The sequence below is a fragment of the Struthio camelus genome, chromosome 1, assembly GCF_040807025.1.
Source record: "Struthio camelus isolate bStrCam1 chromosome 1, bStrCam1.hap1, whole genome shotgun sequence".
Taxonomy (NCBI): domain Eukaryota; kingdom Metazoa; phylum Chordata; class Aves; order Struthioniformes; family Struthionidae; genus Struthio; species Struthio camelus.
This window is the reverse complement of record NC_090942.1, coordinates 156326581-156614938: the sequence shown is the minus strand read 5'-3', so window position 1 is coordinate 156614938 and position 288358 is coordinate 156326581. Positions and strand designations below refer to the sequence as shown.

At 41.5% G+C, this 288358-nt stretch overlaps 6 protein-coding genes and 1 long non-coding RNA gene across 49 annotated transcripts in view; 4 read left to right on the top strand and 3 right to left on the bottom strand.

The window, feature by feature from the left end:
* DCUN1D2 (defective in cullin neddylation 1 domain containing 2) overlaps nt 1-4741 on the bottom strand; it is a 26757-nt gene extending 22016 nt beyond the window's left edge. The window contains exons 1-2 of one of the 10 annotated variants that reach the window (XM_068926412.1): nt 4662-4741; nt 526-742 (exon numbers count right to left, since the gene is read on the bottom strand). In XM_068926412.1, the coding sequence (XP_068782513.1) occupies nt 526-700 (175 nt within the window). In that variant the 5' untranslated portion in view covers nt 701-742; nt 4662-4741. Of the gene's footprint in view, nt 1-525; nt 923-2820; nt 2989-3617; nt 3973-4181; nt 4199-4582 lie in introns of those variants that run through there. The other 9 variants (XM_068926439.1, XM_068926460.1, XM_068926463.1 and 6 more) reach the window with 9 other exon arrangements.
* Nucleotides 4081-38318, top strand: TMCO3 (transmembrane and coiled-coil domains 3). 2 transcript variants are annotated; one of them, XM_068926388.1, is made up of 14 exons: nt 4081-4107; nt 4622-4715; nt 7013-7558; nt 12206-12385; nt 15725-15916; nt 16748-16876; nt 18736-18828; nt 20080-20266; nt 21127-21244; nt 21831-22026; nt 27933-28083; nt 34820-34899; nt 35416-35565; nt 36885-38305. In XM_068926388.1, the coding sequence occupies exons 3-14, from the start codon at nt 7112-7114 to the stop codon at nt 36996-36998; spliced, it is 2037 nt and encodes a 678-aa protein (XP_068782489.1). In that variant the 5' UTR covers nt 4081-4107; nt 4622-4715; nt 7013-7111; the 3' UTR covers nt 36999-38305. The 2 variants fall into 2 exon arrangements, 1 of the variants encoding a protein (XP_068782489.1); XR_011137592.1 differs by lacking the exon at nt 27933-28083 and having other exon boundaries at nt 36885-38318.
* Nucleotides 38319-44364: 6046 nt separating this feature from the next.
* TFDP1 (transcription factor Dp-1) lies at nt 44365-94899 on the top strand. 29 transcript variants are annotated; one of them, XM_068926150.1, is made up of 12 exons: nt 44365-44579; nt 46220-46305; nt 59314-59380; nt 75620-75726; nt 80911-81032; nt 82245-82410; nt 82597-82743; nt 86411-86479; nt 88222-88373; nt 89192-89358; nt 89956-90037; nt 93582-94899. In XM_068926150.1, the coding sequence occupies exons 2-12, from the start codon at nt 46294-46296 to the stop codon at nt 93727-93729; spliced, it is 1239 nt and encodes a 412-aa protein (XP_068782251.1). In that variant the 5' UTR covers nt 44365-44579; nt 46220-46293; the 3' UTR covers nt 93730-94899. The 29 variants fall into 29 exon arrangements, with proteins under 29 accessions (XP_068782251.1, XP_068782343.1, XP_068782290.1 ...); XM_068926242.1 differs by having other exon boundaries at nt 44454-44579; nt 82600-82743; XM_068926189.1 differs by having other exon boundaries at nt 44463-44579; nt 46252-46305.
* Nucleotides 53046-57385, top strand: LOC138064337 (uncharacterized). The gene is made up of 3 exons (XR_011137587.1): nt 53046-53190; nt 53863-53970; nt 56190-57385. It is a non-coding gene; the product is annotated as an uncharacterized lncRNA (long non-coding RNA).
* A 9842-nt stretch (nt 94900-104741) lies between the features above and the next one.
* ATP4B (ATPase H+/K+ transporting subunit beta) lies at nt 104742-111008 on the bottom strand. Its single transcript, XM_068931223.1, has 7 exons — nt 110897-111008; nt 108863-108991; nt 108109-108222; nt 107195-107394; nt 105747-105803; nt 105059-105151; nt 104742-104903 (listed from the first exon to the last, which is right to left on the bottom strand). The coding sequence occupies exons 1-7, from the start codon at nt 111006-111008 to the stop codon at nt 104742-104744; spliced, it is 867 nt and encodes a 288-aa protein (XP_068787324.1).
* A 45230-nt stretch (nt 111009-156238) lies between these two features.
* Nucleotides 156239-239820, top strand: TMEM255B (transmembrane protein 255B). 5 transcript variants are annotated; one of them, XR_011137559.1, is made up of 10 exons: nt 156254-156390; nt 167244-167386; nt 172193-172255; nt 194902-194991; nt 218619-218699; nt 222676-222761; nt 226104-226263; nt 233022-233165; nt 235402-235507; nt 238328-238904. XR_011137559.1 is itself a non-coding variant. In XM_068926113.1 (9 exons), exons 1-9 carry the CDS (start codon nt 156324-156326, stop codon nt 239274-239276), a joined length of 1002 nt encoding a protein of 333 aa, XP_068782214.1. In that variant the 5' UTR covers nt 156239-156323; the 3' UTR covers nt 239277-239820. The 5 variants fall into 5 exon arrangements, 4 of the variants coding, with proteins under 4 accessions (XP_068782214.1, XP_068782231.1, XP_068782228.1 ...); XM_068926113.1 differs by lacking the exons at nt 235402-235507; nt 238328-238904 and adding an exon at nt 239109-239820 and having other exon boundaries at nt 156239-156390; XM_068926130.1 differs by lacking the exon at nt 235402-235507.
* Nucleotides 239821-243328: 3508 nt separating this feature from the next.
* Nucleotides 243329-287943, bottom strand: GAS6 (growth arrest specific 6). Its single transcript, XM_068926097.1, has 15 exons — nt 287710-287943; nt 287022-287188; nt 272475-272499; nt 271575-271637; nt 264897-265019; nt 263257-263376; nt 260773-260898; nt 259466-259587; nt 258559-258677; nt 257990-258179; nt 252146-252310; nt 250401-250569; nt 248638-248810; nt 247612-247840; nt 243329-243913 (listed from the first exon to the last, which is right to left on the bottom strand). The coding sequence occupies exons 1-15, from the start codon at nt 287777-287779 to the stop codon at nt 243762-243764; spliced, it is 2013 nt and encodes a 670-aa protein (XP_068782198.1). The 5' UTR covers nt 287780-287943; the 3' UTR covers nt 243329-243761.
* Between the last annotated feature and the right edge of the window lie 415 nt (nt 287944-288358).

The window sequence follows — 288358 nt, the reverse complement described above, 5'->3', positions numbered from 1 at the left end:
CATGAAGAATAAATTAAAGATGCAATTTTCAAGCTTAATTTTTGAGTTTTATTGCTTGGTTGTTCTGTTAGATTCTTAGCCATAATACTATTTTAAATGTTTTTAATTTTAATGGATAGGAATATTACTACCTTGGAACTAAATTAACTCTCCCAAATATTAGTATAGGAATCATTTGTATTGTTCTGCCACACACAGTGCATCGTACATATGTTTCATAGCAGCCACCAGCAAAAGATCAAGTGAGTTGCTTCACTTTCCCTGCCACCATACATAGCTGACGCTTATTTCCTCATCATAGGTTTAATTTCCTATTGTGAATTTACTTTGAACTCTACAGGTGTAGGGAGAAGTTATGTAGTGAACATCAAGAGCATTTAAAACATTTTTCATTCTTATCTCACTGCCACATCCATATAGGTAGTAGCAGAAGGTAGCAATCTTGCCTTAGAAGTCCTTACAAATGGCAAATGAAAAAGCAGAAATAACACCGAAATGAAAAAAACGAAAAGAAAAAAGCCTTACCTTTATATCGATTATACAATTGTTCTAATTTCTTCCGGTCTACTGAATTTTTCATGGATTCTTTGTAGTACAAGTCTGGATTTTGGAAGTAGTTGTCTGTTGCCACTTCTAGTTTCCATTCATTCTGCATTAAGCAGTATATAGCAGTCCTTTCACCAGCCTGGGTAAATGCCATAAACTGGCGGACCTTGTCCTTCTGAGACGATTTAAGCTTATGCTTTGGGATGCAAAAGAAGCAGGAAAGCCAATGAAGCTAATCCAGAAGTTTGTTTCAGCATTCTACTACTAATACCTATGTTTAAACGTTTTAGTTTTCTTGTTGGTGACAACTTTCACTTCAGAATTACAGGAAGACAAAGCCTTGTTCTTCTGCAGTTAAAAGAGACAGCATTTTCTTCTGAAAATTGAAATGATAGCATCTATATGTACATTTTTAGCAGCAAATATTCTGGCAACAACAAATTCATATTTCTGCTTTACTGCTCCCATGTGCAAAAGTCCTTTTCTGTTCTGTACTAGTAAACACACATTTTATCCTATGACAACACGGTTATCTTCTGAAAAATAAGCCTATTAATTATATAAATAAGAAATTCCAAAGGCACAACTCTCAGAGTCTGTATAAAAGCCCTTTATAAGCTGCGAGAAAGACAGAAATCTGCTTAACGGTTTTTCCTAATATTTTCCTAGTGCAATGCAAACTTGAACCATTTTAAGTGATCAGTTACAAGCATTTCTCACATTTTTATGTTAGAAACCATCAACTATTTTCATCAGAACATGTAAGAGCCAAAGCAGACATGCTATAGATTTGCTGAATGTTAAGAGTGAGAATATAAAGTTCCTGTAGATGTGACCTAAAACTTTAATGACCTCTGGCAGATGTTCATACTATTAATATTAAACAATAAAACAATCTAATATCACTATATTATATACAGGAACTAGTAAGATTTTCCTCTTAATTGCAATTAATTGCAGCAACCTTACCTATACAAAACCTTTAAACTTCTGGAAAATCTGAGAGGTGGAAACGGCGATTTTATGGAGAGCCAAATTTTTTTTTATAACATTGTTCTTTGCATAAAGTTGGAAGGAGAGGGAGATAGACGGCTTAAACTCTGTCTTTTATTATGTTTTGATACTTTCTGTTTTGTTAACCTATATTTAACAGATATTCTGGGCCAACAATGAGGTTTTCTGAGAAAACATCTAACTTGCTGGCTACTACTTAAATCATCAGGTGTAGTAGAAAAGATCATTTCACTGGTCTCTTAAATATCAGGGGAAAAAACACTGTATCACTGATTCAGGGTACGGTAAACTGTAAGCACACAAACATCTTTCAGTTTAGTTATCTCTTGTAAACATATGGATGGCGACTTCTTGACTACAGATGATCCCAGACAAGAATCACATTACGTAAACAACATATGGATGTTGGTCTTTCCCTAGCTTTCTTCGATGATATAAAAAAGGAGAAGCAACACACAAAATGGGAGAAGAGCTACAAAAGTAACTACTATGTATTTTGGCAAGAAAATACTCAGTAATTCCTTCTTTTGCTTTATTTCTGTAAGTTTCCGTATGTAACTCCCTTTTTCTTAGAGTCTAGCTATAATAATTTCCCTGCACCAAAACCCTCATTTACATAAGTTTCTTTTGAGTGATGAATTTAGTGATGGCCCCTTCAAAACTGAAGTCTTTGATAACAACTCCACAAGTAGGACATCTCCTCATAGAGGTCTACTTATTCCATGTTCAAGAAGAAATACTAAGTTATTTGAGGAAGTCAGAGACACAAACACGTTAGACTATCCAGCCTACCACACTGCCATATAGTACAGTTTCTGCTGTTTTGTTGAGCATTTTAATGCCCTGAAGACAGACATATCAATGTAATCTCTTTACTGAGGGGGAGAAAAGGTCTAGAAGTCATGTTTCTGGCATGTCTTCTTCCTAACGGAAGGACATTCCAAAACAAGAGGTGTATTTCCAAGTCACGATGAAGTCATGTTTTAGATGCCCTCTCAAAACAGTACTTACGTCACACTGAAAAACCAAAGGAAAAACGCTACAGTTAAATCGCGTTTAGGCGCCATTTGAACTCTTCCCAAACCAGGTTTGATCGCTTTCTCAACGAATCGCTGCTGCTTTTTCAGTCAAGGTCTAGCGTAAGCTGCGGTGGCCTTGACGGGACGCTCAGCAGATCACGTACTTGCTCCCCTTCCCTCATGCCACATCCTTTCCCCCCCCCCCCCCACCGCGTCCTAGCAAGGTAATTTTCTACTTCACCTTCTGTACGGCCTTCAGCTTCGCTATGAGCCGTAGCGGCGCGGCCGGACTGATCCCCGGCTCCCGCCGCGGCACCTGCAGCCCGCGGCGGACGGCGGCGCGGCAGCGGCCGCAGCCCGGCCAGGCGCCGCGCTGACCCGCGCGTGGGGGGACCCACCCGTCCCTTCCCGTCCCGTCCGGTCCGCGCGGTGGTGGCAAGGCGGCGGCGAGGAGGGAGGCAGCGAGCGAGAGACGCTGAGCTCCGGCAACCTGCGCCGGCGACCCGAAGCCCAAAAAAGGGAAAGGTACGTGCTTGCGCCGGCTGCCCGGGGTCAGCGCTCAAAATACCCGCGGCGCCGCACGCCCCCGCCGGCCCGGCCCGGCCCTCCCCCCCCCCCCGCCCCAGGTGACCTTCCCCGCTCCCGGCCCGAGCGGGAGGCGGTCGCCAACTCCGCGCGCTGTGTCGCGCCTGTGTCCCCGTCTCCCCCTCCCCCCCACCCCGCCGCGCGCCCAGCCCCCAACGGCCGCTCGTCCCCCTCCCCGCCCCCCCGCGCCCCCCGGCCCGCGCGCGACCCCCGCCAGCGGGCAGGGGCGCGAGAGCCGGCGCCGCGGGAGGGAGGGGAGGGGAGGGGAGGGGCGGGGCGCGCGCGTGAAGGGAGAGAAACGGCGGCGAACCGTGAGCGGTGGGGGGGGGGAAGGGGGTCGCTCGGCTTGTTGGTTCGGGGTGCGTTTTTTTTTTTCCCCCCTTTCCCCTCCCCTATTTCTTCCCCCCCCCCCTCCTCCCGTCTGTCCCCTCCCCCCTTCTCCCAACCACCTACCATTTTATCGCCGGCGCTTCGACCAACTTCACTGCCCAGCGCCGCCTCTTGCGCAGGCGCGCACCGGCCCGCCTTCACCGCCTATCACCGGCCGCGCCCGAGGGAAAGGCGTGAAGGAGAAGCGCGGCCGCAAGGCGGCCGACCGGCCCGCGGCCCCGGCGGGCGCCCCTCACCCTCCCTTCTCCGCCGCGCGCCGCGCCGAGGCAGCGCCTGCGGGGCCGAGAGGCGCGCGAGCGAGGACTACACCTCCCGTCGTGCCCCGCGCCGAAAGCGGCCGCAACTCCCGTCGTGCCCCGCGCCGAGGAGCTGCTGGAATATATGGGCGGGGCGGGACGAATCCATTACTACGTTTCCCGTGATACGCCGCGACGAGCCGGTAGGGCCGCTCGGACTACAAATCCCATGTGGCTCCGCGCTTAAAGGTGCCGCGTCGGCGCTCGGTAACCGGCGCTGGGGGAGAGGGGTGGTTTTCGCCGCGGCCGGCGAGCGGGTGAGCGTTGGCGGCGCGCGCGGGGCCGGCGTAGGCCGTTGGCAAGGTCGGGGCCGCCTCCGCCGCCTTCTTACCCCGGTGTCTGCGGCGTTGTGATCTTACTTCCCCGCGCTCCCCTCGCTGCTGCCAGCCGGCCTCCCTCCCTCCCTGCCTGGCGCAGGTGAGCGGTGCGGAGGGAGGAAGCAGCGCCCGGCGCCGGCAGCTGCCTGCTTTCCCCTTGCCAGCCGGCCGCTCGGTCAGGCGCTGCCGCCCCGAGGTGCGGGGCAGAGGGGCCGCTAAGAGGAGGAGGAGGCGGCGGGTTTCGTCGCCCTGCCGGGGTGCCGAAAAGTTCAGGGAGCAGCTGCGCCCGCCCGCCCACCCTGCCCGGGAGCGCCGGCCCCGCAGCCCCCCGGGGCAGGCTGTGTGGCGGCCGTCGCCGCCGTGAGGAATCCCTGCGCTCAACTCGGTCTCGCCTGCCCGAGGCGGGCTCCCGCACCTGCGTTTTTCTGACTTTCCTCGCCCTTCTTCCCCCCAGGGAGAGGGGACGGAGAGCACGCGCCGCACGGACAGCCTACCCGGACGCGAGGCAGCAGCGGCGGCAGGCGCCGCCCGCCTGCGATGGCCGCCAGGTGGGTGGGCGCGCGGCGGGAGGGGCCGTTAGGGCGGCCGTTAGGGCGGTGTCCTGGGGTGGGGGGTGGCGAGGAGGAGCTTGTCTTTAGGGAATTGGTGGGTGGCACCGGCAAGGCGTTTCGCGAGGACGAGACGAGAGAGTTCAGGGTTTGGGTCCCGGACAGCTTGATGAAATCTAGTAATGCAGTATCGTGTTTAGGAAGGGAAAATCGGGAGGGTGAGCCGCAATCTATCAGAAGACTACCTGTGGTTAAAGAGGACTACAAACAGCAGGAGTTCCCTTTAGTTTGATAATTACTGCGGGGGAGGGAGCTTTTTTTTATGCGTGTGCGCAGTATGAAGCACATAACAGATCTTACGTTCACCACTACTTACAAGCTTGTGAGCGGTACCACAGGTGCTGCTTTCCTAAATAAAACTGTTAGTCAAGTGAAACAGGTTGGATCGGGCTGGTACTTACCGAAGCAAAACTGTGCTGTTTCTGAACCATGCTGGTTAAGTTCAGACCGAGTAATAGTGGGCATACTTACTAACAAAGATTTCTGCCCAGAGTTTGGTTACGTGGCTTGACGTGCCATGCAAGGTGTGTAGCGAAGCGTTTTATTCACCTTCCCGCGAAGGGAAACTCAAATACGCACTGTGCTGTTTCTTTTCCTTCTCTCTTGCAAAACTAGATTGTAATATATTCTTCAAAAAATCTCTCCCCAAAATGCATTAAACGGGAAGAGTTTGTAGTTGTGCAGAAGTATTTCCTTAAATATCAATCTAGACTTTTTCCAGGTGATGGAGATTGTTATTCATGGTTTTCTGATCTCTTGAAAAGAGTGAAACCTAATAGCTTTATCCAAGTTTTGAAATATTTCTGCTTTATTACTTTAGTACAATTACCGCCACGTAAACATGCTTTTACTACTTAGGCTTTTAGTTCTTAACTTTAAATGTTTTAGCTCTTCTTGTTGTTAAGCTCTACCCCAACTGTTCCTAGCTAAATGTGTTGACTTCTTTCAAAAACAAATAAATAAACCCTCTCTTCATCATGCTGCGCAAATATGTTTTTGCTTTTGTCTATGGAACAGAGCTCTGCTTTTAAAAGCAGAAGTAGTGCAGGACAATGCCTGCTATCTTCTCCTCCCTTAATATCGAGGAGGGCTGGCTTTAATACTTCTGGTTGCAACTGATGCTGTGTTATGGCTAGAGAAGATTCTCTAGGTAGACTGCTTCCAGATGACTGCACGTCCTGCGCATTGGTTCCTGATTAAGGCTGTTGGCTCAGAGATCAAGGCTGCAGCTGAAGATTTAGGCGAATACTTGCTCTTGATGACTTACTAAAATTTAATGTATGTTGTGGAGTTCTGGAGTGGAATACTCTAGTGATGAGTATATATTTTGTTATGTATAGATTTGTTTTTTTAGAAAGCGTAAACTTATAAAATAAGGTCACTAGCCTTTTTTTTTGGGGGAGGGGGAGGGTTCCAAATTCTATCCTAGTTATTGTTAAAAGCAAATACAGCAGTTTAAATATAGATTTTAAAAAAGCTTCTGGGAAACCAACTTATAAATGGTATTGATTTACTTTAGTGTTTTTACAAGTCTATTTTAAGTTCATAAGTTAAGGTCAATAATTAAGTAAAATTGATAATTAAGTAAAATAATTAATTATTAAGTAAAATGTTTCAAGGCCACACACCCTTCCAGATCAAGACCTTTGATCCAAATGAGCAGTGCTCAGCAGTCACGAAGTTTTGTGTTTTCTTTCTCTGTAGAAATGTTCACTTCACAAGAATAAGTTATAATATAATCTCTTTCAGTTAGAATTTTTTTCCATTATATTTTATTGTTTAGTATACTTATGCTTCTGAGACTGTATAAACAACAAATGAGTATGATACAATTATTATTTTTTTTTTTTATAAGATAGACCTCAAAAATGACGAGGTTCACTGGTGTAGTTCTGGTACTATGTTGAAGTAGAACCTATGGCATCCCGGTTTGACTTTTTTAATGACTTTCTCTCATCCAAAAAGAAACACAAATGACTGCTGTGTGATATAACTAAACTTTCCAATTATTGTGTTTTTAAGGCAAGGTAATCTTTAGAAAATACTTGGCCATGGGAGAACAAAAATCTGTCACTAACCTTAGACTGTTTGTTGGCTTTGACCATTGACTGAAGGAGAGCATGTGTTTTCTATAAAAGATCTTAGCGCGGAATGCGGTCTTCAGTTTGTCTTCTAATTTGTTTGATCAAATAGCCCAATGTGATCATATCTGATAACTAGTTGGTACTGTCTTGCAGCACAGTATGTGTACTGGAGATGCAGAAGCCACGAGGTAGCAGAAAGCTTTGAGCTGTTACAAATTATCAGTTTCTACTAACAGCAGTAAAAACTGAAGAATGCAGGCAACTGGATTTATTTCCCTATGGACGTTAATTTCACTGCTTTGTGGCCAGTTAGCAAATACTGGAGAACATGAAGATGTAGTAAAGCATGCAATAAAGTTGCATCGTGGGAAAGGAGCTGTTGTTACTCAGAGAAAGCAATGGGTATTGGAGAGCTGCAGAAAACTCTCTGGCCTCCTTCGCCAGAAGAACGTTGTGCTCAACAAACTGAAAAACGCTATAAGAGCAGTGGAGAAGGATGCAGGCCTCTCAGATGAAGAGAAACTCTTTCAGGTGCATACCTTTGAAATTTTCCAAAAGGAGCTAAATGAAAGTGAAAATTCAGTCTTTCAGGCGATCCACGGTCTCCAGAGAGCTCTACAAGGTGATTACAAAGATGTTGTAAATATGAAAGAAAGCAGTAGACAGAGACTGGAAGCCCTGAGAGAAGCTGCAATTAAGGTTAGTTTTTTGTCCTGTTGTTTATTACTAGAATAGTACTATTCTACTCGTGCTTTTAAGTTTGTTATGATATGGTTTCAGTCTGTATTGATGAAAAAGTTGATTTACACAACGCTTGCAATATTTTACCATTTAAAATGGATCTTGAGCAAAGTTGGAAGCATTCGTACTCTTAAATAGAGCTCTGGAATAGAGTTTAAAATTCAGTCAAAATCAATAGTTATTGCAAAGCAAAGCTGAAGATGTTCACAAGGCTTATGGAAAAGGCATGAGAAGTGGGTCAGTGCACATAGCACAATTGTAATATGTAGAGCTCAGTGGGATTATCTGAAAGAATAGAGTGACTACTAATTGGCAAAATAGTAATGCCACTTTAAATGGGAATCCTCAGCCAAGGTTGACAATTTAAACGGAATGACTTCTTGCCTTTATTTCCCTATTTGTATAGATGTGGGTAAAATGGATGTGCAGAAAATGAGATGACTGCTTGAGATGACAGTACTTATAGCCTCTCAAGTGCAAATTTCAAAAGTAGCGTTTCCAAGAAAAGTTGAAAAAACTGAGGTTGTTTTACCAAGAAAATCACAGATGAGTAACAGCAGAGCATAAGTACTTTGCAGAAAGTTTGGGTCCCCATGTCGGTGCAGACCTGTTAGGGCTTGCACAGTCTGCCACTGTCTGCTGCACTTGGTAATGCTCAGAGTGTGTATTGAACATCTCCCATTCAGAGAGAATGTTTTAAAATTGACTTGGTATTTAAATTGTTCTTTTCATAGCCTCTGCCCTCAAACTGAAGGAAAACATGAAAGATTCTCTCTCTGCCTCTCTCTACCCCGTAAAGAAGAGGCTGTTCTTGTGAAAGTGAGCAAAAGATGGAAAGGATGTAATTGGAGTATAATATTTGAGCTAGGAGAATCTAGAAGGGGTATTTGTGTGGGAAACCTTGCAGCCTTAACAGGTGAAGATGGCAAGAGACTCTTTTGTGTAAGAGGGGGGTACAGTAAATTATGATGGGAGCAGAAGTTAAGATGTATGCTTGTGAGACTGGAGTAGTCTATGCTGTGAATGCAAAAACTGAATTATGGTGAATTTGGATTAGGGAGTGGCTTCATGGATGCGTATGTGTTTCAATGAAATGCTTTACATGACTTTGATACTGGTAATTAATGGCAGTGCCAGCCTCTGCTGCATAGAAATGGTGACAGTTGTCATGAAAATGAGTTGATTTTTCACCTTTTTTGCTCATATGTTTTTAAATAGCAGTGAAACTGTCCAAAATCTTTTTTTCTAATTTACCTACTTCTTTGCAACAATGTTACTGTAAAACAAATCCTGGAGTAATATACCCCTGGAGTTGGAAGTTGCTTCTTAATTTTTCTCATATTGAGAAGCCCATGGTGTTTTAGGCATGTCTGTCAAAGCTTTGCTACTACAGAGGTGGGTAGTGTAGGCTGCTTTTGTATATCATAGATACATATCAAGATACTCGAACAAGCAGTCTTTTATACCTTTCCTTCCTGTGTCATCTGCATGATTATTTAAATGAAATATTCTTTGTTCTAACCTTACAATCTGTTACATAAAGCGAAACAAAGGAGAAGATGCTGGGGAAATGCGTGCTGAAGAGATGAAAATTACATGGGATAAACTTATTATGACTTGTTCTCACTTTGAAAGGCACGCATTGATTTCAATCTTGTTCCAGTTTGTTTTAATTGTAATGATTATATTGGTGTACTCATAAGACATCCTTTCATTTTCCCTAAAGAGTGATTGAGTGAAAAATACAAATGACTGTGTCAGGGGCTGGACTCTACCTTCTTACTCCTGTTGACCTGAAGTGTTTGGAAGTATTTAGTATTAGAATCTATGTTTGGTACATTTCATGTTGGTTCTGTTGCTGAGGAAAGATATGCCAAGGTCATTCACATCAAGGGAGTTTTTAAAAAATAAAAAATAAAACAATAAAAGGAGGAAGCATTGAAGACAGTTTCTGCCTTCCTTTGCTCAAGGAAACTGAATCAAGGTTCTGGAAGAAGCAACAAAATTCTATCTACTTCTCATCAGCTTCTAATTTTTTGGGGGTATCTGCTACTCAGAAGTTGATGGAAAAGATAACACACCCACACACTGCAAAGATGCATCCTACTCCAACTTTGTTTTCCTCACCCCTTATTAAACAGAGAGCAACAGCAACAGTGCGTTTGTAACTAGTATTACCCCCAAAGCCTTACTCAGTCTTGCTCATTTGTTTCCAGGTGTTCCTTGTTTAGTACAGAATCGTCGTCTGCGTTTATCTTGCTTAAAATGATATTCAGTATGCAACTTGTGATTAGCTGTATCCAATCCCAGCATGAATTACAGACAAGTGTTAGTACTGGGAAGGCTCTTTGCGAAAACTTGTCCTTTTTTTGGATGCCATTCCTCCTGGTTGTGTCCCTCTGTACCACTATTGCACTGGTCTGTGGGTGAAAACAAATACCGCTTCAATAGACTACAAAAACATTCATCTCCATTAATAAAAGGAACTTAACAGCTCAAGATTCTCCAAATTTTCAAAGCTCTTCTATCTTGCCACCTGGAGAAAGTTAAACTCTTGCATAGTAGAGCCTTGTTTTTCTACAGTTTACCTTCGAGCTCTTCTCATTCAGTTTCTATTAACTGACCGAAAGGACTGATTAGCGCCCTTCCAACCAAAACTTGTTCTAGTTTTGAAGAAAAAGCCCTTTATTAAATCCGTCTTGTGTTCTAAGTTGTTGTTGACTGATGAGAGAGTCTGTGGCTCAAACTGGGGCTGTTTTTTTAAAACCTTCAAGTAACCTCTGGAGAGAGGTAAGAGAGCAACAGATGGGAAATGATTTTCCTTGAGGCAGTAGAAAAGTGTGAGTGACTTATGTGTTGCTTAAGAACCAAAGCAGTTGATGTTGGTTCAAGCACGTTAATAGTTATATTTTTCCCTACTGCAATTATTCTGGGAACTGGGCAGTTTTCATCATGGTAGCGTAGCTATGGTGATTCTAAACATCAATAGACAAAAGCCAGCAATCCAGAGTTTTCATCACAACCTGGAGTATTGCTCTGACTCCCAGGATTTTAGAAACGTTAAGCCGCAGTTACAGGCTTAACATACTGTTGTCCTGGCATCAAGAAATTGAATTATATGCATGTTCTTGCTGGTTTCAAGGGGGGAAAGTATCCATCCATGAACTTGCATGGAGGAGAAGATGCTTCAGTTACTTAAGAGTAGGTGTTTTTAGGGCCGTTTTAGATATACAGAGCACGTAAAACATCTGTATAGCATAGGCAGATAGAATACAAAACCTAAAGGAGACCCATGTTCTGTCTGATCTAGAACATCTAGCTGGATGTTATAGTGCATCTGAAATGGTGATAGAAACCTTTGTTTTCAGGCAACTCGGGCCTGACCTGGAGATTGCTTGTGTTTAGTGCCAAGTCTCTTTTTCCTTTGGTCATGATGGTGGCCCTTTGAAAGAACAAAGGAGCAGTCTCTTCTAAATATTCTCAGGATCCTGAATCTAACTGAAAGGAAGCATACCATCATGTATTTGTTTGCTCACTTGTAGTTGTTCTCTTTTAACCAGCACATCTTTAAGAGAATGTTAGCATGTAAAGTGACACATCTTATTTTTTTGTTTCCCTCAAAAACCAAATTATAGTCAGTCAGTACACAAAGTATTATGTTACATTATTGCTATGATAACCATATATGAAGGGCAGTATTAAGCCTACTCTTGATCAATACATAAAACTTTTTTTTTTTTTTCCAATTCTCTCTTTTTGAATCTGAGACATCCAGAGGAGAATTAATATAAGTTTATCAGGGAAGCTGTCACAATATTTTTAGACCATAGGAGAGCATGTCAGTATTTCTTCTTTTCTTACTTCTGAAGCCTAGAAACAGATTTCATAAATCATTAGTGCAAGTTCGTAAGAGGCCAAGACTGCAAAAATGAACAAAGTCAAGTATTCTGCTTCTGATGGAAAAATGCTTCCTGGCAACATAAACAGGAACCTCAGCTAGGGTGCTTGACTGATAATCTGTACTTTTTTCAAAGCTTTTAGTTTTTGTAGCTGCTTCCACAGTTATTGTAGTTTTTAAAAAACACCAACAGACCCCTTCTCCTGTTGATAAAAATGGCTTATAAAATTAAGTTTCGTTGTATTTTCCTTCCAATTTGTTTGATTGTTGTAGTTAGTAAAGCCATCCTTCCAAGTTTATTATGCTTCCCTGTTAAAGTAGTGAATTCTGAATTTTACTTGGCTATGAAATGGTTCCTAAGGTTCCTCAAAGTAATTACTCTTGTATTTTCTGGATAGTGATCATGAGGTAGCTCTACCGTGGATTAGAGAGTTCTGTTGGTGGATAGTGAGGGTGTTTGTGTGTCGTGTTTTTCTTTTGTTTTTTGTTGTGTGTTTGGTTTTATTTCTTGTTTTTTACTTCTGCCCCCTTCCTGTAATGTAAATTGGTGAAAGCAATCTTCAAATACCCTCATAACTTCTATATTGGTTTTGTAATTCCATTTCTTATTAGATCTTTTGTGTCAAGAGAAGCGTGCACTTATGTCAAATGCTTTCCTGCTCAAAGGTGTGGCCAACACTTTATGTCTGTGCTGTAAAATTCAACAGGAAGAAATGGAATACGTTGAACTCTTGGCAGCAGAGAAGCATCAGGCTGAAGCCCTTAAGAATATGCAGCATCAAAACAAAAGCCTGTCAATACTTGATGAGATTCTTGAAGATGTCAGGAAGGCAGCTGATAGATTGGAGGAGGAAATAGAAGAACATGCTTTTGATGACAACAAATCTGTAAGTAGTGTTTTAGACTTGGTCTCTTCATTCATGTATTTTTTTTTAGGTTGATATTAGCATTGTAAGGATGTTTCTCTTATGCTATGTTAAATAATTTTTAGGATTTTAGCAACTACTATAAAACATTTTGATTTTATGTATGTTTAAACTTCCCTTTCTACAGAAGAAAAACATTTAGTATTTAGTTTCCATGTTAGGAAATGAGCTAACATGGCCCTTTCTGCTAGCGATTTCTCTTTCTTATTTATTTTATTTGAAAGTCCTCTATGCAGCTGCCACTTTTGCATTGTGACAAGTATCTCTCAATGCTACACAGCCCATGAGAGTTGTGACATCTCTTTGGTGGTGGGGACTGCACTATCTAGGCTTTGCTGGGTATGGAGTTACCATGTTGAGCATAGTTTCCACTCCCCCCCACCCCCTTCGTTTCATTGAGAAAGTTAGGAGAGAACAAGAATCCTTGCAGTTAGTTTTCAGTCTGGGAACAGATATGATCAAGGCAAGGACATAAAAAGTGTTGTGGTGTTACTTTCTTTCACTTCTGACTTCCTTTGCTTTCGGTCCGTTGGGTTACTTGCATTCTTCGTTGTTCTTATGTTGCATGATGGATGGTATCCCTTAGATAAGGCTGTGTGTATTAGGAGCTGGGACTACATCAGTTTACTTCTGCCTCCTAGTGTTTTTCTGAGATTGACTGAGTTGGTCCTGTTCACGTAAGTGCCAGTTGCAATTTTATTTGGCTTCTGCTCTTGAAAGACTTTTGTTGACTTACAAGTCGAATTCTTTTTACAGTTGTCCTCTGAGCGTAGCTTTTTATTTTGTACGCGCCTGCCTAGCAGGACTACCAGTGGGTAGGGAAGAGCTAGCTGGAGTGCCCTCTTCTGTTACTCTAGGGTATAACAGTACACTTTAAAGCGATCAGGTGTAACGGCAGAAACGTCCTTCCGGCTAACTGGCAAAAGGCCAATGCAGGGTTTTTTCCTGCAGTGTATCTCTTTGTTTTTCTCCTTGTACCTCTATTCGTGAAAGAGGAGGAATAATGAAATGCTAACTGGAGTACTGTTTAGGTCTCCAGCTTAGCAAGGAACAGCTAACGTATTTTCTCATAAACTGGAACACCAGAAGAAAGACTGTCTAATAGAGTAATCAATAGTATAGAAACTTTCATTAAAAGTCTAATCAAGGAGAAATGTAATAGATAAAAAGGAAAAAAGAATATGAGCTAGCCCACTTAGTGCAAGACAACAGTATTTATTCATTATATTCTGTCATATACAGCCCATTTGCAGGAACTGCTGTTTTAGGAAATAAAATCTTGAAGTAACTGTTTTCCCATTATGTCCTCAAATTCATCAGTTTTTAGAGGCTCATTTGAATCTGTGCTGTGTACTCTTGCTCTCCTATCATGTTCTATCTTTGATTCTCTCTTTAGTAAAAACAAAAATGCACCATGGTATCGACTCAACATTTAATTTTGTAAATATACAGGAAAAAAATCATTTTTTTCTTTTTTTGTAATTGTCTTAGTCTTATAACATCTTTTTTGTGTTCTTAATATCATTTCCGAACTAGATTGTAAACTCCACTGGATGAGGAATATATTTATCCAATCATATCACTTTCATATGATCTATGATAATTTTAGATTTTGATACAGAGAATTTTGGTTAGGATCCACACACACAAGCTACCAAGTACAAAGGAACATACAACAAGCTCTATATGAATTTCGAATTGCAGAGCTTCAAAGAAGCTGCTTCAATATTGATGTATTTGATAATTTGCTTTTTGAACACTGTCCTTGATATCATAGCATCTTCTTAGGAATTTAATCCTAGGACAGAAGTTGCTTATTAGTGCTTTGATTTTAGGCAAAGTTAGTCATCTGCAAGACGGGGACGCTGCACTAAATAATGAAGTAATCTCTATGTGAAAGTCAGTTTAAAGTATGTTTTAAATTGCAGAACCAACATTTAACCGTGTGCTCTGAGCACTCTTTTGGTATCCCTGGAGTAGCACAGAGGTGGGGATCAGGACCAAAGATGACAGAAAAGCTGTAGGATTGGGAACCTGTTGAGTCTTCTGCACAGCAACAGTTCTTCACGTTCCCTGACTGTAGGGAAGCCTTTCTTCTTTGTTCTGATACTATGAGAATAGTTTGCATATACAGGGCATGCAGCTGCTTCTGTTTTCTCGCCTCAGCTGAAAACACTGGAAACATACATTTTGGGCTCTTATGCTTGACAATGGACACTTAGTTCTGGAATGCAAAATAGCTTGGTAAGTGGGGAGCTTAAGGATGTGAAAACAGAATAGACATGAAAAGGCAGGTTGTGGGAAAAGGGGTGAAAAGAGAACTTTCATAACACGTGAAAACAAAACGGCTATCAGCCTCTCAGTCCAACGCATATGAATGTTGGTGTTTTAGAAGTATCAAGTATCTACTTCAGTAGTTTGACAGACTTCAGAGTTTGTTTCACATTCTACGTTTCTTTTCCCCGTTTGATTCTTAAGTGACTTCAAATTCTTTAGAGTCCCATCATGTTGCATTGTATGCAAACACAGAGGAAGAGGTAACTCCTATGATAAGAAGCTTTAGTCTTTTAAATGTGTATATATATGTGGAATGAAGAAAAGGATAAAACTTGCAAGTAAAATGTCAATATTAAATACTGAAAATGCAGTATTTATCTGAACAACTTGGTGAAAGGCGCATGGGAATCGGCTAAGGCAAATAGACTGATGTTTTATAGAAGGCTTATGTGAAGACATGTCATCTTAAAATTAAGGGACTGCATAAGGGTATGGGCTTTTTCTTGATTGAGGGTGTAGTCGCTATCTGATTTTTGTGAACTGATTATCAGTTTCTAAACTCTAGTTGTTTCTGTTCAAGTCAATAAAATGTTATTTTAAACGAGACTTGTAATAAACGTTTTACTTCTGTGGTCTAAATGTGCTGAAACTTTTTTTTTTTTTTAAACTGATTGAATTCAATTGAAAATACTGAATTGGAATTCTACGGGTTTGGAAACTTGTCTTGATGTTTTTTGGTTGGACAACTTGTCTGAAGAGACATTGTTTTATTAATAAGTGGACCTGGAAAAGCCCTCGTTTTTAAAACGTAAAGCCGATTATAAGATTGAAATTGCATTTTTCAGTTATGGACATCAGTTTTTTTATAAGGAGTCTGATAAAATTTCTCTAAGGCTGAACTGCAGTGTTTTTACTTGGCTTCAATGCGTTCTGCAGAAATTCGAGCAGAGCTAGTAGTCTTTTCCTCTGTTACCATATCCTTCACTGACCCTTTTTTCTAATTTCTTTTGCCTTTCTTGAAAGGTAAGAGGTGTTAACTTTGAAGCAGTTCTAAGGGTGGAAGAAGATGAAGCCAACTCCAAAAGAAATGCTTCAAAAAGAGAAGTGGAAGATGACTTAGGTCTTAGTATGCTTATTGATTCCCAGAACAATCAGTATATACTTACGAAGCCCAGAGATTCAACCATTCCTCGTGCTGATCATCATTTCATAAAGGTAAACATTTTAGAGACACTTCCGTCATTCTTTTTAGGGAGATTTACTCCCACTTGTTTGCATGCCAGTACTGCTTTATATAGTTTCAGCGTCTGTCCCTCTAAAATTACCCTAGCATTCGTGACTTCCCCTTCCACTGGTGATCTGGCTAATGTTTTCCTCACTCCCAGGTGTAGGCCTCACAAGACTGTTTGTGATTTTAAACATGCATACTACATGACTCCTCTCTGTTTATATTTATTTGATTTAACTTCTTATACCTGTGGGGCAGCATCCTTTCTGCTCTCTAACTGCACACTGTTAAAGAGAGCTACTGCTGTGCCTGGTAAGTTGCTTGCATGTCGTTGTGAGAGAGTTTATCCTTATGTGTGTTGCAATAAGGAAACCGAGGCTGGAAACGTTTCTATTATTTGTGTGCTTGGTAAAGAATAAATGAATTTGTTTTAAAAAAGTATTATAAAAGAATTCTAAGTGGGTCTATTTCACAATTTTGTTTGAATGTAAAGTGTCAGCTCCTCACAAGCCCCCTGAAAACTGTCCATCTCCTATAATGTACTTAAAGCTTTAGTAAATAGAACAAAAGTCTCAAAAGCTAATGGTTGCTTAAGGTCAGTACCTCATGTACTGCATCTACAAAACTGTAGTGTTTATGCCTACAACAAAATGTTTAACTTAGTTTACTGTTGTTTAATGTTTTATTATCACCGACTCCAGATGGTACTTGACATCTAATTTTACAGTGCCATCCTTCTGTGAAGGACGAGAGTCTAATTTCACCACAGCTTTGTGTTCTTTATATGTAAAGATTTATATGTAAATGTTATATGCTAGGATATCGTGACAATAGGAATGTTGTCTTTGCCGTGTGGCTGGCTGTGCACGACAATAGGATTGCCAACCATGTTTGGGTATATCATCTGTGGAGTACTCTTAGGACCGTCAGGATTAAATAGTATCAAGGTAAGTGTACGAGTTACTGCTATGTCTTAACTAGTTTTATTTATTGAAAGCTTTAAGAGTATTAAAAGAATATGGTATTGCCAACCTCAAATATATTTAAAAAAAAAAAAAAAAACAAACCTTCACCTTTGCAAAGTGAGGCCTTGAAATTGTCTTTGAATCACTTTGTTTTCAGTTTTGTTTTTTTTTTTTTCCTTCCTACTAACCGTGACGAGGAATTTTTTGAAAGTGAAAGCTGAAGGGCTGTTTATGTTTTGTTTTTGTTTTTTTTCCTGTTGTTTTCATTTATTTTTATCATAAAGGATGATGTTTTGGACCCAAATTAAGAAAACATATCACATATTCAGAAACTTGCAAAAAGTCAATACTGACAGTAGCACAGGTGTTTAAAACAAGTTGTTCCGTGAGTAGCATAGCTTGGCTTCCTGGAGCATTATTTTGCATCTCTGCTGCTCTTTCATCCTTCCTAGTAACCCTAGTTCTTTTCCAGTCCCCCTGCCCACATTCCTGAAATCTCTTGAACCTTTTTAGCTCCATCACATGTTCCCCGATTACGAGCTGAATGAGCAGTAGTAGAGGCTGTGGTTGGTTTGAAGTTACACGTTTTCCTTAGTGGTCTGGTATGCATTAACAGATTGTTTAGCCAGCCAGCAGGCAAAACTGAACAAATGTTAAGGTTGCGTGTTAATGTGAAGCTAAGTAAAATATCTCTATTCCATTGACATCCCCATAACTGGCTGGAACCTAAAATCTTTGGAACCTCTGCTCTTATGTGAAATTTTGTTGAAATTAACCAATGGGCTCAAAAGTAAATAGGGATGAATTGACAGAAACCTACAATGTCTATCTCGTTTTAGGAAAGAAGGTTAAAAATACCCTTTCAAGATTTCGTACTCTGAAAAGATGAGATTAAATAACCTTGTGTAGTATGTAACGCCTGGGTTGAGAAGATCTGGAAAGCCTGACTGCTTAGACTGAGAAACAAGTTTGTATGTTTCATCAGAAAGAGATTCAACAGTAGATTTTTCACTGAAGTTTACACTGAGGAAGATGACTGGTCAGAACAGAGATGAGGGAGTTTTCTTTAGGACAGTTTCTTATGGAGCTGTGATTAAACATTATTCTTCTGGATAATACTTATTTATGTTTACTGGGTGTCTTGAGTATCGTCGCTTGCATTTCATAAAAATGTGGTGTGTAGGAGGAACTGAGGAGGCAGGCAGATTCTAATCTGGGGGGGAGTTATGCCACATCTCCCCTTATCTATGATGAAGAATATTCTTTATCCTCCTCTCCTTTGGGCTGTAAATATGTTAAAAAGAAATGTTAGACCTTTCTGGTATGGGGGGGGGGGAAGGCATCTGCTTTTCTTGTTCTTGCACCCTTGTACTTAGCTCTGAAGTGGAAAGGATGGCAGTTACACTGGCCTGAGAGACAGATGCATGCAGTCTATAAGACGGAGACAAGAACAGTAACTACAGTCTAGTATACAGTCAGTATACCTGCAGGGCAATGAAATAATTAGCCAGAAGTAACTTCTAGAATGCAGCCTTGGGCGTTTAATAGCATACACATAAAACTTGACCTATTTATGTGTAACGAGCAAGAAAACTTACCTAGGTCAACAGTACATGTGCATTTAGGTAACCAGCATTGTCCAACCAAATTGTCTAGCAGCAGTCAGGTCATGGGAACAATGTCTGAAATCCTGAAGACACTGAGGGGACTTTTGATGTCATATGACCAGTAAGTGAACTACCTATGGAACATAATAATAAATGATTTGTGTTGAAAGTAGACTTGTAATTTGCATTGAAAATAGACTGCTGTGCCCTGATTTTTATTTTATTTTTTAATAGTCTATTGTACAGGTGGAGACATTAGGAGAGTTTGGTGTTTTCTTCACTCTCTTTCTAGTTGGTCTGGAATTTTCTCCTGAAAGATTAAGAAAGGTATTTCCTTACAATACTCCTACCTAACTTGAACATTAGCAATTAAATCCTGTAATCAGGTCTGTTTCATATTTTTATACTCTGTCTATAACATTCCAGTGTAACTTCTCTTTTTTTTTTTTTTTTTTTTTTTTTGAAAAGACAAATATGACACCTGCTTCTTATCCTTAAATCTTTGGAAATAATAGGATGCGTTATTTAGTTAATACTTCTAAAAAAAACTTTACTATTCCTTTTCATTTTAGTAAAACAGTTCGATTGCTAGAAAGTTCTTGCACAATTTATGGCAATTCATCTTTGCTGTCCATGCAGTTTAGTTGCTGTGATGCACTGTCCAGCAACGTCTTGCCAGTCCTGTAATTAAAAAAAAAAAATAAATAAAAACAGTTTACCACATGCTGCATATTGAATTGATATATGCTATACTGGCAGTAAACTGATTTTGCAAGTGTGTTAATACAGTTTGGAATATTAAATGCTGTGGCCATCAGGATCCAGCAAAAAGGTACAAGTTTCTTTTGATTTTTAAATTAAAAAAAATGCTATTCTATTTAAAAAAAAAAAAAAAGCTAGAATTTTAATAGTGGAAAATACTGCTGCAAAATATATAAAGTGTACTTAGACTTGCATTCTGTGATTTGTCCCTAAATTGACGGTTGTTAGTCCATAAGACTATAAAAGCTTTCATTGAAATGTGTTAAAGTTTATGAGCATTCCATTTAATCTGCTATTTTTAGTCTATCTTAAGTCAAAGATAAGTATTTTAGTACAGTTGGTAATTCAGGGGTTCCTAAACTGCAATATGTAAATTGTTACTGGTGTGCAAGCCACTTGAAAGTTCTGTGTGTCCTACTACAGAGTGGACTGTTGGTATTGATGATGGTCCTCACCACTCCTATTTTTTTCTTTTGGGGGGGGGGGGGGGCGCTGAAATCACACTAACTAGTCTTCCATGGGATATTTATATAGTTCAATTCATACTGGACCTTTCACCCTTCGTCTGTTAGTCTTTGAGCTCTAGGGAATTTGCCTAATTTCTGGTAATGAGCCCCGGAATGGGATATCGTCTACTAGGCGTAACATTTTTAGAGCTTTAGGCTGTGTAGGATGAAAGCTTGTTACTTCTGTGGACCAGCACTGCAGCCCCACATCATGCATTTTTAACTGTTTATTTGCACTGAAAAGCCTTGTAAGGTACTAGTGAGAAAAATGTTCTCAGACTTTATACATGGAGTTTGTTTCCTTCTCAAGGTATGGAAGATATCTTTGCAAGGCCCCTGCTACATGACGATTCTGATGATTGCCTTTGGTTTATTATGGGGACACTTGCTCCAAATTAGACCAACACAAAGTGTCTTTATTTCCACTTGTTTGTCTTTGTCGAGCACACCATTGGTGTCAAGATTTCTTGCAGGCAGTGTTCGAGGAGATAAAGAAGGTAGGTATGATTTAAATATGGACTACTGTAGAATCTACAATAAAACTTGAAAATAGCAGAGCTTTATAATATTATATCAAGACAAATTAGCGTTAAAAAAAAAAAAGGCAATCAAGCCTGATTTACAAGGAATCATCCTTCTTTAATGCTTACCAGCATTCTGTGCATTCTTGTTATGAGATGTACCAGCTATCTGTGTAGCTTGTCCTCTTTAGAGGAAGGCTGTGTGGCCCATCCAATACTCACGAACTGGAATCTGGAATTCTTGTGCATATAAGAAGCTAGCAAATTAGACCATTACTACCAGTCTGTTGTCACGGCAGAAGGGCTAAGACCAGCTCAGGTAGTCCTCTTAGCTAGCGGCTCTTCAAATACTTTCAAGTGCTGTATTGCTAGCTTATCAAATAGCTCCTAAATGTTTCCTTTCAGAAGTTATGCCAACTTGCTTTCTTCCCCTTAAACCTGCCTCCTGCCTACTGCATTAAGGCTTTATTATCTTTATAATACTCATATTCCAGTGCCCAAATTCCAAGGAAACAGTCTATCCCTTGTTAAGTTATGTGCATGTTATGGTGTACACTGTGACTTTTCCATATGGAAATTACAGTAAATGCATAACCAGTGCTTAACTGTTATGCAAAGTCCATATTGTAATTGTATAACAGAAGCTTCATATGACTATTTTATAAGTGTGATTTATCTAATGGTGCAAAAAACAGAATGCTTTGAGTGTTCTTACCCCATTGAGAACCATGCTTAGCCTCTATTTGATGAAGACATTTCTAGATATTTCAGCACTAAAAGCGTTCATAGATTCTGATAAATGTTTCAGTGACTTCTTTTTTTTTTTTTTTGTACAGGGGATATTGACTACAGTAGTGTACTGCTTGGCATGTTGGTGATGCAGGATGTGCAGCTCGGTTTATTTATAGCTGTCATGCCTACACTTATTCAAGCAGGAGCAAGCACCTATTCCAGGTAAAGAAATTACTGTATGTATGCCCCCACTCCTTTCCAATTTAGTATGCAGATTGCAAGTATGAATGTAAGAAAGCTATACTTAAAATGTCAGTTCCTTGAAAAATGTATGCTTTATTCTCTGAGCTCCCTTTACTATCTGTAATTACCATGTTATATGAGAATATTCTTTTTGCTCTAGATACCTTTGTTCTGTCCAGTTATTAGCTTAAAATTGCTAGTGAAGAGGAGTTTGTTACTGTTAAAAATAAGTGAAGTTCTTCAGAGCTACTTCATTCACTCAAGGTGTATTTCAGTCAAAGACTGTGAGGTAGAATTATTGAGCCTGATAAGGCACCTTGAAGATCAACTAACAAAAGTTTGTTGTTTTTGAAGCAGCCTTACAGAAGTAAATTCTAGGCTGTAGAAGGAGATTACTGGGTATTCAGCAGATTTGGTACTCATGCTGTTTGCTTATGTATCTAAATACTTTATTGTGGGTACCTGATTTTGAACATCTCTGCAATTAGAGCTTGTCACTTAAGTGAAAGTGGTTTAGAGGCAAGAGAGCAGTTTAAAGAAATGATTGTTTGTTTTTCTATTTCAGCATTGTCAAGGAAATACTGAGAATATTGATACTGATTGGCCAAATTCTCTTTTCTCTGGCTGCTGTTTTTCTTATATGTCTTGTTATAAAGACTTATCTCATAGGACCATATTATCGGAAGTTGCACGCGGAAAGCAAAGGGAATAAAGAAATCCTCATTCTAGGAATATCTGCATTCATCTTCCTTATGTTAATGGTAATTGTTTAAATTCATTTTGAAAATTATGCACGTGTTATAGTGCGTCAGTATCACAAAAGCCATATCACGTTTACTGTTGCTGCGTATCCAAATACTTCTGTAGTTAATTACTTGGTTTTAAAATGCTTAAAATCAAAACCCAAATGCACAGATGATTAATGCATCACAGCAGAGGTAAGTAGTAACTGATAACATTTGAATATCAATAGGTTGCATTTCTGCAGGTAACTTTTAATAAAGCCTCTTAAGGAATCATAATTACAGTTTTAATTTTAGGATGCTTCATGCATTTGAAAAAAAACTTTGGATGAGTTTTGAGTTACTGATACTGGTTGACTGTGAAGTTTACTTACCTGTTGAATTTACTTACCTTTTGAATGGCAAGTTCTTGATATAGTTTTTATTTAAAAAATAGTTTTCCTTTCTTTGTGGGAGATATGTTGGGGCTGAAGTTGAGGAAGTAGAGAAATGCCTTAATGTTCAGATAGCTTGCCTAAAATGTAGCATGCAACTGAAGTGCGTGAAGTCAGATATTTTAAAAGACACCATAGTACTTTATTGGGAGTCCTATTGTAGTTGTTCAGGACACAAACCGTTTTTGTAAGCTTTGATATCTGTTCTGAGCTTGGGGTTGTTGGTGTGAGGTGTTTTGGGGTTTTTTTGTTTTTCTTGGAATCTTCCTTCCATTGGTTTCTATCTCATATTTCAGCCTTCTGGCAGACTATTCTGTTAGAGAATAGAACATGACAGTCACTGATAATGTTGTGGGTTTGAAAGTCTGTTATCGTGGATCTGCAGATTGTTATGCCCTCTTTGAGAGATGCTGAGGAAAGAAATATCAAATAAAATTTCTGTGCATGCACCTTTTTTTTGCTAGGGTGTCTGTATAATCATTACAGAGTCAGTAAAGTTGTTCTTCAGGATTAAGGTCAAGGAAGAAGTTAGTGAGAGAAATACTTTACTGAGTATTTCAGTTTGTATTATATAGGTTATAAAAATGCTATCATTGTAAAAAGTTGTTCATATTCCAAACAGGTGTGCCACTTAAGAAGAAAAGAAACAATTATTTTCTTTTCTTTGCCTTCTAACAAGCAGATGCAGTATCTATAGAACATCTTTAACAAAAAAGGGTAAAATACTATGGTGGTTGGAAACAGTCTTAGCTTTCATTAAAAATACGTCCTACAGAGTAAACTGATTGAACCGGACATATTGTGCCCAAATGAACACGTCAAATGTATTTGTTCTGTACATGACTTTACATATATGTGCATATACAAAGTTGAGGCAGAATACTTAAGTGAGCCTTTTGAATTTATACTGCAAAAATGGTGTGCTGCTTCAACATGGGAAACTTTTGTTTGTAGAGAAGCACGTATTTTGTGTACTTTATCAACTTCAAAAGGAAAACTGCTTTCACTTAATAATTTGGAAAAAAAAAAAAAGTACAAAGGATACAACATGTAACCTCAGCCATCTAGTTCAGATGCCTGATATTTGCTGACACTGATATAGTTATTGCTGTAGTTATTACTATAATACTGAAAGTTGTTCTGAGCGCCAAGATTTAAAAAAAAAAAGGCAAAAAAAAAGCAAGTGTTTGGTTAACCAGGTGAAAAGTTCAATAAACAGATCTTCTGAAAAACAAATCGTAATTGGTACACATGCCCTACTATGTCAGAAATAAAAACACGGGATGGGAAAAACAATCTTGTTTGAAAAAATATTGCATATATTTGGAAAGGATTAACTAAGGTTTTTGGGTATGGGTTGGAAAACAATTAAACTGCTTTAGTTTCTTCAAAGGTCTTTTTCCTTCTAGAAGCAAGGCAAATATTGACAGAATCTGTATATTTATCTGCACATGTGGAATTTTCCATACTTGTGGAATTCCAAATAAGCTTTTGAGTTTGTAGAAGGAGGAACGAGAGTGTGGATATTTTAGTGGCCATAACCACAGGTGACTCTGGCGCTCCATTTAGAAAACTTGAGAGGAGCTTTTAAACAAAATATTTTAAATCTCTTGTCTAGCGTGTGAGGTACTCTGCAGGCCACATCCTTTTCGATGCATGACAAAGGGGTAGGCATGGTATCATGGTTTTTCTGCTTTGTGCATAGTTACTTGTTATGTGCTCGTGTATTGCCTGGATTTCTGGGGCCCACCTAAGTTTATGCCATATTGGGATTGGTCTGTAGCACTAGCACATGTAATGCATATCACATATTTATTTTTCTTGTTTCCTGGTTTGAAAATCTCAAATGACTAGTTAAACAGCAAGAATTTAGATTTCTCTACCAATCCGTGTGGATTCTGTGCTTGTATATGGAAAATTGTAGGGAGGATAGGACAAAAGATGTTCTTATGTGTGGCAAGAATAAGTAATTTTAGTGTAAGGATTATCCCCTGCCTGATAGGGAGCTTCCTGTATGGAAGTAACTTTTGGAAGTTCCTTTTGTCAAGAGCATTCCTGAACTGCTTGACCCAATTTGATAAGATTGCAAATGATAAAATGTGGAACTGGATCTTAAATACACCTCTTCTTGACAAACTAACATAGAGGAAAAAAAACGCTGCATATGTCAATTATAAGCCTGAACCACCTCTTTCTTTCTCTTCAAAATGTAGTAATATTCTTAGAAGTAACTGTTCCCCCCCCCCCCCCCCCAAAAAAGAAAACAACACTAGATAAGCACATCTTGGGGTTATGTCAGGTGCCAACCCTATGAAAATCCAATTGAACTTTGAGACTGAGTTGTGCGTTTTTCAATTAGTACATCATCATCAATACTGAAGGTTAACAGACCACTGTTAAACCCTCAGTGACTCCTTTGCAAGCTTTGAGAGCTGAAGAACACATAGTGTGTCAGCCAGCCTGTCGATTGGTGTAGTGTTGCTTTTTTATCTTGTGTGCATAGAATCATTGCAAGAAGATTGTTTTAAGCAGTATCCTGATAATGAGTTGCAATATTAGATATCTATAGGACAACAGTGTTCAGTTTTGTCATATTTTAAAATAAGTCACTGCATGTTTTTAAGCAATTAAACAAACAAACCTGAACTGACAAGAAAGAGAACAGTTACATTTATATGAATGTGCATACAAATAGGAGGAGGGGAAGAAGTGGTTTCCAATTTGACTGCATTATGGTTGACCTGTGATGGAGGCAGCAAGGGGAGGGAAACAACTGTATCTTCTTTTCATCTTTTTAGTATGTAAATAAAACTGGCAATGTTATTGTAGCGTATGAAAACATACATATTACTTTCTCTGATGTATTAGGAATGTCATTCCTTATTTGCTGGAGTGCTTCTCAGTGACTCATAATGTGCTTATGAACTCCCTTTCTATTAATTAAGGTGAGAAGATTAAGGAAGGACTGTAATCTCAGATATTCTAGTTAATTATATAAATATAGCGGAGGTGGAGTTTTTACAAGGCTCACTAAAAATTGTTTACATTTGCGTTGAGGTTTTGCTTCCATAAAGCACAAGCTTAGAATTTGCCTCTTTGCTCTAAGGCAGGTTTAGGTTATTAATACCTGAAATTTTAACACATTTATTTCCAATGAGTGTTTCTCTAGTATTGTTGACTTACCTTATTTATTAAGCTTCTATGATGATTAAAGAGTAGTAATAGGGTATGTATTTTAAGAGAATATAGGCAGAACAGCTGTTGAACGAATGGTTAAAGTTCAAATGGAACAGGGAATAGCGCTCGTATCTTATTTATTGCTGTAGTAAAACATTTGAATGTAAAAGTGCAATATCCTAGTGAAAGCAAAGCAACTTGTCTGAATGTAGAGTAAAATGGGACCTTGGAAAACAAACGAAAACTGAATTGTACTTAAGAGTCTTTGCTGAGAAGGCCATTTTGCCAATAAAACGAGCCCTTTCCCAGAGCACGTATGTGTCTCATCTGCTATAGATTTTTCTATGTTTTGTAGACCTGAGGCTGTATAATATCTGGAGGATAGAGAAGAGATGGCAAAATTCAGTTTACCTACTGTGTCCTTGAACTCATACTTAGGTTGCCCTAAAGAAGTGGATTGCAGTTTTTACATGGGTTTGATTCCACAGTGTAGATGTACTGTTTGCTCTAATTATGTTGATGCCTTCTGAACAAGCATGTAGTATACTTCTTTCATGCTTAAACTGTTCCTTGCTTGAATAGTGGTTCTTACAACAGCATGGTATTATGTAATTCCAATACAAGAGATTATAGATCCCTTCTTAAGTGGCAACTTAACCATGTAAACGTGAACATTTAAAATACCAGCTATGAATGTTTTGACCTGGAGCCCTGTTATAGCTGATAATGCACAAAAGTGTGGGGATTATATGTGAACAGTAGAAACAGCTACTACTTTGAAGAGACTATTTTGGATCTCAATCATACTCTAGAGGGTGCAACTTTTCCAACAGCTAATGCCATGATTAAGAAAAAGAACTTACATATTTCCTATTCCAAACTATTTCCTGTATCTTCATCACGTTCTGATGATTTAAAGCCTCTTGTATAAACTTCCTTCTTCCCTCTTGCAGTTTGAGATTGCTGTGAAGAGCACTCCGTTTGAAACTAAGCTGAAATTCCTTTTGTTTTAAAATATAAACATATGCAAAGTGACAGCTTTTGCACAGTAGTCAGAATGGATTATAATGTTATTTTGTTGGTTTTGCCTGATTAGCAACTGTTTGCGTTATTTGACAGATCTAAGCCATTTTCTTAAATGTTTTGCGATAAATTAAGGACGATGAGCACCAACTGAGTTATGTAATGAGCATTCAGACGTTACTATGTAAAAAAAAAAAAAAAAAAAAAATTACGAAAGTTGGTTTTATTTTTAGATAGCATTTTATGCACTGCTTGGAATGACTTGTTTATCATTTCTCTTGCTCTCCTCCATTAATTCCAGTCACTTGAGTTTTAGCTTCATACCATACAGTGTAACACTGTTCAAGACATGATGAATGTTGTCCATAAATGTACAATAGTATATTGTTGCTTATTCTAAATTACTATGGAAATAAGGCTTCGGTTTAAAGTGTTCTATTAATATTAATAGCATTGTTGTTTATCAGTAAGATGACTGTCTGCAGCAGCACGGTTTTAAAGTAATTATTTAAAAACATATTTTATACTTACTGAAAATGTACTGCCTTTTTTTTAAATGCTAAGAGCGTTGCCTTAAGCAGTTTATTTTTAGGAGTTTAGACTCTTTACGTATGTTTCATCCTTCCTTTCTAATACCATATACAAATAACAGGAAGAATGAAGAGCAGTGTGAATTTCTTCAAATAGATACCATGCTTCAGTTCAGCAGTTTATATCCTCGAATCCACCTCTATTTGGTAAAGCACACGATTTATGTTTTATAATTGTAAACGGGGTTTAAAAACATGGTTACGTCTAGGAGGGTTTTCCTGAATCAAGGCTGTTCTCCCAAAGTAAAAGTGTTGATTTCCCCCGCCCCCAACTTCACCTTCTGCCTTGGTTGGCTGTCGGATAATATGCTGTTCTTACTGCATTATTTTCACAGCCTCAGTCTATTATATAATCCTGACTCTGAAGCTGTTAGCTCTCTCCTTTTAGTGAAATCAGATGCTATCCCTTATGAGTGACACAAAGAATTACAATGTAGATTAATTTTTTTGGTTTGTTTTTTGCCTCTGTGGGGGAAAAGGTAATACAGAGGGAAAACTTTTTTTGTGTATCTTTTGGATAAATTCATTACTGCAAAACACTTAAATGTGCTGAATTCTATTTGTTGTTGAAATTGCAAAAAAGATGTAATAACTTACTGCACTCAATATAATGTATATCTTCATAATTTCATTGTAAAATGGTATGTGAAGTCACTCGGGGCAAGAGAACAGCAATAGACTTTCTCTTATTCCTTGACAGATCACAGAGCTATTGGATGTGTCAATGGAACTGGGATGCTTCTTAGCTGGAGCTCTGATCTCTTCTCAGGGTCACATGGTTACTGAGGAGATTATGTCCTGTATTGAACCAATACGTGACTTTCTTGCCATCATTTTCTTTGCATCCATAGGTAATTTCTAAGAAAACTTACTAAAAATAGTGCTAACCTATGTATAAGGGGAAGGAGGAAATTTGGTGACTACAGAGTGGGGGGAGGAAATGGATTTTAATTTGTGAAAATACTAAAAGGTTAATTGACCCCAGTGTTGGTTTGACTTTGCTAATATTTTTAAAGGTAACATTCATTTTCTAAACACTTTCAATGCTGTACTCTCAATTGCTGTTTTTTTAATGTCACTTTTTCATTGCTAATTCTAAATTTGAGCTGTTTTACATGCAGAGCTGAAGTATTTTAAGGTAAAATAGAGTTGTTTTTGGAAAACTTTCTCTTTGCAGTGGGTATTTATTTGGAATTTATATGAAAATTGTATTGTCATTTTGAGTCTGTTAGAGTAGATTTCAGGTCTTTGTGGCTTCCTTTTCTCTAGAAGCAGAATATGATAATGGCAGCAGATCCTTTTTATGGTTTCTTTAATTGGGAAAATGTGATCTGTATGTTCTCAACAAAGGAAGAATTAATTGAACAAGATATATCTCAGACTACCTGAATGCCTGCTGAAATGGAATATTCATACCTAACCCCAGAAGAGTAATCCAACATGCTTGTTATCCAGAGCCAGCTAATTATGAAAATATTTAAAGTCAGTCAGCATCTTCATTTTTTAAATGCCAAATTCCCAAGGTATCCATGCATGCCCTCCTCTAAAGGAAACATGTTATGAAAGTGCTTTGGTCCCTGTATGGTGAATGAAGAGAGGCCTAGTGAAAACATTTGCCTCTCCTTACATAGTGTACAGGAGATGTATGCCCAATTTGAGGGCACTGTAATGTCCAAAATAAGCGATTTGAATTTAGCCCTTTGCTTACAACTCCAGCCTTTTTTCAGCTTGTGCTCACCCAGAAGTTCATAGCTCTTTTTCCAAGACCAACCTTTGTTTTGCGTTGATTTCTACCCTGAGCTTTGTTCTCTCTTTATTTCTCTACGTTTATTCAAATGATAGTGAAGTCCCACTGTCAGCCTAATTCATATGGCTTTCATGTCTGTAGTCTTAAGCAAAGATGTGCGTATGAAACAACAGGCATTAAACTGGTGTAAAAGAAACCAAAGCTGTTTTGTGGCAGTTATCAAAATAAAAAAGAAATAATTGTGTTCAGCAGTCTTAACGTTGTTTCTCCTAACCGACAATAACAAATTCTGCAGTTCAGTCAGATTGCTGACTAATAGATACGTTTACTTGAATTTATTTTTTAAGAAAGGGAGGAAACTGGCAAGCTACAGTAAAACTTTTGGGCCTAGATAGCTGAAAAGGTTGGATGAGTAATTACTAAATGCTCACAGATAAGCTGTGTATGTGTTTTAGTAAAGATGGTGATGGAGTGGGTGGTGTTATCAGGGTTGCAAAGCAGGACAAGTAGTCATAAGCCAGAAGTTAATTTTGCTAGGTATTGAGCAAAAATACTGTCCTACATTCCTGTGACTTCATAGATTAAGATTAGAGGTGAGATTTAGTACAGTGTGAGAAAATGAGACTTCGATCCACACGATAGGCAGCAGTCTATCTAGCCTAAGTTATAGTGAAAGGACTCCACTTTGGTAGTTCTGTTACAGAATTCAGAAAATAGCTTTTTAACTGTTATTCCGATTATAACTCCAGGGAAAGAGGTGAAAATCGCCTAACAAGTTAGTGTGTTTTTTTACAGAAAACAGGCGTTATCCCTGCCTCACAAAAAGGTTAGCTAAAATGTCTGACCATAAATCAGAAAAAGGAGCATCTGACAAAACGTGATAATGCTGCTTATTTACAAAACAAAAACTCTTTTTTTTTTTTTTCCTTTGATACTTTCAGCTTCTGTGGTTAATGGGAAGTTCTTTGGGGATGGTTGGTTTGTTTGGTGTGGCAAGGAGGTAGGTTTCGACAAGGAATGATGTGATGTTGCAGTGAAAACCTGAATTGGATGAAATACTCCTTAACCTTTAAGCAGTCTAGTAAGAATAGTTTTCTTGCTTTCTGTGTGTGTGTGTATACATACACACACAAATATCTTTACGTTGTCATGACTGTCTTTATATATAGATAAATTTACTGTGTGAAATTATGCAAAGGTTATAGGAAAGATTATTTTTCCCCTTCCCAAAGAGGAGGATTGTTGCTACATGCTGCAAGCACCCTACAATAAAGAGTCAAGATACCTGAGATCCTGAGGTGGGACGGTCACCATCACTTCAACAATACGATTTCTATTCCTTTTAGAACAAAGGAATATATAGAAAAATGTGACTTCACTGAAGTGTGGTTGTAAACATGTCATTTGAAAAAATTAGTTTTCTCTTTTCACTACAAAAAATCCTTCTGGTGCCTGAAAGCTGGGCTGAATAGTACTTGTTCATCTCCTGTCTTTAAAAGTGGTCCTGACCTTAGCTTGACCTGTGTAATGCAGCTGCTTTCAAATTTATGCAAGGATGCATTTGTAGGAATAATATACCTTTGCAGTTAGACATTAACAGCTGTAGTTCAAGCAGCTCCCTGTTTGTACGTTCATTTGTGCCCATGTGTGTTCTTCAAGCTTCCTGGCTCTCTCTCTGCTGAGGTTGGAAAGCTCCTCTTGCTGCCTGTCCTCACTAATATTTTTGAGAGAACATCTGGAGTGATCTCAAAGATCCACATTTTGAGAATTTTTTTTCTCATTTCTGTTTTGATATCTAGTATTTAGCTCCTTCTCTTTCCCCCCCCCGCCTCCTTTGATTTTGTTTTGATGCGTTTTTGCATAGGCATTGTTGTTTCTTGTTAAGGCTCCAACATCCCATTTTCTGCCAGATTACAAGATGAGTGGAGTTTGAAATCGGCCATCAGGACCCTATCTGCCACAGCTGAGTAGGCAGATTACTTCTGCTCTCTGACAAAGTTGCATGTCCTCAGTGTGCTGTACAGATGTCTTCACTTGCCAGACTGTTTTCCATTTGGGGAAATCGAGGTCAGCAATGGACCGTGAATTCAAGATGCTGAAAACAGTATGGTCCCTTTCCTCAGGTGAGGGGTGGTGCTGACACTGTCAGCACTACCATTCTCCAGAACAAACACACAAAGCATCTTTCTTTGAGCCTCTAATATTTCTGTTGAATTAGAATTCAATCAGGATTCAAGAGAAGATCCCAGGACTGGGATTCATTGGTGACATTCACTGCCTTCTCCTTGTCTGTGCAGCTCTAAATGCTTTGTTGTCCTGCATGGAACACACAGTTGAAAAATTCAAGCTTTCAGAACTGACCTTAGGATTCAGAAGACTTTCCCTTTTCAGAAAAATTGAGATGAATGTTGAATTTCCCCCCCCCCCCCCCCAAGCCATTGGTGCTCTGGCACTGTTGTCGTAATGATCTAGCCAGAGCAGTTGTTTACTACATTTGCTAGCTATGATCTAAGATTCATTGGGACTACAGCATCCCAATGTAGGGCTGAAGTTATTTTTCTGAGTGATTGTTGTGGCCTGAGGACATGTCAGAATTAACTCTGTGGCTCCAGTCTGACCAAGAGAGTTCCAGCTTCAGTAATTTGTTTGTTGTCAAGAATTTCTAAGATTCTACTGCTCTTCTGATGCCATATCTGCATTTTGATCTTCATGTGCTCTTTCGTAGCTATCCAGCAGGCAGGTAGAATCTGCTTAATCTGAAAAAAAAAAAAAAAAAAAAGATACTTATAAAGAAAGACTTATGAAAAGAATCTGCAAAATCTTACCTATAATTGGCCAGAGAAGAAAGAACGTGTATTACGTTATACAAGTGAACTATGCTTTTGCCTTGATACTGATTATAAGGTTGCCTTTTCTCCAGGGCCTCTGTTTCAGCTATTCTAGAATACTATTTAGAATTGAAGTTCAGTGATTTGCTGCTCAGCTCTGTGAAAATGCATCTAACTGATATGCTAGCTATTAGTGATAAGGTGGTGTGCCATACTCTGCCTGACGATGGTCCTGAAGTTTTTGAAGTATTTGACTGAAGTGTCTTTTTCAATTTAGAGAACAAGTGCATAGTGACTCCTGAGCCTAATCAGTCTGATAAATCTGTTTAGAACAAATGCCCTTATTCAAGCATCGTCTGCCTGTGAAGTTAATCTTTCTGGTGGGATTTGTTTTGTCAGGAAGGCTTGAAAGATTTGTGCACTTGAATAGTGGTCTGTTATGACTTGTGACCTTATCCCGAGTTTTTGTCTAGGGCTAGGGCAAAAGTCTGTAGCAACCATGAAATCCACCACGTTAGGTCTTTTCCCAAATTGTGCGAGTGGGGAGTTGTTTGCTTGTCTCAGAATAGCGTATGCGAGAGGTTTAGGCTCGCTTCACCTTAGTGATCCTTATTTCCGCAGGATTAGCGTAGAAATTCATGGTAGTTTGTGCCTCATAGGTCTTTCAAATATGGTACTAATCTCCACACTGGGATCCATTCCAAGCTAACATCAAACTGTCTGTCTGCTCCAGAACTAAAAGAGTAGTTCCACCAACAGTGATGAGAACCCTAGATTATATTATTGCCTCTCTTTTTGAAATCTATTCCAGATGATTCAGAGCTGGCCCTCTTCTCAAACCTAATGCTGTTATTTTTCTAGTTACTGTTCATGTATGTCTCTGAGACCAGCCTAAAGGTGGACCAGCAATAGCACAAGACAAACAGTAAAAAGAGAGAAGGTATTTGTCACTCACATGTGCGTGCGCACACATTAGAATTTTTTTTTAGGTGTGACGTTTGTATCTCTTCTACGTTCTGCCATCTCTCCGCTTATTATGAATCTGTAGCATTTGTGTTTCTGTAGGTGGAAGGAAATTAAACAAAACACAGGGTGTGTGCGTGGTGATTGGGTACCACTTGTATAAAAATCTAAGCTTGGAGTACTTCAAGTGCATATTCATCCACAATGGAATGTGCTTATGAACAAAACACTTCGAAGTAACTGCAGGCAACTTCTCTTGCTCGTTCAGGATGGGAAGACAACTTTTAGTTCTGTACAGTTCTTCTGGCTCTGTAGTGCTATGGAGAAGAGAAAATTAGTGAAAACTTGTCTTTTATAAATCAATGCTGTAAATTATTTTAACGTGCCTCATACGTGCTTTGGGAAGCTAAACTCCTGTTCTTCTTCAGCAAAAATAATGAGATTGGAGACTGTTACGGATTTATCAGGAATGCCATGATTTTGGTTCCTCTTTTAAGAGCTTTACTGAAAAAGGAACGAGCTTCCAAAGACTCAGTTACGTTTCCCGGCACGAGTTCCTCATAGCCTAGGGAAAAAAATGCACTATAGTTTAGTCAACTGCGAGTAAGATTGTTCTTTAGTGAGAAAAGAACAAATGCTCTCAACAAATGCTTGTTTTTTATATATTGTTTAGTGTTAGCAGGATTTAGTTTTAAACTGGTATGTTATTCCCAATTCTTGTTACTTTCCTTCATATAATTAACAAATTGAAGTGACACTTTACTAATTTTTATGGATTGTTTTTTATAAGATTACTGAAAATGTATATGTGGTCACTGGGAATAAAATTTAGGTGTCTGAATATGAGACAGATTTTTGCTACTTTGCTATGTTCCCTTTTCAAAAAAAAAAAAAAAATTACGTCATAGCAATGTGGCTTTGTATAATTCTCCAGTGGCTAGATCATGTTCAGGGGGTTGCCACTTTCCCTGCTTCCAGTCGGATTTTTTTTCTAGCTCACATGTGAGGGTCATGGGATCAAAACAGGCATGTTTTCTGTTGTACCTGTAGTCAAGTTAAACACTATAACATGTTCCAAAGTGATAGTCTATTGCCGTTTCATACAAAAATGTTGGACAGTTAACAAAGTGTATGTTACCATCTATATGCGGAGCAGTGAAATTATTTTCTTGAAATATTTGCATAGCTTTAAAAAAAAAAAGAGGTTTGTTCTGAAGTTTTTGGGTTGTTAATTGGCGTGGAAGAGAGAAGAGCTTATAAATAAAAGTGATCATGCATCAATCACATACAGCTTCTATCACAAACAATATTCCAAAAAATGCCTCCAATATGAAAAATGATTGGATCTTGCAGAAAGTGCATAGTGATTAAATAGGAATTTTGGGGGTTTTTTTAGGTATACTCTTGTCATTAAATCTATTACTAACTCCAAAAATTAGATATCTGCCTTAAAGTTTGAAATGTTATTTTTCAGAGGTTTCTAAAAAGACAAACTGGATATTGCTTTTAAATTGAGCTTATGGTTGCATTCGTTAAATTAAAAATGTATCAAGGCAGTGGTAAGAATTTCTGAAAAAGTTAAAACTGAATGGTTGCAAATACGCTACACGCTAAAATTTTACACAAGGCATTTTTTTCTAGTGACGAACTGTGTATATTCTGAATAAGTTAGAAAGGGAACATAGCACAAGAGTTCACATCTCAACAACAAAAGTCACTAAAAAATTTTGGTTCATGTAAATGAAAAGTGATAGGGATCTTTTTTTGTCTGTCTTAATGGTATGCTGAGCTGTATATAAATACTATAATACAGTAATTTATATAATGTATTATCTCATATATTGAAATAATATAGTAATAATAAAATATAAGTGGTGTAAAATGCATTGTTTCAATCTTTGTAAACATTGCGTATTTTCATTCTATGTCCCCATAAATGCACAGTTTATTGATTCAGACTTAGTTTAGATATGTGCATGAATGCTTTGCTAAAGTGGCTCTTTTTTAAAGATGTACTAATTCTTGTTTTTTTTATAACTCCACCCCCAGGGCTTCATGTTTTCCCCACATTCGTAATATATGAACTCACAGTCTTACTCTTTCTTACGCTGTCTGTGGTCATAATGAAGGTATTTTCTTTTTCTTGTCTATCTTTTCATAATCTAAATTAATATTAGTGCTGCATGCCATAATGAAAATTCTGTGCAAGAAGTGAACATTTGATATAGCTGAGAATATTACACCCTTACTTTAAATCTGTATTTTATATATTGACAGAATACAGTTTGAAACATTCTTAGGATTTAATGAAAGGAATTTTTTTAATGTTAAAAGCCCACTACACATGGAGAAACATCTATTTGTCTAGCTGTGGACTTCTGACAAAATTATCAAGTGCTTTTGTTATAGCAAATATTACTGTTATACTGTACAGTGTACTTTTGTCTTTTTTTCACCTTAAAAGAGGAGATGTATTTACTTACAAGACTACTAGTTTATTTTTATAACCAGCATTAGTGTGTCTGATGCTATGTATCTTACAATGATTATGCTGTTTTACCTATTGCACTATTCCAAAAAAAAAAAAAAAAAATATATATATATATATATATATATCCACAACAACCCAAAAAATCTTTTTCAAGTTTGTCTTGGCAGTGCTTGTCCTTTCTCTGATTCTTCCAAAGAGCAGCCAGTATATCAAATGGATTGTCTCAGCAGGACTGGCACAAGTCAGTGAATTCTCTTTTGTTCTGGGAAGTAGAGCACGCAGAGCAGGGATCATATCTCGGGAGGTAAGTTATTGTATAGCTATTAGCTCTGTTTCTAGCACCTGAATAACTTACTGGGACTTTATATTGCAGTGTATTTGAAAGATACTCCAATATTGTGGCGTCTCTCAGATATTAACAAATCGAATCAGTCCATGCAAATGAAATAAATGTATGCTTGATGCATGCATGTCCCTGACAGGGTTCTTAGATAATTTTACATCCTTTCTCAGAAGAAACAACCAGCTTTTTCAGCAGTCATGGGGAAAAAAATACCCTAGGAAAGAATCTTTACGTTTAGTTTTATTTCCAAGTTGTCAGAACCTTGTTTTCTCAAGACGAAGTCTGCTTTGCAAATTGAAGTAAATCACATCCTCGCAGATGTAACAACTCACCTCACTTTCTAGTGCTACCTGCTTTCTTCTCTGTACCTTTGCTCACACACAAAAAAAAAAAACCCACCTCACTGGCTATCTGAGCTTTTCATTGTGTGAGCAGTAGGATATATATAATGCTAGAACCAATTCCAAACAAAGCACGTATGGAAAACTTACACAGCGTTGTTCACTTGTACATGTTTGGATGATTAATTTTCTTGTTTACTCCTGCATGTCATTAGAACTTACAAATATTGTGTGTTTGTACAGAGTTTCAAGATACCCAACCACGTTTCACAGAGTCAGTTTGGGGGCCGCTGTACTTGAAGACCTTTAGGCTTTCATTTTTCATGTAGCTGTTCTTCTGTCGTTATCTATTGTATAGTTTTGTATAGCTCTGAAATTTCCAAAAACTGCTTTTCTGTTTGACACCTCAGAACTACTTTCATCAAACTTGCACTTTAAAGCCCCTCCCTACTGCTGTCATATAAAGCTGTTTCAGAAAATATAGTTAAGATCTTATTTCAGAAGATGTGTAGTATGGCTCTGAGTTTTGTTTTGTTTAAGTGTGTAAGATGGTAGTGCACACTTCCACTCTACCAATAAACCATTTTTTCCATTTGTTTGTTTTTCATATATATAGAAAATTAAGTGGTTCTTGACCTTCCAGTGCTCCTTGAGCTTTCAAAACTGACCTCTTAACTATGCCTGTAAATAATTGTCTTTATATAAGCTAATAGCATCGTTCTTAAAATTACATGTTCAAAACAGGTAAACCTATAATTACATGATTTGTGTGTGCACTTGCTTACTTCAGTAACAAAATGCGCAGCTGGTCAGGAGGACAGGTGAAGTCTCTTGGAAATACTGTCCAGAAAAGTCTGATTGCATCAACTCCTAGTTGTTTCTTAGCTCACCACGTAACTGGGGAGAGAAGTAATGGCTTTTTTCATTTCCAATTTTCAGGTCTATCTCCTTATTTTGAGTGTGACTACTCTAAGCCTTTTACTTGCCCCAGCCCTGTGGAGAGCCGCAATTACGAAATGCGTTCCAAGACCTGAAAGACGCTCAAGTACTTGATAAGACTTGCACGTGTACAAGAGTTCATGTTTTTGCAAAGAATATCTTCATTGCTCATTGTATTTCTATGCACTCAAAAAAACAAGAGGGTTTGAGTAGTCCTCTTAACATGTACTTGGTTATAAGCCTTATATACTGATCTTTTAAAAAAAACAAAAAACAAAAACCCTGATATTTGAATTAAACATCTCTTACAAAATTGACTTTCTTTCTGGCAGATTAAAATGGGCCAGAATATTTGTTTCTGATCCAATGAATTATGCAGAGTAGATATATATATATTTTTAAATACAGTATCATGCAAATTGCATTGAGTATTTTTTTTTGCCTGGATGTGCCTTTTAATTTTCATCTGGCTTTGTTACTATTTGTTCATCACCAGATTTTGTTTTTTAAACAAATATAGATAAATATATATATACCCCCATGCATACATACATATATATATATATTATGGTGCCTATGGTATCTTCTTATACTGTAAATTACTTGAGTCATTTTGACATTTGAGAGTTCAGTACACTGGTGTAAATTTGGTCACAAAACACATTTCCAATGGTGAGTAAAAGTCTAATCCTTTACACAAGGAAAAGGTTTAACTCTGTTAGCATCAAACTATTTTAAGCAGTAAATACATATTCCAAATGGTACAGCCGATATTGTGTGATATTTCTTCCAGTTTACCATATATCATATTTTCTTGCAGTGATAACTTTCACTTGTGTTAGTTCTTGTATTTATTTACATATTTGACCATGCTGATGGTGAGAAAAGGCATAACTTAAGTTATATTTGAAGACTGACAGTTGTTACCCGTTCTTGTTGCTAACTACTGTTATCCTAATTGTTTACAGTTTTCTTTCTGTGCTTAAACTGAAAATAAAATTGGTAAAACTGGGAAGTCTAATTTCAAGCAGATGTGACAAACATTTATCAGTTCTCTGACTCTGGAGGTTGGATTGTAATTGAAATTATTTTAAGTAAATTTGCACAAAACTGAAAAAGGCTGATTAGACGTGCATTGGGACCTCTACGTTTTTATACTTTGTATTTACAAATACAGCAGAGTAAGCCTTGTAAAGAGCCCGTTATTTATGTCGTAGAAAGAGTTCGTTCACTCTAGCCTACTCTGACAAACAAGTAAAAATCGTTTCGAATTTTGTTTCCAACAATGCTATTAGCAATTTATTGACAGCTTAGGTCAGTATTCTATTGTAGTATGAAATAACTTTAGTATGCACAAAATGGTTAGAAAAATGAATGCTGTAGGTTTAAATTACCAATTAAAAGGAGAGAAGTTGTCCTCTGAGCAGTGGAACTAACAAAGGCTTGTTTCCTACGGATTTGTATGCTTCAAAGTGTGTGTGTTCCCCCCCCCCCCCCCACCAAAGTAGCCTCAGTGTCCTCCTGTGTTTTGTCTGACATCTGCTGGGCTTGGCAAAATACAGTTTGGGCTAGTCTAGAGCTTGTACATACTGCTAGGCCAGTTGGCCCCTGCAAGGCAGGGTGCACAGTAGTTGAGTTCTTGTTCTTCACTGGATTTGGGGCCTGCCTTTCCTGGCACTGATTCTTCATAAAAACTTGCAGGCATGCATGACAATTTCACCTCTCCTTGAATGGTTTCAGAAGTTATTGGGGAGGAGTGACAAATACAGATAAATTATTTTATTTGGTAGCTTTTTGATTAAAAAAGGAATCTTTAACAGAAAAGGAATTTGAAAACTGCTCTATTTGTTTATTTCAATGTTTAGTATTCAAATTATAGAAGCAATTCAACAGCTTTATTGTACAGTTTAACACTCTACTATCTCAAACCTTTTATTTTGCTTAAGCTGCCTCATTAAAATTTCATTTTGTTTCTTAACTGTATGAGGTAGAGAAGTCTTGCTCTGTCCACTGACACAGCTTATCATCAGGCATCCCTTCTTGAAATACAGCCTTCTCTCCTTAATGCCCCATCTTGGTTCTGAAAGACATGCATCTTGCATATACTGTTTGTTGGCCACAATCCATATTTACACCACCTACATTTCAGAAGAAAGCAGTCTAATTAATGTCACCTCACATTGGATTGCTCCGTTCTTTACATATTCTTAGAGCTGACCATGATAGACACCTGTGCGTGGTTTCTGTTATGTCTTTTAGTCAGTTAGCCCTTGAAGCTATTATAGAAATTATTAACAACTGTGATGACTAAACCTTTACCTAAATGAATTAAATTGATGTGGCTAGTTCTCTTACTTCTCTGGAAAGCTCCTGTTAGGAGATGAGGAAAATATTGATGGTTTATGTCTTTAAGAGAGAAAAAATATATTCTGATTACCTTGTGAAGGAGTTGGGTGAAGAGTCTTTTTGGTACCAGGTCCAAAATGGAGAGCAAGATATAGATACCCTGTTGGTTGCCTCCTATCTGTCACTTGTTTCCTGGATAATTTTTGACCTTGCCATGACTCGGCTAGTTTTTCTGAGAACTGGGGAAAGGGCAATAGGAGCCTTATGTGAGTATCAATACTCTGTGCTTCTTTGGGCTGACTGGATACTAGATATAACTCAATCTAAAATCCCGATTGCTAACCTTATCCGACACATTTTAAGTTTGTTGGCAATTAGATCTGTGAAGATGTCTGTTAGAAAGGTGGAGTGCATTTAAAGTGGTGTAAATACTTCCTGAAACGCAGGTAATGCCTTCATGCATAATTCTATGTCAAAATCGGACACTCTCATGATAAAAATCTTAGGATAGAAGCAACAGACGTTGTTCCTCAAAGATCTGATGTGCCTGTATGGAAAATGGGAAGAATATTTCACAACTGGTCCATGTAGATGCAGTTGCAGCTTTTTAGGAACTTACACTTGTACTCCAAAATACTTGTGGTCTCCCCCGCCCCGTGTTGAGGAGATATAAATAAAGCAGAGACCTAGAACGCCTGTAAGTAAAATCTCATGATTTTATAAAGGCTTGTTGAAGAACAGGTGGTCTTTTCTGGAAATTTTTGTTTCAGCTTGTTGGCTGATATCTGTCTCATTCTTTTACCTAATGATCAGTATTGTTTGAATACAGAAAAGCTGATGGAGGGTAGAACCTTTGTCTTTGCTGGTGATGAGTGGTTATTTCTGTGGTGAAGTGAGCTTAAGTGAGTAGAAAGGAAGGGTCTGTTCTGTATGCGAGTGGCAACTTGTTCAGCATATCTGATTTATTTATTATTTCTTTTGGCGGAGGGGAGTGTAACTGGTTGCTTGCTTTATGCATCTCAGTTTGTTTCAGGGACTGTAGCTTTCTGTCTGAGAACTGGAGTTCTTACCCGCTTGATTGCTGCTTTAGTCATTGTTGCCCATGAAGGAGAAGGAACCAAACAGTTTAAATATTCATAGCATGGACTGTACTTATACTTAGATTCCTTTTCCTATTCCCAGGGTCAGGCTGGTATGTATTGACGCACAACCACCCTACTTACAGCTCACCCCATCTAAGCAGGCTCTGCTTCAGTCTCTCAAAAGGAAAACTCTGAGAGGTGGGAGGCAGGTTTTTGGCAATTGTCACTTGCATGGGCCTAGGATAGCTCAAGGAATGCTGCCATAATGACATAGTCCATGGGACTTCCCTAACTTTGTAAAGTTTTTAAGAATTCATGTATTTTTTTAATAGTTGTTAAAGATGATGAGAAAGCAGCTTCATGGTTCCTTTTTTTTTGCCTTTTTTTTTTTTTTAAACAGTTGGACGCTCTCTGCTTTGTGGGTGGGGGGGAAGGGGGCAGCTATAGCATAAAGGAATAGTATTATATGATGAGGTTTGATAGAGGGAATGAGAAGTCTTATTGCCTGTTGGACTGAATCCAGGAGCAGTCTAACCTCAGAATCACTCCTGGCTTTTGTCTAGGGAAAGAATTTGTAGTGCTGCTCTGTAAGCAATCTGGGCAGTATTTCAGCACCAGGGCAGTGTGGAAGATGGAGGAAACTGGACCACTAAGTGACATGAGGCAAGCTATGCTGACAGTGTAGATGTTGTCACTGGAAGCAGCAACAGTTTATAAACAGCAATTAGCAGACATCCACTAGTAAACTAATCTGACAATGAGGGAGGAAACAATAGTGGAATGTGAAGGAAAAGCAGCAAGATGTCCTACAGTTGGGGAAACATGTGGCCCACCTTGCCCAAAAGGAAACAAAAGGCGAGGCAGAAAGGCATACATCTACCAACTACACTTAGTAGCTCAGGAGTCATGCCTCCTTGGTTCTCCTACTGCCTCTCTTGAGTAGTTACTGGTGCCAGGTGGGAAAAACTTTGCAACAGTGTATCACTGGAAGAGACTATGGAGTCTTGGTTGCTGGAGATTAAGAACAAATTAGACAATTGTGTGACCAGAAGGGGCTTAAGGACAACTGATCCTGCCTTGCAGAGCAAAATCTAGATCAGAGAATGGCAAACTTCCAAGGTTACAGTACCCAGCTGTATTTTTATTTCCTAAGGTAAAACAAATTTGGGAATTGGGAGATACTACCTCTAAATGAGCCCAGATGCTGAAAAGCTGATCAGTTGATACTAGCTGTCTCTTTAAGACAGTTGTGTCTGCCTTAAGATGTGCCTGCCTTAAGATGGCATAGCTTCCAGCTGTGAAGCATGCAGGTCAAAATGTGTCCCTGTGCTATCGCTGGTCTCATGTCATAGGTAGCTAACTATAGGCTAGATAACCTCTTGCAACCCGTAGTTTTCTTTGTTTCTGTGTCTTTTACACATTATGCCAGAGTGATATGACTTGAAGGTGTGATCTGTTCTCCTTTTCGAACTTATTTAAAATGAGGAGGTACACCAGAGGAGAAACAGTCGTCAATAGGGATAGCTTTCTACTACTACAAACAAAGCAAGTCCGAAAGCTCCAGAATGCCTGAGAAAAGGCCAAAAAAGGAGTGCTCAGAGATTAGAGAAACAGTGAAGATTTTTCCACTGATAAAATATTTCAAATTAGTTGTAAACAACACTATGCTTAAGAAAAAAACTGCTGGGAGTAAATAGGCTTAGGGAGTTATTAATGTGGTAAAATAAATGCTGGCAAAAGGAGGATAACATTCTCTCCTCTCACCCCCACCCCAAGCTGCATAAGGAATGGAGAACGCCTAAAGCATTAAAGGAAAAAACAAGTGCTGTACCTCTGTAGTATGTGCTTGTTCAATTGTCTCACAGGAAGTTCAGGGCAAAGACAAGAAGCTTACTGGCACGCATAAGGAACACAGCAGGATTACATGACAAATGTAAATAGAAGAACTTGAGTAATGAAAAAACAGTGGTCTTCAGTTACCATTTCTTTATTGTCTAGGATGAAGAAAGACTTGATTCACATGTTTGTAGAGAAGCTACGTAGTTTGCAAAAGCAGGTAGTGGTAGACCAGGTTCATGTTCTGTCCTTTGATTGCTACTACTCCTTTGCTCTGAAAGCTAGCATAGTTGTCTTAGTCCATACAAACCACAACTGCAAACACATTATTTTTCATTTTTATTTTTCTTTGTAAGAAGATTTTTGTCAATTTTCCTCTGTACTAGAGAAGCTAGAATTTTTCTCTTCAACCTCAAACTTTTTTAAGGTGGTGCTAGTCTGTCAGGTAGAACTCAAAACATGGGAGAAAATGCTTTGTTCCTTAGCACAGTCACTGAATTCTACCTTTTTAGAAGTATTTGCTTTTTTGTGGTCCCTTTATCCTAGGACGGGACACCCTGTCGTCTGTTGAGGATGCATTCCTGGAAATTGCAGTGCTTTGTGGTAGTTGGTATAGTGAAACAATTTTTTCCCCTAAGAATTGAGGTAATAAAGGGAGACGCATGCAGGGACTTAAGAAATATACACAGTTTAAATACACTGACACAGTATATATGGCACAGAAGATGGAGAGCAGCATCAACAACTGGAGGAGATGCTGGCTTTTTTGAGTTGTTGTGTGTGTGTTTTTTTTTTTTTTTTTTGGCTGAGGCTGGTTTTGTTGACTGGAGAGCTGACAGCTTACTGGCCTGAGATTTTGAATAGTAGCTCTCTTAATGTAGTTGAATCTTGCAATACTGCTGACAGCTTTATCTACCTGTTCTTGGAATGGGTCACCATGCAGAAAGATCTCAGCTGCTTCACCTGAGGGTCAGCTCTGGGCATTCAGGGGCAGCACTGGGGAGGTCTGTGTCTTCCTCAACAGTTACGTTTCCAATATGATTATCTTTTCAGAGGCTCACTGCTCTTCAAGCTCAGTCAAGAATGAAGAATGGAAAAATGGGTATAACCCCATTTTAGTTAGCAGAGCAGGGTACTAAATCATCAGCCATGGAACCTGAAAATAGTGAGTGACAGGTAGCAAGGTGTTACTGTAAAGGAAAAACTTGGACTGTGGCTACATTTATCAAAAGAATCAGAGTAACTAGTGTTTTCTCATTGTTAGAAAACACAACTCCAAGATTTAAAAAAAAAAAAAAAAAAGTGTAAAAGAGGTAAACTCAGTGTGAATCTAGTCAACTGATGAACCTTCTCTGGGGACTGTGACTGATTTTTCGTTCTGTTTTTATATAGTAGCTCTCCTGGTAATGTCTTTTATTCACGAATAGTCGTCTTTCCCAGGCACGATCAGGAAGTAGCACAGTTTTTGAGAAAGAAAGAATCTTTTCTTTCCTGCTCCCCTCTTGACTGTGTTACGATAACCTTATCATACACACTTGGTATTGCATGCAAAAGTTGCTGAGCAGCTCCCTCCCTCAAGCAGTCTTTTATCTGCACCTATAACCAACACAGCTTTTGAAGCATAAGGCTTTGCCTTTGCTAGTTTCTACCGTTATTGCTATGCCTTTATAGCTCCTACTATGCATGCTGAAAGTTTTTTGCCAAAAATTACATCTTTGTTGTATAATTACATCACGCAGCCCTAGCTAACAAACATCTTTTCTGCTGCTGTAGCTGCACGCGCGCTTGTCTTTCTGCTAGCATATAGAGTATGTGGAGGTTTCACATCCTTAAGTGCAAGAAATCATGCAGGCTGATTCTTTAGGGCGGATCTGGCCTAATTCAAGCACCACAGCAGCAGCTGTGTAACAGGAAAATTTTTCCCTGCAAGTGCTATGAAATGACAAGCTTGGAATGGATCAGCCTCAGTGAAGTTGCTCAAGTAACAGCAGGACAAGAAGCGATGAGGAAGCACCGGCAGGATGTTGTGGCAACTAACCACACCGTGCAAGCCGGCTCCAATTTAACAGCGTCATGGCACCCGCAGCCCCTGAAACGCTGTCAGCCGGGGCCGGGGAACGCTAGGGCTTCCCATCGGCCGCGGGCGAGGAGCGCGGAGGCGAGACGCGGCGCGGGCTGCCTGCCTCCCTCCCTCCGCGAGGAGCCCGGCGGCGGCCGGGGCCGAAGAGCAATCTCGCGCCGAGGCTTCCCGCGCGCTCGCTCCGAGCGCCGCAGGGCGGGCAGTCCGAAGGCGCGAAAATCCCGCGCATGCTCCCTCCGCCCACGGAGGGGCGGACGGTTGCCTCTAACCGCTCCGCGTGTGCCCGTGCAAGGCACGCTACACCCCCGTGACGTCAGCGCGCAGCGTCACGCCGGTGGGACGCACAAAAGTGTAAGTTTCAATTTTTTTTTTTCCTGCCAACGGGGGAAAGGAAAAAAAAAAAAGAAAGGAAAGAAAGAAAGAAAGAATCGCAGGGTCGCGCGCGCGCGCGCGCGCGGGACCCGGGGAGGGGCCGCGGTGCTGGCGCCCCCTCCGCGCCCCCCCCACCCCCCGCGGCAGCCCCGGCCAGGGGAGAGCGCGGAGGGCGGGCGGCGCGGAGCCCGCGCAGGTGTGCGGGGCCGGGGGCGGCCGGGCGGGCCCGCTCGCACCTGGGGGGGGGGCAGGCGGCGGCGGCGGTTCGCCGGGAGCCCGCCAGGCCGTTGACCCGCTGGGGCAGGGGCGGTCTGGGAAGTGACAGGCGGTGAGGCGAGCCGCCCCCCCCATGTCCCCCCCCCCCCGTGCTCTCCACGCCGCGCCGCGCCGCGCGAGGAGGGGGGCGGTCCCTGCCGGCCCCCCCTCCCCGCCTGAGCTACCGTTGGGGACCGTTGGTCGTCTCCCCCCCCCCCCCCCCAAGTCGCTGCCGCCGGCTGCCTCCTCCCCTGCCCCCTCCCGCCGGGCTCGCCAGGCCCGCGCGCGCCGCCGCCGCCGCTGCCGCACATGTGCAGTTCGGCGCCTCCGCAGCAGCGCGGCGCCGGGCGGGGGGTGCTCCTGCTCCGCGCTCCGGGTCCCTGTCTGGGGGCGGCGGCGGGGGATGGAGCCGGCTCTCTCCGCCTTCGGCCGCTCAGGTGCGGGCAGCCCGGGCCGGCCTGCGGGAGGAGGAGGAGGAGGATGGGGATGATCCGAGGGGGGTGTTGGGGGGGGGGGGGAGTTGGCGCCAGGCGAGGTGCTGCCGGCGGCGGGGCGAGGAGGATTAGGAGAGGACGGACCCCCCCCCCCGCCCGCCTGCTGCCGCCTTCCCCCCCCCCCCCCCAAGCCGCTGCCGGCGATGCCGCCTCGCGCGCGGGCGCATTTCCCCCCTTCCTCGTGCCCCCGCCGCCGCTGAGGCGATTAGCGCGGCCCCTCGCTGCTGAGGGGAAGGCGGCGCGGGGCTTAGGGCTCTGCCCGGGCGGTGAGGCCCTGGTCGGGGGGCATCGAGGGGGCGGTGGGGGAGGCGGGCGGGCGTGCTGGTGCCCGAGGCGCGGTGGCAAGTGCCCGTCTCTGCCTCTTGGTGCAGCCGCGGCCCGTCCGCCCGCGAGGGGAGGAGGAGGAAAGGGGGGTTGCGGAAGGCCCCGGGGGGAGCTGGCCCCTGAGGCCTACTTGTGCCTGCTGCTGGAAATGGGGGTGGGGAGGAGGAGGAGGCCGCCGAGGGAGTGATCTCTTCTCCCCGTCGCTTCTGCCCGCGCCCTTCTCCGCGGGGTTGCAAAGGGCGCAGCTGGACAGGGACCGGCCCAGCGTGGGCTCCGGCTGCCCTGCTGGGATCGGGTATGTGCTGGGGGAAGGGCGCTCCTGCCAGCGGAGAGCTCACCCCAGCTGTAGGATAAGGGGTATTTCTAAATGTGAGTTTGGGGTGGGGGGCACTAGGGGGTTATTTGATGATGACATAAAACTTTTTCTTCTTAAAAACATTTTTTTTTAAAAAGTAAAATGTATTTGGTGGTATTCAGTAATTTCCACGGTAAAAACTTTTCCCCCTTTCGTTCTTGTAGCTGATGTTGTCTTTACTTACTTTCTAGAAAATAGCATCAATTGTCTCTGTGTCCTGCAGCCATCAAGATTTGAAGAGGATTGATTTCTAGTCTTTGGTAACATGGCAAAAGATGTAAGTATGTTTGTAGTATGTCATATGCGGAGGAATAGCTAATATATTTTTGCTTTTGTTTTTACTAGCAGAAGGAAAGCAATTTATGCTTTACAGTAGCCGGCATTAGTGGATTTGTGGAATATACTTTTCCTCTGTTATACACCACGCTGAGACTGTTTTTCTTCAGATGTTACAACATAAAGCCAGCTTTATATCTGCAGCCATTTTTCAGAGTAATTAATCAAGGAGTCAATGTCCTCATAAAAGCACTTAAGCACTTGCGTTGGTGGCGTTATGTGTATTCACATTGGATGCTAAAAATACTTATTTTTGAGTTTACGTACATAAAAATACTGTTCAGGTGTTGAGTTTGTCACTGACTACTCTTTTATTGTTACCTGTTGACAACAGGCAAAACAGGAGTGTCAGTGCTAGTATTCTACTCAAGGAGGTATAATATATTCAGGGGAGAGTTCACTGTCCATGTGTATTCATTGTTTCTCCTCTAGCTATGAAAAGATGCTAATTGGTGTCAGTAAAACCAGGCTTTGGGGACTTTCATCATAGACTTTCATTATCATTGTCTTCAAGGTTAGTAGCTTTGATTCTGTGGCCTACCTCTCCAACCATCTATGGTATGCTTGATCTAAGCCAAAAGGTTGAGAAGTGATCTTTTTCCTCTTTACCCGTTTCAGTATTTTTTTTTTTAACAATTAGAAGAAATGTTTAAATAGATTCTGTGTTTAAAACTGAACCCTTTGTTAACGGCTAATGTAATTGGGCTTTCACGTTTCCTTATTGACAATAAGACAAGATACTACTCCGTGTTCCAATTAGAATGTATCTTCACTTAAAAAACAACTGACAAGCTGAGGAAAAGTAATATAACTTCACATTTTTAAACAGCAGGTTAAATTTTGATATGAGCTGTTGTAGCTTTCAAATAGTGAGAATTTCAGTGCAACAGTGATTGGTTTAACAAATTAATCCTGCAGAGAATTTGAGTAGTTCAGAAGCAATTGAAAAACATCTTAATGTACAGAGAAGCAACGAGAAATACATAGTCACTCAAAGCTTGCCTGGCAAAGATAAGCGTAGCCAAGTATGTTAGAGATAGCAGATAGTTCAGGGAATGAAAGGCTGTCTTAGTGGGAAGAAAACGAAGGAGGAGTGTTAGAATAGGAGATGAAATTGAAGCAGTTCAAAGTATTAGAGATATTAAAGTACATTTGTGTAACGTTATCATTTGGGAGCGAGGTCAACCCAGTGAGGAAGTACTAGCACCTGTGAATACTGATGAATACGCTAGGAAGTCTAGGAGAGCGGAATGAGAGTGAGACGTTTAAGAAAGAATGGTGTTTTACATAGAAAGTTCTAGCGTCTTCTAGAACGGAGAATAGTTAAGGGAGGAATAACAAACACGAGAGAAGAGGTGCTACAAATGGGAGCAAAAGTTGTTTTCAGTGTGAATTTAGAAAAATAATCTAGATTTTAGGTAAGATTTTAAGTACAATTGAGCACTGGAACAGGCTAGCTAGAAAAGGTCTCTGAAATCTTACTTGAAGGATTGTCTAACCTCTTCTTAAAAACCTCTGCACATATTTAGTCCAGGGAAGAGAGATGAACTACTTCCTTTTATACAGACCATCACATGGCTACCCTTATATAATGTCTAAGAACGTGTTAATGAGTCTTGTGAAATTTTAAATTCACTTCGCTTTCCCAAGTCTGATAATAGGGCATGCTAGGTTTGATTTACTGCTAGAAAATAGAGATGCTGATTGGTATAACGCTTCCTTATTTTCAGAAGGGAAAATAAGAGTGATTCTGGTAATTTTTGTCCAAAGTCCAAGTTCTTTCCATAGTGAAATGATGGAATTAATCATAATAGAGAAAACGTCACTAAATTTCTAGGTGCTGAGTCCATGGAGACCTGCACCACTGTAAGTTTAAACTTTCTGACGTGGAAACACTGACGTGATTAGTGGCGCATGGTTCTGCCATGTCACCTATCAAGTGTAGTAACTGACTGTAAGATGCAGTGGTGAAGGAGACGGCACAGTTAGGAGGAGTTGGTGAATGCCCCCACCCCTTCCTTCCCTTTTCCCCAGCAAGGCTGAAATGGCTAGGCTGTGGTAAGGGTTGTGTTGCTGTGATATTAAGTTTGGGCTTCAGATGGCATTTACGTGACCAAGTGGCTTCAGTGTGCTCCAGCCTGGGAACACAAGGTTAAATGCACATGCTGCTCTCACTCCGTGCTGCTGGGTCTAGTGCTGGCTCTAGTGACTGATGAAGCAGGCAGCTCTGCAGGAGGGGAAGGTGCAGAGCCAGGGCACCACAAGATAAGTCTTCTCCCTTCTGCCTCCCCTCCCTCCCCGCACCTGCTGCAGGAAGGCACATGTCTCTTCCTTTTGTTGATCACTTCAGCTCTTTTTTCCTCTTTATAAAAACTATAGCTTGAAAGGGCCTGTTTTAAAAGTTAAATACTCGCATAACTTTGCAGATTGAGAACTTACTGGATTAATTGAACAAATAGGGAGCGTGATAGAGAATGCTGGCAAATCAATTACTTGTTTTTAAAAACGATTAAATCATTACAAAAGTACTGATGAGGTGTACTGGCAAGATAATACTTATCGCCTGTTTGACCCAATCTGAATTCTGCTAAATACTAAATTAATAGGTATCCCTTTAATGCTTTTCAGAGAAAATATTTAACAAAGTATGGATTTTTGGCAAAATACTTTCATTTCCTCTGACATGGTCCAGAAGCTATTAGGAAAAAAAAATAGCTACTTTCATATCTAGCATCTTAATTAAGAACCTGAAGGTGAAGTTGAAAAGCGTATTCACAACTAATGTAGATGGATAAATTGAAAAATACTAATGAAAAAAAAGGAAATACTAGTAACTTGTGAAAGGTGAAGTATCTGTATATGAATCAAAACATTTTTTTTTTCAGAAAACTAGGTTACATCATATAAGGAGTAGGGGATCTGGAAAGCAATAAAAAAACCCAAACAAGCTCATTTTCCAGTGTGATCTGGTAGCAGTAATGAACATAGTCACTTCTCATTTTATGCATGTGAGCATTGCATAGAGTGTTGCAGCAGTTCTAACAGATTCAGGCAGGCTGCCTGTGGAACATCACATTCAGTTCAGAAGGGGCTTGTTACTAGAAAGACTACTTTGTTTGTAATTCAAAGAAACCGATAGAAATGTCCATGGAAGAGGGAGAACACAGATCACAATTCTGAAGAATGTGTGCACCTTGGAGACAGGATCATTCTATGACCTATCAGAGACTTAATAACAGATTGTGTTCAGTCGGGGTTGGCAGAGTTGGGTGCAGTTTAACGCGTACGCTTGCACTGTGGATGTCTTCTGAGAGCATACTGAGCACAATGTGTGGGAAGCCTCTTGGTCTGAGACGAAGTTAGAGTCAATCACACGTAGAGAATCTCCAGAAACTCCAGCTTAGTCAGCATTCTTCTTTCTGGTTAAATTAGTGTTATTTTCTAAGGTTCTCCTGAGTCTACTCTGCTATAGACTCTTCCATTGCTTACAGTTCTGTGACCTTCCAGGCAGGAGCTAGAGGTGCCAAATATAACAGTGTCCTCAGCTGACTTGTGCTGCTCACTGGATTCATGCAATAAAATAAAAAAATACAGTTTTGAGGAGGCTAGAGTTCCCTGAGGGAAATGGTGATGGGTTCATCCTTGGGATGCTTAAAACTAGACAGAATGCAACACTGAGAGAAGAAACAGAAATTACTGTAGCAAGAATGTAAGTTAGGTAACTTTTTTTTTTTTTTTCTTCAAACTCCCAGTATGAGACTGAGGACAGATTGCTGTTCAGTTTTATATTCAGTTAGATACTAGAATTTTCTGAAAATTAAGAAGGTACCTACTTTCAGTATCAGTGGTTCATATACCCTCCTCCACTAATTTTAACAATTTTTAAACTATAGTTGAAGATCAGATTTGTGGCATGACACTGGTTCTCCTTTCGGTTACTTCTGTTGCATATAAACTGTTCAGGCCTTTAAAGCAGCCGTAAAGAGAAGCTTGTGGCTCTTTCCTTTAAGACCCATTGTTAAATAGAAGAGTTAGGAGCCACCTTCAGGAACTGGAGCTATTACAGAAGATAGCGGTATTACAGCGAGTCCTGGGGAAAAAGGGAGTAAGCAAAAGGAATTAGTAAGATTCCTTCTGGTCTCGAAAATTGCGTATATAATAGTTTCTTTATGTAGCAGCAGTTGTTTATGATTACTTCAGTTGTTCCCCATTATCGCATGGACTGTTTCCAGTCATAGAAAAGAATTTTGTCATGAAGAATTTGCGGTTGAAAACTAATTTGGTATTTCACAAACTTTTTGGGCTGATGCACCGTTGTTAGCTTTCAGAACGTCTCCCAAACTTGAATATCTGTCTTGAGAGCCCTTCATCGGGAAAGTTGATATATTCTGCTTTTTCATAGGTTGCCTATAATGATGTTAGTTTTGGAACCACCGGTTCTAAAATGTGATCTTTTTTTCAAATTTCATGTTTTATTTTACTGTCATCTTTTTATTGAATTAGTTTAGGACCAATTTTTCTCTTGATCTCTAGCTGCGTGGCTGTAATAAATCTTAAGCTATTTTCTCAGTATTTCATGGTGCTTTCATTTACATTATTTAATACTAGTTGTGCCTCCTGCATCTAAATTTGCAAAGGGAGCCCTGTACACGTTTGTAAACTCTGAGGACGTCATGTAAGAAGCTCTGCCTGCACAAAGTTCAGCACCTCATCTAATGTTACTGTTTAAGAGATCTGAAGATGTAGGGATTAAGATTTTTTTTTTTTTTTAAGTTGGGTAATCAGAAAACATTTGGGAACATGGTTTCATCCAGTCAATTTATTGAGCAAAATACTTACAAAAGATCAACAGCAAACTCATTTCTTATAGTACCCTTACATGTTCAGTAGGTCTGTTTCTTTCCCCAAAGAGAGTGGATCTGTGCTGCTATACAGGAAATTTCATCAATACACTCCAAAAGTTGTACTTCTGATAGCTTTAAGGTGGTGCTTTTATGTCAACCTTGCGCAAGTCTGTATGATCTTAAAGGGTCGCGTTTGGGATATGTTTTTTGAAAAGAGAGATACTAATGGAAGCAAGAGAAAGATGTTTAGGAACTTTTTTTACATGATACACTTTTAATGTTTAAGTAGCATTGAAAGATCTTCAAAAACGTTTTTCAAACTTTTAAAAATGTCAGCATGTTTCCCCTTTCATGTATTTGTTGGTTATGTGTGGGGAGTTGCAATGAGACAGACGAGAGAAGTTGAATCCTTAGTGGATCTCAAGTGGTTCATTCACCTTTTCTGATAACGTTTTAGTTAAGTGACTTTTAAGTAGCATGAATTATTTTTATTTGTTTTTAGTCATTCCTCACAGGTTCAGAAGTTTATGAACTGAAGATCAAATAGCAGTATGAAGTTAAGTCTTCTGGGAAGAGTATCTCAATCTGGGATTTCACAGGTTAAAATTTTCTTAAGAAAATTTAGAAGAAGGCAGAAGGAAAATGATCTTGAAGCTCTTCTTTTTGCATTGTGAATAACACAGCAAGAGTGTGTCTCATTTCTTCTGTGTTGGTTTATATTTAAAAGACACAGAAAATAGCAACTCAGAAGTTACCTCTCACTTTGCTAATTTATTTACGTAATTTAACGCTTTTCCTGTAGCCTTTAAGCCTTTAATTTCTGTAGGTATTGTATGTTTTAGTTTGTGGTAGTTTCTGTTTATAGATACATGTTTGTAGTTTTACTGAGTAAATACAGTGTGTGCTGACAACTTATCTATTAAAAGTCGGTATTTGATCATTTTCAGTTACACTGTGGATCTTAATGTATCACCTATTTTAGTGATTTTATTTGCTTGACTGAATATCACTCAGTGGAGATTTATTGTGGCTGGTCAGAACTAGCGGGAGGAAAAATGGGCCAATCTTTGCTAAACATTCTGTACGTTGAAGTGGTTCTCAGGCTAATAATGGACAATTTGATTGTAAAGGTTGGCAATGGTCCATATACCCCCAAAATGCTGTCAGCTACTTGTGGTGTTTTGCATTACTCTGCATTTGCTATATGTTGCAGTATCGCGTTAGTAGTTACGCAGACTTATTTGAAAATAAAATTGTGGCTGCTGCAGCCTTTTAATACACTGATGAGGGGATTACTGAGGCAAATGACTTTGGAATGAATCTTGTTTAATGTTATTTGCTGAATTATGCTGTAGTTCAGATGCTGTTGAACAAACTGCTCTAAAGATTACTTTGGAAAAACAACAGTCTACTAAGGTCAAATCTGGGATAGTAAGCACCAGGAGGTAATTGTGGAAATGGCTTCTGCTTGTTTGTTTATATGATTATTTAGCCAGGAGGACAGAACTGATTTTTTTTTTTTTTCCTTTCTGATTAGTTTAGCTGGTAGAAGTGACAAGCCAGTGACTTGAATGTGAGATTCCTAAGGTGAATGTAAGCAGAGTTGCTTCCTTCCTATAACTTTGCGGTTAGTTTTGGGGGATGCTAGCTTCAAAGTGTGCAAGGATCATATCAGTTGGAGTTTGGTTATTGTGAAAGGCTGACGTTTGTAAGAAACAACCCAGTATAATAAATTTAGCTCCTATAATGTTTGTGAATCTGTGTGGCTACTTAAACTGGACTGCTGTTGGACTTATCTTCAGAGTGAATTTTTCATTTAATCTCTGCTGAATTCTAGACGTGTTACTCTGCTTAGAAAAATAACCAAAAAAGCTAATGGTCTTGACGTACTCAACAAGAAGATCGCAAGTGTCACTTTGTGTAACCAGTGTCCGAAGTGCACGCGTTAGCAGCAGTGCAAAGACTGACAATGCTTAACGGAGGTACTAATCTACGTTTAGTTTTTATCTGTACAATTTTCTGTGTAATCCGGATCTTTTAATGTCTACTATTTTAGTTTTGCCTGGCTTGCTAAGGTGCTAATAGTTCGGTTTACTTTTTGGGAAGCTTATTTCTATGGTATAGCTTATTGCAGAGTGCTTGACAAACACATCAATTAAATAGGCAACTGAAGGGCAGACAGTGAAATAATGCATCTGAGAATTTTGCAGAATCAGACTCCTGTAACCTGACTTTAAAAGTTCTTTTATGTTACTTCATACAGTAGGGCCTAGTTCTCGCTGTTTCATTTGCAAAATGCAATTCAGATGTTTTAAAATTAAGACCCTCCTCTCCGTTACTCCTCTTCAGGAGGAGTCTTCAACCTTACTCCTTAATGGCCTTTTAATTTCTGCGAAAAATGAATTGGGTGTCCTGTAAAAATAGTCTCTGGATTTACACGATGATTCATTCCCAGAGCATGTTTGCTCTGGTCCCTGAATGAGATGAGAGTCCAACGGAAAAAGTAGTGTATGATCATCTTGTTACAGATGACATCATGCATATGGATAGGTGTGGAAGAAAAACTGGGGTTGTTTAAGCAGCCTTATTTCTAACATTTACAAGCTTTTCTCTACTTTGTAGCTGTGCTAATTTTCCATTTTATTTCTTTGTAGCTTCCTGATATGAAAATGAGGCAAACCCAAAAATACATTGTCAACGAAATGGCACACAATAAAGTTGCATATGATAGGACCTTTACATTTATTGCCTATTTTTAAAAGGTAAAATCCTAGGAATTATCATTCCCTAAGATCAAGTTAAGGTGCAGCTTGCAGGAGATGTGTGCGTTTTTGCTAGATGGCTTTGCAAAAGCCTGCAGAAAGCAGAGGCATCTTCCCAGTGCCTTGACAGGCTCTGGGAGGGGATGTACTCTAGTGGGGAAATACTTTTCCTTTCCAATTTCCCCATTTCCTGGTTCTGTCTTTACTACTCCTTACGTGGTTAATTTTCTCAGTCTGGGTCCAGCATATTTACCTTGTCAGTCCTCGTTTAATTTAGAATAGATTGTATTCTTCTTCCCAGTTCCTGTGTTCTTCCCATCTCCATACAGGATCTGATCTCCTTGTCCAATTAAAGCTCTCTCTTAAGTTCTCATCAGTTCTTTTTCCTCTACTTCAGTGACTCCCAATTTCTCTGCCTCAGCTCCTCATTTGTCATCTTCCATCCAATTTTTCTGGCTCATTCCAGAGCTGGTTTCTTTCCTGGCCAGTCCCAATATTCCCTGCTTGTTTTTCTGTCTGTCCTATTCTGACTCCCACTCTTTATCCAGTGTTGTGTATTTGGCACCCAGTTTTCTAGTTTTGTTGTCAATTGCAGTCCTGTGCCTCATTCTAGGTTTAATCTGCTGTTAGCAACTGAACACTTCTATTCAATTAAATACCTTTTGACAAATACCTCTGTTTCTTCCAACTTTTTTTTCTTCTTCCTCAAGCTCTTTCTCGGGCAATATAATTAAAATCAGCTCATTACCTAGAAGCTATATAGAAAAGGTATTTCTGTGACGAAAAAGCAGTCTTCTGTTTCCCCATGTTTGCATATCACAGAGTAGCGTGGAGATCTTCCTCTCAGCTTAAACCTGACGGACATAGAGCATGTGTACTTGTTCAGTCTTGTTTTAGCCAGACTTCTACACTTGGTCACACTTTTCACAGATTCCTTGTCTGTGAATCCAATTTCAGCTTCCATCTTTTCTGTTTGATTTAAAGATTTAGTGAATAATTCTATGCCAGTTTTCATTAAGAAACTGAGCTCCAAGTCTGAAAAGCTGAGGAAGAAATGATTCTGTTCTTGTAAGGATGTTGAGTTTCTAGTGCATAACTACAAAGATCACAGAAATTAGCTTGTTAGCAAGATAACAAATTATTCTGTGACAGTCTACGCTAAGGGATACTTTTTTTTAATATAAGTGAAATTCTCTATATTTTTAGTAAAGTTTGTTTCAGATTAACTTTAGTACCAGCAAAAAGGTATTTCCTAGTTGACTAACTGTCATGCAGAGGCTACCTGTAGTTCTTCAGCTTTTACTTGAAAACAAAACAAAAATAGACTTCCTAGTCCTTCTGACTGCTGGTGATCTCATAGGATGCTAAAGCTAGATTCAGCTGAATTTTTGATAGTTTAACCTGTCAGTCAGTTTCTTTTCCCTGGGAATTCTGAAGGATCTGATTAGACAAGAGCCTAGGTGGTGGATTGGGGTAATGACTCCGGCATGGGTTCTGCAGCTACAGTTCTCAAGTTTACTAATTTGTGCAAGGGTCTTTAACCTTCTCCTTCTGATCTATGGAAGGGAGATCAAAGTTTATATTCAGGCCTTAAGTTGTTATAGCTTAGATGTGGTGTTGAGGGTCAAAAGCTTTTTTTTTTTTTTTTTTACATCATTGTCCGTTTTGTTGAAAGGCAGAAAGGACAAAAGGTGAAAACATGTCGTCTTTTCCTACATCTGTTGTTATCCATTTAAGAGAGGGGGGTTATTTTATATAGCCGTACAGAAGCGCACATAGCCAACATGTCTCTCTGAAGAGAAAGCAGCTCTAAATTGTGAAGTTGCAGGCAGTTAATAGAGCTGAATCAGATGTTCAGAATCAAATGTCTAAGGACATGATGTTCTTTGAAGCAGCCCTGACGTTATCATCAAAGGAAGTAATGCATCTTGAAATTGAGGGTCTTGAGAAGATCATCAGGAAAGGGAGAATACAAAGAAATTATATTACCAGATGGAAAAAATCAGAATACCTTGATACAAGTTAATAGATAAGACGTGAAAACCAAGTGTGTTCTCCCATCAGAGAAAAGAATTTCCTTCAAGTTTAAACCCTTCTTGGGGGAAGGTTAGTTTTTCATTGGGGGGAAAACATGAAATACTTCATTTTTTTGTTTATATTGTGAATCTGTGACTGTGTGATTTTTATCTAATGGGAGCTATGGTCACATTTCCTTCTAGGTTCTGTTTCCTTTCTTCTGAGCGCTGCTTTCTGCTAGATGCATCATGGAGGAGTAATCCTGGTCTCTCCTCCAAAACAACGTGCCTTGAAAAATAGTGGGAATTACTTTGAAATATAGTAGGGGTTTTTCTAGTAGCTCTATTTTAGAACAAAGATACCAGAGTTTCATGTGGGATGGAAGTTTTGCTTTTCAGTTCTGTAGCCAAAAGGACTTGCAAAACACTATACCCCATCTTAAAGCTTGCATGTAACTTTGAAGAGACTCAGCTAGTGACAAATTTTCATAACCGTAGAATCAAATAAGATACCTAAAAGTGTGAAGGTACTGGGGCTGGAGTAACGAGTTTTCAACAGAAATTAATTTTCATTAAGAATAGTAGCAGCTGGAGGTGCTATTTTCTATGGGATTTGATAGTATTCTTCCCGGGTCGTTTTCCTGGAGTTTTTCATAGGCATGCTCTCTCGTGAACGTGTTGAATTTTTAACTGCCAGAACTGAGCCTTCTAGCAAGGCACTGGTGTGAATGGTGGTAGAAGCGTAACTTCTGTAGCCTTTGTGAGTTTCCTGGTCTCAACCGAGAAGGTTGTTCTTATTGTTCGATTATTGTTGTTCTCTGATTTCCCCCTTGCCCCCAGGTTGCGTTTCAGTCAACAATAGAACGCAGTATTTTTCCTGAATGTTCTCTGATTTGTCTGTGGCTTACATAATTTGTCACATAAAAGGGTGGACCAGGGCATGCAGCACTAACCTGACCCTTTGTAGTGCTGGGATGGATTCTTTGTGTTTCTAGGGTTGTATATTGTTTTGGGTAATTGTATTCATTGTAAATTATGAAGAAAAATTAAAACTCATCAGATGATTTGATATTACAGTTGTGGTGGTCGCCTGAGTACTGAAAGATAGAATAATTTCTTAGAAATGATGTTACTGGAGACCATCCCAGTTAAGAAAAAAATTGTAAAACAGGAAGGGACTTATTTGTAAGTGATTACTGAATTACCTGATTTACTAATTACTGAATTAATTACTGAACTGTCTATTATGGCAGTTGCTTACATTTGGTACTTAACTGAACTTGCAGAATAATGCTCACAGCTTATTAATGTTAATATTTGTGTTTGGATTGTCACTGTAACTGACATGTGAACTCTGCACGTTTACTTTTGCATATTAAACTGATGCGTGGATTTAATCCAAATTGTTCAATTCACGTGCTTCTAACATGAAAGACATATTATAGACTAAAACAGCCATTTTCCTAATGGTGCACAAATCACAAACTCAAGACATGTAATATCTTTTCATTCTTATCAGTATGTTTTTGATTCTTACAGAAAAGAGCTGGCAGGGATCCTAGAGTTTAAACCTGTTCTTTCTGCTGCTGAATGGACACTGAAGCATTGCATTTTAAAAATACATGACAATGAGACTGCACTTCCTGTGTGGTTTAGCACTCTTGTTTAGAAATTGAGGTAGTATAGGTGTAATGTAATACTTGACAAAAAATTATCTTCATAGAATACTCTAGGTTCCAGTGTTCTGGAATGTCATATTGCCCTAGAGTGCAGCTCTAATAACATATTTGTATGTAATACTGATTTCACGTTGACGAGTGCTTGCTTTCTTTGATAGTGTTTGCCAGCTAATAGGGTGAAATAGTTTGTTGCACTTCAGAATTGTGTGGTAAGTGCAATGAAGAGTTAGGCTTATAAAAGCTCAGATGGCTGAAGAATAGGCCAGTGGAACTGTCGTTTGTTTAAGCCGAGCTTTGGATCTCTACTGCAGGCAAGTTGCAGAGTAGGTAGTGTTTTTATACTAGTAAGTTGTATGTACTTGCAGTCTTATTAAAACAGGGCTATTCCATTACTTTTGGGGGGGGGGGAGTAGGAAAATGGAAGACGGAAATGCCACAAGCTCTTCGTTTTACCCATCACTTCCTTTCTCTCCTTAGTTATGCTTTCTCTGCGCCACCAGGTCCTCCTTTCTGCTATGTCTTTACAGGCCACTGCTCTTTATGATTTCTTTAGCAAAGTTTGTCTTCTGCTTACTTCCCAGCCTGCTTTCAATACTCAGCCCTCTTCTTTTCCCCTCTCCCCTTTCATTGACAAGAGAAGAGCTTAGAAGGTTTCCCATTTTCTTGAATTCTTACCTTTCTTAAGAAATCACTGCTGTCATACACCTGGATCATAACAGTGCCATAGCATCCTCTAGTGGCTCGCTTATTTTGCAGAACCTCTGTCTCACAGGGCAGATTTTAAGCAGGGCTCTTCAGGCTGATTTTTAAGGGGAAAGCTTTGCTGCTGACTAACAGCAGGCCACGTAATTGTCTTTGAAGATCCCCGGTAGCCTGCAAGTTACCAGCTAAGGACAAAATTTAGCTAGGAACGGCAACTTCAGTAATATGACATGCTAAACTGTGGTAAGTACAAGTGTTGACTTTCTTGCCGTTCTTTCTAAACGCAAGCAATACGTGCATCCTGTGTTCATTATTCTTTGTCTGGAAGTACCAAGGAATTGGTGAAGCCACCGTCTTCTATCCAGAAATTAATAGTAATTTTTTGAATAACTTCCACTGTGAGCTTTCTTAACGGACGGTGGTTACTTTCTATATTCGTACATAATCCTATAGCTCTTTTGTTCAAAAACTTTAAATTCTGATTTAAAAAACCCCAAAACTCAAGCTGTTTAATGCCATTTTTCGGATAAAAATGATTAAACCTCTGTCTACCACCAGTACTGTTTTTACTATAATGTTTAGCTTCTGTAGTAGGTAAGTGGTATCTATACGGATAAAAGTGTGGTCACAGGTGTCAGTGGTTATTGTTAGAAGGGTTTTCAGCTATCTCTCAAAACAATGCATGTGCACTATTAGAGTTTAGATTAAGGACACAAAATAGCGAGGTAGAAGTGAAAAGATTTTCTCTGTGCTTTTTCAAAATATGACATTTATAAGATCTGCAGATTTAAAAATTTTGTACCATAAACAGTGTGGTTTCATAGTGGCAGTTTTTTGAGGAAGCCAGACTGGTGGCAGCAGAGTCTTTTTCGTAGATTTCGTTCTATCTTTAACAAGAAAAATCTGTCAGTGTTTATAAATTTAATAAAAGTTACTTTCTTTAACAGGCTGGACTAATTGAAGCCAATGGAGAGCTTAAGGTGTTTATAGACCAAAACCTAAGTCCTGGAAAAGGTAAGAAAAAGATTTTTAGTAAGATTTCCTAGTTCTTGATTTTTGTAGTCCGTATAGTTATTACTGCTTTTACATTGCTTTCTTAGTCTGTTTTTTGTAAAGCTTTTCTTAAATTGTATTTTATGTACTCTGGCAAACAAACTCTAGGTTTGCTGTGGTTTGTAATTTTCTTTTAAACTGAGTGTGAAGCTTAGTGGTGGTTTAATTGTCATTCCCTGTGTGGTTTTCTTGTTTGCGTAGCTGTGTTAAAAGTATACAGGCAATGATGGTCTAAAACATTATTTGAACCAGTATGTTTTAGCAGTTGGGAAAAATGCAAGAGCTGTAACAGTTTAAAATACATTATGACTATTTATACGGTAGGCTTATAGGCTTGCAACAGTGTGGATGCACTATCTGAGATAATATTTTCAATGGAACTCTCTTAGATTTGCAGATAATGGCTGTGCTTGTGCCATAGTGTACTGTAATCAAGCCTATAGGCTTGACATAGGCTATAAAGTTCAAATTGATCAGTCAGCTCAAAAGCTAGAAGTATCTAAACACTTGGGGAATTATGTGCTGCGTGTTACAATTAGCATAATTGGGGGAAAAAACAGAAGCAAACAGTGCTCCGGTCACCTGCAGTTCCAGGCAGCTATGTCATATCATTTCTTTTGTAAACAGATTATGCTGTATGTGGAAATTATTCTTAGGGAAAGGCTCTTTCTGGAGTGACACTCTGGAACTATTTTCTGAATTCCAGTTAAGTATATTCTTGCGCATTTATACGTTTTGCTTGTGGCTCAGTGCTATTTTTCAGCTTAATAGGTCTTCTCTACTATGTTTGCTTACTACTAATAAAGAAAAGTTGTATATCTTAATGATCTTTAGTTTGTCAGGCCAACCAGGCATTTTTTTCTAGCTTCCTCCTCAGATAGGCTCCTTGTCCCCTGGATTTTCCTTATAGGCAGTCTGTGAGACTGTTTATCCACCTGTTTGATCAACTTTCTTGAACACAGGTAACCAAAATTGTATGTGTGACTCCAGGTGAAGCGTTAGTCGTATTTTTACAGAGGTATTAATAATTCTTCTGTGCAATGTCATGTTTGTGGTTTTCAGCCCTCTTGCAATAGATTTGGTGAAATGGCCGCTTTCCTTTGCTGCCGCTTCCAAGCGATGATAATCTGTTTTACCCTCTGCGGGACAGATGGTTTGCTTTGATGTTTATACGAGTACGGTGAAATTTTTTAGGACGGAGTCATCTTCTGCTTGCTGTCTGATGCTCTCATAAACCTCAGTGTCAACAAAACTGTTGACTTCATGCACTGTTGGATTACACTGGTGTACTCTGAGATTGACCTGCAGTTCAGTTCAGGGGAACTCTATTAGTAGTATTGCTGTAGCCTAATATCTCATTTCAGAAGAACTCATTTAAGCATTTCTCTTCACAGTTTGCAGAAGAACTTCTAATTTCGGTCACCACCAATTTAACTAGTAATTTCTGTATGTGGTATAGTATTTTAAATACTTTATCGGAATCTCAATAGACTTATCTCTGTGACGTTCTCTTAAATAAAAACGTATGTTGCTTTACAAAAGGAAAATGTCTGACTAAACTGCCGTGAGCTGCCTTTGAAAGAGAGGGCACTGCACTGTGGCTTGAATAATTTTATTAACGTGTGTTAACTGCAGAAGGGATGCTTATTTGCGTTTGCATGGCAAGCTCTTTCCGGCAGACAAGTCAGTACATTAGTTTTTTTGATACAGCCGTAAGTTTCCTTCAGACTGCTATCCATGGTTAGCTGTCCTAAAAGGCAGCAGAGATGTGTAATCAAAGAGTGGTCCACGTGCATATTTGTAGCACCTCTCCCCCACCTCCTGAAACAAAAACAATGTGCAGGTAGAGACTTGCTCTTTAACAGCTGTACCGTTTTACCAACCACTACGGGCACTAAAACTGTTCGTTTAGTAGGGCGGATATTTGTGGAGACATTTTTACGGCAATGCGAATGTCTGTGTGTGAGTTAAAAGTCTAAGCCCCTGTTATCATCAGTGGTGATCTAGTCAGTACAGATGGTGGAGTCTAGACAGTAAGACTTGGAAAGGTGAATCTTTTATGATTGCATAGTTCTTAAAGTAAAACTGGGAAAAAACAGAGGCCAACTTTCTTTGCTGTTAGAATTTCTAAAATTAATTTCAGTGGTTAAACATTTTATTTTGGGCTTGCAACTCCTCTATTTGAAAATCCAATTTTGTTCTTAATGTGTACCATTACAAGTAACACAAGAAAGCTAAGCTATCTTTAATCAATCTCTGCACATGATTGCTTTCAGAAGAGTTTCTAAAAGTAGTGGTCAGCAACTAATTCTGAGACGAAACAGTGACTGTTTCTGTTAGCTTGATTGTTTTACTTTTCCTACCTCTAACTTGTCCTTGTTTTATATGCAGGCTTTGTAGTCTTAATCAGGATTTAACATAACAAATCTTTTTTATCGCTCAAGTATTTCGATGTATATTGGAATTTATTCACTAAAGTGGCATTTGTTTTCCATTGTTATCTTTTTTTATTTTTTACAATTTTAAGGTTTTTTTCTGTAGTCTTTAGAAGTTGGAATTGGAAATATAGCTAGTATATTAAACAGGATAGTATGTACTTTCTTGATAGTGATTGTGTTCATTAGGTATTACATGAGAAAGTGCAGTGCTGTCTTACTACGTCTGTGAAAGATTTCTTTTAATTTCACAATGAAGAGGATTCAGTCCACAGTAATGAATCCAAAATGCAGGGTAAGCTTTCCATAGGGTATAGCTTTTTTTTTAATTATTATTCCTTTTAAGTATTTAATAAGGTGGTTCTTTAGATTTATTCTGATGACCGGAATAGTAGAAGTGCATCTGGTGTACTTCACAGAATGAGCTGAAAGGTTTCTTCCTGACCTCCCTTCTGTTCTTCCCTGGGGTCCATCATTGAAAATTGTGGCCCCCCCCCCCCCCCCCGTCAGCTTTTATTTCATAAAAGGAAGGAATATGTTTCTAGAAATCACAAGTCAATCACCATGAGAGTCTGGGGAATGTACTGCTTTATTGATGCTGGATAAGAACATAAGAAGTCTCCTACTGTGTCAGGTCAGTAGTTTGCTTGGCCCAATCTGCTGTCCCCAGTAACAGTAGTGGGGAAACTATTCAGGGAGAATATGTGAGCCTAGCTGTTTATTGTGGTACTTTCCCTTTCTACTCTCACAGCAGTCAGGGTCATTGGATTAGGAATATTAGAGGGTGCCTTCCATCATCTTTGGGAAAAGTCTGATTTTTGAGAAGCTCAGCAGAGTAAGAATGCAACCTCACTACAACAAATTATTGACTGACTTCTGTTTCTACGCATTGCTAGCTGAGTATGAAAGGTATCTGGAGGAGCTCAGTTGTCAAATAAATAAGGTTTTTAGGGACATTGAAGGGGGTGAAAACTGACTTGTCCAGCCAGTCATAAGGGCATGCTCCTGAAAATGTTTGGGAGAGCAGGATCTTGAAATTTTTCTGTAGCACTGTATCAGGGGTCTGTAAGGTGAATATGCGACTTGGTGGATGATGTATGAACTGAGTATCGCAGGTTAGCAAAGCTTGACTTTTCTGGCCAAATTAGATTGTTATGTAACAATTTTTACAGCCTGAAGAACTTCAAAGCAACAGCAGTTGCTGCTTCAAGATGCAATTTACTTTAGATCTAAACAGGTTAAATCCTGCCATACAGGTTATGAGGGTTTTTTTTTTTTTTCATGTTTGTGTGTATATATATATATATTTTATATATATATATATATATATATATATATATATATATATAAGCTATTTAGGAATATAGTTTTAAAAATACTGTATGCTGTAAAATTAATGTTTTCAAATGAAAAGTGACTAAAATTCTTCAGGCTATGATGTTGGTAACTTTTTTTTTTTTAGGAGAGTTTCAGGGGTCAGATTTGCAAGAGGTGTAAGGTTTGATGTTGATCAAACTTTGGTACTGCAGATATTTCATGCACATTTTTGGAGCTGTTTCTATGCACTGTGTTATAGGATAGATCAGTTCAAAGCAAACTTGATCTGAGTTAACACGGTATAGGAATGAATGTGCACTTTTGAAGTAGTACGCAGAGTATGTTGACGGAGGTACCTCATGTTACAAACTATCACTCACAAGGCTGAGATTGCTGTTCGCTATCTTCAGTTTTTATACTAGTCTGTGAAAAAAGCAGAAAGTACTTGAAGAAAGTGTTTTCAAACCGCACATTCAGGTTCTTACAAAATTAAGCAGATGACATTGGCCTTTGAGGCAACTAGAGTTTCTGCCAAGGGAACTGAGTTATTAGGCCAAAGAACAGAGGAAAAGGATGAGGTGGTTTTTGGATGAGGTGGTTTTTTATCTGTCAGTAACTTGAAACTGAAAAAAGGTCTGTGATGATAGTGAGTCATAGACATTCGTAAAGTGATCAAATCATGAGATTGTCTTATCAATACAGTTTGCGAGCTTTGTAAAGTTTTTAAAGTCATGATAGAGCTTTGGAAGTTAGTACTTGAGTTGAGACATCTGTACAGGGTATGTAAAATTGAAGAGAAGCCTTTCTAGAAAGATGTGTATGTTAGAATCTGTCATTGATCACATGAGTGCCTTATTCACTAAATTATAAAAAAAAGTCATGATTTTACTACTGTGACTTAAAAAAAAAAAATTTGTCAGGTGGTTTTATTTTTGTTGTGTTTGTGTTTTTTTTTTTTTTTTAAAGCCCTGTTGGCAAAGTTGTTAATCTGGTAAAACATTTTGGATTGCAGTGAGGAAAATTCTGTCTCCCAGATTTTGCATAGAGTGTTTGTTGTGGATTTTTACAGATATATGTGTATATCTAACAATTTCTGAGCTGTGATATCACTTGACTTTAAGATTCTTCTTTTGTTAGTAGAAACACTTGGGGTTTTTCTTGGTGCTTGCACTGTGGTGGATTGGATTTTTCACACGGTCCTCTCAGGACTTGATGCAAACATAAATAATGTGAAAACTTCCCTGTCACCAGCAATTACAGCAATAGTAATGTTTTTATTTTAACTCGTTTGAATCAATTGGAATAATAAAAATTCTTAATGGGCAGACAAAACTGAAGTTTTTAGCTGTCTGCCTTCAGAACAGTTTTTCATAACTGTCAGTAAAAGGAATAATTTTGATCTGAAGATGATGTTTTGTTTGGTGATCGTTGGCAGTTATCCACACCTTTTGGAATGGTTTGAAAATGGACTGCTGTAAATTTTTAACCTGCACTAGCCAAAATCTGGGAACTGTGAATAGAAAAGAGAATTTTTACCTGTTATTTTTAAACTTTTGTTTAAAAAAAGTTTTGTTAGGTAGATAGCTCTCGTTTCTTAGGTGAATGATGAAAAAGGGACGTCGTTTCTCTTGCTTAGTGGTTCTGTTGAACAACCTCTTGCTCAAAAAGTCCAAAAGCTGTAGAATCGGGGAGAGAGGGGGTATGTTAGGGAAGCATCTTGATGTGCAAGTGCTGTCCCTGTATGCGTTCCCAGATCATCTGCTACTGTCAGGAACAGGTTACTAGCCTAGCCACTCTTTTTATTTGAGCTAGTGTGGCCGTTCTTACGATCCAATTCTCTTTGGCGAGACTATTCAAAGTCATAAACTCCAGGTTGATTTTTTGTTTGTCTGTTTTAAAACAAATAAAGTCAATCATTGTTTAAGAGGAAAAAGTAGTAAAAATACTGTTCAGTTTACAACATTTGGTTTGATTCACGCATGTGAATTTGAATACGTTGTTCCTGGAGAGAGAACACCATTTGAGAAAAGGCTCTAGAAAATGGCTTTTTTTTTTTCCTTCAAAAACATGTTTAGTATGGAATAAGAAGTGTCAGTTTTTAAGTGTAGTAGAGATGAATTGGAAGCTTGTGCATAAGATACTTCAGAGAAAGTTAAGGGTGAGTTCACCTGTGTTCCCTGGCACCATTGTGTGTTTCCACTAATGGAATGCAACACCCAGGCGTTTAGCCGTGAAACTATGGAAAAGCAGTGTTAGCTGGAGTTGCTCAAACAAGGTGCAAATTTTCCCTTGGGTTAGGGTGACACCATTAGCTCTGCTCAGTTGAGGAAAGATTCTCTGCCTGCTGTTGTCCCTTTACCGCTGAGAATTTAGTCTACAAGGCTGATTTTCAAAGTTAAATCTCATAAGAGTAATAATCCCATGACACACCAAATGATATCGGCCTCTGTTTGATCTGAGACCGTATGGATTTCTAGCTCTTACGAAGGATTTAGAAAATGTACAATCTAATTAATTTATCTTCTTGCTGCAGATGCATGTGTTGGGAGAAATTTTTTTGGTATCCAGGTATTTGCCAATCCTTGAATGAGGAAATATGGGTAATGCAGGTTTTCAGTGTATTTGGCTCCAGGATGCTCCTACTGAAAAATCCTATTTTCTCCTGGAAGTCCCATTGTTTTTAAGGATACGAGGCATGGCTAGCTGTTAGTATCTTGATACAGCTTTCCTCTTAAGTACAAGATTTGCTTTGAGGCTACCACCGATAGTATCTGAACTTCTAGTCTGTTGGAGTTCAGTGCCAGCAATCCACAGATTTGGTCTAGAGCGTTTGATTTGGTATAAGTATCAACGTGAAGGGTTTTGATGTACTTGGAATAACCCGCAAGTTAGTTTCCTGGTATAACCCTGTTCAGGACAGAAGCAGCACTAATGTTCAGAGAGAATGTCCTGAGAAAGGAGGAAGAGATGATGGCAGCACATTTGTTTCAGGGATTCCTATACAGAGCTGAGATACTTTCTAGTGTAGCAAGTGGTATGTACAGCAGTAGGTAGCTGTGGATCTTGATGGCCTCTCGTTGAGGTATTGTAATAAAACTACTTGGTTTTATATTTACTTCTTGTTCAGTACTGCTATGTTTATATACTGTCAGCTTCAGTTGTGAAATTGTAGAGGAATGCTAAATCCCTTTGGAATCAGAGATGCAAGTTTCCTTGGCTTGTTCCGAAATATCAAATTGTATTTCTTCCCTAAAGACTTGATTGCTGAGAAAAACATTGTGCAGGGCCCTTTCAGTTGCTTATTATCCTATATTGAGGGAGGAGGGTTGTAGAAATTGTGCTTAAATTAAGCTCAATAAACCCTCAAATTACGATCACAAGCTATAAGAATTTCAAATGTTAAGTGAAGCAATGCTCTAAGGAAACCCAAATTGTGATTTATAGCTCCTTTCCTTTTCTGGCAATGATATAAAGGAGAAATTGTTTTACCCAAAACAGAAAAAAAGCGCAGTTTAATTGTGGAGTAAAATTCTGAAGTGTCTGATACGCTTCTTGCGTACCTTAGTTAAAAGGCAATGATAATCTCATTTGGATATCTTAATTGTTTTTTATTTCTTTAACACTCTAGGATGTAAACTCAAAAAAGCTCCTTAGGAAAAAAAAAAGTGGGTGGGAGGGAATCTAATTAACTCCTGCATTTGTTTTGGAACATCCACCTGGCTAACTATTTAAACCTGAAATTACTCATCTCTACCCTGTACATGGACTTTGACTGATAATTATAATCAGAATTCATTTTTGGACTCGGAACATATTAAGGGATTAGAGGGATGGAAAGAATTTTTAAAGGGAGCTGGACAAGTAAAACTTCTTTTTGTTTTCTGCTAAAAATGATTTAGCAATGAACTTTATAGACTTAGAAGCTTTGCTGTTCAGAGAGGTTGCATTTCGAAGAAAACTGCTATTTTCTGATCTTTATTGTTAGAGCCAGATTAGAGTTCCTACTTAAGTATTAAATAGGAAACTGTTCAATTCTAATCCTGTCCCTTGCTCATGAGGGTATATGGTGGAAGAAATGATCTGTGATAGATGAGTGGAAAGGAAAGAAGAACCAATAGTGCTTAATTTTGTGTTGAAATTAAATCTCTGAAATTAATTTTAAAATGCCAAGGAAAGTTGGATCATCTGTCGTACCAGTAGGTGGCATTATTGGTATGTAACCGGAAAATATGTGTAAAAGATGTCTTTAAGCCCTTTCACCTCTTATACTGTAAAAGAAAGCTTCGCATTGTATGGGCATAAATAATTTGATTTTTTTTTTTTTTAATTTCAGATTTGGTAACTGAAAATTCAAGTCAAATGTTTAATTTTGGGGGGCATATTTAGACTCTTACATTTCAGTGCTACCTAATTGCAAAATTGTCTGTCTTGTTCTTTTTATTTATATGACAAGAAACTTTTACAGTTTAATTTTGTTGTTAATTTTTTTTTTACAAGGTCAAGCTCTGCCTGATTTCTGACAGTGACTGGAATTGTTACTCTGGAACAGCAGTAGTCTAGACCTATCTCAGAGCCTGTGATTTTTCCCTTTAGCAAATAGTTATATGCTGGAACGTTGGTCATGAAATGCTTATGTTATCACAGCTCAGATAATTCCAATCATTTGTTCTTTTTCTAAAGTCGTTATTAGGAAATTGAACTGTTGCTGCAAATAGGAATGATATTAAAAATGTCTTCCGCTAAGGGTAGACCATACAGTTTATTTCAGTACAGTGCCAGAAGCACTGCTTTATAATAGGTGGAATAAAGTATCATTAGTCATATCTATGACTAGTTGCCTAAAAGTCTGAGCTGATGTAAGAAATTAATTAGGACACTTAATAATACTACATTTCAGGGAAGGTAGATGTCTTTGTATGAAGTGCTCAGAACAGCTGAATTGGCATGCTGTTCTAACAAGATGATGCAACTTGCTCAGTAAACAAAGATACTCTGACTTGACTTGGCACACGAAGATACGCAGAGACAATGGTCTGTGTGTGTTGGCAAAGCTTATGGTAGGTTGATCCCTTCCAATTTTCAGTAAACACCAAGCTATACTTGCGTATAACTAATTATGATGCATCTATGGCGCTGGTGAGAGAGAAGTTACAAAGTGCAACTTCCTAAGAAAGATGTCTGAGGAGTCAGCTGCCAGGATCTAATTACCACCTCTGCCTTCTTTCCCGGGTCTTCTAAGTAGACCTTTTATAAATATACTGTCTTAATATAAGGCTAGTCAAATTGACTCCTCTTAACTTAGAAGAAGGCAGTGGTTCTGGCCAAGTGATTTGGGGTAGATTTTGTAATGAAAAACACACAGAAAATAACCGTGAACAAATGCCAACAGTTCCCTCAAGGACTGATTTCCACTTCCCCTATATCTAGCATTGGGGTTGAAAGAGGTTGTTGACAGGCACTGGGCTGGTCACTGTGTTGAGACAGCTTAAAGGGTTTGAGGTTTTACTACGCTATTTCCTGTTACCACGATGCTATTTTGACGTGGAGAAAGAGGTGGAAGCCTGTCCTGTAGTTCATACAGAAGACTTGTTGTTGCGATAGCTTATTGTTTCAGGATGTTTCCTTTGGCCATTTCTTTTGCTACCTTTTGTCCAGTAATAGTTGCCTCGCTTTTATTTGTTGGAGGACTTTCCTCGACTTACCTGATTGTGTCCCGATTAGCTTCCATCACCAGCTTTCTGTAGCTCTGAAATTCTCACTTTGTGCATTATTTCCTGTGTATCAGTATAGCTGATATTCTGGGCTCTGCTTTACTGCTGTCCAAAACGGGATTCATTCTCATCGGTGTCTCGGCTTCGGAGACTTCATGCAGTTCAGAGATAGATGTGCAGATTTGGACCTTATATTCCTCCACTCTCCAGGGAGCGTTTGGATTTCACTGGTTAGAATCCGCAAAGGCACATATTAGCTTTTATTTTTATGAACTAGAGACTGCCATGCTGAATAATGAACCTCAAGGTTTTCCGCAGAAGATATCTTCCTTATCCTTAAATCTGTATGATGAGCTTCCATTAGATCTCTCCTATATTTAAAAACTTGTGTTTTTTTTAATTGGATTTCTGTTGCTTGGCAACACGTCAAGGAAGAGATCCTATAGCCTGCTCATTGGGCAATTTTCATTAAAGCCCTGGAGTTAGCTGTGGAAATTTCCATGTTAGCAGAGAGCGGGCGCCTGAAACTTTCAAGTGCATGGGGTAATAGAACAGTGCTTCTGATTAATGGAAGAAACTCACCTCTACTCACCTTGCTTCCTTTTTATATTTCTTTCATTTTGGAAATAAATGTATTGCCTTGAACAGAGCCGAAGAAAGAGAGAGGATGCGTCTATAAACTTCCAGTTCTGAGTGTTTTCACACTCTGCGTTTTCTTTCTGGTTCCAGGAGATACAGATGCTTTGCTCTTGTTTCACTAGTGAGGAAGGTCCTATTTATAACGTGTTGAGCTTTCAGCTACCTCTGTGTGCTATCCAAATGCAACTTCCTGAAGTAGGATACTGGCAAATAATAATTAGCTGAAAATGGTTTGAAGACGAGTAGAGGCCGTGACTGAAAATCAGAATCTAATACGCGGTCTCTCAAAACACTGTAGTACTATCTGTAGTAAGGCCCATGACTTGCAGAGACCCTGAGAGAAATCTATAATTTAATATCCCAGAGCTTTTCAATTGGAAGAAGAATCTCTGCAAAAATTAGAGCGACTCGAGCTACTTTACATTCCCAGAAGAGACCCTGGTCACTTTTTGATCCCAAACTTGTGATTTTTCAGACAGTTCTATAAACAGACCAGAAGAGGGGGGAGCACACGACACTGTGGAAAGCAGGGCAGATTCTGCAGTCAATGACTTGTTTGCTTTCATTACTTAGTCTTTTCATTTACTCTAAGCAGTTGATTTGGTGGAAGAGTTTGGAGCCAGATTTAGCCTTGTCTGTATTTGCTTTACAAAATGGTGACAGTAAAGAAATTTCCTTAGTTATACTGATGTAGAATTCCCCCTTCCTCCTGCTATTGCTTTAGTCACTCCTCACCCAAAAGAAGAAAAAAATCCATTTGAATCAGAAGCAGTACAGATAGTCAAGCTTCTTATAAATTCTGTTCCTGTTAATATTTTTGTAATTCCCCAAATAAAAGGGATGTAATGTACTAAATGGCAGCTGGCCTTCTCAAAAGCGGCAATCCGAATGGAATCTCCAGCTTCAGTGTCACTTCCTTGTGTTTATAAAATTGGTATTTCTCATTAATTTATCTTGTTCACGGAAAGTCTCACTGGTCTCCCACAGGAGGCCTGTTAGGCTTTTCAAATCGCATTCTCTTAACTGAGTTGTACCAGGTAATTGATAGTAATGGTATCTGTCTGAGGGCATGTCATGTATGATTTGTATGGAGACTAGCCTAATAAGATTGCTGCCTTCAAGTTGCTTAGCTAGCCTCAAGACAGATTTCATCTGCTGTGTAAAAACCATGTATTTCAAAGCTTTTTAAATCAAGACAAAAGTTGTACAGTTCATAAGAGCATTTTTAAGTAGTTGTGTTACAAATTGTCATTTGTGAGATTAATTTTCTTTAGACCTTTCTTAAAATAACCCTTTGCTCACCTCCTAGCCTTCAGTCATGTAGAGCGTTTACTTACAAACTAGTCTTCTGGACGGAGTGTAGTTGAGATTATTGCAAGAGATGGTAGGAATTATTTTGTGTTGTGTTCTGAAAAACCAGTCTATTTCTCAAGATTTAGTTTGTTGGAGACAACATTATCAGGAAACTGACTTGTTTTTCAGTTGACTGCTGAGTGTTGCCTCACTCCTATTGCGCGCTCTTTCACAAGTACAGAACGCGTGCAGGTAGATTGCATCAGCAGATGGCGCAACACCTAGAATGGGTGGGTTTTCCCTTGGTAAGTCAAGGAGTGCCTCAGCCTAACCTCTTTGATATGAAACACCAAGTAAAGGGTCGCTGCTGCTATTTTGTGAACTGGAGCAGTCAGCTTTTGGAAAGATCTGTTGCTTGCAGGGGATGCACCTTTCTTTAATGTTGGATTTGCTGTGTCGCCTTTGTTTTATGGGATGTCAAATTATTTAACAAATTATTTAAAATAATGTTCATATTTGGCTGTGTCACCAGTCTGTTTTGTTGCTAAAATTCTGCAAGGGATTATTTCTTTGTGGCCAAATTCTTGGGTTTGTTTTCATGTGCAAGCCAAGGTCCAGACCGAGAATCCTCTGCTAAATGCCAACAGTAGCCAAAGGGGACTAGTTTACCATGTTTCTCCGTGGAAAGAGCACTTGTAGCAGTTTGTAGATAGATCAGTACAAGTTTTGTGCTGCTGCTTTTGCTGTTTGAATTTTACACAGCATTGCTCCTTGAGCTCCTCTGCATCATTATCTTCTGTTTGGAGGCATTATGGAATTTTGTGTTAACTAAGTTCTATTTTCTGTGAGGTTTAATGATTGCAAATGAGTTACTAAAAGAAGTCATCCAAACTGTCGAGATGGAGAATTTAAATAGTAGTTATGTCCTTTGGAATAATTTTTGTGTGCGTTTTACCTGGCCCTTTCGCACTCTTTTTGAAGTCTCTAGTCCTTTAGAAGAAGGAAGGAAAAAAGGTGGCAGGAAATAGCTGTGTTAGTATGTATTTGTTTTGAGAAGGCAGAAAGGTTTGTGCCAGGGAGCTGTCTGCAAACTTCTGCTTTTAATTTTCACATGCTACATATGCACACCATCTCTTGGGCACCAAGTATAGTGTTATTTGGATTGCAATAATTGCTGTAAGTGTAAGTAACAATAATTGACAAATGAATAGTAAAATTCCTTTGAGAAAATGAGCTGTCATTGACTTACAAAGCTGAGTTAATAAACTTATTTCTGCTGGTATCCTTAAAAAAGACTATGAAACTAGAGCGTTATTAGCCTCATTGATGAAAGTACTGTTGCGTAGTAGAAAAAAGTTTGCAAGTCAGGTAATTGAGAAGGTAGTAAGATTCACTTGGGAAGGACAAGTTGAAAATTTACTTTTAAGAACTCCATTTTTTTAATTAGTGTAGTAATAATGTTCTTGAGCAAGTATGCTTTTCTGTTTGGTAGATTCTCTCCTGTGGGATGACTTTGATTTTTGGTTAGAACTGAACTGTGTGCTGTTGTTCCAAATACACTTAATTGTCTTGTAAATCGGTTTGTACTGTAGAAAGAAACATACCATATCATTTCTGTATAGAGCCAGGCTGGTTCAGCAGCATGCATTAACTCAGGCAGAGCACCACAGAAAAATCAGTGTATTTCTTTAGGGACCTTTAATTGTCAGTAGTGGTTTGAGAGCTTCAATGCAATTAAAAACTGTGAAGCAGCATAATGTGTGCTCTTCCCTTCATACAGATGTTTTCCTTGCAAGATAACTATTTATATTAATAGAATTATGTGAATAATGTAAGGAAACTGGAGGCCATCTGGTCCAGCCTTCTGATCAGAGCAGGGACTTCATCTCTTTGGATTTTTTTATGTATATAAAATTCTCCAGGGAACCTCCTGGAGTACCTCTCGCAGTGCTTCATAATTCTCCTTGTGAATTTTTTCCCTTGTAACTAGCTGAAATGTCCTGTGCAGCAGCTTGTGACTGCTGTCTCTTTTGCTGTGCCCTCTGTCATCTCTTTAACTCCCCATTTGGTAGCTACAGACAGTGATTAAAGCCCTCCCCTCCCATATGCCCCTCGCTGCACCTTAGCCTCCTTTTCTCCGGGCTGAAACACACCGAATTCCCTCAGCTTCTCCTTATACCTCATGTGCTCCAGTACCCTACCTGACTTTGTGGTTTTCTGCTGGATTCTCTCCTGTTTTTCAGTACCTGTCTTGCCTGAACACAGTTGCTGAACACAGTAATCCACGTGCAGCTGCAGGATTGCTGCAATAGAGGGGAATAATCACTTCCTTTGGCCTTCTGGCTATGCTTTTCCAAATCCAGCCCAATACGATGTTAAGTCTTTATCACTATAGGGGTGTATTCCTTGTGTTCAACTTGTCCACCAGGACCCTCAGATCTTTTTCTGCAGAGCACCTTCCTAACCACTTGGCACCTGGCTTGTGCTATTGCCTGGAGCTGCTCTGTCCCAGGTGCAAGATTTTGCATTTGTCTTTGTTGACTGCGTAAAAAGTTTCTAAGGAGTAACACAATAGCATAAGAAATAACTTTTATTTTTAAGCCTGTCTTACGAACAAAGCCTGCCACTGCATCCGTCGAGTTATTAGATGACCAAGATGCTTAGAGTCTCATGACAAGGCTATTCTTTATGAGGTTGTCTTAGAGTGCAGTGTAGCTATAAGGAGGAGTTTTAGGACAAACTGATGAAATGCGTAATGAGAAATCAGCTTGGCCAGAAACCTGTGAATTCTAAAAGGACCTAGCAATGATACTTTGGTGCTACTTACTCAGTATGTGTATAGTTCAGATCGGCCTTGGTAGCAGAAGGATAGGAAGTGACATATCTTGTGCCAGTTTTTAAAGGATTCTGATAACTGCAGATCAGTAGGTCTGACTTCTTTTGGGCAAATTAGTTGAAAGCATAAAGGACAGAATGAGTAGACATGTGGTAATGGGAGGAATTAACCTGCTTTTTTTAGAGGGAGGGGAAAAGAGAAGTTGTGTCTTTTCAAAGTCATGCTCTGAAAGAGTCAACAGTGTATGGATAAGGGTTATCTAATCAAGGCGATGTCCTTGGATATCTAAAAAAAACATTTATCAAGGTCCTTAATCAGACTTTTAAAGAAACTAAGGTGTCATAGAATGGGAGGGAAAGTCCTCCCATGGATTAATAATTGGTGAAAACCAAACCAAGTATAACGAGGACCCAAAGTGAGCTATTGCGACTCAGGAAAGAGATCTTGAAGTCATTGTAGATTATGTTATAACAGCATGATATTGCTGTTTGAACAAGCAAATTACATTTTAAGAATTATTTAGAAAGGATCAGGGAATAAAATAGAGAAGGTGCTATGGAGTTATACAGTAACATATGGCATTCCATTGTTAGGAATAATGTGCGCGTCGCTGTCCCCTTCAAAAAGAAATCTCAAAAAGTAGCAGAACGAGAAAGCATACAGGCAACAAGAACTATCATAGATGTAGAAAAGTTCTGTGAAATAAGAGATCAAATAGATGAAGAATCTTAATCTTGGAAAGGAGAGGCAACTCTTACTAACATCCTATACAAATTTGTGTGAAGCTGTCAGTTTGTCGTAGAGTACTACTAATGGTAGCTAGGAAGTGCTATTGGAAAGCAAGGGTTTTTTTGAACTCAGTCCCTTAGCTTCTCAAACAAGATTTGAGTTGCTCCCTGCGTTTTGTGGACTACCTGAACGCATAAGAGGATCCGTAAGGGTCAAAGACTGATTCAGGCCCTTCCTGATATAACTGTTGTAAAAACATTTAATTGTTGTCTCCGTGTTGGGCAGTGGGAGGAAGAAACGAAGAGGAATAGGCCATGCCTCCTGGCTCTCTTGGTCTATTTATAAAAGGTCTGAGGGAAGGAGCCACCAAAACTCTGAACTGATACTTCCAGATGACAGGTGTTGCAGCAAAATTATTGCCTCCAGTATTTTAAGACTTGTTTGAGCTGTTATTCTTTTTCTGTCTTTTTAGTAGTCAGTCCTTGTTGTCATTTTTTAACCCCAACCTGGAGCACTACATCACAAAGGATACTTGGCTTGATATTTGTGGTGTTGAATTTTTGCTTTATGTAGCTTAAGGCTTGCTTATGCATCAGTGATGGTTGTGATATTGCGCTACTGCCTCGTGAACAGGAAGAGAGCGGCTTTCTGTGCTAGGCTGGCTTACTGTGATGCCTGTATGTTACTCAAGTACTGGGTTCCTGTAGACTTTTGTCCTTTAAACACCTGCCTTTAGCTGGGAGGAAATCCTTAGGAGGAAGAGGAAAGTTGGGAATATACTCTCAGAAAGCCCAGTGCTAACCAGATTTCGTATTTATTTCTTACAGACCAACATGCCATAGAGGGGTCTGTCTTATTGGCCTTGGGGATGTTTTTCAGCTGGTGCGGGACAAGGTTTTAGGTGCTCAGGAAGGAAGAGGGGAATGCGCCTTCTAACAGATACCCGTTGACTCTACTCCTGAGCTTTGAGAGAGAAATCGGAACATAGGGGATTAAAACATGTTTATACTAGATCATGGAGTTTTAAGTTTACACAGAAGGAGGTTTGGGAGAATATATTACAAATCTTAACGTCTCCCTTGGTTCAAATGCATAGCTATTACCTTTATATTGACTTTATATGCAGTTCAGAACTAGGCTTTATTACTATGCATTGATAGTGTTTGCAGAACTGGAATTACTAAGCTACACACTGTACAACGTGGTTGACCTGTAGCTTTCTGTTTGTGTGTGTTTTTAGGGGTTGTTTCTCTGGTGGCTGTTCATCCTTCTACAGTAAATACGCTTGGAAAACAGCTCCTGCCAAAAACATTCGGACAGTCTAATGTCAACATTGCACAACAAGTGGTAAGGAGATTTTGCATTTTTGTTATTGCTTGTCCTGTTGCTTACACTGTAAATCTTGAGTTGTATCTTGATGTTCAGTATCCTTTGTCGTGCACAGATTGGCTATATTTCTAATTTTTAAATGACGTGCTAGAACAAATGTTTTGGTAATGCTCTTTTGGGGAAAGAAATATAAAGATAACTGTCAAATCAAAATGAGGATATCTGAGTTTTCAAGCAGCTTTGTCCTTTGTTAATCTTGCTGCTTCACATCAGTGGCTCTTCCAGATTCTGCTTTGATTTGACACCAGTGAGATGCTGGAGCTGTTCTGAGAATTGGGAAACTAGGGAGTAGAGTGGGACCCTCTAGTTTCTGCTTTGAAACTTGGCATAGGGAGGTGTAAATGAAGCCCATTGCTGTGAATTTATTGAGATTGACGGTAGGTGGAGTAAAATTGGAAACTTTTTGAATTGAAAATTTAAAAACTTTCTGGATCCGCGTTTTTACGACTTAATTGAAATATCTTCTGCTTAAAAAGTTACTGTGAGCTTGGAGAGTTGCATGAAATGAGTAAATTCAAAGAATCTAATAATATAATAGATAATCTACAGATTGTGAGAGAAGTAATCAAAATTACAGTGATCAAAATTAAAATCTGTTCATCTAGAATAAGCTGATTTCATTTCATCCCCTTCTGGAAAGCAACTGTAATGCTTAAACATTAAAAAAAAATCTAGTATGTTGTGTATTTGGGTTTCCTCTCAATATGAAAGCACGGTTTCCTATCTGCCTTTCCCAATTCTAAGCTCTAAGGAGTGTTTTATAACAGAGAGGCTGCCTAATCGCTAGACTGTGTGGCTTTAACTGTATAGAAATTATGAAAATCATTACCCCTCTGCCATAGGCAGTATATCTGTATAACTGCCTCTTAAGTATACTGGTAAACTGATACTGTGCTTTCGGGTAGGGTGGGGAGGGGGAACCAGTGTCAAGCCTCCGCCTGCACTCTGCCCCTGCCTCCGCTCTACCCAACATATTCTTAGTTGAACTGCAGATCCATTATCACCCTGTAAACTATGTTTTAGGTTTTGAGCTTCACATAATTTGAGGAGTCCCATCTGCCACACCGTAGATTATTGCCTAATGAAGTGTCTCTATAATTGCATATTATTCACTGTGCTGTATTTCCTGGAATTAACTACTTTGAGCAGCTTGGAGGTTAGACTATAGTAAAATGAATTTGGCTGACTGAAATTGCTTCTCTAGTCAGAGGCATTTCTGTCAATAGATTTGCAAAGAAGGAAACTTAGAGTTGTTAAGGCATTGTTTTAGCTTAATTTAAATTCCGTAAGCAGCAGTGGGAGGAGGATGTTTTTGTTTTTGATCATAGGCCATAATTGCACAGAGGGTCCCTTTTGGGCATTATGGTGAGGCTGTGTGCATACTTAAGTTTAATGTTGAAATTGAAATACTATTTCTGATAACTTACAAAATCTTTTCTTGAAGTACCAAAAATTAGGGGATGATATTGAAATGACAAATTATCTGATGCCTTTTTTAACTTTCAGTGGGTTAAAAAAAAAAAAAAAGTCATGCTTTCTATCACATGTCTAAATTGACAAATTCTCATCTGTGTTATCATGAACAATTTTACTGGGTAACGTTATTAAAAATCTTGGTTCTGAAAGAATAATTACTGTTAATGGAATCTTTGTTGGTATAGTTACCATGGGAATTGTGTATGTAATCATCAGTTCTTCAGCGCTTTTAAGTCTTATTCTGAACTTTTTCAGCAATAAGTTTTTTAATGACAAAAAGGGGCCATATCTGAGCATGTTTATATTGACTATTATCAGTACAAGTCTAGGTGCTTAGCTGTATGTCACTGAAGAAGAGACGTTGTTTTTATGTGTGAATAGAGAAATTTTGGACAAGTTTCTGCTGACTTCATAATTCTGAAGGATAGCAAGAACTGTAAAAAATTACGTCTAGAACCCTGAAAGCTAAGAGGAGGTTAGTTTTCTGCCAGCGAGCAAAATCTACTTGGGGAACAGGGTTGATGAGTTGTCTCTGTGACCCTGTTTAACCTTGTAAGTCAACTATATTGACTAAGTCTTGCTGTTCCACTATATTGAACTTACTTACTCATGCTTAAGGAGATGAACTGTAATCTGGTTCTCTACTTAAAAGCTGGAACCTTTGGCGAAACAGCAGAGATTTGTCTCTACTTTTACAGCTCTTCCTCCCCTTACTCTTCCCCCTCCCCCCCCCAAAGCCACCGTCCGTTTTCCCTAAAACTATCTTAATTTCATCCATATCCTTTCATATATTAGGATATTTCCAGTGACTTGCGTAACTCTTAAAATATTCTTCTCATATAAACATTCCAGAATACAGTTTGTTTATAATCTTGTGAGTAAAAGTTCAGGGTATTAATATTTCTATTAAAAAAGTTATTGTGGAGTTGCAGTTCATGTCCTTGAAATAACTGGAAGAAAAAGCTTGATGAACGTGCTTGGGAACACTGTATATAATGCGAATATTAGGAAATGATGTTTTGGATTAACATGTGCAAATTTTAAATCTTTGTGGCAGTTGTGCTTTAAAAGCTACTTAGATGTATCTTTCAGCAAAGCAAGACAATTACCGAATCTTTTTCGGTGTTGTAACTGTGAAAGTATTTAGTTCTCTGTTAAAAGTGTTACACCGGATAAGTGTATTTTGTTCATAAGTTTGTATTTCCATTCTGTTGAAAAATAGTGTGAAGTTTTAACATGTTTGCTCACTAAACAGTCTTTTCAGTGTATAAGAGGAATATTAGACTTTTAAGGGTGGTACTTGTATTTCTCTATTGTATGTCTACATCTGAGATATGTAAAGTTTGCACAATACATGAACTTAAATCTGAGATGTACCCGTTATGTAAACGTCTGCTTTCTTAAGCTGTAAGATAAGAGCATATAATTCTGGCTAGTTTGAAGACGTTCTATGAATTAGAATGTGAACACTGAGCAGGTTTTAAATGTATTAGACAGACTTCACTTTTCCACTTCAGAAATGAGCCTTTGCGTTTGTGCATCCTTGTACTCCTTGCTACTGCTGAATGTTTCAAAACGCTGCTGAGCGCAGGAGATGCCTGGGGTATGCCACTGCTGAAGCGTGCAGTCTTTCCCCAGCTGTGCAATTCCACTCCCTCTGCTGTACTGGCTTGGCCTCTCATGTCCCTCCCTGCACAATCATACAAATGCTAGACTTGAAACCAGGGAGGTGGTAGAGCTGTTCTGAGAATCAGAAAACTAGGGAATAGACTGGGACCTTTTAATTTTAGCATCTGCAAAATGTTAAAATCATTTCTTCTAGTCCTCTGTAACTGCATCCTGGGGAATAAAAAGTGGCTAACAACATTCCTCTCTTCTCTCTGTTGTCAGTCGAATAGCACGCTGGTGCTGCTAGTCTTCTTCACAGACTTCCAAGATGTTTGGATACTTTTTCTTCCTGCTATCAGTAAAGCGGTTGTGGACTGAGTCAGAGATGCATATCTGCAGGAATTTCGGTCATCTAAAGGCAAAAAATGAAGCAGTGGGGTTAGACATCTAGAATATGCCTGGAAGGTGTTTGTTCTAATTCTTCTCAAAAACGTTCTGTTAGCAATGGTCTAACATTAGAGGTAAAAATAGCGAAAGTTTTTGTCTGTAGGTGGCAGAGAACTGTCAATAGCGGAACTTCTAGTGTTTTTTCAGAGGAAGAAAGTGAGCTGGTTCGTATAGGTCTTATGCCTGTTCTGCGTCCCCCACCCTCATGCTATTTCCTATAATAATAAGTTTTGTTTTTGAAAAGTAGTAGAAGAGACTGACTTTCCCCAGCAATTAGAAACATTTTGAGTATGGAAGGGAGCTACTGAACAGGGAAAGGACCTAATATTTTCCAGCTGTTAGAAGTTGATACAATAGACTCTCTGAGTAGCTAACATACAAAATAAAGGGACAGCATTTGGGAGGAAATGCAGCTGTGTTTGTCCTTCTAGGCAGGTGAAATCACTGACATCTGATAGTCTTACCCTCTACATCTAAAGGTTGTTCCAATAGCAGCTCATCTTAACTTTCACACATAAAACGTTTCATTATCGGGGTTTGAAATTTTCTATTTCACTTTGTATTGAGACTAAATTATTGAAGCTGGTGTGGGGAAGAAATGTAAGATTTTGCTGGTGAGGGATAACGTGGCTGCAGGAAAACATAGGAGGTTTGCAGGTGGTTTTGAGTTCAGATTCGTTTGAGGTTTGTTTCACATACCTGGTGTCAGGGATGCAAACTGTTGCCCCTACTGGTAGAAAAACGTACCCAAGAGGAATAGGCATATCCCTCTACAAAATGAGCAGCTGTGCATTATCATTTTGTGTTCTGAACTATATATATGTTCTCTAGAAAGTTACATTTACAGAGATAAAAACCAGCATCTGCAGAAGTGGGAGTTCTGCTTCAGCTGGGTTTCGCAGATGAGAGAGCGTGGTTCTGTGTGCGAATAAATGTTTGTATGATTACTTATTATCAAATCGGCAGAACTGCATACCTATAAGCTGGAGCACTGTGATTAGCCAAGTCGGTGCTCTTAGCATGTTCAAAATAAAAAGTTTTTGTCTAAAGTGGTCTAAAACCAAAATGCGCAGCAAGTGAGAAAGTTGGCTCTTACTTTTCCTCACCTTTGATATGCTTGTATTTTGTTTTTGGTCCTGTAGTGAGAAGGACTGACTACAAGAGAGATTTTGGCCCTTCTTGCAATAACTCTGCTTTTTTTCCATACTTCTACTAACTTTCAGATTTCCTTGCTTCATACGTTCTTACTTTTAACCATAACTCATTGCGACTTCTTTACGCATACTCTGCTCAGGCTCTTTGTTTTGCTTTGGTCTTACCTAAGTTACTGTCAAACAGTGTTAAGAAATCCGGAAAGCAAGTAAAGCTCATTTAGGAAGAGTAACACGTAAATGCTTATTACCTAGGGAGTACTCTTAAGTCAAGATCTATAGTATGTAGCCTGAAGTGTTTTGTGCCACTGTGGTGTAATTTGAATGTATCTAATAGAAGTAGGTAGAAGTAAAGCATTAGCCATGTCTCAGTAATGCATCGTTTGAATAGTAAGTACAGCATCTGAATAACCTGGGATACTTGCAGTCGTTTTCCAGATAATTTTATTTTTTACTGTAGGTTATTGGTACACCTCAGAGACCTTCAGCGCCAAATACTATCCTGGTGGGAAGTCCACATACACCTAACACGCATTTTGTATCACAGAACCAGACTGCAGATTCTTCGCCTTGGTCTGCTGGGTGAGCAAAATAAAAGTTACAAACGATTAATAAATTGTTTGCATCTCTTGTTCTAAACGTTCACTGTGACAATGTATATACTCTTCAGGTTAGCAGCGTGAAAGATGCGTTCTAGTCACCTTTCCATTAAGAGCACTTGAATGTTAAAGTATTGTGTATTAAAATCGGGCGTAGTCACACAAGATTTATTTGCCATAAAAGCAACTGGCTTATTTTACCTAAAGACTGACAGGTATTCCGACGTTGTTTACATTTAGACAATTTAGCTCCTGAAAGGACACAGGAATTCATCTGACTTAAGTCAGTTTTTAATTTGACATTTCTCTTTTGCTAATGTATTTCCAAGAAAATGCAGTGCATTTCAGACTGCATAAGTGTATCCTGAGGTACCATCTGAAATAAGAATATAGCCCTCGTTAGAAAAAAGTGTTAGGTACAACAAGCGTGTTCTTCCGGTGTCGGTTCTCATGGAAACTTGCTTTTAAGGGTCTGTTGTTAAATGTAGTTTAAGACTGAATATATCATCTGTGTTTCATGATGAATAGATATCTACTTTGAGATTATGAAGCTCTGATCTTTCAAAGTGTCTGAGAAATCAGATATGGAGAAATGAGAGCTTCCATTGGTGGTACTAATTTTGTTGATCTGTGTAATTTGAGGAGAGATTTAAGTATCTTCTTGTTTAGAAGATATGCTGAAAACTTTCTTCTGCTTCTTGCGTCTGCTGTAACTTTGAAGCTTTTACAGCAACTTTGTATGCTGACAGTTCAAACTGGTGTTTCAGTAGTGGTGTAATGTTTAGTCAGTTCAACCAATTTCAGACTTCATCTGTTCAGTCAGTATCAGACTAATATTGAACAATGCTATCTCATTTTCTTATTGTCAAATTAGATGGGCTAAAAAAAAATTACTGCCTGCAATTTACTCGTTGTGTTTTAGCTTTTTCTCTCCCCTGTCCCCTTGTTATAGTCAAGGTTACAGGGTTTTCTGTATTGAGTTCTTCAAGAAATATCCTTATTGTTAACTTCTCTGCTACTGGAGCTAGCACAGTTGCCAAAAAGATGGATTTGTATCGAAGTGTTTCAGCATCAAGCTAATACAATTGCTAGTTATTGTTAATCACAGGAAAGAATGCTGTATTTGAGGGGAAAAAAATGATAAATATTCCAAAGTTCAAATCTTCTTAAAAATATATATTATGCGTATATTTAGGAAGCGGAACAAAAAAGGAGAGAAGAATGGCAAAGGTTTACGTCATTTCTCTATGAAGGTTTGTGAGAAGGTACAAAGAAAAGGAACCACCTCATACAATGAGGTGGCAGACGAGTTGGTTGCAGAATTCAGTACCACTGATAATCACATTTCACCAAATGAATCAGTAAGTATATGGGAGGTCACATGTGAACTGAATGGGGGAAGAGAAATTTCTTTTGAGACTTTTTATTTTCCTACTGCTAAATGAAACAGTTCAGGTGCTACCTGAATTTGCCCCTTTGCTGTAATACATTTATTTTCAAATGTTTTTGTCACAGGTATGTTTTTGATTAATGCACTATGTCTACAGCAGGCTTACGACCAGAAGAATATCAGACGACGCGTCTATGATGCCTTAAATGTCCTTATGGCCATGAACATTATCTCTAAGGAGAAGAAGGAAATCAAATGGATTGGTCTACCTACTAACTCGGCTCAGGAATGTCAGAATTTAGAGGTATGTGTATAGGAAATTCACAGTGACATTATGTTTGAGTAAATGTGGCTTTGGCTTTGTGGCTTTAGTATGTTCTGATCCTATGTGTGCCCATGATCATCTGAGCTAACAAGGTACAATAATTGGATGCGTCTTGACTCTATTTTTTAATATAGAAAACACATCTAAGTTTCCAGGTTATTTAAATATCTTTTGAAGTAATTCTTCTTTCTATGTCGAAAATATAGGTGCTGTGTAATAGAGCTGTAATATATGTGAAATGATTCAGATTCAAAGCTAATAACAATAATTAATGTATAATTCTAACATTGCAATAGTGGTGCTCAAGAGTTAGGAATATTGTTTTTTTCCAGGTTCCATAAAAATGATACTTCTGCAATTTGTCATATGTAGCTGATAGGTGTATTGCATGTGTATCAATACATATTCACATTACTCTTCCTTTGTTGCTGTAGGTCATTTAAGTTTCTGACATTTACCTTGTGTAAAGATGTCAGACTTTTAATGTAAATCTTAGGTGAAGAAAAATGGAAATTTTTTTTTATCCTCAGGCACTCAGGAGGTCCAGCAGCATTTGCCTCTTTTGTTTTTAAGCATCCTGAGTAAGAGCACTGGATTTGTAGGATAAACTTACTGGGATGTACTGAATTCAATTTACCGTATCAGAAGAGAACGAGTCTTTGTATTCATTCTTAATAAGCATAAATTCCCCTTTGCAGAACTGAAAATCAGTGCAGAAAGAAACAGGTTGAAAAAATCATTTTGGAATCTGTCTGTAAAGGGCTTATTCTGCGGCAATTTTTGTTTGATAGTGATAATTGATTTTTCAGTTAGCACTGTAATTGCTATCCAGATGAAGAACATATCTAAGCAATCTGAATGTCCTTTCAATAAGATATTTATGATTTCAAATGGCTTTTGAAAATCTTCAAGGATAGAGACTCCATAGCCTGCAAGTCAAATTTATTCGTTAACTTGAGAGAGTGAGAATTAAAGCATAAGATTTAAGTTGGATATAGAAGGTGAAGTGGCTTAAAGACGTCAGTATTATGTGCTGAACAGAGAACTAGCCAGCTGGAGGAAGTTTAAGAGTTGATTTTTTTTTTTTTTTGGTCCTGTCTCGCCAAGTATGATACTACCAGTAACGATGGAGCAAAAGAAAAGGAGCGTTGCTTAATGTACTGAGTTTGATATTATGACTGACAGTGTCCTAAAGAAAAATAGGATAATATTAGTATGGAAGGAAAAGAAGCGACTTGACGTGTAATAGTGCATAGTTAAAGTTCCTGCATTTAAGGTAGGTACAGTGATGATTTCTGATATCAACATGAAAACCCGTTAATTGGGAGTCACAAGAGGAGGAAAGAGTTCTGTTAACCGCTCAGTAATTGAGTCGCAAATGTTATACAGCCTTGAAAACAACAAAAATCCTAAGATGTGTTGAGTTTACTTGGGGGAATTTCAGGATTCCTCCCGTTTCCCAATATTGCTTCATGAGTACTCTGGTTCACGTTTCTGCAATTTCCATTGAAATTTAAATTACGGTGATATTACCAGACAAGTTTGGTAATAGTTACTTATTTTTTATGAATTTGTGGAAGCTAATATAAAGTTTGTCAAACTGTCAAGTCTAATAAGCTTTCTTGGCTATAGCAGCTGAAATTACTTGGCTTTATCCTTAAACTGTTTAAAAATCATGCTAAATAGTTTATAAGGGAGCACAGGAGTGCAGGGGTTTTTCCCAGTTCTATAAAATTCAGGTATTTTGCGTCTTACATCTTTTGTCATTTTTTTACTCTATGTATAAAGTAGAATATCAGAGATGGTAAAATTTAGCCTGATAGTACAAAAAGATCAGGGGTTGGGGGTGGGGCAGTTAATAAGGCCCGTATCTTGAGGTAATATGGAAACCAGTGTGGTTTACTTGCAGGTGATAGGACAACAACTCAGGTGAGTTGCAGTCAAAGTTCTTGAATGGGGTTATTTGACTTATTTTCCTAAATTTTAAGCATTGGACTTGATCCTAACTTTTTCTACATAAGATGATTTTTTTTGTAGTTTTCACAACCGTACACGCTTTAATTTCTCACTGCAAATGAACAGAAAAGTGCCTTCACGTGGATTTTTAACTTCAATCATTTTATTGTTAATTGCATATTTTAGGGACATAAGAGCAAAGGTTTGTGAATAGGCCAAAGGTCTGTCTAGCCCTGTATGCTCCCTGACAATAGCCGATATGTAGGAAGGAGTATAAGGTTAGAGGAAAGTTAAGAGTGATTCTTGTGGCTTAGGGACAACCTGAGACAGAGACGTAGTCTGCTTCTATTTTATAGTCCTCAAATAATTTTTCTTCCATAAATTTGTATAATTGCTTTTAACATCCACAGCCGTTTGTGGCAGCGAGTTCTTTAGCTGCGTTATGAATTTCTTATGAAATACCTTTTGTTTGTTTTTGCGTCTACTAGATTTAGCTGATACCCTTTGAATCAGAAGTGATAGGACCCAGTCATTCCTTATTCACCTTCTCCACGCTATTTGTGATTTTATAGGTGTCGCCTATGTTCTCCCCTATTATTTTGTTCTCCTTTCTGAAGAGTCCCAATTTATTCATTATTCTCTTGCCTGGAATCTGTTCTGTACCGTTGATCATCCTCGTTGCTCTTTCCTATGATCTCGTTGAAATAGGAACACAAGAGCTACAGCCTTCAAGATGTAAACGCTCTGGATTCATGTGCTGATGTAGTAATAATTTTTGTTTTGCTCTCTATGCCCTGCTTGACTCAGTTTCTTTGGTTGTGATGGAGTACCAGGTTGACATTTTTGTAGATATTGTACGTTAAGATCTCTTCACTGAATGGCAATAGGTAGTTCAGAGCCTGTGACTGCATATGTAAAACTTGCATGAACGGCATTATGTTTTCTCATGCACATCAGTTTATGTTTATCAAAATTAAACTTGATCACCTAATCACCGAATACTGCATGGCACTTCTAGAGTGCTTCGTGGCCAGCCCTCCTCCTCTTACTGTGCGAGATAGTCCAGTGCTGTCAGCAGATTCCATCACCTTGATGTTGATTCCTTTATTCGAACTCTATCTGAATAACAGAGTCTGTATCACAGATCCCTGTGGGAACGTGCTGGTGATGTTCATCCACTGAGAAAGCTGTTTATTCCCTAACATTTTATCGTCTTTCTTTTACGTTATAATTTAGCATATATTTAATACTGTTGGACTTAACCTCTGATCCCATAGCAGCTTTATTTCTTCAAGCCTCTTTGATGATGGATCTTGTTCGTTACCTTTTTGGAAGTATCAGTAGAGTCTGTCAAGTGGATCCTTCTGGTTTATTTGCTCTTTGCCTCCTTCAGAGAATTTGGATAAATCTTTGAAGCATAACTTCTGTTTGCAGAGATACTTTTGTGCCCTCCACAGTATATTGTACTCATTTCGTGATGTGCTAATTCTGTTCTTGATTAAGTTTCCATCAGTGGTACGGATGTGAAGCTTGGTGGATCTCTCGAATCATCTGCAGAACCTTTCTTAATGGTTGACAGCAATACTTCTTACTTCCAATTCACTGATGCTGAGACAGCTTTAGGGGAAAATGTTGATATAAAATGCTGTTTAAAAACAAAGAAACCAAAGAACGTTTTTTCTATCTTAAGGTGGAGAAACAGAGAAGACTTGAAAGAATAAAGCAAAAACAGTCTCAACTGCAAGAACTCATTCTACAGGTACAGTCAAGGTACTCTTGTCTATAGGGCAAGGTAATTTATATCTGTATTCCTGCCGTAGTTTATCCCAATGAGGGATGGAATACTTCTGTTTAAGGTGAAGTGCGGGATAAGGCATATGCAGCTTTAATTTAGCACTATTTACCTGGGACCATGCTGTTGACCATACTGTTAGGGAAGGCAGCAACCTTCTACTGAGTTATGATGTTTTCTTTTGCAGTTACAAGCACGTTTAAACAGGCCTTATGCTGTCAGGGGCTGTAATTGGTACATGACCTCCTGAATTTTATCGTTCAGTTCCCGTATCTGAATGTTTTCCTGTGTTAATCAAAGTCCTTAGATAAAGTTGGATAACTGTGGTGATCTTCTCTCAATGTTCTGTGTTTTGCCTTTCTTGAATGTTGTTGCCTCTGCTGTGTAAGTGGCTTAGCTGGTTGTGAAGCAGTTGTGGAATTGCCACAGACTTCACCTGGAGTACTATGGGAGCATTAGTCTTTTCTCCAAGTCCTTGTGCTGTAATTTGGTAGTTCACCGGAGCACCTCTGTCAGTAGTTGCATTTCCCATGCAGTAGGAATGAAAATCCCAGAGAGGGTGGGGGTGGGGGTGCAAGGCAGTGCTGGAAGAAAGGATAGACAGCTGTGGGACAGCAGTCTCTACCGCTGTGTTATTTATCAACCTCTGTGGCGTCTTTGGATTTTAACTCCTGTTTATTTCATTTGATTCCATGACCAGAAAAATGTCTTGTCTTAGAGTTTGGCTTACTGTACAATTTCAGTGTAACTTTGGTTTTAATATTTAACCTGAGTTTGTAGTTCATACGTTTACTAACCGTTAAAGGATGAACACTGCATTCTCAAAAACAGTGTTGGTAAGAAATACGAGAGTAAAGTCACTAATCTTAGTGACTTAGTTGAGAAATTCAGAAATTTAAATCCTAAATATTAACTATCTTATGGCTTATCATTTCAGCAAAAATACAGTGTTAGTAATTCAACTGTTATTGTGGAGTGCGATAGCCAGCAAGAAATAGTCATCAGAATGGAAGTAGGATGCTGTATCAGGCCTGCTTTTTCCAGGCCTCGTTATCCCTTACCTTAGTCCTAAGGATCCACAGCTATCCTGATGTAGTTATTGGAATATGCATTTTTTCCCTCAGTGAAATATACCTGTGCTGTATTTTTCGATACTATCATTTGTCACCATTCTTGCATCTTAAAAATGCAGGAGTATGCTGAACGTTTTCTGTTCTTCTTTGCATTTCCCTGCTGCAGCCATTACTGAAATACTTTATCTGAGTGATTTTTAGGTTGACAGAGTCTTAAAGATTTGGAAAGAATTCCTAATTGATTTCATCACCAAAAATGTTAATGTTAGACTTTTAGGAACTGTTCTTTTTACTGAAGGAAGTAAAAACAGTCTGTAGTCAAATTTTTTTTTGGACAACCTTGCTGTTGTTGTTTGTGTCTGTCGTTAGAATGTTTTCATAGTCCAGATCTACTTTTATTTCCAAAGAAAGTAAACTAGTTAATTCAAATGTTATGTGCTACTAAGTCGGAAATTCAAAACAGGCCTTTCATCTAAATGCTGATAGAGTGTATATGGAGCCTTTTAAATAACAGTTATTCTAGTTCTGTTGCAGTTTATTCAGAGAGACCTTATATGTGCACTTTTTAATAAGAGGAAAAACAAACTGGGAATTTTTGCTAAATTCATCCTTTCATGTCATTATTACTTTTTGTAGCAAATTGCCTTTAAGAACCTCGTTCAGCGAAATCGTCAAGCAGAACAGCAAGCAAATCGACCGCCACCTTCTAATTCTGTCATCCATTTGCCATTTATCATTGTGAACACCAGCAAGAAGACAGTGATTGACTGCAGTATTTCAAATGACAAGTGAGTTAACAAAGTTTTATGTCTGCCTTTTGATATAGCTATGAGTTTTATGCCCATACGTGAACTCTTTAGTTCATGTACCTTGTTTTGTTGGAAATGAAATACAAATAAATTTACTTGTCCCTACTGTTGATTGAACACATGCAGTTTAGGTGGTTTAAATCTTGACTTATGCTGAATAGAAAGAGTTTTGTAAAGCTTTTTAGTAAACGGAAATAATTACATTCAGATTTAATAACTTTTTTCAGACTTGTTACCTATCTGGAGATTGTTAGAGGCAAAGCAAGGCAAATCTACTGAAGTTTGATATCATACTTTACCATTGTTATCCTATGGCTTCAGTATGATGAAGTGCAGGCAGCAGACTTGAAAATGGATTTTGCTTTTGGAACTGCTGTTCTCTGCCTTTTGTTCAAAAATCTAGGTTTTTCATCTGTTAAATAAAAGCTGAGTGAATGTAGCAGTGATATCTACGTATGCTATTAGCTTGCTGCTTAAAAAAAGTTTAGGCAGTAGGCAGCCATCTCTTCCCAACAGGAGGAGAGGAATGGGACTCGGGATGAAAAATTTATTGAAAATACAGAATATTTCGCTAAATCTCCATTTCTGTTAAACTTGTTAATGATGTATACAGTATGTATCATTTTAATTTTAGCCATGCATTGTTACCAAATACACAAAGCTTGTAATTTTTGATTGCTTAAGGTGATGTGTCACTAACTCCAAGTATTTATACATTTTTGCGATTCATGCAATTAAAAATGTGTGGGAAAGATGGTGAACGGAGTTCAAGCTAATTGAAACACTTTTCTCTCTAGGTTTGAATATCTATTTAATTTTGACAATACTTTTGAAATTCATGATGATATTGAAGTCCTAAAACGAATGGGCATGGCGTGTGGGCTAGAATCTGGAAACTGTTCAGCAGAGGACCTAAAAATTGCAAGGAGTTTGGTTCCTAAAGCTCTGGAACCATATGTGACAGGTTAGTTACTCTAAGAAGAATTCTTTCATTTTCCTCTTTAGTATGGGACTTGAGGGAAAAACATGAACATATTTAAAATCGGTTAATTTCCACTAGTTGGAGGTGTAAATTTATGACAAGTTCTCAAGTGTATATGCTTTTTGGAGTACCTGAAGGGAGCAAATAACATAGACACTCATAGGGGATGGCCTTTTGCTGTTCACAAAACCACTTGTTTTGCATTGCACCACGTCAGTAGATCTTTTCCGTGTGTAATTTTTTAAGGGCAGTATTTACAGTTGAGGCACCTGCAAGGGGAAAACATAGCAGGTGGAAATGTGGTCATGGCTTCGTTTTATAGTGTTTATCATTTTCAGTATATAAGAAGGCTGAAGGTTTCTCACTTGCTCACTTTCAAAATACATTAAAAACACTTTGAATTTTGCTATTACACTAGCTTCTTATTTTTTAATTGCGCTACTTTGGATATAGAACTTTAGTATGTTGTTTTGGTTCAAATGCCCCTTTTCTGTACTTTAAACAGATGAAGTATTTCTACTGTAAATTAGATGAGCTTGTTTTGAAGTACTGTTGAAGTACATGTTGTTTGTTTTACAGAAATGGCTCAGGGATCAATCAGCAGCGTATATGTCACGTCTTCATCAGGTTCCACATCAAATGGCACCAGATTTTCAGCCAGGTGAGATGAAATTATAAATTAACTTTAAAATCTGTGAGCACCAAAGCAACTTAACCAGCGATAAAGTACTTTGTGAAATTAGTTCTATTTCTGCGTGTTGAAGGTTATTCTGAGAAACGTTGCTTTTACTTGGTTAGTGGTCTTACCAACGCTCATACCTCTTGGGAAGTAACTGGACGTCTCCTGTCAAGTAATGAAGTCACCTTCTGCTTTGTGTATTACAGTGATAAGTTTGAGTTGGACAAAATGTGTCATGAGAAATGTTTCGAAAAGATTAGGAAAAAAATTGATTAGACTGGTATTAATCTTTGAATGTGCTGTTTAATTTTGAGTTTGTGACAAGAAAACAAAATAATTTCCTGAAGATGTAATCTAGGCAAGATTCTCACTTGGTCGTTAGCCCCTAGCTTAAAACAAAGTTTTTGATTGGGTTTTTAGACAGCATCAGAAGCTGGTAGAACCATAAGCTATAACTTGTATTCAACTTTTCTGAGTTAAATCTCTCTCAGGCCATCTCTGAGCTTAACTGTTAGTTTTCCCTTGCTATATAAGGCACTTTTTCCTTATGTAGTCACTACTCGCTTGCTTTTTGCTGTTGCATTAATCAGAAGGATGCCCTTGTGAGCTCTGCTTTTGGTGTAAAATGAATCAAAAATATCATTGAAACATTCAGCGTTATTTACAAATATTCAAATGGAGCAAGCCGGTTAGCTGAAGCACTTATCTGCAAAAGTATGTTTTCTACCTGTTGTTTTTGTTGTGTCCAGAAACGTAGATTGCCTTCTCTGAAAGGCCAAATTTCTGTCATGCATTTCACACAACTAACCGAATCTGGGCGATTTTAGAATAAGGAGGAGAGGGCAAGTGCTACTTTGGCTCTTTCCGTAACAATGACTGTCCTGCATCAGAATCACTGTCAGGCCTCTTTTCTCGTTTAGTTGGGAAATGGCTATATTGTTGCAATTCCTACGTTAAGGAACTCTTTTTTTTTTTTTTTTTTTTTTTTTTTTAGGATATTTCTTAAGCCATTTGTGCTTAAATGCAAAAATCCTGCCTTGATGGGATATATTTAGACAGGGAAATACAGCTTTATTCTTTTTCTCTGAAGATACTCTTCTGGCCTCTTTCACCCATCTGCCTTTCCTCAGAGTTAGAAGGAGGTCCTTAAAGAGACAGATCTAGTTTAATTTTGAAATGTAATTGCATTAGCCTTTTGAAGTATTTAACTTCCCAAAAAACCCCATAATGTTGATGATGGGCTTATCTTCTTTTGCTCTGCATTCAAGTCAGGAAATAACTTGCAAAGGAAGCAGTTAAGCTCAGCAATGTGCAGGACTACTGATGGTGGGTAGGGCAGCTTGTGCTTCTGTCCACTCCTACTGTCCAGAAGGGTGTGGGGAGTTCTGCCTGTCTTGTGCTAGAGAGCTGAAGCTCAGGACTGAGAATACTGCCAGAACGTCTTCACAGAAGCAGAAGCATTATCCCTTTTCACTTGTGAGTTTTCACTGAAGTTTTTTGGTTTGGGTTTTTTTTTTTTTGGTGTGATAGTGAACATGGTGTCAATGAAAAAGAACCTATAGATTGTTAAGGCTTCTAAATTTTAATTAGGTCACTACTAGCCAGAGGCTGATAGAAAACTAGAGGGTGTGAGAAACACCAGAACTCTTCCCACTTCTGTTTTTTAGGAAGTTGGAAAAGGGGAGGTTTAAATTATATTTAATTAAACAACATATGTAAATGTAAATACTCACGGAAGTAGGAAACTACAGAATGCAAAACAGTTCTGGTGCCAGAAAATTGCTGCCAAAGCAAATAAGATAAAGGCTATAAATTTATTTAGCAGGCTCTCCAAAACTGAATTTTAGGGCTTTCTTCATGAGGTGTTGAGCTGCTACCGGTGTCTTCATCCCAGTTTTGCCTCTTTGTCTTACTAGGATGCTTAAGTTTGAAATCCATTTTCAAATATTTTTATCACAAAGAAAGGAGATTGAGAGTTTTGGTTTTGAACTTTCAAAGTTCACAGAAAAAAATCATCTTCATTTTTTTTTTTCTTTGTTTTTAAAACTGTTTCTACAGATTAACTTAATTATGGAGAATCTCTTCATAAGTCATCTGGCTGCAAACAGATACTATCTTAGCATCCTCCCTTTGAGTACATGTGCAAAACAACAGAAACTCTTGCAAATGTCTTACTGGATACGTTTTCCTTGTGAACTTCCAGAGCGTGCCTCTCTGCACCCCCATCCTGCCAAATTAAAACTTTAAATGTAGGCTCTGTCCAAGAAGTTTCCTTACCTGCTGCTATTAACTTTGAAACCCTGGAAGACTGGGGAGCATGCTGTTACACGGGAGTGAAAAGAGGAGAAAGGATGAGCTTAGTTAATGATAGTCTGGTTAGTTTGACATCAGTTCCAGATGAAGTAAAAGGGAAAAACAAAACAATCCACAGGTTTAATTCATTTGGAATGGAAGAACAGGAGTATGACTAATGTTACTGAAAGGTAGTTTCGTACTGTGTAGTGGCAGACTTTCAGACCTTTAAATTAGCTCCACACAACACTGTACATGATTGATCATATATGTTAAATAGACTAAAAATTGACTAGCAAACACATTTTTGAAAACAGTTTTTAATGACGAATATCTGTCAAATTGGAGATACTTCTTTTGTGATTCTGCAGGAATTTATTTACACTTATAGCAAATATTTTTAGGAAAATATGTTATCAAGAATTTTTAAGTACGAATGTTAAAAGTATTGATCAAGTGAGCAATAATACAAACATTGGCAAAATAGTAAGTAACGATGGAAGCAGGAATGGTCTGGGTCTATTAAAACACTTCTTGATGCAGTTAATTCATCTAGGAAGAAGAAATGCAGGCTGTACCTACAGTATGCGTGTATATTTGAGGGAAAAGAGGGAACACATTCAAATGTGGAAGCGAATACGCTCTATATCCATTTACTGCTCTTACAGAGGGAAAATATGGGATACTAAAGACGTTTTTTTTAATTTAGAAAAGATGAGCGTAATGAGAACAAAACAATTTTGGGTTAAAGATACAGTGCTGCACGTAGCAAGGATGGCTCACCTTGTAATAACAAGGAATTAACCAGGAGAAGCTGTGAATTCTTCATTTTTCCAAGTATTTGAATCAAGAATAATGCTTTTTAAAATACATGATTCACTTCTGTTGCACCGAACACTCGCAGCACAAGTCATCTTTGCTTGATGCCCTCTGACCTTAGATAGCTATATATCCTCAACACTACGCGTGATTTGGATGAAATAGGGAAAGCAGACTTCTAAAAACACTTGTAAAAGGGTTTCATCATTATGCTAAAGGTAGAAGCATGAAAAGAACCCTTCTGGGATTACATCAACTATTTCAGCTTCTAGAGATATGTTAAAGACAGGAATTTATAAAATAGCAGTGATGGATTTATTAAAGGAAGGGAGTTGATACCTGGTTATATTTAAGAGCGCACGCAGTAAATGGGAAAAATCATTACACAATGCCAACGTTCTTTTTTTTTTTTCAGCGACTTTTCCAACGGTGGAGATGGGATGTTGGCTACAAGTTCCAATGGATCTCAGTACAGTGGCTCTAGAGTTGAAACACCAGTTTCTTACGTGGGGGATGACGATGATGACGACGACGATTTTAATGAAAATGATGATGACGACTGATGCCCTTTGCTTGTAGACTATTTTTTGTTAAAATTCAGCAAGCTTCAGGAATAAATTGTTCTAGGGAGAAACCTCTCAAATTACTTTGCCCCATCCCTCAAGGAAAATATTGGTAAGCAGTTCTGAATTTAGAAATTGCACCTCTGATAAGCAAACAAGGATTGTTTTATGTAGGATATTTTTAAATGTGGTGTGGATGTGTGTTTTTGATACCAGTGTGTTAATGCAGAGCCTTTATTTACTCTTGTTTTAGGGTTTTTTGTTTTGTTTTGTTTTTTTACTTGAAGGAAAATGCATTTTGCCCCAAATGTTCTTGCTAAGTTTGCTAAAGAAAATGTAGACACATCATTGAGAAATAAAATGCTGTCCTTCTGTGGAAAATGAATACACTGAATGGCAATTTATTTGGAGTGTATTTTGATTATACCACTTTTTGAGGGATAGTGAGCTAATGTAGTAGTGTTTTCTGTTAATCATGCAGTGTCCAAAGAACCAAACAAAAAAGATAGGTCCTACTTTTTTACATGTTAAATTCCAGAAATGTTGTTGTGAACTTATTTTCCCTTAAATTATAACTAACATTGTGTTTCCATCAAGTTTATATACTTTTCACTGTATGTTGGGACATATGAATTACAAAGTTTTTGGCAAATGTTTACTGCCAGCTGGTGCAGCTATATAAGATGTCTTGAAGGTTTGGAATGATTTATTGCTTATGGTAAAATTTGCCTGATTTCTTACAGGCAGACTTTGGAAACTTTTTATTATATAGTTGTTTACATACTTATAAGTCTATCATATAAAGACATGTACTGAAACAAATGTTTGTATTTGTTTCATAAGCATCTTCCTGTAATCTATTATAAAGTTGAAATTAAATATAGAGAATGTTTTAAGTTTTTTAACTCAAAATTTGTCAATCATTTTTAATAGTTCATTTTTATAAGAGGAATTTCAGGGCAGGTGGTAGTCTTTTTAAATTTATTCACAAACAATTAACTGCACAAATACTGTCAGCTGCCTATTCTAAGACAGTAGTCTTTTTACTGAAACACAAATAAACTTTTCTGTAATATTTTATGGAATATAAAGAGACTATAATTGTTTGACTTGTTTAACCTTGGCACTGTTAGTTTTTATTAATAAAACGCGCATGGGCATTTTTAACAAGCTCTGTGGTTTTTCTAATTTTAGGATTATTTTAGAACATTCTCTTCCTCTCCTCCCAAGGCCTAGAATTAACTGTCTTCAGTACACTGTGTCTGCACTGTAGAGGTCCCAGCTTCTGTGCTGTGATTTAATAATCTGTCCTTCTTCTGGTATCTGATGATGAAAAGACTGTATCATACACTATATACCTGTTTCTTCCATGTCTTATTTCAATCCTATTACTCCTCAAAGTGCCAGGCCAATCTTACTGCTCCAGTCCAGCTTCCCTGTTTACCATGCCTACTGTTCTGAATCTTCATCCCATGTTCCTTAGTCCTGGCTTTCTGTCACTGATTTGTAGGTCTTCAAAACAGGCCTTCACTTGCTTTCTGTATGCTCCCACCTGAAGCCTTTTTGTCAGATAATGCCCTCTGCTCTCAGCTGAAAGCACAGGTTCCTGAACAACCCACTGCCAGAATTGGGAGATTCTGCTTGTGTGAAGTGAGTCGACTGCAAACACAAGTTACAGTGTATGAACTGCTCTGTGGTAATGGCTCCTGGATGCATTTAAACTCTCTGGTAAACGTGAAGTGTGTTGTGTTTTTGTGAGGGACTACGCATTGCCACATCTTCTGTGAGGAACAAGATGTGAGTGCTTACTACAGAGCATTTGATATGCAGTGAATGTTTTCTAATTGGATCAGAACCCGTTGTTACGCAAGTGAATTGAGCATATTAATTTGATAGGTCTGGGAAGCCCATTTTTAGGGGGATGGTAACTGAATGCTTTGCTTTGCACTAGAGATACATGTCATTCTTCACAACACTGGTGCTATGTTCTTCTAGCAGCTGAATCAGCTGCTTCAAATCCTCTTTGCAGTTGTATCTGCAGAACCCAGTAATAGTTATCGAGGACCTTTGGACAGTCCAAAGAGGTTATTCCAGCTTTCCCTTAGATTCTAAATTGCCGGTGTATGATTTAAGGTTACCCTGAGAAGAGAGTGAGGGAGGACAGTACAGAGATGCTACAGGAAAAAGAAGGCTGAATGTGTCTGTCACTGTTCCTTTTTCTTTTCTTTTCTTTTTTTTTTTTTCAATCAGTGGAAAAGACCTCAGGTTGGACAAGGTCAAAATGGGAGTGAAAACATCACAAAACATACATTTCAGAAGGTGTTACTTTCCTTACTTTTGGTTGCTGATGAGTCTCTGAAATGGAAAGTTTGAAACAGAAGGCAACAATTAGGAGCAAGAAAAAGTCTGACTTTTTTTAGTTACTTGCTAGGTTTTATGTAATGAGTTCTTTAGGCAGTTGCCTAATCGTAGTGTTTAGGGGAAGGAGCAGGAAAAAAAAGAGGAGACCAGCAGGGAAGGGGGAAGGTGAAAATGAGGGAAGCTGATTTTAAGAAGTGGAAGAAGGAGGGAATCAAAAAGGAAAGAACAGCTTCAAACTTAGGAATTTGCTTGTCTTAATTAAAGAAAAAGTAACTGACTTTGGAAACTAAGAACAGCTATTGCAGAGAAGGAAAGACAAACGAGACTGACAGGGTACCAACCCATTGAGATAACCATTTAGTAAATTGATCATGGAAGGTGATAACTGTCCCAAGATAAATCTTCATTTCTTTCTAGGTGAATGTGTGGGTTGTGAAATCTTTGCCTGAATGGGGAACCTGAAAATCGGGTGCTGCTTTAAGATAAAAATGGAAAATATGAGGAAGGGGGTGGGTGGGAAACACTGATGAATTCATATTGGAATGATCAGTAATGTAAAAAAAGGGGGGAGAGAGAGAGAGAGAGAGAGACTTTTTTTTTCCTCAGATGGTCCATTGTTTTCTGGAGGGATTTCCTCTCTCTCCTCCACTTAGGAGAATTGTACTAGGCTATTTGTTTTGGCTGCTGCATAGAGTTAACAACTCTGAGCTTTTCCCTGATCTGTCTGCTTCCAGAAAGATGCAAGTAGTATCATATGCACTTCTTTGTTAGAGCCCCGTATTACCAGAATTGTAATTCATTTATTACGAAAAGAAAAGTAAGCCGACAGGATGGGAGTAGCAACGTTTAATGTTATTGTTTTCAAAGTTTGGTGCTTATGCTTTTTCCAAGTTCCCCCCCCCCCCCCCTTAAGCTTCTAAGGGTTATGTAGGACCGCCTAGATTTTGAGGAGGCTGGAGCACTTGCTGTGTGAAGATAGGCTGAGGGAACAAGGCTTCTGGGGGATGTAATAGCAGCCTCCTGGTACCTGTGAGGTTTTCACAAAGGAGGAGTCAGGCACCTCCACAGTGGTGCGTGGTAGGAGGATGAGAGATAACAAGCACAAGTCAAAACAGTCAATTTTGACCGGATATAAGGAGAAACTTTCTCATCATGAGGAAGGTCGAGCTGTGGAACAGGTTGCACAGAGAGGCTGTGCTGTCTGTCTTTCGAGTGTTAAAGACGAGACTGGATGAAGCCCTGAGCAACCTGGTCTGACCTTACAGCTGACCCTGCTTTGAGCAGGAGGCTGGACTAGAGATCCCCTGAGGTGTCTCCCAGCCTGAATTATCATATGATCGGATGAGGCAGAGGAGAAGGAAAAAAAAAAGTTAGAAAATACTGTGTGCATCAGCATCATGAGCAGTCTAACAAATGGGTCTTCTGGCCTGCCCGCATCCCCAAGACTCAGCAGAACAATACAGTGGATTAAATAGAAGCTCAGTTGATATTCAGAAGCTATCGTAAGTTACCAAATTCCTATGAGGAAAAAGGTAGTTAGCTGAGAAGGTGGAAGTGAAGACTGTCTTCCTTTAGGGTAGGTTTCTAGGATGAGGTGAAACAAATTGATGCTGAGAGGAGACTGAACAAGGGCAATAACTGACGTGCACGATTGTTCCCTATGTCCAACATCTGTTTACGTTGGTGGTTCTTATCTGTGTTATGATGGTACTCACCTAGCCATGCCTGTCCTTTCACTCGGCGATTGAGGAGTTGCTGTCCACACGAAAGAAAAGCATTCAAAATACTCCAACACCAGCAAGTGAAACGTTAACCCAAGAAAATCATCTCATCGTTACTAATTCACATCTTTGCTATGATAAAGGCAGAACATCCTGATGTGGAAGAGAATAAGGAAGACAGACTGTTGTTGATTGCAAATCGCCAATGTAATAGCTTTATAAGTGCTTTTCTGTGTTCTGCTAACACTTTGTGTGCTTGTTAATGTTTTTGGTGTATTGAGCAGGTTCAAATTCAAACCTAGGCTCGAAGTTTTAACACCTTAGTATACACATCTTGGTGCAACTGTAAATATTGCAATGGTACCAGCCCCATCTTGTCACTCGGGTGGGTTAGAACGTTGTCAAGAATGGAATGTTTTTCATTACAGGGCGTTATAAGTATATCAAGGTCGGAGACTTTTGGGGAAGGCTCACGTTCTTTCATCATATGAGCTTGAGAGAATTTCTTAGAAAGGAGAGAATATTAAGCATGTCCTTAAAGATAATCACTTCCAAAACAGGCAAGCCACATAATTTATGGTAGGTGGAGTGGATCTCTGCATTTCTGATGCCAGTTTTTAACAAATCTTGAAATAATGAGTAAATTCTTGACGACTGAAGTAATGCTGGAGTTCCACTTTCCAAAGTGATGTGAGGAAGTCCTGTGTGTGTATAGTCTAGACAGTCTGAAATCAGCCCTGAACATAATATTGGAAGGCCTTATTAAAGGAGTCCGTTGAGATTAAAAGCCTGGAAGATAGTTATAAAATTAACCTCAGAGTACAAAATAGTTCTCATCAAATGAATTTGGTAGACGTTTACAACTTTTTAGTTGATAAAGGCAACTGTGGATTTATTTCAGCATCTTTAAGCCTTTTTTGTTTCATTGCATTCTGATTTTAAAAACGTTTTACAATATCAACACATAACGGTAAAGGGTTAAGGACTGCTTACTGCTGAATCAAAAATATTTTTTGTGGAGTTATCACTGACAGAACAGTTGCGTCAAGTAAAATCCTGCTTCTGTTTAACTTTTTATTCAATAACCTAGAAGTAAATATAAAAAAAAATTAAGTGATACAGATTAGAAAAGAGTAAACAATGAGAAGGACAGATTGATGTGGATTACTGGGCAAGCAGGACTTCCAGAAAATATGTGGTGTTACGGTTAGACTATACATCTCTTGAACAAAGTATTCAAACTATTCCTATAGGAGGTAAAACTGTATGCTAAAAAAGTGGGATCCCGATTAATTATCTGGGTGTCATGGTGGAAAAGAACTGCTTTCAAGTCTTCTGTGAAGTTTTTTAATAAGCTAGCTAATCTGATTTTGGGGTATATAGGTAAGACTAATAATAAATTGGAAAGTGATTTTACATCTGAATGCATAACAGTGAAATCTAAAGTAAGCAACTATGTACTACTTAGCCTCACCATTAAAAAAGGATATTGGAAGAACTGGAAAAGGGTCAGAAAAAGTTCTTCCCCCAGTTATTTAGTATCTAAGGTCTAGATCTTTTAGTAAGAGATTTAAAGAGCTCTATCTTGGTTTATGAGAAAGAAATAGGAGAAATTATTTGGGTCATTGAGGTAATGGCGATCAGGAGAGGTGCCTGAGGACTGGAAAAAGGAAATCCCTCCAGTCTTCAGAAAGGGCAAGAAGGAGGACCCAGGGAACTACAGGCCAGTCAGCCTCACCTTGATCCCTGGAAAGGTGATGGAGCAGCCCATCCTGGACACCATTTCCAAGCATATGAAGGATAAGAAGGTGATCGACGGTCATCAGCATGGATTTACGAAGCTGAAATCATGCTTAGCCAACCTGATAGCTGCCTATGATAGGATGACTGGCTGGGTAGACGAGGGAAGAGCAGCGGATGTTGTCTGCCTTGACTTCAGTGAGGCTTTTGATGCTGTATCCCATAACATCCTCATAGGCAAGCTGATGGTGTATGGGCTAGAGGACTGGACAGCAAGGTGGATTGAAAACTGGACTGAGCCAGCAATGTGCCCTTGTGGCCAGGAAGGCCAGCGGTATCCTGGGCTGCGTTAGGAAGAGTGTTACCAGCAGGTCGAGGGAGGTGATCCTCCCCCTCTCCTCAGCCCTGGTGAGGCTGTATCTGGAGTACTGTGTCCAGTTCTGGGCTCCCCAGTACAAGAGAGACATGGCGCTTCCGGAGCGAGTCCAGCAAAGGACCGCTAAGGTGATTACGGGAGTGGAGCCTCTCTGCTATGAGGAAAGGCTGAGAGAGCTGGGCCTGTTCGTCCTGGAGAAGAGAAGGCGGGGGGGGGGGGGGGGGATCTGATAAATGAGTTTAAATATCTGAAGGGAGGGTGTAAAGAGGATGGGGCCAGACTCTTTTCAGTGGTGCCCAGTGACGGGACGAGAGGCAACGGGCACAAACTGAAACACAGGAAGTTCTGTCTGAACCTGAGGAAAAACTTTTATACTGCGAAGGTGAGTGAGCACTGGCACAGGTTGCCCAGAGAGGTTGTGGAGTTTCCTTCCTTGGAGATACCAAAAGCTACCTGGACACAATCCTGGGCAACGTGCTCTAGGTGACCCTGCTTTGAGCAGGGGTATTGGACTAGATGATCTCCAGCAGTCCCTTCCAACCTCAACCATTCTGTGATTATGTCAAAGAAATGAGAAGGGTGACAAAAGAATTGAGGATTGGAATCTGAAATCAGGCAAATTAAAATTAGGTATCTAGTTGATGGTACTAAACCCCTGGAACATATTTTGAATTGAAACAATAGAATTCTCACATTGGTGACAGTAAGACCACACGCATATAGGAATGAGTGATGAAGCACGTTACCTCAAATATCCCTCCAGAATTCAGTTCTTTCTCATTTTAGGGCAAGTGAGAGAGATGAAATGGGAGCCTAACTAGGGAATTCTGAGCCCTACTTGTGCTTTTAACATAATGAGAAGTGCTTAATTTACAAAGCCCTTGCGCCTTCATCAGCATAAATATGAGTCAAAGAAATGCATCAGTTATCACTCTGGTATCAATAAAAGGAAACTGAAAATCAGGAGGGGAAAAGGAAACACAGTCCTTGTTCCCAGTGAAGGAGAACTTTTCAAAGTGAATTGAGTGGGAAAAAAGGCACCTGTTTTCATACACGTTTCTATATGAAACAACATATTCTTGTCTAAGCTCCAGTTTTTTTATCTGAAAGAAATGAAGCTTGTGCAGGAGGTATATATACAAAGCGTAAAATATTCTTTCTGCAAGCATAGAAGATTAAGTTGTCATTTTCCATCCAATTATTGAAAGTAGCACATGGCTAGACAGCTTTATTTGCTGCTGAACCAATCTCTGCCTGACGTTTCTTACAGATACAAGATTTGAAACCGCTTATATCAAATGACGTGATAGAGAAGGAATTCTCAAGTGCAATTACAATGATACCGTAGTCGTCATGTGTGGCTGTTAAGGAAAGACTTAATTATTAATATATACCTTTCAAAATTGCTACTTTTTTGAATTTGCTGTAGTCACATAAGCATAGGAAAAACTCCTTTGAGCATCAAAGCAGTTGTATTCAAAATTATTCTGCGCTCTACTGTTAAGAGTGATAAAGGAAAACTAGGGCACATTAGTACAGTACACTTCAATTATTGGATTTACCAGTTTTATGGATATTTGTAAGGATAGATACAGTTGTCAATAGGGAAATATCTCTCAAAGCAACTGCTATGTTTCTGTCCTCTCTGCACCGAGAGATCTATATAACACCTTCAAGAGACCCGTCTGGAAAAGAAAATTTATTGGATGAGAGAAATCATGGAGTCAATGATGCTAGTTTCATGGCAGGTTGCAATCTTCCCTGTGCCTTTCCATTCAGCTAATCTCTCTTGCGTAGCTGCATAGTTTGTCTGTCCTTTTTCCTGTCACTGGTAATGACCCAATCATCCCTTCTGTTAATGCCTGAGATCTGGGAACTAACTGCCTTTTCTGTCAGATGTCCTCGCTGATCAACATCTAGATAAAGTCAGGCATCTGTTCTTCATGTGCATTTAGTTCCAAAATACGCTGCATCTGTTTCATAATCAAAGAAAAACTTGTATGGCCTGACAGCTTTTTCCTGTTTGTATTGATGGATCTAATCAAGCATCTCTAATGTTGCAACCGAATCTCTGCGTGCGTGTGTCTATCAGGGAACTGGAGACTGTTGCAAAGGGAAGTGTTGAAAAGAATGATAAATCAGGCCAATTTTAAACTTCAAAACAAAACTTTACTAAATTCATTCATTAACAACACACTTTATGCTAATGGTTAGTTCTTACACATTATCAATAATTGTTGCTACATATATAAAAACAGTTGTTCTATAACACTTGTATGATAAATTAGCAGTGGCTATAGAGTACCGCAGAGCTGATGCTGTGCAGTTAGCGTCGATGGCTGGGGTCCTTGTTAGTCTGTAAGGTCAGAGTGATCAGGCTTGAGAGCTCTTCCTTGAGAGCAGTCGAAGTGGAAGCAGACAGGTGTCTGTCTTCACCTTTCCCTGGCCATTAACAGCGTTTTATGCTTCTTGCACCCCTCCCAAAAGGGGGATTTCAACGGCTACCAGTGCTACTTAACTTGGTTTTGGTTTTGCCAGGCATCTGTCCTGCGTATTAGGCAGGATGCATTCCCCGGTGCTTAGCTTCGTCTCTGTTTTTTATCTTGCAGCTTCTGTCACTTGGGTGTCTCTGGAGTGCAACTACACGAGTCTTTGTTTGCCCCTGTGATGGTTACCTTGCTCACTACGTGAAATGCTGGTACATCGTATTTGGCTGTGCCATCACAGTGTAACAAAATACTTAGGCGCTGTTGGTTACACTATGTAAGCATGCTTATGTTTGGATTCTGGCCATGTTGGAACTGTACCCTGATGACTATGCTTACAGCTTTCACAGACCGCTCTACTTTGGTTGTACTAGCTACAAACCTTCCTCTGTATTATTGTTATTTGTAATCCCAGTAAAGAAAGAGAATCATCTTGGATGGCTAAAAGTTTAAGAAAAATCTAAATTCAGGATGGAAATCTTCAAGTTTGTAGTTAAAGAACCAGATCTGATGTATCTGGATCATACCGTTCTCTTGACCTCAGAACACATCATCTTTTGGTGAGCCCTGGGACACTTCAGTCTTTCTTTTCAAGGTACTTATTGCATCAGAAGCCTTTCTAGAAAGTTGGTGTAGGCTGGTAATTCTGAAGCTGCAGCTGTTGAGATACCAATCTTTGGGAAATTTGTTCAGCAGCTTGCTATTTTGTGCTGTAGTGACAATTACAATGCGAGCTTGTGACATTGCATCCCTCATTCAAACATGCACAGTGTAGGAGCTAAATCAGATACAGTCAAGCAGAGAATCTGCCTGTTTTAGAAAGACCAAAGGAAGAGTTTTCTCTTTTCTTGCTGATATTTAAACGTTCCATATATAGACAACCTTGGACTACTTTTGTGGATGAATTATTATTTTGGTTATCAAAAGACTTGATTATCTCATTAGCTTTCAAATAACTTTGGAAAGATGCATAAGAGGAGATTTATGTTCCAACAAGGATATGGGGTGGATTTTCATTTAGTCTCCTGTAAAAGAGGCAAAATCCTACTGTAAAAATTGAAACATAAAAGGCTAAGGGGGAGAATATAAATGAGGACACGTTTTCTTGTTTCTGAAATGTAGACTGCTCAGATGTTTTGCGAAAGGCTCAAATATTCTTTGTGGTTTTGAAGCAGGGGAATATTCCCCTCTGGCTGGATTCTTTCTATAAGCTGACTATGTGAATGTTACTATAGTGACTGAGGTTTATCTCTCCCATCTTCCCACTTTCTAGAATGGCAAGACGAGGAAGGCTTAAAACGATTTCTTGTCCTGATTCCTTTTTCCGTGTAATGTTTGTTCTCTGGCTGAAGCATCCTGGCCTTCATCAAAAATAAACATACTGTGCAGTGCTACTGCAGCAGTCCTACTGTCTTTGCATCATTTGTGATAGAATTAGACTTCTCAAATTTTAAGTGCACTTAACAACTTACTGTTACTTTTACGTCTTCATTTTCCAGATATTTTCAGGTAAGCAAAACTCATAATTGCAATTCAAAACAATTCTTACTCAAAGTAGATACTCTAATAGTTAAATTAACACGATTCTCCTGGATGTAACTAGATGTAACATTCTAACAGATCATTTTTTATTAAATTGTACACATACAGAAGTTGTAAGTGATACAATAAAAGCTGTAAGCTGGAGGCCAGATTTCAAGTAACTTATTTTGCACTCATTGATTTGTCACACTAAAAAAAAAAATCTGACTTGGCTGAATAGTAAAAAAAACAATGCATCAGGATACAGATAGTTTTAATATACTTTTATGATTTATACATTCTATATGAGACATTGAGCTGCAATGCATAATGAAATGTCATTACCTGCTAGTATTTCAAACTATTGACTTGATTTCTTTTTCTAGCTATGTAATTATTTCTACAATGTCCAATATTTAGTATTATACATGAATTATTGTTACGGTTTGAAATGTTACTGAAAATGAAGTTTTGATACTATACTTGTTTTCTTGGAAGTCATAGCTGCTCAGCTGAGAAGAGACTTGTTTTATGCAAATATTTGCATGAAGGTATCAGCATACGGTAGCCATGGAACGGTAAGCTATGTACATCAAGTTAATTGCTATCTCCTTCACGCGCTGGAAATGGTATCTTGACTTTTGGCTACGTGGATGATCTTTCCATAGAAAATGTCTTCTTTCACTGTAATTTGAATAGATTTATATGGAAATCACAGCAAGAAAATAAATATGAATGAAAGTGATAATAGGTAAGTCACTCCTTACATCACACGTTTTTCAGAAATGTCTCTGTTGTTATTGCTGCTTAGTCTTCTATTTTCAATCTAAATTCTACTTTTCCTTCATAAGGATCATGAACATTATCAGAGATAATTCCAGTTCCAACCACTCTGCACACTATTTTAAGTTCTTCATTCCTTGTAATGTTGAGAAGTTTCACAGCTACCAGAGGATTAGTGTAAGTGGGCTAGGAGAAAAAAAAAAAAGATACTTTAATTTTACACTACCAATTTAGACATGTAGTCTTAAAATTAAACTTCTGTCCAGTTCACATAAGATGACAGAAATGTTCCAGATATTCCATCTTGTAAGAAAAACAAATTCAAGTACATGGGCACCCACCTGCGCCTTTTTTCCGTAATAAGGGAAGTAGTGCAGGTTAAAGGTACCGTTCACTGGGTAGTAGTCTACTTCAAGTGGACGAGAATCATCACCCTGTTTGTAAAGGAAGAAAGAGGATACGTTGTCTATACAATTGTAAGCCAGCCCTGTACAAACATTTTATTGCTGGTAAAAGCTACATATATTGTGTATTAAAACTCAGCAGTCTATTTAGCACCAGCCTTGTTTTTATTTTTCAAATAAAAATGGAAATCCCCTGCTGTTACTATTGCCAAGAAAAACAGCCAAGTGTTCATATGGCAACAATGAATTCAACGAATTAGAATTGGCTGAAATTGACAGAAAGCCTGAAGGAGTTGCTCTTCTTTATGAACTTCCCAATCAGGAACAGAAAACAAAGAGCAAATGTCTTATTAAAGGAAATATATTTCACTATTATAATTTCTGCAGCACAGAAAAGCAGTTTTTCAAGTGATTTATAATGAACCACATTTTTGGTTCTTAGGATGTTTAGTGGTGCAAAAGGGTGCACAGAATTAAGACTAATCCTACTGCATTTTGCCAGAATAATCTGATTTCCAGAGGTGCAAGGTAATCTCTCTGATCACAACTGCACTTTGCTGTCACTGTTGCAGTGCTTGAAATCTTTGAAACTTAGATCCCTTACATAGTTACTACATATACTTACTACATATGTGCAGTCCACTCTTGGTGCGGTGCCATTGCCGGGGTAAAATTTGATAATCTGAAGTAGAAAACACACATTACTCATCTTGGAAATTGGTTTGAGGCAAAACCGAGCAAAGGTGTAACATAGGTTCAGGTGCTACTTAATGTGTTGCTTTGTAAGGCACTGTCCAACAGATCACTTCATCTTACGTAGCTGGGAGGAAAAGACATGTCATGTGGCTGGATATTTGCCGAGCAGGACTCTGCACTGTCCTGGATGGGAAATGCAGACGTGCTCACTTCTGTCCAGGGCTGATAGCGCTGCACCTACTCCCAAGTCCCACTTACTTGCCTGTGTGTGACGGTGGTTGTTCCTGGTGCACAAGCAGTGGGTGTCTGTTAAAGCAGCTAGCTGCATGCGAAAAAAAAAAGGAAAAGCTGTATCTCCTATGCTTTTCATTGTATGTGGTATTAGAAAGCTGTGGCATTGGCAGAAACTCTTGTGCCCGTTTTATCCTAGAAAAGTATCAGGACCGCGTTCTGTAGCAGCAAAGACAAAAGGGAGTAGGGCCCGCGAGGCAATATAAACGTGCCTTTTTTCTTTCTGGGGCTGGCACACAGCCTTGCGGAAGAAAGCAAAGACTCTTTTGGGGGAAAGTCTGCATTTGACCTGCAAAAATCAGGTGCACGTCTCTCCTCTCAGAGCTGGTTCTTGCACAGATTCTTGAAAATGCTCGTCAACAGAGGCTAGAGCGCAAACTAAACTAAAAATGAGTAATTTCGTCTGTCAGTAACTGGTGAGGATTATGAACTCTTTTCATTTGACTGAATTAGTACTGAAACTGAATTAGAAGGCTCAGGCTCTTAACTGAACACAAAAACAAAACACTCATCCCTTTTTCTATGTCCTGAAAAATGTAAAAGAAGCACAAAAGATTTCCTTTTCACTCTTCACAGAACGTGTTTGTGGTTTTTACTGAAGAAATGTCCACTAGTCTTAAATTTTATTTTTACAAGTTCCGCAAACGACTTTTTGTGCAGCCTGGAGAAGTAAGATGTGCAAGCATTGCATCTCTGAAATCACTTCATTTACAGTCACATCCTAACTCTTTAACTGCAGGCACAGGATCCTGAAATTGCAGAAGATAAACTGTTTTACATGCTAGTTTGTCAGATAATAGCACTGTGGCCATGCTAACAAAACTAAACAAGAACTAAAGGTTTAAAGAGTCTGCTTAGGAACCACTTTGCCCTCTGTTACTTTCCTAGATGCGGTGAAAAAAATCTCACTATTTCTCTAGTCATTCGGCAGGTCTCTCAGAAAAAGCACAGTATTTGCCTTTCCAGTACAAAGCAGAGTTTAATATTTGTGGTCATAGATTATATAGCAAGTGCTCAAATGAGAATTATGCTATCTGATGTTTCTTGAGGAATCCTTTCCTGCTCAGCGCTTGAGATTGTACTTACCCTGTTCATTTTTATAATTAAACAGGGTTTTCCCTCCGGAAATCCAAAAGTAGGGTCTGTGAGGCCAGAGCAGTTTTGAAGCATATCTGATGTAAATTTGCAAGATAGTTTTGTTTTGTTTGGGCCATCAAAGGTGTCTTGGATGAAGTAAGTGTCACTTGTGCAGTTGATGTTGAGATGCTGAGCAGCTGGTGTATACGCTAGATGTGTGAAGGAAGAAAGAAAAATTCATGTTGGAGGTTATATCACAGCAGACTTTGCTTCAAGAGAAAATGAGATTAGATGGAACGAGGAAAATACAAATTTAATTATTTTAGAATACCTAGGCCCCCAAAAAAGGTCAAATTGAGTTAAGGCTGGCAATTTGTGTTGCTAGCTCCATATAAAGTTCATTTCGGGTATAACTTTTCTCAATATGTGCATTAGAAACACAGAAGTGTGACATCAAGCCTCCCAAGAGACGCAAAAGTATTAAGATATTGAACAGGTCAATAGAGCGACTAAGCTCTTTTGGCCCTACCCTTTGGTGACAGTATGCAATGGCTTCACAAGAGATATAGCACTTTGATATTTGCAGTCACAGACAATATTAGGTTAGTTTAGGTAAGATTAGTTTTAAATACCTTTTTCCTTCCCCTGTTCCTTCAAAATGCCTCTATTTTATGAAGACTGCTCAGGATAAAAAGAAGAAAAAGCTCTGAAGCAGGACTCTGCTTTTAATAGCTATATTTACATTTGTTGGATTTGCTGGTACCTTTTCAAAAGAGGTATTATCCGCTCAAAATCTGTAATTTCAGGAGGACAGATAGAAAATGGAAACACTGATTCTCTGATTTAAGGTCTTCAGACCGAAAAAAGGGAGGTGTGACAGCAGGTCTGTTCAATATGCTGGAAAACTCATTACTTTTTTTTACCTGTTAGAAAAGTCTGAAGAGTTGTCACGAACCCATCCCAGGTTTTATTGTCAGATATATTGTAATAGATTTCTAATCCTCTCTCCCCGTAAACATCCGGTCGTAATGTTACACCTTCATAAGAAAAGAAAAGTGAAGGGAAGGCAGGAAAGAAGGGCCAGGCATAGCTTAATTTCTTTAAGCCAACAATAGCTACTACACTGCATAAAGACTGCATAAAGTACCTGATTCCCAGGCTTTGTTAGCAAGGATTTAACCATGTACAGAAGCCGCCTCGGCTGTGCGTTATTTGACTGAAAATCCGTGCTATTTCTAAACTCACGTCTTTTCGTGGATATCTGTGTTATTATCAGCATAGCTTGCAAAATAATGTGAACAAAACAACAGAATAACCGCATCAGGCTGAAGAAATAGGACATACTGCGCTATGAGAGATGGCTTTGGAAAAAGCCAGGCTCGATATTTTACAGGAATTATTTTGCCTGCCCCCGGGCAGGGGTGCGGACGGCGCTGCAGTCAGGCCCCGTCCTCTCAACGGCACCAGGTAAATGGATAAAACCAACGCACCCATGTTTTCAGAACCCAAACCTCAGTGTTTTCACGCCGAGGTTAATCCGTGCGGGGATCGTTCGGGCAGAATCGGCTCCGTTTATTCCGCGCTTGCCTTTCCCGGCCCCCGGGCGCTCCCAACGCCTCCCAGCCCAAACGCGCCACGGAAAGCGGGGAGGTTTCGACGCCCCGCCGGCAGCAATACCTGGGGATTTCAGTTGGTCTTGATAATCCGGCTCGTACGGATTGAGCGTCCGCATTAAAGAGTACAAGGCAAGTGAGAACAACCCAGTCATCACCACGTAGAAAGCAAGGTAATACAGGCTGATCCACACTGCGGATGAAGCGGAGGTTAAAAAACCTCGGTTTAGGCTGACCCCCCTCTGTGGCTGGGCCCCCGTTTTGGCAGCGGCCTTTGCTTTTCTGCCCTTGCCCCCAAAGGACCGTCTCCCCGTGAAGGGGCGGAAGGGCAGAGGGGGTCGGGGAGGGCAGTGCGGCCCCACGGCTGCTGCCTGGGCTGGCGCCTGGGGGGGGGGGCGAGTGGAGCTGGGCGCCGGGGCTGGCGTTTTCCTGTCTTTTTCTCTAGATTCAAAAGAATGTTCTTGTAGAAAAAAATCGGCCGTAGATTTGTTTGATTTTACAAGAAAGGACGTGAAGGGCTGGGACAAAATTTTCAGCCCTTGTTTGCTGACCACATCTTTCAGTTTGACTGCAGCAGCTGATGGTGTCACATTAAACAAACAAAAAAAAAAAAGGTTTTTTGGGGTAGTTGGTGCTTAGCCCAGGTTATTTAAAGTTTAAGAGACTGTGAAGCTTCTTGAACTAACTTCATACATTAAGACCATTTATCTGCTCATTGCACGAGTTAAGCAAAACAGCTAACGTATTTCACGGACAAAAAACAGGCTGCCACTTGGCCTTATTTGGGTCACTCCTATCAGGAGTGTTGATTTTAGACCTGTATCACTTCATTGCCTTTTACATCTGAAATCGCCTTCAGCAAAACACATCCTCTTGCTATATTACCCTCCTCGTATGAGACTTAGAATAACGCTCCTTTTCTTTATATATATGCATAACGTGTCTTATACACTTTTGGTGCCGTAGAGGAAGGGCTGTGGGTGGGCAGTGCATTGCAAGGCAGAAACCACTTTGTGCAGTTATCGGCACCTCTTTGGACCTTCTCCTCTCTCAGGAGGAGAAAGGTTCCATTTCAGTTTGATCTTCTGTAAAATTTGAATTTTCAGAATGGCCAATAAGGTCCGCCAGCAGGTTTCACGTGAGAAAAATTCCTTCTAGAAACCTGCAGCTACCATTACGATGGGTGGGAAGAGCAGGGACCGTCTTTAAAATATACAGAGCTGCACTATCCGGAATATAGATCATAAAGCACATTGTTGATGTAGACACAAGTTTGGCTATGGACAGCGAGGTTCAGCTGAAATATGCATTAGTGTGCTACGATAAAAGAGAAGATGTGTGAAACAGACAGTAAGTTAGAAAAGGAATCTTGGAAAGGCGTAATGTATCTCCAGAGAACTGCACAAAAATTATTGTCCCACACTTTCCCAGCTAGGTCTAAAGAGGAAAAGCACAAATACAGACTTCTGCATCAGGCTGCTGCTGCCTTCGCATAAATACAATGAGGCCTGATTTCTGCAGTCCTGAGTAACGTAAACCCGCCAAGTAAAAATTAAGTAAAATTCTCCGTACACCAGAACTCGCTATAGTCAATAATGCTAGGAACATGTTATAACCAAACTCCTTAGCTATTCACAAAGTAACTAACACCTTAATGTGTTAAATTTTGTCCTTTTGAAATATTTGGACCAGAATTGTTTTAAAATATTCGTACACTTGTAGGAACTATGCATATCAATGTTTTGATCTAATTTATTCAATTTAAAGGAGCTTTACTTCTTGTCTTGTTGTCTAGATTATATGGGACCCCTAAACTGGTCTCTAAAACCTGTTTTTTTCTGAAACAGTTTTGAAATGTGAAGTCATCTTTTGTAATTTCACCCCAACAGCAGAGTAGCACACAGACTTCTGCTTTAACAACATATCTCATCAGCTCTAGAGGTGATGCAGAAGCATATATGAAAACAGGGTGAATTAATTTCAATAATTATGAAAAATCTATCCCCACATCATATCCCACTCATAAGGAGGACCCACCCCCCTCAAGATATGTAAGCATACCAGAAGGAAGAGAAGACTCTTGTGTGTGAAAACATACCCCAGTTAATTAAGGTCCTTCCCATAAACTGCTTTGTTTCTGGATTCCAGACAAATCGACGGAAATTTTCCATCCGTTCGCTGCAGGTCTTTTTCTCACTTAAGGTTGCCATTTTCTCACAAAATTTCCCCAAAAGACGTCTTCCTCAGAGACTAAGAAATTCAACAGCTGCACAAACAGTTGGCCAAGAGAAATACTTTGGTTTTTATACCTTCTTCTCTCCTGAAGGTCAAGGAGATTGCTTCCTATACCAATGAAAGCACCTTCTCACAGTTATCAATCTGCAGCAGATACTGTTCTTTATAAACAATGTTGATAAAGTTCAGTGTTCAGACTGGCAACAAAAAAGTTAGTTCCTATCAAATGTCCTTCTACTTTCTCTTGAATACCTTAGTAGATCTGCAGGGAGTTATGCATTTTGTAGAGTGCCTTTAATGCTTGTGATATATATTAAGTGTGATAGCTGTTATCAAGGCAGATAAAGCTAAAGAGAAGTTGTTTCTCTATGGGTTTTTTTTTTTTCCTTTTTTAAAATTAACCTGCAAATACTGAGTACAATTCTCCCGTTACAACCTGTATCCATCTGTTCAGATATATATGATTGCAGCGGGAAGGCGTGTGGTAGAATTAACTCTGTTACCTGCAGATTTGCCATGTTTCACAGCTGGGCAATTTAAGACCATTATTTTTGTCTCTTTTTTCTACGGGGAACGTTTTTATGTGATCTCTGATAGTGCTAATTCAGATACAGAAGACATCCGTATCTTTTTTTCTGAATACCCCTGCCTCTTTCACAGCATACCGCCAGCAAAACCAGAAGAAAGATGGGGAAGAAGAAAAAATATTGTATAAAAAAAGATAGTTTTGCCACACAGGTATATAAAGAGGCAGAGCTGCGATCACCTGGGTGTAATTTACCTGCCACTTCCACTTGCTTTGCAGCCGACAGCTCTGATACTTTTAGAGACATGCGCTTAACCCTGCGCTTGGTGAGCAGCTCATCCAAGACCAGCCGTGTCCCAGGTGGGACCGCTAAGAGCCTTAATGATCTTTCATTCCTGTATTTTGTTGGTCTTTTCTAACGCAATGGCACCGTGTGTGTGTGTGTGTGTGTGTGTGTCCATATACGTGAGCACAGGGCAAAAGCAGCGCCTGTGCTGATGCTGTTGTAAGGGTGAGAGGGCTGAGGCACCGCTGGGCTCTTGGACAGGCCCGTCTCCGAAACGGAGCGTGCGGCGCTTGTCCTCACCAGTCCCTGCAAGCAGCCAGCTGCGACAGCAAGGCTCAACCCCTTCAGTTCCTGCAAGTTTCCAGAAAGTAAGGTGACTGCGCAAAGAAGCAGGACTTGAAAGTGTCCCCAGCACCTCCCAGCTGGCGGAAAGGCGAAGGGCGCAGGGGAGCCGGAGGGCTGGCGGGCCGTGGGAGCGCCCGGGGGCTGCGTTTGCTGTCAGCCAGGAGACACCCACAGGCGGAGAACCGGGCTTCACCTTGTATAAAAGGTAGAATCAAGTCTGCCTAAATGTAGGATTTTATATTCAGCAGTGTGGAAAGCTGAAGAGAAAGCTAATGACGTTGAGGCCAAGGATTTCAAGTGATCTTCTACTCTCTTACATTACACCCTGTTTGTTCAGGTGCATCGCTGGAAGGGAAACCTAAAATTCTGCTGAATTCAGCACTGTTTTGCACATGAAAGGCCATATAAAGTGAAGAAGATGATTGTAAAATCAGGCCCACAGATTCACATATAGGAGGACAAGAGAAGGCCGTGCCCCTGGCGCATGGCAGAGCTGAGCAAAGTACAAGTCAGCTGAAAGGGACCAGCCAGGGGATGGCAGAGTATCACCATGTGCTATTTTAATCCCAGCAGGGTCCAAGAAATGTGTCAGAACTTGCATGTTGCAGACTAGACAGGGAAAATGATGGTTAAGGGAAGAGAAAGCTAAGTTTCAAATGGAGGGGGAGGGCCTGGCAGGTTTTAATGCGGACCGTAATCTGTGCATAATCTGCTGACCTAGATTCAACAGGGCCAGGTATATTAGGCAAGGGTAAGGAAGCTAAGTGACTTAAGTGGATGATTTAAATTAAATTTCCTTATTTCTAAACTGGGTTTAGAAGAGCTCATTTAAAACTGAAATGAAAATGCACAAAGTTAACAGTGGTATCTACAACAAAAGAAAAGGGAATAGTGTTACAGATGGAAATCTGGCCTGACTAGAAACTCCATAAATACAGATTACATAAATACATTAACCACATTAATAGAGATGCGTAAGTACAATTATTATAATAAATTGGGTATATAATTTTAAGTAATACATAAATGAAATAATACTTAAATATGGTGAATACAGTAAGTCATATAAATTACAAAATGCATGTACATAAAAACCAGAAGAAAAACAAGAGGAAGAAGTCATATAACAGTGAGTGGTTGGATTAAGACCATTTCTCTGTTAGATTTCCTCTTCAGTATTTGAAATGGTCAACTATATTAGATATGTGTCAATGAAAATGGAAGATGTCAACTCTTGGAGAGTAATGGAACTGCAAACAAAAGCTGAGAAACTTGAGTTTTACTGAAGAAGTCACCAGGAGATTTGAGCCAGCACCAGAGTTAAAAAAAGAACTGCTTGTGCAAGTCATGCTGTGTGTGCAACCAGCCAACCGCTTGTCACGGCCACTGGGTGTTTGCGAACAGGCACCTCCTATTTAATATTAGAAGGGTAGCTGCAAACACATTTTTCATAAAAAGGTTGTATTTTACCTGCGTGATTTCTAAATAGAACTAAAGAAAACAGGATAGATTAGAAAATAAATAACTACTTTATAAGCAAATCCTCCTGGAAGCCATTTCCAGGCACACGAAGCACAAGGAAGTGTTTGGGATTTGTCCATTGTGCCCACCAGCCTGGTGGCTTTCTCTCATGAGACGACGGCTCGGTGGGCAAAGGAGAGCAGAGGACGCTACCTACCTTGGTTTCAGTATAGCTTTTGACACTGTCTCCCCGTAGTATCCAGTAGCCAAACTGGGGAGATATGGACTGGCTCGGCAGAGCGCGAGGTGGCTGGAAAGCCAGTTGGGCAGCCGGGGTTGGAGAGCGGTGGTCCGTAGGTCAAAGTCCAGCTGGCAGCCAGTGATGTTTCTTCCCGCGGGTCGATACTGCTGCTAGGGCTGTTTAACATCTTCATTAATGACCCGGGAGAGGGCAGAGTAACGCACCCCTCCACGTGGTCCCCCAGGCACACGACGCTGCGGGGCAGCAGCTGGCGCAGGAGGGCTGGTGGGATGTCAGCCAGCTGCAGAGAGGGGCTCGCCAGTGAAAGCAATTGCAAAGCCATGTCACATAACCCCGTGACACAGCACAGGCCGGGGAATGACCAGCTGGGCAGCAGCTCTGCAGGAGAAGACTTGGGGTCCTGGTGAACAACAGGCTGAGCAGAAGCGAGCAGTGCAGCCTTGCGGCAGCAAAAGCTACCCACGCGCCAGGCTGCATCAACAAGAGCGCAGCCAGGAGGCTGAAGGAAGTGATTATTCCCCTTTATTCAGCACTCACCAGGCCCCCTCTGGAGCAGCATGTCTAGTTTTCAGGCCCCCAGGATGAGCAAGACAGTAACAAACCGGAGCGAGCGCAGTGGGTCCACGGCGCCAGCCAGGGCAGGAGCCGACGTGCGAGGAGAGGCAGTGGGAGCAGGGATTGCTCAGCCGGGGTGAAGGCTGCAGGGAGGTCTCGCTGCCGCCTTCAACCCCCTCATGGGGCGTTACAGCAAAGACAGAGTCAAACTCTTCTCTGAGGAGCACAGTGAAGGGACAAGAAGCAACACACGCAGGTTGCAGCAAAAGAAATTCCAGTTAGCTACAGGGAAAAAACTCTCCATCAGGGTAGTCTCACGGGAGAATAGGAGCCTGGAGATGCTGTGGAGTCTCCATCCTCCGAGAGACTAAAAATTCGGCTGTTGTAACCAGGGAAGGCACTGCCAGAGGCCCCTTCCAACACTGTCCTGGGCCTCTCCAATTCTAATGTGTTTTTAGTTAACAGGATATAAACCACAAAAAGAACCATAACACTGAAAACCCATAATAATCTTGTAATATGGCAACCCTTTGCATTTCCATATTTGTCACTTCCAGGTGTGCTGTTGGACTTTATAAAAATAAATACATGTTGCACCATATGCCGTGTTATGGGAATGACCTGACTTCGGTGGGTTGTGCCGTCATCTTGGCTGAAAAGGCCTGAGTGTCCCTCAGATACGCTCCATGCCCGCAGCCCTTCTGCGCCCTTCCTAAAAGCTCGTGTATCGCATAAACTAAAGGTGGCAGCAGCTCCCATACCTTTGGTGCCTACTCTGACTCTTGTCCTTCAGACGTCAGTGATCATATACACGCGCTTACCAAAACTATGGAGGCGTCATTCTCATTTCTTTCCAGTGCAGAGCTACTGGCAGACTATTGAAAAGGACTGGTTTTTAACCCGTGGCTTGTGGCCCCTGAGGGCTCTGTGTGAATGACTTCTAACAGCCTCAGGAGAGGTAATTAAAAAAAGCAGACCTATTGCCCAAAGGCTTATATTCTCTGTACGGGGATCTTCACCTCTACTGAAAAATGTCTAGGGGTCTGCAGGTCAGAAAAAGCTAAAGCTCACTCATTTAAAAGGCAACTTATGAGGTGTACTGCTTATTAGTAATGTTATTGTAGTTCTATGAGCACTATACCTACACTATCAGGAAGTGCTGGCTTTGCCATTTCTTTGTGTTTTTCCCCAGTTCTAGCTGAAAATGCAAAAAAATGCGTATTTTATTCCAGGCTGCCACACCCAAATCAGAAGATCTTTTTTCCCCCTCTGTTTGCTGTATTACTTACTTTTGGTTCAGGTTAGCGTCAGTCCGCACCTGCGTGCACTGTGAGGCTCCACCGTGAGGGGCAGTAATTCCCGCGTCTCTGGGTCCCTGTGCCTCCGTTCTGCCCCCCTGAGACTCCCGTGACACCGCAGCAGGGTCGCACACGGGGACAAGGGTTTCCTAGGCAGAAATCGGGATCCGGGACAAGGAGCCCAGACCATTCATCTGGACAAGGTGAAAAAAAGGCGCTGAGGCTTGAACCCCCATGCACTGTGGCAGCACAGGCTAACCCAAAAGGAAAGACTTTACAATTTCAGGAGTTGTTTAATTCTTTGCATTTTTTGACATTCCAGCCTTTCTTCCCGGCAGCTCTGGTTCGAGGCTGCAGACCGCCTCCTGCTCTGCTGCCGTTGCTGCCACGAGAGCTGCGCGCCCCTTCCTGCCGTTCCTCTCCGTCCCCCCAAACTTCTCGCCCCCCTCGCAGCTCCTCCTGCCTTATCAGCAGGACGAATTATATCCCCGAGTGGTGCGTGTGTCGGCACAACCGTGCACGTGTGCCCAGGCTCGAGCACCTGCACGCCTGCGGCGGCTACTTAAACACGCAGCTCTTCTTCCAAACCGTCAACGATTCAGTGAATCAGGAGACTCCGATGCAGATTTGGCACGAACGTGAATGCGTTTTGAAGCGTTTTGCTGAAGACTAGCGCTGCCGATGTAACACTTCCGCTACTACTTGTTTTGCAGGTGAAAGCAAGATTTGAAAACTATTTTCAGATGCTGGGTGGAAATAAAACTTGTTTTGTTTCTGTAGCATCATGACTTCTAAACTGAGAAGTACAGTGCAGCACAGCCCTCCTGTTTTTCGAGACCCAGAACTGAGAAAGCGTGCAAAAATATTCATTACGTTTTAGGGGGGGCCCGGAGGAGGCCCAGCGCCATGTGCCAGGTGCCGTGGATGCCTGCTCCGAAGGCACAAGCCTGAGGTGGCGGGGGGATGCCTGGCACTGCCACCTCACCTGCGGGCCAGGGTGCATCCCCGACCCTCTTCCGCTCAGCCACACTAGGGACTGCGAGGCCCTTATTTGCTGAATGAGTATTAAAGAGTTAAGAAAAGTCCTCATGGGAATGTGGGGATTTTCCATCTCGCTGCAAACAAACTGACTCAAAATTTGATGTTTCCCCCGAAATGCTGGAGGAAAAGTTTGGAATTAAAAGGGTAAAGAGTAATAACAAGATTTTTCTTGGAGGGTTTTCTCGACCACCGCGTGAAATCTGGCTGCGCAGAGCTGACGGAAGGCCTCTGTACCGGTAGTTCCCTGTTGAATTCCACCTGAGGCCACAGGAACCAGCCTCTTCTCTTCTCGTGCCACGTCAGGTGGACAAAATAACAGAGGCGGAGGGCTGTGAGTGGGACGCAGTGACGCCTGAGCGCAGAGGTATGGCCAGTCCTGGGGCGCAAGGAGGGGTGAGAAATCTGCTGGAAGAGCAGAAACAGGAAACGGCGATGCACACAGCCAAGGTCAGTGCTACGGCGACGTGCCAGCTGTATGGCACAGCTGAGCCATGGACAAGGCTGATGGGTAACTATGACAAATATGGGGTCTTCACGGAAAGTTTGTGTGTGGGAGTGCGAAAGAGCATTGCCTGCCTGAAGAGGTGTGTTAAGACAGGGCAGAGGTACAGCTATGGCTGTTCAGTGGGGTCTGCTGAAGCATTGGTTGGCTCCTGCCCACTGCAGTAATTTGTTAGGACAAATTACTGATCAGCGTACAATTCCTCTCATGTCTCCACAGGAGGGTTGCTGGCCTAAGCACCTTCTGGGCTTCATCTTTTCCCTGGGGTCTGCCAGGATTCAACCAGCGCCCATTTTCCTCACCTGACCGTGCGGGGTTATCCTTCAGCATTTGGAGCTTTGCACAGACCTCCTGGCCTTGCAGTCATTGCAGCCAGCTCTGATCTGCTCGTTGCACTGAAGCCTCAGGTTGGGGCTTTTTGCCCTCAGTGTGCAAGGGCTGGCCCAGGAGTGGGGATGCCTGGACGCTGCAGGGCGCATGGGAGCAGGCACGCAGCCCCGCTGGGACAGCAGGGAGGTGTTCAACCTCCCTGCCCTCAGAGCTGCTTGAACAGGGGCTGATGTTTGCTTTCCCCAGCTGGTATATAACGTCTGCATCTCTGACCTTGGGCTCACCACCTCTCTGAAGGACGGGCACGTGGCAGGGGAAGGTCACACAGGAGCATGTGAGTGTGCACGGCACGAGCAGAGGCACCTCACGGTGGGATGGGCAGAGGCACCTCGTGGCAGGCAATTTGCCCCCTCCAAGCTGCCCTGCCTGCGCCCGAGAGTCCAACCCGTCCTATCTGCTGAGCCCGGCCAACTGCTGTCTTGCAAGGACTGGCTGGGGCTGGCAGCACAGCTAGCATCAGTTTTGGGGGGATACCACAGCGTGCTCTCCTGCCCAGCACAGATGTGGTGGCAGATGGGGCCGGGGAGGCTTCGTGCATTTGCTCTCTCTTACTGACCCATTTGTGGGCAAGGCAAAATTTGGCCTCATGGAGGCTCAGCTTCTCCAAGAAAGTCATGGAGATGTGTTTGGGAGAGCCTTGCTGCGGTGATCAGAGCTGTACTTGTACATACCAGGAGGGAGGTAATGTCCCTTCCTCTCGCATGGGTTTGTACTATTAGTGAGCTTAGGCAATAAGCTTTAACACCTCTCCTGGAGGACCGTACCTTAAAGGTTAGATGGAGTCTGACATGTCATCCCTCTGAGATGAACAGATAACGCTCTGCCTATTAACCGGAGCAGAGATTGATGATGACATGCCTCAGATAAGCCTGTTTGTATTACAGAGACCTCATTACAAGCCATACCTGCATGTGCTGCATTAGGTTTGCATGGTGCTGAATAGGAGGAGCTCAGTATTGTTAGTAAAACATTAACGTCATTCACTCATGCTAATGGGACAGATTTATTTCTCCTACGGAGGGGGCTCAGGAGGCGGTGCCGGGGGGTGGGGTGGGTGGGGAGGAATACCAGGCAGGACTGCTGATTGCCCACTGCCTTTTCATTGCCGGAGGCAGCAAGGCTCCTTGGTGGACCATAGGAAAAAGATGAAGCCCAGAAGGTGCTTAGACGAGCAACCCTCCTGAGGAGACATGAGAAGGAATTGTACTCTGATTAGTAATTTGTTCTGACGTACTACTGCAGTGGCGGCGTGCCACCGCCGGTTCCCTTGCAGAGCCAGGGCTCGGCCCCTCCAAGCTCCTTTGGCCCCTGTGCTTTCAGCCCGTCTCCCTGAAATAGGCCAGTCAGTGCCTGCTGCTAGCTCCCTTCTCACCACCAGCCCCAGGATGCCCTGAGCAGTGATATGTCCCTTGAGCTCCCTTTTTTTAGTCCCGTGCGGCTGCGGCGGAGTTTACAACCCCTTGCTGCTGCCTGGGCACCGTGTGCCTTGACGTCGTGCTGTGTGGGCCACACTAAGGACAGCAAATCGCCCTAGTGCAGGAGGGGGAGAGGCGTCTCTGCTGGGCTCCCTCCCCTCTGCGTGTGGAGGTTGCTGCTGAGGTTTTATGTTAGGGCTGACATTTGAAGTTCATTCCCTACGGGTGAAATGAGGTTTCTGCCCTTCTGTTTGGCCTATGGTCATTTTCTATTTTAAAAGCTCAGTTTTAGGCTTGCTCTGCCTTTCAAATTGAGGCTGTAAAGCTAATTTTCTGAATCTGAATCCTAAAGAGCGTTTAGAATACAAGACAACGCAGCAAAAATTGTTGCCCATGCCTCAGACTGTGCAGCGAGGTGAAGAGGTGCTCTTCACACCCTGAATTACCTTTACTTTTAGAGTTTTGATATTTTTTTCAGCTGGATTGTGCGTTTCACTAGCAATCCCTCTTACTTCTCTCCTGTGTCTCTCAGCTGACAGGAGAAAATGCGCTGACATTTTTAAGGCCTGGGGAGAACAGTTATTGTGTGTTTGAGAATAAAGACATCAGATTTGCAGCCTGAGCAATTCTGGGCAAGACAACAGTGAAAATCTCTTTGGGGTAAAGTACACTGATGTTCCCATTGCTTTGAGGCTTGGGGCAAGTTATAAGAGCAAGGGGGTTTGAGGAAAGGCTCAGTCCTGGTCTTACGACAGCAGCATGAGCAGCACTGTGGAAAAAGCAAAGTAACGTCTCTTCAGGACTGACCTACTGCTCACTTCTGTATTCCAGACGGAGCTCGGCTTATCTCCGCTTTTCTGTCCTGCTCCTGCGTGGCCAAGAGCTGCCGACTCCAGCGTGTGCTCAGCCAGCTCCTTTCTGTCTCCCAAAAAACTAAAAGAAGTTCGTTACGCAAACGTGCTAAATTGCACGCAAAAACGCATCTAGCAAAACCCAATGATTTTCCTTTCAGGCTGGTAGTGAATGAGTGCCAAAGCCTGGTATCGTGAGGGCAACATACTACTTGCTCGCAGTGTCTTTCAGACGGGGAGTAATGAGGTGCCGGGGAACGTTAAACATCCTGTGAAACATCTCCAGCAGTACTGGCCTCATTGACTTTCGCCGACGGGATTTCTCCATCCGCACAAGAGTATCACAAGCCATAGGGTTTCACGCAGTACTGCAAGGGGACAGGCCGCGCACTCAGCCAAATGCCCATCTGCCTCTTGTTAACGCTCAACATCTTGTTGAGCTTTCTGCTTTCTGATCAAACAACATCTTGTTTACGGGCTAAGGCGACGCACATCTTATAAGTACAGCCAAGAATTTATTGTTAGCATGACTGAAATCTTCAGAGTCTAATCATGTTTAGTCCAGCTCTAATTGCTGCAGGAAAAGACAGAAAAACAATGCAGTTAAAACTGTTAAGCGCCTACTTAGTTGCTACCCCTTTCCCTGATGCTGTGCTCGCCCTTCCCCTGCTCCTGTGGGTCCTAAGGTCGGTGGTGCTCTTCTGCAGGTGGTGGTGGGTGTTACGGGGTGGGGGGGTCCTGAGCACCTGGAGTCCTCTGCGGGGAGGAACGGGGGGGCTCTCGCTGATGACTTCTGCTGCCGCCCGCCAGGAGCCCCGCGGGGGCCGTCCCGGCTGCCTGCCCAGCCGCTCGCGCCCCGGGCTGACCTGCAGCTCCCCGCTGGGGCCGGCAGCGCCTGCTCCAGCCTCGCTCTCTGCCCTCTTTCCTGCCCCTGAAGGCGCTGGGCTCCAGCTCCTCTGTCGCCACGTCACGAGGCCGCTGCTCTCCTGCCAGGCCGGTATTTCTCCGCCCGACGCCCTGTCGCTGCCTCCTTCGGCGCGGAGGAGCTGCCGCTTCCTCCCGCCTAGACAAAGCTGGGGCTGGCGCACGCAGCGAGGAGGGGAAGCAAAGCCCCGTTGCCCAAGCCACCCAGTCGACGAGGAGGACCTGCAGGCAGGTGGAGGAAACGGCGGCCGCAGCGAGCCTGACAAGCCTCCGTCCTGCGGCCTGGCGAACTCGCGGCCGCGCCGCGCTGCAGGGCTGCGGGGTGACCCTGGAGGAGACCCGACGGGGGCCCTCGGGGGCTGCAGCCTGCGGGTGGCCCCGGGGCATGGCAGGCGAGCAGCGGCCACGTGTCGCGTCCCTAGCGGCAGGAGGAGCCATCCCTTCGCCGTATGGAGGTGCCGGGCTGAAGGGCAACCCAGGCTCAGCTACGGCCGCTTGTCACAGGAGTGGGGGGAGAGGAGGGGCAGGGGGGCCGCAGCGCCGACCAGCCGGGGCACAACTGGCCGCGGAGGCAGGCTCAGGGCAGCCCCGGTGCGCTCTGGTCAGCCTGGGACAAGGCTTTAGGGGCCACCCTAAAACGGGCAGAGCGGCGTCTTTGAGTGCTGGGCCCGTGGCACGTAGTGCCAGAACAAGCTCGCCTACCTCCGCACCTGGTTTTATCTTCCTTTTCGACTCCTCTGTACGGCGTCAAAACGCAACACAAGTACCGATCTTCCTGCCAAAGGCCCAGTGACAGCAGAGGCTGCCGTTTGGCTGCCTGAATAAACAGGCAAAGCGCTATGAGGGAGCGTTTCGTCTTCAGGACTTAACGCACAGCAGCACCAGGGCACCACATTATCATCCCTGTTAACAGCGCTGCGCCTCCGGAAAATGTTCATGCACGTGTGTAACAGCCGAAGCTACGCAGACAACATCTTAAAGAAATGCTGGTATTTCCGCTCGCGTAGCTCGGCGCTGCAACTTAACGTGGTCCCGTTTACTAGGGGCAAAGCCCTTTTAGCAAGGGGTTGCACTGGGCCATGTAGCTAGATTATTCTGGCGCGGAGAGGAGTGGGGGAGCGTGTGAAGGAGGCAGAGGTGCCCAAAACAGTGCTCAGACCCCAAAGGTGGTTTCGAGTATCCCTTCCCGGCTAGTTTTGGCACATTTCTGTGTAACGTAAAGCAGTCCTACCCATGCGCAGGTGCGAGGGTTCGTGCTTGCAAGGACAGGTTTAAGCTGCAGCATTGGTCAGGCTTCAGGCTGCTGAGAGGAGGAATATGCCACAGGGACGTTTAGGTTGACATTAAGCATCGGGAAGTGAAATGCTAAGAAATATTATGGGCATATATCTTTTAAATGGAAACACTGATTTTTTTTTTTCCATGCAGAGCGACTGCAGCGATAGTCCGCATACTCACGAGCTGAATCGGCAAGGAGCTGGCAGGACGGCATAACGCTGTGCCCGGATGAGGCGGGTCCTGCTGCAGCACAGCCCCTGGCAGGGCTGAGACCCCAGCGGGGTCTCTTTCCCCACTGGCCAGGGGGGTCACAGCCCTCCAGACGCCCACCCGGGGGTTAGAGGTAGGAACCGGCTCATGGCTTCTTTCCTGCTTGCACAAGCTGCCACGGCGGGTGGCAGCACCGCTCAGCAAACGGGCGGCTTTGGGCAGCGAGGCTGGTGCAAGTCACCTGGAGGACTTTGGTGGTGGCAGGCGGCTCCCCCAGGGCCGTGCGAGTCCCGGGAGACAAGCGTGAGGGTCCCCAGAGGGACCCCTGCCACTCAGGGCAATCTCATTCATTCAAAAGTGTATGCACTGCCTTGGCAAAAAGCAAAAAGGAGACCCTAGTATCTGGCTTCCTTTTGCGTTCATGACAGAATTTTTTTTTTTTGTCTCTTCCCATCTTTTTTTGGGTAGGACTTTGTGAGGCGTGAAATAATAATGTCATTTTACACACTGTCGAGAAGGAACCAGTGGTGAAGTGCGGTAAGAGTAGCTGATCACTGGTCTCATACGCCTCCTGCGGGGGGTTAGAGCTAGTTCCTCTATTTGGACATCTCTGTCAAAAAAAGACAACAAGGTGTGACTTTAAAAAGCATAGATACCAAAGACTCTCTGTAGTCGGGTATTTTGGTTACCACTTAGCAATACTAACTATTAACATGGCTTGTTTGTTGCTAGTGGCTGACCACTCTTAACTAGACATAAAACAACTGGTAATTTTTTCCTTCTTGCCTGTATATCATAGGTCTCATCAGCTGTCCCTCCCGTCTTGTCCTTCCCCTTTCCAGTCTGCCTCTGATTACTACTGCAAGGAGTAGGATTCAAAGTTCAGTAAATTCTCCTGCATCCCGAGGATGTTTCAGGTTGGAATTGTTGTTGTTGTTTTTAATGCTTGTGCTTTTTACTGTTTCATACGGTTAGCTCTGAGAAAGTATGTAGGAATAAGTTCTGTAGCTACAGGAAAAATTATTTGTATTTTGATAGGATATTGAAAAATAACCAAATCTGGTACCTTGCTTCAGGGCCTTTGTATAAAGTAGCCTTTAAGCCAAAAAAAAAAAAAAAGGTATGCGTTAAATGCAGGTGCATGGTTATGCAGGCGGTTTTGGGCAGCAGCCCTTTGCCCTCTCCCCCATGCATATATCCCAGCCTCTGAGGCTTCCTGCAGCTTTTCCCTCACTGCCCTCCGTGTCCCGTCCCAGGCAGCCTGTTGGCCCTTCAGTTTAAGGACGATGCTTAGGGGAGACCCTCCTTCCTCCCGCTAGCGCCTGTCACTCCTCCCTCCCTCCTTCCTCCTGCCAGCTCCAGGGATTCATGAAATCCCTTAATACCTCTCTCCTGCCCATCTTCCCCAATAACGTGGAGACCTTCCTTATTATAGGTATTTGGGCCTCATGTGAACAGCTTGGACTATATGTCCGAAACAAATCTCATACCGGGAATATTGCTTCCCCTCACCTCTCTCCTCTTGCTTTATATTTCTGTGCTTCAAAGACTGGCGAGATATTGCTTAGCCAAGCTGTTAATAATTTACTAACTCTTCATCTTACTTCATAAGCCACTTCTCCAGTCCTCAATTATTGTGGCTTTTCTTTGAACTTCTCCCAGCTTGTCGATGCCTTGGGAGTAATAAGGTGCTCAGAATTGAATGCTGCTCGGCATGTGGCCTCACTGAGCACAAACCCACTAAAATCAATAGCACTATCCCCATTGACTTAAATTTGCCTGGGAATCTGGCCCAAAGAGAGAAATCATGCTTGGTAACGTGATGTCTCAGCACAAGCCGTTCAAAATGATTTACAGCTTTTTTTAGAAGGCTACCAAATTTTAAATTGATGTGCATTTACTGGTCAGCCAGTTCCCCAAACCACTCTGAGGGCTGCCTCTTCTCATAGTGCTTCCTCCCATTGAATGTTAGCCATTCACGTATTTGCCCTCTGGCTTAGTATCTTATACTTTGCCACGCTGAAATGCATGTTGTTTTCTGCTGAAGTCCCTAATCCTGCCAGGCCTCTCTGTATTCTTGCTCCCTTTTCTGTTGCCGAGGTCCCATGCTGGCAGGCTGACCCTCTCTCTGAGCGTCTGTAGCCAAGGCGCACAGAGTCTCAGCTCAGTTTTCAACTGAGATGAAAAAGTAGCAATATGGAATCTGGGTCTTAATTCTGATGTATCTTGTTTAGTTTATATGCATGCACGTGGTCCAAATAGGTTCAAAGATTGTACAGGAAACCTTATTTTTAAAGGCCACTCTGCTCAATGTCCATGTCCAGTTTTCAGAAATGAATTCTGCACCCTGATTTACAACTACTTGTTGACTAAGGCAGGAAAGATACACTCCTGCTCTCTGCACAGCTTCCACTCCAGAAAGTCTTCCTCCATGTGAAACCCAGTAGAGCAAAGACAGGCAGTTTCAAAGTGTTATCTTTCCAAGACTGAACATTTGCTTGCAGGCTAAGGGCAAGATACTGAGAAAACCGTACATAACGGCATCACAAGTGACGCCCGCCTCCACTCTGTGGTATCACTGTCTTGTTCTGGTGCAACAGCTCTTCATACTATAAACATCATCCTTCAGATTCATGACTGCACTCTTTACCTAGTCTCTGCTTGATTGTTAACGACAATATACAGTAAATCCATCACTAACACAGGTATCCCCAGTACTTTGTTAAACCTACAGTATATTTTGAGGAAGAAAGAGTTTCCTTCGATCAAGAATACTCTCCCAGTTTACAGCAAAATATGGATAAGTGCAGACAACTGCTGAAATTACTATTGGAGAACAGGTTTTTATCACTTGTAAACCCAACTAGTAGTTTTTTTCACCTAGATCACATTATCCTAGTTTGCTTAGAGGAATGCCGTGTGAATCAATTAAAACCTCACCTAACCCAAGATATGCTATGTCTGCTGCTGCCCTCTGGGGAAAGAAAGAAATGAGACCGGTCTGGAGTTTTCAGCTTGACTTAAATCACCCTATTAAGTTGTAGGTGTTTACCAATTGATTGTTTAATCATTTTCCTAGCTCCTTCGCCTGCATTGAAGTGGGACTGACTTATTTTCCCAGGCCCATACTTTCTCTCTGTAAATGAAGGTGATGCATTTACCTTTCTCTGGGCCCCTGGGAGAAGGCTGGTCCTCAGAAGTTTTTCAGAGATTGCTCTGGCTCATTGCTGAATTCCGCTGCTCTCTGCCAGCTTGAAAACTTGCCGTTATCTATATAGTCTTTAACCTGATTTTTCTCTGTTCTGACCTGCAACTGATCTTGGCTTTGTTTGATATTGGGATGCTGCTGCCTGCCATTCGCTAAGTCAATTTACCCTGCGTAGCGGCTGAATCAAAGTTTAGTCTCCCCTCCCCTTCCAACCAAAACAGACAAAGCTGTAACCTGGCATTGGCTCAGTGGGATACACCCAACACATCGCAACCAGCAGGGCACTTGCCACATCCAAGTGTCACCTTCAAATTCTAGCATATTTTAAAATGCCTGACTCTAGTGAAATGTGGCATCGTACATTTCTGTCCTGCAGACAAGATAATTGTTTTCATTGTTACATTTTTAGGGCTGGGTCCTCAGCACACACTAAAAGATGTTGCCCTGTCCAACACCGCAAAGGATCTACCACTTAGAGTTAAAATTGTCTAGAGACATCACGATTTGTTTGCATACAATGGGTTTACACATTCCTTGGGTGTGCTGTATTGGGCGTTAATTCTCTGCCAGACCGGGCAGGAAAAGGCCAGCTTGTTCACAGGAAGGCGAAAAAACCTATTTCCATGATCCAAAGCTGAGGTATTGTTCAGGATTTCTGCTCAGATTTTAGTTACTGGGCTGCTCTGCTGCTCGACAGCCCTGCTTTACAGCTGGTTTTTTTGGCATTCAGGATAGCTACAACGAAGAAATAGGGCTGTTGTCCCCCCGTAAGTGTGGTCTGTGTCCTGGGGAAGGTGGTGGGGAATGGCTGTGCCAGGATTTAGCCCTGCTCCCCACTAGCAGCTCTGCAGGGCTCCCTGGGGGCACAGTGCTGCTCCGGAGCAGGAGCTGCCTCCACTAGACCAAGAAACCTGTACTCCCGCTCGGAGACGCTGACCTGGGAGGGAGTGCGGCCCTGGAAATGGCTTAAATCCGGGTAAGAAGTCAAAAACGAATAGAAAGAGACTGAATTGGGAGAGAAGCAAACTGTACTGATGAGCTTCCTAGGGGTGTCTCTAGCTGAGGATGTTAAAACACCATTGGAGAAATCTGCTTTTACAGATGCCCCTCATACTGTCTCATTGAAAATGTGTTTTCCCTGAAGTCTGCGTGACTAATTCCTCTTTTGCTGTCATTTTGAGTTATACCATATTTGTTGGTTAAGAGCTAAATCCCCGTGGGCCTTATTTCCCCTAGTGGTACCAATGATATAAAAAAAATTTAAATCGCATTTTTTTCCAAGCTGATACAAGGTAATAATGCCAGTTAGAAAATGTGATGTTATCTTCTAGTCTAACCACACTGGCTGCTCAGTGATTAATGAGCTCACTTTAATGTACAGATGTCCTTTTACCCTTCCTGTCCCTCTAGCACTTCCAGTGCTCCTCCCGGTGTTGTTATAAGAGACTGATGCTCTTCTAATTGAAGTGGCTCCCGTCACTGCTTAAAAAGATGTTTGACTGTGTCAAATGCAGTAATCTGAGCTATCTAAAAGCATGATCTAATTGTACCTCAGTGCATCACTTTTTTCCCTACGTGTGCCACTATACAATACAGGACACCAAACCCAAGACTGGTTGTTTCTTCAAGAATCAACTTTTACTCCCCCACCAGGAGCCCGAGACACTGGCAGGGTCACCCTGCTGCGGGTCCCTCATGGGGATGCCCCAGTGAGTGGGATTTAATGCAAGGGGGGGAATTGCACCTGGGGTCCTCCGTGCAGAGCAGTGAAGTGGGGCACTGCAGCACAGAACTGGAAATAGCCGTACCTTACCCTTTGCACATCTCCTAAATGGTACACACTGAGAGGCTAAGGCATTTTAAAATCGTACCTAAATTATTGAGGAAAAGGCAAAAATTACACATTCAATCTTTATCCAGAGGCAGAAATAGTTCTTGAATTCCAGTAAACGTGGCTAACAGGGAAAAGATTGAAGAGATGTTTCTTGAGAGCATGACTGTAAGTGCTAAGGAGAGATACTCAAGAAAAGAAGAGGTGAGAGAAATCTGAGGACAAGGGTTGAGCACAAGCAGGTTTTACTATCCAATGATCTCAGTGTGCCTCATTGTGCAGCTATTAAACCATTGGTCTAAACTAAGCTATCTTCTGATGCAATCTTATATTTAGTAACCTGGCAGTGAAAAAGTGCATGGCTATAGATGAAAGAGTTGTGCTTTTGGCTATTTGACTATGGGACTTAGAAAATAGTATTTTTCAGAGAGACAAGGTGAACAGTTTTATTTGAGATGCCATTAATATAAATGTTGGCTGGATCAACATTTCAGGGGAAGGCCAGAGTGAGAGAAATTATTCTAAAACTGAGCCTTTCACCAAAACGGGTTACGAGCATTTATGGCACTTTTATGTTTAACTGTCATGCTGCTGAGATGGGAATATTTCAGAACATCGCTATGCATCAGAATTTAAGTATGTCTGAAATGGCAGCTCTTTATATTGATTTGACTGTCTGGGATCAGCATCAGTAGTGAATAATGAAACTTGTGATCCCAAGGCACCATTATGTAGTCCTGGTATTGGAAATTAACCACTGCTATAAGCAGAAGTTGTGCAGAGACCTTTAAATACCGTGCATGGTTCTCAAAATATATCCTAGTTGCTGTAAAGAACTTGTTCTTTTCCTAAACCATAAGACTAGCTGAAGCAAAGATGCATTCATTACATTTATCTGTTGTTTCGTATCTGTTGCTAAATTTGTTCCTTCCTAAAATTAAGTGTTAAGACTGGCAGACTTAGCAGGATCAATGGCAAAGATCATCAGCCCCAGAATAAGCTGGTGAACCTGATTCTCATCTGACTTTTATAGCACCACCAGAAACCAAACTTGTAAACTTGTAACACCAACTAAGAGAGAGAAAACAACAGATTTGATTTAGCCCTTAGTTTACCCCAGTGACTTGAAAGACCCTATGTGAGATTCTTGACACAGACTTCAAAAAAAAATTCCTCCTTCTACTGGGTAGGACACCTGCTGCAGAGGGTCTTCAATGACATAGCTGCCAGTTAGATTTCAGTGAGTTTCTTTTACTGAAACTCAAAATCAAAACACCCTTTGAATAAGCAGAGAGCTGATGCCGTGTTCTTATGCTATACATAAGAAAATATGCAGTACGTTCAGGAGGCCCCTTCAGTAGCCAGTGATGTGTGGCTTCATTCAGTTCAATATTTAGGGGTATACTACTGCCTGGTTATTGGGCCAATATTTGAGTTCTTACCTCTACATTAATGAGCAACAGATGCCTGAGTAATGGTATTCCTCAGAGAACTGCTGCTATTGGGGGAAAAAAAATTATAATGGAGAGAGGTCAGGAGAGAAAATAAGAGAGCACAGAATTATTCATCGGAAACTTTTAAATAAAGGAGAAAATTTGTTTTTCAAATAGCTTGTACAAATCACTGATCAACCACAGGTGCACAACGGTCTTAGAGAGGCTGGGGGTCATCTAACATCCTTCTGAAGCATCCAAAGATGTCAGTCGGGAGAGCAGGTGGGAACTACGACCTCCCTTGCAGGGTCTCTCTGCAGCAGGGCTTGGGGCCGTGATGAAGGCAAGGGAGCGCTCCTGGGCCCTGCAGTGTGGTCAGGGCCAGCTCGCTCCTGCCTCGGCTGCTTTCCCACCATGGTGCGGCCACCCCGTTAGATGTAGCCAGCGCTGGGCTGTGAGTGGGATGGAGGCCCTTGCAGGGTGCCACTGCTTTCTTTGAAAAAAAACCAGCAAGTGCACATGCACTTGCGGGTGGGAGGCAGTATTTACATTTAGCAGCCATTAAATGAACGATGCACCAGGGCGCTGGGAGCAGTACTCATGAGCCCCTCAGGCTCCCTAACCTTGGGCACGTGCTTGTGCCTCTTCCCTTTTCCTGGCCTCGCAGATCCTTCTCTCCTCGTTGCTGCGCTCCTGTTGCAGCAGGGGAAAGGGTTGTTCTCTGGTGCCATAACTCTCGGATACTCTTTCCCTGCCTCCCCACACAAAAACTCGGCGCTAACCTGCAGCCCCACAGCTGAAGGTACCTCACGCAGCATCCGGGCCCCGTGCCAGAGCGGGCGCCCCAGTCTGAAAGTGCAGTGCCGGGCTCTCAGGTTTCTGCGTCGTGCATCTCGACTGAGGTTGTAGTGGTTTTTAGGATTTGAGCTGTTGTCATCCTAGGGGGGAACTGTAACAGCAAACCTGTGCTTAAAAACTGTAGTGCAAAGGAAAACCGTGGCCTTCACAGATCTGCGGAGCGTTATTCGTCTGCTTTGAGTAATGAAGCTTCATCAGCCTTAGTGCTCTGCATATTCGTAATGGGTAACAGCACTGCTTAATCCCTGTGCAGCAACGGAGATCCTCTTTCCCAGGGTCTCAAAATATTCTCCAAAGAAGGGCCAGTACCACTGTGGTGTGTTGCAGATGGGGAAATGAAGGCAAGGAGCATGCACGTGACTTGCCAAAGCTGTATTTTGGGTATGACTGTATCTGATAATTCTAGACAGGCCTTTTCCAGCCCTGAAACACACATGCCTCCAGGAATAGATTTTTATCTACTGTTTTTATTTTCCTCCCTGGACAGATTTTCAGGTAGGCATGAACATGAATCATAAATTTATCTTTCAAGTTGAAATGATAGTTTCAGGGCTTTCGACGAAATTGTAGAAGCTTATTTATTTGCTCAGTGAGTGAGATTGAACAGGTAGTCATAACATGTTTACAGGTTATTCTGCTTACCTGGATATCTGTACTTTATATTCCAGGGCATACCCAGAATGAAAAGACATCCTTCGGACACAGAACTGTGATGCAGACCTCAGACTGTAACAGAGCAGGGAATCAGATGTTAAAGATGTGATGATAACCTCTCGCAGCCCCTGCTGAATACTACTTCAGGACGAAGAAAAGTGGGTTAGAAATATCTTGTAACTAACTTATTTCAACAGTGCTAAAGGTTCTTGTCCAGAAGAGTAATAGATAGCACAGCGTCTTTGGTCTGATTGCCCAAAATACTTATGTATGTGCAGATGGTGCCATTTTTTGTTGTTTTTCCATTTATGTTAAACAATTCATGTTTTTCCTCCTGCCCTTTATACTTCATTGTGCAGTCTATCACTGTGAAATTGTTTCGAGCAAAGTTTGACTTCACACTTGAAATGCAGCTTGGTAATAATATATCATTTGGAAAGTGTCTCATGTAATAGCGTTCATCTAGAAAAAGAATTAGTGGAATGATGCATAATAGAACTAGAGGGAAACAGGCACAATAAGAAAAGGCATAATGACTAATATCTATGACAGGGAACAAGATACTTTTCAATTAGAAAGCCAGAGAATTATCTGAAGAAGTTTCTTTTGGTTTAGAAAGACATTAAGGCTTGTCCTAAGGGTAACCATGTAAACACAGAAATTCAATAAAAAAATTCTCTATGCTTCAGTCGCTGAAATACAGAAAGGACATGAGGGGTACTTTTTATGAGCCTAGTCTAGGTCAGGAGAGAGGATTAAAGAAATTCTCCAAGTGCTCCACTGTAGACTGGTGGAAAAGACAGACTTCTCTGGGATTGCTCTGGTGGAAGTCAGGCATACTGGTCACTAGTAGTTAGTAGTTGTTCTCTTCTTGGTTACTTATCCTGTGCCCTTGGCTCTTCTTGCTCATGTAGTGGATAGACAGACCTCCAAATGGTCTAGCACAGACTCTGCTGTTATTTTGTCTTGCTTTTTGCATCTTACTCTTCCTCTCAGCTGCAAATAATCTCCATAGTGTCTCTGTGAAACTAATGGGCCTAGGTATCTTGGAGGATCTGGACCGCAGGCACACAGGAGCCTACGCCTTGCTGCAAGTGGATAAAGTGTTGATGGCTAAGGGATGCATTCATGTTGCCTCCCTACTGGCACGGGAGCTGAGCGCTGATGTTAGGAGCCAGGGCACCCTGCAGACTCAGTGGAGAAAGTGCCCTCAGACACCCACTCACGTCATGGCTGGGAGCCCAGATTAGCTTCTCTGAGGCTGAGTGTGAATTACTTTCTTATCTGGGATCATATCTAAACTCCTGAGCCTAGATAGATGCCATCTTGGGTGAGCCCTGGCCGTGCCACCCCATGCTTGCTGGGACGGGCGGGGAACTAGGTGCAAGCCTCCTTCCCTCGGCTGCTCCAGCCACCGAAGCTGACAGAAATTATCACACATACAGAGATCAAGGTTTATGGTCCCACAATGAACACCAATAGTAATATGGTGATCAGGCAGGTCTGAGTCGGGGAGATCAGTGGTTTTTTTCCTCTATCAGTTTTGGAAGTTTTCACATTCCCATATGCAGAAGCATACCCAGTCTCACTCTGACTCATATCACGGTGAGATCCAGGCACACACTGCTTTTGTCTCCCTGTTTCACAGAGCATGGAAACAGCAGAGCAGAGGCTAGAGGAAGGAAGCAGTAGGCTCCAACTAGTCCCTGATCTGTACCCTGGAGGGGCCGGATCCCTTGGGCACATGGAGCTATGCTACTGAGGTCTGAAAGAAGCTTATCAGCTGCATGCGATTGCCTTTTGAACCTGTGGAGCAAAAGCAAAGCTTTTGATGCACCTTGAGAACCCATGCTAACGATAAGCACATTTTTGCACCCTGTGGAGATGTTTGTGCCTTCTCCCTCCTTTGCTGTCTGCTGCTATGTTTCTCTCCTGCATTTCACTTCCTGCTTCTTTGTCTCCCCCTGCTTTTTCAGTTTCCTCTCCCACCACGTGTCCTGCTGCAGTTTGCTTCTCTCCAAGTGCCTCCGTCTCACTCAGAAGCTGCTCGCCGGCGAGGGCATCAAGACCTTGTTTCTGGACGTGGCAGCAGTCTTCAAGTCACATGTTGTACTACAATTAACAATGTAGAGGGGTATCTACCTCAGTCACATTAAATGCTGGAGGGTCTGTCATGGCTCAGGCAGCAAGGTGAAGTGCTGCCTGACAAATACTATGCGCAGTAGGAAGTATTGCCTATAAGCTGCCACCAAAAGCCCTGCAAAGATGATGCGCTTTGCAAGTATGCAAGCAAAGTGCAACTTTTCAGCAAGCGTGTGTCCTACAAAGCATGCGCTGAGATGTGGTTGCTGTCTAATAGGTGCCTTAAAAAGTGCAGGTTAGATAAAACTCTGTCTTCTTTAGGAAGTAATCTAAAAATATTTTTGTAAACCTCTAAATTATTCCTAGCTGAATTCCCATTTACTTGTCTACCTGTTCATTGTAGTACTTGCTAACAGATGCCAACACATGACCCAGATCTTCTATTCCCCTGGGAGATACTGGACAGAAATAGGATAGCGCTGTGTATAAACATACCCTCGTCACTGATTTGTACGTGCTTTCATTCCATCAAAGCACGTAAAGTCTTATTGTTTGAATCCTGAGTTGATGGGGTGATGTAAGGGGGAGCTCAGAGATTGGCAACCATGTATTTATGCTCTTGTGCTGTTCATGCTTGACTGTTTCTAAGCATTTCTGCAAATATATTTATAAAATGATACAATTTCAGCCCGTAAAAAGGATCAATATTCACTAGCAGTCAGTACCCTACATGCCGTGGATCCCCTTCTCCTACCAGCACAATATGGAGTAAAAGTTCAGTGTATGTGGTAGCTGTTAACAGTTGCCTTTTTAATTGCATACTTTATATATACGCATGCACAATTGCACGGATCTGAAGGATTAAGGGCTAATTCAGTGAATACATACTTTTCTTCTAGAAACTGAGAATGGATGAGAGAGCAGATTGTATTGGCTAGACATATTATCTGGCAGTGTATTTCCAGAAAGGCATCAGCGGTGTTAAGATTCTGTGCGAAGAGCAGCAGGTGTGGAGATCTGTCAGGTCATTAACTGACCATGGAAATAATAGTTGCTACAGGAGGGTTCTCTGGCAAAATTAGAGTGCTTCTTAGAGTGAGAACACACTTGTTCAGGTGTCCTTAACACATAGCAGGAAGTAGGGAAGCAGATGTTTATGGTACAACAATGTTTGATTATTGGTCATCTTGCAGAAAAGAGCATGAGTTAAGGAAAAACTTCTATTTTCTAAATGTAAAATTCATTTTTCATTGAAGCTGTTTTTGCTAGTACTTAGGGGACTTTAGGTGTGAAGTACTGAGTATTAACATTTTAGGTCCTTATGTCCTCCTTGGGAATTTCATCCATAGGTCTTCAGATCAGTTGTAGATAACTTCTAAAACTGTAAGTTATACGATCACTGTAGCAAAGACTGGGTAAAATCTCATGGCATATTTTGTACAGCAAGGAGTAGGAGCAGCCATGAGCCATAAGGGCTTTCTCTGGCCTCCATGTCTATGAGAAGGTAAGGAAGAGTTTTCCAGAAATAATACTGAAAGCACTACCTCTCAGATGACAGTGCAAGCACCACCGAACTCTTTCATCAGCAAGGAGACAGACTGGACAGCGTCCTAGGTCTTTATAATCTGTCATTTCTTAGATTCTAAGAACTGCAAGTCTTGTAGTGAATATGAGAAAGTAAAATACATATTTTTTTAATTTATTTAAAAATAATTGAGGTTAACAAATTTCCTTCTCTCACTGGTTTAATGGGCATAATGAGTTTAGATTGCTAAATGCAACCCAGCTTCATTAATTCCATCAGAAGCTCTTTACATGCAGCACCTCTACTGGCTTTGAAAGGGGCTTTGAAAGGGGCTTTGAAAGGGGCTTTGAAAGGGGTTTGCTACAAGTAAGAAAAGTGAACTTAAATAATATGTTGTATTTAGTAAATTGCAATAACTCATTTGCTTTAATACAAAACTTTATTCTTAATTTCCTCTAGCAACAATATCACAGAATAGCTAATGGTGCTTACAACAGACATCCAGAAACTCAAGATCATTGATGGCATCGACTTCAACAGGATTGCCTTTCAGTAGTGTTTTTGATGTGTCCTTCCCTGTTGACTCTCAAGACTGGTCCTGTATGCATTTTTTCGTTGTTACTAAACTGATGAAATCCTTAAATAATGTAAAGTCTGACTATTTGAACAGCAATACGAGGAGAGCATATAAGGTGTCACTAGTACATGCGCGGGGTGGCAAATGAGATGAATGCACACATGCATAAATGAGATCCCAGCTGGGTGGCTTGGAGGCTGGGGTGAGGAGCTGGTCTCCCCAGTTCACATGCTATGCATTTTAATGGCTTTCCTTCCATGCAAAGGAAGTAGCGACTTTCAGTAGCTGCTAGGGCTCAGGGTTAGATGAGACAGCAGGGGATCCCTCGTGGCCCTGCAGCCCAGCAGGAAAGGGTGCCAGGAGGGGCAAACTCAGCCTCCTTTTTGTCTTGCACCACCAGGTCCATGCTCTGAGGCAGAGTCCAAAATCTCACTGGCAGTGAGATCCGGCATGCAGATCAGAAACAGGGGTTGACTGATGGGATGTCCCTTCCTCAGTAGCACTTGTGCTAGGAGAAGATGAGAGTGGCCGTACAGGGTGAGACCAGATTGGCAAGTTGCCCAGAATGCTTCCTCCAGCAATGCCCAGGAGCAGGTCCTGGGAGGGATATGAAGATGGAGCTGCAGGAACGCTTCCGTAATCTCTGGCTCCAGAACAGCTTGATCAGTGGTGGTGACGCTTCTTTCAATCATTCTGGGTGCTTTCCGAGCCCAGGTAGACTTTTAGCATCCAAAAGGTCATGCAGTCCACAGATTATTTGCATGTTATATGAAGAAATACTTTCTTTTAAAATGGCTGTTTGCTAGGTTCATTTGCTGCTCTGTAGCTCTTACATTAGAAGAGACAACAAGCAGCTGTCCCCCTGTTCCTGCCATTCATGATTTTACCGATCTCTCTTCTACCACCCCCTGCTCATCTCCTTTTCAAACAGAAGAGCCCTAGTTTATTTAGTAGTTTCTGGTACACAAGCTACTTCACACCTTTGATCACCCTGATTGCCGTTTTTCTGAACCTTTTCCAGTTCTACTGTAGCTCTTCGGAAGTGAGGAGGAACACACAGTATGCAACTTATAACATGTCTTCTCCTCCTAAAATTGATGTATCTGTCCACAGCAATATTAATGGTCCCTATCACTCACAGAGCAGCAAACAGGATGCATCCAGAGGGGCAGACAGCTATTCAGCTCCATTAGAGCCCAATAAATAAATGATACGTTGTCTGGTAAAGTGATCTGGGCTATCAGATGCCCTTTCATAATAAGGAAACGTAAAGCATTGTTTCCTGTTGGGAGAAAGCCTGCTTGCAAGCAACACAAATGGGCTTGGTGAAGTATTACTGGTTGCTACACATTACTTGGTTGAGTTCTGATGGAAAACTTTGTCTCTCCCTTCCTATAACTACAGTCAATCGTGATTTCCTTCCGCGGGCTTTACAATTTTTCCAAATTTTACAAATTGCTGAGATACTGTGACACAAATTACCACGGTATCTTTGCTTTGAAGTTAGGAAACCACCCACTAAGCCATCACTTGTGTTCTTCATAACTGTATGCCATATGGACTGCACAGAGCAGAAACGCTATCATCTTCTGTTGAGGGATATAGATAGTTAAAGAAGCACAATCCATGGCAAGACAGGAAGAAAGCTGATTTACTTTTTACCAGATATCCCTTTTCTTTAAGTGATTATCTTTAAGCCCTAGGGACTGGATAAATAAGCATGCAGCAATTGATTCTTGAAGGGAACAGTGCCAGGGATGCCTCCAGAACACTGTCTATAAAAGTTACTCACAACAGAAGATCAAACTGTATTCGGTAGATACAATAAAACGGAGCTGGAATAAACTAGTCCAGCATACCTCATATGCTTGTGAAATTACTCAGAAGCTGAAAGACAGACAGACAAGTTATCTATATGCAGACATGTACTTGATGGTGTCAGTGCAAACAGTCCACCTGAGCTTCTGAAGTTAATGCTCCTCAGAAAAACTGCTCCGTGAAGAGCAGTATCGGCAGAGGCTGTTTCCTGGGTTTCTCTTCCCTGTGTGCCTCCTGATGTGGTAAATTCTCTGGTGCCTCCTGATGTGGTTGTTCTCTCCTTGAAACCCTTCTGCAGTGACTGCACTAACTTAATCCCTCTCCTTTGTTATCTGGTTGCCTCTTTCCCCACCCATGTCATCCTTGAGAAGTCTATCCCTGTGCCAAGTGTGATTAAGTTGGCCAGTGGGTTCAAATGTTGTTGCAGAGGATTAGCAGGCAACACAATTGCACAAGTCTCAGTTCCAAAAGAAACAAGGGTAACAATTCCCCAGAGAGAACGAGAGGAGAGAAATAACCTGACTTCAGAAACCTCCATGCATTCATTGGCTAAACCCTGGGACAAGAAGGCTTTCTGAGTCAATGCTCTTCCTCACAAACAAGTAGAAAAACGTTCGTGTGTTGCAGATACAGTTATTGCACAAGGCTAAACCTATGGACTGTTTGATATTGTGAAGATAGATATGTTATTTGCATATCAGCTAAAAGAAAAAAACTGTACAATTACTCATAACATGGAGACTAAAAAATGAGTTTGATGCCCCTGATGTCCACCTTGGAGAACAAAAGAACTGTAGAAATCTCACTTAAAGGGACTTGAATTTTAAAGGGGCCAAATCTACCTCAGTTTTCAACGTGCAAATCAGCTGCATGGCAGATTTTCATTTGTAGCTGCACATGCAGACCTCATGCTTAATATACTTCATATAGCCCAAGCCCACTGGTCCTTGAATGCTGTGTTTATGTGTGGGTGTACATGTGCAGACGTCGACACACTGTATATTCCTACATAAGGTATGTATTTCTGGCACATACTAGATCTTGTATTGGGCCTTGTCAGGATGCGTGAATTTGCTTACTCAGTTCTGTGAATACAAGTGCAGCTGACTCTCTGGGACTAGAGCCCCAAAGACCAGCACTTCCATAGGTGAGCTCTTTAATTCTTTGGTGTTTGACTGTTTTGGATGTAGGTATCTCAGTTTTCGCCCAGGAAAAATGACAGATCTCAGTTTCTCAGTTGCTTTGCGGCCATATTTTCTGTTTCTGCAGTGATACGCTTTATATAGCGTGTGATGTATTACACCAAGTCTTTCTAAAGGAACGAGAGATCACCCTGGATTATCTTAGAACTCCTAACTGGCAACCTAAGCAACCAAGCATTATTTATAAATGAACGCAAAGTAATCGATAGCAGTAATACAGACTCTGAGTTTAGTTTCCTTTCCTGAAGCTTTCAGCATCGCCTCTATTCAGCACCACAGCTGAGAGCTGCCTGCAACTGGGTATTTAGCTGTACTAATAACTCAGCTAATATAAATCTTATTTCATTCAGTACTTGCCATCTACTGGGTGGGATACTTGTGGTACTTAAGGATTTTGGGTCGCTTTGCGCCTGCAAAGATTTCTGGCTCCAGCCAAGCTCTTTTCTTGCTTGTTTCCCAACTTCCTCCCTGCTTCTTTCATGCCAGGTTCTTGCCAGTTTTCCGCTTCATGGAGGGGCCAGAGAGCCCTCATGTAATATGAATAGATTGATTTATCATTTCTCTAATTTATTCCCTTCCTCCAGCCTCCAAGCGACAGCCCAATCATCTTCCTGGCAAGGAGGGCTAGCTGTTTGCTAGGATTTTTACAGGAAATGTATTTACTTCAATGACTTTGAGGCAATTCCTGTCTAGCTGCTTGGAGGGTTGGTGTGAGGTTTTCTAGATGGTCATGGCTGTATATATAAAGTGTTTCAGATGAGCACATTTATGACCCGTGCTAGGAACAGCTTACAGTAGACCAGTGCCTCTGGAATATGCTGCAAAATCATTGCTTCACCTAACATCTTTGGGTTTACAGCCACCACTATGTTTTATACTTGCCCTATTAAAGACAAGCAGGGCACTGTTGTACCAAAGCCAGGATTCACATTTTGTAGCTTACAATACCTTCACTGTTGGGGCTGCCAAGCCTTTTAAAGAGTTTTATCACATGTAGCCCATGCTGGTTCAGGTTCTTCATCCCCTGAAATAGAGTTAGGATCACCAGTGCCAGTAGAAACTGCTCCTTTTCTTTGCTAAAGTCAGAACCCAACTAGCCAAAGCTTTGAGCAAGAGATGAAGAGCGCTAAGATAAGTGGAGCTGCAAAAATCCCCCAAAACAAGTGGATGCACCTAAAGCCGACAGGAAATAACTCGGGGCTGTGAGGTAGGTCTGCTGCAATTATAGAGAAGCAACGCAAACGATGAAAAGCAGATGAGGGAAGAGATAGAGTACGATCAGAAGCAATGGTAAATAATCAGACAGGATACCCAATTAAGAGTGACTGTTCTGCAATACCAAGTGGAGGAGGGGAGATAATCCAATTCCAGAAACACTGCCAGAGCACCACAACACTCTGCCTGTCTTTTATTTTGTAGCGGGACTGCACCACCAAATGCAAATCATCATTACAGAAGAGAAGTGTTCATTTCTCTCTTGTTCACTTTGCAATTAATTAAAAAATTATCTTCTGTTTGTAAAGTCATCATAACTTTGGGGTCATTGTATGTCTTGTTGAAAGCATAGCCCAGGAGTTAAAATCTTGCAGAGTTTATTACCTGTTTCCCCTTGCCCTCCTTAAATCCTTCCTTGACCGTTCTCCTTCCTCTGTGATCAAACCATGCCATTGCCATCTTGGTCCTGTATGACCCTTCTCAACTGCTCCCCTCTGTCCCTTATGATATGTCCCTCCATGCCTGACCTCAGCGTTAGACTCTCTCACCCCTAAACATCTCTGAGGGTCCAGCCACTTGTGTTGTGGGCACTGAGCCTCATTTTGGGGGCACTCCTTTGGGCAGGGTTCAAATTATACACAATGCAGGCACTTGCAGGCAGCATGATTGCTTCAGTCGCATTTGCAGAGGAAACCAGGAGAAAAGCAAAATAAAAGCCTGTTGAATGAGCAGTATATGGCCAGCCTCCAACCCAGTTAAGGCATTTGTGTCCCGTCTCCTTTCTTTCCATTTGTGTTTCTCCTATTTTTTTTTTTCAGACTTAGGCTCTCTGAGGCAGGCATCCAGCCTTTTATGCTCATATGAGAACTGAGGACATGCTGGGTGCTTTTGGAAACGTGAACAGCACGTTCACAACAGACTAACTGTATGCATTTGCCTAAAGGAGTCATTCATCAAAACGGAAAGGACAGAAGTTTCCATAAACAACTGCTATACATAAAGAGATGAGGTAATATTGAGATTGAAGACCTGATGTTCTTTGCTCGTTAGAGGAAACCAGAACGCTGTATAATAGGAAATTTTAAACACAATATGAAAATTACAGCTAATAAATCAGCAGGTAGCTTCTAGTTAAAAAACAAAAATCGAGGTAAGAAGTAAAAAACAGAACAAAGCTCTCTAAGAAGTAAAAACCTAGTGCTACCATGCACTGTAGTTAGTTAAAAGACAAAAGATATGGGGGGCATTTATGCCCAAAGCAGACACGAACAACCACATGGACACACATGAATTGTTTGCCAGTATGTAATTCAAAGTCTCTGAAGGTTGGGTTGGATTAAGTATTGTTGTTTGCAAGTAGCCATAATCTTCTAGGGTGTTTAAGACCACTTTTGTTGAATTGTGTGGAAGTCCTCTAGATTTATGAGGACTCTGTAGTAATCAAAATTGCTAAGCATTTGTGTTTAGAAAGACCAACCTAAATACATTAGGATTAAAATAAAGTGCTTATCACCAGCAAAAAACATGCACATGCGCACTGCAGGAAGCTGATATATATAAAATTTAAACACTAATTAAACGCACAGTAAGATGGCCATTTGCCCATAAGTTTAAGATCCTACAAATTATGCCCAAGCTGGATTCAGACATCTGAAACAGAAGGAGGGCAGGGACCTTTATGCAGAGTATGGGGAATTAGGGCTTCTCGGCAAGGCAGGCCAAATCTTGAGCACACTGAGGGACCACAAAGAGCAGTTTAGAGCAATCCTGTACTCCAAGATTTAGATACATCCCATAAGGCTGCAGGCAAATGTCTCTGTCCACTTAGTCTCCTTTATAAGACACAATTCTCCCAGCCTTTGCTTCTAAAGCATCAGCGGAGCTAACTTTTTTCTTTAAAAGCTTGGCTGAACACCTGGAGATGGTGGGAGGGATGGAGTAAGTTGCAGCAGGACACTATATTTTAGTGGTTAGTGTACTCACCTGACATAAGGTAGTCATGGATACTAGCCTGTATGCCAAGACGTATTTTTTCCTTAAACAGTGGCAGGATAAGAAATAAAATGAATAACCTCTTGCTGGTAATAATGATGGTTCCCCTTCATTAGGAAACGTAAGCAGTGTCTCTTCCCAAAGCACTGCTAAGGGCCTAGTGAATACAGACTGTCCTCAGAGATGACCTTGGCTTGGATTCCACCTTCCTGAGTGAGTGCTGTTGCCACAAAGCTGTTAAATAAAATGTGGTCACCACCATATTTTTAACAGGCCCTTGGGTTGAGGAGGGGTACTGCACTGCTTAGAGTAGGACCAGGCCCAGAGGTGTGCAGAAACTGTGTGCACTGCTCCTGAGCAGTGCTGCTCATACAGGGAGGTGCCTCCCATTTTAGCTGGCAGGTGACTGGGGCTTTTTGTGTCACAACTTTGGGTATCAGCTATCCTCAATGTGGTTTCAGTTCCCGAAGCGCTTTAATGAATTCAACCGTTAAGCTCTTTCTTCTGACCCTAAAAGACCACGACACTTTATATTTGTGTATAAACACTCAAGACTAGCCTAAAATGGCTGAAGGAATGGAAAGAATGTGGCTTTGTAGGTTAGGTTTTGCGGTCAACTTCCCAGATATAAGCACATAACAACCCTGGTGGTATTTCTCCTCTCTAGTACTATAAATGAAAGCAAAGTGGAGCTGAGTTTCTGCCCAGGGACGTTTGCGCCTGAGACACTTCCCAAAGGCATCCAGGAGAGAGAAGCTCTTCTGTTTGTGTAGCCCACTGTAGCCAAGTGACACTGAGGACCTGGATTTGTGGAACACCGTTAACCATGGGTACAAACACTAGCCCTGTGACACTCAGCTATCTGATGGTAAAAAGAGGCATAGGATTTCCGGGAACAATTGCTAGCAATTGCAGAGATTTAATGTATAGGTGCAAAATTATGCCTGGAAGAGGAGCCTTTTCGAAACCAGGTCTTTAAACGTCCCTCTTACTCTTTGCTGTATGTTGATATTAAATAAGTCTCATATTAGTACAGTGGTTTACTAGTGATTTCTGTTGGTGTTCCAACCTCTCTCTGAGTGCATTCAGCAAACTTCAGTTTAATTTGAACCTTGAATACTTCCCTTGTTTTTTTCTGAGCCGTGTGAATTTCTCTTTTCCAAAGATTGTGACTTCAGGCTTAGCTCATTTGACTTTACTAACCTGAACTGTGCCAACTTCTGACATCATACATTAAAGCTCCAGTACAGATGTAGGAAGGGCCAGACTCAAGATCTTAAATTATTCTAAAAGTGTACTGTCAGAGTAGAGAGCCCTTGGGTCTGATGCCACTTCCCTCATGCACGGCAGGCTAACATTATGCTCAGCGGGAATTTGGTTGCAAAGGAAATGCAGCAGCAAGGCCCATAAAAGCAGACTTGGTTTAGGACATGAATGCTCCTGAGTGACTCAAAGGTAGCCTTGGAAATGTACATTTGTAATCTGTGCTCATGTGTAGAAAGCCCTTCAGGGACAACGGTCAAGTGGGTCAGTAAACTTAACTATTACTAAAGGAACTATGCTGAGGGAAGAATGGCTTTCCTCAAAAGAATCCAAATCAAAATTTAACAGCTAAATGAAAGCCCCTTTGAAAACATTATTACATGAATAAACCACAAGCACCTGTAGCACTTGAAATAAGTCTCTCTGTATTAGCAGATACGATCACTTCTCCTGACTCACTTGCATCACGGGGAAAGCATTATTTAAAATGAAGGATAAACACAGCATGTGTAAAGCTGATTACTCAATTGCAGAAAGCAGCTACTTTTGACTGGGTCCTCTGTCTCCTTTTTGTGTTGTGCAGCCCAACAGATGCAGACCCACAAAACTGCCTCTATCCCTGAAGTCAGCCATCGTCCTTAGTGACCTTCGATGCAATTCCAGTTTAATGCAAAGTTCTTGTGATTTCAGTAAAGGTTGGTCGGTTTGTTCTTACTAGAATGAGCCCAGTACTAAACTAGATTGACAAATGTTTATTCTCTATAACTACTAGGTTCCCCTGAATGTGTAACTCTTGTTACATGTTGTTCATACCTTTGTGTGGATGAGATTTTGTTTGCACAGATGTTTAAGAAGCAGCTATTCCCTGCCTAAACACAAATACTGATGAGGAAACAATAGCCTATGGTGTATGTCAAATTGTTATTCAAGGTCACCTATAAAGTTTATTTTCCTAGGCAGGGTGCAGAGAGACTTGGGCAGGAGCAGATATGTATGAGGGCTGAGCCATTAGGTCCCCCCCCAACGCAGCCAGGCACTTCAGTGCCATCCAGGGAAGTCTCACGTTTCCTTGCATCTTGGCGTGCATCACACGAGGCTGAGGGCATACTCCAATACCGAGGGAATATTCCGAGGGGAAATCCTTCATTCATTCAAGGGAATCCCATGCCACAACCATAAGGAAGCCTTGGAGGTGGGTGACTGACCACTCACCACAAAAGAGGAATAATGAACAGATGAGGTGAACAGCTCGTTTCTCACTGACTTAAATTTTGTTCTTAGGATTAATTCTGGTAACAAATCCATGTGTAGACATTCAGATCAATTCACAAAGGGCCAAAGTAGAGTAAAAGATTTACAATTAGCTGCAATAAAATACCCTGCTGGCTCTGAGCCCCTTTAAGGACTTATGATACAGTTCATGTTTTTATGAATCTAACAGCATGTTTTAATGTGATGCATTAGCATGCATATTTAAATATTTAAATAGATATGTCTATATAAGGGAGTTATAGCAATGTGACAGGTTTAGCTGTGTGCACTTACATTTCATTCACCAGGCATTTTTTACTGCCTCACCTGTACCCTGTCCCACTAATCTTTGCCCTTTGAGCCTGGTTTTCACAACTTAAATCCCTTACATTTTCAAACTACTGCTACCACAAGGATGAACAAGCGGCGAGCTCCCACCACCACCAGCTCTCAGCAAACGTTCCCTTTCCAAAGATAGGAAAAGGGATTTTTCATGTACTCCATTTCCACAGTGCTTTTCTTCTTGTCCTCTCGCCCTTCCTCATCCCTCCCAATGACACTAACAGTGAAGAAATATAATACTTTCCTGAAACAGTCAGGTTGCAGATCTGAAATCTTAAGACCCAGAAAGGCCAATGCCTTATGCAAGTAGAGATGGAGATTCCCACCTTTACAGCTAATCTCCTCACAGAAGACACTAAGATACAAGCCCCTAAACCTGAGATATTATTGCATATGGAAAAGCAATTTCAAACAACTGTCAGAGAATTCAGAAACTCATCAGTTAGTTTCTCACTGTCTTTTGAGTCTGGTACCTCTGAACTAAGGCAGATGGCCACAGAATCATGTAAAAAATAGAAGCAACATAACTTTGTAAGTATTTTTCCAAAAAGTGCCTGCAGTAGCTTTTCTACAAGTTATCTGGCATGTATACTGACCTCCTAGGCACTGTTTGGCACACATTTGGGATGGCCTGTATAAAAGTCCTAGATACCTTTTCCAAGCATGTGAAGGACAAGAACGTGATTGGGAGTAGTCAGCATGCATTCATGAAGCAGAAATCATGCTTAACCAAGCGGAGAACCTCCTATGATGGGACAACTGGCTGGGTAGATGAGGAGAGAGCAGTGGTTGCTGTCTACCTTGACTTTAGCGAAGCTTTTGACACTGTCTCCCGTAATGTCCTTAGAGGCAAGCTGATAAAGGATGGGCTAGATGAGTGGACAACGAGTTGGATTGAGAACTGGCTGAATGACAGAGCTCAGAGGGTTGTAATCAGTGGTGCAGAGTCTAGCTGGAGGCCTGTAGCTAGAAGTGTCCCCCAGGGATCAGTACTGGGAGGGGAGGAATAACCCCTGCACCAGGACAGGCTGGGGGCTGACCTGCTGGAAAGCAGCTCTGCAGGGAAGGACCTGGGAGTGCTGGTGGACAACAAGCTGACCGTGAGCCAGCAGTGTGCCCTTGTGGCCAAGGTGGCCAATGGTATCCTGGGGTGCATTAGGCAGAGTGTTGCCAGCAGGTCGAGGAAGGTGATCCTGCCCCTCTCCTCAGCCCCGGGTGAGGCCTCACCCGGAGTGCTGTGTCCAGTTGTGGGCTCCCCAGTACAAGAGAGACATGGCGCTCCCGGAGCGAGTCCAGCAAAGGGCTACTGAGGTGATTAATGGAGTGGAGCCTCTCTGCTATGAGGAAAGGCTGAGAGAGCTGGGCCTGTTCATCCTGGAGAAGAGAAGGCTGAGGGGGGGGGGATCTGATAAATGTGTTTAAATATCTGAAGGGAGGGTGTAAAGAGGATGGGGCCAGACTCTTTTCAGTGGTGCCCAGTGACAGGACGAGAAACAGCAAACTTGAACACAGGAAGTTTCATCTGAATCTAGGGAAAAACTTTTATACTGTGAAGGTGATTGAGCACTGGCACAGGCTGCCCAGAGAGGCTAAGGAGTCTCCTTCCTTGGAGGTATTCAAAACCTGTCTGGACAAGGTCCTGGACAGCCTGCTTTAGGTGACCCTGCTTTGAGCAGGGGTGTTGGACTAGATGATCTCCAGAGCTCCCTTCCAGCCTTCTGTGATTCTGTCGTTCTGTGCTTTACCAGTTGCTTAGGCATATACCCAGTCATTTTAATAAACCTTTTCTATTGCACTTCTATCAGTTCTGCACTCCATATATCGAAGAAATATAAGCTTATAAGCACATAAGCTTAGAGGACCGAATCCTGCAGAGTTGTGTGCAAAGGGCATTTATGTGCCTTTAGAGCCTCAGTGAAGCTCTTGGGTTGGACTGAAGCCAGTGCAATTTGCCTGCAGGTTTGCAGGATCTCCCTTCTCTATGATAAGACCATGGCAGAGGTGCTGGGGGTGTCCCATGGAAGCCAATGGGATGAATTAAAGAGTGTAATGTTAAGCAGATGCCTACCATGTCTGGATCAAGGCTTTCAATATCTATTTAAATGGCTTCATTAGTAACAACACTCAATTTAAAAATAACCCCTTCAGGGGTGACCTGGAAAAACATACAGGAAATCAAGATCCTGCAGAACTGTTCCACAAGCTCTTCTTCTCATTATCCACTCAAAATTTCACAAAAGATGGGAAGATACAGCAAAATGTAATAATAAAGAAATGCTACTGACATGCTCTTTCTTGGCATTTGTGACTTATTTACAATACCGTGATGATCTCAAGACTGTTCTTGAAAATAGCAGTAAATATTGGCATAAATAAATATTCAGGAGTGTATTCTTATTGGAAGTGACCAACATATATTTTTGAATATATTTTCCTTGCATTTTCCATATGTTCCTTTGCACATATACAGTTCCTTGCATTATTTGCACAATAGATTCACTGAAAAAACACAAAAAGTTTGAAGATGATTTATGAAAAAATTTATGCTTTTTACAACTTCATTTTTCTCATCAACAAAGGCTTGATTTGTAGATAACCAATCACATGCTTATAGGTACGCAGGAAAAAGGACAAGAAATCCATGAATCATCTGTTGCTGTTGCATTTCTGCTGGAATTCAATAGATGCTGTGGCTAAGGGGAGCAATTTAAGAAATGACATATTGATCATCTGCATAAAAGAAAATAGGCGAGACAGGGGAAGTGCTTTTAGTCCTACTCCTGCTGCTTCAATTTAGTCGGAGCTGTGGGGTCCTTCAGGAGCATCCTCTTCATCTCTGCATAGCCCCTTATGTCCAGCATTTTAAGGGCTCTGGTTGTTGCGGTGCATAGGCAGGAAAGGGGGAGATATGTTATTGGGGATGAAGGCCTTGCATACATCAAATACCAGTTTGACTTAAGGTCATTCTAATGCAGGCTAGAAGTTTTTATTCATGACTTAAATCACTTCAGCTAGAGAGATCTCTCTTGCATTCTTGTGGGTGCAGTCCTGTGTTGTGTAAAATATTGTCCTTGTGGTCTAACTGCATAAGCAATAGGGATTCTGCTGCTTAAGTGACAGCTTTGAGGTCAGGTGAAAGGTCTAAGACTGACAATTGAAGGAGACAAAGACTGAGAGACAGAAGAAACCTGGAAATGACGTGCTCTTCCTAGACCTAGTTTGTTGCCGTCATTAGCATCACAGAGCACTTTGTTAGAAAAGGGATATCTGAGGCAAAAGGAGGAAGACACACATATGTAATTTGCTTCCCGCAACCACTCTGAAAATGAGGGCCTTGAAGGTGAAAAAAAAGAGGGGGAAACAAGAAAACACTTGTTAAAGTCTCTGAATGTAGTTTTCTTCTACATATTTTTTCCTTTTGTGAAATGTTTTGAGCTGTGGTGGCTCTGTGTCTTCGTCCTCTACCCAGATGTATAAACCTCCATGGCAGCAAGCGATAGTCCCTCTCCTGGATGGTAAACCTTCAGGCAGCAAGTCATGGTTCCACCAGCTGCTTTTTACTCTCTTTCTGTTATTGACAGTTTAGTATTTTACAGAACAAGGTGACTGGAAAACCGTAAGCTGCAGCTGAGAGGGTCTCAGCCTTGAAGGTAGAGAATGCATTTTAAAACCTGTCACCTTTTTTAATTCCAGCCCTACATCTCTCCTTTATCTCCACAGGCAGCCTGTGTCACCACATGCACCATTAATTCAGGTACTTTCAAATCAAGCAGAAGAAACAAACCAGGCTGTAGCCTTCCTTTGTGCTACCATAATGAACCATGCCAGGAATTTGGAAAATAAAGTGTCAGCATTTTAACTTTTAATTGAGGAATTTCCTCCCTACAGAGGTATCAACCTTCAGCCTTCATTTTAAAACCAGGAACCTAGGTGATTCCCAAGAACCTTTTAGGAGGGAGAAAGAGAACCACTCTATATTACTGAAAAAAAGTCTCCATGGCTACTGAATTTCCTTTTACAGTAAGCGTCAAAGGGTGACCCGCTCCTCTCCGGTCACTCTCTTCCTCTGCTCTGTTCTTCCCAATTGAGTCACACTATCACATTCTCCAAACTTCTGCTGTTATCCTTACCAAGAAATTAGTGCACTAGAAACTGCAGTGCATGTCAGAATATTACTCTGATCTCATATTTCATTGTCCAGAGTCTCTGAAGAGTTCTGTGAATTATCTACGTTTAAAGAGTACATCAGTAAAACAGTTAGGGGATCAGTTTGACAAATGTCAGAATAGATTACAACTCTCATGGGAGTTCTTGGTGTGAAGCTTAGTTCTTGGCTCTGCTCATTTTCAGTTAAACTGTAAAACAGCCTGTCAAGGGAAAGGAGAAACAAGGGAAAGGAGAAGAACCTCGTAACTGAGACTTTGAAACTGAACTGAGCAAAGTTGCTGAGAATATACTAGATGAAGCAGCCTTACACTGGAAGAGAGAGGTGCAAGGAGTTCTTTTCCATTGCTGAGATTATATTATACATTGTCCTTGACTTTAACAGTGTCTACTACAGTGGATGTGAAAGGCACCTAAATAAAGTAGGCACGCACTTACTATGTGCGTGGATATGTGGAAAGGTACAGAATGCCTCACTTTCACGCTTTTAAAAAACCCATAGTTTAAATGGATAGCATAATTCACTGGGCTCTTAAAGAAATTTCTGAATATGCCTTGAATCAGGCAAAATAATGAAACATACTTCACATTTACTACTTACAAGTGTAATTGAAATTATGCCTGTTAAAATATCATTATCATATCTGTATTTCAGATTGATTTATTCTTTTGGCAATGACATAGACATTTTTGAAATTATGTCATGCTTTCCAGAGCAGTTTCTGTAATACAGCTTCCAAAAATTTATGACCCCTTTCTTTTTGGGCTGGTATAGGTACAGCCATATAACCTTTTTTACCCAGGAACTAATTAGTGTAACAGTTCACAGCACAAGCTAAGGTGGTTTTGATCTGGTCACACTTCTATCGTGCTATAGTTGGTGCATTTCAAACATACCTCTACCAATCATCTTGCAGAGGGACACATCCAGTCTATGTAGACTTAAGTGCTGTCAATATAAAAATATTTAAAAACCAGGGACTTCTCTGGAAATCTTTTTAGTTTACGACTTTAGTTTTCAAAGATATTTTCCAATAAACGGGCATTTTGTCATGCAGAGTCTTCAGTGAAACACTGGATTTTGCAAATCAGGGTTGAGACTGTTAGATAGTAACATACTTGTAAGCCACTGCAAGGTCTCCTTTTGGAGGTGGGGGGACTTCCCATTGAACAAAGTTGTCTCCACTTTTCCTGGAGTCAGTCAAGCTCCTTTTGTATGGATTAGAGGTCCTAAATTACTCATTCTGCTCATTCCACTTTAAACTCCTTTGCAGTCCATAGAAGTCCATTTCCATTCTCCTTGTATCAGTCTTATTCCAACCAAAAGGTATTTCCTATCAGGTGTTCCTATTTCCTCTCTGTTGCTGACCTACTACTCCCCAAAGGAAGTCACTTCAATCTATCAAAGGAAGAGTCGAATTTTCAGAGATTTTATTTCTGTATCAAGTCAGCTCTCTGGCATACAACTGAAAGACAACAGACTCAAGTGTTTCACTATAATCACATTGACTGTTCCATGAAGTAAGGTTAGGACATGGTGGCTTTCTGTAGCTGTTACAGTGTACAGAAATCCTTAGCATGTTTGGTTTTATTAACAGCAGATTTGTACAATGGGTTGCATGTATTCTGATGCTGTATGTTTTCAAAGCTTGTGCTACCAAGGACACATAATTATAAACTAACTGTTTATGTTAAAAGGACTCTGAACATATTATATTTGATATCTTTGCCTTTTGTAATGATTGTCTCCAAATCACTCCAAACAAACCTTGTTTCTGCCTTTTGGTTATCCCCTGCATTCTGTTTTGTCAGTCTTTCTTACACCCTTTGAATGAGATGAATTCCCTTCTTTCACTAACCAGTAACCTTTTCATGAAGAAAGCAGGATTGTCACCAGCCCAGCTAAAAGACTATTCACAGTCTCCTGCGAGGTCAGGTCTATTTTTCACAATTACTTTTGCCTTGATACAGTTATGAGCAATACTACAAGAATCCAGTCTCTAGTGTGTAAAAGTTATCTGTATAACTTCACATCATTTAGCTTTATTAAGAGATAAGTAACATAATGACTTGGGGTATCATTTGGCAATTGTTTTTTTTTAAGGGCAATGCACCTTTACCCAGGGACATTTTCCTATGACTTTAAATATACATTTGAGTTGATTAGCTCTTTGTCTACCTCTTTGCAATTTTCTTCTTGCTCCCACTGGAATATCCCACGTCAGGATCTGAAGGACAAATCCATCTATCTGAAATGGGTAACTCAACACGAAACAACTTTACAAATATTTAAAAGTCCTTTTTATATGAATCACCCATGAGAAAAAAAAAAAAACAACAGAAATGAAAACTCTGAAAAACTGCAGAGTGCAAGTTTTGCATGTTTGTTCTTATGATATGGTCATACCTTTGCCTCTTTCCTGATCAGTCTGTCTGTGTGTTTACCCTTGGGGGTCAGTCTTTGTAAACCTGGAGATACTTTTATTAAAATCTCAGCTGAACACTCAGAGGCACCCAAAAATCACACAGTAAATGAGAAATGGTGAGGAAGGGAAGAGAGAATAGCTTATTGCTACTGTATAAATCACTGAGGCATCCACACTCAGAATACCATTTGCAGGTTTGGCCGTTTTCTTTCAGAAAGGATCTCAGAACATTTGAAAAGGTTCACAGAAGGGTGACTAAATTCTTTAATGGTATGGCATAACTTCTATAAAAGGGTTTATTAAGCAGACTAGGTTTCTTCTGGCCTGTATTACCTAAAAAAGATAGCTGAAGGGATATGATAGAGGTCTATAAAATCATGAATGGCATAGAGAAGGTGTACAGGGAACAATCATTTATTGCCGCATGATTGCATTGGGGGGGCGTCAGATGAAACCAGCAGGTGGAGGGCTCAGAACAAACAGAAAGTGGTTCTTCAAACGACACACAGATAATCCATGGAATTCCTTGTCACCGGATGTCGTGAATGCTAGAAGTTCAAAAATTGACTGCATAAATTAACAGATGAAAAGTCTATTGAGGACAATTAAAGACTTCTGATCTCCTTTTGACATACATGTACCTAGGTGTCATTCACGTATCTTGGATTGCTCTGAACAATTTTACGTATAGCTATGTCTTCTTGAGTTGAGTCTCTTTTTAGGTTGGTATGGTCCTTTAACTCTTCTGCTAGTTAGTTAAAAAGGAAACGAAATACAGCTTTGTAAGCTGACTGGCGCCAGGAAGCAGAATTTTTAGAGTGAATTGCTCTGCAACTGTCTTTTTATAGCCATTGACTGTTTGCCTCAGGGTGACATACCTTGAACCTTTTTCTACTTCCTGTATGATTTCCTTATACTGCCCAGCTGAACTAAAGCGATGTAATCCTAGAGGGATTTTACCAGTAACTATGCCAATAAATTTTATAAATTATGAACAGAGGAATTCTATCTACCTCACTGTCATAATCCTCTGTCACTGGGTGAGCTGCCTTACTAAGAGAGTCCTGAGTTAATCTCACCAGTGACTGGTTTACCTTTCAGTTAGAGGTTCATATAATAGGAGGAGGCATGCCTAAAACTTCCTCAGGAATATGACAGCACTCAGAGTACCATGGGGAAGATTTAAGAGTGTCGGGGTTGTGTGAAGCCGCTTCCCATTGGCAGTATCTATGACTCGACCTCTGAGTCTGGGCCTAAGGAAAAAACTCTTGCCGAGAGCAGGCGTCGTGGCGGGGTAGGGAGGAGGAGGAGCTCTTTGCATGCTTTGAATTGTATTAAAAACAAATAAACCACCCTCTCTCAAAAGCACCAACAAAGGCGGCCATCATAGATTTCCAAAAGGGGTTACTCACAAAATAACCCTTGTGAGAGAAGAAAGCTGATATAATAGTACTTAGCACGAGACCGGAGTCTTCCACAGAGAAATAGCGTAAATGTTAACATTATAGAAGGGATAAAAAAAGTAGCTGGAGAGTCATGCCCGTTAATGGTCCGGAAGATGGAAAGTGCTGAGGTGCTTCCAATGTCAGATACTATTCAGTATTTTCACTGATGGCCTTGATGATGGAATACAGAGTATATTGAATTTGCAGAGGACATAAAATTGGGAGAAACTATTGAGTATGCTGGAGGAAGTATGCTGGTAGACAGGCTTAGAATTCAAAATGATCTTGAATCTTGCCCAGCCTTTGGGCAGCATAAGACAGATGTGGCCCACATAAAGTGTGATGACACAGGGACTAGAGGAAAGCAATGAGAATGTCCACTGGCCTAGAAAACATGACCTTTGAGGAAAGACCAAACAGATGATTGTGTTTGTTTAAAACAAAGAGAAGACTTCAGGGACCCAGTAATGCAAACTTCACATGTCAACACCCTCAGCTCCAATTCATTCATCAGCATACTTATGACCCGTAAGACAAAAGACCAAAACCTTCAAAGCTGCAATGTGCCACAGGAAAGGAGCAGGAGAGATCAAGTGCATTATGGAGGCCTTCAGGCCCTCTGCTGACAGGATAATTTTTAGGTAAAAAGTGGCCTAGATTATCCTAACAAATGGAGCATGTACCATGCTACACACATCAAAAAAAACTCTTTTAACAGCCTTGCCAGCCTGGCCTTGGAGTGTGCGTGGGTGTTCCTTCTAGGCACAAATCCAGCAAATGATTTAATTCTGACATGTGAGCAAGGCACATGAGCTAAGTATCTGAGAAAAAGAGACCTTAAAAATATTAATTAAGAAGATTCAGATCCAAGTTACACATCACGATGGGAAAAAAAAGCCTTTTGGCTTTAGAGACAACCAGCAGCATAAATATAAACGACGTTCTACCACATTCATAATGCATTGAAATAATTAACAGGTATTAAATAACACATTCTGGAGCACAGGTTTTTGGCAGTCTTAGCAGTGGAGTCTTGCAAATATTGCCAGTCATACAGGCAGATCTCTCCTCAGTTTCACGGAACTGTGGAGACTGCACAGTTACAGTAAAAGCTCTCATTGTTAGTTTTTAAATGTGTGAACTCAACTTCAACCCATTTCTAATATGCTAGTACCAAGTTCCTGTAGCTGTCAGTAACAGATTGTCTCCCAACTTTGTGCTGGCGGTACATTTCATAACCACAGATGTACTCCGTATGCCCAATGACACTAATGATCTTGCCTCACGATTGGGCCCTGAAGCGCACCTCAGATAGCCTACCTCTTTCAGTATCTAGTCCCTCCTTTAGTAACCTCCATACCTGCTGGCGATCAGTACTTACATCTGCTCAGTGTTAAGTCATTTTCTCTGAGGTTCTGTATTAAACGCTCAATCCAGAAAGATTTCTTTCACTGCATTTCTTTCGCCTTGGAAATCAGTTACCTTAGCAAAGATATTGTTAGGCTGATGTGACCTAGCTGTGATGACTCATACTGCGCTTAAACCCATTTTCCACTTACGTGTAAGACTTTTCCTCATCAAATTATCGGGGCACAGAGCTGGGCCTTCTCCTCTGCTCCTAATTCCCTCTGTCTTTTTTTAACAGAGGTTTCCTGTTCTCCAGTAATAGTCCTTCACCGCTAGCTTGGCTGATTAATTGAAAACCTTGCTCAGGACTTGAGAAGACAGGTACCAGTTCTTCTAACACCGGGGTGGAATTTCTCTGGGCCTGTCAGAATAAACAGTCAAAGTTATGCTTCCACTTCAGACATGCTAATGCTGTCATTTATGCCCTCAGTTTGCCTTAGGTTCTCTTCCACTAGCCTCATATAGATCATCTTTTGACTTGACAACAGAGGCAGTATATTCTTTCAAGATTTGCAGCAGCCTTAATCTTCATCCCATTCTCGGCATTTAATAATTATGCACCTTCCTTCTTTGAATAGTTTTTATTCATATAATTGAAAAAAATCTTTTTGTTTGTTATCATTGTCTTTGCAACATCCAGCTCAGCTAGATTTCTGCTCATTCTTTTCCTAGCTCTGCAAGGTGTAGCTCTGTTTCCTTTCCTATAGGTTGTCGCACTATTTTAATATCCTCTTTCAGGTACTTACTTATCCACTGGGTCTATAGTTGGTCTCTTCCAGTTTTACCCTCTTTCAGGGGATGAAAATGCCATACAAGATGCATACAGTAAAAATATTTTGGATTTAAAGTAAATCTATGATTCTTCCACATTTAAACACTTGAGTTTCTAGGTCCAGGCAGCCTCACAAAGCAATTTTCCACAGTTTCTTAATGTTTGTCTTCTGATATCCCAGACTGTAGGACCAGACCTATTTTTGACTCTCCTGAAATTTACAGTGAAAAACATGACTCATTGATCATAGGTTATTTTCTATAAGCAGCTTATTTTTAAAAGGTTTGGTAAGATCCTTGCTGTTTATTGAAAAGAAGTCTAAAACAGCTTCCCTTTCTGCTGCTGTGGATGCTCAGTGCCTGTCAATAGAAAAAACTTATTGCCTATCACATCTAAGAATATATAGTGCATTCCCCTATTTGTTTTCTGAACTCTCTGGGGAATTAAAGTCTTCTATAATCCTTATCGTTATTTACTGTTGATGGAAATCTCTCTCTGTACCCATTCCTGAGCCTGAGGGTCTATAACAGACTTTGGGGCTTTTTTATCATTCGTATCCACGATCACGTGCACTCAAAGAAATGTTTTATCTGTCTACGATCACAATTTCTGCCTTCACGATCCATTATTTTACTAATTACTAATACTACCTCTATCCTCATTTTTCTCTTTTCTACACAGATTGCAACCTTCAATCCCTCCAGGTCAGAGGATGCAACGTCAAAGAACTGGCCTTGACTTGGAGTGGAAACAGTTTATCTTGGGCCTTAGTTTCTAGTTCAGTTGACTATCAAATGTCCATAAAAAAAAGTTCTTATGCTCTCCTCTGTGGGGAAGTCCTACAAATGGAACATATGAATATATATAGGCATATAAACAAGGTGATGTCTGTTGACTGTTTATTCACAGTTGTTCCCAGACTGTTTCGGACAGCAGTCACACATCCCTGCAGCAGATAACACTAACAGCTCCTGTGTAGCAGCTGCAGTGTAGCAGCAGGACAAGCAGCAAGATCTGCTGTGGGAATAAGAACCGAGATGGAGGGAGAGCGCCAGGGAGGTTCAGCAACTGCTAGATACCAAGTAAGAAAAAGAAGAGCCCTTCAATATATGTTGACTATTCAGGTTCCCCACCCTAGCCTATTTCTCAGAGACTCCTGGTTTTGTTATTCGCTTTATAAATATGTAATACTTATAAATTACTTCTGGTCATCATGATGGTTTTTTACCTGTGTTTGATTTTAAAAAGGAGGGAAGAAGAAAGCTGAAAGGAAAGCTGTGCAATTCTGATCCCTGCTGGGTGACAGACTGGCCCCTATCATAGGCCAAGAGCAAATCAAGACATGCAGCCAAGCCCGAGACACAGTTAGAACATATAATGAATTAAGTTGTTCACTGCTGCACAAACAAAGACCTAGCACTCAGCCTTCCTCTCCCCAAACAGACACCTGGGTCAGCCTCAAAATGAACTGCTCATGGTATGCGTGGACAGTCTTGAGAAGAAAGGTGCCTAACTCAAATGTGAAAAGAGCTATATCTCTTAAAGGAGAAAATGGATGGCAGCAAGCCAAGAGGCCTCCTCTTGCAGGGGAAGTGAAGTCTGTGCCACGTCTTCAGGATCTGGCCAGTTCCTTTCCTAGTGAAGGTTTGGGTATGGACCCGGACAGAGGAAAGATCCTGAGGGAAGCAGACTGCCGGTCTGCGCCTTCCAGTCAGGCCGGGGAGCGGCGTGAGCAGCTCTGCTAGGCTGGGCTGCCAGAACCCCGAGAGGGGCAGTGGCAAGACGACAGAGAAACCTCATGACGGAAGCGCGGGCACCCTTCTTTTTCAGTTGTCTAAGGGAATACACAAGGGCTTTTTGCCATCCTGCACACGGCAGCCCAAATAGCGCTCAAATCTTTGCTAGACCTGGGTCAAACGGTACACGTCTGGGCTATTGGGCTTTTATACGTGCCCTTGAACGATGCCCGTTCAACACAAAATAACCCTTCAGCGCGGGCCAAGGAAGTGCTGTACCCAGCCCTCCCACGCGAGACCTGAGGGCACCGCTGCAGCTGCCCCCGGAGAGACTGAAAGCCAGTGAGAAGTAGGGGGTGTCGTGCTGGAGCCAGGGCACATGGGGGTGGGCGCCCGGGCACGGCCTGCCGCCCCGGCAGCGGGGGCTGCAGCCGGAGCCGCCCCGTTTCCGTGTCCGTTGCGCGGGGCGGCCACGGCCGCGGCCACCACCCCCCCCCCACCCCGCCCGCGCGCGGCGGCGGCGGCCGTTGGCGGGCGCGGCGGCGACCGTTGGCCTCAGCGCGCGCAGAAGCCACCGCCACCGCCGCCGCCCTGAGGGGCCGCGGGGCAGCGCCGCTCGCCCCGCCCCCTCCGCCGCCGCGCTCCCCCGCGGGGGAGGCGGGGGGGCGGCGCCGGGCCGCAGGGGCCGCCGGCACCCCGCGGCCGTTAGCGCAGCGCAGGGCAGCGCCGAGGCTGCCCACGGAAGATGATGATGTCTCCGCCGCCGGCCGCTGGCGCGGTGGCGGGGCCCTTAGCCATGCTGGATCCCACAGGTGAGTCGCGGCAGCTGCCACGCCCGGCGCGGAGACGCTGCCGCGGCCGGGCGCCCCGTGGGGCAGCGGGGCCGCGTTGTCTTCGTTACCTGCCGTAACTTTTCCCGCCGCCGCGGGGTCTCGGTTGCGGCGGTTGGAGCGGGGGACGCGCGTGCCCGCGCGGGCTGTGAAGGTAGAAGCCGGCTGCGGGGGGACCGCACAACTCGGAGCACCTCAAGGGGAGCTCTGGGGATGGGTAACTCACTTCGGGAAGTGCGCTCGTCTCTCGTCCTTTCGGTTAACAGGTTTAAAAAAGCAAAAAAAAAAAAAAAAAACCCACCAAAAAACCGAAACCCCAACGGCTGTGTTCGGGTTGTATCCCGCGGAGTTGGGGACGCTGGAGGGTTTCGATGTACGCAGCAGCAGAATTAAAGCCGCCTTCCGGTGTGTTACCGTGCGGCGTCTCTTACTCGCACTCACTGAAGTATTTAAAAATGCCAGTTTAGTTTTTCTTTTTAGCTTTGCAGTGTACTTATTCAGTCCCGGTGCTGATACTTTAACAATAAAATGAATGCCTGTCTGTGGGATGTTGGTAGGCAATTCCTATACGAAATTCCCTGATCTCTTCGATGAGAAATATTAGTTGCTGTGTTGGAGCAGGTTGAAATGTCAGCAGGATGCTGAGCTGGCTGTGGCTCTTTTCCACTTACAGGGAGATTTGTGGCCATGCCCGAGTACACAGCAGTTGATAACGGCACGATTTTCGTTACTTAGCCTCAAACCTTTGTGACAGTGGGTTTTACAGCTCTCATTTCTAGCACTTGAGTGGTTCGTTGCTAAGATGGTGTGATTCTTGTATTTGCAGCTTATGTTCTGAGAAATAAAAACGTATGCAAAAGAAAGTTCAACTATTTTGTTATTCCAGTGAAATTCATTAAAATCAAGAAAACGCAGAAGATATTGCTGGGAATTACTCTGCATGCAGCCTGAAAAGATAAATAGAGACTTTGCTATGTACCCAACGATTGTAAGAGCCAGTTAAACAATGTATTAAATCTTACTTTTTGTCTTAAATTTTGAAGAAAAGTGGTATTAGTATTGAAAAGGTAACAGTGGGAGATGTAGTTGCTGTAACTTAGTATGTTTTCAGGTGAACAGTGGAAAAAGAGAAATCTATATGCTATCTTTAAGCTAGTGATTAGCTGGTCATTAAATTATTTATTGGAGAAACAATTGCTGCCAAAACAATGAGGTCATAGTGATACTGCACAATATCACTTACTATAGCTATGCTACAAAGTGTCAAGCAGGATTTGGGTTTTTTTTTTTTCTTCTTATGGAATGCTAAGAGAACACAGCAATGTTTCTTATGCGCTTGAATATATAACACACTCATGGATTCTTCCTCGCAAATTCATAATAAAGATAAGAGACGGGCCTGATAAAAGCTGCTTTCTTGTAACTTGAAATGAATGCTGTTGCATCTGGTTTAATTAGTTTCAGCATGCTGGACAAGTCACGCATTTAATCAGAAAAGAAAAAGTAATCACCAAAAGCAGGTGTGAATATCTCTTTTAAATATCTTAGTCCATCACATTTGGTTTTTGGAGGCAATGAAGGATTAATTCAATTTCACTGGCATAAACCATTTTTGAATACACAACAAAAACTATAGACAGGAGAGGTATGGCACTGAAGTGAACGATGCAGTAATTAAAAATTATTAATTTAGCTCCAAAGATCTCCCCTTTAACCATTAGCTCGATAGCAGCAAAGCACCAGATACAGAACTTGCATTACCCTTTTGACACTATTCCCTTCTGTCTATGGTGACTTCCTGCTTAAAATTATCTTTTTATATATGGTTAATACCTCTCTATATGAAATACAGTATCGTGGTTCTTTGCAATATTGCATAATGAAAATATACCTATTTTTTGTGCTACAAAACTTTCCTATCTTACCTTTCCTCATAGTAGGATGTTAATATACATTTGGCTGGAGCATGGAGAAATAAGTGTCTCCACTTAACATCACCTGAACTAGATCAAAGGGGAATGTGTGAAATGGTGTGTTACTAGTATCCCCAAAAATGTAATTTAGTCTCTATACATCCTGTAGCAATTATTTCCCTGCCAAAAATTATTCCCTACATTTTTGTAGACTTTATGGTGTCTGGAGGTAGATTTTAAAAGGAGTGGTAAAGTTAGCCAAGTATCTAGTTACCTTGGTCCAGATGTAGGCTTTTCTGAGTTTGCAGATCGTTTGCAAATGTGACAGAGTTAAGAGATGCTGTTTCACTCTATGCTTTCCCTTGACCTACTACGATGGACGCATTTCATTATAAGTTAATTCCTTCTCCTTTTAAACTCACTCTTTTCATCATTCAAACCCAGACCCTACTCTCCATCTGCAGTTCTACCACTGTGCACTCTGGCAAAAAGCTGATCTATGTGCTCCCCACAAAACCATGCATCTTCCCAAATTTGAATTTATTTCCCTAGCTATTGTGAACAGAGCATTGTAAATATAATTTTCTTTTCTGCAACTGAAGAACGGGCAAAGGATTATGCTGTGTCTCTCACTGTGGTGTGGCTACAAGAGCTTGATCTTCAGCAGGTACTTTTTCTTTTTACTCTCACGAGGATGATCTCAATTTCTTTCCTCAAGAGCCTTTCTCTGTCCCAAGGAGATAGCAGCCTGGTGTGTCTCCTCATTGTCCTGATGGTGTTCTTGTCCCTTTCATTGGGGTGTCAGGGCTTAGAACCTCAAACCTGCCTGACAAATATTTAGTAGGCGAAGCAGAGAGTGTTTCTGGGAATCTTCCTTTTCTTGCACAGTTTGAGTCTGTGCCAGGCAGAGTATAAGTTGGTACCATGGAAGCAGCATTACCTCTCTAATCTATATCCCAGCTTGTACTATAGTTTCCGTTGCTACAGTATCAAAACTTGGTTAAAACATCACTGGCCAAAACTACTGATGAATATTGCCAATAGAAAGTGATAACGTTTTCACACCCTCTGTTGACCGTGACCTCAAGCTTAATGCTAATAAAGATACGTTGAGAAGACTTCTTTCCACATGCTTGATTTTCGGTATGCTAAGATACGAATTTGAAGCGGTAAGTTGGACTAAGGTCCAGACTAAGATTTTATATGTTCTTACTGAATTCATTGTTAAAGGAGTTAGAGGAGATAGATGTCAAAAGTATTCTGGGAGTGACTTCAGTATTAACAACTTGGAAAGTCTGTTTATTAACAGTGTCCTGCCATACAAGAATGACTGCATTGGAGGAAAATTCAGCCTAGAAATACTGACAGCAACATTTCCTCTGCTCCTAACTGACTGTTCTGTATATGGTCAGCCTTTGGTCTGGCCACTGCCACAGACACCGATAGGGAAGAAGACTGAATCAGACCCTCTCTCTGTGCCATGTTCCTGATGGAACGGTCTGGCATTTGGTTTTGGCTGCATGGACCCATGGGTAGGTACGGTAAAAGAAGATCCAAAGAGCTGCATGGCAACTGCTATAAACACCAGTAAACAAAGATGTACAAAATCTTGGGAGCCAGCGTGACTGAAACAGCAGAAAGGAACTAATAATAAAAACCCTTTGTGGTTATAGCTCTTTTCATCTGAAGATATTATGCTGGTTTACAAATATTAATTAGGCCTCACGATATGCTGGTGACTTGAATGCATACACATTTTGATAAAGGTGCCAAAGATTTTTATTGACTAAGGGAACACAAACAGCCAAATCAGAAACCGGTTAAGAACCTGATTTCTGCCCCTCTCCTCTTAGCATATGACAGTCTTCTAGAACAGGGGCTTGCATGTGCTGATATCTGCTCCAGAAGGGGCCTTTCTGTACATCTGTAAATCTTCTCTGCTACGGAGGGAGTTTACAGCTGCCTACATGTAATTATGAGAACTTCCAAACTGAAGAACAAAAAAGAAGAAATATGATTGGCTATTCATATCCAGTTTGAGTTGCAGGTAGTAAAAGATCAAAAAAAAAGTGAAGATTGAAGGGTATCACAGATAAAAATTACTTACGCTTTCTGGCAGTGTAAGTTTAAAAGTTAAAATGTAGTTCAGACTGAAAAATGACCTTTTAAATAATGTCATCTTGTTCTGGTTTATCTCACTGAATCCACATCAGATTTGCTCCAATTAAAAATAATAGCATGCTTTTCTTAGCACGTTTTCTGGGCAAATTCATACCTTTCTTTCTTGCACATCATTATCAATAAACAAAACTGTGGAAGGCACTCTTGACCCTCAGTTTATCTCCATGCAATCTGATCAACGTTTGCCTATGCAGATCCTGTGAGGTGCCTCTTCCCCCTCTACTCAGCCCTGGTGAGGCCTTACCTGGAGTACTGTGTCCAGTTCTGGAGACATGGAGCTCCTGGAGCAAGTCTAGTGAAGGGCTACTTAAAATAATGGAGGGACTGGAGCATCTCTCCTATGAGGAAAGGCTGAGAGAGCTGGAGAAGAGAAGGCTGAGGGGGGATCTGATCAATGTGTATAAGTGTCTGAAGGGAGGATGTAAAGAGAATGGAATCAGACTCTTTCCTTTCAGTGGTGGCCAGTGACAGGACAAGAGGCAATGGGCACAAACTAAAACACAGGAAGTTCTGTCTGAACATGAGGAAGAACTTGTTTACTGTGAGGGTGAGTGAGCAGTGGCACAGGTTGCCCCGAGAGGTTGTGGAGTCTCCTTCCCTGGAGACGTTCAAAAGCCATCTGGACACAATCCTGTGCAATGTGCTCTAGGTGACCCTGCTTGAGAAGGGGGGTTGGACTAGGTGATCTCCAGAGGTGCCTTCCAACCTCAACCATTCTGTGATTCTGTGCAGGTGATAATTTGAGAAAAATGTTTTGGCTTGGCTCCTCAGGCAGTTTTCATAAAAGTAGACATGAAAGGGTTTCAGATGCGCTTAGCTGAGAGGCATCTCTCCCAGTGACTTTCAGAAGGGTTTTTGTTCCTAAGCCCCTTTAGAATATGTCTAGATAGCAGCTTCAGTTTCATAAGCCTGGGTCTGAGCATGCATACCCAAGCCACTTTTAGTCTAGCTGTTTTGCATATCATAACATCTTAGAATACCTCAGGTGGGAAGGCACCTCAGGAGTTCTCTAGTCCAGTCTCCTGCTTAAAGCAAGGTCAGCTGTAAGGTCAGACGAGGTTGCTTTACCAGGGCTTTTTCTGGGGCTGATCTTGAAAACCTCTAAGGATGGAGATGGCACAGCCTCTCTGGGCAACCTGTTCCAATGCCCAACTGTCCTAATAGTGAAAAACATGTTTCCTTATACTCAATTTGAACCTCTTGCGTTTCAGTTTATATCCACTATCTTTTGTCCTCCTGCTGTGCACCACTATGTAGAGCCTGACTCTGTCCTCCTGATAACCATGTTGTAGGCACCCCTAAAACTGCCTCTTCTCCAGGCTGAACAAGCCTTAGTCCCTCAGCCTGTCCTTGTACGGTGAGTGTTCCAGCCCCCTAATCTTCTTCAGTGCCCTCTGCTGAGCTTGCTCCTGTTAATTGATGTCTTCCCTGTACTGGGGACCCAAAGCTTCATGCAATATTCTAGATGCGGTCTAACAAGTGCCAAATAGAGTAATCACTCCTCCTGATTTACTGGTGGTGCTTTTGTTAATACAGCCAGGGGGATGCACTTGGCCTTCTTTGCTGCCAGGCCATTGGCTCATTTTCAGCTCATTCTCCCTCTATCAAGCCCCTTAGCAGAGCTGCTCCCTAGCCAGGCAGTCTTGAGCCTGTATCCTTCCAAGGCTTTATTCCTTCTCTTGTGCAGGACTTTGCGTCTGCCTTTGTTGAATTCTGTAAGGTTCCTGTTGGCCCATTTTTCTAGCCTGTCTAGGTCCCTCTGAATGGCATCCCTGTCCTTCGGAGTTTTTACTTGGTTCCCCAGTTTGGTGCCATCTGCTAGCGTGACGAGCATGCACATCATCACCTCCTCTAGGTCATTGACAAAGACAGTAAACAAGAAGTACCAAGACAGACCGCTGCGGTACTCCACTTGTTACTGGCCTCCAGGTGGAGGACAATCATTAACCACTCCCTCTGAACCCAACCATCCAGCCAATTTTAGTTCTTTCATTGCCTACCCATCTGGGCCACAACATCTCAACTCGGATACGAGAATACTGTGGGATACAATGTTCAAAGCATTGCTAAAGTTGAGGTAAATGACATTTACTGCTCCTCATATCCAGTCATTTTGTCATAGCAGACGGTCAGGTTGGTCAGGAATGATTTATCCATGGTAAATCTACTGACTGCTGTCCGTCACCCCGTTTCATGTGCCCAGAAATGTCTTCCAAGAGGACTTGCTTCATGATTTTCCAGGGAACCAAAGTAAGGCTCACCACCTGTAATTTCCCTAATTGTCACTTTTGTCCCTTTTTGAGGATAGGTGCAACATTTGCCTTTTTTCAGTCATTGCAGATCCCCTTATCTCTGTGACTTTTCAGAGAAGAATAGCAAGGACATCAGCCAGTTCTCTTGGCACTCTGCAGGCACCTCGTCTGGTCCCATGGACTTGAAGGAGCCAAGCTCTCTCAAGTAATCCCTATTTCAGTCCTCATCCACTGCTGGTCATTTCTCTTCTCCTTCAGTCCTGTCTCTGGAGAGGAGACCTTGCTGGTGAAGATGGGCAAAGAACACTGAGTAACTTAGCCTTATCTATGACTGCCATCACTAATTCATCCATTCAATGCTAAGCCCACACTTTTTTTTCTTTCACTGTCTCTGTAAAGATGTTGCAAGTAGAGGTGATAGGGTGGTTCACCGCTTGATTAAGGATGTAGATTTCTGATGGTGTTTTATAGCCCTGGGCTTTTCACTGCTAGTCAGACTAGACGGATTAAAGCTGGCTCAGTTCTGTCTGCCCATGCTGCTGTCTGATTTCTTCACTGCAGTAGACGGTAACCATCACCTGCTCTTCATATTGGTAACCTTGGTCATAGCTAATTCTCCTATCTTCCCGTAGCCCTTCAAGTGCTTGTTTGCTCCTATCTGTCATAGCGTCGCTCCATTTACAGGATGGGGTTTATTCCCCTCCCAGCTGTGCCGGTGTTCATGGATCTGAGCTGTAAGCTGGAGTTTTATCACGGCTTAAAATAGCCCTCCTCAAATCAATTGAGTCATTAGGCTCAGTGCTCTTAGGAGGCAGAGGAGACGGATGGGAGGCCAAGGATGACCGCTTCTTAAACTGACTTAAATTCTGAGGCAAGCATCTTGTAGAACCATTGCCTTGGTAGTCTCTGGATAAACACACTGGTGATACCCCAGAGCTTTCCTGTGAGTAAATGGTGACATTTTCAAGCCCTGCAACTCGGCAACCAATATCTAATAGCCGGGGACATTAGAGGACTGGAAATACAGAGAATAACTGATATTCTTCTCTGAAGCATTGCACAAAATTGCATTTGTGGTGTCTCTGAGACTTTTTAAGATACCTAGTATTTGTTTTAACACAATTTTGCAGTGGGGATTTCTTTGAGGGACCCTTACGTTTCTGAATGCAATTCTTACAAATGCAACCACAGGTAAATGGTTTTCTTATGCCAAAACTTAGGCCTTACACATTTTTGTTGACTGTTGGGCCCTGCACTCACTCGCACATACTTATGTAATTCTGAGGTGATATATGGTCTGTGAGCTAAACTGGCTGCAGAGAGTGCACAAAGGTCCATTTTGAACATCCGTTTTTCTGGAGTAGCTCTTTCAATTATCCATTAAATCTGAAAAGGTATCTTGGTTATGAAGCTTCACTGTTTCTCCTGGGCTGATTTTCATGGCTGTGGAGGGTTGAGATGAGGATTCCCAACAGTGAATGTTGGTCTTACCCTCAGGAATAAAGTCATTCCCCAGTTCTTTTTCCCCTTTGAACTGTTATTCTTGAATAGGAGCATTCACTGGAAATTTTTTTTTGCCAGAGAAAACAGTACAAAGGCAGCACCCTTTTAATATAAGACTTTTTTTTTCAGTGTATCCTAGTATCATCCCTCACATCACTGTAGTTCACTTACACAGGAGAGTAGGTTACACATCTGTAGACATCACTGTATTATCATGTGTTTTATGTACATCTCAGATAATTCTCATGTCTTTAAAAGTACTGATACTTGAATATAAGTCATCACTAACATGTGCCTTTCACTAAGCTCCCCACACATAATCAGAGGCAGAAACAAGGAGACTCAGGGTATGGTGGTGAGAAAGCAGGCTCCAGAGAACTGGAGTCCAGGAGCCACTCAACTAGGGAAGGTTCTGGGTAGGCTTCCTCTTCTGTTGCTCACATGCTCTTCAGAGTGTCTCAGTCACTGCTACCTGTAAAATAACAGGGGAGAGGTTGTATGTATGACAGTGTGGTAATAACATTGACCTGCCTTTTCAAGTTTCCCTGTGTTTGAGATCATTCTTTACTCAAAATATGTGGCCAGTTACATCTAGTTAATTCCACTACCTTTTCTCTTACCAACTTCCTTTTTCCGTCATGTAAAACCAGTGCATGCTTGCATAAGGTTGCACACAAACTCAGCAACCTTCACCTTTATACAGAATATTCTTCTTTCCCACTACTCCTCCTTTTGACTCCCATGACTTTCCTTGTTACTTTAAAAAGGTGGTGAGCGTAGTCAAGCATCTAACTGTTTCCTGAATCCGTGGGGCCATACTATGATTTATGTGTCTCCTATTGTAGGCTACAAGGTTTTGCAGTAGGTTCGACAGATGAGTACTACAGTAGTGTAAGCACTATTTTGGATTATTGCCTGGGAGTCTGAAATTAAGTAGCTTGATCCACATGCTACTTGAAACAATGGACTTTTTTTTTTTCCTGAGACTTGAGAGGCTGTCAGTGTACTGGCAGTTAGTGTGCAATATGCCACATTTCCATTCATTTCTTAGCACCTAGCTCCTGGAGCCATGTCCCTGGAAGTGGCATCTTTGAGGGGAGGGAGACAGTGGTTTGTTATCTTAGCAGTTTCAGAAAAACTCAAAAGCTTGAACTCTTAAGAACTCAAAGACCAGAACACATATAAAACCACAACCACGTCAAATATTTTTAAAAGTCTAGTAGATTTATCAGATCAGTCATTTTACTTTGTTGGAAGAGGTGTCTGACTTGTGGAGTTGAAAGTCCAAGGTCTACTTTCCTCTTCTGGCCAGGTGAATTGGCCTCATTAAAAGAACTGCCTTTAACACCATACACTTAGTGAAGAACTGGTTTATCACCTCTCCATTTCCATATCCCCAGTGACCATCCATGGGTTAAAGGGGAACTGGCAGAGACGGACAGCTGGGGCACAAACTGGAGGGGAGATGGCTGGAGAGTCATCTGAATTAATTCTTGATCTTTAGCAGGAAGATTTATATATGCAGATAGCGTGTAAGCTTAGTAGATGTTGTTTATCTTCTGCAAAGCTGGTTGCATTTCAAACTTAAAAAATGGACTCATTTGGTCTGGTTGTTCTGCTGGAGGAATGTAAGGAAACATACAGATTTTTATTATGAATATATTTATTTATTCATTGAAATTATTTGACTTCATTTGCAAACTTAACTAGTATATTCTGACTTTTGAAATGTAAACATTTAACTGAGTTATGTGACTTTAAATTGACCACATAACTCAAGTGATCTTTGGCAAATGGCTTCTAGTTGCTTTCTAGCTTTACTTCCTCATTTGCCCTGCCTTTGCTTACAGCAGGACCATCATGTCTCACTCACAGGGAGTCTGATATCGCAAGAATGCCTACCCTTTCCTGGCTCGGGCTGTTACCTCCAATATTCGATGCAACAGCACAGCCTCCTGCCCCATCATGAGACTCTGTGCACCACACTGCTTCATGAGGCTGTAGAGGGGGGAGAAGTTGGTACTGCACTGCGGATAGGTTGAGTGCTGGCTGGAGGTCTGTGCGGCACAGTTGCAGCCTGGCGTAGCACTGTGTTGCACAGCCCAGTGCTCCAGAGGTGACCCTGCCTTGTGAGTGTTGCCTTGCCTTTGAAAGCACAATGGACCTAAAAGGTGGACCATGTACTCTCTCAGTTTGATTCATTTGGTTGCGTTTTGTTGGTTAGGTGACATATTAATTGCTGTTTTTAAATAAGACTTGCATAAGTTTGCGCTATAAGCTGAAGCTCTGAATTTAATAACCTGTGGTTGCAACTCTGATACGCCACCACAATAACAAGGTTCAGTGTGTTGAGGCAGGCTGGATACAGAAGACAAGCCTGCCATTTTTCACATCTGGGTATCGGAATCCAAATCCCAGGGAGAATGAATGTATTTCACTGGGCTGCTGCTATTTAAAAAGGTAGTCCCATATATCACGCGTTGATCAGCTGCATTACAGCTTTACTTCAGAAGGTATAAATTGATTTGCTTTCCTTAATGAATTTGAAGAACACATTCATTTTCATGACAGCATGCAGAGCTTCTTCTAACCTTGTTTCAAATATAAATTTTTATGTTCTGTCCAGATAGAGTCAAACTGAAACTTCACCTAGGTAAGCGTTGTTTAAGGCCTGCAGGATTTGGCTTATGGATGTGAGCAACAACTTAAATTATAAACATCACTGCAGATAAGGCATAATTATCATTGCTGCTAACATTCAGTTCAGCGTAATAAAAACCCATCTTGTACGTGTACCCAATGCACGTGTATCAAATTATGTGAAGTTCTAGCTGACTCTGTGTGTTTTTTAAATACCTCTGTATTTAAAAATACTATTTACCTTAGTGGGAGAAGGGGTTAACGACAGAAAATGCTCTATTATTTTGTGTTTGTTCTTCCATGATGGCAATGAAAAGCTCTCTTTTTTTCCCTCCGCTCTCTACAGGCCAGTTTGCAAAACGAAAGAAGACTTCGCTATGGTTCACAGTCTCTCTGCTGGTAGTGTCTATTTTCATACTGACCATAGGTCTGGCAGCTACCACAAGAACAGAAAACGTTACTGTGGGAGGCTACTACCCAGGAATCATTGTGAGTAATGAAACATAATTTAGATTATTGGGTGCAACTAGATGCATTATTATCAGCTCGATATAGGCAGCTCCAATTGATAAGAAAAAAAAAAAAGAAAATTCAATCCTGCATTTCACAAAAGGGAGACGCTCAGTTGTTTTGATCTAGTTCTAGTGTGTTTGTGATGCTCCCAGAGACTGTAGTCCTGCAATTTATTATATAGGGTGGTGAACTTGGTGTTTGTCTGGAGTGCCCCCAAGAAAAAGCTGCAAGGGAGCACAAGGGTCTGATCACATGGGCTTAAGTTTGCGCGGCATAGTAGTATACTGAGCTTGCGGGCATATGTTGGAGCCTGTGCTTGACTCCCAACTAATCTTTATTAAATGTGGGTGTACGGGTAACTGAACAACAGACATGGGGTAGAGTTAAATGACCTCTTAGAGATTTACTACACTGATGGTAAGAAGAGTCACTCCACTCTTGTCTCCATGTGCCAGGAATTCTGCTGGGTCTACCGCATGGAAAATACTCCAGAGAGATAGACGTATGGAGGCCTAGAGCCCACCTAACCTTTACATCCTCTTGTACAGCCTTGGTGTAGAGGTTGGATCAGGCACAGACAGATGAACTCCACAGACTCCATGAAGCCCTAAAGCTTCTTCTGTTCCCATCATACAGGGTCCCTTTCCAAAATCCTTAGTATTGTTTTGTCTTGGGAATAGACCCCTTAAACGTGTACCTGCATTGGGCGCAAGCACAACTATCTTAACGTTCTCAGTAACGAATGCTCAGATCCCATCTATTTAGTCCAGTAGTGCCTCTGTGACCTCCAGGGAGGTGAAGCCCCACAAGACCATTCCCGATTTAGCCCCTGTGGCCATTTCCTGATCCCTGAAAATTGATTATTTTATCAAGAAGGTTGGAAACCACTGGCATCAAAAAGCTTTTTGAGATGCCTGGGCTGAATTTTTAAAAAGGAGGGTAAAGAAAGCAAGTAGAGAAAGGACTGTCTACCTTATTTGGTCTCCCCTACCCAGCCGAGACAAGATGATGGGTGCAAGGCGAAGAAAGAAACTGCCATACTTGGGGTTAGACACCTGCTTAAGTACATGGCTCTGCTAGTACCAAAATGTCTTGCAAGTTCTTGTTCTCAATGGAATCAAATGCCCAGAGAAGAGGAATGTGTATCTTTTAATACCGTGCATACATTTTGCATTGCCATTAATAATTTGTGAGTTAGAACTGTTCTTCCTAAGTAAGTCCTCTTACATCTTAGCGTTGTGCTGAGAACAGGTCTTTCAGAAAGATAATTTTGGGATAATGATCTAGAAGGAGTGGTGTTTTAAAAATAGAACAAAAAGTAGTTCCAAGAATAAAACCTTGAAAGAATGGACTTTCCTTTCATTAAACTAAAGTAGATAGACTAATACTGATAAAAGTTTCCTTAAATAATTTTTTATAATTTGAATTAAAGCATTTTAGAAGACCACATTATCTGTATTCCCTTCAAAGAAGTTTCATTTTTAAACAGTTATCTTTAATAAGGGTGAAAAGTAATAAGCTCTTGTGCACAAGCCGTTTAATTTCAGAATGTAGTTTCTTTTAGGAAGCAAACAATGACTAGAAAAGTATAATTTGCTAAAAGATTTTTTTGAAATCTTAGAGTCATTAATAATCTGATACCTAGAATTTATGAGAGCACTTTGAAAACAAAACCTTTTATTAATAATTTTCCTGCTCAAAGATTGTTGGAGCTAAGTAATTTTCATAAATTTCTGATTTTTTTTGTGCGCATATAATGTATTATTGAAGTAACTGAAAAAGAGTAATGGTTAATAGTCAGTGTAACCTTTATTGGTTAATACATTAAAGATTCCAAACATTGAGCAAAAGTTAAAGGTGCTACACAAATCCTGCAAGAAACATTACCAAAAGCCTATTTAGATGCATGTGACAGAAAGGATATGTTCCTGCCTTCTTGCTGGATGTTATTGACTCCAGTGCAGCATTGACAGATGGGCTATGGGAGAGCCTCTCATCTGACTCTGTGCAAAGTCAGCCATTACTTCGGAGTGAGCTGAGTAATCCTCCGAAGGTGCTTCTCTTCTCCACTGACAGTAGAGGGAGCTTAGAAAACTGGTTTAGCATTGATCCTGAACTTTAAGATAGCTGAAACTAGGTGAGTAAATCTCACATTACATGTTTAACTAGCCAGCCCAAAAAAAAAAATTGTGAGAACAGACAACTGAAATTACAATTAAAAGTAAGGTCTGTTTTTCATAGGGTTCAGTAGTAAAACAATAATTCGGAGCCAGCAGATAAGCTCTGAATCCCCACTGATCTTGGATAAGGGATTTTGGTCTTAAAAAGCATGCCAAATTAGGCCCTTACCTTGCCAGCGTAAATGAGGCTATTAACTGGCATAGATGTACTTGCATGAGTAAAGATTTGCAGAACAGGGTTTAAGGGCCAAAACCACAAAATCACTTGGGCATCCCCTTAACTCCCATTGGCTTCTAGAAGAGTTAGGCACCTTAATTTCTCTGCACATGTGGTGATTTATCATTTGTTTCAGAAACAGATTTTTTTTTATATGCATCCTAATAGAAATATGTTTATGTAGACCCAGAGTAGTTTAATATAAAATATTTCTGTGTTTAGATAAATTAGTATAATTTTGCTCTTTGGAAGATGTGCATTTAGTAGATTGCAGCTTGGTTGTCCGTTTGGATTTAGGGCTCTGTCTTTGTGGAACAGGTTGCAAAGCCAAATTTTGAGCTTCTTTAATCTCAGTTCCTTATAAATATGGCTTATACTTACTTCATGTCACTTGCCTATAAATACTGCTTGTACTGCTTTTCATTTGTTATTTTTATAATGGTAGCATCTTTCAACCAAGAGGCTACAGGGTCCAGTTGTCCTGGTCACCATACTGACTTGGATTCCTGGAGCTCCTGACAGAAATAGCCTATCTAAACAAACAAAAAAAACCCAGTGACTATAATATGCAACCAGTGTGGTGGCTTAAAGCACCATCTCTATCTGTGGTTTTGCTCCTTCTGATTTAGTTCTTTTTGTTCTGCATTTTCTCATTTTTTCTTACATGGATAATATTGCTCCCCTCCATGTCCTCTGAGTCAGCCATAAATGGAGCTTCATGGATTGTTCCATTTGAGATGAAAAATTGGGGTTGGAACCAGGTGTCATTTTGATGTAGTTATGTTAATTTGCAAAGTCGCAGTCCCCTGAACACAATGTCCTTGCTCATGGTTCCAAGTCTCTCTTCTATTCAGCAGTCAGCACAGATGCTCTTGTGCGTTCTTTTTCTATGTCTCTGCTTTTAGTACTTTTCCAGGCTGTATCTGGTTCTCGGATGCTACCTTCTCTCTCTGTTTCTCTGGTGTTTGCCTCCTTTTTGCATAAATCTTCCCGAAGCACTCAGTAGCAAATTCTCCCTTCCTTGCGTTTGCTTTCTTGACTCCTGTTGTGATATTGAGCAATTAAAGTGCTTACAGGAGATTTGCTTTCTGCTGTGGGCAGTTGTGCATAACAGCGAACAGTTCATAGGCCCTGCTTAACCCCTTGGCTGGGAAACTTAGTTCTTAAAAACACAATTATGCTTGGAAGAGCACAGTTGTGCTCTGAAACAGGTTCAGAAACCTAGTTCCAGAAAGGGGCCTCGTTCCCTTAACAAAAAAGGGTCAGCCATGTTCCCTCCATGGGGTGAGCGAGGTAGGAGCTCCAGGGGTGACTGGAGAGTTCACTGAGCAGAGAGTGATATCAGATGCATAGTGAAGGGAATAAGGGTGGCAGAAGTGAAAGGGGGTTTGAGACTCAGGTAACTGTGCAGAAGCAAACGGACAGTCAGTGCAAGGAATGAATTCTAGGGAAAAATGGTGAGGTGGGCACCCCCGCTGTGGCTGTTTGTGAATTTGTAGCCAGATAAGCTTTAGGTTTGTGCCGCTTAGGAGTTCCCTTTCCTCCAAGCCCACATGAGCGCAGTGGGGATCTTGACTTCAGGGAGGTCTGATGAAAGGGAGGTCCTGCCTGTTGCCACTGTACCTGATGTAAGCCAAGAGTCCCAGGCGTTTTTACCTCTTCAGACCCTCACTGGCCCCCCCCATAAAGAGGAGGTGTTTCCTGCCAACCTCATGTTAAGGCAGCACTGACAGGAATGGTAAGGCCAGATTCTTCCAGCTTCCTTTCCTCCTCTCTCTCCTGAGGTGGCTCTAAGTACTGCAGCTATCCCTTGGTGATACTAGCTGTGCTGGTCTTTCTAGTATTTTAGCAGGGACTTTTCCTGGCATGTATGACAGTGTTTTGTCATTCAAACCAAACAAACCCAACCATAAGAATTTGAACTTGGGTCACTTGCACAGCAGCAGCACTTTTTTTTTTTTTTGAAGAAAATTGTTTGGCTACAGCTGCCTAAAGCTTTGCTATTTTCCAGGATAATCATGCATAGGCTAAATGTAAGTGTTCTACTTCACTTAATTTTGGCTTTACAGTGTGTAAAAATATACGTGATTATAGTAACAAGACCCAGGCTATAAAAGGGTGTCTCTCTCTACAGGCTTCTCTTTACTGTAATACAAAATTTGCTCAGAAATACCTAAGAGTTACAGGTCTGGGCATTCCCTATTGCTGTATATGATTTATGTTCAGCAATAAATTTAGACAGGCTATTTCACCCTTTCCTCTGTTCACCCAACCCAGTTAGTCCATCCGTATGAGGTATCAGCTTAGATGTCACTGTGATGCTTTGGTATGTTGACCACATAAGCTGACCTTACGTGTTTATATTGTTTTTGTTCTCTGCCTTAGCTTGGCTTTGGATCTTTCCTAGGGATTGTTGGCATCCACCTGGTGGAGAACAGAAGACAAATGGTAAGCCACAACCCTTTTTGTTTTCCTTTTTTGTATCAGAATATATTAAAAATGTGAAAAGAAAGGATTTCCCATTCACTTAAACCTGCTGCATCTTCACCAAAATATTAGTTATTTGTTTCACCTTTCCCGGGAAGAATTTGAGAAGTATGAAGTGGTCACTGACTCCTTCTGCACAGGGCAAGGCTACATGCTGCGGTTGGAGAGGTTTATGGGTTCATCACTTCTGAAAGGAGAAACCTCCCTTCCAGGTGTGTAGACCTCCTCCTCCATCTGTGTTGATTCTGCCAGTCACCTAGGTCCTGAGTAAATCAATTCCTTTAGTAAATCCAGCAGAAAACAACTTTTTTTTTTCTGGATTAATTTCCTGCTAGTTAGTGAGTTGAATCAAGCCAGCACAGGGCCAGATGAGTGCTAGAGCTTGGACAGGACCATGTAGCTGGGAACAGGATGGGGATAGAGGCAAAATACATGGGATTTCCCAGGTTGGGCAGCAACGAGCCATATGATCAGCTTAGCCATAACGTGATATCCTGAGTAAGAAGTTCAAGTCAGCAACACTTACCTGAAAATATGTGTGTTAGGGGAAAAAAAAAAACCTCACAGCTCTTACTGTCAAGATTCCCCAGCTAAGTCGGGCAGAATCTAACCATTCTGTACAGTTTGTTTTTAGATTTAGCTTGGCTTCGCAAACCCTTGCTTTTATTTATGTGAAGAAGTCACATAAAGTCCTTGGAACTGTCTGGATAAAGGAAGGTTTATGGGACTGCATTTGTGGAACGTCTTACAGTTTCCTTGCTCTCAGCAAAAAATAGTAGTGTCTTGGTTGAATAGCAGTATGTCCAATGTTCACTTTACACTAGACTGATTATAGCTAAGCATCATGAAATACAATGAATTTCATAGTGCAGAGCCGTCACTGGTATAAATGAAGGGAGTAGTGTTAAGCTCAGAGGAGGAACTGGTTGATTGACCTTACTTTTTACTAACGATTGACAAATAGGCTATTTGTTATTTCCTGTTTTCTTAGTAAATGCAATCTTGATCCCACTATTTGTGAGCAAATATCTTTCATAATATTTCTTTTTTTGCATTGCCTGAAAGTGCAATGATATATTTTCAAGTATTATCCTATTTTTAACTTGTGTTTCTATCTAAGTTTTCCAAAGAAGTGAGATTTATAAAGCCATAATGTTTGCGTGTGTCTTTCTGTTTCCCATTCAATTTTTTTGAACCTGTTGACCCATTTCAGGCACATTTATCAGGGATGTTGAGACTTCAAAGGCATGAAGCTGCTTCAAGTGTCGTAAAAATTTGCAGGTGGGTAGAGGAGAGAAGTATAAATTAGTTCCCGCATGGTGGTGAAGGCTGCAATGTCAGCTCACCTCTTATTAACACTAGAGAATCCAAATGGGACATGACCTGTGAGACACAAATCTGCAGCAGGCCAGGCCTCATTAATTTTGCTACTAACAAAACAGTTGATTCATTTTTAAGAGCTATTACCCCTGATTTCTACATCAGAGACCAGGATGGATAGCTGATTCCAAGTTACAGACTTAGTGGTGGGTGGATAAAAATAGCTTTGTTTTGTACAGAATTCATGCTACTTTACTAACAAACATAACATTTTGGGATTGTTTTACCCTTCAGTTTTCCTCTAAACTGCCTCTTAGTTTTCTGTCTCTCATGTCCTTAGCAGAAAATAAAATGGCTGGCCAAAAGAAGAAGAGTGAGTGCGATGGTGCTAAATCATATAATGCCCAGTGCGTTATATCATTTACACAAGGTCTGTGGAGAAGCAAGTATCCAGTGTGTTTGGTATTAGTGCCTGTTTGCATTTCCCAGCATGGAACAAGGAAAACTACTTTCTGTTAATAGCACTCAGTGTTATGATCTGGCTGTTGAATGATTTGGTTTCTGGGGAACAGATCAAGAAAATAACTAGAAAGTGTAATTAGGTTTCTTGCCTTGAGTATCATCTATAGTGGGCTAAGCCTTTAACATTGCCATTAATAATGCTGAGTTTCTTGTTTTTAAACATTCCGGAAATGAGTTTGAAAGGGTTTACATCATAGTATAATTGAGGGCAGTAATTATTCCCTGGAGTGTAGCTGAGTATATTCGATTGAAAAGGCTTAGGGTAGCTTAAACAAGGTTGCAGCCGCCAGTAAGACTGTAAAGACTCAAACATGCAAATGTAACTAAAATGTCACATTTCCGTAACTAAAAATGTTATGAATTCCATCAAGACAAAGGTGGTGAGAAGGAAATTATTTACTGAGTTGCTTCTATTTTAACTGGAGTTCATCTGAGCAGTTACTTCAGTCTAATTTGAGTTGAGCTGAAGCCAGTGTAGTTCTGACAATTGTCTGGCCCTCGTAATCACCCAATACTTCATTTTTGTTTTTTTTAAGTTGAAAATTAATGTAGATTCAATTACATTAGTGAAAAAATAATCAATTTTAAATTGACCTTTTCTCCATAAATAGGTTCCTCTTTTTGTCTTGAAGTTGTATTTACTTTTGGCCTACGCTCTGTGTTGTTTCAACTTTATTCATGGTAGATGAAACGCTAAGTGCCATATGAAATACATAATGGCTAGCAGAACTATTCCAGCAGAAATCCAGCGCTCAGTAAGTGTGAATATGAAAGAACAAAAGCATTATCTGGCAGAATGGACAATAGTTTGTTCTTAAAACACAAAATTAGTAATGGTGCACCTCTTCGACCTGGTTCTCAGCATCCCAGCATCCGGAGTGGGAGTTCAATGTGCTGACCAATGTATAACCCTCAAAGGGACTACTGCTTGCAGAATCAGGCTCTGCCTCATTGACTAGCGCTTGAGCGCTTAACATTCACACATGCCTCTGCTATTTTGAACTTGGCACCAGCAGAACAAAATTTCCATTTACCTAGGGATAAGGTGCTTTTGTGCTGATTTGGGATGTTTAAAACTTGCAAACGGCAGAAATAAAAGAATGTGTTGCTATCCCCTTTTGCCTATCTTTCCCCCCGCAAAGCAGGCTCGCACAACTAAGGTCATGGACTGAAGAGCAAATACAGTTGTAAGTTGTTGCATTCCAAAGGCATATGCAGTCCAGCCTGATGCGTGGAAAATATGATACGGCTCAAATCAGATGGACTTGATTGTAAGACATGAAGTGTCCTTGCTTATTTGCTTGCTTGCTGTCTCCTCACATTACCGTACAAAGTATTTCCAATTAGAAAATGAGATGCCAAAATTACATAGAGGTAGGAAAAGGTGGAATGAACTGGGGGAAGTGACAGCAGAGCTGAGCTGAGAGCACTAACCAGTGCTGAGGAGGGAGGTAGATGCCTCTTTCTACAGAATCACTGGTGTTTATTTCACAAAGGACAGTTGGAAGGGCTCTAAAAGGTTTCCCTGGTTTCTCCTCAGATAAATGTGGAGAGTGGTATGAGCTAGCACCCCGAAACCGAGCGCTCTCTAAATGTGCAATGTCAGTAAGACATCATTTATGTTGTTTTAGCTAACCCAATGGATAAACCAGGCGCTGGCTCACACTTTCCACTCACACATCTTTCCACTGCCAGTCTCGTGAGGCCATACTGCTCATCAGGCTGAAAACAAACGTGCTGAAACTGTGGTGCCTACAAGTGTGACTGAGGAATGCAGGGGCACCATAACTGTCAGGTTTTCTAACACCTGTAATGTTGCAGTACTGCCTGTAAGGGCTCTCAGTAGGGTAGTGGGAGTCACCTCGACAACAGTAGAACTACAGTAGAGCAGCAGCAATGGCAGAAATGGAGCTCAGGGAGGAAGAGGAGAAGGTATGGAAAAGAATTGTAAGGGACACAGAGAGAAGGGAGGGGTCAGAGAAGCAGGGATGACCCCAAAGGAGTTGTAAGTTATCACAAACTTTGGTACTACTTGTGCTGAAGATGGTTGTCTGCAGCAAGTCTGGGTCCTGTGTTTATCCACTGCTGAATCTTGCTGTTTTTTTGTTTTTGTTTTTGTTTTTTTTCATACAGTTGATTTTCTTGGTGGCAAGTCTAGGATGTACTTGGATAGAAATCTAATGCTCAGCTGGCTAATCTTGATCCTTGGCTTGTCCACAGAGATGAACATAGTGATTTTAGCTGAGGAGACATTGCTTCTGACAAAAATGGAATTTGAAAACATGAGGGAGGTTAAAACATGGAGCTCTGCCCACAAACAGAAAAGACAAAGCTATATCTTCACACTTCTCAGGGGATGCTAAGTTTAGGTGCCTGAACATGCTTGCTTCCTGATCTCTGTCAACAAAAATCAGATTTCAAATTACGTGCTGAAAAACAACCATTGCAGAAGTTGGAGAAGTGTAATTAATAATTACACTATAATAATTAATAATTTTTCTCTTCTGTTTTTTAGCTGTTTAGACTTTCCTGCCAATGCATGTGTTACTATCCTGCGCTGAGATGTATATGGGGTATATTCTCTCTGATTATTTTCTTGCCACTAGATTTGGCATCTGTTTCAGAAGAGCTGTTTCAAAGCAGTTACATGTTTGCATGCCAGTTTTCAGAAGTATAAGAGCCAAACTGCTTTCACTTTTTGAAATGGATTGTATTTTCTGAACAGATTATATCCATGAGTAGTTGCCCTCTGGGTATTTAGTGCAAAAAAGGAGGTTATTAACATATACCAAATAAAAGGCATGGATATGAATACCTAACCCAGCTCTGTTCAAGGAAGTTGTGCTTCGTCTGCTTTTTGATGCAAATTGAACAACCTAGAAGAAACTGGCTTTAGTGCAGGTTTTTGATCAAAAATGCTGTTGTAATGTTGTTCCAAAAATGCAAATGTTACTGATAGAGTCCATGTCACATATAAAGGTAATGAAAGCAGCTGGTTTACCTGAAGAGAAGTACCATTAAACTCCCTTAGGCCTCCTGAGACTTTACTGTTCCTGCCCGAATAAATGCAAGAAGTCTTTATTGCAGTGCAGGGAAAACGCAGATCATGTGAAGGAAATCATTGTCATTACAAGGGTATTATTTCTCCCTCGAACTCAAGCTGCTGACAAAGTCAACAGCACTTCTTTGTTTCTGTGATTATTTTTCGTGTGCCCATATTTCATGCAGTTCAGGGAAAGAGTAATTAATGTTGATGAACAAAAGATAAGAACTGAACAAATTATCAGTTATCCTTGTCTTGCTTAGCACCTTTAAAATGATCAAAACTGGAAAGACCCATTACCATTTTCTTTCAACATAAATGTGAGTTAGATTTTGTGGTATGATTTAACACCATGTGTCAGAAAGGGAGATTTACATAAAGATAGCCTATTCAGGGATGCTGACGCTTGTTTGAGCTCAAGCATATCTCTTCCTGAGAAGATCTTCACAAGCTGGAGAGATGGGCAGAGAAGAACCTTGTGAAGTTCAACAAAGGCAAGTGCAAAGTCCTGAACCTGGGGAGGGGAGGAATAATGCCATGCACCAGGACAGGCTGGGGGCTGACACCTGCTGGAAAGCAGCTCTGCAGGGAAGGACCTGGGAGTCCTGGTGGACAACAAGCTGACCGTGAGGCAGCAGTGTGCCCTTGTGGCCAAGGCGGCCAATGGTATCCCGGGGTGCATTAGGCAGAGTGTTGCCAGCAGGTCGAGGGAGGTGATCCTGCCCCTCTCCTCAGCCCCGGGTGAGGCCTCACCCGGAGTGCTGTGTCCAGTTGTGGGCTCCCCAGTACAAGAGAGACATGGAGCTCCCGGAGCGAGTCCAGCAAAGGGCTACTGAGGTGATTAATGGAGTGGAGCCTCTCTGCTATGAGGAAAGGCTGAGAGAGCTGGGCCTGTTCATCCTGGAGAAGAGAAGGCTGAGGGGGGGGGGATCTGATAAATGAGTTTAAATATCTGAAGGGAGGGTGCAAAGAGGATGGGGTCAGACTCTTTCTTTTCAGTGGTGCCCAGTGACGGGACGAGAGGCAACAGGAAGTTCCGTCTGAATCTAGGGAAAATCTTGTTTACTCTGAGGGTGAGTAAGCACTGGCACAGGTTACCCCGAGAGGTTGTGGGGTCTCCACCTGGGAGATATTCAAAACCTGTCTGGGCAGGATCCTAGGCAGCCTGCTTTGAGCAGGGATGTTGGACTAGGTGATCTCCAGATGTCCCTTCCAACCTCAATCGTTCTGTGATTCTGTCATTCTTTATGCATGTGCATAAAGTATAGCACATAGTATAGCAAAGTATAGCAGCATCTTATTAGCTGATGCGAAATACAACATGTAAGGAGCTTGTTCTTTGAGAGCCTCTTCCTTGTCTCTTTAGTTCTTAGACACCTGTGATAAGTTGTCCTTTGGAGGTGTGTGTCTCTCTCTCTCTTTTGTCTCTGGAAGGAGCCTTAATGAGTATTGTAGACTAGCCTCCTGAGTTTTAGATGGCTAAAGTGTGGTGGGAGGAATCCTATGTTAAGTAATAGTTATATAGTATATGGTCCAACAGCTTATCAAAGTGAGGGCTATTTCAAGGTTTTATCAATTATGCAGGTTTCCACTCAAGACAAATTTTGATATTTCCAAGGATGTAGATTCCACAACTTCTGACGTCTCCTGTTCCAGTGCTGAACTGCTGTTTTCTTTCTATACAGTTGGAATTTTCCTTGTCCATTGCCCCTTGTCCTTCATCTGTGTACCTCTGAGAAGAGTCTGCTCCTCCTTCTCTACACTGTCTCATTAGATAACTGAAGACTACAGTTTTATCCCCCTAAAGCCTTCTCTTCTCCAGTTGAAACACAGTTCCTCAGGCTGTCCTCATGTATCATGTATTCCAGTCCCCTAACCATCTTAGTGGTTGGATGCCGTTTAGTTTATTACTGTCTTTTTCATACTCGGGAGCTGAAAACTGGATGCAGTGCTCCAGATGGGGCCTAGTGAGCACTGAATAAAGAGGAATAATCACTTCCCTCAGCCTCCTGGCTGTAGTCTTTCTTGTTAATGCAGCCCAGTACATGGTTAGCTTTCATTGCTGCAAGGATGCGCTACTGGCTTCTGTTCAGCTTGTTCACCAGAACCCCTAAGTCCCTTCCTGCAGAGTTGCTACCCATCCAGTCAATCCACAGCCTGTGCTGTGACATGGGGTTATCGTGCCCCAGGTGCTGGACTTTGCATTTGCCTTTGCTGAGCTGCATGAGGCTCTGGCAAGCCCCTCTCTGCAGCTGGTTGACGTCCCACCTGCCCTCAGATGTGCCAACCGCTGCCCCACAAGGTCATGTCCTCAGTGAATGTGCTGAGAGTGCATGCTCTGCCCTCAACCAGGTCATTAAACCAGCACCAGTATCAGCCCACGAGGAATGCCACTTGTGACTGGCAAGCAGCTGAACTTTGACCCATGGACCATCGCTCTTTGTTCCTGGCTGCCTGGCGGGTCTTCTGTCCACCTTGTACTCCACTGGTGCAGTACCTGCCACTCCAGTACAGCTACAGTGTTGTGGTAAGACCATGTTAGGACTATAGTTCAGAAGTTAGGAGACTGATTGCTCTCTTCTTGTCTGTCACTGATCACACACTCTTTTGCAAGCTAACTAATCACTCTGTGATCAGTTTTCTCTTGGACAGGTGGACACAGTAGTATCAGGCACTCGCTGGGTGCTGCTGAGGCTTCGTTAGTTCATGTATATAAAAGGTTTATGCACACTCCCCGTTTTTAAGCATCTCATAGAGAATTAGAAATAGAAAACTGAAGTGACGTCTTCCCCACTCCTCCTTCTCCTTTTCTCGGCCCCCAGCCAAAAATAGTTTTTCACTAGGTTAGCGAGTTAAAAAGTTCATGGAGATACCCAGCTAAAATAAAAATAGCTAATAAATAAGTAGTGGGGCATGGCTAAAATAAGCGGTGGGGCTGCATGGCTGAGAGTAGAATGTGGTCTGTGGGAAGAGGGAGTGGGGCCTGTCCCTTTTTTAAGGAATAATCTGTTAGATCAGCTCATTGTGTCATGAAGCCATAATCTAAGTGCTGTCTGGGAGGTAAATGCCTGAAGTTAGATGGTATAAAGTGTCTTGAGAACTTTGTAGTTCAGAGACTCAAAGACAAAAGTAGCTGCTCTTACTATGTGAATTACCAAAGGAAGTGGGGATATTTCAGTTCTTCTCTGCATAGTTCCTTGTGGATCGGTGTTTCATGGCACGTATCTACAGGCCTGTGCTTTCAAATTTTTCCAGTGCAAATTCATCAGGTAGTCATGTGAATATATGTTTGTGTGTAAATAATAAATATACCATACATTTGTATAATATGTAACATGTAATGCATGTTCATGTGACTATATATTAACGACTGACGTGGGCTGGCAAATCCCTGGCATAATGACAAAAAAGTGTTTTTGCTGCTATATCTTCTTTTGTTCACCGAATCAGAGTAGGCTTTACTGTGCAAAGTACTTTTGGCACTCTTTATAGATGTGTCTGCCAGGATGGTTTAGCTAGTAAAGCTGTAATAGGAGGTACTGTCAAGTCTGTAGTGATCTTTCTGTTCCATCATCAGAACTGTGTCTGTCTGACTTTCAAGATGCCTTAATACACAGGTAGGCAAGAGTAGTTCTGAGAGTTTTTGTTTCAGGCAGTCATGTTCAGGCCCCTGGAGTGTGTCCACCATGGGAATTTTCAGCATTCCTGAGAATGTCAGGATTGTCCCAGTGGGGACTTCTGTTCCACTGCCTCTGGAGTGCTGGGCCCACATTTGGGCTCTCCAGGACAAGAATGACACCGATAAACTGGTTGAGTCCAGGGGAGGGCTACAAAGATAATTGGGGGCTGCAGAATGTGACGTATGAAGAGAGGCTGAAAGAACTGAGTTTGCTCAGCCTTAAGATAAGAAGGCTAAAGGGAGATCTTATTACTATCTGTAGCCACCTGATGGGAGGGCATAGAGATGATGGAGCCAGACTTCTCAGAGTTGGACAGTGGTAAGACAAGATGCAACAGACACAACCTGGAACAGGGGAAATTCTGATTAATATGAGGAATTAGTTTTCTTACCGTGAGGGTGGTCTAACACTGGAACTGCCTGCCCAGGGAGACTGAGGAATCTTCATCGTCAGAGAAACTCAAAACTTGACTGAACTTGACTTACCCCTGAGCAACCTGATCTGATTGGACTGGCTTTGAGCAGGAGGATGGATCAGATGACCTCCAGAGATCCCTTCCAGAATTAGTTAATTCTGTAACTCTATGATTCTATGACAGTGAAGTAAAGGTGCACGTACTTCCTTTGTGCTGGCCAGTGCTTATTCCACCACCATAAACTAAATGAGTCTCATATACTTTTGTGTGAGGCTCTCACACAATCTTCCTCAGCAGGCCTTGCAAGGAAAGCTGTATCTCATATATTCTGTAGTTGTGCAATGCCATGGACTCTTTTATGTTCCTTGATCTCACATGCCCAGTGAAGTTAGGGTTATTGGCAGTTTATCTTATTCACTAACTATCTGCTTCTTGTATTAGGAATCACAGAGTGGGGAGAGAGGCCAGGATGGAGCGTTGCAGCTTGGAGCCAGGTGCCACATACCTAGAGATATGCTGCCAAGCAGGTCCAGCTGCAGCCTAGTACAGTAGTACTTTTTCTCTCATATGCTGGTCTGCTGATCATACAAGTCCCAGGTCTTGCCCACCCCACGTTCCCTGGCTTTACGACCTGACATAGCACTAGCTCAGTCTCAGTTAAAAAACTGCCATGTTTTCGCTGTTATTGTTGGCTGAAATAAACTGAAAATTCAGAGCAAAGGGAAAAAAGTAGGAAAGAAAGACTTTAGATTCCATTTGGAGGGCTTTACTGGCAACACAGAAGGCTTCAATTTGCTTTTGGAAGTTTGAATTCTATAGAAAGAGAAGGGAGATATAGATAGACAGATAGATGGACAGATATATCTATATGCATGCACCAGCACAACTTATTTACCCGACTCCAGCTTTTAAAGACTGGCACTGTTCTTCGGAGGGAGAGACCCAAGCCACTAGCTCCGTTTAAATCCCCCATCTTGTTAAAGTGGAAGTCCTTCAGGGTGTGGTTCCTTTAAAAATCTGCATTTGGAAACAGCATGCAGAATTAAGTGCATAATAGGACATTTCTTTTCCACCAGTCTATTTTCTTGGGCTATTTATGTAATGAAAGCATTACTGTCTCACAACTGAAAACAGAAGTAAACTTTATGACCCATGAAATGTGTTTGTAGCACAATAAAGATATCAATTACTCTCCCTAGCAAGAAGGAGGCAGAGGATAAAAACAGTATGGAATCATGGGTAAGCACTTGTGTGGATGAGAAAGTGAGGTGGAACGTGCCTAAAGACAAAGATGATTTCTGATCCTCTTTCTGAAGAATGAGATCAAATTAAATAGAGGAGTCTCCCAGTTGGCCGGATATAGTCCTCCAGACTGTGCAGGTAGAACTTCACTACATAAAAGTCTGTAATTTAATTGCGATGCATTTCTGATAAAGAGTGTATATGTCTTGAGAAACCAATGCGATCACTTTAACATGAAAGAGGATTTATAAAGACACTAACAGACTTTGGTGTAAAAAAGCTTCCTGCTGCTAAAACAGTACTGGCTGTAGTAGTCTTGATCTATATCAGTTCCACCATTTTTTACCAGGAAGCACAAACATATATGACACACGGCATGCTATTTATTTCAATTTTATTGTCCTCATACTGCTCTGAACAGCTGCTTTTGTTCAGATGATGAAATGAGCTTATTTTATTTTAATCAGTAGAAGAGCATCCATGAATGGAAATTTGTGGTGGATTCCTCTATCAGAGCTGCAGATCAGTGGATCTAAATTCATGTTTCAACTTTATGCCCTTTCCTTTAATGTTGTATTTAATTTTTCTTCTTGTCTATGTATTTGGTATCTCCAAATCTGTAACCGTCCTTAACTTAAATAAGTGTTTTTATTGATGTTTGCAAAGGGAATTCTTACCAGCTTGATATGCCTACAAGACTAAGGTTTGCTTATGCTGGTTCCAAAACCATTAGCATTTCTCCAGCTGTAAAATCCAGCTGATCTTTTTTTTTTTTTTTCTGTATAATGTTACTCTGTCCTCACCAAATCCAATACATCCTCCTGTCCTTCTTCATTACTCCCCTTCCTTTCTTGCAAGTCCCAGGCAAATGAATGAAGGAAAGTATCAAAGTGGAAAAGAGAAAGCAGAAACCAGAGTAGCCAACATCAAAGGAAGGAAAGAACTATTGACAGAATGTTGGTTTTGGCAGCACAAATGCTTCCTCATCTAGGTCCTGTAACCAGTGTAAAAACGACAGGTAGGTACCTTCAGAAAGTAATTCATCCCATCCTAAAATAGGAATAGAAGATACCTGGAAAAGCCTATTTCTCCACTGACTACAGAACAGCACGAATGACCAAATGAGATAAATGCTTATCTTTTAAGTAGCTGCAGTTAAGTATGATGAACTCTACCCTTAGGAGAATTTTTTTAGCAGCTCCACCACATACGGTAAGACTGTTGGTACCATCCAGCAGAATAGATATGAACTGGCACTTTGCTTTGGATGGAGCACTGCAACATTCCCTTTTCAGAAATACATTCTGAGATTTCACACCCTCTACTTCTCCTGACACAGTCTAGCTGATTCCTAAACACAAGCCCACCACATACAGTAATACTGTTGGTACCATCCAGCAGAATAGATATGAACTGCCACTTTGCTTTGGATGAGCACTGCAACATTCCCTTTTCAGAAATACATTCTGAGATTTCACACCCTCTACTTCTCCTGACACAGTCTAGCTGATTCCTAAACACAAGCCCATCTGCTTTGTGAAGGCATGCTGTTCTTGTCTTCGGCATCCCCTAGTCTATACTTATATCCACACAAATGAGGCAAGTCATGAGGGTGCAATACCAAATGTTCCAATAATTTTGCTCTCAAAAGTCATCTGAAATCAATTCATATGATTTGCCATAGAATATCACAAAAAACCCTATGAAATAAAATGCTGAAAACCATCAGTCTATTAAGTCTGTTGCCAAAAGACAGCACTTGGAACAAAGTAGTAATTTGGAAGGCCAGCTCTGATTCTAACAAAAATAACTGTGGAATAGGAAGACAAGGATATGCAAAAATAGGAGAAGATGAATGGAGACCACCATTACTTGTAAAAACACGTTACATCTAGAAGTGCCCTGAGGAGCTTCAGTGCTCCTTTACCTAACAGTAAGAAGCTGAAACAGGGGAAAGAGTTTTGATCATATCAAACTCATAATCAGCACTAGGCTGAGAGAAAAACACAGATACAGAAATATGGAATACAGAAATAGGGAAACAAATCCGTAAAACCAGCTAAAACGGGTGGAGCAGAACACGTGCATTGCACCTGCTCACAACAGGGAGGGTCAATCTTTAGGGTAGTTGTATCTGCTCAGACTAAGGAGAAAATGAACCAGTGCTGTGTGAAGAAGTTGAGTGAAGTTGAGATGCCCTGCTGCTAGGAAGGAATCAGTAAGTGTGTGTTAACGGTTATTGGGATATGAACAGGGGTCCTCAGATGCTATGGAGGCTTAAAAGAATCTGGTTTAGTTGGTAGCTGGTGCATGACAAATCACAAGTCATCCAGCAGAGTCCAGCTTCCATAGGAAAGTGTGATATGTGATGGGAACCAACAGAGAATTTTGGCTTCTTTATTCCTGCACAGGCCTACTCAACCCACTTCATTTTACTTTTATTCACATTGATAATAAAATTAGCCTGCCCCAGGAGATTAAAAAAGAGACTTTTTTAGATTGTCTTCTGTTTTTTTGTCTTGGAAAATGTGGACTAAGTACACTCTGATCTTTTTTCCAACATCCTCTGCTTTAGTAAGATCTGCTGGACGCCAGTAACTGAACTCCTAAGGCTCTCCCATGCGCTCAGGAGAACTGACAGTGCACCAGCAGAGGTGACAATTTTAACTGAGTCAATACAGCTATTTTACTCACCAATGAATGAATTATCATGAATTTAATCTGTGTGCTCATTATTTACAACAAATGTTAAATTCATTCTCTGTTGCAATGTAACTGGCTCCAGAGTTGAAGCCTAAGTGCACATAGACTGCTTGATACAGGCTGATTTCATTCAGTACGTAGGTTGTTCTAGTATAGATTTGCCTATGAAACAATTCTTTGAAATAATTTCCTGGCAATTTTAGATCTGGTTTTGCAGCTGAAATTGGATTATGAGAGAAGGAAAAATATATTAATCAGGTAACCCTGCTCAATAGCTTTGTTTCATGTTTCATAATGGCTATTGATTGAATTCCTGCCACTCTCTCGTTGCTTGAAGATAAAAATACATGAAAGTTAATCTTTATTTCATACAGCATCTTTCACAGAAACTATATCCTCAAATGCTTTAGCAGGTTAGAAGAAAAGATAAATTGCAGCAAGAATAGTGCAAAGTGGATTGGTATAAATTAAGGATTATTTCAAGAGAGAGTTTTCAGAGAGTGAAGATCATTAAGAGACAGACTAGGAAGTTATTGGAGTTAACACATATGATTTTTAATTGGAGAGTACGGTGCTAAGGCAAAATGTTTCCGTGACACTCTTCTAAATGACTGAAGTTGCAAATGACTTGAGTTGCATTCAAAAACTGTGAGAGCAGCTTGGCCACTGCTAACAGGGAGAGGGGGAAGGAAAATGGGGGAGATGCTGTATGTGTGGATGTCTGGGAAACCTTGTGAGGAAGCTTAACAGCAAGGATACTAAAGGGGAGTTTTGTACTAGGGGCTTCCATACTCTAAAGAGAAATGATAAAAAAGATGGCTGCTTGGGGATGGCTGGTATCATTATGCCCCTATTTGACAAGGTAGTAGATGAAGAGGCCGTAAAGGAGGGCGGCACAACTTTTGAAATAATAGCAAATTCACATCTAAGAGTGATAATTTAATAGAGACAGCAAGATAGTAGTGAATGTGCTGATGAATGCAGAAGGAATAACAGATGGAGACCTCTGGAACAGGTATGCCAGCACACGGGATTGTGAAAACTGTTAAGGAAACCAAAAGTGACGGAGGAAAAAGTGGAGATGGGTTTTCCTGTGCTTCTCCTTAAGAAAATACTTGCTATGAAAAGATGTAGCTGAAAGAAACTGAGCCAAAGCCAGTTAAACATTTAGTTAGTTAGTGTGCAGGGAAACTTGCTGGGAAGAAATCACTGAACATATATAGAGGTATCTGCAGTAGAGTATCTGCAGCAGAGGATCCACTGCTAATACTAGAAAGCGAAAGAAAAGCAGAGAAGTAGACTGCCCCATTGACTCACTTTTAAGTAATTACTGTTTTGGTCTGTAAATACGTATAGACAGTCCCGTGACAAACACTTGCAGAGAACTCTGGCTGGCTGGATACCTGGGAATTTGCAGAGCTCCCTCAAGCTTCATGTGCGGAGAGGAACAGGCAGCCTGCAGGTCACCATCTCAAACTCCCCACTGTGCAGCATGATACTGGTGCCTGGTCCCTGCCCTGGAGGCCTGGGAGCTGGATATTGCCTGGTGTTGGGTTATTCAGCTGTGCCCAATAGGTTTCCCAGAACTCGGAGAGACAGTGGCCCTGTGTGGCAACCAGAAGAATACGCTGTCGTTATATACGTTCCCTCACAGCAGCCTGGCTCTTTGAGCCATCTCCTGTCACGTGGCCAAGCACCTCCATCACACAGCTCTGGGCATGTTGTCAATATGATCAGATGGGATCAGATTCCCCTGTCTCCGTAACTGGTGCGGTGAATGTCATGAGTAAAGTTCCCAATAACCTGAGAGGCTTGTTTACCTGACCATTAAAAAGCAATCTATGTCCTAAAGATCCAGTTATGTCCCTGGACTGCTTGGGTTAGCTGACTTAGATGTTCTGTGTTGTATCTTTGCTCTTGTGTGTTACCTAACTGTGCGGAAGAGCTGGGACCATATGTCGCCTTGTTCTCCATTTCCCAACAACAGGCAGTTATACAGTCCCTTGCCAATGTGACTGGCCTAGTTAGGTAATTACTTGTAAAAGCTGAGCATCAACACCTCTGCAGGAGAAAAAGAGAAAGAAATATCTAAAAACTATGCCTATATACAATATGAATTGCCTGAGTATATCTAAGCAGTAACAAAAGATCATGTGAATTCTGCCTTTTACCGTTCTGCTCATCAGGATGTGGGACAAGAGAAAAGAGAAATTTTCTGAAGGAAAATGCTGACTTTAACTTGAAGGTGAATTCTAATTTTTCTCCTTGGCAAAATAATTGATACCTCTCATGTGGTTTCTGTATTCTTTCCTGACATTTGTTTATCTAATTAATTCTGCCTTTTTATGCTTGTGAGATTGCTTAGATTTCTCATGGGAACTCTCCCCTGCCTGTGTTATACCAACTGGCCTTTTCATGTTGCTGTTTTTCTTAATTATCCCTGACAAGATACTGGAAAACCGTGGACTTCTTCACAGGCAGGAAGACAAAAGTCTCTTTGTCCACAAACAGCAAAATAAATCCATATTCTATCATTTTTCCATTATACTTAGAGCGTACCTTTTATTTTGATAGTCCCGAGGAGTGCAAATTATATGAGCTGGTGATACGTCCTTCCTTTCTGTCTTGGCTACGTGGTGCCACCTTCCAATTGCGCTGGGTCTAGTGCTTGTCTCCCCTTATGGTAACCTGATTTAACTCACTTGTCATGAACAAATAGTTTTCTGCATGGTGAGTGAATTTAGCTGGCTTGTTGTGTACTCGGGCAAGCACTGGAGCTGTTATGAGGGAACGCACCTCTTTGAAAGAGGGAACAGGGGAGAGGGCTGGAAGCAGGGACCCGAGCTAAGGATGGGAGAGGAAGACTCCATTTCATATGACAGTGACCAGTTACATTGCCTCAGCTGCATACCCTGAAATGCTAATAACAGCAGCATGAGAGAAGAAAATCTGAATCAGTTACTGACAATGAATGTATTCAACAAGATGTTGCTGGGCTTGCTAAATTCAACAGTGATGATATCAGGGAAAGGCTGTAGATTTCTAACTTGGTCACTTGATCTAAACACAAGACGCATCTGACTACATGATGTGTGCAGAGTCTCTGTCTGGAGGCCTGCGAAGATGTCTGCCCCACCTCCTTGGAAATACAAATATCTGCTATATATATTGGCTACGTTGCTAGATGTACTAAATTCAGATGGAAGTCCCATATTTATGGATGGGATCCCAGCCCCAGCCCCTGTCTTCTTGGTCTGTTCTCTTCATGTGTAGTTCTTCCAGTTGCTCCCAGGACTGTGCTGTTAAAACAGTGAGAGTGTTTTCTTTTTCTCTCCGCCTTCATTTGGAAGTCAGTCTAGGAAATAGTTCTTTGGGCATTGGGTGGGCGGTCATAAGAGTCTTTCATCATTAGGATTTCATGTCACTGTAACCAGTGCTACAGCTGGAATTGGCGTTAATGAATAATGAACATGACATAATCCTAGCTGCTGCGGTGTGACAGCCCTCCAGCTGCGCCTCAATTACAGCAATGCTATTACTGAAGAACCAACCTTTGGAAAGAATAGGTTGGCAGGCCATAAATTGTGAAGCACGCTACCTCGTGTAATGAGAAACCTCCTACTTAGCCCAGTTGTGAGAGCCAATGTAGGAGCCTTGCCTGAACTTAATTTTCACCACAGAAGCAAAAATTCCAGCCCAAGGGCAGGGAACAACATTGGTCATTGTGAGAGGTGAAGGGGCCATACAGAGGAGGAGCTGCCAAATCAGAGAAAATTAGCTCACAGTTAAAGGTGTTTTCTCTTCTACCCTGTTACCTCACAACACAGGCAGCATTTTGTTGATAGCAGTATCTCAAGTGGAATGCAATGAGTTTTATTTTCTTAGCTTTACAGGCTATTAATCTATAGCCCTGTTCAGTTGCCATAGTAACAGATGCAGTTCCTGGTTCAGATTGTGCCAGGTATGGAAAGTCACTGTGTGTTTTGAATGGGGCTACAGTTTTTGTAAACTTCTGCTCTTACATCTTTGACTTTAGTGTACTGAAGAAGTGCAGTGAATTTATTTAAGCCCATGTCAAGCTGTGAGCCTGGAGACATAGGGAAATCAAGTCGGTAAAAAACTCCACAGAGTTAAACTCTATCTCTGGAAATTTCATGTTAGGGACAGCCTACAACAAACTGCCTCATGTACTTCTTTAACAAATATGTTTGCTTCAGCTTCTATGGGGATAAAAAGGGCTTTGCAAACCTGTGGCATGACATTTACCCAGCCTTTTGCAATGCCTTTACTTTTCAAAGCAAAAGGGATTGGATGACAAAGTTTCTCAGTTTACATCAGTGAGGATAACTGTGCTTCTTCGTCTGCCTGGAAAAAAACCCAGAGACTTGATGAAGAGCACGATGCTTGGAGACACTGAAGCCTGTGCAATGCAAAAGTAGCCATTTAGCATGAACAAAATGAGCTTATTAGATATAATGTTACTTACATCTGATGCAGCAGTGATGTAGAAAACAAAATCTATATATTTTCCAAAGTTTCAGATCTACTTAGTCAGAATGGAGAGAATGAGATATCTCCCAAAGCGTCCAGCCCTCAGGAGTGATTACCAGTATGATCTGAACAGTCATGCCTTTTGACTGAAGGCAGGTAAAGGCTAAACAAGAGCTGTGAAGAAATGAGCTGTGTGTCAGAATTGTGACCTAGAACCTAGCAAGTCTCATAGGGATGTGTGACAGTGATATTGAAAACAACTGGTGGGGTACTAGCCTGTAACAAGCAGGTGCTTATGCTTGGGAGTGATGTGATTGTCTGTGTGCTGGGTCTGCTGGGCGAAAGTTGTTTGTATGTGTCGTGGTGTCACATTGTAGGGGACACCATGCCAGCAGCCTGTGATTCAGTACATAAAGTACCTGGGGACCTGATGTGTGTCGGTAAAGTATGAGAAAGGCTGCATCAAACTCCCTATTGGGTGTGGTCTGTGGCCCAGCCATGACTGGGATTTGTATTGGGAGACCGTTAGTTGCCATATGTGCCTGTGCCAGGTACGGTTCTGACAACTGAACAGAGGACATGACCGTCCTCCGTGGCCAAGGGATGTCCCCTGCCATCGTTCTCTTCTCTAGGCTCACTTGCACAGGAGGGCGAATGCCAGTGACTTGGGCTATATGCAGCTGGTGGTGCTGTCTATCTGCTAAAAGGGCATGAGCTTATCTAATACACATGAATTCTTAGCAGTAAAATGTGTGCCTTTCTTCTTAAAGAAGGCAGCATGCTGGTGTTTAGCTGTACAACCTTTAGTTTTTCATTTTTGAGTGCTTTTGTATTTCTGTCACACGACTGAAGGTAATAGCTCTTCACTTAGCAGTATGGCAGTATGTGCAAAAGTCCCTCATTCTAAGTGCTGTTTTTCTCCCCCATTTACTAAAACATCTGTGTTAAACAGCTGGCTTTCAGTTTTAACTGTTAGGCCCACAGAGTACAGTTTTCACTGCTTAGTAATGGACTTTGTATTTCCCTTGGAAATAAGCAAATTATTGTATTCTATACCAGGACTGATAGTTAATATTTTCCAATAATGACAGTTTTAGAGAAGCCTGGTTGTGTAGCAATCTAACAGTGAGAGCAAAGATCTTTCTTGAGTAACTGTCAACATATATTGTTATGAATAATGAAGGATTTTTCTGACAAAACACACTGCTATTAAAAATGGAGATGAGATGATGTGATAGATCAGTATTTATTTTTAGCAGGTGCTATTTCTTTTACCTATCAACTTCTATTTTACACTGGCTGTTTCTTAAAAGAAAAAAAAAGTCCTCTGTATTCATTTATGACTGCACTGCTTTTCTTTCTCGACACTGCCAGGCTCAATAACCTCACAACTCCAGCAATCACCCGCCACTCAGGAAAATTAGCTTTTGAATTTACAACAGCTCTTCATTAGGCTATGTTGGCTGCTATTTTAAAAAAGTAATTCATTTTATAGTTTGTTTATGTGTTTCCACATTCTCATGGAGCAAAGAAAGGCTTGAGAGAGAGTATTAATCTGTAATTTTATCTTAAGGAATTCTCTGTGTTCTCATTATTTTATTACTGATTTTATCTTTCTGAAATATACGTAAGTCAATTTAAGTAAGTCATCACATTCTGAAACTTCTGCATTGTAATAAATATTGCTTCAGTCAAGAAACTGTCCTCTTAATTTCAAAGGGATCACTTACTGAACTAGTTGCTAGTAAGCATGAAAAAAGGACAACACAATCTGGCTGACAACCTTTGACTTCCATACAACTGCTCAATGGGTAGACGGTCACCAACATGCCTAAGGAGACAATTTGCCGTACATCTTCATATGTGGTCCCTTATAGCTATATGGCGAACCTGAAAGGCCAGCAGACTCCTATTTAAACAATCTCCATGAGTGGAAAATGTTGGTTCAGGGATTATAAATCATCAATAAGTTGCTCATGTGTGAAATGGAAAGCCATCCTGAGGTCAGCTTCCAGTAAATTCTTCCTAAGCTCAGGCAATTTAGAAGCACCTGGCTAAGCCCCCTAATTGATAGACTGCTATGACTTCAACAACAAGATAGGGCTATCAGACAATAATGACTTAATCTGAACTTTGAAACACTGCTACTTTTTCAAATAAAGAGACCAGTGCTGTAGCAAATGTACCTGCAACAGGGCAGCACGGTCCAAACTGTTCTGCGGTGAGGATGGTGCTCTACAAGGAACACACAGTGTTCTTGATCCTTACGAGTTGCATGCCAACATCTTTGGATAGCCGAATTCGCAGGACATGACCGACGATGCTGGAGAGCCGAGAGACAGCAGAGTTTGAAGAGTGAAGCAACTGGCAGTGTTTTCCTAGGGTTTCCACCTCTTCATTGCAGGATGGAGCTGGCTGTGATGGGTGTGCAGCTGGTTCACAATATCAGCCAGTAACATCAGCTTCAGCTACTTCTGCCTGCTTGTTTCCTCCCTGTGTTTAGGATTCAGCAACCCCTGTGGCAGTTCTGGCTTACTTGTGATTACAAGATATGACCTGAAGGCTTAGGTTGCCCATTTTCTCTGCTCCATGAGCTAATGAAGGATTAAAGGAGTATATCAACAAGCATTTGAAAGCTGTGATTCTTTTGGGTCATCTGCTTTTAAGTTGTACTTTTTGCTGATACACTGAGAGCTCTTATTTCCAAATGTTTGATAAACCTTTGAGTGGTCTTCCCAGTGCTATGGGGTTCTAAGGCCATATTTTCTTACTTGTCCAACATGCATTTTCCTGAGGGAAGATACTGATGCTGTGTCCCCTATTGATGCCATATTGCTTTTCTTTCTCAGTAAATTTTCAGTGTAAATGTCAAAGTCTCCAAAAGATCACAGGGGAAAGGAGAGAGAAGGGAGATACTGAGAAAGCAGAAAGGGTATCCTGAAATGATTAGCGAGCACAGTGAAAACACAGAGAATGGGGCATAATCTAAGCAACAGCTTCCCACATAAACATTGTACAGTATGGTTTATAAAAGGTCAAAGGCCTGCCCTGTAGAAAGTAAGGTTGGTTTAGAAAACTGTTTTTTGTCTGGTTTATCCAGTTCATGGATGACTCTCTTCTTTCTTAAGCCATGATATTCTAGCAGATTTTACCAAGCATGCTTGCTTTTTGATCTGCTACACTCAAAGGCATTTCTGCTCTTCCGGTTGCGGAATATGACGATAGAGTGTCCACATGCAAACGTTGTGCTAGATCATTTCTTGTGCGCCCCAAAGTTAGGGTCCTTTAAGAAATTCAGAAGAACAATAATTGCTTGAAAAAAGCTTTTGTTTAAAACAAAAGGAAATAGGAGATGTGATCGGATTCTGGACTGCTTGGATGGCAACCCGGAGAGGTCATTCTGAAATATATCAATATATTGATACCTGATGGGACAGAGTAGAGAAGACAGAGCCAGACTGGTCTCTGTGGCACCCAGTGAAATAACAAGAAGCAATGGGCACAAGCTGAAATACAGGAAGTTCCATTTAAACACAGGAAAATCTTTTTTGCTGTGAGGATGATTAACACTGTCTCCCATAACATCCTCATAGGCGAGCTCGGGAACTGCAGGGTAGATGAGTGGATTGATAGTGGGGTGGATTGAAATCTGGCTGAATGACAGAGCTCAGAGGGTTGTGATCAGTGGTGCAGTCTAGCTGGAGGCCTGTAGCGGTGTCCCCCCAGGGGTCAGTACTGGGTCCAATCCTGCTCAATTTGTTCATCAGTGACCTGGATGAAGGGACAGAGGGCACCCACTGCAAGTTTGCTGATGATACTAAACGGGGAGGAGTGACTGATACACCAGAAGACTGTGCTGCCATTCAGAGAGACCTCAACAGGCTGGAGAGATGGGCAGAGAGGAACCTTGTAACCTTGTGAAGTTCAGCAAAGGCAAGTGCAAAGTCCTGAACCTAGGGGAGGAATAACCCCTGCACCAGGACAGGCTAGGGGTTGACCTGCTGGAAAGCAGCTCTGCAGAGAAGGACCTGGGAGTCCTGGTGGACAACAAGCTGACCATGAGGCAGCAGTGTGCCCTTGTGGCCAAGGTGGCCAATGGTATCCTGGGGTGCATGGGGCAGAGTGTTGCCAGCAGGTCGAGGAAGGTGATCCTGCCCCTCTCCTCAGCCCTGGGTGAGGCCTCACCCGGAGTGCTGTGTCCAGTTGTGGGCTCCCCAGTACAAGAGAGACATGGCGCTCCCGGAGCGAGTCCAGCAAAGGGCTACTGAGGTGATTAATGGAGTGGAGCCTCTCTCCTATGAGGAAAGGCTGAGAGAGCTGGGCCTGTTCATCGTGGAGAAGAGAAGGCTGAGGGGGGGGGGATCTGATAAATGAGTTTAAATATCTGAAGGGAGGGTGTAAAGAGGATGGGGCCAGACTCTTTTCAGTGGTGCCCAGTGACGGGACGAGAGGCAACGGGCACAAACTGAAACACGGGAAGTTCTGTCTGAACCTGAGGAAAAACTTGTTTACTCTGAGGGTGAGTAAGCACTGGCACAGGTTGCCCAGAGAGGCTGTGGAATCTCCTTCCTTGGAGGTATTGAAAAGCTGTCTGGACAGGGTCCTGGACAGCCTGCTTTAGGTGACTCTGCTTTGAGCAGAGGTGTTGGACTAGATCTGTAGATGTCCCTTCCAACCTCAACCATTCTGTGATTCTGTGATTTTGTAATGGCGTACGGCATCATAAACAATTTGGGATAAGAAAAGCTTTCTGAGCCTTGACAAGCTAATTATTAATTCATTGCAATGTCTTTATCTATATGTATGAATTACTACCACTGTAGCAAAGCTCTAGAGATTCATGTGAGCCAACAGGGATGTGGCTTTTTGCCGTGCTTCCTATGGACACCGTTGCTGTTTTATTAAATAAGTTGATTTAGGAGAAATCGCCACTGCATTTAATAACCCTTGCACCTGACTTAATTTTTACTAGAAAGATTTAAGCTTTTCCAGTAGATTGGATTGTATGTCAACTCGGCATCAAGAATTTCTGCCTTTTCTTTTTCTCCTGCATGATTGACATCTTGCCACTGATGCAAAGTGAATTACACCAAGGGAAAACATCATTCGAAAATACTAGAATAATTAGTATAATTGTTTTACTTATCAAATTATATTGAAAACATTGCTCAATCTGTTTTTCTCTTCTCAGTTAGTAGCATCCATCGTGTTTATCAGCTTTGGCGTGGTAGCAGCGTTCTGTTGTGCAATAGTTGATGGAGTGTTTGCTGCACGACATATAGTAAGTACAGTGATTTTCTGTTATCTTTCATTTTTGATTACTTATATCATTTCTGGCAGGAAAGAGTTTTCTTCTGGGTTAGCAGCGTATTAGTTTTTTTATAGTTCTTCTTCTTAGAGAAATGTCGTTTGGCAAAAAATTGACAAGAAAGCCCATCATGCCAATACCCAGAGATTTTGCCAATCGCTTATTCATCTCTCAGAGTTCCAAATACTGAGGTGATGTAAAATGATGTAATGACAGGGGCACATAAATTAATACCTGCTTAGGAAAAGAGGGACACTTCAGCTGCCGCCAGCCTTTATTTCATTTTGCAAATAGGCTTTGTGAGTCTGGTCAGGATTTGGAACGCATCAAACAGTGAAGAACACCAAAAATGCCATTGCTGTCTTTAGTGGGAAAGTGGATTGTGACAGCATAGAAGGGATCATTTTCATGGAGCAAAGAGAGCAGAGAGAGTGGAAGGCTTTGGTTAGAGGTTGCATGAAAGGGCACGTACTGAGTGACAAACAACCCAAACCTGACCGTCTACCTGCCAACAAAGGGTCATCGATGATGTAACCAGAGTGACTAGTATTTCCAGTGTGTCTTCCAAACCCAGTCCCCTCTCTTGCCCAAAACCCGTTACCATCTTTGCTTCATAAGGGTATTTATAGAACTGCAGAAGCAGTAGTATTACCAGTAGTTTGTAACTACCCATCAGTGCCTAGGCATCTTTCTCATGCTCTAACACCTTCTTAAGGTAGTTACTACACAAACTTCGAACAAACAGTGATTTTTTGGCTCACAAAGTTTAAATTAAAGTATTAGGCAAGAAGGATCAATCAAGGGACAAGGCAGACAAATTGGAGCGTGGGGTCATCTGCATAGGTCAGTTTCATGTATCAGATATGTATTTTAGGCTGCTCTGTCTTTTGCAGTTAAATACCTAAAAATCAATCTAAAAGCAACCTTTGAGTTGAGCTTTGGTTTGAAAAAATATCAGGAAAGTTAAATGTTGTAATAGTCACTGGGACTCAGATGTAGTGTGCTGCATAATATAGCAACTAATGATGGTATATGAGCCCCACACTAGCACAAAATATCATGGGTCTGGGCATCTTTCTGCTTGCGTTTGTTGAAGGGTAAATGTAGCAGCACTGGCACCACTAGAACTATACCTAAATCTTTTGTTAGTGAATGCATCAGAAGAATTAGGCTCTGGATCATGTGGAACATATAAAGCTGTAAAACAATTGCTTTTTTTACTCCAGTTGAAATGAACTTTATACCAAATGTGGGTTTCAAAATCTCATGTGCATGTCACAAGGAAGGAGGCATCTACTGGTATAAACAGCTGAGTTGTGCAATGTGAACATGAATGAGCACTCTGCATTAAAATCATGTTCTGTGCTAAACAGACCCTGCCAGAACCTGAAGTGGCTTGCTTTTACTCTGATTGGCACTGCTGTTGCACAGTGTGAAAACTGGTATAACTGTATTTCTGATTATGGTGGGAGTGTAAGCCTAGGAAGCCTTTCCATGAGAGCTACTTAAAAGAGGGGAGGAGCAGATTCCTGCTTAGCTCACCTGCTCCTAAAAATTCACAGTGATTATATCCCAGAAAACTGTTGCCATTTATTCAAGCATTGGGCCTGACTCCTAATTTCACAGGAATCAGACTTATTTTTCACCTGCTTTGATCTGATCATTAGGAAGTGTTCAAATTGCACATGTATAGGAAGAGAAATGTGAATGACTTGGGTTCTTTTTAAAAAGAATCTTTTCATTTCATGCTTACCGAGTACCCAGATCACTCTCTCACTTGCTGTTGGCTTGTAGTATTATTAGTTTTAGCACAATAGGAGTAGCTCCAATTCAGTACCACTTTGCCATTCTTTGCGACTTGCTTGGTTTTCCCTGTATTTCTACCATGCTTCACTGTGTGATAGCTTCTTAATCTTCCCTGATTCCTTTGCAGAGTCTTCAGAACATCAGTGCCATTCTGAATGTAAATGTAGTGTGATCTGTAGTCATCCTTTGTGTACAGCATACAATCCACATCCAGGGCAGGGGGGAAGTTATGTTAACTGTTCTGTAATGAGTCTGTTCACCCTTAGCCTGAGAGCTGGAGTGGTGCAGGGTACTATCTGCTTTCCCAGCTGTGCCATGATCTCCCTGCAGTGCTCTGCGAGATCTCTGGTGCAACAGCTGCATTGGCTTTATGACTGTGACACAGTTATGCAGCTACAACCCCACACTGCTGAGGTTAGACATAGTTTTGACTTCTGTAATGCAAGCTACTGTTTCAGAGGACACTGTATGCTGAATCTCAAACATAGAGACACACATCAGCCCTTGCATATTTCTAGGTGTTTTCTCCATCAGTTTTCACTCTTTTGGCTTTAAGGTCCTTTCACATGCCTTATTTAGCTATTCTAGAAACTACATTGCTTCCTACCTAAATCAAACTGCAGTATCATATCCTAACATTATCATACCTTTACCACTGAAGAAACTGGATCTCTAGGATCTTATTCACCTCCTCTTATCAGTGCATAAATAGCTGTATGGCTTTTCTTGCTGCCATGGCATGCCTTAATGTGTGCTTATGGACGTTATCTCATTCTATTCCTCTGTCTGACAAGGAACTTAATAAAATCAGGTGAAGTAAAGATGTATATCACCTAATTTCTCTGACTGACATACCTGGGGAAATCTGTAGGGATGGGTGTAAGAACACTCCCAATTTGTCTTATGATAGAGCTGGGACCGTATCAAAAGAAGGTGGGTCACGCAGACTGTGGTGTCATTGCTGCTGCATTAGTAGTTCATTACCTTTCCTCTGCTCTACATAGCTAATTGCCTTCAGGAGGAGCAGTAACAATGCAGTAAGTCCATTCCCCCACAGACCTTTACTGACTGTTTTCAGACCTATGTTGTGCTGCCAGTACTCTGGCCACTGCCTTTGGGGGATACCTGCTGGAGACTGGGATTAAACTGTCCTCCGCTCAAAGAAAGGCCCAACTCCTGGCATGTAGGTGCTTAGGTCTACATTAAAGTCTTAATGCTTTAATAAGGAAAAGTTGGGTTGTGTTCTCTTTCATCTCTGCAGTATCAGGGTGCTGATACCAAGACCCCAGGCCCCTTCCTTCCTGAGGGGGAACTGCTAGCTCAAGCCAACAAATACAACATCCTCCTTCACATCAGTTCAGAATAAGAAATGTCTCCTGTTTTTCATTTTATTTTTAACTTCATTTGAGTTGGGAGGGATGCTGAGAAGACAAATCACAACATTATAGATTTTTTTCTCCGTGTGTGCCTGCTTTTGAATGGAGACTATTACTGTTGAACATTTTCTCCTGCTCTTATAAAACTGCAGATAGAATAATAAAATACTTTCTCTGCTCCATTTTCTTTTCAAGAAGGCATAAAATTGACAAAAATTATTCCTGGAAGGGGATGTATTTCAAAAAAGAGATATTTAAATTATTTAAGACTCATTTAAAAACACTTTGCTTAATAGAAAGCTCTGGAGCACAGCACTTATAAAATTAAAAATACTGAAGGAAAAGCAGTTTGATTTAAAGTAGCACTAGCTTATCTGAAAAATAATGCAGATGTAATTTACTATGTTAAGTTAATTTCACCACTGGTCCCTTCAGTAGCGCTCTTCACCTTCAAGAAAAAAAAACAAGAGCCAGAATCAAATGAAATAAAACCTAGAATTAATGTGCAGTGATGCAGTGATTTTTAGCTTTCTGGTTATCCCCCAGGCAGAATCTAAAAGAGCCAGCAACAAGAAATCCACTCATGAGGTGAGGAAATTGCCTACAAGAGCTTTCTGAGGAGGTCAAGAACAAGACAGGCAACTAAAGCCTGGGCAAACATTTTAAGCTGTGGAGACAAATGCCTTGTATTGTTTTCTTACATACTTGACTGGGAATCAGAGAACAGCAATACTGACATGTGGCCAGTCACATTTTCCTGAAGTGTGGGCTAAAAAGAGACACTGACAGCCTGAAAGTTCTGGAAGAAACCCAGGGTTCAGGTGAAGTCTCCTCTGCTTGAGTATGAGAACTGCTCTTTGGTCTTGTTGAATAGAATGGAATTCACAGACAACATCAGGGCAGATTTATGAGAAGAGACAACAAAAAGGTGAATCAGAGCTGAAGAGCTTGGGATATCGAGAATGAGAACACCAGAAGATGTGTAAGTGAAGCTGCAGCTTGTGACTGTTGCCCTTATCCTTTCTCCGGGCACCTCTTTGGTTCTGTCTTCTCTATAACGATGCTTTAGGTAGTTCAAGGCAGCAAAAAGATCTCACCCTAGGCCTTCCCTTCTGCACATTGAACAAGCCCTGTTCCTTCAGTCTGTCCTGGTACATCATGTGCTCTAGACCCCTGGTCACCTTAGTGGCCCTCCACTGGTTTGTTCATGTCTTTCTTGTATTGGAGAGGGACTAAAATTGGACGCTGTACTCAGATGTGGCCTTCTGAGTGTTTGTTAGAGGGGAAAAATCACTTCCTCCAGCCTAGAGGGTATGTTTTTGCTAATGCAGCCCAGCTGGACTGCCAGCTAGGCAACCGGTCGTCACTGCTGCAAGGGCCCCTTGCTAATTTATGTTCGGCTTGTCCACAAGCACCTCAGTTCTTTTTTGCAGAGCTGCTACCTAGCCAGCTTGAACTATTGCATGGTGTTATTCCATCCCAGATGCAGGATTTTGCATTGACACTATGCAAAAAGTAAAGGAATACAGTCAAGGGATTTAGATTCAGGTTCAGCCGGTTTTAAAGAGGCATTAGATTTGTCTTCTAAAATTCTATCACCAACAGAAAAGAGTAAAGAGGTTTGGATGCGATATTAATTGCCATTTCATTAACATTTTTGGCTTTCTTTTCAGCATGACCTGAGCTGAATTTTCTGTTTATAGAGCTTAAGTCTTTGATAATGACCCCGGTGTACCTTATTCTTAACGACTGCTACATCCTCTTAGCTGAAGTTCTATTTTAGTGCAGTTTATGGTCAGGCATGAACTGGCTTTAAAAGGAAGTGACTTTTAAGAGAGTCTGATTTTATGTGGTGCAATGGAGGGACAGCATAAATCTGTATATCGGAACTGCTGTGCATATACACTCTACTGTCTTCTTGTTATTGGAGCTCTCTTCCTCTGCCCCAGAGTGCTGTAAGGTCTAGCAAAAAGTTTGGGCAAGGGCTGTGTGGCTAAAGCATCTTAAAAGTGCTTCCAGGATGTTCCTCTGAAATAGCCATTATTTCAGGGAACGTTTTGCTCTTTTGCTTTGGGACTTTAGAACTCTATTATTATATGGGTAAACCATATTCCATTCAAGCATTTTCTTAAGTCTCCACAAGTAAGGAACTAGGAAGGAAGTGGTGAACTGTGAAATAACGTTAGTTATTCTGAAGGAGGTTAGACCACAAACTGTAGAGCCTCTGTGATAACAATGTGTGATGCAGTGACTCTGAAATCCTATATTGTACCTACACATGATAAGTGATCTTGTCTAGCGGACGCATTTTAATGTGACTGAAAGTATATAGAGGGGAGGCTCCTTGGTACCTCAGGCATGACATGACTCATTTCAAGCTAAACTTCCCATCCTGGCCAGAACGAGAGACAACACCTTAGATTTTGATTTACAATAGCAGACTCTAACAAGCTGTTCTCGGCACTTCAAATGCACTAGAATTGGAACAGAAATAGAGGCAGGTTCCAATCCTGGGCCCTCGTTTTGCAATCTTTCTGACTGTACATTTACTGTAAGGTATCATTCTCTTCCACTGAAATTATGAAAACTCATGTAGATGTTAGAGGGACACATGTATGAGGAAGGAGAGGATGATGTGGAAAGGCAGAGGTGCTTGTCTGTCGTGAGATCTGGAACACACATCGAACCAGGCAGTTCTAAATTGTCCGTTAGATTTCCCCCCGCTTTCTGCAAAACCACTTCTATGTCACATTCATTTCATTTCATTTTCAGCCGTCTGGTTTCTTCTGCTTGATTGTGGTGGCCGTGAGCTGCTGAAGCATTATCAGCTAGGTAATTACCTATAACTTTGGGAGTTTAGAAACTAAAGTTGAGGTATTTGTCTTCTCTTCATGCATGTTAAGTCAATATACTGGTTAGTAGGAGTGGAGTTATGTAAACCCACTTGCTGGGAAGAACAGAGACTTGATGGAAAAATGAGTCTTCCTCTAGAGTGTGCTGATGTGAATTCACCTCTGGCTAGTAGAGCTCAAAAGCTACCGTACTATGTAATGGCAATATGGTAGCCCCATCCAGTGAACAAATAGCTACATTATAAAACTACGGTTCCAGCCAGTCTCAGCAAAAATGGACATTTGAGTGGGTGTGGTTTTTAGTTCCTAAAGCTTTTTCTTAAAGGATTTAGACCAGGACTATCTTGCCTTCTGACTCCCAGTTCTGGGTGAAATACTGCAAGTACAACCCTTCCTTCCATGGGAAGTTGCCTACGCTTTTGGAGTCAGGCAGTCTTAAGCCCTCTGGTTTGAATTTATTGGCAGTCACAGCGTGACAGTCCTGATGTGTCTGCACACTCATGCGATTCAGCCCATGAGCTGCCTGGAACTGGGGAGCTCCAGCGGGGACTATGGTGGGCCCTGAACATTTACACATTGCTGCCAGCCATCATGTTCTCTCTGGCCTCTGTGCTACAGCTACAGACCTGCTCAGGGAGGTGAGTGTTTCTTTTTTTCTAACAGAAAACACGCGAAAAATGCTATTAGCTGTGTGATATTTTATGCCTTTAGACTGAGAAGCTGCAAAATTACTATGACCAATGACTGCGCACGCAGGAGCAACGAGTGGCAGTGAAACCAGATGGCTTATCCTCTCTCCCTTCGGTTGCTGAGAAGGTAGACTATATATTCTCAAACCTCTGCTCTTTTAGTGGCTGAGAGTGTTGTGAGCACAAGCACAACCCTCCTCTAAAGTCACAAAGGGAATGCCCTGTTGGGACTCCGCAATGGAGAACAGGCTCAACAGAACTGCTGTGCCTGAGTTACCATCTAGGTAGAGCATTTAGGAAAGCGTTAGGAACCAGATTCTCCGGGCATTGATAGGAAAGCCAGATCAGTATGTTGCAAAGCTGATAAAATAATATATTGCTGATGAAGTCTATCCCTGCTGAGTTACAGTGAGCACTAGTGGAGCTGGGGGGAACACAGGGCTCGCGAGTACAAAGGAAGGATCAAGCGTTAGATTGGAAACTCCCAAGGTGGAAGTCCAGATGAACGGACTTGACTGAACCCCTTATTGCTCTAGCTTCCTTCACAAGTAGAGAGGCTCTTGAGGAGAACAGAGAAGCTGCATTAGCAGTCTCAGTTTTATCAGCCTCAGCAAACATCAGAGTTTTTAGTGCTTTATGGGTTACAGAGTGCTGTGGCTCAGGTCAGCTGTCTGAAGTCAAAAAATCTCTGTGAGACAACTGAAATAAGGGTGGCTGTCAAAAAGTGGCACCATCCTTCCCCTGACTTCATGCTTCTGCCTCCTCTCTTGTAGCAGTACTAAGGCTCATGAGCCTGCCTAGGGACAGACTGAAGGGAAAAACTTCAGTTTTCAGAGAATCACAGATGTGATTATGAGTTTTCACAGAATCGCAGAGTCACAGAATGGTTTAGGTTGGAAGGGACCTCTGGAGATCATCTAGTCCAACCTTCCTGCTCAAGCAGGGTCCTCTAGAGCATATTTTCCAGGATGACATCCAGACGGATTTTGAATATCTCCAGCGAAGGAGACTCCACTACCTCTCTGGGCAATCTGTTTTCCTCCTGCTGAATTGGTTCCTCATCCAGTTTATCAGGCAGACACACAGCTGTCAGTGCCAGCACAAGGCGAGGGGTAGGAAGGCGTAGCTGGGAACTGGAAGGAGGGCAGAACCAGTTCTTTTGGCTGCAGCATTCACTTGGCTCAGCTTAAAGCCCGTATGAAACTGAGTTAGAAGCGGTGAATGCAGTGATGACTGAAGCAAAGAAACATTGAGACCTCTGTTTGGGACATTAGTTAATCAAAGAAGTACAACGTCAAATGCGTTAAAAATCTGATGATGACCCAAGGAAGCTATTATAAGCACAGACCTCCAGGCAGGGATGCCCATGCACTGCCGAGCTGCATGCTCTTTGCTGCTTCGGAGGAGGCAGACGCTGGATATATGTGCTCAAGAATAGATGTGTTTTGTGGCACCATCTGGTGGTTGTATAAGCAATGGGCTGAGAATGTCAAACCTTTTCCCCTCTTTGAAGATTATAGAAACGCAGCCAGAAATGGCAGCAGGGGTCCCCTGCAGCTTTGCTGACCACGACTGCATTTATGCACTACAGTGGGAGCTCATAAAGCCATGGCTTGTGGCAAGCCCTACTTTCACGCCCCAAAGCCCTGTACGCTTTGAGCCAGGCTCTGCAGATCTTTTCAGAAGTCATTTGAAAATGTTCTAAATGAGTCTGTTGGCCTTTCGTTTAACAGAAAAACAAATAGCTGTATTTCATTTCTAACAAAGCTGTTACCTTGACAACTGGTAGCAGAAAACTCAACTCAGAGGAATAAGTAATTTCTCATCTCAATTAAGTTAGCTAGCTTCTCTGGAGAAAAACCGTAAATGCATTTTACTTTCTCCATGCTGCTACATGAGACAAAATTACAGCTAATTACTTTTAATTTCATTTCCATCCTGCGTGACTCATTAATGTAATAGCATGGCATAGCATATACCGTAAAGAGTTTGGGTTTTTTTAGTAAGAGTGAGCACTAATCATTTCTAACTGAAAGCTAGCACTAGTTCAGTAGTGGTATTTATATTGAAGGTGTTTGGTTTCCAGACATGCATTGTTTTGCCTTTGATGTAGAACTCTCAGACACTTTTGTTCGTGATCATTGAAGGTGCACCGAGGTGAAGAATGTTTTATTGATGAGCTTCTTAAGTACAAAGTGCTTTGGTTAGCATACAGTGCATTTTTAAGGCAATGGTCTACCATCCCAGAGTATTAAGTACTAGTATTAGATCTTGATCTGACAGTAAGATGGGAAGGACAAAGCACCTTCGTACAGTACCAATCAATTACAAGGGAGAATTTATTCTTTTTTGTGGACTTTTAAATTTAAGAGTTGGAGCGAGCAGGACACTTGCAGCCAGCTTAAGCCATTCTGCCAAGATTTCTCTTTTCAACTACAAGATGACATTCACAGAACAGTTATGTTCATGCATCCAGATGCAACTGGATATACTTTAAATCAAAGGATAACTGCTCTTCCTTATCCTCACAGTCCAGATGGAGGAAGAACTCCTCATGCTGGTTAGGTCTCCATCCTAATTTGGAGAGCCCTGGAACAATTTACAGACATCTACAGATGGAAACTGTAGTGCTGTCTGCTCTGGCAACACACTCCGCAAGCAAAATCATCTCCTTCCAGGTGAAGGTCTCCTCCACAGTAACTGCAGTTATATCACTGCTGTTGTCGGTTAGCACATCTTCCCCAGAAGACTCTTCCATGGCCAAAGGAGAGCTTTCAGGACCCCTTTTTGTCATGCTAGTACTTTCAGCTGACATGCAAGAAGTTATGAGCTGGATGCAGATATTATGGGGCAAAGCTATTTAGCCTGTGTTATTCAGAAGATCATTCTAGAGCAGCTTCTTAAAAGAAGTGTCCTGTGGACTATTTCTATGGTCAAAATATTCTAGTCTATAGTCTATGGACTATTTCATGGTAAAAACTCGTGTTGCCTCTTGTCAGAAGGTTTCCCTGGGCTATGCCAAGACTTATTTGCCACTAGAAAATATTTAGGGGTTTACAGTTTAAAAATGATTGAAAACCATTGATAAAGATTTCTGAGCCGTGTTTTCTAGACTTCCAGTCTGCAAAGGAAATGTAATCTTTAACATGAACATAATTAAAACAGTATATCTACTAAAAACTGTGCTCCTTAGGTATCAGATAACACCTAAGAAAACCCAGTCATGAGTTTTCTGGATGAATCAAGGGCTTGTCAGCAAAACTATAAGCTTGCTAGTGTTTTTTAGGCTAGAACATAGAGAACAAGCACTGTATGAGGGGCAGGGGAAAGGCCTCAGAGTGTTTTTCTGAAGAGTCTGTGGTCTGATATTCCTCTGCTTTTGACCGGGTAGGTACTGCACATACAGCCTGAATGTATTGATGTTAAAGAGCAGCTGGTAGGGTAGTTTAATTTGCTTGCCAGACATTTCCCAGCAAGAAAAATAAGTACAACTCTTTTTTGGGGAACCTCTTAAGATCTCCCCCTCCCATTTGCAGAGTGTCTCATATTGGCAGGGACAAAGCCCTCTGGTTGTACAGCTCCTTTTTTATTTCTTCCCTGAAATTCCTTTCAGGTTTAGCTGAGTTGCAAATTCTTAAAAAGCCCTTTTTCTTCCCTGCTGTGACTTGTTTTACTGAGGGAAAAGGATTGGCACTATGTCAACCAAATAAAAACATCTAAAAGCGCATGCATTGTGTTTGGATGCCAAAAAGCAATTCTCTTGTAAATGGGAAGGAAAAAAGAGATACCTGCTTTCTTTCCCAGCTACATCTCTCTGGACCATCTACCACATGGTCTCCTCATTCCATGCTGCAACCCTCGAGACGAGGCAAGTGAGAAGTCTGTCTCAGGCCCTTCCAGCTCTTCATGTAGGTCGCTGTAAATGACAGAAGCCTTCACTATTGGGGAAAGCAAGGACTCCTCCAGCTTTCCCTAGCTCCATGGCACAAACATTACTCCATTGGCTTTCCCTTGCTGAGATGTAACACCCCATATTGAGATTCCCCTTTAATGTCATTGGTTTGGTAGGTCTAGCTGCAGGAGGGAAGCTTTGAGGTAAAACTTCCTTGAAGATGCAGTAAAGAACATGCTACTATTGCGTACATTTGTATGCAATAAAGACAGAGGACTACTGCTCTTTTGTTTCATTTTAAAATAAATTAGGGATTTGCACTCTAAGAAAATATTACAGGAATGACACGCACACGTGAGTATGTGCAAGTTAATGGTTAAATATCACTGCCTTTTAATTACATGACCCTGTTTCACGGAGAACACAAGGTCAGTGCACAACAGAGCAGAACTTCTAGTGCATGGGGGTAATAGGAAATCTAGCATTTCCTATTTCTTTGGCTTTGAAGCTTAAATCGTTTTCTTTCAGCTTTGCTTTCAGTGTAATTAGCTAGATGCAAATTCCACTGACTATATTGTAAATCAGCTGTAGAGATACGGAGGGAAATTCTGCACATTCTACTCACATGAATCCACAGCGGTGAAAGTAAGCAGGATTTGTTTCATGCTTAAAACGACACAGGTATTCTAGTTTCCATCGGCTGTCATCTTCTGCATCTAAACGATGCACTACGTGGCTCCTCTACATCCAAAAATCAGTTTGGGTGTGGGCAATTTATTTAGCTTTGTTGAATTAAGAGCTTGGATCAAAATGAATTACTTCCATCTTTATCCTTACTTTGCAAAGCACTAGTCATCGTGGAATCTACGCAAAACTTACAAAACAAGCTAATAACAATTTAATCATGAAAAAGCTGATGACTGGGGCAAAGGGCTTGCAGTCTGCTCTGAAAAGCATAATCTACTTCCCTTTTATGGGCTGCCAGCAGAAGAGAATTTCCTTCATTGTTTCCTATTCTCGGAAGCATTTCCAGGGACTATCAACAGATGTTCCTACTCTGTCAGAAAAATTCAGAGCTTCAAAAAAGATGTATAGAGGGGAAAGTAGTAGCTAGTTGCAGAATTAAGACTTAATGGCAGTAGTACATTGCATTTTTTTCTATCATTTGTTAAATGAAAACCAGTACTTTGAATTGCCCTATGCAGAAACTAGTGGAGTGAACAAAGGAAAAGGTGACATTTATCCATATTGATCTAAACCAGCAAAGCACAAAAAAAAAATCCTTAAATTCTATCGGAGTAAAAATTTAGGACATATTTAAGTGTGTGCTGCAGTTTGCCCTAGCAAAAGGTTTCAAGAGGCCAGAGGTTTTATTTATCTGACCCTTATGAAGAAACCATGATAAGTATGAATAATAATACCACGTAGTAGAACTTGCTGTCTGTGGGTGACTGACTGTACAGCTGCAAATAGCGTCCAACATGTTCTCAGGTATTCAATAAATTTTTGACTGAGGATCATTTACAGCTCTTTAGCGCATATGAAAAGACGCATTGTTTCCAAGTTGATAATTTATGGAAATTCACACTTGTAATTTGTTTAGTTAGTCTTTGATGAGAAATTCCAGGTTTTAAAAAGTGTATTTATATGGAAACATACCTATAAAAGAGTTTCTACAGAGCCTACCCAGAATTTCCCTGCGCGTATGCCTCAGTGCGGTTCTCTCCATGCTCCCACTCACCAACAGATGCAGTATTTTTTGTCTTTGGAGCAGAGAACACCATGTATGTGAACATCTCTGATGTGCTGAAATGCACTTGAGCTTCAAAATGATGAGCCAGAAGAGATGGGGAAAAGCTCATTGTACCTGAACAAGCGGGATAGATAAGAATCATTTCATTAATTGTGTAGACTATCTTCATTTTATAACTTATGTCTCTCCATTTCTCAAAGGGCTTCTGCAGTGAACCCTTTACTCTCTAATGTTCCTATTTTGGCGTCTGGTCCTGCAGTCCCTTCCACTTGGACAAGCCCTTTCACTCTCGCAAACAGTGTACAGTGATGTCTATCAGTAGGAGGACTTCCCTCGACAGGGATGATAGCTTGCTTTGACGGCAAATTCCTGGGCTAAACACCTGCTTTATGTGTTTTCTGCTCAGTACCTAGCATAAAACTTCAGTACACAAAGTTGTTATTATATTACCTGGATTGTAATGGGAGGCATTTAAAGACCCCTGTCAGTGTTTTGCTGTGCCTTGAAAATTAAAAGCAACAGTATTTTCCACTGCAGCATTAATTAAGATTCAAGCGTTTTGTTTGAATATATGTTGCTCAACTAGATGCATTTGATGCAGCCTCTTTTCCTTCTCTTTAATGTAAATTAAATCCAAAAGAACATCATAAATGTAAAAAACCTACATTCTAGCCAGCAAGATGTTTAGTACTTCAGTTGTGTAAAGGCTACTGTCTTACAAAATGACAGTTCCTGCAGCAGTACACTTAGAGAGTCATATACTCTTACATATTCTAATAGTATTAAGGCAAAAGGGGGGGAGGAGGGATGTACTTCATATATCTGAGTTACATGAACAGAAACAGAATAAACAGTTCTTGCGTTCTTGTGAAAAAGATAATTACTCACATGACACAACATCATTCTAATCAAGACAGAGCAATCAGTTCATATAACAAACCCTATAATCAAAGTAATGTAATCAATGTAAGCGATCAACTATAATAAGCAATTAGATATATAATTGCATCAAGCAAGAACTAAAATTACAGCTTGGTATAATACCAGCTAACCCTGTCATTAGAAACCAAAAAGCCAATGGGAAACCTAAGATTTTAACTACACAAAGTAGCTATTATAGGTACCGCTGGGAGGTCTACCGCCTGACCATGAGAAACATTAGGCAGCAAAACTTGGCTAAAGAAAAACAATCCTCTTCCCAGTGCCAGGCTTGGATTTACAGGAGATCTGGCATATTAAGAGAAAAGTAGTCTTCCTCCCTAGAGGTTTGTGTGGCCCCCAGCTCTCCAGCTCAGCCGGATGGACTACGTCTAATGCCATACTGGTTTGCAGCAGAACATGCAGACCCTGAGCTGATGGGGAAGAGTTGCCCCACAGCTCTGCACACACCTCTCTTCTTCCTGCCCCAACCTACGCCTGCATCAGCTAAAGGTGCCTGAGCTGCTGGCACCTGCATGGGGATGTGCAGGGGAGTCAGTTCTTGCTTTTTCCACTCGTCCTGCTGCACTGTGTATGCTGGTGCAGGCTGATGGGACTCTCCTGCTGCCTTCATGGCAGAAAGAACGTAGCCAAAAGCAATGTAAAAAAATATTATTTGAATAAGATTTAATCTCTTTTCCAAGAGAACTATATCCATCCAAGTACAGTCCTCTCTGTGCACATCAACTATCAATGGGTCCTCTCTAGCCTCTGGAGGCTTTTCATTTGGCAGTAGCGGTAGTACCAGCCCAGAAATCTTTCCCAAATAAAGGAGGATGAGGCTGAGGCTACCACTACAAAACACGGAAGAAAAATCTGTTGGGAAATAGGAAGTGGGACAGATCCGTCACGTATGTGGCCTTTCAGCTGTGACAGTATACAGGTGCTTTTTGAGTGCTTGGTGCTTAGAAAGACCTGAAACAATTGTCAACTGCTTTTAAGCATTAAGAGAAGAAAATACGATATGACTTGGTCTTTCGAATTAAATAGAAATTCTAAAAAGAGCTCATCGAAAGCACAGCAAAAAACAAATCTAGTTTGTGAGAGAAAATAAGTGTTTAAGCCATACTAGCTGCTTTTCCTATTTTCAGCACTGGATTTAGATTATTTCATAATAGCAGACAAGACAAGGCCCCTAAACTGGAGACCGGCATTCCTGTGAGATTGGTTCTAGCTTATGTTCATGCAGGGTGTGTAGGGAAGCACAAGAAAAGATAAGCAGCGACTGCAGTCCACAGTGACTCCCACACCATTGCTTTCATGACATGACATCATCCAGAGAATTTTAAACAAATATTGGCCCGACTACATCCTAAGTATTTAAACAAAGCTGGAAATGAATTATTTGCACCGGCGTATCACTAATTTTTCCTAAGTTGCAGTCGGGGGTACAACATGGACAGCTTGGCTGTTGAAGGGTTTGATCCACCGTAAGTTTGGGAACCCTGACTTGTAAGGCAGGGACAATACATGTAGCCATTGAATCAACCCACAATAGCCAAGTGTGCAGCTTAGGTCAAAAGAACATGTGAAAATATATTTGTAAGGCTCAGAGACTCTTGATACATTGTTAATTATAGGTCTCTTTCTCCCTGGTGAAAGCTGAATTTTGAAAAATTAGCAAAAATGTTGAAAACCACCAGTTCCTGATGGTCCAGTCCATTGCAGTCCCTTGGCAGTAGCATAGCCTCAGGGCTAACCTGGTGTACAGAAGTAGGACTGTAGGAGTCCAGTAACGACTTGCTCCCTGTTTTTTGTGCTAACCCTTCCAGACCCCAACCACTGTGCCCTTTAGTCTCCCGGACAGCCCCTGACTTTCTATGTTGTGGGTCAAGATCATGCTCCTAAGAGAACAAACTACAGAGCAAAAATCAGGGAACAAGCACAGAATGGGTAATGGTGTCACTGGGGAGGAAAATTGCTGAAATGCAAAAGTGACTAGCCTTGGAGGCCCACTTGATGAGTAAAAACAAGACTGACATTTGGGTTCTAAAGCTGCTGATGAGCTGAGCGTGAGGGGCAATGAGAGAACAGCTATTAATAACTTTAGAAAAGGTGGTCAAAATGCAAAGCAAGTAAGAGTTATCAGTACAGTTCGTTTTTTTCCCCAAAACGGATTGTTTCTTCCCAGCTTCCCAGCTTCTTCTTCAAGTAACATACACTCTTTTTTTTTTTTTTAGAATTGCTATCTTTCAGACTTCTCTCTGCAGAATTCACGGCTTTATTTTCTAGCATCTGAACTACTGTTCAGAGTCTTATTTTTTTAAAACCTCAGGTTTTGCAGCAACTGTAGCATTCCAGATTATTGTCAGCCACATGCTCACCAATTTATTAAGCATTTTGGATGTTGTAGTGAATGAGAGAGAAACGGAGGTGCAGTGACTGGTTCAAGTCCTTGCCCTTTTAACATCCGTGGCACTAACTGAAGGAGCGTATCCGTTCAACACCGTGAGGCAAAGCCCCAGAGCTGCTGCCTGGCACTGCTTTAAGAGGAGTCCCTGATGTTGATGGGCGAGAAGAGAAGCCCATGGAGCTGGCTGCTGGCCAGCATGGGGAGGCACCTTCCCCTGGTGGCAGGCGTGTTCTGTCTGGCCCAGAAGTTCCTAGAGTTGGGCAGTGAGCGCTCTCTTCCTAACTGCTCTGTGAAATGCAGAGGTTTCTAAAATAATGCCATTACTTACACACATAACATTCAGTGAGGCATGTGAGGCATAGTATTTTAACAATTATCTGTGCATGTGTAAACTATGCATACAAAAATTTAACTTTGCATGAATTATTGGGAAGACATTCTTTTGGTCTACCAGGAGGTCAAAGGTTCTTTATCAAGCATAAGAGAAGATACAGGCCTGTGACAATCTAGCCGGTTTAAAATGGTTATTGTGATTAACTTATTTTGTTTTCCATCAGCTGAGGTGGAGTCAATATTTGGAAATCTGGAACAGGAGAGTTCAGGAGGTTACTGTTTCTACCCTTTTCTTAAAATAGTGAATTTATGCAAAATAATTTTTTTCTGAAAGCCTCTTCTGCTCCTGAAATTGCAAACTGAAAAATGAATTGCATGTTCAGCTATGAAGGAGTAAAAGCTGAAAACAATTGTCAAAAAAAAAACAACCAAACTTGTTTCTGATTCCAGAAGGGATAATCTTATGCTTTATGTGGCAGTTGCAAGGCACAGGGAGTATAAGATGTTGTTTCTTACAGCTGGTAATTCCTTGCTGCAGTACTGAGAATACCGTCCTGTATCTTTTACTCAAATATTTATTAACGTGCTTCTTGTCACAGCCAGCATGGAAGTTGTTCATAACATTTAAAAAATGCACAAAAATACTGTTGTTTATGAGTGAAAGCACAAAAGTGCTTGTACTGATCACTCCTTAAGAATCCCTGGCATCTCTTAGCAGTGGCATTCTTCAGGAGACACTCATCTATCTCATTGGGAGTGTTGTTGAAAAAGATTGTGAAATGGTTCTTGCACAGGGCGATGTGGGAATGACAAAAAATCTAGAGCACTTCTCATTATTTGAATGAGGTGGGATACAATCAGCTTGAGCTCAGGTCCCCAGAGAGTGACCCAGTCTGTCTGCTTTCCCAAGCTCCTCAGATGCTGGCACCTTCTTTCATGAGATTCTTCTCTCTTCAGTCTGAAATCTGTCAGGCCTGTCTGTTCCCATGTGCCTGTTGTGCGGACACGGGCACTGTCTCATGCCTCCAGCTACAGGGACAGTCAGTGTTAAGCAGACAGATACCTGTGCTTCATCTAGCTCTCAAGAAAAGCCTAAAAGCAAGGTGCAGTAACATCTATTTGTTCATAACATCTGTTTGTTCATTTGCTCATTTGTTCAGCATCTATCTGTTCATCATTTGCTTGTGTCTGCTTTCAAGACGTTACCAGATAGCCTGATTGCGAAGGGAGCGATAATCTCCAGGAACACCCAGCTGTTGGCACATGGCTGAGCTGGCACTGAAAAGTTATGTTTCAGTTTGCTTTTAGAATTAAACTTGAAAAATCTCGGCACCTCCCTTTCCTACTCACTGCTAGCTATATTATAGATGAAAAAGACCTGGAAAAATGTAGTAGTAAGAAACAAACAGAAAATGAAATATTTCAAGTTAATGAGCCACCATAACCATGAATCTGATCTTGGACGTCTGGGTTTTATCTATATTAGACTTTTACATGTGCTCAGGACCGTTCTGTCGTCCCCAGGCCAGCTGGCATGGGATGGCCCACGTCCTTACTGTTTAAGTCTCTTAGAGTCACAAACAGCATGACAGTATCCAAATTGCCTATTGGGAATGGTCCTTGGCCCATCCTAATTCCCAAATCATGCCCAGGAATTGTTTTGGAAGAGTGATAGTTCACTCAGGCCAAAGCTATCACAGGCACTGTTCTAACAATTTAATGGGATAGATGATCAAGTTTCAGGCCTGGGAACATTCCCTGGCGCAGATTAACCTACTTCTATTGATGCAGCCATGGAAGCTAAAACTAAATAAATACTATCATTGGAAAAATATAGCCCTCACGCTACAATTATTTTAATAAATTATTAGTAATATTTTGCATCTGTAAAATATGGGATAAATTTCAGTCAATACAGTTAATGCCCTATGGCGGTTTTCAGAAAGTAGACTTAAACAAAAGGGAAATGGAATTTTCCCTATGTTATCCAAAATATATGCATTCTCCAATGGAACAAGAACTGGAATAGAAAGATCTGCTCTCCATATCTCAGTTAAAAGTCACATAACTCCCTCCCCTAAAGATGTTATGCTAAATCCACTGAAGATACTGTTAAAAGAATACTTCCCTTACAAAAATAATGCATTGCAATGCTCCCACCGTCACAGAGAATTTTTTTTTTTTTTTGCTGTATGCTCTTAAAAGAAAGCAGTGAATGAAATCAAAATCCTCCATATTTGGACCAAATTCCTCTCTTTCATGGCATAAAGCCTTCCCTTTTAGCTATCTGTTTATCATTCCCAGGTTCTAATACATGGGAAAATGTATTAGAATGTATTTCATTTACGTGAAATATTGAATAAAACCCATGGAATAAGATCAGGGAGGGCTGTAGCTTGCTCTGCGGGTTTCAAGCCTGATTGACTGATTTGCATGAGGGTAAAGGTATCTGGGTGTGCAGATTTTTTTTGACACCTCTGAAAATTATGACCCAAATTCTAGTGTGACTAACAGCAAGCTTTGTAGGAGCAATGCTAATTGAATCCCAGAAGCTCACAAATGTTCTTCAGTAGCCTGATCTTAGAAGGCACTGAAGTGAAGTCTGTTTTGGCTGAATTCAGCAGCAAGCCTTCCTTTGGCTTCAAGTTTTCGTTGGAGAGCCACAAGTTCAAAAGTACTTCGCAATGCAGCCTGTTACAGGACCAGATATTACCAGGAACTTCCTCAACCTCTGCTGTTGGAGCAGAGCTGTGTAATACCTCCCATTAATATAAAGTATTAATATATTAATATATAATAAATAATGTACGCTCCTTCTCTGCTTTGAGTAACTCCCTTTAACTGGAGATTGGCAGGTGGGAAAGGTCTGCTAGCTGCAGCTGTGCTGATAAACGTGGAGGACAAACACTAGTAGGCTGGCAAAATGATGAAGAATTCTGTATAGAAATGTAGTTGCATGCTTAGGTTTATTTACTGACGTAAAGGAAAAATGGTTGGGTTTTGTTCAGTCCTTGTGAGAGCTGGAAAAGATGAGTTCTTAGCTAATTGTGCTCGGCTTTGTTGTGGTCATTTGGTATCCATGTTACCACAGAGCTTAGGAGTGGCAGTCATCTTTTCTGTTCTGTGTGTGTATATTCAGGTCTTTTTATTATATTCTGATGACATTTTTACTTTATGTATGAGTGTATTTGTGTATAATGTGCAGATACAGTCAAACTACCATCAGCCTAAGTTTAGAAAATGTTGTTTAATATGATCTTATTTATTTATATGCAGTAATAAGTTGGATTATAACAGAATATTGTTGGTAAACATTTTAAAGCCACTGTTACTAGCTGAAAAAAGTGCCTGTATCTCGTATATAAAAGTAGCTCTGCCTCTACCAGTATTGCTATAAGCAGTAGAATCAAGGACTGTTGGGTAGCCTATATTCATACACAGTCTGCAGCAAACAATATAAAAATATGGGTTATTTTATGAGCAGTCTGCCAGGAACACTTTCATAGCTTTGAAATATGTCTCATTTTCCTTTTTATCAGAGAGGCCATTAAAATCCAATGGATGCTAATGCAGTGTTAGATAATTTTTTAATACTTTTAATGTCTCCATGGTGCCTTATTCACGTAAACGTGTTAGTAGTCAGATAAACCATATTGTCTCTGTGGCATGTAAATCAAATTTGAATTGAAGCTTTTACTACTAGTTCAACCTTTCAGCATCCCCAGTGTACATGTACTTAAAACCTGCATGCCTGAAGTGTGGAGTTCCATGGGTGGCTGAGTGAAGTCAGCGCTACCTACTCTTTGTTATCTTTACATTCTGGATCACCATACATTTGTTTGATTTGGGTTCACCAGACTGATTGCACATATAGATAGATTTAGAAGAACAAATTGAATGCAGAAAGCTGGTTTTATTAGCACAGCCGGCTTAATTTTCAAAACTTGTTGCATGAAGAAATGTGCACATTTACCATGATCATGTATGCAAATACATTTACTGCTTTCACTGTGGTTGCTTCAGTGTCACAGCTCTCACCCTTTTCCTGCAAAGCAATATAAAACAGTAATAGCTGGTATGGCTTAATCAGTCACCCCTCTCTTCTGGGAATGGTGCTGCTTCCAGTCACAAACATAGTCTGATCAAAACCGTGTTCATCAGTGTGTGATATTAAACAACACTGGCCCCAGTAATGACCCCTAGGGTACACCAGTGGTACGCATTGGCCTCCAGGTGGACTTCATGTCGCTTACCCCAATCCTATAAGCCCAGCAGTTCAGTCAGTTTTCCCTCCACCTCACTGTCCATTTATCTATCTACCCCATGCTTTATCAGCTTGTCTGTGAGGATATTATGGGAGATAGTGTGAAAAGCCTTACTCAAGTCGTGATATACAACATGCACTGCTCTAGTCGCATCCACCAAGACAGTCATCTCATTGTAGAAGGCTATCAGGTTGGCTAAGCATGATTTCCCCTTCGGAAATCCATTCTGACTACTCCCAATCAGCTTCTTGTCCTTCGTATGTTTGGAAGTGGCTTCCGTGATTATTTCCTCCATCTCCTTCCCAGGGATAGAGGTGAGGCTGACCATTATGTAGTTCCTCAGATCTTCTGTCTTGCAGTTCTTGAAGACCGGGGTGAGATTTGCTTTCTTCAAGTCCTCAGGAACCTCCTCTGATCACCATGATCTTTCAAAGATAAGTGAGTGCGGCTTTGCAATGACATCAGCCAGTTTCCTCGGTATTCATGGGTGCATCCCATCAGGCCCCTTGGACTTGCGTATGACCAGCCTGTTTAAATGTTTTCTAACTTGGTCCTCCTGCACCAAGCGTGTCTTCCTTGCTCTGGACCTTCCCACTGGTCACAGGAATCTGGGACTTCTGAAGACCAGCCCTTCCAGTAAAGACTGAGGCAAAGAAGGCATTGAGTACCTCGGCCTTTTCCATGTCCTTTGTCACCAGTTTCCCTGCCCCACTCAGTAGTGGACCCACATTTTCCCTAGTCTTTCTTTTGTTGCTGATATACCTCTAGAAGCTTTTCTTGTTGCCCTTCTTGTTGCCCAGCCTGTCCTTCTCAAACAGCCTGTATCTGTCCATGGCTGGACAGCCTTCCAATTCTGTGAGCCACAATGTCGCCATGATCCCAATGAGATCACATCCCTGCAACTGCATGCAGACCTCTAACATTTCCTTTTTGTTCTCCATGGTTAGTGTGTTAGTGTACAGGTAATTCAGAGAGGCACCCAGTCATGCTGACTTCCCAGAAAAGGCTGGAGAGCTGTTTCCATGCTGTCCTGCAGGTGCTTCCTTATTTATATGCATACACTTGAAGCAGGCCCCAGTTAGCCTTGTTTTGTTGATCATGAGGTCACACCTGTCCACATCATCCTGCTCACTTCACTTGCCAAATCAGTCCGTTACTTCCTCACTTGATTGTAGATCCTCATCTCCCTCCCCTGTCTTTCCTAGTTTAAAACTGTCCTCACCAGGTTGGTCAGCCTGCTGGCAAAAATGTCTTTGCTCCACTTAAGTGGATCGTATCTCTTCCAAGCAGTCCTCGATCCTCAAAGAGGGTCCTGTGAACATAAAAGCCAAATCCCTGTTGCTGGCACTAGCTGCGCAACCACTTGTGGACTCACAGGATCCATCTACTCCTTCTCAAGCCCTTCCTCCTTACCAGCAGGACTGAGGAGAAAACCACCTGGGTCCCCATGCCCTTGACTGTTGCTCCCTTCCAGGATCAGAGTGAAGCTTGTTACTGTTGTGAATATGGTGGACAGCAGTTTTTTATGGATTTGCTCCTCATGGTAGAAAAAGCCCTTTCTGCTGTGGCCTTGAGTCCCTTCTGCTCTCTCGCTTTCCTTCTTTCCCATTTCACTCCCATGGAACAGAAGAAATCAGGGCTGGAGGAAGCTAGTCTGAAAAAAAGGCAGCGCAGCCTTTGGCGGATCCTACCCTTGTTCTCCTAGCAGAGAAACTGCGACCTGCTCGTCCTCCTACCAGATCTGTCCCTGGAAGTAATGGCTAAGGGCTAATACTTTCCCAGGCCTACAGAAGAACTTTGTCCTAGTTCAAGACATGGTATGCTGTGTGTGTGGCATTTGCTTTCCCTCTAGAGAAAAAGAGTTACTGAGCATTTTCTTTTCTGCTTCTGTGATATAAGTAAATATTTCTGGATGCAGGAAGTTAACTTTTCCCCGACCCTTAGGAGCTGGTGTCCAAACACTTGGGTTTGCCAGGGTAATCAGAAAGTCGAAGCAAGTTGATGTATGAGTTTTGTTCATTGACCTGTCTGCATTCCTGCCTAGCTCTGCGTTTTTAATGATTATCTAGTTTGGCTCAGCAGATTTATACAGTTCACACTTCATTATCCAACAAATACAGAATACTGAGAAATGATCTCAGGCAGTGCAGCTCTTCCTGCAGTTGTGGAGGTTTTCCTAGATGGGCCTTAGAGTTTTGAAAGCCGTGGTGCCACAGTGAAAGTTAATTGACAAAGATTTCTCCTAACAATTCAGGATTCCTTGGCTTGTAAATTAGCATGGAAAGAGAGGCTGCAGATAGTGGGTTTCCACCTTCTCTCCTGGAAGTGGTCTGACATATTGGAGGGCACTTGAGTGCTTTTGCTGGCACAGATCCTGGCTTAGGATTAGATTTAAAAGTGCCAAAATGTTGACAAAAGACTTTTTTGCCAACAAAAGTTTTTCCCACCTTTCGCTTTGTGATATACACTCAGTCACAGAGAACTCTTCAGTCATCAAATCGTCCCCAGGCAAATATGGTCTACTCTTGAAACTGGCTGAGGTATGCACCCTACAGCCTTCAAGTGGCCATTTGCCAAGTTCGGAAACAAACATCTGCCTTCTGGCCAAGGATATTTTATTGTGTTCTTCCTTTATATAATCTTAAGGGAACTGTCACAAGCAAAATATGAATTAAGAGCAGTGAATGCATCTTTTGCAATAAGAATAAACAGAAAAGAAGACAAAAGCAAGCCTACTGTGAACTGCTTCTCCTTAACGCCTTAATTTCTTAACTTGCTTTTGGCTTTCGAAGTATATGTAGTAAGTAGAATGCTTAAAACATTAGTTATTTTACTTTGTCTGTTTTCACTGCGGACATTGCTGAAATCCTTTGAAAAGGAACTCCCATACCCTTCAAGGCGAATAGCAAAGTAATTCTTTGTGTCAGGTAAGAAACTCTACCAGGAAAGACAGTGACTGGACTGTCACTGTCCAGATAGAGCAGCTGTCCAGTGGACAGAGCAGCACTGTTCAACACGGGGGAAGGAAGTTACTAAATGCAAAGGGTAATGTCCTCTCAAAAGAGGTGACTAGGGCAAAGAAAAATTAATATATTAACATTGATTAGTGGCAAAGTGAGGAAGGAAAATGTAACCCTGAGGAGATCCATGCTGGAAAAAGCCGGCATGAGAGTATGTGAACTGCTTATCCAACCACCTGCTTTGGCTCCAGCTCCACAGAGATGTAGGCATGGGGACATGGGACATGATGTCTTCATACTTCTTACAGACTGAGTACTTTTTTGACTCTTTTTCTCTTTACAGGAACCCAGACCTTTGTATAACAGAAGGTGCCAGTTTTATTCAAGCGGAATAGGATTCCTATATGATGCCTACCAGACAGAGGTAAACAAAGTAACTTCATCACATGTTCATTTCTGTTGTGATTTGGGGAGCTGGGGCAGAGGAACAAGGGTTTGAGAGGATCTCTCTGTATGTAGGTCAGTGATAGAAATCCAAATGTTTTTTCTTCCACAAGAGATTCCTCACCTGTCTAAGCCTCCGGTCATTGCGAATCATTACACTCAATGACGTTTTGAGTTAGCTTCACTGTTTATATCCAGGGTATTTACTCTGGGGCTGAAATCATTCCTAGCCTATCTAGATTGTATAATAGCTGTCTGGAATGTATTTGTCACATTGGCATGTGTCTCTAAGAAGGCGTTTGTTGACTCCAAGTGGTATAGAAAATATCTAAATGAATCCATTTGCGTTGCCCAGAAGACTTCAAATCTCCTCTGTATTTACTGAGCACAGGCCAAAAACGTCCGTGGTCTATATTCAGCTTTTTTTTTAATGTCAATGACATTAATATGGTCAGAAAAGTGCCCATACCCAAATGGCTAGCCTCTTGAGAAGTCCAAATTGAGTTTCTTTTCCTATTTTCCATTTTATTATTATGGTAATAATAAATTGGTGGGAGTGAAAAGGAAATCAAGCAGAGCAGGACTGAAAACAGACAAACAGTGGTATAACTTACAAGAAGCCAGATGTCCTTCATCACCATTCCTTCCATGGCTGTGAAAAAGTGTATGGGGAATGTTGCTGTTAACGCTTTTAGACAGCTTAGCAAAGTATTTTATCAGGTTAAACAGCTAATACTGCTTAAATCTTCCTGCTAGGGCACCCTGTTGCCGATTCCAGAAAAAAGCATGACTAAAATATTTCGTTGACCTCCTTGTTTAAAGACCTACCCAAACAAACTTATGACCTGTGACAACACCCTTTCCTATAAGTTTTATTCCATGCTCTTCTGAAGTGTGCATGCACACTCAGACACAAATATGGTCCAAGAAATGCTTCTGATTCCTCTAATAAGCATGTAGCACTGTCTCTTTGCTGGGATCACACTCACTGCACCTCCCTGCAGGTAAGCCCCAGCCTTATGATTCTGGCCACACAGGTTTCTCCAGCTCTGCAAATTCTGGGAATGTTTAAGGTTGGGCCACCCTGAACTTCTCACTCTATTCTGGCAAAAAAGTGTATCTTTTTAAAGTTTTTAGTTTGCAATAACATTCTTGTCTGCATGTCCACTGACATGTTTTTCTGGATCTAGAGTCAGCATGTGCTAATTCAGAATTAATGATCCACTGTATTTGAACTTGGCTTTTTCTATTTTGAAGTCAGCCAAATAGTGACCCTGGGACATGCTCTGCATTCCAGGTGAACACCTAACCAGGAAAGCAGATTGTTTACTGAGTGTGAATTTCCTTTTGATTGCCATCACTAGCCTGTGAGTGGTCTCCAGCTCGTGGAGTTTGCTGGCTTCAGTTCTTCCCTTTGCTCAAAGCAGAAGGAATTTGATTTTCTTGCAGTTACTATGAGTGAGAATATCAAAACAATTGGCGCTGAGGGGATAGAAAGGCAGAAACAGCCAGAACATGAAAAGGCTAAATATCTGGTAATTGAAATGAAAAAATAGAATTTGACATGCAGAATACCCACAAATGGCCTATTTCCACCACCCTTTACTCATGCCAGACAGTTATTTTTTTATTTTGATTTATTCACTCATCTCCTAAAAAGGAATATCTTGATGTCTTACTCTTTGCATGTTTTTGAAATGTAGGGATAAAAATAGACAAATACAGTAACTCCCTTGGCCAGGAATTGAATAGCCTAGAACCAGTTAAAAACATGCTTAAGATCTTGCTTATCTCCCTCTTCTGCCTTTCTTGCCTTCTACAGTAAAAGGGGCAAACAAACTGGCCTTATTGCCAGTCGGAAGGTGGAAAACTACTTTTGTTTCAAATCAAAAGTGTGCCCCAAAGCCAATGTATCATGAAGAACCACCTTTTTAGCAGCCCACTCCATCTTATGAAGCAGTCTGATCCCAGCCATGCATGTGTAACAAGAGAAGAGAGAGGTCTTTGAGATATGTGAATCCCAGGCCACACTGATCACGTACAGGGGGTCAAAACTAAAGTCGTAAGATCTGCTCAGTGCAGAAGTCCTCGGGCCTTGCAGCAAAATGCTCTTGATTGATAGACACATTGGCACATTCTGCTCCAGGATCAGTTTTCAATCGGCTTTGAGAAGTAGCCGTGTGTGTTTCAGTCACTTCTGAGCTGAACCTTGATTAAGGTGATGCTTTCATAGACAGTTACATGCTGCTTCTAAAGTAAATTGCAGCTCAGGCTGAGGAAGACAACAGCTGATTTCAGGTCAGCAAAGTCCTTCTATGTGAAGTCCCAGTGAGTTCAAACACAGCAGAATGAGGTTAACAAAATGATGCCATATCTCAGGATGAGATATTCTTGCAACAAGTGGGACATGTCTGGATTAGACCGAGAATTCCGTTTCTGGATTGCAACCTAGGCTGAGAGTCTCCTTTTACAACTTAACTTCCATTTTGGATTATAATAGCTGATTTGTATTAGAGACTAACCCTCAGCCTTGCTGTGGGCAATAAAGCGGTTCAGAGCCATCATTTTAACTTCCTTTTAACTTCTAACAGCCTTTTAACTTCCCCTGCTCAAGCAAATCCTGCTAAAGCAATGAGTGTGGCAAGAGTGAGACCAGCACTGAGGTGAACTTTGTCTGGTATTGAGTGTGCATGTGTGTAAGGCTCTCCTTTCTATTGGGAGCAAACCCATGAGGATCATCGACAAGTGGCAGTTTTCACACAAAGAGGATGCACAGACCCAGAACTTGTGAACTGAGAAACATGGTTTAACGTCTTCTGTGCAGACTGTCGCACAGACTAAAACATTTGTGACTAAGCAGGAGTGAGAAAGACTATCTGATGGACGGTTTTCAAAAGCAGGCACGTATACCTAAGCATGCTGTTTCTGCTCTTTCACTATGAGGAATTTTCTATTCAACAAAGCATTTTATTTTCATTTTGCAAACAGAATATTTCTCAGTCGTTACAACATATTTTCTCTATCAAAATAAAAAAGTGTAGAAGGAGTGTGTTTTCTATCCTGCTATCCCCTTTTAAAACCTGACAGTTCTGTAGGATTTCAAACTTAATAAACTGAAGAACTCAGACTTTCATGCAAAATATTTCAATTAGCCTGCTGTAATAGATCAAAAAGATATATGCTCACCACACTTGAAGAGTTATTGAAAGGATTTCTTTTCTGGATGGAGAGTGGCTTGCATATGCCTGTATTTATTGTTCTAACATCTGTCCAATCCCTGGAATTGCTGCTTGTACAAATAACCTTTTCAGTTTTATATTTGAGACCCTGCTGTAGATGGTACTTATTTGATTTGTTGAAGTGCTTGGATTTTTTATGAATGGTTTTGTTTGTGGGTTTGGTGATTGTTGTTGTTGTTAAATATTTGCTTCTTCAGGACGGTGTTTCCAAAAGGAAAGAGCTCACTTGTACTCACTCACTTGAAAGGAAGCCATTCGGAGAACTTGGCATTCTTGCCCATTTCCCCACTGTTATGGAGTGATGTGGTTATCCACCTCAGTGGCTTGCTATGGTCTATCTCGTAAGACTCGTGCTCCCCGCATCACAGGACCCCCATTCTGCAACTATGGACTCTGGGTCTTAGCAAAATAGCACTGAGCATGGCAGCAAAGGGCTTGAAAACTCTGATAGCCCTGGCTGCTGCTAAGCTCTTGGGTCTTCAGGGTCCATGGCGCAGATATCCCAAGATTCCGGGGTTGCTGCCCTAAACAAAACTCGTGGGAGCCCTGGCAGGTCCTTCTGCCCGGCAGCTGTGGTTTTTGGACTCTCAGGATCCTTTCTGCATGACAGCAAATAAAACCTGCCACTTCAGCAGCTGCTTAGTTTGGATGAGTAGGGTGACTTGGAAATGGCACTGAAAGACTAAGAATAAATGTCATTCTCTTCTTTTTTGGCAGGTGACATGTTATACGTTAAACAGCAAGTGCCAGCTGAAAGTAAAGAGTAACACGTGCTACTGCTGTGACCTATACAACTGTGAGAAGTAAGTATTTGTGTGCAGTTAATGTCCTCTGAGAAATCCTTGGTTGTTTGTCTCTCCTTCTGAATGATGGGGCTTTGTTGCCTTTAGGCCAGCAGAAGTACCACACAACAGGCTACCTGGCTATACACTGATAGGCACTTGCTGGGAAAGCAAAGAGCCTTTGAGTCACAGACTGTGGAGTGGCTATAAGAAGACCATTGCAGAGCCAGCAGATCTGCTTCCTGACTTGCTGTCAGTGCTGATCTGGGGAGGCAGTAGGTCCTGACACCATTTATTCCTACACTCAGCTGCAAAATAGGTTTTTATATCTCACCTCTGCACTGCATGTGGATGCCTTCCCCAGACCCTGCCCGTTTCTCCTCCAGGGTTTGTATGCTGAGCGAAACAGTTCCATTGTGGATGGAGTCCTGAAATCAATGGAGAAGAGCTCAGAGGTTACGTGTTAGTGTTGTCGTTATTTCAGTTTCTTTTTTCTTTAAAATATATCCACAAGCTCTTTGCTGTGTGATTAAAATTGACCACTCAGTCTTAGCCCCATCCAGATTTGCTGTTGTTTAGGTAATGCAATTTTGCCATTAGGTTTAATTAATCCATTTTATTTCTACCGAACTGGGATGTTGTGGGAAACAAAATAAATAGGAACATAGGTGACCATGAGTAGAGATTATGTTGTAGACAAATGCAGAACTCTTTTGTTAGCATCAGCCTCTGTCTGACTAGGATTTTACTAAATTGCCATCGGATAGATACAGGGGGGCCTTGTGAACGTTTCCTAAAGCTTTCCATTTGACTTCATCATTACAAAGCATGCGATGAGGGAGGGTAACAAGGGCGGAATTGTCTGGATATGCTTTTGAAGGTCAGCTGAAAGGTTAGCACAGTGTTGCCATGCAGCAATTTAACAGGAATAAAAGGGTAGTTAAGAAAACCACATCACAGCCAAGCCCAAGGGTTGATAATGTGGAAGACATACAAAATGAGCTCACAGAACTGACTGTACACCTGGCATATACAGAATCCAACTGCAAGCAGCGTCATGTCTTGGTACAGATAAGAAGCTGAGAAGAATTTCCCAGAGCAAAGCTTCTGCCCAACTTGCTCTCTGCACACCTCACTTTCACCTCATCATGCACTCTCATACAACCTCTATAACTCTCTACACTTCACTCACATCCCCTCTTCTTTCTTTCCCTCTGTTTTCCCTTTTTTTTCCTTCCTACCAATTCTAGGTGTTTTTGTTTTGTTTTCTCCTCCTTCTCACATGCCAGCAGCTTTGAATGACCTAGACCTCTGTAAGCTTTGGCTAGTATGCTGCCAGACATAAAAATGTAGGTTTAGGAGAATTAGGCTGGCATAGTGAGGTAAATACATGCAGCTTCTGTGTAGAAGAGTAGATCTTGCCCAGATCCTCTTTATACTAAAGTGAACTTTGGGACTAGAGGGAAGACATCTATGTACATATATTTCTCATGCACACAGACACGAAGCGAGGGCAGGTATATGGAATGGATTAAAATCCCATAATAATGTCAGTCTTTTGCTAGTGTAAGAGGTGTTATATCTGGACACGATGGAGGTATGCAAAACAAATGACATGGGAAAGGTAAATACCTGCATCTTGGTACCTTTTCTATGACAGACAAATGAAGGGGCATCTTAATTGCGAGGCAGTACCTTTACACGGAGAACACTTTCTTCTGTAGTACACAATTAACAGCTGCAAGTTAACACTGAATTGAACAGCTCGGCTCAATGCAGAAAAGAATAGACTTCTGCAGGGAAGGGAATGAAAGCATCCAGAGTTAGCAAAGTGACTGAAACTCTGTTGCTTAAAGCATACGGTAATAACAAGAAGAGATCAGGAAGAAACTCCCTCTTCCTGTCCCTAGTGCTGTTTTTCTGAGACAGGCGTTTCATCTGGGACTGATCACTGCTGTGACAGCATTTAGTGATATAATTAAATATATGTATTTTGCCAGTGTGAGGAATCCACAGTGAAGAGCAAGATTGTATGGGACTGGCATGGACAAATCCAAAATAAAGAAGCAGTCTTTCTGCCCTCCAGGCTTGGCAATTTCAGTACATACGATGGCCAAAGAGAAGAAGGAGGAGACACAGTCACGTGAAGTGAGTTGGTGCCAGCCATACAACAGACCCGTGCACAGTCAGGATCGGAAGTCAGAATTCATCAGCCTGATGGCAGCTGAAGCTACAAGTTTATTTAGTCAAGCAACATCTGGGCTCCTATAGTAGGGCCCAAGTGAATCCAACAATAGCTAAACCACAGTGCCAGAACCATGCCCCACAGCAAAGTGACGTGACATTTCCAGAAATTATTGTGCTTGGCTTGGTTCTTCTCAGAAGCCTTCTGGGTTTCTCCATGCTGCCTTTCTCTGAAGAGATTTCCCTACCCGCCATCTCCACTACTGCCCCATATCCTGGGGGGAAGGGGAACAGAAGATTTCACAATATGCTCACTCTGCTTTCCAATGTGATCTGATGGCAATTTCCTACCAGCTGCAAAAACAGAGTTGGTGTGTAAAAAAATCTTTCCATCTTAAATAGCTGCTGTAGGAGCTCAGTAGTAGGCCAGCATTAAGGAAGATACTGGGAAGAAGTGCAGGAAACTGTGTTTTCAAATTTTGCAGGAGGATGTTTCACAGTTTCAGCAAGATGAGGATGGACTTCACAGCATGCCTGATTTGCAATAAACATTGCATTATTTACAATAACCGGTGTAGAAATATAAACAAAGGTTTCTTCTGGATAGTACAATCCATAGTTTAAAGGCACGTCATTATGCTGTTCATTAATACTGTACTCCGTGGCATCTGTTAATTTCAAACCACAGACACCACAAACAAATGTAGCCAGCTGGCAAAATCTCCTTTCCTTTGGTAGCATTAATGCTTAAGCAGCTTGCCTTCCCTGTCATTAGAGATGGCAGCAGATTTCCAGGTGAACTGTGAAAAAAGCTGCCCTAAGCATGTTTCCACTGGTAGCTGCTCTCTAGTGCATACAATGGCAAGGGCAGCATCCATTTATTAGGACTACGTCTGTGGTCAGAGACCCTTAGCAAAAGAAAGAATCCCTGCTTGTGCCAACACTGATCAGGCAAACTGTTGGTATTGCTGAGACTAATGCTGGCATCAGCTGAGCCAGTTTTTATCTACAGTGACTTTGTCTGGTTCATCTGAGCAGTATTTGCACCTGTAAATGGGAGTGTGGATCAAGTACTTCACCAAAGAAGAAAGTAAGCAGGAGGGATTCAGGTCCTCTGGTGCTCTATATAATGTGCAAAATAATTCCCACAGTAATTATGTTGTTTCCATTCCCTTTCAGTTCAGAGCAGTCCTCCAGCTACTATGAATTTCTCGGAGTGAGCAGCTGTCAAGATGTGGTTCACCTGTATAGGCTGCTGTGGTCCTCCACAGTCCTGAATATTATTGGGTTGTTTCTGGGGATTATTACGGCAGCCATTCTTGGGGCATTTAAAGACATGGTAAGGCTCACAGTTTTGCCTTCTGTGATGACTTCTGTGCTTACTGGTATTATCAAATGGGTTACGAACAAAGGAAGCACAAGTGTACAAAGGAAGCACTTTAAATATATTTCTTGCGTGATCTCGGAGTCTGGAGTCACAGCTTTAGGCTGATCCATTGCCAGCTGCTCACAGCTAAGTAGGTCAGGTCTGGTCAATACATGAATGGATGGGAAAAAGCAGATGTCTGTATGAACTCATGCTAGTGAATCACTTAGTAGTATTTTTTTTTCTTTTTCTAATTCAGCAGTGAACATGTGGGCTAGCACAGAGCTGGAGGATGCTAGTGTATAGATAGCATGTAAAACTCAAGTCCTTGCTGTGATTATTGAAGCTTATGTAGTTCTTTTCCCAAGAACAGGGATTAACTCTGATGTACCAGTCAAGTTTTTATTTAAAGAGTTGCATTCAGGTCACATTAATCTTCTCTGTTGTTTCACTAAGAACTGCCATTCCTCACTACTTCCTATGTCACACCACTATTTTGTGCTGATAGGCACTTCTGCATTCAGAGGAGACTGCATGCTAGGAGAGGTAGTGTGATTTTGTAATATATTGCCTTATATGTCTAGATTTTTCTGACATGTAAAAAGTGTGAAATACCTATTCCTAGTATATCACTGTCGTTGGTCATGCTTACTACAGCAGTGCCTAAAGATTGACCAAGCAGCTCCGATTTTTCTGAGCACACAGGGCAGTAGACGTTCCCTGCCCCGAAGAGCTTCCAATCTAAATGGGCAGAGGGGTGGGGACAGGGGTGAAATGCCTGAGCGGAAGGGAGCTGTGATAGCATCGAATGCCTCATTAGTTTCATGACATTTTTGGTGGCTATTCAGGAGGAGATTAACTAAATAGAAGGAAAAGTGAAAGGAAAAAGAGAGGGATGGAGCCACGAAGAGAAAGTAAGAGCGCCAAGTGTGATTTGCACTGAGGGGAACAGACTATGGGGCTGCTCAGAGCTGGGAGCCAGTAAGCCAAGGACCCAAGAACCAGAGGGCATCCAGGCCCTGCTCTGTCTGCCCAGTGTCTCTGTGTTGGCCCCTTTTTCTCCAGACAGACAGTAGTGCCCATTTCACCTCTTTCCTACGTTGCTGGAGCATCACCTGCAAAAAGTGACAGAAGGGCTTAATGCTCTAGGGAGATTCATCCTTGATAAACAAACAAAAAAAATCTTCCTGTAGCAGCAGCAGGTTACTGCTCCATGGTGGTGCAGTAATGCCTGATGTTGTCCCCTCTATCAATCCTCAGGTAGCAGGAGAAGCTGAGGCAGCCCTGGAAAGCTTGCGAGCTTGCACCTCAAGGGCCAGCCAGGGCACAGGGAAGACATCTGTCTAGGATGTTCTGCAGCCGTATCACATGGAGTACAAGTTAACTAGGAGCTCAGGAGCAGTAGCAACTGAATCTCCTTGGCCTGGACGTTGTGATTGCTCCCCTTTCGTTGCTGTGCCGTAGTTAATACCTGTGCTTCCCTATCTGTAGGCCAAATCCTTCCCTTCTTTGATCTATGGATGACAGAGAAGACTGAGAGGAAAGAGACAGGATGGGGTAATGTTGCACGCTACCTGCAGCCTTGTACCCAGCTGGCAAATGTCAGGAAGCTTCCTCAGGCGGTTTTGGGCCCTGCTGTACTTCTGTCAGAGGCCTGGCAGAGCACCTCCTGGCTGGGCACTGGCTACAGCCAAACTGCTGGGCCTTGGAGCCAGGAATAGCTAACCTGCAAACATGCAGCTGCACAGAGCTAAAGCACAGCACTCATCTGGTCACCTTGGCTTGGTGGCTTTTGTTAAGATCTTACATGGTGCCAGATATTTAAAAAAACCTCACTTGTGTGGATACAGATGGTTGGTCTAATCAGTGGTGAAGCCTAGGAGAGCTTCCCCCAGAGTGTCCTTGGGATGACAGCTTACAAGGGAGCTTACAGAGGCTTACCGGAAAAGAGAGGCGTGAGCAGCAGCTGATAGCAAAAGGCCGGGAAGCATGCTGGGAAGAAACATTGGTATTCCTATGTAAAGCATATCCCCTTTCTTATATGCAACCAATCTTGAGTGTTTCCCTTAGCAAGCATGTCCAGGGCTCTTAAAAATGACATCTTAGAACAGGGCCATGTGAATTATCTGAAATTTGCCTTTAAGAGTTGCAAAACATCTGCTGGAAACTTGCCTTTCTCTAGCACCAGGCAAACAACCACACTGAGTCCCCACGTGTTAAAAATGTGCAGCTGACCCGTCCGTTATGCCTAACTGCAAGAGGACTGTTGCAAGGGGTTGATGGCAAACTGCGGCCGGCTAGTAATGAACAGCGGTGGCTGTTTGACAGGAGGGATTGGAAGCAGCTTTCCCAGCTTAATCCATCACCTCCCTCTAAGATGAGTAATAGCAGAAGGGGAACAGAAACAACTACAGTGGGAAAAGAGAGGAAGAGTAACAACAAGAGGAGGGGAAGACAGCTATCATCTACAAGTCTTGGACTGAACCATGAAGCTTTCCAGTGTTGCTATGTATTTTTTCCCCTTTTGCCTTTTTTTATTCTTCTCTTCTTCAGCTTTAAGGCCATCAAAATGTTGTTTATTCTGTGTCCCTGAGGTTTGGGTCCCCTAGAGTAGGGGCCAAGCTTTAATTAGATAAGAAAAAAGGAAAGCAAAGGTTTGGTTTAGAGCAGTGTCCTGCCCTGGCACTATCCCCTTCAGTCTCTAAGGCCTTGTGCAGAGGGACCCTGGGCCACGGCAGACTAGTGCGACTGCTTCTGCTAAGGGCTGCTGCAGGAATTGCTAGTGCTTCCCTGAGATGTGGACTGGAGGGGTGCAGAGAGCCAGCTTGAAATCCATGTAATGTCTCACATAAACCGAGGCTTAAATGGGATTTGGGCTGATGCTTCATAGCAGGGTGAGCTCCAACCCAAGCAAATCTCTGTGCTGCTAGGGGGATATCATTGCGCTGCTTGCGGCGGGTGCCAAGCTGTGGAGACATTCCTGGGAGAACTGGGGTTTCTGTGACCTGGCATGTTCCCCGTGCTGGAAGGCAGCCCCTGGTTTGAGCTCTGAGCCCTGCGACCAGGCAGCAAAAAGCCACACAAGGGAGAAGGCAGCAACAGTGACCGTGCAGCTTCCCTGCAGACGCTGCTCTGGAGCAAGTCTGTGAAGGCTCCAACTAAAAACCTGATCTAAATAAGCTGTTTAATGTCTCCTTTGCAGCGGGAGTGGAAAAAAAACCCTCACTAACTTAAGGAGAAAGATGAGTTTGTGTCAATTACCTCAGCACAGGAACCATGCTATGTTTGTGAGAGTGTTGCTAAAGAAGCAATCCAAAATGAAATGACTCTTCCTTGCTCCGGCTTGTGCTTTTTCAGGGTCCTTTTGAGTTACCTACCATAACTGGTTTGCTGAGCTGCTATTTTCTTTCATTATGAAAGGCATAATTCTTGGGAGAAGTGAGGGACCAAGAAAACATCAAATAGAAGAGGGGGAGAAAGTGGCATGGGACTGAAATAAGAAAAGCATTAGAAATGTGTGAGAGAACAGTTCTCTCTCTTTCAGGATGTTACCTTCCCACAGAAATGCCCACTGGTGTTTTCCACAGAGAGCTCTAAAACTGGCTGAAATGCCTCAGGGCATTGCTCTAAGGTTGACTTCCAGAAAAGACAGGGCTAGGCTGACTAGTTAAAGAAAAAAACATCATGTTTATCTCTGGGGAATTCTGGCTGCCAAAACGTGTTACAAAGGCAGGAGTTTGCAAAACAGTGCAATTGCCTCTAAACCCATCATATTTCCTGGACAAAAAAAAAAAAAAAAGTGTTGTTTTGGTGCCTGTGGGTTTTCTTTCTTGTGACAAATTCCCTCCAGACCCTGGCATGCCCCCCATGTTTTGCTTCATGCCAGAGAGCCCTGCTGGCTCAGGGGGAATCACTTGGTCTCTCCTCACCCCTGAGGTGCCTGGTGTCATCTGCAGGGGCTCTCCCCTGTGACTGGCTGGTGCAAGGGGAGCTAGAGCTGTTCTTAGGGTATGATCGTATCCTTGTATTCAGATCTGCCATGTGCTGGGCTACAGAACACTGGCTAGACAGTTACCTTAAAATCCCCTTTAACAAACAGCAGGTTAAGAGATAATGCAAATCGAAGTACATACTTACAGTGTCCAAAACGGGCAAACACCATGGTCATTTCTTTTGCAAGACAGAGGTAAAGGAATGAATGAAGAACTTTGCTTGCTAGTACTAAGAGTGAATTTAGGAGGTCTCATCCATGCTGCCAGTACTTATTTGTTGACTTGTTGATGTTTTCCTGACATACCTCACCGAGGAATCTGCCTGACCTGTGTTTGGGGTTGCATTAATCAGAAAGACCTCTGGTCTGGGTGGAGTATGCCAGCTTTTTTTTTTCAAACTCCTTAGACTTCTCAAGGGAATCTAGACAGATTAAATATCATTCTCTTTTCTCTTCCCTTCTTTCCCCACCCTGCTCAAAAAAAAAAAAAAAAACTGCAAAGCAAACCCCGAACTACGTAGCTACTTTCCATATATTCATGTCTTAGCATTCCTGTAACTAAAGGTGCAATCTGATGTTATAAATAATCCTAGCTCAAAAATACATGTTTTGGCAGTTCTCTGTGAGATCAGCAAGCTGAACTGCCTCATTCTGCCACCGCACAACTGCAGCACGTAGGGAGCCGTGGTGTGCGTGACTGGATGCAAGGGAGGCCACATGCTGCAGCCCTGCTTTCCCCACTGGCTGTCCCGTGGAGCTGCTCTGGAGATGAGCGCTGTCGCCTCTCTTTTGAGATGCCCAAGTGGCACTGCCAGCGCTGGACTGGCCAGTTAATAGGTCCTTACTGCTCTGACTTGGGTGCCTGTTTCTGTTTAAAATATCTCTACCTTGTATTTCATGTGACTCATTTAACACAGAATACTTAATATTAGCATCTAACTGGCTTAAATACCCACAAATCAGACCTGTGAATCATTACTGGCTCCTGGCTGAGACCAGATGGCCTTGGACAATGAGGTGCTTTGATCAGTGGATTTGGGATGGGCGACTCCCCAAACCTGTCTGCTAGGACTGTTGTGATGTTTGTCCTTAGCGATTGGAGAATATGGCTGCTGTTGGTGGAGAGGACGTGAAAGGATTTAAAGGGATTCTTGGGGTTGAGACAGAGACGCCTAAGATGACCGACAGCAGAACAGCAGTGACCAGTTCAGAACAGACATCTGTGTTTCATGTTGTGCAAAAAGAGTGTTTCTTGCTTTGCTTATGTCTGTAGCCAGATGGATCTGATAGCGAAAGTCTCCTCTGAGGAAGGGCATGTGCTGGACCCTGATCCAGCCCTCATCAGGGTGAGCCACATTTAGGCTTGTATAGCTGCTGGATTGAAACCTTTGGATCTGAGGCAATCTCATTAGCTCGCTACTGCTCTCCGCAAGGAAGTTTCTCTCTGTTCCTCCCCATTGTATGCACCCAGCAGGGCAGGGAGACCGGAAGCGTTTTGAGGAGGGTACCTTGAAGATGAGAGATGAGATGCCTTCTACTATGAAATAGGTTTCTACTTTTGGGGTAAGCTTTTCTCTGTGCCAGTTCCTAGGAGGCCAAGTTTCTCTGTAGAGCTCAGGCCTAGATTGTCAGATACCCTCTGCTTGCACACCAGTGACCTCAAATATGTTTTCTATGTGCGGACACAATTAATACACCCCTTACTCGACCACAGTGTGCATCCCATCTCTGAAGGGTGCAGTGGTTCTTGTCTCTCTCTGATAAATCTGAAAGGAAACGCCAACAAAATCCTGGCCGCTTCTTTCAGTATTTGTCTTACAACCACCATGTTTTATTATTCCAGTAAAAAAGCAAATTCTGTGCTCTCGTATACAGGATTCTGCTAATAAAAACAAAGGAGAGAAAAGAAAGCGTTGACATTCTCTTGATTTGCAAAGCAGAAGGCCCTGAAAATCTTTCACCCAGCTCCACTGTCCTTCACAAACGGTTACATAGCACGGGCTTTTAGGGGCACATCCAGGTTTTTATTCTGTTTGTTTTGTTTCCCCACTTGTATCAGTTGATGTAATATGAGCTGTTACTTCTTTCTGCAAACTTTACCTCACATTACGGTTAAGGGACGTGCCAGTAGAGCCACAGGATATGCAAGGAGTCAATTCAACTCTCATGGAAATGAGAATCCATCCCTCCTTGATTTCACACAGTAGGAATAAGATATGCATATGGAGGGAGGGCCAGCAGGAAAATCCACTTTGCAGGGGAGAGTCTGTGAAAGAGTGAGTGCTCTGAAGGGGGAGGAGGTCCTTCTAGCTCTGTGTAGGAAAGCAGAGGAAGACACAGGGGCATCAGCTAGTTGCTAATGCAAAGAGACTGCAGCAAAATGTGAAGGACTGAGGTGTTTGGTGTTCAAGTGGAAGAAGAGGCAGTCAAAGCCGTATGCTCTGCTCTTCAGGGTATCTCTGTTCTGGAGTCCCGCCAGTGCTTCTGTAACTGATGCTAGGGAAGCACCAGCAGTCTTTTACCAAGGGAAGAAGATTAAAATAGCTCTGTAATTCTGGTCAGAAAGTTCACTCAAGATACGCTCTCCTCTCATTCTGTCTGCTACTTGCTTTTTGTAGTATTGGTATTATGTCGGAAAATAGAAAGCTGCTAAACTGTCAAGTCAGTTGTATTAGAACCAGTTTCTGCTTCAGCCCTTGCTACACTGTGCTCATATATTGTTGCCTTTTGTGTTCAACAGGTACCGCTGTCCCAAATTGCTTTCAGTGCTGCACCTCCTCCTCAGATCCTGTACAACCCTGCCCAGCAGATCCTGACATACGCTGGGTTTTGTCCTTCTGCAGCAACTATTTCTACGTATCCGTCCTACCCGTTACCTCTTCAGGTATAGTAAAGTGGCACCCTTCTTACTTCCATTAGAAAACCATGAGCTGCTCCTCACTATGAGGGCAGGGTCATACACGATTTGGCAGAAAAGTTTATACACCTTACTCTTTATATGGAAAGACACAAACAGATTAACACAAGGAAGAGGAGGAAATAAGGGGTCTATGAAGTCATGAGTGATATGGACAGGAGTAATATCCTGTGGCTGGATATTACTGATGATTTCTCATTGCACAAAATTTTGATGGCCCCAGTAAAGCTACAAGGTGGCAAGATAAGGCAGAAATAGGAAGGGCTTTTTACACACCAAAGAAGATTTGAATGTGACAAGATGTTGTGGAAGTGTATAAATGAGGGTTGGAGACTTAGTCCATCAGTGGCAGGTGTTACCTGCAGCCCGGGAGGTCTCCAGATGGCTGCCTGCTACAGGTACCAACAGGGGCTCAACGGAAGATAGAGCCCTTCTTCTTTTAGTCTTCCCCTAGGCATCTCTTACTGACTACTGCTGAGACACAGGTACAGAGCTGTGGCAGCTGATGGAGTTTGCTCAGCCTTACAGTTGAGGCTGGCCTGAAGGCAGGATGGAAATTTGCCAGATTTACATTTCTCTCCCTTTGTGGGAGGGCATGTAACATGAGTCAACTCTGCTGTGCCTCCTTCAGAAAGATAAAGCGCAAGCTGTACTCTGAGCTTGCACTGACTCCAGCTGGACTGGAAAGTGCAATGAGTGGTGTTGAGGATGGCGTTAGCGTTCTTCGCCCCAGTAGCCTATGTTGATGGGGGAACACACAAAGGTGACAAAAGGGCTCTCGTCCTTCCTTTGCCAGAGGGGTTCAAACTACCATCTCCTGTTCCTATTGCAGCAGAGTCTGGAATAGCTCCAGTGGAGAAAGCACCATTCCCACCATCAGTGTCATTGGAGCTATGTTACACTGGTGACACCACATGCTAAGACTCTGCAATCTCTGTGCCAGGGTACTTGTCTGGGAGGGGGGTGACCCAGGGACTGTTTTCAATGTTAATCACAGAAAATATAGGGATAGCCCAGGCAGGAGGGACCTGCCTATGTAGGAGGAAGACTGTGTTCAACTCTACCTCTTCGTCTACAAGAACAGGGTTCCTCATATGGTTTCTCTTCCTGGCCTTTTTGCATTCGTTTCTGCACTGTGATGCACTGCAAGAGGCAAGAGAAAGAGATTTGCCAGACCTGCATCCAGCCTTGCCAGACAGTAGGGCAGTCTCCCGGTGGGTGGGTTTGTAATCCTTTGGACTGAGGCAGAGCACAAACACAGACAAGTGCTCTAACCTGCAGGGCCAGAACCGCTACCACCCCCAACTCATTACCTGCTCTGTCACTTGAACCTTTGTTCACCTAGCTCTCCCCCTGCACAATATTTAGATGTCTGTACCTAATCAGAGTCTGGATTCTGCACCAGGGGCTGGCACACATGTTCTGCAGGCCTGAGCTGGTCATTGTATCTAGGGATCCTCTTCCCTCCCTCACCCAGCTAGAAGGCCAACAGTGTTCCTGTGCCATGCCAGGGCGTTGTGCCTGGCACAGGTGACATCAGTCACCTCCATGACTATGTTTGGCTGGTGCAACAAACAGCGGACAAATTGAAGTGAAGAGCATAGGGATGAGGTACAAATAACGAAATACACTGAAACTCTAGAGCAATCATAGGAGTTCTCAGATTTTTAAAGCACAGTAAGGATGTTTAAGTCAACCCAGTGACTTGTTCCTCTTTGACTATGTAGTGCTAGACTAATGGGTACTGCATGTTTTATAATACTTTTTAACTGAAAACACTGCACATTTAACGTGGACTATCTGTGGACCACCGACCCACATCTGTATCTGGACTACATCTATCTAGGTAAATAACTGATGAGCTCGAGCACTGGGATATGACCGTCCACACTAGGGGATTGTTAGCACATGCCTGGTATGGGTTTGGCCCAGACCATCTAACAGTCTCCCAGCAACACCCAGGTCAGGAGACAGCAAGGGCGATGGACCATTCCCAATAGGTCATTTGCGTACAGTCACACTGGCTTGGTGGCAAGAGCTCAGCTGTAGGGAATTGGTACGTGCTGTGCCAGCTGGCCTCACGGCCAGAGAACAGCCCTTGGCACATCTTATTTATTAATAGAAATGGGGCCAGGCACTTTTGGAGAACACTGGTTGAGGGGAGAAAAGGGTACACTCAGGGATTTTTTTTGTTTACTTTTAGCTGAAAAGCTGTGCTGTTCTACAGAGGTCAGTTAGCACGTAGCCAAGAGTAGTAAGAAAAGAGGCTAAAAACAGAGGAAAGAAAGAATTAAGCTGAAGAGATGCACGTAAGTAATCATAAGGATCAATTGTAACTGTTCAGTCCTGCATCCAGTGAGAAACAGAAATACCTCATTACATTCACCCTAAATTCTTAACTCCATTCCAAAATAAACTCAGGTCTTTTTCTAGATTTTTACTTTTTCCAAGAAGTGCGTTCCTTTATCTTCTCTTCTTCATAACAGTCAGAGGAAGACATCACCGGCTGTCTCCAAGCCAGGAGAGGTTAGCAAGAAGCACTGGGTTCCAAAAGGGAAAGCTCTTAATCCTTTTCCTTGAGAAAGAAAGAAAGAAAGATAGCCAAAAAAAAGAAAAAAAAAAGAAAGAAAACAACCTTCCTGCATGAGCTAATTATGTTGTATTTCAGAGAGAAATCATTACTGCATCAGTATAATGGAATAGTTATATGAGTAGGAAAAAAACCCCAAACTCATAAAATTTACATTCACTCATTCGTAATTTTAAGTAAGAAGCATGCCTGATTTGAACCAGCCAGATCCTTAAATGTCATCCACTTCTTTTTACTTGAGAGCTGTGGACTGAATCACAGGGCTGGAGGCTTTCATAACCCACCGATTTGCTCCAAGCAGTGCCCAACTGCAGAACGTAGGCCTTCACAACCCCTGCTCAGCTGTTCCTGATCCGTAAGGCAACTGCAGGCTTTAAGGTCTGGGATTCACCTGGCTAAATATAAATGCTGGCTAAGTGTAAATGCTCTTGGCATTTAGGTATCTAGTGCTGTGTTACATGACATCTGGTCACACCTGGCCCCTGCTGCTGCCATGGGAGAGCCCAGGTCCTGCATCCCCTGTGTTACATCTGTGTGGGTGCCTGGGATACCCCAGAGCATCCCAAAAGGACTAGACACTTCAACATGGGCAACTGAATGGTGCTCTAGCTGGCTGCAGTGTAGGTGTCTCCACCTGAGCTGGTCTGCCCTTCAAGTTAAGAGAGAGGGAGAGGGAGAGGGAGAGGGAGAGGGGGAGGTGGGGGGGGAGAGAGAGAGAGAGAGAAGGGGGGGGAGAGAGAGAGAGAGAGAGAGAGAGATAGCTAGGCACTTCTCACACATGGATAAACTTGGCCTAAAGAAGATCTATGAAGTGAGTAACATAGCCGAGCTCCAAAAGGCCTGTCCACTGACTAGGGGTGGGATTCAGTTCCTACATGTCACTATGCCGTAAGCTTAAATATCTATGCTATTAAGCCCTTAATTAAGACATCAAAATCTGAAGCTGAACCCTATCCTGGAATGCAATTCAGTTGCCAAAAGATGGGGCATATGAGATGGCCTCATGTTTCCAGGACATCCACACAGTGCGCAAGGGCTACAACAGACTGACGCATACCCCTTGTCATGGAGGTCTGGCAGGGCACTCTCGGGTACCTCAAAAGCATAAAGTGTTTGTTACCAGGTAGGCCGAGAGACACCTGTGCCTTGGCAGTGCTGAGTCACTTAAAACCTCTGTGGTCCCCAGAGGTGTGCCAGAGCCTCAGCTCCTGGGGCACTCTCAGAACAGCTCTTCCGGCACAGGCCTTGCACAGGCAGAGGTGGTGCTGCGTGTACTGTTGGCCAGCCTCGGCACACAACACCAGGAGCACGGCAATGCGCACCATGTGCGTGTGAAGCCCAGGTGGAGGCTGGCCTCTCACCTTCAGGCCTCATCCCTTTTCTAGTGCTCTTCCTAGCTGTACAGCAAAACGGGCCCTAAGACACACCTCTCTCTCTGGCCAGCGTTCCCTTGGGCCAGTAAAGGGCCTTAGTTGCTCCTCCCAGGAACGTATCCCACCCCTCAGGCCTGCGTTAGTCTGGCATGTAGCACTCCCAGTATACACACTGCCCCAAGTTGCATTAGCTCTGTATGAACCTGAGCGCTCCCACCACAAACCAGACTGGTTCCTGGTCCCCTGATGACTCCAGTATCTCACCAAATAACTGTTTTCTGGAAAGGGGCAAAGAAAACCTTTAAAAAAAAAAAAAACACATACTGAGCTGCTGTTACGAACACCTTAGTTTAATTCATACATCCTTGTACACAAGCAAAAATCAAAAAAAAATGCAAACAAAGAAAAAGGTGGCAGCAGAAATTCCTTTTGACAAAAATGTAAGCCAGCGATTCTTTTATTTACTGTGGCATGTGCTAACACAACTGCTTATCCTTTACTGGTACAGTTCAGTTGCAACTAGTCTTGGTAAGGCGACTGCCAACTGGCCAGGTAAATGAATAGCTGTGCAGGGGCTGCTGGCGATGACATCAGTAAAGGTTGTGCCAGTCCTTCCTGCCAAAGAGGAACACATTACAGAGGCAAATCCAGGCAGCCAGATGGAAATGGTGGCTGCAGTTTGCCGGGGCGAGGGAGGGTAGGGATGTAACAACCACTAAACCCCCAAGCCCCAGCAGCTACTCTTAGAGCTGATCTACCTAGCAAGTCCGTAAGAATACCTGCACTGCTTCTGGGAGAGTTAAAGGGCCTGAACAACCTTCCTGTCACAAAGTCTCCGGTCTCACACCGTAACCCTGCAGTCAGTCACTCTGCGGCACAAACGCAGGACAACGGTCTCTTCTCTGTGGGGGTTTGACTCCCGGGGCTGTGCCCTGCTAACCCAGAGGCCCATGGAGAAGCAAGGCACCACGGCATGGGGAACGTCGGCCCTGAGAGGCCACACAGCAAGTACCAGCCTTGGTACTCGCGCTGTAGATAAGGACTGCCTTTTTTTTTTTTTTTTTTGCATGGTAAGTACCCAAGACAGCCCTGTTTACTTGCCTGGATTTTTCCTTTCCCTTGACATAGATCCATGATTACTATTCTTTGTTTTCTTTAAATTCCAGGCGCTTTAGGCCTGAACCTGAGGGAAGCTGAGCACACAACTCTTCTGATGAAGCGCATGGACTGGCATGTGTTGGCATACGAGGGGGGGGAGTGAAATCCTGGCCCTCTGAAATCCATAGCAAAACTTGCTTTAAAGTAGTGGTGGGATTTTATCCAGAACATTAGTCCCTAGATTCATCCTTTTGTTTTTAACAAATTGTGCTTGTTACTGAGCATGGGCCGCTTCTTAAGGTCTACCTATTTTTTATGCCTCTTTTAGCCAAACCCCATTATAACTGAGACAGCTAAAGTGAAAGACTTACAGGGGGACACATGCCTACATATAAAATTTTCTCTTAAGAGAAGTCTGCATTTGGCACAGCAGTAAGACCTTGCATTTATGCAAGTACTGTAACCCTGAGATAATTTAAGCTTCACAGGGATGCCTGGAAACTAGCAGCTACACATAACTTAATCAGCCAGGCAGGTACAGTGAGTCACCTGGGAAGCCAGAGTATCCTTTGTTGCAGAAATTCCTCTTCTGTTCTATTGCCTAGCTGTATGCACAATGCCTATTAAAAATTACTTGGCTACAGATGTAATCTGTCTTGTTTCACTACGCACTGTAACTGCTATACTTAAGCACATGCTTTATACTCCAGTGTTGTGCTGCAATGCATGAGAAATTTAACTGTCATCAGGCTTATTATATAATATGTACATGGTACACACTTATCTCAGAGCTGCAAATGGGGTTGTAATCCTTTATTGAAGAAGGTATTTTTCTTTGTCTATATACAGCCTGCCAGCAATTTTCCAGGAACATCATCTACTGACATTTCTTTATCAGAAGAAACTCAGCCTCCATCTCAGTCCAGCTCCAGCTACGGTCTTCCCCCCAATGCTCCACCTCTCTATGCTCCGAATTACTTCTTGCCTGGAGAAAAGCCTCCACCGTATGCACCATAGAACAAAGGATTTATTTTAAGTAGTCGGTAGGCTCTTTTTAAGTTTTGGAAACTCTATGCAGTGCAGGCACTAGACTAATCAAGGATCCCACTGCAGAGTGTGCTATGGTCACTCTGCTTTAACCCACCTACATCTCACTGTGAGCTGAGAGAATCGTGGAAATGCAAGGGCAGGTACATCACTGTTGGGGTTACTACTCACCACTCACTTTGCCTGCAGTCAACTACAGTATTGTGTTCTGGCTAACATGAGCATGAGTTTTTTCCTTCTCCATATACTGCAGAGCGACTTTTCTTCATGACGAGAAAGGAAGAAAACACTCTGGATATGTGTTCTGCTTTCATAAGCCAATAGAGAGGGGTTTTAGTCTGTGTTGTCTAAGTAGGTAGTTTGGAGCGCTGAGTCAATCACTCTGGATAGGAAGAAATTAGATGTTTGTTTCCTTGCAGTATTTATTAAATAACTCTTTTTCGGTGAAAGTGTTGTACCAATAATAAAAAAAAAAAGTGTGGTAACTATTTTACAATAAAATTTGCTGTGTATATTTGTATTGTACCTAAGGCTCTGTATGTTTATAAAGACAGGAAAACTGAAGAGGAAAAGTATCCTACCAAGTATTTCTCTTTTTCAGGTTCCAAACACAAAGGTTAATTTTATTGGGACTATTTTATCTGAATTGCGTCACACCAGTGTGCTAAACATGCAATTTCCAGACAGGGATTTAATCTATACCTTTTAGTGCTGGAATTTATTCCTGTCCAGTCAAAAGAGAACCACAACCAAAACCACTGCATGTTGGCCCCAGTTATTTATTTAAACTGATCAAGACCTGGTTCAGTAATTTCACAACCACTGAAACAGAACTGATTAGTGATCAGAATTCTTTTTCACATATTTTTCATTTTCTCCTATTATTGAGAGTTAAAAATATTTTGACAAGGCTAAGCAGAAACACCTTAAACAGTACCATCTACAGGAAGGAAGTCTTGTCTCTGTCATGCCATCCTTGTCTTGCATCACATTAGCAGACATCCCTCTTAGCATGGGGTTGTCATATTTTGTGGCAGGAGTGGCTAAACAAGGATGAAAACCTATCAGATCACTGCATCCCTTCACTACTTTCTGCTCCTGGAGGAAGGGTGGTGCTGCTTGCTCTATACATCGCACAGTCTAGACAGCAATGAAGGTACAGAAATTTCCTCAAAGGCCAAAGAGCAAAACAGCAAAAGGAACATACTTCTCATTAACTTTTTAAGCAGCTGCTTCATATTATGGGGAAAAAAAAAACCCTATATAAACAAAACCAACCTACTTGACAGTTTCCTTTGAGAGGAAGTGACACCATCAAACCAGCTAAAAATAGAGCAAAGAATGATTGTCCAATTACGTAATACTTTCCACCTTTCAAGACATTTTTTTTAATTCATGTGCTGTACCTCTATTTATAAAAAGCAGATTCAGTACTAATACACATAAAAATCGGAGGTTAGTTTATAAGGACTATAAAAATATCTCGTTGTTCAATTAAGAACATTTTTCATGGATGCGAAATTTTAGGCCGCTGATGTCAACAAGGTGACTTATATGAACCTGGTAAGAGAAACAAAAGTTGGAGTGGAGATCATATTTTTGGTTTAAACGTGAATTTAACCAATCCAAAACACTTAGTTCTGTGCAAGTGTAAGCTGTAAACAGTTTACACCACCCTGATCATGCACTTAATGGAAATGCACGTTTACTTCTTTTTACTTACTCTGAATACTACCAGGGGAACCACCTGTGTTCACTCTGGTGACTCAGAGCCTGGAACAGACTTGCTCCCTTTGAGCTGAGCACCCAGACCGCTTCCAAAACAAAAATGAAATCAACATTTCCCTTGGGCTGAAGCACATTGATTGAGGAGGAACGGACTTTTTTTTCCTCTTCTCGGAATGGTATATAGAGGCAGCTGCCTCCAGTGTGGCACTGCTGTAGCAGATGAAGAACAATCAAGCTTGATACAAAACAAACTCCCCCTTCTGTAATTCTCCAGACTTACAAACTGTACACTTCTCTTCTAAATTACATTTTGGGTTAGGGTTCTTTGCGGTCTGTACAAAGTATTTATGCATACACGTGCACAGTCCTAGAGCAATTTTTGCTCTGAAAAAACTCTAATTCAATTTTTTAAACAATTTAATTCACATAATATTAAGTCTGAAACTGCAGAATACTACACTGTACCACAGGATTCGCATTTCCAGTATCCAGAATAATTCTGGCCTCATAAATACTACCACTTACATTAACACAAAGGTCAGACATATTTGTGATTCATTTATGCCACATGGTTTTTTTGGTAACTACCACAGAAATTACACAAAAATGCCAGACATACATAAGACTATTTTGCTAGCATGCCTCCTCTGCAAAGAACGAAGTCTAACACAGGGTTTGTTTCATCTACTTGTTTTCATTAGACCTACTCCAAGCTGAAAAGATAGGAGACATATTTTAGAAAAGAACTACAATAACAAGGAAAAATAAACAGAAAACAAAGCACCACAGTGGGGCAGTACTGTTAACCACAATACCTTCTGTTTCTTCTCTCACTGAAAATATTAAACAGATATTTTCTGGGTTCTCCATCGTATCACAAGTTGATCCAGAGTCATCAACTCTAACAGAAAGCACTCTCAGCAATAACTTGACTTCCCTTGCTTAAAAAAAAAAAAAAACGTAAAAGAAAGAACAAACATAGAAAGCAAAATCCCATACTCCTGGGTTTTCCTATCCATGCGCACTCCACCAATAAGCTTGTCCCTTTATATTACTGACTAGTTAGCAAACATCCCTTCAAATTTTGTATCTGGTCATACCTGAATGTTAGAGAGTCTTCTGAGAGGTTCTTCTGCAAGTGTAAAAAAGTGGGGTGAAAGCTGAAAGTGATGGAGCACTGTGGTCTTTTCTGCCTTACACTGTTACTGCTGACTAGTTTGGTCGTGATATGGAGCCATGATGTCATGCTGTCTACTGGCTAAGAGAGTAGCTGCCTTTTTGTCTGCTTAAAAAGCAGTGATCCTTACCAGGAAAGATGTTTGGGGTATTCTTCCCCATCTTCCATCCTTTCCTCCAGGACAGCTCCATCTCCGCAGCTTGGTCACAGGTGTTGGCTTATGTGTGGATTATTAAATTAATCTGTCATTTGTGTATTTGACTAGGCAAAACATTACATAGAACGACTAGGAACAATTTACAAAAGACCGTGTAGAATTAGACCTTTTCCATATTAATCATCTGAAGCACAGGATATCCTTAGCCACTCAGTATCAGGATTTCCACTACAAGAATATACCACAAGAATATATATGTCTCTCAGTTCATTACTCTAATTTGATGCAAGATAAGGACCAAATAAAAGCAAAATTTTAAGTGCCTCAAAGCAGCATAAGCAAAGCCCACCCCAGCTTCACAAGGAAACTCATGCTTAATAGCTCAAAAGTTACATGCATTTTATGGCTCTACAACCTCTCCTGAGTAAACCCATGTGCATATTCTCACCACGCTGCAATTCAGGCTGGCTAACTTGCACAATCTCAAACCTCAGTGCTCCCATTAGGCTCACAGTGAGCGAGCCAATATAAAAATTAAGCAGCAAAAAAATGTCATCACCGCGTAATATTCCCCAATTCTTGACACCTCATCATTTGCTTCAGTGGTTATTCACACAAGACCCATATGGCTTTCAACTTATTGAGTCTTTTCTTCTAATTGTTTCCTGCTGATCCAAGTTTGTTTGCCATTTTCTGTTGACCAAGAGCTTTTCTAAAGGTCACAACTGAGTCTATCTGTGGTACCAAAAAAAGAAACTGTAATAATAGTAATAATAGCAGCAACCATTTGCTCTCCAGCCTGAGGATATACAATACTGGCACAAGCACATAAAAAACCCTCCAAACAACAGAACAGTAGAACAGGGAAAAAACCTCCCATCAGTATTATCTCCACCTCAGGCACAGCCTGACTCATTATCCCCAGATTTCAGAATAAAGAATAATCTCAGTACACGTAAATTAAAAAGTTGTATGTAAATATTTTATTCTCTCATATTTTGTAAATCAGAAAGCAGTGTTTGGTAATAAAAAACAATACAGAATTATTATTTTTCTTCCAGTCCACACTCATATATTACCAGGTTTTCCACATCACAGATAAAACTGTCTCTTACAGTCTGAACGTAACATTCAGTTTAGGTATAATCTGTACTTCTGGCTTATTTAATATTAGTCTTCTGAACTATTTACAAATATATTACAACCTTTAAACCTCAAAGCAAAGGAGTATTTCAATAATCAATCTGACATAAGGATCAGTAGCTCCTACATAACTTCAGTGTTTAAGAGAAACTATACACGCAGTGCAGTAGGTCTGAATAATTTATATCTTTAAAAAAAAAGAAAAGCATTGAAAGTTTCTGAATATAAAACTTTCCCATTGCAGTGGTACCTACTGACCCGCCTTAACTGGTGGACAAGAATGTGATGTGATGTCACTGTGCTTGTAAAGAGCCTCATCTAAGTCCAGTGCCTTGTTACTCAGCTTCACAGTCATGCAGCCGTGGTAGAACGCAGTGACCGGAGTTGAAGTGACAGGAACATCTGGGCAAAAGGGGAGACACACATTTCTGAGGGCCCATTTAGAATAAACACCTGCCCCACCACACTCAGATGATCACAACTCTGACAAATTCAAACTCTTCTCTTTTCCACTCTGGGATTTCTTCCTTACCCCGACCCCTCTCACAAGATTGCAAGAGTGCACTTTCAGACACAGGAAGAATGCCTTCTGCTTTCCTACACAACAACCCATTCTCCTAGGCTGAACCCTCAGCTGCTCTGCATCTGTGCAAGGCCTCCAACACTGATGAAACTGTGCTGCTGCACAGCAGCGCAGCTTCTCACCTGTCACACTACGAACACTGTGTTCACACTGCTTTTCCGTCCTGCTGTGTTCTCCCCCTCCATCTCCGAACCCTCTATTTTGTCTTTAGTGGAGCTGCTAAACCTTCCTCTAATGATCAGTCCTTGTGCTTCAAAATATTTGCTGAAATGTCATAGGAAGAACTTAATGATAGGAAGGCCCTCTCCATACACAGAATCTACCATTTGCTGCAGTCATCTTTACTGTTCTGTGATTTTGCTATATATCAGCACAGGGAGGTTCCTGGCATTCATCAGAAAGGTGCTGGAAGACATCAACTGAGTTGGTAAGACCAATGAAAATAATTTTTTCCTAGGGAAATCCACTGGTGACATCCTTCTAACCAGTTTCAGGAGCAGAAAACAAACAGCAATGAGAAGACGAGAAGGAATTAGTCAATCTTATTACTAACTTCCGTAACATCACATACACATTGACCTTAAATAAAGAAACAAAAATGCATGTAGCAAAACATAACATGAACATTTAAATGAACTGTCTGTCCTTTAACCTTCCCTAAAGGTTACTTTATTTACAGCTCAAAGTCAACCCAGTCAAGCTCATTGTGCAATGGAAAGCAATGAAAGTCTCAGAGATTATTTAATCTCTCAGTGATTGAGGTAGCTAAATAAACCCCTTATCTCTACACTGAAGCAAGGACAAACTGAACAATAGGTTCTCCTGTTAGCCTGAGATTATACGTAATTTAAAGGGTCCTGCCCGGAGACGCGCAGGGCCAAATTCAAAGCTAACGTAAGCAAACACAGCTCACACCGAGGACGGACAGACTCTGAGGCTGCAGACAGAGACTGTTTTCGTGGGCTTTGTAAGCCACAAGAAGAAACTATAAATTCTTCAGCTTCCTTAACATCATACCGGAATGGCTTGGTACTTGCTTAAACAATGATTTCATCTATTTCATATTCCTTCCTCTGTTTACCAAACTTTACCTGCAAAGTCTGCTTAAGAGAACTGGACTCATACTGAAGAAGTGGGCATCAACGTTACAGTACCTCACATGAATGAAAACTAAACTTTGACCTCAGAAGTCGACAGTGTTGGCTTGATGGCTCCAACACTCGTCTAAGAGATCATGCAGATTGTTTTCACATGTGCTACAGGGATTACTGACGTGTGTGGGCTTTGAGATGGATTTGTAAGATGCTAGCAAAAAAAAGATTTTTCTTTGTATTATAATTGCAAACCAGGTCAAACATTTATTTTTCTATTATGACTAGGAATGGATTTGTCTCAGAAATGTGGTTCTGTAAAGACTCCAAAGTTTTGTTTAAAGTCTCATTCACCTGGTTGGTATACACATGGCCTGGAGAAATACCTACGCACCATGTAAAATTAAGTTACTTAGAATTAACCAGGACTGAAAATACCATAGAAAAGGGAGCAAATGCATACATGTTCCCTCTTATCGCTTAAAACGCTAAATATTTCTTCCATTTCTGCAATACTATCTACACTTAATATGGGACATATTGCACATTTCAACCCTGGATTCTTTCTTTATTCATGGCACGTGGAAATAAGATATTATGTGTGACTTTGCTTTTTCCAAAGGGTAAGAAAGGAGAGAAAAAAAAAAGAACAATCTAATGTTATCAAAATTGAAATGGGCCAACAAGGATCCTCAAGCTCACTTTGATCTGACTTTCTGGTATAGGTATTTAACCTAGAGTGAAGAATCCAGTCAAAGTGCTAAAATGTTTATTCGTTTGGCAAATTGACGAGATTTCTCAATGGAAGCACTGGGTTCCGCTCAATGGCAAAAAACAGACCCCAGGCAGAAATTTCTGTTGCTGAGTGGACCAAATCAAAGGGGGAAAGGAGCTAAAACTAGAGATGTCAACCTGGTCTAAACGGCCATAACTACAATAGCACACATAACTCTAGCTACTGTCAAAGCTAAGGATCGAGAACTTACGGCTGCAGAACAGGGCTGTTTTTTGAGCTGTGAAGGTCTCTGCCATGCTTTTGAGAGCTACTTAAAAGAAAGCAGTTTACATCTCTTGCTTGTACAATGGCCTGCTCAGACAATGTAACCTGGCACTCTGGAAAATGCCAGATGTGGGGAGTAAGCATTGTTCCTGCCAAGGTGTGAACATCCCAGAGTGCCTGGCCTCCCACTTCTTGGTGTAACTAAGACTCAACATGACTAGCATTAATACTCTGTGAGCCCCTGCTCTTAACGGTGGGAAGAGCCATGCTACGTGTCCTAGCATACATGGCACCCTAGCCACTCTGTTCCAGCTTGCTTGCTTCAGCACCTACCTAGAGGCTGACACTGCTCCACCTCCCCTGCTTGGGCAAGTAAAGGCAAGATTTTGCTTAGCCGCTGGCAACAAAATAGGACCTACTGCTATGCATCAGAGATATAAGCGTTTCCTTATTTGCATTTCTCAGCAATAGCAATTGATAAACCAGTTCAGCCAGAACTAGAGAAAAAGCCCCAAACTCAGCCAAAATTCATGATTCAGATCAAAGTTTGATCTTCCAGGTTCAGAAGAGAGGAGCAAAATGACCTCCCACAAGCAATGCTGTTGCTGCTGCAAACCTAGAAAAACTTGAAAACTGTGGTAGCCTCTTGCTTGTGCACTAAGTACCCCTGTTGGGAGGAAATATGTTATTCATTGTGGACCGGTGTGATCAGTTCAAAGAGAACGTCAGCCAGGGAGAATCACCACACTGGGCTTCCCAAGCGTCAGTCAAAACTAGGTGAAGCCAATGGAACTAGTCATTTTATGGAGGAACCTATATACTAGGAGATTACGTACATCTAGGAGTCAGGCTACAAGATTTTGCAGACCAAAGGGCAGAAAACTTGACGTGCATGTTTGAGAGTCTGGGAAACAGGTGTTGTGCACTATGGCACGAAACATTCAGCGCTCCAAACTGCTTCCTGGGCCAACTCAGAGACTTCCTATCAAACCTGAAGTCATACACAAAAACTTCAGTGGCATATAGATGAGAACTGAGCTCTGCCCAGGAGGAGCGCTTAAGCTAAAAACGTAACACCCACGTGTTGTCACGTAATGAACACCTACGTAGCCCTGCAGAAGCCTATGGCACAGCTCCTATGGATTTTACAGATTTAAGACATTGACTCTGCTTATAGCTAACCTTCAGAAAAATCATTTCCTGTTGCTGACCAAATAAAACCCCCTCTTTCTATTTTTGCCTCCAGCTGCCCTGAAAAGAAGGATATAATCATTCAAAAAAAAAAAAAAAGTCAAGGGTAAGCCTGCTCAAGCAGAAATAGAGAAAGAGTCTCCTAGGTTTAATGAACACAGAGACAATTTCCTGACTGCCAGCTCAGCAAGGTGAGTTGCAGTCTGTATTCTGTGCTGCAAAACTGGATGCTCACCTGGCAATCCTCCCACATATGTCTTCACCATTGACTGCAAAGAGTTCTCCAAGATGGACAGGCTGTCCTCTAGCTCAGAGGTACTTAGTTCAGTCTCTCCGGCTTTCCCATCTACACTCAAGGATAACTGATCCTTCTTGAGGAGGATGTCCACAGAGTGTTCCCTCTCATCACAGAGATTTATTGCCAATCTGGACACAACCATGTTCTCCAAGGCCAAGATGATAAACTGAACAGCAGGAGAAAAAAGAAAAAAGAGGGAGTGAGCTGAAACATAATTCACCACAGCTATCCAGGGTCAGTATGAGCCCCTTGTTTACATAGATTTTGCAGAGCCGCCAGAGAATTGGCCTTATTATTATTGCTGATCATGCTCTGAGCTCATTTGCACAGAGGCAAAACCACTGAACCAGTGGGACTGATTCTTAGTTACAGCAGACCACTTTCCTCTCAGAGGTAGTTCTTAGTGGGTCTTAAAGAGTTTGTTATCTTGCACTAGAACTAAACAGAGCAAGTTTGGGCTGCTTAAGTGAAAGTTGGCTCACGGGCTTTAGTGGAATTACTCCTGATTTACACCCATGTAATGGCAGAATCTAGCCCTATTTTATTAATATCAGTAAATGAGTAGCTTGTACTCCGTTTTAACTGGCCTTTCACTATTCCTCAGCTACCTTGGGACTATTACTGATAGGCTTCAGACGATGCAAATTCTTTGCTTTTGGCATTAATAGTTTATATGCCAGAAAAACGTAACAAAATATGCTTGGATTCGAGAGACCAGTTAGTTACATCTTTTACCCAGACCACATCTGCAAAGAGCTCCATAGCAGCCCTTAGTATGTACCCATTAGAAGCAGAACTCCAACATTAGTCAAGCATCTCAGTCTCGACCATGTTCTGAACTGGCTAGCGCAAATAAGCACACAGTGTGGCAGGCAGCAAACCTGATAACTGTTTTTTGAAAATAGGTCTGAGTTCCCAGGAAATGGCAAGGTGTCTTGTCTGGAAAAACACTTAAGTCTGTACCTGTTGTTTAAGTTTCTTTGTGGAGTGATAGTCAATCAAAGACAGTGATAAAGGGACAGATGCTTCTTCTGTAACCAGAGCAAAGAGCACACCAGTATCTGTCGCTGGTTGAATTGCAGCATTTACTTCTATTTTCCAATTTGCCTTGGTTTCATTTCCAGAAGAAGGTTGCACTACAGGAAAAGAAATGCGTGGCAAGACAAACATAGGACTAACAGGTCAAATGGTAGGCAGTATAATTTCTGCCTGGAGAACAGGATAGATGGGATGAGCATATGGAGAAATTGCTACATTTCTTTTATTCAAAAAAAAGCCAGGGCATATGAACATATAATAAGAAAATAGCATCAGCTTTGGCTTCCACGTTCTGCTGCCTTTCAAGTCAAACATGACAACGTTAAGCTTTTTAATCACAAAGAGAGATTTGAATTCCCACAGCTGTCAATCCATCATATTCAAAGACCTGCTACAAGATAGGACACCCAATTTTTGCATCTTCCTTGACTGTCAAAAGATGATTGAGGGATCTAAGTCTAAATCTGACACACAGGAAACACTTCTACAAAAGCCTGTATTAAACCGAAAAAGTTTAATAATGTAAGCAGACCGTATTGATCACCTAGTCACTACCGAATCATCAATTATCAAATGCTTGGGATGTTTTATCTCACTTGCTGAACTCTGAATTAAAAACTTGTTGGAATCTTTCTTCCTGAGCCAGCGCCCTTGTAATTTAAAAAGTGATGCTGGCTACAAAGAAAGATTTCAGTACTGTTTCTGTGACCAACAGATAATACGTTCTTTATAAAGCTTACTGCTACAGAACCCCCAAAAAAGAGGATTATTGTTTGCAGACAGAAAAGAATATAAATATGCAGGTGCTGGGGACACATTTCTGCGGAATGTTCTCATCTGCTCTTCAGATGCTGCATTGTCTCTACTTTGCAGCTTTTGAATCTGTGGTAAACAAGATGACAGACACCTGATACTCCCTGACTTACAGTGGCACAGCAGAAAAATCCACGTAATGCTGCATAGAAGCAGCTTCTGGAGAGGAGGACTTGTACACAGAACTGAAATAGATGGTTGGCATGTGCAATGGTTTAAAAGTACTAACAGTTTATCACATATATAAACAAATAGAATTATCTAGGACAAAAAAAGGTGTCCTTCTGAGTGCTAAATTAGTATGGCCAAGCCTGCTTTGAAACTTGCTATTACTGCATCTAGGCCAATTTCATCCAGCGCGTACCTGTGAAAAGCTTAGTACGTTCGTCCTAAGCGTAACAAGTATCAGCCAATGACTAAAAGTAAACTTGATCTTGGGTATTTTGCTACAGATAATATTTTCTGTCCATCATAAACCCAAGATGCAGCATTACAGTTTGCAGGGCCCCTTATTTAGGGGAAAACACTGGAAAGGGATGGAACCAGCTACTCTGTTGATGGAGGGACTGTGAAGCCACTGACATTGCACATGAGCTGGAGCATATGCCAGCCCAGATGTCAAACGCATTGCTGAAGCCACACAGAGAGAACCTAATCAGTGCTGGCCATATTCGCACTGGTTCCAACCGCCATACACAGGCCTTCGCTGTGAACCACAAGTTCAGCTATTCTTTTTCCATCCGTAGCTGTCAGTCTTTTCAGCACCGAGCACTGAGGCTAGCACACATGCAAGTTTTAAACTGTTTATTTTTGCTCAGTCAAGTATGTCTCATATGGCAGGACAACAGCTTATAAATAAATAAATAGGTACTTACTGTAACTAAGATTAAATACAGCAAAGCCTCGGCCAGGATAGAAGGACCCTCGTCCTGCTACAGAAAAGCACTGCATCTTGTCATTCATCTTTATGGTCTCTTGGATAGTGGTATCCTCCCCATTCAGCCAGTTCCATGCCCGCATGCAACCATCCAGCCGAGGGTTTATCTAGGAAGATAAAGCAGTATCTTGCACCTTAAATTGCTATTCAGTGAATAAGTGATTCCAGGTGCAGAGGATTCATATAAGACTGAGTTACATTATGACATCAAATGCAAAAAGAAATCATTGCAACATGTTACCAATATGTAACCCAACTGGCTGCAACCCCAGTCTTGCAACCCCAAGCAAATAAGCAGTACTCCCTGGGGTCCTCCCAAGATCAATTTGCCTCCACAGAACTGAAGGGCACTGGTAGCTAACGCAGGCCTCCATTTGGTTGTATTGATTCTGTTAGCCATTTCTACATGCTACACATCCTTATGGCAATTTAATTCCAAGCACTGAAGCCAAAGCTTTTTAACGCCCATAATTCTGCATTGCAAATACTGGATGCTAACTTGACGCAAAAAAAAAAAAATCGTACTTTGTGCCACTGCAAGCGGCCTTCATTACACACAGCACGTTGGACCTGGCCACCATATAAGCTGCCATATTCTGGCATAAGGGAGGGGTGCCTGAGCCACAAGATGGGCACAGTACTCTGTACACATCTTGTTCGCTCCAGTTTCTAGTTATGTTATCCTGTACCAAATGTTAGCACTAATAATAAGACAGTATGTAAGGAGAAGGCTCCTCATAAAGCCTCTAAATCAGCAATATTATCCCCAATTAGCTGAGGCAAGGAGAGAATAAGTGTCCAAGCCAGGATAAAAACCTCAGGAGTTTTTGGCTCTCAGTCCTGTGCTCAGACCACACCCCTATGTTTAATGTTTCAGATGAGCAGTGGCCCTGAATGACTTCTTATGAGGAACAGAAGCCTCCCTCAGCTGCTGCATTCCCAGTCACGGAGCCACAAGCTTGTCACCTCATTTAAAAATAAAGAGATGCTCTTGATGCCAAGAGATCTTGGTTTCAAGGTGCCAGCTGTGTGTGTGGTGGACATTCAAAGCAGATTAAACAGCAGCTATTTCAGAAATATAGCAGTCAGCCAATCTCCCCCAAAGAGTGCCTTTTACTTCTACACACTACCTACTTGAACTGGGGGGAAATAAAGAGAAAAGGGCCCTGTTTTTCCTTGGGTCTTACTAAACAGACACAGTACAAGCAAGCAGTGGCAAAAGCGTGGCATGAAATACATGAAGCACAAATTTCAAATACATGAAGCACAAATTTCAGTCACAATGCAAAAAGCATTCCCAACACTGCTCCAAGACCCAGACGGCACAACCATCTCCTTACACACCCACTGACACACCTGGGCCACTTCAAAGCATGCATGATCACTGCTGGTTCTCAGGGCTTTACCACATGCCCCAGTTTTGCTGTGTCCTAATTCTGCAGGCCGACGGTGGAATAGATCCCACCCAAGCTTATCCATCAAAAAATCAAGAGTCTCACCTGTGCTACTGGCTTAGGCTCCCTCTATAATCAATGGAGAGAAATGCATATCCAGAAGGTGATAATTCCACCCATTTCAGGGCAGGCTGAACTGCTCACAGGAAGGACCTACATTACCCCAAAAGAAGACGAAATCAAGCCCTTCACGCATGCAACACAATGCAAATGATCATGCTATACTTACAGGTAGAATAAGGTCCTTTGTTTTGAAAGGAATGCCCCCTACTGTCAAATTCAGCTGATACAGTCCTTTGTCTAGAGTAAACAGGTCCCCTGAGACAGCTATCTTCATAACTGCATCCCTGTTGACCTTTATAACCAAACTCCTCCCGAGTTCTTCGACAGAGATCTGAAGAAGTAAAATTGTAAAGAGAAAAATTCAGGATAAAAATAATTCAATATCTGCAGTCTCCACTAAGGACAGACAACACTAGTGAAATCAACATGGAGAAATATTTTCTGTCCCCGAGCCTCTTTGTTTACCTCCAGGTTAAATTCCACCTTGATATGTGAATCCTTATAAAGAAACCTGGAGCTGCCTAGGCAAAGAGAGCCTAGCTACTTCAAAACAGCTAGATGAAAATATATGAGCGGATTAACTACTTGACATTTGTAAGTTGCTAAATAACAGTCTATGCAAAGTTTAAATGCAACAATGAGTTATTAATGAGTAACTTCCCATCGCAGGTGCATGTGAAAGGAAAAGCTGGAAAGACAGATAAGAGGATGTCTTTTATTGGACCAGTGAAGGATAACACAGAGGCTTTCCAGCCACAGTAGGTTTAATATTTAAATACGAGTGCTGAAAAAAAGAGCAGAAGGTGGCATATTTGAGAGGGTAATAAAAATCTGTCATAGGCAATAATTTTTGTCTCAAAATGTCTATGTAAGTTTTACCTCCACTTCTCCGACGAGCTACTTTTAGGAAGAGTCTGTCACCACTGAAATTTCATAAATTTGTCATAATTTTTATTAAAATGCTATACTTGGGGTATCACATTGGCACAAAGGACTGCCACAAGGTGCCTCATTGCAAAATAAGAGCCCAGGCTGCACAGAGAAACACTACAGGGCAGCCGTCTTTGGGGAGGGCAAGGAGGAAGTGAGGCACAAACCTATCTGTAACACTCTGCCTAACAATGACGTGGATTCTGCTACGCACAGGACTTTCTGGGGCCACAGAGGAAGGCAACCTCTTACTTACTGTAGGGAAGAAGAAAGTAGTAGCTATTTCATAATCTTCAGCACAGCACCCCTCCTTCCCGCTACATGACAGATGCTCACTCTTCATCTGTAAAGGTCTATTCCCTGGGACACCCAGATACCTGATTTAAAACCCTGCATCAGGCAGCCACTGTAAAGACCCAAATATCTCATCAACAAGTTCAGCAGCTATTTAGACTTGTTCTTCCCTCACGCTGCTAGTAGGTCAGGTCATGAGTATCTTTCTCTTTGCCTTTTGAGAATACCTGTCCAAAGATGGTTTCCATCAGCCAAGCTGAGCTCCTTGTCTGTGGACGTAACATAAAGAGTGACAGGGTTGAGCATGTTTATACTTGGGCACTCCCCTTGGATCACTGTCTTTAGTGATGAAGATTAAGAGGTTTTGAGAGCTGAAAAGATTATTAACAGAATACCAAACTCTTTCCTTCTCATTCCAGTACAGTCTGGTTTATATTGTTAAAGCATTGTTTATATCTGAAGGTCGCTTCATGCTGTGTCCTGGAGGACATCAATTTACTTAAGTCTTAAGTTTGCCTGTTTAAAGTGGCATCTACACTACCTCACTGTGTTCAATGGAGACATACGAGCTAGTTTCAGATAGTCTTTTTTGGGTATTGGCAGGTTGTGAAGTCCACTCAATAAGCTGGGAATATTAGCTGTGATTAGGTCCTGGCAGCCACAGCCAAACTGGCTTAGGTACAGTAGCTATCTAGCTAAAACCTCATTTGGGTGCCTCTACTCTGTGTTGTGATCACCACTGCCCCAGTGCACAGGGATACAGAACGCCACAAGCTGCTGGCACGGAGCGTCTCCCTGCTCCTAGCAGAGACCACAGGCAGCCATGGAACAAACAGGAGTGGAGGATGTGGAAAAGCTGGCTGGAGCAATGCCCCACTCTGTTTCCTCTATGAAGAAAACCTTCAACTTCCAGGGCAATGACCGCTTCTAAAATTTTATTAATGACATAGCAAGTATTAACATAGAAATTTTAATTATATTTTTTAAAAATCAGTCTGAGCTCTTAGCTGCTTCTGATCATTAAAATGAAAAAAAAAGAACCAAACTGTGGAAACTTTCACAGCAGGTGTCAATCCCTGTGGAAGCTCTTGAGAAATTCCAATCTAGGAAATTACATTCTGCCTACTTCACACCGCCCTCAGGCAGCTTCAGCTGTGGTTCCTTATATTCAAAGCTTAATTGCTGGTGCACCACCATCTCCTACAAACCAAAAGGGAAAGCATTTCAGTAGTGAGCAGACTGCTGTAATTCCCTCCTACTGTTGTAAGGCTTAACTAGTTACTGCTGGCAGATAGTACGCTCTGAGACTTTCAGGTGGCCAGTTCTAGTAGCTAAGTGCTCCCATACAGTTTAGCCATAAGGGCAGTCAGTTTTATGTTACAGTTTCATGCTCTGTGAAACTCATGGTGCACAGCCAGCCTGTTTGCTTTTTGCTGGAAAGCAAGTGGACAGCACTGAAAAGGGATTAGACTAGAGACAGCTGCAGGGTTAAAGCCAAATATGAATCTGCTTACGATTGCTTAACTTTCAGCTCTGACATTTAACAGTGCAGGTAGGTGATTATTTTTGCTAACCATACTGTCCTCATATCAGCACTAAACTAAACATTGAAAATAACACAAAATGCTGATTTTTTTTTTTTTTTGCAATGGAACACAAACAGAAGGCAAATGTACCGTCAATTCACACACGCCACTTCGTTCAGCTGCACTACACATAAATAACTGCACGAAAAGCTTTTCCTGAGGCTTGCTTGTTTTTGTTTTCAATGCTGGGAACGATCAGCTAAAAATAGATTAGGAGACATCAACATCAGAGAATACACCTAGGTAGGAATGCTGGCTTTGAGTTTTGATGATATCTTAATATTTCCATAAAATTGTGCAACTTTTGTTCGAGAGACAAAAAGATATATGATGCTGATGGCTCTTTGGTATGTTTTGCTTTTAAATAGCAACTGTCTTTTCATCTGCTGAAAGTTAAATAGTACAATTACTGTTTTCTCACAACCCCCATACAGTTCCCACCAGGATCCATAACCCACTGTTCCAGGCCTTACCAAAACTAAGGGTGTGATCCTATGCACACTGAAGTCCAGAGTAAAGCCCCACAGCTGCATTTAATGAGCCTGAGTTATGACCTCTGAAAGTTGTTTGGGTTGTCCTTCACAGAATATGAAAAGTACACAGAAGTCCATACTTACAACGAAATGTGTGGCTACATGTTTCATAAAAGGAGCCAGGTAAAAATGTATAACCCTTCCTTGAAATGATTTCCAAAATAAAAAACCATTGCCAGACAGAAGAAAGAGGAGAAACTAGGGAAGGGAAGACTGAGAGGATCTTGTTTATAGTTGCATGGCTCATCCATATAGATTAACGGGTATTTAGAGACAGGGGGTACATGGGCTGTTAAGCAGTACAGAAGAAAACACCTGCAAGATGGAGGCAAAGGGTAAGAAAATGGAGCAGGGAAAGGAGAAACCAAGAACCAGCAGGAGCCCACTGACACAAGCAGCATCCTAAGTCTCAGAGGTGAGTGAACCGTAAGTTAAGAGACTAAAGGTTCTTTCCTGTTGCTGCTTTTCCTCTATAGTTAAATCCTTCTGCCTTCAGCAAGCATCAGGCACTATATTAATAGCTTAACTTTGGGAGACAGCTGCACCAGCTGCAGCCATCAACTTCAGTGCCAAGCAAGCACTCCTATGCCAGCGCTGCATGATTCTCTCTCCTCTGCTCACGCCATACTACATCTTTTGGCAGCTGCGAGGCTCTGCCCAGCCCGTGCTGATGGCAGCACTACTGGCTGCAGTGGCAGCAACACGGCACCTCTACCATCCTTTGGTGTGGCTCCTCTCTGCCAGCACCTCCCAGGGCAGGTGCTGCTGTCACAGCACCTGCAGCTCAGCCTGCACTGTCCCCAGTCTTGAGAAGAGTTTCCAGTGGATTTATACAATGTCTAAAAGAACATGCGCAAAGAGTACCTGCTGCTGCAAGTAGCCTGACCTCAACCAGACAATTTCTTGGTGATAGTGGTGCTAGGGGATAAGATCCCTGCCACAGTTGAATGGCAGGAGACTGGCAATTATGCTTATCACCTGAAGATGATATTTACTTTTATCATACTGCCTTCTCTGCCTGCAGAAAGCAAACACAGCCTTTGCACTGTTTACTCTGTAACTCCTTTGTGTTTAAGCATGTCTGCATTACTTAAAAGAAAGAAAATGAATTCCAGACATCTCCCCCAAAACTGATAAGGCAAAGTTTGTAATTACTTCACGGGGAGGTCTGGCACTTAACCATTACGTTAAATGGTTTAACTGGACAATAACTGTTTTATGTCACTGCCAAACCAGCCCAGTGGCATCAGTTCCACTTTTCATTTCTTCCTTCGCAACTCTAAAGGTTAGGTCATACCATCCTCCCCTTGTAGGCAATTAAAGATCACTGTATTTCAGATTAGCAGAACGAATCTTTACCTGAGTAAGAACTAGTTTGAGGCTATTCCTACCTGTAAAGATACGGCACGTTATACATTCTATCTGCAGTTTCACTGAAACTCTACCACTCTCCATTTGGAATCTAAAATTATTTGTTTCATTAACAGTAAGGAAATGAATTAAACATCTCTTCATGTACTGGAAATATTACCAAATATCAGCAGTTGACAATACATGCACTCAAGGACTTTATCTGTTCATTAGGAAAAAAAAATTCCATCTTGCTTTTTTTTAAACATGCAATCTGATTTTTTTTATACTAAAAAAATTTTAAAACAGAAAATGATTCCACAGTTACCAGTATCTGTATTTCTGTGTGTCTGTATATGCAAGTTAACTCAGAACTTCCCACCCATTCCTCAAAACACATCTATTTAACTAATGGTCAAAAGATCTAGTAGTAAAAATTAAGTATGGAAAAATGAAAGGGCGGGGGGAAGAGGCACAAGTGAGAAGATGCATATATAAAATGCTCACCTATTATAGATCATAACCTGCATAACCTCCAAGAGGTTTTAGTGATTCTGTCACAAATGACGCCTCCCTAATCATCAGGAGACGTTCTGAGAGAGTGTCAAGAACATGAATCCATACAAGCTCCAAAACAGAGCACATCTTTTTGTGAGATTGCTCGGATTATGTTTGTAGTAAGCAGAGATCCATATATTCTCTAATAGACTATGTCTTTACATGGGACTTTACATGGACTATTTTGTATTTAAATAAGCCTGCAGAGTTTAAGAAAGGATGCTGCAGCATACAAGATCACAGGCCAGAACTGTGGAAAAAAACAAAACAAAACAAAAAACGAGAAAAACAACAACAAAAAAACCCCAAACCAAATATACCACACATCAAACACACCAGCCTTGGAAACTTCCTTAAATGAACAACTAAAGAGCTTCTTTGCTCTTTCTCCCTTCCTATACACACCCTGAGGGTATCCTCGTCTTCAACAACTAAAGCCAACTTAGCAGCAATCCGTCTCAGAGGAGGCACTATGTCTGCTCTATTTATGCTAGCATTATGCAAACTAGGGACGCACTCTAGTTCACCCTGGATGTAAAGAAGAATTCAATTCATTAGAAGAAATATATTATACTGTTATTTATTCTATAGAATGTATAATGTACCAGTGTGCAAGCAAAAGCTCTGACCACTGAAATAATAGGTTGAAAAGGTATCTTCTCAAAAATATAAAGAATACACAAAACCTTGCTACACTTGACAGAGCCCAGCAGGTACAAGCAAAGAAAGCATAAGATCTCAGAAGTGGTCTATACTCACTGTTTGCCACATGCCATGGTTGATCAGTGGTCCACTGCTGGTCACGCGGCCTATCCCGTTGTATTTCAGCTGCAGCTCTAACCGTCCTTTGCGCAAAGCCAAGACTACCCATGTGCTGTCTTGATGGCCTCCAGCAAAGAAAAGGATACCTTCAGGATCAAAGGTTCTAAAGTCGAACTCAGCCACAAGTCTGACCACACAGGTGTCAAGAAATAAATTAGTTATGCAGAGTTCAGAAACCACAAAGTACTTTCCATACAGACAGCAACAATTCTAACAGTTGTAAAGCACTGTTAAAACGTACTAGCTTTTAATACATTTCTGAAAGGCTTCAGCTTGAAGAGGGATTTTAACATGAAGTCCTGTCTAAAGAATACATTGCTGTACTTCAGCAGTTATCTTAGGAGCTCTGTGGTCCAGACTGCCTCTCTCAATCACTGGTTTGGATACTGTTTAGCATAACAGGACTCCATAATCGAAGCAAATAATGATGATCACAGTAATAATTGTTATTTTAATGACTTAACTGCATTGCATACATTAAAGCTGCCATTCAAAATTGTCCTCACCTTGTCGGTTGTTTCCTTTTAAAGCGCAGTCTGATAACAGGGGTTCCGCTGAACATCCTCCCCAGGTATAACGATTTAATACTTTTGGCAACAGCAAAAGGCACACACGGTATAATGTTCTATAATCCAAACACATTTATTTTCCTCACACAACAGAAAGAAGAGAATGCCAGTATGCCTTTTCTTCCTTTTTCTTTCAAACATATGTCATCTTCGCTATACATATAACAGTTTAGGACACTTTTAATGGTTATACTCTCAAAAGACAGTCGTTTTGATCCTGAGGACATTTCCTCCTTCTTTCTCTCTTCCTTCCTATTCATCTGCCATGGAAGAATGTTCTCCCATCGCAAAATGAAATCATTCTCAAAAGGTACAGCACGCTTCCTACTGCAGCAGAGTACTTGCAACAAAAAATGTGCTAAGAACTTGCTATTGGTTGGTTGAGGCAGAAGCAGCCTGTGCCACTGAAGCCCACCCACCTCAAATGACTGGAGCGTGAAAGTATAAAGTGCAAGTGCTGTTCTGTAACTTACATCATATGCCTTGACGCCTCCACACCATCTTATTGGGTCTAATACAGAAAAGCTGGTGCAGCCAAGGGTAACTCACAGCCAAACAGGGGACAGGCAGCGCTATCACTGCCATGCCCTTTTTGGAATGGGATAGGAAAAGAGCCTGGGAAACTTCAAGTGAACATCCTCCTGCACAATGCTAATGAGACCCACCTTCTCAGGAGAGCTGCTCTCCCGAGCCTCCTTCCCAGCTCGCGTGCCCCTAGCAATACAGCTCTCTCTTACTACTCCTTCAGCTCAAATGGCTTTGGTGTAGAGCTTCACCAATTATTCTTAAGTGCAGGATAAAAGAAAGGTCAGTTCTGCAGTTACTGGAACGAAGACATACTTACCTCACATGTGTTCATGTCTTGGGAAAGTTTTACTCCCCCTCTGCCATCACAGTGACAGGTGTAACTTCCTGGAGAGTTAACACAGGTCTGTTCACAGAGCTGCTCTTCACATTCGTCTATATCTGCACAAAACCAGCAAAAGAGAGAGGAGAAAAAGAAAATTGTGTTTGTTTAAAAGTGAATCTTCTGTAGGAAAAAAAAAGAAGTTATTGGTGCTGTTTTGCCGCACCTTCCATGTGAATGTGCCCAGGTGCTCCATAGGCAGTACTTACCTTATACCACCATCCTTACAGGAGGAAAGGATTAGTATTAGCATCTGCACAAATGTGTTTTCACACACAGATTCGAGCTGCCCAGAGCTACACAAGTCAGTGGGAAGGCCGGAAGAGGAACTCATCTTCTGGTCTGCTGGATCAGAGCCCTAGGCTTTAATTTCTAGATAAGATTTCCTCCCTTCAGACCCTTTCTGCTACTCCTGTGCTGACTGGCTCCTGCTTCTTCAACTCATGGTAGTAGGAAGTGCTTGCTCTGCTTGCTTCATTGCTACTCAGCAGCACTGGATCCTTAATAGACAAGCAAGAGCTGAATTTCTCATTCACTATTTTCCTTTTTTTTTTTCCTTTCTTCTTCTTTCTTTCTTCTCCTTTTTTCCTGTTGCTTTTTTCTTTCTTCTCAGTACATTCTTTTTCTTTAGTATGTTTTCAGCCACTTTATAAACAAATGCAGGAAAACAAATTGGGATGGCCCACAGAGATCTCTTCAGGCACAGATAAACACCTCAAGCCCCGTAGCGCTGGTGGGTGTGTGATTCAATTCATTATACTAACTTAGAAAAAGGCAGGGAGCAATGCTAGTTTTGGAACACTTTCAAAACTTACTCAGTTGAGAAAGCTTACAGGCAGTGTAGCCAGCAGAACTATACATGGTCCCATGCATATTAAGCTCCTAGTTCAGGATAATACCATATGACAGGTTTTGAAAGAACAACAACTACTGCTCTGTTACTTTTCTTGTCCTACAAAGAGAGACAGCCATATACACAGATGCTTCTGAGCTTCTACCAGATCTTGTACTTGTCATAAATTCAAGAAATTTCAGCGACTCTGGCTTGTACAGCTTGATTCAAGCCAAAGAAGATGACTGCAAACTTAATGTATTTGCTCACAGCTAGTAAAAGGCAACAGAAGTCTAGTGTCTAAGCAAGATCAAAAAAACCCTTTTATTGAAGTGTGAAGTTAAACTTCTGTGTTTTTCATAGCTTTAAAGCATGTAATAAATGCTAGCATGATGGTATTTCATGATCTTACCTTGACAAGTCTTTCTCAACTCATCATATTTGTAGCCTGCATCACAAAGACATTCATAGGAGCTTATTAAATTTTTACAGCGAGCTTCTCCACAGATGTCTGCTGATGCTGTGCATTCATCTATGTCTGCAAAAACAAGCAATTAAACAACACTGCTTCAGATGAACATAATCACTTCAGTGTTCACACAGTGGAGTGGGCTCAGGGTCAAGCGATGTGGCTATTATTTTGGTAACTAAAAAACTAATATCTTTAAGAAGATAACCTTCAGTGTTAGCTAGCTATAGCAAGTAGCTTCAAGTTTCCAAAACCAGTTGTTGTTTCTCCTTTAAGCCATTAACAACTTTTAGAGAAAACAATGCAAAGTGAACCAGAAGAAAAACTGTAAAAAAAAAAAAAAAAAAAAAAAAAAGAGACCCTCCCTCAAAATCCCCAAAGCCACTCTGTTCAGGGGCACAAACTGTGGGATAAAAAGCAGCAATCAGAAAATGACAAAAGCAGTCTGATTTTTAACATAGGACAGAAGGGACATTTAACAACCACAGAATTTTGTTCTTCCTCAGACAACCAAGCAATCCTTTTTCACACATTTACAAAATGAAGATCTAAATCTGCTGATCTGCAGTGATAAAGGAGACTGAGGCAGCCCAATTTGCCACAAAGAAGTCTTGTATGAGATAGGTTGTGGAATTTCACTAGAGAGACTGTCAATATGCTGGCACTGGAGGTCCACAAAACCAAAAAATGTTTTTCTACCATGTTAACTAATACCTAGCAAAATCCTGGGGCTGACAAAACATTTGCAGAATATTAAGAGTTTAATATTTACTTCTGCTTTCTAATACACGATAAAACTACAATTATATGTTACACTTGGCAATTTCTCCATGTGTGAGTGAACTAGCCTGTGCAGTCGAGTAGGTTACAAAGCCTAGTCTACAAACCAACAGACAAAATGAAACTTTTTAGTGCGTATACATAATTATAGGAATTAACAGAAGGAAACTGACAAAATGCACAAATGGCATGACAAATCATAGCTGACATTAATCACAGCTGATATTAATATCAGTTCCCCAAAGGTCACACCCTGAAGCTACAGAATGATTATATGTTATGTTCACAGAATCACAGAATAGTTGAGGTTGGAAGGGACCTTGGAGATATCTAGTCCAACCCCCCGCTCAAGCAGGGTCAGCCACAGCAGGACTGTGTCAAGCTGGGTTTTGAATTTCTGCAAGGATGGAGACTCCACAGCTTCCCTGGAAAACCTGTCCCAGTGTTCAACCTCACAGTATAAAAGCTTTTCTTATGCTCAGATGGAATTCCCTGTGCTTCCATTTACGCCCACTGCCTCTTGTCCTGTGTCACAGTGTTCTAATAAACAGTAGTATAATGTTATACAAATATAGGTACACACCATAACTAATAAATACAACTGTGGGTCAAACCTACACTCAGTGTTTGCCTGTCCATGCCAATTGACACCAGAGGACTATTCAAAAGTGACGATGTCAGTCTTGTCCTTGGCTCTTCTAAGTGGCTGTTCTCATGAGAAAGGGATACCATGTAGACTTTACAATCATCACTTTAAACAGGGGAAGGAGCACAGAAATAAAATCCTGCTATCTGCCTTTTTTTCTGGTAGCATTAATATATGGTTCAGTTGAGGTGGCTGAGCTGTTTAGAACTATGTCACTATACTATCTGCAAGAGGTGTATATGCAGATTTGCTTGTTTTTTCCCCATGAGATTCACATAACATTAACAACCACCCGTGATCATTAATGAGTCTATGTCTCAGCATGCAAAAGAAGCACTTTTAAAATGTCATCTGCTTAAGTCCTGTTGATACAAATTCACTCCACAGTTTCAATCAGATACTTCTGATCCTCACTTTCTGTTCTCAACTGTTACATAAAATAGTTGCCTCCCTTCACTAGAGCCTTTCTGCTGCTATTAATATTCAATTACAGTCTTCCAGAGGGAATAAAAGCTCTATTCTCTGCACTTTACCCATCTGAATTTCTAAGCTGCTGCACATATCCAAATTTAGAAAAAACAAATTAAAATAAGGAACACACAAAAGAAAAACAACCGGCTCATATACTACAACACGGCGAGACTGGAAAGAATCATAACAATGCATCTGGCCAGCCCTTTCTCCTTTCAGTGTCAGGATATGAGGACTGATCAGCTGGACCAATTTAGCCCAATCCAAGCCACAAATCCTCTGTGAATCACGCCTGTGTTATGATGTTGGAAGCAGTACGGTGTGACCACTGACAAGCCCAGGCATGCACTGTTGGCTGGAGCTCCGACTACAACTGCAGCAGAGCGTAGCTAATAGGAACTACCAGCAGCAGCAGGGCTCGGTAGCAAGTAGACCAGGGCCACTCAGTGCAGCACTTTGAAATACATTCCCAAGTCACTAAAAATTCACTGAATCAGCTGAAACAAACTGGAAGGCCCAGTAAAGCTTACCTTCACATGTTTTGCTGTCTTTAAGAACATAACCGCTGTAGCATGAACAACGGTAGCTGCCTATCTTGTTGAGGCAGATCTGGTTACAGCCACCATGTTGCACACTGCATTCATCAATATCTACATCAAAAGAAAGTGTTAGAGTCAGCTTTTCAGCTCTGTAAGTAATCTGGAGAGTGGCAATGGGATAGGAATTGTGAAGGAGAAAGAGTAAAAAGGAAACATTATTACATCTGCAACATAGTGATATAAAAAAAGTACAAGGATTTCATTCAATCACTGCAAGTATGTTAGTTCAAGTTCATTTAGTAATAAAAAAGTCAAAGAGGTAATCAAACTGAGAATCTCCCCCACAATTACGAGCATACAGGAGAGTATCTTTAGTCACTGTGGAGGTGAAGAAGAGGAGTCGGTCTGCAGAAGCAGACCTCTCTCTTTCCTAGAGAAAGAGGTATTACAATGAATTTTTAAAATGCTACCAAGACCAGTAAGCTTGGGATGAAAGCCTTGACTGAAACAAGAGCAAAATATCTCTACTACTGCAGAACTCATCAGACCATAAAAATGATAAATGCACAGGTATGGAGCGCCATGAGTGAAACTGCTCCACTGGAATTAGCAGTAAAAGTCTGTTAAATTCAGTAGAGCCTGGATTTCACACCCTGCGAGCCCTACCCGGTCGTTTTATCCTGCTTGTATATGGGAAACATATAGCTAACTGGTAGAACAGCAAATTTCATGGTGTTTTATAAGAAAAAGATAAAAAAAGATACATGCTTCAGACTGATCAGACGCTGAGCTCTCAGAGCTGTTTGCATACTAATCAGCCAACTATCACAAATGCCTAAATAAGCGCTTGAGAGTGATCCCATCATTTTCCCCCAATTTCACACCAGAAATACAGATTTTGTTTCTCCTGCTGGCTTGCTTGCCACAATTCTGGACTGGCTGAACATAATTTCTGGCAATTACTTAGTTCTGGCAGGCAGAACAGCACTAGCCCTGCTAGGAAGCCTTGCGCACAGAAAACACTGAACAAGAACTTCAGTATTCCATAAAGGACACAGAAGGTCCCCTTCTGCCCGAGTATTTCCTTTGGAATCAATGGGAATATGCAGTAGCATATAACTAGACTTACAGTAAGGCCCTAATAGCAAGGAGGCTTTAACATACTAATTTTGCCAATTTGTCCATCAACAAGGTAAGAACCCAACTGCCTGCTAAAAGTTACTGTTCCCACTGTAGGGGTGACAGAAAGGAACATGGGTCAGCTTCTCAGGCTCTGCAATTCGTAACATGTTACATCAGGGTTAGCAGTAGCAGTAGAGGAAATTACCTTTGAAAAGCCAGTACACCTTAATTTCTGCTGTCCCTTTCAGAGGGGTGGGACAGAGAGATGGGGCATAACTTCTTAGATTGCCTTAGCAAAACCAGGCTGCGATACATTAAAGTTATTTTTTAACAGTTGACATTACATAGTTATACGATGCACAGAAGGGTAAAAAATATGAGCATTGTGTAATCCAGGTTCAATACCATGACTTTTGAATTGCTCAGCACAGTATCAGTGACCATGTGAAAATATAGCAAAAATGATACATCTTTGAGACAGGTATCAAAGATAACAAAACCTCAATTACCTTTTTCGCAAGTTTTCCCCTGCCAGCCACGTTTGCATTCACAATAGAAGTCTCCCTTAAGATCTTCGCATCTGACGCTCCCCTCTTTGTGACAAGGATTGGGAGAACACTGGTTTGGCAAATCTGATTTAAATAAGCAACAAAAAAGGACACAAAACATAGAGTGATACGCTGAAGTCACTGACAGCCAGATGTCCCACTCTTTTGTTCAAGTCAAGACACTGAAACAGTAACGGAATCACTATCAGAAATGCTCGCACCTTGGCTGGCAAAACTGGGAGCTCATTCATAGTACTCACATGCTGAACAAGCTATGCCAAGAATTTGGCACAGCCCATTTGGTGGAGTCCACGTCATTACAAAAGGGAGTGAACTACTATGCCCTATTTGAAGGGGACATCCTGAAAACAACTTGAAGTAGTTAATTTCTAAGAAAATGAAACTCTCCTCAGTTTTGAAGAAAATAAAAAGAAGCTAGCAATTTGGTACCTAAGGAAGGATGGATATTCTTTTCAATTACTTTTGGTAGTTTAGTTGAGGATCTCATCAGGGTCGATAGGTTTGCTGTTAGCAAAGGGCTGTATTTGATATTTTTGATGACAGAGCTGTCCATGCAGGCATTTCTGGTATGTAGAATGGGAAGAAAAAAGAAATACCAATGTGTTAACAGCATAAGAATCAAACAACTAGACCAGTTTACACGCAGCACAAGGCCCCTATTGGGCCAAGACAGCGTAAATTCTAGTGGCATAGAGGTTCTGCCACTGATTTTTAAGCAAAGTTCCAAGAGTTGACAACGGGCATTCTCCACGGGAAAGGACACCCAATGCCCTCTTCATCTTCACTGTGAACCTTGGTGCCCCAGATCAACAATAGTGTACTGCAAGAGAGTAGTCACTGCCATTGGGCAATGACTGGGGGACCAAATATCAAATTATTATGTAACTGCTCACAGAATGGAATTTACCCATCCAACTCTAGAGACAGCGTTTTGCAGAGATAGTTAAATGAAGGAACAGGGAATATCTTCTTCTCCATAAAAAAAAAAAAAGAGTGAGTCGTTATCATGTAGTATACTGCTATACTGCAGCAGGCCTTCTATGCTTGGATGAACTTTAATCACACTCCATTCTGCCACAAATGTCAATTTATACAAAACGTGGTAATGTACTGCTAAGTGTTACTTTTCAGTGACTTCCTCTTCACATCAGGATGTGTTTAGGGTTTCTTTGCTAGTAATTTCACATCTCAGCTTAGCCCCCTAAAACAACCATAATTTCTAGCACTGCTGGCTCACTTCAGTTTAATATGCTAATGAGTTCAAATAAAATGAGGAGACGCATAAAAGATGTACACAAATTAGGAAGCATTAAAAAATGGATATGAACCACATGCAGTAGGTTCTTATGAAGATTTTGAGACACTTCCTGTTCCAAGTCCAACATCAGGATAAAAGGAAACTACTGCAGTGTAAAAGGTATCTTTTGTCAGCCCCATTGTGAATATACATTCATTTAGGCTTGTGAAGGCTCTGAACAGATTCAAATGGTTCTCAGTGCACACCGGCATACAGGATGCACTGAAAGAGGAAGTCCTAAGACATAAATACATGGTGTCCAGGCTTCTCTTCTGACGAACAAACCTGGCAGTTTCTTGTGCCTGGCCAACTATGTCAGAGCGGAGACGGCACAGCCAAAAAGCAATGATTCCACCCAATCTTTTTGGTGCATCATACAGGAACTGTTGCAGCTGCTGCAGCTAATAGTCTTTGGAGAAAGAATTATTATGATTAAAAATGCCTTCTGCAATCCTACAGTCTTGGCAATATATCCTTACAACTCAGCAGAACGCCAGTTCAGCCCAGGCAAAAGGAGGAGTTTACAAAAAAATGAATCAGATGGGTAAGGACAGAGCCCTCAATTAGCAATAGTCCTGTGCATAAGACCAAGAACTATGCTCACTGATTTGAGAAGCTTGATAATGGTGCAATACACAGCGAAAACAATTTTTAAAACATGTTATTAATGTATGTGCAACACTGGCAGCCTTATGCACTTCTTTCATATTGCTCTCTAACTATTGACTAATTATTAGTTCCATAATTAGTTCCAACCGAAAAATGAAAACTCACTAGGAAACACCCCACATTTTTTGCTCATGGCAAATCAAAATCACTGCAAGGCTATCTAGATCAAGTATCACAGATCACACCTGCTGCAGCGCAGAAAGCGCTCAGTGAGTACACAGTAAGTGAGCAGCACTTTTCATAACACTGGTTCTGCTGAGACCAACATTCAGTTCAGACTCCTAATTACTTTCTGAAACATGATTTGTGAATTGATTGGGCAGCGGGGAGGTGTGCAAGGAGAGGAACTGTTTTTCGATTAATAGCGTTGGTTAGATTTCTTAGATTGAGAGAAGTTAAGATCTAGATTGACTCCTGCTTTTTTCAGGATCATACTGTTTCTACGTTTCCCTTCTTAACTTCCTCTATGTGATCCTGAAAGGCATCTGCATGACAGGCTGCTTTGAAAAAACTTTAACATTTCTGAGAGTAGAGACAGAAGCACCTCCCTTTGATGTACTTACATAGCGCATACAGCATTGTTGCTTGCAGTTACTGTTTTAGATGTGAAAATGAAAAACACTTTTGGATAGCAGTGCTGTCCAACACTGGTGGTACGTTAGGCAAAAAAAAAAAGGCAAGAGAATATACTGCCATTGCATAGCATTCATGTTACAGTTTATCAGAACAAAAAGTCAAGATTCTTGGGTTGCACATCACATTTTTCATTAATGCAACCTACAGTGGACAGCCCTTTCTCAACTACAAGAACCTACACTGCTTTTAAACCTTGCAGCCATGAATTACCTGAAGACTGAAGTTGGAAGACTGTGTGCTGAAGTTCGCAGCACATAGTGTTGCAGTTTATCTAGCCTACCACGGAGTACTAATTTTGTATTTATTTTCTGCTTATCACAAGGAACAATATAAAAATTTTGTCCACTCCTTTCTCTGTAGGGTATTTAATTGCGCTTCAAACATGAGGACTGCGTAGCGCAAGTTCAACCGTTATGACAAACATACATGTCCACTATGAATATGTTTATAATAAAGACCCCACTGTTTTTCTGAAGAGGACTAACAGGTGACAGAAAGCAATGGATGATTGGCAATGGCTGTCACTGAATATAGTGGGCTAAATCAAACAGAACAAAACAGAGGAAGAGAAGACTGGAGCTCTACAAAAGGTCATAAAACATCACACATCTCCACAAGTGAAAGAATTTGCATTTCTAGTTGTGATTTCATCCACCTCAACCAAAACACAGGCTGGTTCCAGTCCCTCTCACAGTTCAGGTTTCTGTTTTCTGTAACTAACACAGCTTCAACTTCTAGCTAGGGCTATGCCACAGGGAAGATGAGAATTCATCCTTAGCCTCACCAAAATGTAATATTGTGGGCAAGGGAGGAAGGAACTAGAGGGCTGCTCAGGGATGGAATCTGACCAGCACTCTGCCAAAGAAATACGTATTTTCAGTATCTCATCTTGATGCTCAAAAACTAATGTCTGAGAAAACTCTACATGAAAAGCATGGATACATAATTCTTACTAAAAGCCCCAGAGAAATAATCATCCACTCACCACAAACAAAGCCTAATTATCTAATTGTCCCTACGTGGGCTGTCTACAACATGCACCTGCACACCTCCAGAAAAATCTTGGCCCAGGTGAGACAACGCAGAGAGGTCAGGGAAGTAGTAGTGGTGGAGATGAGATGCGAAAGGGCAGGTCTGATCAGCATGTTTCTTTTTTTAGACCACTATTTGTATACAGTAAACAATGACTTACAGTAAGCCAAATCTTTTTTGGAGCAGCACAAACTAAGCCTCCCAGACATGAAAATGTTCTCAAAGTCACTCAGTAGCCAAAACAAGTCAACAGGGTCATGTACAACTTATCTTGTGGGTCCTCAGTCCTCTGATTCCTGCCCTCAAACTACATCCTTATGCGTCTCGCAGAGCTGGATGGAAAAAATATTGCCCAGCAGAATACTACCCTATAGCAACCAATAAATAGATAGCAGGAATAACCACAGGCATTTCTGCTGCCTCAAGACTATGCTAATAATTTGCTCTTCTTACCGTGGGAATTTTAACAATAATGGGACACAGGCTTACGCTCGCCTGGTGGCTTCACAACCGTGTAATTCCACCAGCTTCACTGAAGTTGCCCTGATTTACACCACTGCAAAAGAAAATGTAGCTTTTATTTCCATTCATTTACCTGTCAGATTTTAGTAAAGGCATTAGAAGTAATAAAAAATGTGACATGCATGGATATAGCTCATAAACACAGACAAAGGAATGGAACTATCCTCAGCTCCATTTTGAAGTCCGTATGGAAACAAGATTTCACCTGAGTAGCTTCTGAGTAGCCGCTTCCAGGTAATTACTCTGTATTGTGAACTTATTTTTTGAAATTCATGAACAGGGCAAATTAAAACTTCACTGGGAAAGCACTCGATTGTGAAGACTCACTATTAAAAAAACAGACACACAACATAAGAAGATGCCTACTGTGGTTTTTAAGGCCAAGGCCACATGCAATCTTATTTCCAAAAAAATCCTGTAGAATTTACCAAGCTCTTTCAGAACCAAATCCCTAACTCCTAGCTGGCCCACAGCATCTCTTTTAGAAAAAGATCCAAATTTGCAGACTAAAACATAGGGACGATGTATAAAGCAGGTGTCTAAATTCTCACTGCAGTCAGTGGAGATCTAGTCAGTACAATAAATAGGGTCCATAAGGCAATTCAGCTCTCCCTAGAGCAGACAGATACACGCTTGATCAACTGAATCACTCCAGAACTAGCTCTCCATTGACTGGAATGGGATCTGCTTCTCACGTAGGCACTTGCATCTAGCTGTCTGAATCTGGAGCTGAATCCCATATGCAATCCTGATTTAAAGACCTTATGAAATGGAGAATTCTCAAATTGCTCACTAAACTGTCCGATCAACGTCATGGTTAAAATTTGTACCTTATTTCCAGTATAAACTTGGCTAATATCACCCTCCAGCCCTTGGATTCTGCTATGTCTTTGTGTGCCAGATTAAGAAAGCCTTCTACTACCTTGTTTTGAGAGGAGAAGGAGACTCTTAAGAAACATAAAATTTAAATGAGTCTTGCAGGCACAACCCCACAGGGCTACATAGCCTTTTGGCAGCATCTGTGAAAAATTAAGAGACACCTTGGAATCAGTTAAGCACAAAGTCTGAAATTCTTTCGAGCGCCTTCTCCTTTACTTCTCCTGTGAACTAACAACAGCTAGCCAAAAATCAGCTATTTAAAAACATTATCTGATTTTAATGGGAGGAAATAAAATCATTTTATTGCCAAACCACTGCATCTGCAATGGGCCATATCCCTAAAAACTAATATTCGGTTTTTATTTCTTCAGTACACAGAGAACACCCTTACCCATTAGACTTGCATTTCCAAAATACTGAATAGCTATTCGGAGCAAGTGTTTCCAGCTGATTTCACCATTTTTCAGCAGCAACTCCTACCTCTCTGCCGTGCCACACACACAAGCAAAAGGAAGCATTCGGCCTCACTTCCCACTTTGAAGTAGCTTGCATACCACAGCTGACACGTGTACTCCTGTACTACAGGTCTGAGAACTCCCAGTTCAGAGGACTCTAACATCTGTAAGTGATATGCTGCATTATGAAGGCAAGTCTTGACATTCTACCTATTAACCTTGGAATTCACTCTTCAAAAAGGTTGCTGTAAGCTAGTTTAAATATGAAAGCATGACTAAATCCTCATCCTGCTTTGGTAGCACTGGTGTGAACACATGACTAATCAAACTTGATCATGGTAAGATACTGAACCAGAGGGGTAAAAATGAAAATGAATACATATACATGTGATTTTTTCCCCAATTTTAACTGATGTTCTCCCAGAACACATTTAGCATCTTTAATGACAGAAACGTTTATGCAGCTTTTTATCTTTAGCACTGCTAAGCTTCAAGAGGGAATTGGAAATGTAGTAGAAGAGCTAATTAAATTCTGATCCTTAGTGTTAGTGATGAACAAATACCCCTCCCCCTTCTACACAGACATCACACTAACTTCCAAAGTGGTTATAAGCTGAATTTTTAAAGATGGTAATATTGAAACCACAATCAGATGATGGGTGAACCTGACCTACTTACAGAAAGCTGTCAAAGTTCAGCATAAACCTCAGTATGACTATGAGCTTTTTTTAAGGTTATACTTAACGAGGCAAGCTGAAGTTAGCATTCAAGAAAAAAGAAAACGAACGGCCAAGCATAGTGTATAACCTTTTGGTAAACCTTATTCCTTGTCCCTCTTGCTTCTTAGATCATTCAGACCTTGGGAAACTAGAAAGAAATGCCTCACATCCTGAAATACCAAATCACTGAAAGAAGACAGACAGATGACAATATGTTCTAAAAGAGACAAAATCTTGCTATGTTGCTCAATTAGGTAGGAGAAGTAACATGGAGTCGCAAGCCCAGAGAACAGGAAGGACAGTACTAAAATACTATCAAAACTGGAGATGACTGAGGTGGTTCCACCACTTCAGACAGTTAAATGTATCAGTCATTCTACAATATACAAAAAAAAAAAAAAATGCTTACTATGAACGCATGTAAGGAAATCTGTCCTTCTTGAACGCAGCGACCCATACTTCTGAATACAAGCTGAAGAACAGAAAATGAGATTATTATTATTATAATGATTACATGGCAGCTGTTTAAAGGATATACACTGATATCTGGCCTGGTGATGTTTCATTAAGCAAAGTTTTGGAGACTGTGTGCAAAACCTCTGCAATATTTATAGTCTCCCAGATGCCTTAAAATGCATCAGCTCATATAAAGTTTTAGCTCTGACATACAGTAGAATTATAAGCCATCCAAAGAACACAATCATTTTACCAGATGCTACTATGATTCTAAAAGCCTGTTAGTAGCTACTCACATTTGACCTACAAAAGAGTAACAATCTCTTTTCAATCTAAAGAGCGCATGGAGTTTTCTAAAATTGTTGACATTTGAGATCTTAAGTACTACATATTAAGCACAAACAGAAAACAATATGGTGGCATGACAGTGATACAGTCAATACAATAAGCCAATGGATCAATCATCAGTAAAAGCATTTTTTTTAATAAGGAGATTAGTCAATAGCTCAGCTGATTACAAAGGGAAAAAGGGAGAAGACTTCATATTGTCCACAAATGCTGCAAGCTACAGATGTAAGTGCAACATTAATACATGTTTTAACATGCAGAAAACGTAACAAATCTCTGTGTGAAAATCTCTACGTAAGTAAAAAAAAAAAAAAAAAACAAAAAAACCCCCACACCTCGAAATCATGTAAGGAACATACAGTCTATTTTAGAAGTTAGAAATGCATATTTATTGCAATTAGATCTCCCTCACATTCCTCAGAAGAGACTTTATCTGTAACAAGCTCCAGTACTAGGCACCACATACCAGCACTGCCACAAAGGGAAAGTAAGAGCTGCAACTCACCCAAGTATTTCGGGTAAAAATATTCCTGTAGGAGAAAGAAAATACAAAGATTTATTGGAATAATACTTGTTTCTGTTGTTATTCTATCAATATTTAACAGCTGTTGTTAGTTTCGTGGTCCTCCACGGTGGCTGTGTAACAAGATTCAAACACAAAATCTTAATTGCTTTTATTCAGAGCTGGAAGAGACACAAGTATTGTAGATGCATTTGGTCTCATGAGAGAGGAAAGAAACTTTTGCTCCAAACTCAAAATGCATTTTTTTGGACAGCTGATCTGTTAAGTGGCACTGACAGCGACTAAGCGTGAAGCCACTTACCCGCTACCCAAGAGGTAAAGGTCCTGATTACTGCATGAGGTAGAGGAAGAGCAATTTAGGGACAAAAAAACAGAGGGAAAGTACAGAATCATTTAGTCACCCAGTGCCTCCTTGGAGTCCTTCTACTGATGCAGAACACTGGCAGCACCATAACCACGAAACTAGTAGGTGACTTTCTGCGTTGGTAACAAGCAGCACACTACAACTCTCACAGTACTTATTGCCGTACTGCCCACTGCATCACATCATGAACACTGTCTACCCAAAGAAGAGACTATTGAGAGCTTGCAAATGAGGGGAAAGCAGAGATCATCATAGCTGCTTGTTTCATAAAGGTCTAACCATATCTTAAAACAGTTTTGTATGAGCAAAGATTGCCTGAGAAAGATTAAGAGTGCAGTTTCACAAACAACTTCTGTTGATCTAAAACTGAACTGAAAAGGCATTCCCACCCTTCTCATGGTCCACAGTCACTGATTACTGTTCCCTGTCTTGTGTCAACACAATATAGCCCTATGGTGAGACCAACAGTTTGCTGGTATGATGTGGATCTAACCTTCCACATTAGAAAAATCTTCAACTAGGTGAGATCTTGACAGCTGCATGTTGCTTGCACCAACATAGAGAAAGGTGAGGAAAATGCACGGAAGGGTTGGAGACTGGCCTAAACTGACCATTAAACCACACTCCTAAAAAAAAAAAAAAAAAAAAAAAACCACACACAGTAATTCAAGGCCAGGAATAAAATATTTATTTCCAATTTCACATCATATTTACCTTCATTACGTGTAAGTCGCTAGTTCAAGCGCTGTAAAAACTATAATCAGGGTGTGCAGTGAGGGAAAACTAGTGGATTGTATCAGCACCTATTTTTTTGGTTAAATTAAACCATTTCTCGGCTACCTGTGAAAGTTTATGCGTACTATAATTCTCTTTCACAAAATGTGAGCAATTTCTACATAATAGCATATTTGAAATGAGATTGGGTTGGTAAATATCCTGTCTTCCACAAAATTAATTTGGGCTGTACAATGTACAAGATTAGAAACTATTTTCTTGTCTTATGTCAAATGTGTGAATAAGATCACGTTTGATATAGACATGTGCGTATCACACAGACAAGCACACAGTGTGGTTCAATTTGCCCTGGTCTGTCTAACGCAATCAACTGGCTGACAAGGTCATACAATCTAAAATAGTTTTGCATTGCTGTCATCCTCCAGAAAAAAATCAATTGCTTTTGGCAAATATGCTCCAGTTACTGAAATTCACCATGTAAATATTCAGCATAAATCATGAGAGCTTCAATAAAAAGAAGATGAAGATGTAGCTTACACTTAATCACATTTTCAGTTCTGACAAGAGGGCAATTGGCTTAGTATCTTTTGGGGTTGAGCTCTGCCATGCCTTTTTGGGTTAACAACTGAGTGAGGAGCAAAGAACTTGCTAAGGTCCTCCTCCACTTTTAAAGTTCTAGCTTTGGAAAGGACAAGGCAAGAAAAAAAAAGTATCAAAATAAAAGTAAATCTAAATAGTCTAAGTACTCAAATGAGTGCCCAGCTGTGCTATAACCACAGTCTGAAACTCAGCCAGCACTTAAGATGAAAAAGATAGCTGCATGTGACGAAATATTCCAAAGGTTTTTTTCATGATTTCCCCTTTATTCAATATATGTCACAAAAACGTGCAGATGATTTAACTACTAACACTAGGCTAATGCAAACACTGGCAAAAACAACTTTTCCTGTGCTCAAAGGACAAGCAATAGAAGCTTTTATGTACGTGGCTGCCAGCCTAATTGCTCAAAGTCGATGACGGCAAAGACATAAAACTCCATTTTCTCTTTTACCTGTCATGAATGAGCTGAGCGCTTGAAAAATTGTATAACTTTATTTTTAAATGAACAATTAAGGTAGCTAGTTATTTTAGTTCCATGCAAAAACAGCCTTCCAAACACAAACTCAGGGTATAACAATTATAATGCCAGTTTACAGAGTCAGCGAACAGAACATCCATAGTGCCTCTGCTGTTACTCTTGACTTGCTCAAAGAGCAGGAGTGTGAAACTCCAACACACTGTACCACCATGAACCTCATTTCATGAGGCAGGTAACTGAGCAATCTAAACAAGAGACTATTGATGTAAATTTAACTCTTCTTTCCCTGTCTTCCTCATTTGCTTATGTTACGCAAAATTCCTTCCTGATCAGTAACACTTCTCCAAGTCTGCAGGACCTGCTGATAAATCTATTTTAAAACAAAATAAGGTAATCACAAGTTCTAACATTACTCACTGTTGTAGGATTAACTTTTCACTTTTCTCACCTACCAATTTACATTACAATAGGCTTCTAGAGCTATAATAGTAACATATTTCCATTCAGCCAAAAAGATTAATCAAGAATGAAGAACGAATAATCTCTGGGGTTTTTTTGAGAAAAGGAACTTGTTTAAAGTCAAAGTAGCAGCCACTTTTCAAAAAACACTGATCAGAAGTTTGCCCAGTTAGAAATTCAAGTTACACCTAGCCTGCACAGAAAGATATCCAGACATGTCTTATTTCCAGTATGAGCACTCAACCCTACAATGCCTTTTCACAGATTTCTGTGCATTACTAAGTCTTAATGACACCTACATCTTGAGGAAGATGAAACCTCAGCCCTATACAGGATCAGGTCCCTGTTAAAAGTCTCAGACTTACCTCCCTTCCCTCAGAAATCTGCCATCTCATTTTCAGGATCCAACAAAAATGCCAACAGAAATGCTTTGAGGGTTGCTAACAAGAAAGCCAGAACATCAAAAAGCATGGCAAAATATTCACTGTTACTATTTGGCTCATTTCTCACCTAGCCCCCTTAGACTTCAGGCTCACCAAACACCTCACCATCCAGAAGGCCACTCAGTATTCACAGGATCAAAAGGCAAGATGTTATTTTACTGTGAACACTATGGTAGCAAAAGTCACCATAGAGTTATAGATATAGTTATAGACATAGTTATATATATGTCAGTTTTCAGCATGACCTCTGGTGAAAGATGTTGACATTGAAATATTGTGAACCTTTCCCCTTTGGATTTGCTATCATAATTACTGCTGGAAATAAAAGTACAAGAAACTTGCTTTTTTCATAAAAAGCTGTAAATGAATTGGACATAAACATCTTCTAGATAGGCTCTTGCAGACACTGCTCTCACCAAGCTTTACAATCATTCCATCCAGCAATAACATCTTAGAGCAAATGAGAGGAGGACAAATATGCTGTGGCCTAGATCTGACAGGAGCTCCAACCTCCACCAGAAAGCAGAACTCAAGCCTTCAAGAGAACCAATTTGGACAATTCCAACCTCTGTGTCCGCTCCTATCAAAACAACCTTAACACATTTCCATCCTTGCTCCCTGTGACCCAGTACGCTTTCTCTGTGTCTGGTCCCCACTTGTCAACCAGTATGACTGCGTGATGTCAGAAGCCTCAATTATCAAAGGACTGGCATTAGGAAACCTGGAGACCATAGACCTGCATGTACTTTAAGTTACATACAATGTGGCAAATGCCATCAGAAGTACAACTCAGTGGAGAACTTGGGAAGAGAAGGACAAATAGGGAGAGACCAGGAAGTGCCTTGTATCCACCCTTCCAGTGAAGTGGAAAATAGGCATGAGACCAGTCCCTCCAGACAGGCCCTTGCTTGCTTATTTCAGCTCAGTTCAAGAGACCTTTTCTTTGCTGTTCAGGAGCTGTCCTTTTAACAGAGAAGATTTAAGGCGTTACAACTGCCATCCCTTCCATGCAGATACACATGCTAGGTGAGTCGTGATGCATTAAATACAATTACTGGGTTTCCAGCATTCAACAGAGCGAGATCTAAGAGTACTTGCTTTTATCTCAGACAGAGTGACACAAAACACTTTTTCAGGGGGTTAGGAAGTTCCTCTTCCCCCTAGATCATTCCTATCCCTTATAACACAGTCATTATGGAATTTCTTGTGGATATTTAAAAGGAAGAGAGAGATTAAGTTTAAAAGTGTCCTAAAAAACAAAAGAAAACATACAAACAAAAAACAATCCCCCAGGCTGTTGGGTTTAGGATTTGTTTTTTCTTTCAGACATGAATGGCTCAGTAAGCCAGTTAAGAATAATTTCTTTGGTGGCACCCCATGATACCCTGTATTGACCCAACGGAGGAGAGCGGTAACATGAAGGTAAGAACGCACGGCAGGGCTGTAGAGTTGAAGGGCCAGAAGCATTTAAACCAGCTTCCCTGCCAAAAGAAACCTATCACGTAACTATGCTCGCAATCTATTCCGAACTCTGTGGCGAAGCTCGCCCTCAGTGGTACAATCCACAAATTAGTGAAATTATACTGGGTATGCATTTGTTCTGCCACATTTTCGGAGAAGATGGAAGAACACCAAAGCAGAATCCTTACATGAGTCACTGTATATAAATAGCCCTTGTGAAAACATAACTAAGACCCTGTCTACACCAGGAAAATGTTCTCACTGTTGCTTAAAGTGATTGGCAACACTAGAAACTTCAGCCAAAAGGGTCTGCCAACTGCTTCTGTTTGTTTTGCTTGACAAGTACCAGGTCAGGTAATCCAGATCAGCACTGAATCTAATGAATAATCATGTCTGAGCTGTAGTGACAGCTGATAAAGAACGTAACTTCAGCAAGGGCTGCAATACTGCTAACACTGGAGCATCTAACAGACTTGTATTAGAAACACTAATTTCTAAAAAGTATTTTCTTAGTGCAGAGAGGCTATTCAGTCTTTGACAACATCCAAGGTGCTACTATTACAAAAACAAAACCAACAAACACCTCACCACATCACACGCTTTCAGGCCTTGTTCAGACACTATGGAGAAGTATAAAAGGGCACAAGTCCAACTAACTTTGCCTTTGCAGCTCCACTTTAGAAATAAAACAGTTTCCTCTGGAAATAAAATACAGAAAAACAAAGCTTCTGTCGGAACACAGGGCTTTCCCTACTACTAAAAATTTCATTTGCCTTCAGCACAATTGCTGCTTCCGTAGACCCACAGCATCTGCAGAGTAACTCATAATTGACGAATATGTCAATTTGTTAACGTTTACTGTGCAGTGACAACTCCCACATGATGCTACACAATGGCTCTGCCTTTTCCTCTTTCCTTAGGGACTGAGCGTTTGTTTCAGGCATGGCATGACGTTGTTTACAAATACTCTTCATGTTTCCACACTGCAGGCCTGCCTTATCCTTGCAAAGAAATGGCTACTGCCGATCTTAACTAGCTATAACTTACTATTTGACTTGGGTTTGCACTTATCCCAGCAGTTGTTTAACTGTTACGCTTTGGGAATGCAAGTCTCATTCAGGCTCAAGAGCTTTCTGTCCTTCTTTTTTTTTTAAACTTGGCCCTAGGCTTTTCATGCATTCTCATGCTGAATGATTAAGCCTTCCTCCCATACAACATTCTTAAATAGTCCTACAATTCAGAATTTTAAACCTATCTTCCGAGAAGTTCAGCTCAATGCAATGCCAAGCTCCTTGCACAAGCTTCCCTTCTCGTAGTGAGGATTTCTACACTGCCAACTTCATTTGCTTCCTGTTTTGTTTAGGGGCAACGTGCACTCGCATGCGAAGAGCAAACAGAATTTCTCCCCATAATTTGGTAACTGGGGCTTTTGATAACTGAGCAGGCCATGTCAATATCCAACAGCAGCACTAACGTCTCATCTGCTACCACCAAAGTTATTGTTGTTTTCCACAGTATATGGGCTTTGTGTCTGTTTGCGGAGTATCCATTTCACACTGTCCAAGGCAGGACCTCACTGGACAATAACAATGTGAAATGGATGTAACTGATGCTGTGCACAAATATTCCAACAAAAATCACTTGTAGGGTAATTCCAATGAGTTGGTTGCATGCTTTTAAATTATGCTTAATCCAAGCCATTTACAAGTGCCTTAAGGTTTCTTCCATTGTGTCAAGATTTTAAAGGCTACTTTTCCTCCTGCATTTTCATCTGCATTTTGAAAAGAGGATCCCAATTTGATGTCTTATCTTCACTTAATGTTGCTTGCTTGTCTCCTTATTGGTTGCAATAGCTACAAGACTGCAAGTGTAGTTAAACTAACGCTTGCTGAGAAATTTTAAGTAAATTCAGTAAAACTATCTGAAATACACCTAGTTATGCTAGGTATAAAAGGCTGTCTTCCTCCAATCTCATACATTGCGTCATTACTTTTTGCACTTATTTAGGCCATACTTAAACAGACTGTATATCCCATCTAATGTAATTTAAATCTTTGTGATCTTTCTAGGATAAGATTTTATCCACCTAGGTGAAGAAAGATTTTATCTTTCCCTTGATAATTTGTAAATTCTTTCTAAAGGTTTTGCTTATGCGCAGACTTTCTTAAAAAGGATTCATAGGCACAATATTCAGCCACTTGAAGACACTGCTAGATTTTGCTTCAAGGTACATAGGTAAGAGAGGAACAGGGCAGTGATATCTGAGACAGCACTAGGTCCTTGTGACAGAATCTGATCTCAAACCTCTGGTCCACTCACTGTTTTAGTAAGAAAGTAACTTTTGCTTTTCTGTTCCTATCCTGAACGTTTTCTGGAATTGAACTAGGACTCGTTTTTCCAGAAGTGAGCCAAATGTGGTAGCTCCCCAGATGCATGTGATTTTGTGCAGTGCCACGATGATTCTCCTGTTATCTCATTTATGCCCCGTCTGTCCTGACGGGCAGCACAAAATGATGCATAGTGAGGACAACACCAACACTTGCCCCCCCTTCCTGAGTCTCATCCTTACTTCCCGACTTTACTCTTCCACTGTTTTCCACTGCTGATAGTGAATGGAAGAGGAAAAACATTTGAAACAGCAATAAAAAAGGAAAGTTCCCGACACGCATACTGCCTGTGTTTAGAGCGTCTAGAACCGCAAGTCATAACAAAATAGTGATGAGGGTAGAAATATGGAAGGGAGACCTGCTCAGAAGCTCCAGTCAGATTCTCCAAGGCCGGCTTCTTCATTTATTTCTTCAGCAGCCTGGGCTGTGACAACGCTTTTTGCTTCTCCCTTTGCACCCGGCCTTTGCACCCCATCCATACCCCTTCCTTTCCGCTGTGCTGGCAAACCCTTTGTAAAGTTGGTTGGCGAACTGGACTGCCGAACTCATCCAGCTGCAGAACAATCACTTTTCTCGTTGGGTTACTTTTCCTTCAGACCAGTTCCTTAAGTAAGTCCACGTGGTTTGCACAAACTGCTGTGCCAAGAGAGTGAAAAGAAGAAGTCCGGGGTTTGCTTAAACCAGCTAGATAACCCAGCTCCCAAATGTGAAAGCAAAGCCAGAGAAATAACATGAGTGGAGAAATAAATTGGAAGAAGCTCTTTCCGCTCTTTCCACTGCTTCCGTTTTCAAATTGCCACGGTTTTGGTCATTTAGCACTCACTGAACTACTTCACTAGGAACTGAAGTAAGAGATAACGAACATTTTTCGGCTTCTTTTGTAGTTGTCCTGCCTCATCATTTTTGCCTCTTCATAGCCCAGTTTTGTGTCCCACAATCCCCAGAGCAGCAGCGCTGTCTGTACTTTCCTCATTAGGTCCCTTCTCGGTTTCTTCCAAAACTCTGATGCGGGTTCCACCCTTGTTCTTCAGACCTACTTAAAAGTAATTGCTTGTAATCCATTAAGTTCATTTAAGAGCTTGGCGTGCGCAGGAACCACAACTGCCAATTAATACAGATTCAGTGTTTCCCTTACCTGATTCTCAAGCAGCTGTAATAACAAAGTCTGTATTAATTCCCAACAGGCTGTCCCCCCCCCCCCCTTTTTTTAATTTTAAAAGAAAACAAAATGAGCCCATAACCACAAAACTCGTTTTCTTTTTTTTTTATTGGCTTTTTTTCTCTCTCTCACATATTTATTAAAACCTACTGTATTCCTCTAAAAATTCTGACTTACCCTAACTTATTCTGCTTTTTCCATTATCTTCTTCCTTGACCCAAAACTGTATAATCCCCCTGCTTCAATTCACCATTTTTTCCATCCTTTCTTTGAACAGCCCCTCAATATAACATTAGCCACTTTTGTCTTCTCATGTTCCCTCCCTCCTACCCCACAGGAAGGGTAGTGTGTTGTATTTTCATGATGTGGTGTTTCATTATTTCCAGCTCTATTCTTAACTGCTGAGCTAAATTCACAGACGTGAAAACAGATAAAGATCAAGTGGGCATGAGTCCAGTAGAGTTGATGGAGCTGTGTCTGCTTCTACCAGCAGCAAACTTTGCTCATCCTTTTCAATAACTTTTGATAATGTAGCATTTAGCTAATAAATGTAGGACTTGCCTTCTAAGGCAGGTAGTATTTTTGTTGCTCTCCTGCTACTGAAATCCACAAGCACGAGCAAAGGCTGTGATCATACCGCCAAGTACATAGATGCATCCAGCCCCACAGACCCATTTTGTTCGTCTTCCAGATCAGGTGGACCCACTGGAGTTTGGCATGACTCATTCCCAGCCTGCATTTCCTTTATAAAAAACTAGGGGAAAAGTGGAGTTAAGGAAGGGAGAATCTAGTGCACAACCAGATCTCCTTTCAACACAGAACTGGGATGCCACTGTGGCGTGTATCTGGATAGTCAACCTTTTCTAGTTCTTTCTTTTCCCCTTCAAGCCACTTCTGGACAAAAATCTCAATTTCCCCAGATTTCCTTTCTTAAAATCTACTAAGCAGGTCTCACTGTGCCTGGGAATCCGTTTTTTTCATATACTGTGTCCAAGCAGGTCAAAGCATCAGCACAGAGTTCTCCAAAAACTCTCTCCCTCTCTTGGATAAATTCTGCACCAACTAGAAGAGATATAACAACTATAAATATAGCCCTTCCTCAATACTCTGCCAAAATGCCATGACAAATGGATACCCTGAGAAGACTTTTCACAGCAAATATAACAAGATTTTTTCCTGGTAGATAGACATATTCTGTACTGGGATGATGACACCTGAACTGAAAGATGGTAACAGTGTTATGCATGTATAGACTACACTACGTTCACTACATTACTCAAATATTACACTTCTCAACTTCCCACTTACCTCCCTTCCTCTCCTCCGCCTACATGCCTTCATGCTACTGTTTCTTGTATTTACAAATACGTATCTACATCACTATTCTTAGAAATATAACCTAAATAGTGTCTGCCAAGCACTCTTCCCAAAAGAATGGAGTAAGGTTTGGATGATGCTGATCTACATATGCAGCTTATCTGTGTGCTATCAAGAACGTGTCGTGTAATGAACACATAAAGAAATAAAAACAATGAGCCGGTAACACTACAAAAACCAATCAAACTGACCATTATTGTTCCCTACACATTGCTTCAGCTACATTTCAGAGATTCTTGATAAACTCCGGCTAGAAGAAAGAACACTGACATTGCTGGATGTTGTTAGTACCAATAATTTTCAAGATCTGACTGCATAAAGCCCTGAGTAGCCTAATCTCGTCTCACTGTTGGCCCTGCTATGAGCAAGACGTTGGACTACAGACCACCTGAGTCTCTTCCAGCCCAAGTTATTCTGGGATTCTAGGTCAGCTTTCTGCATCTCTAACAAAAGGTAAATAGCAGCTTGGATGCAAGTCCCTCAAAAAAGTAACAGAACTTATCAGGTGTATACCTGTGAATCAGATGCTAATCCTGTACGTATATGAATGACTAGCTTTCCATGATACACTCTTGCGGGACAAGTCCATAAATAATAAATAAAGATGGTTAGCCCTTCAGCTGGTGTAAGCTGACGTGCTTCAGCATTTTTGGCATGGCCTAATAGCTTTCAAAGAACTTCAGCAGGGTGGTTTCAAAGGTGCACTGCAGAATGACTAGCATTTTTCCAACAGTAACAACAGCAAACATGATGAGCAGTGACAAGCAGCTACTGTACCAACAAGCAGTAGCACCAAAAGATGAGAACAAGAGGTTACATTCAAATACCTTTACTATGCTGAGCCCTCTAACATAGAGAAACGCCTTGTACAAGGAGACTTTTTTGTTATGTTTATTTTTAAGTGAAATTCAGTGTTTCCAAGGACACCACTTAACTACTTTCCCTTCTGCCCTTCATTTTACATGCTTGGATAACCACATATTTAGAGCAGGTCAACCAAATTCCAGACCACTTTATCAGTCACTTAACAAGCTATAATACCCTGACTGCATAACAAACTCAAATATTTGTGCAGTACTGCCTTTTATAAGGTCTCATCAACATTTTAAAAAAGATAACATTCCTATCTTATAGCTAAGATATTTTGCAACTTCACCCCATCTATCACACCTGACTTGTCTTTTTAAATAAATTTTATTTAGAATATCTCCCATGAATATGCTTTCCATCCTTATTTCCCCTGTCCCCCATCATTCATTGTTCTGTGTGGTACTTGTAGCATAAATGAAATTATAATACAGGAACCATCCCAAATTCTGCAACAGTATCTAAGGAAGTTATAAGCAACTTCATGGAAAAGATAGGCTGCAAGACTCATTAGCCTAGGCTTGCGCTTGTTTTTACCATGTATAGTCATACAAATAGCACAGGCTGGCTTGTTTTTTTTTTTTTGCTGTTTTTCTTTTCTTAGGAAGCACAACAAAACTCAATCTGAAAATATTTCAATTGATCTTCCTTCCTGCAATCTGGGCTAGCTGATATTTTCTGTAACATAAAAGACAAAAGCTGCACTGGCCTGCAAATGAATGGCTATTTAGCCCCACCTAGTACCCTATTATTAGCACTTGATGCAAGTAATCACACATGTGGCAACACCCACACTCAGGTTTCAGAGAATGTGTATCTTCTGCTGACTGCTTGCAGATGTTTCTTTGAAAAGCTGATCACTGAAACAATGGAAGGCTGACACAGAAAACCGGGGGTTTTTTTAGAGGTACCTGACATTTCGTTCCCATTTAGTGGCCTGTCAGAGGTACCTTTCCATAAAACATTATTCTTGGCTAGATGTTTTAATTGACTGGATCAAGCTACGGTTTTACCTGGCCAGCATCACACAAGTTATGGTACAGCCTTGCTTCACCTTACCTAAACTTCTGGACCTGCCCGATTGAACTGGTTAATGATGTAATTCAGTATCACACCTTTAGGTCACAGTCTGGGTTAGGCCTTGAAATTCTCTTCTTACAATCACAGGAGAATTAAGAACAGCAAGGTTTCTAAGGAAGACTCATACATTTCAGTAGATCATCTGCTGGAGACAGGGCAAGGAAGAGAGACAGCTTTTGTGTTCACATCACAAGCCTTTCTTGAGGTCTAACAGAGAAGCAGCAACCTATTAACTAATCTTAAACTAACCTTCAACTGTCTAGGCTGCAAGAACATTGCACCCACAGCACAGAAGAAGTAAACATCCAAATGGCTATGTTCATGCTCAACTGGAGCTTTAAAGCTTAAAACTTGGGAGACACACGGACAAACCTGACAGCACAGACTAGCGCTGCACTGATGCGTTCCTCGTGGCTTGCCTACCGTGAGGTTAGGGCTCAGTGCAAGGCAAAAAGTGCTATAGTTGTTTCTTTCTGATATGGCCAAAGTAGTTCATCTCTGTGACTATATCCAATAGGCAGAGATAAAAATTGCTGGCTTCCTAAACTGCAGTAAAACTTCAACAGTAATCTGTACATTTCCCCAATTAATAAAAGTCCTCACTTTACCAACATAGTCCAGCTGCAATCTGAGGATGTGCTGAAGCATCACTGCAGTTATTGGAATTCCTCAAACTGCTAGGCCTTGTTTTTCCAATAGTTTTCATCTTTCCTGAGTCAAGTCTCTCCCAGCTAGCTTCCAGCATCTTTCAGTCAACAGGACAGAATGCACAATCCAGCATCAGTGAAATGACAGTGTGATAACTTCCTAGTGTTTAAGAAACACCTCAGTTACCTTAGGTGCATATTAAGGAGATGTGAAAAGATCAAGTCAGATGAAAATGCTAGATGAGCAAACTACTCTGTCCATTAAATCCACAGATACTGCCATAAAAGTAGATATCTGTACCTTACAAAGAACTGAAGGCTTCTAATATATACAGTAAGAACAACCTACGTATATGACCTCTGACATTCACGCCACATACTGATCTGAAGCGGGATGGGCAGGGTCATAAATCCACCTGATAAGAGGTACCATGCCACAGTTGCTTCCCAGTAAAATTCGAGAAAAGTAACAGCAAGGAGCACGTAGCAAATACTTTCACAGTCCTTTGGAGTTTTGTGCCTCAGGACAGAAGGTAGGCTCTTATGCCACTGCAGACCTCAAAGCGTCTTAAAACACAGCATTTTGATATAAAAATACACATAAAACAAGCAAGAGGGCAGAGACACTGTAAGTTGATCTAGCTTCAATGATGTTCCTTCAGAGGATTTCAGAACTAGAGAGAGACCTAACAGCAGCAATGAAGGGCATGCACAAAAAAATTAAATCCTTTGCAATGACAAAAGGTTTGTCCTTTAAAATACACTTTAGTGACATGATATGACTGGATCTCATAGAATTTATATTGCACATGAAAAGATCAAAACCCAAATGATTTCAATATTTTCATTACAGTAAGAGAACTACACATTTTTTCCAATGCACACAATAAGTGCCAAATATTGTTAAAAAGTCATGCACACATTTACAGAGTCTACCGTCTTCTAAACTGATCTATTCATGCATCCTACATTACTCACCTCTGGCAACTTTCTTGGTCAGAAGCCAGTTAGCAAAACCGGTGACCTCGGGTCATCTTTTTTCCAGAATGCTACAAAATCACATTTGGCATTTTTTCCTGCATCTCTACTATATAATGAGTATTTGTACCAAATTTAAAGATATGTCATTCAGTGTGAGTATGGAAACAAGCGTGTCAGCCAGAGTCACCCCATTACAATCACCCATATTCTGTATTAGCTCAGTTGTACAGGGCACTGACATACATTGCTGTAACCAGACGTGACTGCATGTGCATGCAAGATGTGTATTATTAAACGCTGCCTGGGCAAGAGCTCCATGGCAAACTCTGAATTAAGGATAGTCAAAAAGAAAAGCCAGCATCAGAATTTATTTGCTGTACTTAATGCTACTGCTTTGTAACAACAATCTATTGCACTGTATATCCAACGCTGAGTAACAAAAGTACATGTCAAGACTTGTTTGACTGAAACATAAAACATCTCAAGAGAGCCCCTCCCTCACCTCTTGTGCACGTGTCTATGTGTGTATATGTACATATACATGCACACATAAACACACACATACACACTCACTCACCCTCTCCTTTTTTCTCCCTAATGCATCACACAATTAACAGGAGTGCCCTGCGCAATATCAAGCTTCAATGGGAACATCAGAGTATCCACTTCCCACTGTTATTTCACTGCCAGATAACCTCTGTAATGAGAAGAGCCTATTCAAAGCAGCACACAGAGGAGGTGCAAAGTAACTGGAAGAGTAAGCCAAGGTTAGTAAAGCAACACAACTACATTCACATACTGTCCAAACATAGAAGATTGAAGTGAAAGTCAGCCATGAGAAGACTGAAAGTCAATTCTTTATGCAGTCTGCAGGCTGTAACTGTGAATCCACACAGACTTCTAGAAATGCAGGAGGGCCGTAATTCCAGACACGTGCTTTCCTCTTTTCTAAGTGACAGGCCCTGAAACTAAAACATTGATTCCAAAATGTTAACCAAGCTGAATACGACCTGAAAGGATTAAAGTATGTTTCTGACATACTCCTGCTGAGGAACTTCTATTCTGACATACTGCTTTGGGACAGCATTACAGGGATTTTAAATACATTTGAGATGGCAGGGTGAAGGAAAGAGGGAGAGAAAGGTGTCCAGACGGAGAGGCCACAACATTATGTCACACTGGTCTCCCTTCATGGATTTATGCCATGGGAGAGCAGGGCACTTCAATTTGTTTGAGACAACAGTCACTCCATCAGGCAGGGCCGTTTACCCACACCATCCTCACTGCAGTGTTTTTTAGCCGGACAACACTGACACAGCCCTTGCTCAGGCTAAGTGCTGGTGGCTTCAAGTTATTTACCTAACGCTCCCTCCTTCTCCTCCTCCAAACAGCTTCCCCAGCTGTGCAGGCATCTGGCGAGCAGGGAGGGAAGAAGGGAGGGCAGCGCAGCACAATAAACCCGAAACCTGAGCGGCGGCTCCGTCCCCTTACCGTCTCGGGGTCGTTTTCAAACACTTCCCGGGCTTCCTCCTTGCTGCAGTGCTCCTCCACGCACTCCCTCTCCAGATGCCCTTGCTTGGTCTCCTCGAAGATCTGGTAGGCTCGGCGCTGCCTCTGCCGCAGGAACTGGGCAGCCTCCGGGGCGCGCAGCAGCACGGCTGAGCCGCCAGGCCAGGGGGGCGAGGAGGAGGAGGAGGAGGAGAGCAGGAGGAAGGGGAGGCAGCGGTCAACGGCCGAGCCCAGGGCAGCCCGGCGGCGCGTCTGAGCACCTCAGCGGCGCGCCCCCGCCCCTCCCCCCCCCCGGCACGCCAACGGTCACCCCGAGCGGGCGCCAACGGTCACCCCGAGCGGGCGCCAACGGTCACCCCGAGCGGGCGCCGCCCGCCTGCCCTTCCCGCCCGCGGGTGGCCGCGGCCCCTCAATGCCGCGACCCCGCGGTCCCCCGCCCCCCGGCCAGGCGCACCGCCACCAAGCCGGGAAGCCCTGCGTGTCCCCCCCCCCTCCCACACACACACATACCGCACCTTCCCCAGCGCCGCACGCCGCCCCCCCCCCCCGCAGCCCACCGCGTCCTTGCCGGCGCCGAGGCGGTGGGAGATGCTCGGCGGGGCGGGCGTGTGCCAGGGGCGGCGGGGGGTCCCTGCGCTGCCCCCCCCCTCCCCCGCCGCCAAGTACTCACTCTGCGAGGAGTCCGCCGCCAGCAGGACGAGCAGCAGGGCGGCCCCGAGGGGCGCCGCGGGCTGCGGCATGATGCGGCGGCGGCGGCGGCTGGGGCCGGGGCCGGGCCCTGACGGAGCGGGGCGGTGCGGTGCGGCGCGGGCGGGGAGCGCGCAGCTACTGTAGGAGCGCGGAGCCCGGCGAGCCCAGCAGGGGAGCCGCTCGCTCAGCTCGCCCAATCACTCACGAAGTCACCGCGGGAGCCGCGGCACAGGGACACACCTAGCGGCGGGCCACGGGCCCAAAGCCCCCGGCCTGCCGCCGGGCACCCCCGCAACGGCGGCGGCGGCGGCTTGGGTGCGGGCTGAGGCGGCTCCGCGGCCCGGCGCCGCCTCAGCCCGCGCCGCCCCCGAGGCGCGCACCTGTGCGCTGGCCCGGCGCGGGGCGCGGAGCTGGTGAGAGCGGCCGGTCCGTCAGCCCGGCGGCCGCCGTGGTGGCGTTTCCCATCTCCCCGCCAGCTCTGCAAGCTGGCATCCCACCAAGCTCGCTTGCGTTTAAAAATAAAGGACTCGGAGCCTCCCCCCCCCCCCCCCCCCCCGGCGCGTGTATGTTTTCTTCCCAACTGAATTTGCAGTTGGCAGTAGTTGTTTTAGGATGCGCGCCTCAGGCAG

Coding starts and splice junctions, on each gene's coding strand:
- TMCO3 (XM_068926388.1), top strand. CDS start 7,112: ATGCAGGCAACTGGATTTATTTCCCTATGGACGTTAATTTCACTGCTT. Junction 20,267..21,126: donor TGTTCGAGGAGATAAAGAAG/GTAGGTATGATT, acceptor TTTTTTGTACAG/GGGATATTGACTACAGTAGT. Junction 34,900..35,415: donor TGTCTGTGGTCATAATGAAG/GTATTTTCTTTT, acceptor ATCTTTTTCAAG/TTTGTCTTGGCAGTGCTTGT.
- TFDP1 (XM_068926150.1), top strand. Junction 59,381..75,619: donor AAACCTAAGTCCTGGAAAAG/GTAAGAAAAAGA, acceptor GTGTGTTTTTAG/GGGTTGTTTCTCTGGTGGCT. Junction 90,038..93,581: donor GGCACCAGATTTTCAGCCAG/GTGAGATGAAAT, acceptor TTTTTTTTTCAG/CGACTTTTCCAACGGTGGAG.
- ATP4B (XM_068931223.1), bottom strand. CDS start 111,008: ATGGCAACCTTAAGTGAGAAAAAGACCTGCAGCGAACGGATGGAAAAT. Junction 108,223..108,862: donor AGACCAACTGAAATCCCCAG/GTATTGCTGCCG, acceptor TTTCTTATGAAG/GTGTAACATTACGACCGGAT. Junction 107,395..108,108: donor TCTTCAGACTTTTCTAACAG/GTAAAAAAAAGT, acceptor TCACACATCTAG/CGTATACACCAGCTGCTCAG.
- TMEM255B (XM_068926113.1), top strand. CDS start 156,324: ATGATGATGTCTCCGCCGCCGGCCGCTGGCGCGGTGGCGGGGCCCTTA. Junction 167,387..172,192: donor GCTACTACCCAGGAATCATT/GTGAGTAATGAA, acceptor TCTCTGCCTTAG/CTTGGCTTTGGATCTTTCCT. Junction 172,256..194,901: donor TGGAGAACAGAAGACAAATG/GTAAGCCACAAC, acceptor TTCTCTTCTCAG/TTAGTAGCATCCATCGTGTT.
- GAS6 (XM_068926097.1), bottom strand. CDS start 287,779: ATGCCGCAGCCCGCGGCGCCCCTCGGGGCCGCCCTGCTGCTCGTCCTG. Junction 258,678..259,465: donor AAGACATGAACACATGTGAG/GTAAGTATGTCT, acceptor TTTGGATTATAG/AACATTATACCGTGTGTGCC. Junction 248,811..250,400: donor TGTATTTAATCTTAGTTACA/GTAAGTACCTAT, acceptor CTTTTCCTGTAG/TGCAACCTTCTTCTGGAAAT.